The sequence below is a fragment of the Ahaetulla prasina genome, chromosome 11 (assembly GCF_028640845.1).
Source record: "Ahaetulla prasina isolate Xishuangbanna chromosome 11, ASM2864084v1, whole genome shotgun sequence".
In the NCBI taxonomy this organism is placed as follows: Eukaryota; Metazoa; Chordata; class Lepidosauria; order Squamata; family Colubridae; genus Ahaetulla; species Ahaetulla prasina.
In genome coordinates this window covers 1,097,178-1,322,144 of record NC_080549.1, presented here as the reverse complement: position 1 = coordinate 1,322,144, position 224,967 = coordinate 1,097,178, and the positions used below count along the sequence as shown (strand labels likewise).

Here is a 224,967-nt window from a genome sequence, read left to right as displayed (position 1 = left end):
ATATATAAATGTATTCTCCTTCACAGTACAATTATAAACAATTTTAATGATTTAGCTGTTTTCTTGAAAAAACGGCAAATGGCAAATCTTTAAAGCCCCTCCTTCAGTCCTGATCAGTGAAAGTCCATTAGGAATTGCCAAAGATAACAACCTCTTTTAACCTTGATCTAACAAACCAACTTTACATTCCTTTTTTTTTCTTTTAACAATTTTGATCTTTGAATCACTTCAAATAATGCCCTAGAACTTATTTTTTCCTTCATCTCTTCTCACAAAATTCTTCAAAGCTTTAACAAGTTTCTTTTGTAAACCCAATTAGAAAAGTTATCCAGATCATACTTTTATTTTCTGTATCACTTTTAATTATGAAGACTTCAGCTGGTTTCAGTTGTATATCGAGTATTGCGTCTGTTGCCTGTCATTTTAAATTTACTTTTACGTAAATCTTAGTCTTGTCCAGTGAAACTTGTTCCTCTTCTGGAACATCTTTTAAGCACAGTCTATCTATAGAGGCAGAAACTCTTAAACTTAACTTTGGGGTCTGTTGTTTAACCAAAACCTTCAACATGTCCAGTGTTAAAGTATTTTGCTCCATTCTGCATTTGTCTATCAAGCAGGTATTCTCCTCCTTTAATTGTAATGTGCAGTTCTTTCTCTTTCCCTCTAAGTGTCCAACCTTCAAAGCAGTGGTGAAATCTGAACCAGTCTACTACCGGTTTGCTGGCTGCGCAGTGCGCACCATGCACCAAATGCGAAGTGCTTGCATGTGTGCGCAGTGCACGCCAAAAGGAGGCATGGGGTAGGTAAAACAGCACACGGGGGTGGGTGGGTGATCAGTTGGGTGCATGATCTTTTTTTTTTAACTTTTAAAAGCATTTTTTATTTGGCCGAATAGGTTGTAAAAAATGCTTTAAAAGTAAAAAAAAAAGTCTCTGACAATCAGGCAGCTCAGCTGTGATCGTCAGAGTCTTTTTTTTAACCTTTTAAAAGCATTTTTTAAAAGAAACGGCAAGCGGGGAAGTGGGCAACCGGGTGATTGTGTGGGCATGGGCGGAGGGGGGAGGCAGGGATTTTTGCTACCGGTTCTCTGAACCACCCGCCACCATTGTTACCGGATCAGCTGATCTGGTCCGAACCGGGAGCATTTCACCCCTGCTTCAAAGTCCTATCCTCCCATTAAAAAAAAAGAGAAAGAATTCAAAACAATGATCCCACAGGAAGGATGCTTATAATTAATTCCAGAATCTTATTTCACATACATCTGGTCCGTTTGTAACTTTCCCAAAAAACCAAAAACTCTAATCACCCTTTGGCTGCTTATTTCAAAAGAAAACAACTTTCGAGTCCTTAAACTTGTATTTAAAGCTGTTTTTGTTAAGGATTGAAGGAAACTCACCTGGTGTCAAACCGGGGACGATCCAACCTTTCCCGATAGTTGTAAAGCCATTAAGAAGCAATTTCCAAAAGTCCTTAGAAAAGGAAGGGTGCGAAGCCGTGTCCTTCGAAAGATGCAGAGCGCAGGTAAAACAAAACCATGGCTTTCCCTCATCCCCCAGGGCTCTAAAGATGCCGGCTGCTGCTGTATTGCAGACTCCTGGTGAGGAGATACTGATCGGAGCACTTGTGGTCCATCTCAAGCCCTTTCCCTATCCAGAGGGGAATTGCGCAGATCCAGTCTCTCTGCTAACTCTTTATTCTGCTGTGGTCATCAACTCTTTTAACTGGTCTGTCTTCAGTTCGCCATTTCTCTACCTGGGGTGCCCTTGGAGCATCTGCCAGGCCAGACCACAATGTCAGGGCAGTGATGGCCAGGTTGCAGCCCTGCTGCCCAGTTGGTGCCATCAAGGAGGTGCTTATCAAGTAGACTTGGCATGCCCTGGGTCCTGTCCCTAAAACTGACGGCACCCTGCAAATGGGCTTCTCCAGAACAGCATCCCACCAGGAACTGTGCAGCTGCCTTCATGGTAAAGGTTCTTTTTAAAAAACGGCTTTCCCCCAGGACTTGAGCCTCTTCAGAGGAGTTTTTCTGCTCAATGGGTTGTTTTTCTATTCTGAAAACCGTTCTGCTTTACGGGGCTCCTTCTTCCTGCTGATTGCTCTCAATGGGGCAGGCAGCCTTATGAAGCTTATAGAGCTATACGTCCCCGCAAGGACATCTCTTTTTAAAAGGGACCCACTTCCACATGGCCAAAGGCAAACATGGAAAGGACAAAGGGCCAGGCCTCTGGTTGCCGAAGCACCCATGAATCATCTCGAAGGATTTGCAGAAGTGAAGCTCTTCAGGAAACTCACCCACCCACTTCAACAAAAAATGACTTTTGTGTTAGAGTTGCCGTGAAATGTCAGGATTCCCCCCCAAATGGTGGTGCTTTTTGCATACCAAAGCAGTCATGGAAAACTCTCTATGTGGTTGCTGACCTTTTGGGGAGCTAAGGCGAGGCTGCTTCAGGGGCAATTTCCCACACAGGATGCGACAGGTTGCGCCAACTTCAGTGGGTGCAGCGTTCCACGGCAGAATGACTTCTGCCCACAGCTTAGTGGGAGGCCTCTCTTTCCTTCCCAGAAAACCCTCCCCCCCAGATTGCAGCCAGAAGGTAAGCACATCATTGCTATCAACTTAAAAACAAAGGTCAGCACGCTGAAGTGCCAAAGGAAACTAAAGAGGGACAACTTCCCGAAAGTCAAGGAAAAAAAGTATTCTTGGCAGTTCATTGTGCCACTGATACCAAACGCAAACTCGGGACTTCAGGCCAGACAAACCCCTGCAACTGGACGCTGAAAAGCCATTGGCCACTTTTGCAAAATTGAGAACAAGGAGACAAGAAAGCACGGGAGCAAGAGAAGAGCCAAGAAAACCATAAGCTAATTAGGAATCACACCTCCAGGAATCTCCAAACTCATTTGGCCTGCAAAAAACCCCACACATTTCAGGAGGCCTCCCCAGCTTGCGTAAATCCCCACAAGTATCTGTCTTGTAATGATTCTTGCTTGCCCATAACAATTCTGCCCCCGGACCCAACAACATATTGATTTAAAACTGGAATTGTTTTTATTGGGGATCCTACCAGAGAAAATTAGTAAAGAAAATATTTATTTGATTGTACATGTAATTACAGCAGCAGGAATTGTTTTTGCGCAAAATTGGAAAGCGGAGAAAATACCCCTGAAAGGAGAAATTATTAGGAAAATGTTAGATTGTGCAGACATGAACAGATTAACTTTGATGATTAAAGAAAGAGAGGATTCAGAATATTTTAAGATATGGGATAAATTTTACCATTGGCTAGAAGAAAGATACAGATAATTATGTAAGAAAATGATAATGTATCTGTGGAAAAATGGTAATAGTTTAAACTGAAGTGAAGAAAGAAGAAACAATAAAATGATGGAGCCAGGAAGAAAACACTGAGACGTCACACGGAAGGAATTGCTGATGTTTTAAATGTATGTTTGTCTATAAAATAAAAAACTTTTTTTTAAAAAAACCAATTCTGCCCCCTGAGTTGCTCGGCTGTGTAGGAAAAGAGGGGCCAGCCCGCTTCCTTTGGGGACAGGAAACCTCTCTCGGTTCTGCTTCTCTCTTCCTAATCTTGATAGCTGGGAATTCCCAGCCTGGCAGCCAAAACGTACTCTGCACATGCTCAGAAGCTGCTTGTTTTTTCCAGGACTGCTCTGGCTAGGAGAAGGCGCTGTAAATTAAGTCAGCGGTGTGGCTCTACGTTTTTGTACCTGCTGGCCCTGAACGTCTCAATCTCTTTCTGTTCTATGACGGGGGCCTCCAAATTTGGCAACTTTTAAGACTTGTGGACTTCAGTTCCGAAAATTCCTCAGGCAGCGATGCTGAGTTGAAGTCCGCCGGTCTTAAAGTTGCCAAGGTTGGAGGCCCCCCGTGCTATGGCGTAAGTTGGTTTGGTATCATACTGTTCTTTAAACAGTGATAGAAAGCCACAACCTTCAAGGCCTTTTGCAGAATGAATACCGAGCAGCTCATTGCTTAAAATAGTTCTTTGTACAAATGTTTACCCTGCATTCAAATTGGTGTGTACATTCTTTATAGTCTGGATATATCACGGAAGAGCTTGTCTCCACCCTCAGGGACGATCCAGCCTTCTCCTAAGGAAGCTGGGAAAGGTTGAGGACAGAGCTCTATGGAGCAACCTCTCCTCCCAGCATCTCCACCCCCACACAATCTTCTTCTCAGCATCTTCAGCTCTTCAAGAAAGAGCTGAAGTTCAACCAGCCCATCGTGGGCTCTCTGAGTTGGCTTAACTGGTTGTCCAAGGTGTAAGCCAGCCAATTCTGGCCTGCGATAAACCTTGGCTAAACAGCCAGGCAAACCAACTGGTGTGTGAATATCATAGTTGTGGTTTTTGCCCAGTGCTTTTTTAATTTTCATAATGATGTTATCTTCACCCCAATTGTGATAACACTTCCTGTATTTGACAACTTGCAGCCTCTGTGAGTTTACATAATACCTAATAGACATAAGATGTTTTAAAAGATGTCACAAATGCTCTTTGCTGTTTTGGGGGGGACAAATCGTGCGGTATTTCTTACGTCAATCATGTGGGATGGGAAGGAGAAAGTTTTGATGGAGGCTTCAAACATTCCAGGCTGATTCCAGAAGCATTAACATGACATGGAAATGCTTCCCTCTGTTTGGGATGAAAGATACCCGAGCGCTGATGCCACAGGTGCCGAGAGTAAAGCCCTCCTTTCTTTTAGCCTTTTAAAACTTTCCCACTTTAAAACCAGCGAGGAAAAAGTCAGAAAGCCCAACAAACAGCTGAGCTAGCTCATGGTTTTTCAAATTTGGCAACTTTAAAAAGAGTGGACTTCCAGACCCAGGACCCTGCTGTGGCCGAGTTGAAATCTTCACATCATAAAGTTGTCACGTCTGAGAAATACTTGAGCAATTGGGCAAAAGGTTCAAAGCCAAACACGGCAGGGAAGGCGTTGGGTGAGCTGTCCTGGGGCAGGAATTCCACCTCAGATGAACCGCTGCTTCAAAAGCATTTTTGTTTTTTGCTTTTTTGCTGCCCTTCAATTATCTTTCTCATTTTGACTTTATTTTTTTTCCTGGGGAGGGTTCCTCCCCGAAAGCTGGACTTTTTTTTTTTTAACCCGTTCATGATTTGAACGTGTTAAAATCAAGAGTCCCCCTAATCTCAGAGGGAGCAAGGCCAAATTCCCCCCACGGCTCCTGATCTGAGCACAGTCACCTCTGGTTATTCATGTGCTGGCTTCTGACAAGGTGCTTTTGATCCAAGCCAGGGCTGCCCCCCCACCCCATGCAAAGGCCGCCTTAGGCATGAAAAAAGGAACTGATTCATTTCTACCAGGAAGTGAAGTCCCTCTCCCCCTTTATTTGAATAATCGGCTTTGGTACAAAAAGAGCAGCAGAAGAAGAAAAAGAACGCCTTGTTGGCTTTGATAGAAAGTGCAAGACTTTTGCATCCAGCAATTTTTTGAAAAGAACGGGAAGGTGTGAGAGGACGGGCGGCTCAGGAAGAGACAATCTGGCAAGGCTTCGGAATTAAAATGTGGGCAGTCAGGCGAAAACTTGCTAAGAGCCATCTTGTCCTAAGGAGAAAAAAAAATGCTTCTGCCTGGGTGGGTGGGTGTTTTTCTCTTCAGGGGGTATTTGAATATTTCTGGTGGATTTCATTTTTCCAGCAGCAGTTTCTGAGCTGACTTTAATTTTTGAAAAAAAGAGAGGGGGGGGTTTCATTCTGTTGCATCGCTCTTTCTCTTTCTTCCAAGCCACTTTCCTAACCTTTTAAGGGCTGAGTGACTCCTAAACGGAGGGCCCTTCCTGATGTCCTTCTTGGGGACTGGGCAGCAATGGGGACACTCACACAGGCTGCAAATTTTGGAAGGATGATCAGATGAAGGAAAGGATGTGCAAGGTGTTGTGGTCCACCAGCAGCCTGCGGAGCTGGCAATGGCGTGGGACAGCGATAAGGCTGAGGTGAGGCCAGGGCCATCGGAGAGTGAGGTGCGGACTCCAGAGCCTCCAGAGGCTGACAGTAGTGAGGCAGAGGAACAGGAGGAGCCTGTTCCTAATGCACGCATGAGAAGAGCTGCCAGAAGCAGCTCAAGCAAAAAGGACGACTCGGGAGTAGGGCCAAGAGATGATTGGCCCCTCCTATAAGGCTTAAAAGACCAGCAATGGCATTTGGGCTTTGCTGGAAAACAACGTTGGTAGCTTCGTCTTCTGCTTCGTCTATGTCTTGCATTTATTTTTGTATCTGTGACTTCTGAACGTTTGCCAAGAAAGGCCTTTGGCAGTTTGCCTAATTGGACCAAGGTTTGAAATAGGACTGAGGAATTTGTGTTGGGAGGAATTTGCTTTAATTTAGTTTGGACTACGGTGGGAATGAAGTAATTCTCAGCTGTTCGAATAAAGTGTGTTTGTTTTTTCACAGACTGAGTTTCCTACTACCTACTTGGGCCTGGGTCACAACACAAGGCTGCACCATCGTCAACATTTTCCCCAATCCCTGGTGCTTTGAAGTACATTTCAAATTCTCACTGGATTTAGAGGAGAAAAGCCAGAGATGTTTTTAGCCCGTGGTTGTTTATTCAGGTTGGCTGAAGGAGCCACAATGGCTGGATCTATAGAGGGAAGGAAGGCTATTCCGATGCTCCACTTCAATTCTCCACGGTCTGGGAAAGCTTTGGACCAGAGATCCAGGAAGAGGTGCTGAAGTCCGTTAAAGAGGGACCGGTCAGCCTTGCCGCGAATTAAATCTCCCTCCCGTTTCTTGGAATCGTAGGTTTTCTGTACAACTGCCAACCGTTTGACACTTAGACCTCTGCATGCTGTCAAGCAATTCGCAACCGGTAGCTGGCTTTGCTAGGGCAAACAATTTTCAGCTGCAAAGTAAGAGGGCAGCAATTCTGCCCTCTTCCAACACATCCACGTTGGAAAACAAGGTTAAACTTTCAAGGCGTGCACTGAGGTGGATTGGTTTGGGGACAGAAATTGGGGTTTTTCAGTTGGCCATGAAATGCCTCCTTTGCAGAACCGGCAAGTCTAAGCAAGGGCCGAGCAATGCAAAGCTGGGCATAAAGATTTCTAAAAGAGGACTTCCCAAAACAAACTGCACAAATTGTTGTTGGCTTAGCACAGCACGTTGTCTTGAAAGGCGATTCTGCCCACTGAAAAGGAGGAGAACCGAAGGGGAGGGGGGCCGTTTTGTTTTCTTGGCCGTTTTTCTAACCCATTTAGAGAGTTTTTGGATTCTGAGGGGGTGAAGTCAGGGCTTGCAGATCTGTACCTGATGTATATTAAAATGAAATTGCGGTCGATAGGATTTGGAAGCCGATGGCAAAGTTGAAGCACGATGACTTCACTTGTGCATGTTGTACACACTTGGCAATGGCAGTTGTGCAATAGGGCGGGCTTGACTTAGTCTTTCGGGGTGGGTGGGGTGGGCTTAGTTTATGGGCCAATCCTGCATGCAGAGCCAGGACGTGGGCTAAGGAAAAAGAAGGTGAAATGTCTCGTACAAATGCACTGACTCATCCCAAAAGATTTGGCTTTCTTGCAAATAAGTAAGGAAGGAAATGCAAGGTAAATACCATCATGGTTGGGTAGTTGTGGACGATTCCACACTGAAGAGTCAGAGGAGGCGAAAAGCAAATATTCACCTGTTCTCTCCTGCCCAGAAATACCTGCCGTGTGATGCCCCTGAGCAGCTTTGGGTGTGATGAGCAGAAGAGAGGAAGAAGAGATGCAATCTGGCTTTCATTTGGTTTGGAATGCTTTTGCACAACTCAAAAGTCCCCAAAAGTCCCAACACACACAGATACACAACTTCCTGTTTTCTTTCAGCTACAGCTTGGTCTGGGGGTGAAGAGGCTGGCCTAGAAACCAGGCGATGGCGAATTCTAGTCATGCCTTAGGCATGAAAGCCAGCTGGGTGACTTTGGCCCAGATGCTCTCTCAGCCCGCAACGCCAGGCTCCGGCCATGAGCCAGTTAGTCAAGGTTGGGTACTCCTGCCTTAAGGCATCGGGCGGGTTGTTTTTTGCCTTTTTTTGCCTGTTTTCCTTTCGAAACCGGGGCTTACGGATTCGGGCCCGATGCAAACCCAACTATCCAAGGCTTATTGAAAACAGTTAACTGACCTGGATAAGGAAACCACGGCTTAATGGCAGCTTCACTTTTCCTTCCTTTGCTGAACCACCCAAATGCCCTCTGAAGGAAAAGGCTGGTTTGGGGGACGGGGGCTTCTCTGGCTGAGCTTCGGGAGCCTCACCAGCTTCCTCTCTTTTGTGGGGTGATTCCCCATTTCAGGGCAGCCTGCGCCCAGGGGAGAAGCCCCGTTGCAGCAAAACAAAACAGGGAACAGAAGCAGCTTCACTCCAGGCTGAGCTGTTCTGCCTTGTTTTGTTTGGCTGGAAATCAAACTGGTGGCTTCAGCATTCCTGGAGCGGTGGGTTTGGTTCGGTGGTTGCACAACACTCCAGTCAAGACAGATCCAGTTCCTCCCAGCCTTCCCCAGGCGTCCTCTAAGGGAATCACTCAAGAGCAAGCAGATAATTACTGGGAATGCCACCTGGCTTGGCATCAGAGCCAGATGCTCCTTGGAGGCAAACAGAAGAGCAGAGCTCCAACTGCTGCCATTTCTCCCTCACCCAGAGATTATTTCATAGCCCGGCATGCATGTCGAGACAGGATTCCAGTCCTGCGAAAAATCCAGAAATTTTTGCCAAGTTGGATTAAAGTCTGTCCAACGGGGAGAGGTAACCTCGCCAGAAAAAAGTTTACTTTCATTTCTCCTTCATTTGTGTTTTTTCTCTCTCTCTCTTTCGTTTTCTCTTCCTCCTTAAAAGCCAGGGAGGCCGAGCAGGGAATAAATGGTGCCTAAGCAATTCAGGGCAAGCCACCAGGAACGTGGGCGGCCAGAGGTGCATTTGCAGATGTTTTTAAAACTGGGTCTTGCTAAATAACCCTTAACCTCCCTAGCTCCAGGCCGCACGTTGTTCTGAAGCAGAACCACAAAAACAAAACAGGGAACAGAAGCTGTTCTGCCTTGTTTTGTTTGGCTGGAAACCAAACTGGCGGCTTCAGCGTTCCTGGAGCGGTGCGTTTGGTTCGGTGGTTGCACAACACTCCAGTCAAGACAGACCCAGTTCCTCCCCAGCCTTCCCCAGGCGTCATCTAAGGGAATCACTCAAGAGCGAGCAGATAATTACTGGGAATGCCACCTGGCTTGGCATCAGAGCCAGATGCTCCTTGGGGGTAAACAGAAGAGCAGAGCTCCAACTGCTGCCATTTCTCCCTCACCCAGAGATTATTTCATAGCCCGGCATGCATGTCGAGACAGGATTCCGGTCCTGCGAAAAATCCAGAAATTTTTGCCAAGTTGGATTCAAGTCTGTCCAACAGGGAGCGGTAACCTCGCCAGAAAAGTTTACTTTCATTTCTCCTTCATTTGTGTTTTTTCTCTCTCTCTCTTTCGTTTTCTCTTCCTCCTTAAAAGCCAGGGAGACCGAGCAGGGAATAAATGGTGCCTAAGCAATTCAGGGCAAGCCACCAGGAACGTGGGCGGCCAGAGGTGCGTTTGCAGATGTTTTTAAAACTGGGTCTTGCTAAATAACCCTTAACCTCCCTAGCTCCAGGCCGCACGTTGTTCTGAAGCAGAACCACAAAAACAAAACAAAATTTACAGTTTAACCTCACGTACAGACAGTTATGTTCCAACATCTCCTCTTCCCTCCCCCCTCCCACATCTTCTTTAAGCAACCTGAGGGGGCAGGTTGAGCAAACTCAGGAAACGCTTTGAAACCTTATTTCAGGGCCACCTTTGTGAGGTTCTCTCTGCGTTTGGGAACCGTCACAATTTCTGCTTTCTACGGGAGAGGCCTCCAACCCTGAGCACCAATTACAAAAAACCAGCTTCCCACTTTATTATATTCCATTGTACAGCTTTACAAGGCAGGATTTGGGAGCCCCGTGTTCCGGGGGATGGCAGGATCCGATCAATGCTTTCGAGGTACGTTCAGCACTACGCAACGAAGGAAGGTAGAAGAGAGAGGCAGGAGGCACTTTCCCGGTTCAAATAAGTACCCTGTGAGGAAGAGGGACGGGGAGACCTCCCCCACCCCCGGTTAGGCATCGGAGGTTCCCCGGTTTCAGGCAGCATTCAGAATATTCCTGAGAAAGGCCTGGCAAGTGTCCAGAGGTTCTCTGGCTGGTCCCCTCCCGAAGCTCCAGGTAGGTTTCAGAAGGAGCTGTATCTTTCCCCTGAAGTCCCGCTAATGGCACAGAAGACGTGAAGGGTGTTGGGCAACCAAGACGGATGCCCGGGGTCTTCTTGGTAGATCTGAAATGGAGAGATGGGTTAGCACGGCTTCTGCATCTGCAAGAAGCAGAGAAATATTTGCTCAACCAAAATGAAAACAGCGCAGTGTTTACCCAACCTGGTCTTCAGAGCTGTTGTGGCAGAGGGCAGCATGGAGAAGGAAAGAAAGAGATGGAAAGAGAAGTTACTGAAGGCTCTTCAAGGCCCAAAAGTTGGCTTTCTCAAATCCAGGAGAAGAAAAGAGAGAAGTTTCAGCTCGGGTCGCTTTGGGATCAAAAGGAAGGAAAGCCGCCAAACGGAGGCCTCTCCCAGAGCTGCGACCCAAAAGGAACAGCTGTGTTTCAGCCCTGAAGCTTCTCCAAGGCTGCTTGGCTCCTTCTGGAGGACGTGGCTCGAAAACACATTTCTGCAAAATGCGGGGCTGAACACCACCCGCCCCCCGGTTCCTCGTGCATGTGCAAACACATAAACACACAGATGGAAACTGCCTGCTACTTGGCTTCTGCCTCCTGCTTCATTGTTCTTCACGGGGTGGAGATCTTGCAAGGCCAGGAGAAGAAATCTGGAGAGGTTACAGTCCCTATTTAGTCAACTTTTAAGATCTGCGGACTTCCAGCTCCCGAATTCCCCTTCAAGGAACCGTGCATTGAAGTCCACAAGTCTTAAAGTGGCCAAGGTTGGACACTCAGATTGGCAGCTTCCCAGCCCTTAAACCAGAGGTGGGTTTCAGCAGGTTCTGACCAGTTCTGGAGAACCGGTAGCGGATATTTTGAGTAGTTCGGAGAACTGGTAGTAAAAATTCTGTCCGGCCCCACCCCCATCTATTCTCTGCCTCCCGAGTCCCAGCTGATCGGGAGGAAATGGCGATTTTGCAGTATCCTTCCCCTGGAGTGGGGAGGGAATGGGGATTTTGCAGTAACTTTCCCCTGGAGTGGGGAGGGAATGGGGATTTTGTAGGATCTTTCTCCTGGAGTGGGGAGGGAATGGAGATTTTACAGGATCCTTCCCATGCCACACCTACCAAGCCACACCCACAGAACCAGTAGTAAAAAATTTTGAAACCCACCACTGCCTTAAATGGACAGAATCCCCCCAAATTCTCATTTGGGACATAATCTGCAACTCACTTCCTTCTCCTTCTTCTGCTCCTGACACGACTGACTGTCAATCACCTTTTCTGTCTCATTCCACAGTTGCAAGCTGCACCCCAAACATCCCTCAGAATTATCACCGAAACCTTCTCGGGGTTGCGGCTCTGCTCGTTCTTAATCTGGCCATCCTGTTTCTACTCCGGTGCCTCCTCCAGGGACCTGTGAGGGCGGTGCGCAGAGCAGTGCGGGATGGGGATTATGAGAGGGGGCAGCCTGCTCTAAAGGCCCCTCACCGAAGCCTCTGCACAGGGCAGCACTTCAATTCAACCATGTCCCATTTGGCACCAAGTGGGTTTTTGCAAGGTCTGGTTCGCTGGCAGATTGCCACACGCTGGGGTTCAATTGTGAAAAACAAAAGCTCCTGCAGCACAAGGGTTTGTTTTATGTTTTTCTCCCCCCCCCTTTTTTTTTTCTAAAAAAGGTGGTTTCACAGGCAAGAAAGACCCGAAATTGATCATTGGCTGGAGGGTCAAGGTTGCTTTCTGTAGTGGGTAATCCCCAGGTGCGGTTTTACTCTCGTTCTGTTTTTTGCTTTTAATAATCTTCCGCTCCTTCTTTTCGCTCCGAGGGGCGGAAGATCCCTTCCAATTTTGCAACCGAGATTCTAGAACGTGGACTCCACCTGGCGCTCCTAAATTGTTGCAGGTGGCAAAGTGGGGGGGCTAAAGAGAACCTCGGTGGGTTTCCTGTAAAGCAGAGAAGGCCCACCTGTTTCTCAGTAGCTTTTCCCTAGCTAGGACTTCTTGCTGAGTGCGGAAGAGTTCGAAAATTAAAATCTCTGGGTGGTGGTAGGGTTTCTCCTGCACCCTCATCACTTCCAAATAGTCAAAAACCAGGTTCACCTTGCCAGGTTTTCTCTAATTTCAGCCCTAGCATTAATCTAGCAAATCTACCCAAGGTCCAAGATTCCTACTCTGTAAGGGGATACATGTGGGGAAGAAATGGAGATAGGGACAGATTTTATTTTCCTGGGCTCCAAGATCACCGCAGATGGGGATTGCAGCCAAGAACTTAAAAGATGCTTTGTCCTGGGGAGGAAAGCTATGGCAAATCTAGACAGCGTACTAAAAAGCAGAGACTTTTTAGTCTCTGAAAAAGACTAAAAGACTTTGTTGGCAAAGAGACTTTGCCAACAAAAGTGCATATAGTCAAGGCTTTGGTTTTCCCACTTGCAATGTATGGTTGTGAATGTTGGACCATAGGGAAGGCTGAGCGCCAAAGAATTGAGGCCTTTGAACTCTGGTGCTGGAGAAGACTCCTGCAAGTCCCTCGAACTGCAAGGCGATCCAACCAGTCAGTCCTAGAGAAGATCAACCCTGACTGCTCTTTAGAAGGCCAGATCCTGAAGAGGAAACGCAAATACTTTGGCCACCTAATGAGAAGGAAGGACTCACTGGAGAAGAGCCGAATGCTGGGAACGATGGAGGGCAAAAGAAGAAGGGGACGGCAGAGAATGAGGTGGCTGGATGGAGTCACTAAAGCAGTCGGCGTGAGCTTCAATGGACTCCACAGGATGGTGGAGGACAGGAAGGCCTGGAGGAAGGTTGTCCATGGGGTCGCAATGGATCAACTAAAAAGAATGTCCAGGCAATAGCCCCCCCCATGCCTCCCTCCCCACGGTTTCTGACTCAAGACCATCAAAAGTCTTCTAAAAATGGGAAAAAATCAAAGGAAGGGATTCTGGCTCTTTGGGGGGCTTCGTCATCCCTGGAGCTGCTGTCTGATACCCTGCTGAGCCAGTCCTATTTATAATCCCCCCTCCCCCACCAGCAAAAAGAAGAAGAGCAGAACTGAAAACTGTCAACCAGCCCATATCTTTTCCATTTGAATACGAGCTGTCTGCAGAAGGGCCTTTGCCCTTTCTATGCAAATCCAGCCGCAAGGACACAGCTGGCCAGGAGGGAGGGCATGTCAGTGGGGAGGGTTTGGAGGTTCTCCCCCACCCTTGCCAACAGAGAGATCAACTATCCTTGTTTTGATCCTGTCCCCGATGACCTCAAACCCTGCGGTTGTCTGCACAGCACTAAACTCTGAATCTCAGTTTTGCCAGCAGCCGCGTCCTTGACTTACAACGGTGCATATAACACTGTTAGTTGCCCAGAGTTCCTGTGGGGTAACATGGGTGGCTAATAAATTTTATAAGCAAACAAATCAACGTATTTAGCGACTTTAAACGGCTCTCTGGGATGCTCCACCTGGCTCTTACCTGTTCGTGCAGGATGTCCGACAGCTCTTTCACCATCTCCCTGAAATTGGACTTCAGCTCCTCGTGATATTCGACTTGGTCTTCCTTGATCAGCCTTTCATTGAACTCCAGGCCGATTCCGCAGGCTTGGATAAATTTCCTGGGGGAAGAAAAATTCACCCCAGCATTTAGCCCATCCTTGGATTTCGCAGGGGTGGGGGGGAGGGAGGGAGGGGGAAAAAAAGTGAAGTCTAAAACCCAGGCTTTTAAATTCGGGACGTGAAGAGCAGGATTTGGAAAGGCAAACAGGACATTGTAGCTGGCCAGATCCTCTTTTGTTCCTGCAAACAGTTAAAACGGTTGCAAAATGGCCAGTTTTTTGGGGGAAAGGAAGAAGAGTGTCGATACACCAGGGAGGGCACCCGTAAAGGAGGGCAGTAGGACTTCCTGAAATTGGCTGCTGTTTTCTTGGCCATCTCTCTGTTTCTTGGGGCAGACAGAGCAGGGCTTGGAGAGAAGAGAGAGAGAGAAGAAAACCGTCTCTGATTCAAGATGAAATTCTCAGGGAGGCTCTGGGGCTGAATGGGGTTGCGATCCCGGCTTTCCCAACTCTTAGTTCAACTGCTTCCCTCTTACTGGTCCTTTAATTTAGAAAGAATTCACATCTTCAGATCAGTGACAATCCAGGTCCTAGTTGATCTAGCACAGTATTTCACAACCTTGCAAACTTGAGGGTGGGTAGATTTCAACTCCCAGAATCCCCCAGCTTAGCCATGTTCATTTTCTGTCTCTCGACTGGAGAGATTGCAGAGGAAGGGATTACAAGAGAATAAGCAGGCATGTAACATCAAAAAGAATGTTAATGCCAGGGAATTCTGTGATTTGGTCCGCCCATCTTCAAGCTGCCAAGGTTGAGGAACACTGGGCTAGTGACAGGCTGGCAGTCCAAGGGTCTTGAGGAGGCGCCTCGCAGGGTTCTTTGTAGTTGGGTGTGCGCACCTGGCGTCCTGCCTTTCCACACTCTGTTTCCCTTTGACAAGCACAGTTCTGGGAAGAATACGGCTCTGTGTTTACCTAATTTGCTTGAGCAAAGTGCACAAGGGCACCAATGCAGCTGGGTTGTTGATAAGAAGCAAAGGAGAACGGGTTTGCTCAGCTAGACAAGAAGTGGCCCTTTCTCCTTTCAGTTTTCCCTTCCTAGTTTTAAAAATTATGGAGGACCCCCAAAAGAGATTTGCCTTGTATGGGTTGTATCTATCGATATTTACCATATTAAAAATTAAAATGCGTGCCTTTGTAGAATATTGTTAAAATGATCATAGGAGATTAACATAACTAAAAAATGGTTTGTGGAAATAAAAAAACCCTACTTTTTTAACAAATAAAAAATAATGAGAAGAGTGACAGAGTTTTAAAATTTGGCAGATCTCTTCAATATCTGGAAAATAATTTCGGTTTTGTGGATCCCTGAGAGAATCTCGGGGAGATCTCTGGAGATCCCGAGGCACTCTTGAAGCAATACTGAACCCAAGACAAATTTGACCTCCATTCAGTTCCTGTAGTGAAGTTATGTTAGTTTCCTTATCACCGGCAGTTCCGGTAGACTCATAAAATTCTAACTGGCTTATATAAATAATCAACTACAGCCCATTGTTAAAAGACTACAAAGGAAGACAATGAATAAACCAAGAGATAATGCGATGAAAGGAATGTTCTGCAACCTTTCAGGGGGTCCTAACAGGAAGTGGCCGTCCTTACCTGGGGAAGGGGCTGTGTCTGGGGGCAGGACTCAGAAGCATCCTCTTCTTGTGGTCCGCCAGCAGCCCGCGTAGCTGGCAATGGAGCCAGACAGCGATGAGGCTGAGGAAGAGCATGAGCCAGTCCTGGAGGCTGGGGAAGGCCCGGATGAGGGCTCTGCGTCAGAGGCAGAGATGGGGCCAGGGCCATTGGGGAGTGATGTGCAGACTCCGGAGCCTCTAGACACTGACAGTAGTGAGGAAAGGAACAGGAGGAGCCTATTCCTAATGCACGCATGAGAAGAGCTGCCAGAAGGCAAGAGCAGCTCAAGCAAAGAGGATGACTCGGGAGGAGGGCCAAGAGATGATTGGCCCCTCCCATCAGGCTTAAAAGACCAGCAACAGCGTTTGGGCTCTTTGCCGGAAAACAATGTTGATAGCTTTGTCTTGTTGCGTTTGTTTTGTATTGGTGTCTTCTGAACTTTTGCCAAGAAAGGCCTTTGGCAGTTTGCCTAATTGGACCAAGGTTGGTGGTAGGGCTGAGGAATTGTGTTGGGAGGAAATTGCTTTAATTTAGTTGGACTATGTTGAGAATGAGTTAATTCTCAGCTGTTCGAATAAGGTTTGTTTTTACACTGACTGAGTTTTGTACTACCTACTTGGGCCTGGGTTACAACACCTCCCCAAATCCAGCTGTAGGACAGAGGACTTCCCCTTGGACCTGATGGTTCCTGAGATAACCTAACCAGAGTCAGGAAGGACTTGATTGATAATGTCCAGCATTTTGAGCGGTTTCCAGAGATTCAGGGGTTCTCCAGTTGCAGCTGGTCTGCTTTTGTGCAGTGCCTGGATGGAAGACCACCTGAGGTTCCATCACACAAGATACCAACCTGAACATGTCCTTGAGTTCGGCCACCTTCTTTGCGGGATATTTGCTGGAGAGCTTGTCATCCAAGAATGCTCGAGCGTAGGCCAGGGGACCAGCGTTGACCTAATGCCATGTCCCCCACAACAGAGGTACAGTGACAAAGAGATCAGCCAAACAGAGAGAGAGAGACAAATTAAGATCTTGGAAGCTGGATCCCAGCACAACGCCCAGGTGACCCTGTACTGCTGGTCATGCTTTAAGGAACCACATCGGTGGTCTTCAAAGCAACCTGGAATTTGAGGAGCACCAGAGCTTAAACAAAAGCAACTGGGAACAGAATGCTTAGCTTTGAAAGGCTACATCTAGCCTACTTTAGGCCTGACCTTCAAATGGTAGGAATTGGTGGCCCTGATTTGAAGCAGCTAAGGAACTCTAGGAGCTTCTTGCCCATCCAAAGGACAGTTGGGGTCTTCATCTAACCCCCTTACATTAAATGCATAAACACAGACACGCAGGGCAAACACCAACAGCCCAACAGATCTGCTATGATTTCTGGAATATCAGGGGAGGGATCCCAGGCCTTTCGGAGGAGTGAAAATTATACAATGGCCTTCTTGCCCACAAAAACCAGAAAGGAAGCGGTTGTACACTACGATATACGGCTGTGTGAATCCTTTGTGGCTTATCCAGCAAACTGTGTTTCAACTGTTGGTAGTTTACAGTGGAAAGACATGGAGAGCAAACCAGAAGGAGCATTTCAGCTAAAATTCCCCCTTCCCATTTCCAGCCAGGAAAATATTGACTTGTGGGGCAAATGTGCCCAGCTCCTTACTTGCACCGAAACGGCGCCCTGAAGTTTCAACTGCAGCTGGATCATGTCCACGTCTGGCGAAGCACAAAGCTGCTGCAACTCAGAGGTCTTGTCTCTGATTTCATCCGTTGCCACGTCAATCGGCTTCAGGTTGACCTGCTGTTCGCATCTGACGAGGATCCTTTTCTTCACATATGGAAAAGAGTGGCAGGCTAGGAGAAAAAGAAGGAAGCCGCAGAAACGCTCATCAAGAGAACGAAGCGTTCCCCGCCTACAAGCTCTACCTCAAAATAAATCCCTGCTTCTGAGACAGGAAGGCCCCCTGAAGTTCTAATCAGCCTCTTGGCTCTAATTTACTCTCATTTTGTCTTGGGGCAAAGGAAAAAAAAACTCTCTCGAAAGACCACAAATATTACAACAACGCAGACTGGGAAATTCAAAGTCTGTGCAAACTTTCCCACAGGGTGCATAAAATGCTCATAGGAGGTCAAGATTAGGCAACGTTTTGAGCGACGGCTCTCTCTGAGTGTGCAAGATTGCTAAATCTCCTAATTTGGGGGAATCTCACTCTCTTGTGTCCAAGTTGTTGGATGCCTTGAGAAATTGTGTGAGGGCTTGCTTGGCGTTCACAAAAAAGCTTGGGGCTATGAGTGATGTAAGGGGAAACAAGATCCCAAGAGAGGAGCACGGGAGATTTGTCAAAAAGTCAGTAAGAGTTGAGATGCTAAAAAGGGCAAGAGATGAAGGATAGATACAGCATACTTCTTAATATGGATTTGCTTTATTAAGAGTTAGAAAATAGAGGTAGAAGTTTCAAATGGGGAAAATATTACTATGTATACTGCTATATAATATATTACAATTACTACGTCGAATAGTAGTGGAATAGACTCCAGTGTTGAAAAAGGTGGAAAGAAAGCGAAGAGGATGACCAGTAGATGAAGACTGCAGTAGTACGATCCAATGGATCAATCATTGGAAGACCTGAAGGGCCATATTAGGGACAGATCTTCCTGGAGAAAATCTCTGTAGGTGGACACTAAGAATTGACCACAACTTGATGATGGACTACAATGAATTCGTGGCTTTCTGACTTTAGGGACATTGAGATGAAATATGGATCACCTCCTCTGAAGAAGAGATTGTCTTCTTCTAGATCTGAGTGTTTATCTCTCTTGAGATAAATAGTTTATTTGTTGGCCTCCATTTCAATAAATGGCAGGCAGCCTTTGCCGTTGAGTTTCATCAGCTGCAGATTCTGTTTTTGTATTTGCAGAACTAGATGAAGACTTTATTTTCCTTAAGCCAGCCAAAGAATTTGTGAGATGCGCAATCTGTCTCTGAGTTACTTAAGCATAAAAAAAACACACGTACATACATACACACACACACACTCACTAGTGAGGATAGTCCGTCTCTTGCACTGTTCCTCCACGTTTCCATGTTTCTTGCCAGACAAGGTGTACGGGGTCTCGAAGACAAACTGGTTGATGTTGTGGTTCCTTTCAAACCCCGTCTTCCGCTCCGAAAGCTCCTTCTCATCAAAAAACGGCTTCAGGTAAGTCACCTGAATGTGAGCGTACTTGGCGTCTAGATCTTTGGGGTTCACCTGGAGTAAGAGAATGGAAAGTTCTGAATGGCACCAAAAAAAGGACCAACCCAGTTGGATTATTGAGGGACCTCTGGCCAAGAGACCAACTTTTCAGGATCCCAAGCCTACAGTGGCCAATTTGGGATCCTCTGGAGATGATGACAAGTGGAAGGAAGTTCCCCACCACGACCCTGTGGCGAGGAGGGAGGTGCAATGGGACCCCCCAAAGGCCCCCCACTTGTCTCTTTGACTCTACAGGCACCCCAATGTTCAGCAGCATCTTCTGAGCAAAAGGGATCTTTTATGGATGACAGCAAGCCAAGAACTCCTTCTAACTCCTTTACGGTTTGCCCAGTAAATTTCTTAGATGGAGACTAACCAGATAGTTATTTCACTTTGATCAGATCATGAATAAATTAGAGCTCAGAAGCCCTGGGTTGGAAGTGCCACCTGAGGCCATCTAGTCCAACCCCTTCCTCAGGATAGGAGCCCTAATTACGCCTCCCAGGCCAATGGCTGCCCAGCTGCTCTTTGCGAGGAAACCTCTTGGTATTGCGGTTCTATTGTACCAGAATCAGAGCTATGCTTTCACGTTACCTTGTTGGAATCCTGGATAATTTTGACATTTTCGGCTCCAAATTTCTCTCCGTAGAGTTTCAGCAGCCGGAAGGATATTTCCGAGAGGCCAGTTAATTTGGGCTCCTTGTAGATGTACTCTTTCCCATCCTCCTCTTCAAAGAAAGCCTGCAACGATCCAAGCAGCTGGTTTTTAGAAAGGATTTGGGGGGGGGCCCCGAGAACGGCTCTCTTCCACGGGGACACATCAGAAGCGGTGAACAAGGAACCCGGTGCAGGAGATTTAGCTTTTCTTTTGCTCAAGTTGATAGTCCTCATGGTTCTCATGCCTGACTCAGAATGGTATGCCTCCAAGGAATTTGCAGAAGTCAGAGCAAGCACTGAATGAGGCAGAGATGGGGAACGATGGGGCCCTTTGTGGTTTGTGGACTTCAGCATGGCTGGCTTAGGGATTCCGGGAAGTGAAGTCCACAAGTCGTAAAGGCGCCATTGTTCCCCATCCCGGGATAAGATGTGTACTGGATGAGGAAGGGAGACAGACAGACAGACAGACAGACAGCAACATGAAACAGCACACTGAAAAGCAGAAATAGACTAGAGCAGTGTTGGCAAACATGAAATGGGAGCACATGTGCGCGTGCTGGGAACCGGAAGAGTATGCCACTTGGTCTTCCGGTTTCTGGCACTAAGACCAGCTGGTCTTCACACACACGGGAGCGCTGGAAACTGGAAGAGCAGCATATGCGCACGTGGGGATGATGACCTTCTGGTTTCCAGTGCGCGCATGCACCCTGGCCAGCTGGTCTTCGTGGGTGCAGGCATGCCAGAAACTGGACGACCAGGTGCCTAGGGCACATGCGCGCGTTGGAAACCGGAAGAACAGCCACCTGGTTTCCGGTGCTCCCGCATGTGTGAAGATCAGCTGGCTGGCACACAGGAACCTGGAAGAGCAACGGGCGATGGCTTGCGTGCCCCACTTCTGCCATAGGTTTGCCATCACAGGACTAGAGAGTTCTCAGATGGTGAGATGTTATTGAAAGAGTCGTGGTGGCGCAGTGATTAGAAGGTGGTATTGCAGGCTAATTCACTGCTCACTGCCAGCAATTCGAACCTGACCGGCTCAAGGTGGACTCATCCTTTCATCCTTCCATCCTTCTGAGGTCGGTAAAATGAGGACGCAGATTGTTGGGGGCACCGCTTAGAGAGGGCTGTAAAGCACTGTGAAGTAGTATACTCCTTGACTTATGACCACAATGGAGCCCAACATTTCTGTTGTTAAGCAAGACATTTGTTAAGCGGCTTTTCCCCCGTTTTACGACTTTTCTTGCCACAGTTGTCAGGTAAATCACTGCAGTTGATAAGTCAGTCACTTGGTTGTTAAGTGAAACCTGGCTTCCCCACCGACTTTGTTTGTCAAAAGGGGATCACGTGACCAGCAGCGGTCGTAAGTATGAACCAGTTGCCAAGCATCTGAATTCTGATCCCGTGAGCTTGGGGATGCTACAAAGGCCACAAGTGTGAAAAATGGTCCTAGATATTTCAGGGCCCTTGTAACGTTGAACTGTCACCGAATAACTGTTGTAAGTCAAGGACTAAGTATCTAAGTCTAAGTGCCAATGCTGTTATAATGAAAGAGCAAAATCCAGCTGCAAAAGTTGGGAATCTCGAGGGTCGGCCTTTGATTTCCCTTCCAGAGTCCAGGAGTCCAATTCTGCTGAGGGGATTTTAGTGCTCTGGTATGAGTCCAGCCCTTGCTGGACACCCAGAAGGAAGGAAGGAAGGAAGGAAGGAAGGAAGGAAGGAAGGAAGGAAGGAAGGAAGGAAGGAAGGAAGGAAGGAAGGAAGGAAAGGAAAGGAAGGAAGAAGGAGAAGAGAAGGAGAAGGAAGGAAAGGAAAAAGTAAAGTAAACATAAAAGGAAGTAAAGTAAAAGTAGTAATAATAGTAAGTACAGGCCATATTTCAAGACCAATAAAAGACAGGAGAGCCTCAAGGGAAAAGGGCCCTTCAGAACAAAACATTGATCGATGACGTCTCTCAAGAAAATCACCGTTTTTGTCTCTCTTGCACACACTCAGCCTCAGAAGATGAGAAACAGCTGGGAAAGTCAGAGGCACACAGAAATTGCCAGGAAGCAGAAGAATCGGAATGTCCTAACCTCAAGGGAAATGGGTTTAAGGCTAAAGAATTACGTCTGGTCCAATGTCATTTCTAGTTACGAAACAGGAATAATATCCAAGGAGGCTGAGAATGTGGAGTTTTGAGGGTCCTTTGGAGCCACAAAAGATCAAGACAACTTCTCTGGGAAAACCTCATGCCAGTTTTTTTTTTCCAGCCTTGAGAACTTGCTTAAGACTTGTGGACTTCAACATCCAGAATTCCCCAGCCAGCAGGAATTCTGGGAATTGAAGTCCATATTTCTCAAAGTTGCCATATTTGAAAAACACTGCCTTAGACAGACCCTCCAACCAACAAAACAGAGTTGATAGAGCCACACATTCAAGACTGTCGCTCCAGAGAAAGGATGATGTTAGAAGAAAGAGGGGGAGGAAGGAGAAATTAGAAATGCCCCAAAAAATGCCCTTGGAGGAGCAACAAACAAAGCAACAGATCCCTGCAGAAAGGTGGCAAGGAAGTAGATGCCAACTGAAGCGAATTGAAGAAGAAAGCAGGACACATAAAAAGGCTGCTTTAAGGCAAGACTTCCCGTTGATTGGACTCTCTGTGTCCATCACCCCAGCAATCCCTGGGCTCACCTGTCCGTAGAATGCGACTCGGAAGTAGGTGCCCAGGAGTCTCCTTTTGCTCTGCATCACTTCCAGGATTTTACTGTATGCGCCGTGGAGCGTTCGGTACACCTGGGTCAGTTTCTGTAATGGGAAGAGGGAAGAACCTTGAGGAACAGGAGGAAGAGCGGCGAGCAAGGCCACAGCCAGATAAAAGAAAGTTGAGTCTGGAGCAAGCGTGTAATCTGAGGAAGCGTCTCAGAACAGACCTAGCACTAATGAGGTTACCTAAGTCTGCAAGAAAACAAGCAGGCACCGAGAAGCCCTCATTTCAACCCTCAGCTACAAATATTCACCTTTATTGAGACCTGCTCTAATTCTTGTGAAGATAAAGGCCAAGAGGGGAGAAGCATATTCAGGCTGCAAAATTTTGTTATCATAATCTTATAAAAGGAGGATTGGCGTGCATGACTTGGGTTTCCTACTCTGGTCTACCTTAAAAGGCTGCCGGTTTCTGAAAATGAAAAGAAGGCCGAAATGTTTTGGGGCAGCTGGAGGCTCTCCCCAAGTCCCCATGCCTGTCTTCTCTGAACCTGCTTCGGTGTCTCTGGATCTGGACTGACAACTTTTCCCGTGCTGGCTAATTTGGTTTTGGCTCTTTCTCCCTGCAAGACGCAGAAGAATTGCTGGCGCTTCCGATCGGCTACCTCAAACTCGCGCCGCTTCTCGTAGATGGGGATCATCATCTTGGCCACCTCGGCAATGACCTCGTAGCGCTCAGCTTTCCACAAGCCGTCGACGCATTGCTCCAGCAGCTCCACCAGCACTTCCTGTGAGTTGCACGGGGGAAAAAAGGGGTTCAAGAGAGCGCCAGATGGGTCTGGAAGTTGAGGCACCAGGCTAGAGAGCGGAAGACTTTAAGTTCTGGTCCTGCCTTGGCCACAAAAGCCATTTGGGTGACTCTGGGCCAATCACCAGGAGACTGGGAGTTCTAGTCCTGCCTTAAGAGTCCCCATCATGGGTGCCAAGAAGCAGAAGACTGCCAGAAACAAGTGAAGCGGCCCCTGTGAGAAGCAGTTGCAGTGGTTGGGAAGGAAGGAAGGAAGAAAGGAAGGAAGGAGATAGAGAAGGAAGCTGATAGAGAAAGAAGGAAGAAAGGAAAAGAAGGAAGGAAAAGTTGTAAAGAAGGAAGAAAGGAAAGAAAGAAGGAAATAGAGAAGAAAGCTGATAGAGAAAGAAGGAAGGAAAAGACAAAAGGAAAAGATGGAAAGAAGGAAGGAAAGATGAAAGGAAGGGATGGAGGGAAGGAGAGAAGGAGATAGAGAAGGAAGAAAGGAAGGAAAAGATGGAAGGAGAAAGAAGGAAGGAAAAGAAGGAAGAAAAAATGGAAGGAAGAAAGGAAGGAAAAGATGGAAGGAAGAAAAGATGGAAGGGAGGGAAGGAGGGAGAGAAGGAAGGAGATAGAGAAGGAAGGAAAGAAAGAAAAGATGGAAGGAAGGAAGGAAAGAAGGAAAGATAGTTGAGAGCCCTCCCTTCAGGATCTGCCAGAGTGGCTCTTGATCCTTTTATCTCCTCTTTGGACACCTGAACAGCCTCGGACCCACCTGGGCTGGGCCATCCATGAGCTTGGCAAAAGAAAACTGGTTCGGCCGGTTGAGCCCTTTCACCATATTTGTTTACTTACTCAAATCCTGGCTCAGGGCTTTTCCCAGCTGCTCAGCGCCGCTTATCACAATGGGAAAGTATTCAAGGAAGTCAGGCCTCCCCTTGACTAATGAGTCTGGAGCAAGCGTGTAATCTGAGGAAGCGTCTCAGAACAGACCTAGCACTAATGAGGTTACCTAAGTCTGCAAGAAAACAAGCAGGCACCGAGAAGCCCTCATTTCAACCCTCAGCTACAAATATTCACCTTTATTGAGACCTGCTCTAATTCTTGTGAAGATAAAGGCCAAGAGGGGAGAAGCATATTCAGGCTGCAAAATTTTGTTATCATAATCTTATAAAAGGAGGATTGGCGTGCATGACTTGGGTTTCCTACTCTGGTCTACCTTAAAAGGCTGCCGGTTTCTGAAAATGAAAAGAAGGCCGAAATGTTTTGGGGCAGCTGGAGGCTCTCCCCAAGTCCCCATGCCTGTCTTCTCTGAACCTGCTTCGGTGTCTCTGGATCTGGACTGACAACTTTTCCCGTGCTGGCTAATTTGGTTTTGGCTCTTTCTCCCTGCAAGACGCAGAAGAATTGCTGGCGCTTCCGATCGGCTACCTCAAACTCGCGCCGCTTCTCGTAGATGGGGATCATCATCTTGGCCACCTCGGCAATGACCTCGTAGCGCTCAGCTTTCCACAAGCCGTCGACGCATTGCTCCAGCAGCACCACCAGCACTTCCTGTGAGTTGCACGGGGGAAAAAAGGGGTTCAAGAGAGCGCCAGATGGGTCTGGAAGTTGAGGCACCAGGCTAGAGAGCGGAAGACTTCCACTCCCAAAGGAAATGATGAAGCAGCTTTCCATTTTCAGAGCCTGTCTCGGCCTGACATGGTTTGGTAGACTTCCAGCTCTCCCAGGGTCAGGCTTCTGACATCTCCTCTGGCCCTTCGGTAGCTGCCCTTACCTCAGTGTAATGGACATCCATCATCCCTGCATCTTCCTTCATGGCACCTTCTTCGTCAATGTTGGGTGTGATTTTCCTGAAAGATGAGCACCCAGTAGGGAATAACTCTATGGACGGGAGCCAAGAAAGAGAGAAGGCCTTGGAGATCAGTTGGGGGTTAAAACAACTACACACTTTCATTTTTCATCCCTGACAGACTGAACCACTTTATGTCTCCCACGCAATCTTATTCCTTGGGACAGAACCCACAGTAAGTTTTGTTTTACGTTCCAAAACTGAGTTCTGGCCCTTAGTAGGGTGGGAAAATACCACGTAAAACGAGAAGTAAGCATCACCCTAAGGTTTTGGAGACCAGGTTCCAACACCATGGGCAGGCGGTACCTCAACCGGAGGGCAGGCTAAGCTTGGGTTGAGCTTCCTTCAACTCTTGCCTTTTGAATTTCAGCAAGTAGGTTCCCCTTTTGCGGGAACTGTAATGTGCTTGCATTTTTGAGGTGGAAAGGCCTTCCAACTCAAAGAGGACAATCTGAGGCTTGGGTGAGTGTCTGTTGAAGCAAAACAGGCGAGGTAGAAGACAGAAGGGAGGAGGAGAACTTAAGTGTTAAAACTCTGTTGAACCTCCATGGAGATTATCTCCAGTTGATAAGACAAGCCAGTCTTGCCTCAGGTTGACAGCCCAGTTCAAGGTTCTCACTTTCTGAGAAAATGTCCTGATGTTCAAGAATTCCCAGGCTAATGACTGGGTACATTCAGGAACCAGAACTCCAACTCAACGGTTTGATGCAATCAGATTTCAGCTTATCCGAAAGCTTGTATGTAGGAAGGCAGGCAGGAAAATAAACACGTAAAAAAAATGAAGGATGATTGGAGGGTGAAAAATCTGGGTTTCTCTGAACAAAATGAAGCTCGGTTGAAACGAAGCCAGGCTCTGACTTTCTATGAAGTGGCTTGAAGTGGCTTTTATCCACCATCAACAAAAACTTGTTGTCAGATTAAACTGTCCTTGGAAGTCCATCTGAATGCAGCACAGCAACCGACCACAAACCGCAGCAGGGTTTTAGTTCCTTTTTTCAATTCAGATCTGTGACAGGTTGGGCCAGGTCAGCTGATACCAACAAATTCCCACTTCTTGGTTTTAAAAATAAATACAAAAGATATGAGCAACGCTCCCAAAACTGAAATCCCAAGCAAGCAGCTGGCATAGCCTAATAAATCTTGCACCGCGTTCAGATTTCAGTGGTTTCTCTCGTTCCGTCAGTCCATAACCTGTGACAACCCCTCCTCTAACATGCATCAGAATGGTAACTCCCGGTATCCCCATTCACCCAGTGGCCTTATGGACTGGGAATTTCCAGTTGTCAAAGAACTTCTGAAAAACCATTGCCAAGATAATTGTTGGTTTTTCTCCTGGTCTGGTGCTGCTCTCTGCAGATAAATTCATTGGTGCAGCTAAATTGTTTCCTACACACTCTGCCCAAGTTCCTGCTTCCAAGCTACCCAACAAGTTTATCTGGGAGGAAAAAGCCCTGCAGAGGGAAACGTATCAGCTCAACATAAAAATGCCGATCAACAGAGCCAGAATCCCCAGGCTGAGGGCTAAAGAATCTGGGAAGGAACTTGTCCAAGCCTCCGCTTCTTGGTTCGTCCGGGGAGGAATTTTTTGGAAGCCCTGCCAGGTGGGGACGGTCTTTGCTGATAGCCTTGACTTGGCTTCTACCAGGTTGTCCATGTACCGGAAGCTCCCGCCATTTCTTTAGTGATCATTCAAAGTTACATCGACACGGAAAAATGTGACCTAGGACCAGTGGTGAAATCTGAACCGGTTTACTACCAGTTCGCTGGCTGTGCATACGCACCAAATGCAAGGTGGGCACGCGCACACAATGCACGCCAAAAGGAGGCATGGGGTAACTAGAACAGTGCACTGGGGGGGGGGTTATCAGCTGCGACGCGCCATCTTTTTCTTTACTTTTAAAAGCATTTTTTACAACCTATTCAGCCAAATAGGTTGTTAAAAAATGCTTTTAAAAAATGCTTTTAAAAGATTCGGTGGGCATGGACGAGGGGGGGGAGGGATTTTTGCTACTGGTTCTCTGAACCACCCACCACCATCACTACTGGATCGGCAGGTCCAGTCCGAACCGGGAGCATTTCACCCCTGCCTAGGACTGCTTTTCACACCTATGACCCTAGCAGTGTCCCATGGTTACGTGATCGAAATTCGGATGCTTGGCAACTGGCATTATGATGGTTTCAGTGTCCTGGGGGTGTTTGTGTGACACGTGTCCCTCATTTGCGACCTTCTGACAAAGAAAGTCAGCAGGGAAACCGGATTGACTTAACAACCGTTTTACTAGCTTAACGATTGCGGTGATTCGCTGAACAACTCTGGCAAGGGGGGCTGCAAAATGGGGCAAAACTCACTGAATTATGGTCCTGTTGCAGTGTTGGCCTCAATAGTAGTTGTAAGTCAAGGACTAATGGCGCTTGGGCTACCAAGGGTGCCTGAAGCACAGAGATAAACTTACTCAAATCCTGGCTCAGGGCTTTTCCCAGCTGCTCAGCGCCGCTTATCACAATGGGAAAGTATTCAAGGAAGTCAGGCCTCCCCTTGACTAATGAGTCTGGAGAGATGCAGAAGACTTCCACTCCCAAAGGAAATGATGAAGCAGCTTTCCATTTTCAGAGCCTGTCTCGTCCTGACATGGTTTGGTAGACTTCCAGCTCTCCCAGGGTCAGGCTTCTGACATCTCCTCTGGCCCTTCGGTAGCTGCCCTTACCTCAGTGTAATGGACATCCATCATCCCTGCATCTTCCTTCATGGCACCTTCTTCGTCAATGTTGGGTGTGATTTTCCTGAAAGATGAGCACCCAGTAGGGAATAACTCTATGGACGGGAGCCAAGAAAGAGAGAAGGCCTTGAGATCAGTTGGGGGTTAAAACAACTACACACTTTCATTTTTCATCCCTGACAGACTGAACCACTTTATGTCTCCCACGCAATCTTATTCCTTGGGACAGAACCCACAGTAAGTTTTGTTTTACGTTCCAAAACTGAGTTCTGGCCCTTAGTAGGGTGGGAAAATACCACGTAAAACGAGAAGTAAGCATCACCCTAAGGTTTTGGAGACCAGGTTCCAACACCATGGGCAGGCGGTACCTCAACCGGAGGGCGGGCTAAGCTTGGGTTGAGCTTCCTTCAACTCTTGCCTTTTGAATTTCAGCAAGTAGGTTCCCCTTTTGTGGGAACTGTAATGTGCTTGCATTTTTGAGGTGGAAAGGCCTTCCAACTCAAAGAGGACAATCTGAGGCTTGGGTGAGTGTCTGTTGAAGCAAAACAGGCGAGGTAGAAGACAGAAGGGAGGAGGAGAACTTAAGTGTTAAAACTCTGTTGAACCTCCATGGAGATTATCTCCAGTTGATAAGACAAGCCAGTCTTGCCTCAGGTTGACAGCCCAGTTCAAGGTTCTCACTTTCTGAGAAAATGTCCTGATGTTCAAGAATTCCCAGGCTAATGACTGGGTACATTCAGGAACCAGAACTCCAACTCAACGGTTTGATGCAATCAGATTTCAGCTTATCCGAAAGCTTGTATGTAGGAAGGCAGGCAGGAAAATAAACACGTAAAAAAAATGAAGGATGATTGGAGGGTGAAAAATCTGGGTTTCTCTGAACAAAATGAAGCTCGGTTGAAACGAAGCCAGGCTCTGACTTTCTATGAAGTGGCTTGAAGTGGCTTTTATCCACCATCAACAAAAACTTGTTGTCAGATTAAACTGTCCTTGGAAGTCCATCTGAATGCAGCACAGCAACCGACCACAAACCGCAGCAGGGTTTTAGTTCCTTTTTTCAATTCAGATCTGTGACAGGTTGGGCCAGGTCAGCTGATACCAACAAATTCCCACTTCTTGGTTTTAAAAATAAATACAAAAGATATGAGCAACGCTCCCAAAACTGAAATCCCAAGCAAGCAGCTGGCATAGCCTAATAAATCTTGCACCGCGTTCAGATTTCAGTGGTTTCTCTCGTTCCGTCAGTCCATAACCTGTGACAACCCCTCCTCTAACATGCATCAGAATGGTAACTCCCGGTATCCCCATTCACCCAGTGGCCTTATGGACTGGGAATTTCCAGTTGTCAAAGAACTTCTGAAAAACCATTGCCAAGATAATTGTTGGTTTTTCTCCTGATCTGGTGCTGCTCTCTGCAGATAAATTCATTGGTGCAGCTAAATTGTTTCCTACACACTCTGCCCAAGTTCCTGCTTCCAAGCTACCCAACAAGTTTATCTGGGAGGAAAAAGCCCTGCAGAGGGAAACGTATCAGCTCAACATAAAAATGCCGATCAACAGAACCAGAATTCCCAGGCTGAGGGCTAAAGAATCTGGGAAGGAACTTGTCCAAGCCTCCGCTTCCTGGTTCGTCCGGGGAGGAATTTCTTGGAAGCCCTGCCAGGTGGGGACGGTCTTTGCTGATAGCCTTGACTTGGCTTTTCTGGTTGAGGTTAAGCTTCTACCAGGTTGTCCATGTACAGGAAGCTCCCGCCATTTCTTTAGTGATCATTCAAAGTTACATCGACACGGAAAAATGTGACCTAGGACCAGTGGTGAAATCTGAACCGGTTTACTACCAGTTCGCTGGCTGTGCATACGCACCAAATGCAAGGTGGGCACGCGCACTCGATGGACGCCATAAGGTGGCATGGAGTAACTAGAACAGTGCACTGGGGGTTATCAGCTGCGACGCGCCATCTTTTTCTTTACTTTTAAAAGCATTTTTTACAACCTATTCAGCCAAATAGGTTGTTAAAAAATGCTTTTAAAAAATGCTTTTAAAAGATTCGGTGGGCATGGACGAGGGGGGGGAGGGATTTTTGCTACTGGTTCTCTGAACCACCCACCACCATCACTACTGGATCGGCAGGTCCAGTCCGAACCGGGAGCATTTCACCCCTGCCTAGGACTGCTTTTCACACCTATGACCCTAGCAGTGTCCCATGGTTACGTGATCGAAATTCGGATGCTTGGCAACTGGCATGTACTTATGATGGTTTCAGTGTCCTGGATATGTGTGTGTGTGTGACACGTGTCCCTCTTTTGCGACCTTCTGACAAAGAAAGTCAGCAGGGAAACCGGATTGACTTAACAACCGTTTTACTAGCTTAACGATTGCGGTGATTCGCTGAACAACTCTGGCAAGGAGGGCTGCAAAATGGGGCAAAACTCACTGAATTATGGTCCTGTTGCAGTGTTGGCCTCAATAGTAGTTGTAAGTCAAGGACTAATGGCGCTTGGGCTACCAAGGGTGCCTGAAGCACAGAGATAAACTAACTTTGGTGAGCTTCCCAAAGGGTTGCAGCACCGGCCCACCATGGCACCATCTCCGCTTTAAGGAGTAAAACCGAGACATTTCCCATCAGAGAAGCTTTGCAGAACAGGAAGGAAGACTTTCAAAATGAGTTCTTTGCCCCCCCCCCCCCCCGTCTCTTCCCTCCTCCCCCCCCGGCCTTCCCCAGGTCAAACACTCACTTTTCCTGTGAAGAAACTCTGCCACTAACGCTGCAACGTGAATGTAGCACATGGCTGCCTGGGGAACGAGAGGAAAGGTGAGCACAAGGCAATCGAGACTTCCTGGAAATGGTCAAAGGGCCTGGCATTGGCCAAGGTCATTACCTCCGAGAAATCCCCATTTTTGACATGGATCTTGGCCATGCTGTCCAGCCAGGTCTTCCGCAGCTCCGGAGTGCTGGCGTAAGACTTGGCCAAGCTGAAGTGCAGGTCAACCAACATCTCAGGGTCTTTCTCATGTTCTTTCATCTGGGCAGTGGCCATTAGCACCGTGCGGATCCTCTTGGTCAGATCCTTGACTTCGGAGGGGAACGTGGTTGCCTGCCATAGAAGAGAACATCCCTTAGGAGCACATCCTTCAAGGCCCCTTTCTCCCATCTCCAACCTACCTTCCCCAGGCTGTTCCTCCAGCAGTTGAACCAGAGAGGAGGGACAACTGGGGGAAGAGGAGGCCCAGGGACTCTTCCCAGTGAGCCCTGGTTGGAGTAGGCCATTTGACAGATCTTCTATCACATCCCAAAGACCATCCTGGAGAATTCCAGAGGACGCTGGCCAAGCCAGAAAGCACATAAAAATACAGAAGAGAGGGAGGAAGGCCACTAGGGTGGCAATCAGGTTGGAAGCCACCTCTGAAGTGCTGGCTGTGTTGCCAGAGCTCCGCAGAAGGTGCTATCAAACGGCAACTTCTAATGCTACCCAAGGAGAAAAATCATTAAATATGGGACCGAAAAGTTACCACGGGGAACATAAAGAATGCATTTCTGATTCCAGGGGATCCCTGAAGATTCCTCCATACTGAGGCTTCCAAGCTGGAGAAGGAAATCCCTTCTTGGCAGCTGAGGTCATTGGCATCATGAAACAGATCACAAACTGCAACCTTAGGGGAAGGTGCCAGTGGGTCTCACAAAATCGTTCACACCCGTTTCCTCTGCCGCCTCTTTTGAGCCACAAGGAAGTGGGACGATGTTGAAGCTCGCATTCCCAAAACCCAGGTGGGATTTGGTTGTGTATCCCTCACTTTGCATCTCAAGGTTGCAAAATCTAACACGAGCTTTGACTTCCTGCACTGAAGGCCTCTCAGCTACCCTGCCTTTTGTTTATGAATACGATCCCCCAGCTCTCCCTGACAGGTTTCAGTTCCTGGAATGGTTCCTTCCAGGTTCTCCTCCTGGCCTGAACTGCAGACGCCTCTCTTACCAGGGAGGGCACCACAACTCAGGTCCAGAAGTTTTCCAGGAACTGCTGGGCGAAAAGATCCGTGCATGGCTGTCGAGGCCCCCTCTGGACAAATGAGCCCTTGTAAAGAAGCCCCTTCCTTCCCACAGGGAAACAAGTGGGGGCCTTCAACTTCGGGTGCTTTTTATCAGGAGCCGAATTAAAGTTTCTTCTGCTAAACCAAACCTACCTTCACCGGCCGGTCGCTGTTGGCAAAATTATTGATAATTGAGAGGGATTCTTGGAAACGTGAGCTGCCACTGAGCGCCACGTCGGCTATCAACTGGCTCACCGCAATAATGATCTAGCAGAGAAACAGAGACGTGATTCAGAGTTAGGGAAGCGACTAGCTGGGCTCTGGAAATCCAAAGGGTTCCAGTTGACCCCTATGGGAACAACTTCGGGTATCAAACCTCCTGGGAACCCAAATATTGGTCCACAACCCCTTGTCTGCCGATTGCGTTGCCCCACAAGCAGCCTCCGATGGAAATCAGACGACCCGATTGGGTTTTGATTCCACAGGGTCTGAACCGGAGGTGAAATCTAAATTTCTTTCCTACCAGTTCTGTGGGCGTGGCTTGGTGGGCGTGGCTTGCCTTACCCCCCCCCCCATTTTTTGCCTAGCAGGCTTCAGCTTTTTTACCTTTTAAAAAATGCTTTTATAAGTGAAAAAAAGGCTCTGACAATTGCGTGGCTCAGCTGTGATCGTCAGAGCCTTTTTAAAAAACTTTTAAAAGCATTTTTTACAACCTATTCGGCTGAATAGGTTGTAAAAAATGCTTTTATAAGTGAAAAAAAGGCTCTGACGATTGCGTGGCTCAGCTGGGCATGGGCGGGGGGTGGGGGGAGGCAGGGATTTTTGCTACCGGTTCTCCGAACCACCCTCCACCATTGCTACCAGATCAGCTGATCCGGTCCGAACCGGGAACATTTCACCCCTGGTCTGAACTTCAGGGAGGAACCATTCTTTGTCCCAGTTGCTGTTCCGGGCTGAGTTGCTGTTCCGGGCTGAGCCTGCATTTAGTAAGCATCCCCCAAATACAGTCTTGGTGAAAACCGGCAGTTAAGTTTGGTCCCAGACAAGAGTTGGAAATTCCCATGGACCCACGGCATTTCCTCAGGGATCCGAGCCACCAGTTTTCTTGCCCCCAAATCACGAGGGAGGCATGAAACGAGCCAACTGACGCAGCCCTCGACTCTGGAGAAACGCCAGGGTGAATTCAGAACCCGAGCGAATTCTCAGACCTAGGACATCGTTGAAGATGTTTTCAGAAAAAAGGAGCCACGTTTCTCAAGAGGATGCAATTTCGGTGAGGTCACATAGACACCACAGGAGTAGAAGCAGGATTGTCCAACTTCCCCCCCCCTCCACCTTCCTTAGTTCAAAAGATAGGCTGCATTCTGGTGTGTTTCCCCACCAAAAGCGGTGGGCTGGGGGAGACCCTGTGCAGTGGGCTTTTAAAGAGGCTGCAAACTGGCTTCAGAGGACTAAATTCAGCCCTGGAGCCTTGTCCTGCATTGTAACGGCAGGTGAGAATGACTTTGGGAGAGATGCTGCCTAGAGAACAGCCAGATAAGAGACAGCTTAGCTCAAGGCTGCACGAGTGGGAAGAAACTCAACAGAGACCCTCCCTACTTTCTCAGGCTGTATAGGAGACAGGAGGAAGTTCATGGACTTTCAGACTTGCAAGATTATGTTACTTAGCCTTACAAGGAAGTGGAATTTGCTCAACTGCTCATGTTTCCTGTCTGGTCCACCAGGTAAGGTTGGTGTACAGTCTCTGGGGTCAAGCAAGGGATCAGAGTGAAATTCAGACAATGCAGGGGTCAAGAACCAAATTTCTCCCAACAAAACTTCTACTTTTCTTCTTCCTCACTATTTCAACCTTCCTCATGTCCCAAGTGCACATTTCCCAGGAATTTGAAGGTAACGCATCCAGCGTCTCTTGAAATAGCCTGACTAGGTGGCTCAGTGGCTAAGGCACAGAGCTTGTCGATCAGAAAGGTCAGCAGTTCGGTGGTTCGAATCCCTAGTACAGGTCTCCTGCATGAGCAGGGGGTTAGACTAAATGACCTCCAAGGTCCCTTCCAACTCTGTTACTGTTAAGCCTGCTATCCTTACAAACCAGCCTGATCTGATATTTATGAAACCTTTAATCTGTCATAGCAACACGTTTCCCACTTTCTTTCACTGCACAAAAGGTTAGGGACAAAGGGAGAAATAGTTTTAAGTGCCCCTCTTGGAGCGAGGAAGGAGATCGCGGAGAAACAGCGGCCAAGAGAGCCGGCGAAGGTCTCATGGTTGTGCAAAGCTGACTTCTTTTCTTCTCCTTTCACTGACCTGGAGGTGAGTTCTTAAGAAGGTCTTCCGCTTGGTGAACTCAAAGTTGTTCCTCATGAGGAGGTAGAGGAGGGCAGAGGCCTCGCTCCGTGTGGAGCTGAGCTTGGACGTGCAACACTTCAGGACCTCGTAGCAGAAGGCAGAGCACATGGTCACCCTCCCCTTGAAGAAGGCTGCCGGGAACTGGAGGAGCAAGAGGAGGAGAAGGAAGTGCCATCTGGGGAAGAGGAGACCCTGGACCATCTCGGAAGGGCCTCTCCTTCACGGCCTCATCTTCAGACCTGCATCAGTTACCACCTTCTTGCCAGGGTCTAGGACTTTTTGCCTCAAACTCTTGGCACTGCCTGTTTCTCCACCAGGGTTTCGCCTCCGTGTTATTATGCCCCAGTACTTTGGGCCACAGCCCCTCCCTCCCAGTTCCTTCGCCGTGGCCCATTCGTCGGGCTTTTGGGCGCACAGGACAGTTCGAAGCTCCGAACTGACGGAGCCTCCCTCTGAACTGCAGCCCCCGCTCTACTCCCAAAGCCTCTGAGCCCCTGCACCGATTGGCTGGCTTCAAACTGTCCTGTGTGCCCAAAATCCCGACACGAACTGTACTGCGACGAATGGGCCACGCTGAAGGGACTGGGATGGAGGGGCCATGGCCCAAAGTGTCATGGCGTAATAATGCAGGGGCGAAACCGTGGTGGAGAAACAGGCAGCGCCAGGAGTTCGAGGAGAAAAGTCCCATTCCATCTTGCCATCATACACAATGAGGCCTAGAGACCCTGAGAAGCTTCAGGCTTGCATCATCCAATCTGGGTCGGTCACCTGGACCAGAGATTTGGTCTTCTGAACTTTCAGACTTGTGCTGAATCCCATCTTCAGGGAACGTCTCTCTAGCCGAGTCTGCTAAAGAGAAGTAACCCAAGGACGGGCTCCAACAAGAGTCCAAATGCTTGGAAGACGAAGCTTTGGGTGACCGATCGAGATTGGATCCTGAAATATTACCTTGGGACACGTAGATTGGCCTTCGTTCGTGAGGTTAGGCGTTACTAAATTGTCCGGCTTAATTAACAGCCTCCCAGCCGTAAACATACAAAAGGGCAGAAGCTGTGGAAGAGAAGCAGTTGAAGATCACAGAGGCTTGGCCCAGCCCGGCCCTGCGGTGTGTATCACAAGGAGGAATTCGTAGTTCTTGATTTTCAACCACAATTGAGGCCAAAACTCCTGTTGCTAAGTGAGAGATTTGTTAAATGAGTTTGGCCCCATTTCACAAACTTTCTCGCCAAGGTTGTTAAGTGAATCCCTGCAAAGGTTAAGTTAGGAGCACGGTTGTTACATGAATCTGGCTTCCCCACTGACTTTGCTGAAAGGGCATCACATGACCTCAGGATACAACCGTCATAAATAGGAGTCAGTTGCCAAGCATCTGAATTTTGATCGCAAGACCGTGGGGATGCTGCAATGGTCGTAAGTGTGAAAAATGGCCATAAGTCGCTTTTTTCAGTGCCATGGTAACTTTGAACGGTCACTAAACGAACTGCTGTAAGTCGAAGGCTACCATCTGTACTGTTTGGGGAAAACAGACAATAAGGACAATTTAAACCAGGATGTTGGGATCTCAGAATGGAGCTATTTGACTCATCTCATCTCCTCTTCTGCTCTCTGAAGGATCCCTGCTGGAGGGAGAGAGAGACCGAGCAGAATCGGCTCAGTTGAAATTACTTTTCGGCACAGTATACAGAACAGTCTATTACGAAGCCAGGCCCAAAATAAATATTTTGCTATCGCTGATAATAGAGCAGAACGAAGCATCTTTGTGGGGGTGCTTGGAAACTTCCTGCCCTTTTTCCTACCCTCTGACGTGCTTGGTAAAAATCCTGGACATTTTTTAAAATAAAATAAAATAAACCTGACCATAAAGAGGAAACAGGTGCCTCTTGGTTCACTGCCTAGAATTGGGGAAGTGATCTATTTTGATCTGAGCAGGGAAGGCAGCGAGAGACCAGCAGGATGAATGGGGCAGCCATGAGTTATTCCGCATCTCGAATTTGCTCACCTTGTTGATAAAAGCTCTGAGAGAGGCGAAGACGTGCTTCAGGGCCGCCTCCGATTGTCCGTTTTTGAGGAAGGCCAAGTGGACATCAAACACCTTTTTCATCAGTGGGTTATGTCCGTCATTGTTCGAAAGCTGGTTCTAGGGAGAAATAGATCCAGGTGAACTTTGGCTGGAAAATCCCCAAAAGGGCTCAAGAAACAGAGAATTTGCTGTTTTTTTTTTTTTTTAATGGTGGGCAAATCGCACAGCTGGAATGGCTCCATCTAAGCAACCCCGAACAATTGAAGAACTTTTGGGATAGATGGTCCTCGTTGAGTGACAATTGGGATCAGCAACTTGGTTGTTAAGTCACACAGTGAAACTGACAGGCCTTTTGGTCTGACTTCAGCTCTCAGACCAACAAACATTGTAAAAGAAAGGATGGCTCGCAAGGTGATATTTTTATCATCAAAGTGACTGCTGATGGTTGTTAAATGAGGCAGTCGCAAAAGAAGGACTAACACCTCAGGAATAGGAGGGAAACTTCAAATGAAGGTGACAAAGGTGAGTCAAAAGAAAATTCAAAGCTGAAGGCTCGGCCAAGCGAGAGTCCAGAAGCATCCAAGCTCAGCTCTTACAAGGAGGACCTTCAACAGAGACGGACCTTGAAGCACTGGGTGAAGAAGGCGATGGTGTCCAGCACCGTCAAGGTCACTTCTGTGGTCAGGTTGCCTTCCAGCAAGGCCTGATGGACAATGTCTGCCTCCGATGTGCCGGCACCTGAAATTAAAAAGCCGAGACTGATTTCTCTCACTCTCCTCTGATTGACAAGGAAGGAATGGCCAGGGAGAACTCATTCAGGGGCTGCAAACCAATCGGCCTTGAGCTCCTGTCTACAAGAGCAGAAGACAACGCACAGTCCCCGAGGGCCACCCTCTCCAGGCCTTCTGCTGGCCACCTACTGTGATTCAGCGTGAAAGAGCTGTCCAGGCTGCTCAGGTGCTGAAGCCGGGCCTGCATGGTGCTCGCCCGGCTACGGAGGACGGGCATCGTTTGGGATTTCCGGTCAATGCTTGTGTGTTTGGAGAGCCACCCATCCTGGACCCTGCAGTGGAGAGGTTCAGAGCTCAGTCCGCCATGCATCGGTCCAAATGCACCCCAAACCACGCTGGGGGCCACTGCACCATGCTTACACGCAGCCAGCAATTTGGTGGCAGGGCAGCCTCTCCGGTCTCCCTGCTCCTTGAAGGTCTGGGGTCCTGAAGGAGAAGCTGTGGCTGGAGGGGGTTGGTACCCTAAAAGAGAAGGCACCCCACCTGCTCTCCCAAACCCTGGTGTTTTTTTTTACTTTTTGAATTTTAATCCATTTTTATGTTTAGAATAGTTGAATGTTGGGTTTTATTTTGAGGAAAGCCACTCAGCTTCGCTTGGACCAGGAGATGGGCAGCAAATAAATTTGATAAATAAATTGGCCAACACTGCCAACTGGATCCAGCTGCTATATCCACCCCCTCCACCCCAATCCCCACACAAACCATTCCCCACACTACCTGGCAATGTTCCTTTTCCCCACGTATCGGAAGTGGAAGAGACAGACTCTGCAGCGAGAGAGAGAAAGAAATTCAGATAATCAAGATTACTAAAACATCTAGATCCATGTTTCTCAAACTTGGCAACTTGAAGATGGGTGGATTCAATTCCTAGAATTCCCATGTAACTGGCTGGGGAGTTCTGGGAGTTGAAGTCCACATATCTTGCCAAGGTTGAGAAACACTTATCTGAAATTATCTCTTCCCTTGAGCTGCGGCCATCCCACAAACCGGCAAATGCTTAGTGGACATCTGTGGCCCATTAAATGTGGCCATCTAGACTTCTTCTTCCTAGAAGTTTCAACAGGTGATCCTTCTCCCCCCACCCCTCACCAATCTCTTAAAAAGGTGTAGACATGCACAGATAAACTTACTCTAGCAGAACCAAGACATTCATCAGCTCCTGGGGAGATATTTTGTTCCAGTAGGACAACAAGGTATCTGCAATCGAAAGAAAACTGCTTTAAGACATTTCTCGTCATCCCTTGAGCTGCCTTAGCCCAGGAAACGGGAACGGAGATGGCTGACCTTCAGACAGCATCTTGATGACGTAAAGGTAGCAGACAAGCAGGCTGCGGATCTCGTACTGGTCCAGCCGCCCAAAATGGGAGAGGCTGCTGCGTGTGGAACTTTTCCGCATCTGAGTTGACCGAGAGGAGCCAAACAAAGGAAGCGAGGAAAGTAAGGAGGGGAGGGAGGCCAGGAAAATAAGCTAATACCCTTATTAAGGTATCTTTTCCCTTATCACCCTTTAAATAAAGGTATCTAATACCGTCATTAAGCTGCCTTTAAATACGGCCAGCCAATTCTTCCCCCAGACTACCTCAGGTAGTCCTTGAGTTATGACTGACTGCTTAGCGACCAATCGAAGTTCCGACAGACACCCCCCAAAGGTACTTATGACCTGATTCCAAAGTTCTGACGGCTGCCCCCCTCCCTGTGGTTGAAAGATCACATGTTGGGTGCTCAACAACTGGCCACGTGTGGCATCCTGTAGTTGTGTGACCGTGTTTTATGAAGTGTTGGCAGAAAACTGACATTTGCTTCCAGTTTTCGGCAAAACACGGCCCACAGCGAGCGATGGGAATCTCTAGAGCAGTGGTAGTCAACCTGGTCCCTACCACCCACTAGGGGGCGTTCCAGCTTTCATGGTGGGCGGGAGGGGTTTTGTCCGATACTGAAGCACTTTCCTTTTTTTAAATTTAATTGACTTTTTAAAAAAAATTCATAGCATTATTTAAAAACATTTTCATTAGGTTTTCATAAACTTCCCCATGACAATTTAAATTTCTGAAAATATGTTATTTGTATCGCCTGCGGATAAGTTTATTTACATTATGTAAGTGAAACTAAATGGCGCTATAGTACGACCGCAAACAAAAGAGCCTCATCCCAGAATAGCTCGCGCATCTCCCCCCACACCACCCAGCTGTAACAGACAAGCAGAGCTGGTAGCTGGCGCCCCCCCCAACCCAATCTATGATGCGCGAGAGGCATGCACAGACGACGATACATGGCACATTACTGTGGAACCGGTGGGCGGTTAGAAAATTTTATTACTAACAGAGATACAAAAGTGGGCGGTAGGTATAAAAAGGTTGACTACCCCTGCTCTAGAGCTTATAGAGTCACAGTCTCTATTCCCCAACCTCCCTCTCTGGAAATTTGAAAGAGTCACTTTACGTTTTCGCCGGAGGAAGGCTGATCGGGGGAGCCGGCCGTTCCCTCCGAAGCGAGGGACCCCCGCGAATCTTCCCTCTTCAAGAAAAGTCCATTCTGGAACCCGGTGCCATAAACTGCAAGAAAAGAGCCAGGGGCTTATGGCCAGTTACACCAGGATGGGGCTCCCTGGCCACACCTTGACCCGGAACAGGGACTGCCCCAGTGGTGGGTTTCAAATTTTTTTACTACCAGTTCTGTGGGCGTAGCTTCATAGGCGTGGCATGGGAAGGGTACTATAAAATCCCCATTCCCACCCCACTCCAGGGGAAGGTTATTGCAAAATCCCCATTTCGCTCCATGGCATAGGGCCGGGCTACTTACGGGACCGCCTGCTGCTACCGAATACCTCTCACCGACCCGTGCGCTCTCACAGAGAGGGACTCCTCAGGTTGCCGTCTGCTAGACAGTGTCGTTTCGCGACACCCAGGGGAAGGGACTTCTCTGTGGGGGCTCCCACCCTCTGGAACGAACTCCCCCCAGGACTTCGTCAACTTCCGGACCTCCGAACCTTCCGCCGTGAGCTTAAAACATATCTATTCATCTGCGCAGGACTGGACTAGATTTTAAATTTATATTGGTTTTAATGGGTTTTATTATTTATATTGTTCTTTTTTAATTATTTGGCTGTGTAGAATAAGTTTTTTAATTGATATTTTATCTTGTATTTATATGTACCTTTTTATTTGCCTGTGAACCGCCCTGAGTCCCTAGGGAGATAGGGCGGTATACAAATACGATAAATAAATAAATAAATAAAGAAATAAAGAAAGAAATAAAGAAATAAAGAAATAAATTTCCTCCCGGTCAGCTGGGACTCAGGAGGCAGAGAATAGATGGGGGAGGGGCCAGTCAGAATTTTTACTACCGGTTCTCCGAACTACTCAAAATTTCCGCTACCAATTCTCCAGAACTGGTCAGAACCTGCTGAAACCCACCTCTGAACTGTCTGTGGGGCTCCCTGCGGGTCAGTGGGGTTAGCCTTGAGACACACTAGCTCTGAATCCCAGCAAGGTCTCTTTCTGGACTCAAATCCCTTCCTATCAGAGTATGAATATTCATGGGCTGGAATAGATCAGCCAATGGGGACTGAATGGAGACATGGTAACAAGGTCAGCCAATGAGGGCTGATTAGAAACAGAAACTGAGGCTAGAAGTCTGGGCGTGGCTTAGGCAACTGAGCCTGTGCAGAAACTTAACTGCCCTGTGTAGAGGAGGCTCTCTTTGTATTAAGCTGTGTGCTCAGCTCTGAAAAGAAACAAGCCTGTGCTTGTCTGCTCTGCTGAAATGAAACTAACTGTTCTCTCCTGCCTTGTGTTTTGCTTGTAACTGCTACTACGTTGAAGAAGAATCTATGTGGGTATTGTACATTTATCTTCATGTATTTTTATCATTATGTGTGTAAAATAGTTAATGAATCCTGCTGCATCCGTTTGCCTGCGTGTGCTTTCTGGATTTGATTTTGCAAATAAACTCTGACGTTTCCACTGGACTAGAAGACCTCCAAGGTCCCTTCCGTTATTCACCCCAGGCCCCTGGGCCAAGGTTAGGGAATGGGGGAGGGGTTTAAACCCAGCATTCCTTACGTGAATCTTTATCCACAATGAGGCTGGACCTGTTGGAAGGGGAGGCAAAGCTGCACAGGAACTCATCGCGGGAGGCCTGCAGAAAAGACGAAGAAAAGGGTTCAGGGAAGGGAGCAACTTGGCTCCAAGTCAAGTTCAGGAGGATAACTAGAAGACAAGACAAGCTGAAAATCTTGCAGCATTTGGCCTCTGGGGAGCTGGGGAGAGTTAAAATCCACTCAGTTTTAAATTCCTTAGCTTGAGAAACATTGGATTAGAACCAAGAGTCTCCAAACTTGGCAACTTTTAAGACTTGTGGACTTCAACTCCTGGAATTCCTCAGCCAGCAACAGCAGTTTAAAACTGTTGCCAAGTTTGGAGGCTCCTGGACTAGAGTAGATGACCTCTCTGGTACTACTGGCCTCAAGGGGCAAACCAGATAAGAATCACCACTTGATGAGTTAATTCTGTTTTATTGTGAAGCCACCTGGACACAATCTTTGCAGTCCGAGAGAGACGGTTCCTTCTGAGCCTCTTGCCCGGCCTATTATGGACCTGTGGCCTCTGACCTCTGACCGTTCCTTGGCTGTGTCTCTTGGCCCCGTCTCTCAAGCTCTTCCACACATATCATCACAGGCACCTTCCAGCTTTATGATTCAAGTCTCATCACTGATCTAAAGTTTTCTCACCCAGCAGGCGCTGTCAGTGTGTGTGTGTGTGTGTGTGTGTGTGTGTGTGTGTGTAGTGAACTGAGCTGGGGAGCCTGCCCCACATCTGGAACGATCCAAGTCCCCGCTTCAAAATTACTCACAGAGGTGGACATTGGGGTGCACAAATACAAGTTGTCCGGGCCGGCCAACCGCTGGACGTTTTCCAAAAGGATTCCGGCAAGAGGTAAATACAGCTGGGCTATTTTGGCTTGTTGGTTCTGCAAGAGAGGAGGTGGGGGAGGGGATGAAGTGAAACTCCCCCCCCCCAAGATAAGAGATAATCAGAGGAAAAGGAAGTTTTGAATCAACGGGGGCACCGAAACCAAAGAGGGAGAGATCTGGTCCTTTTCTTCTGCCAGAAAATGCATCCACTTTGGGGATATTTCTTTTTTCATTCTGGCCACTGGAAGGACACATCCGCAGTCAGCAGGAGTGCTGGTTTACCACCAGCCTATCAAGTACTTAGGAGGCGAGGGCTTGGCAGCTACAAGGAAACAACCACCAATAGCCAGCCATCAACACCCCAATCAACAACTGAAAAGCCACACAGAACAAGGCACCACATAAATACTGCACACAGAGTAGCCCAAAGCACACACTCTGCTAGGGAGAAGTTCCTTAAGGAAGGGCTCCAGACCGACTCTCGAAGCTCGGAAGACTAAACTTTGGTCTCCTGGTGACCGACCCAGATTGGCTCCTGCCACATCCCTGTTGTGACCTAGGCCCAAGTAGTTATTACCAGACACAACCAGTCTTAAAGCAACATATTTTATTAGAACAGCTGAGAATGAAGTAATTCTTCTTAGTCCAAAACAAATTCTTCATAAACAGTCCTTCGGCCTTATCATCAGCCTTTGTCTTTTTTGGCATCCTGCCAAAGGCTTTTCTTGGAAAAAACCCCACGAAGTTCAGAAGCAAGAGACGCTGACAAGAAAATGTAGCAACGTTGCTTTCCTACAAAGATCCCAAGAGCCGTTGCTGCTCTTTTAAGCCTTCTGGGAGGGGCCAATCATCTCCCGAGTCGTCCTTTTTGCTTCATCTGCTCCTGCCTTCTGGCAGCTCTTCGCATGCGTGCACTAGGATCAGGCTCCTCCTGTTCCTCTGCCTCTCTGCTGTCCACCTCTGGAGGCTCCAGAGTCCGTGCATCGCTCCCAGATGGCCCTGATCCCACCTCTGCCTCTGACGCAAAGCCCTCATCCGGGCCTTCCACTGACTCCAGCTCTGCAGGCTGCTGGCGGACCACAACAATCCCTTTATCTCCATCCCTCCATGCAAATCTGCACACAGTTGTTCTTATGATGGCTATTTGTTAGCTTCCTGTCTTGTCTTTCCTTCAGGGATTGAAGGATTCCTCACTACCTCCACCACTTGAGAAGGTAGGTGGTCCCCTAATCCTCCCATGGACTTCCCAGGCTGAGGCTGGACTGGCTCCTTGGCATCTCAGCCCCCCCACCCCCCCGCCAACATCTTCACTTCGGCTCTCAGTGGCCAGATGCCAAGATGTATCCTGTACCGTTTTCCCCCAGAAATTGTAGGTATTGCTCGGGTAGTCTGTGTCTCAGTTCAAAACCAGGAGGAGATGGCACTGTCTTTCCTTCTAATGTTTTTAGAAATTTATCCTGTAATCAAGGAAGTCGTTCCAGAAGATCAGGGCAACTTGCAGACTCCAAAGCAGGGGCTCTATCCTCTATCCTCACAACAGCCCTAACTTGGCAGCTCAGGAGTGATGGGAGGAGGTTGGGGGAGAGAGAAAGACCCCCTCCCCAAGTTGCCTCTTTGCAGTTGAGGGCAAAGCTTCAGAGTAACCGCCTTTCTTATTCAAGCATCAAACCCAGGGGTGAAATGTAAAATCTGTTACTACCGGTTCTGTGGGCATGGCTTGGTGGGGGGGAAATGTGACTGGGTGGGCGTGGCCAACCTGTTGTTTTTTTTTACTTTTAAAAGCATTTTTTCTAAAACCTCTTCGGACGAAATGCTTTAAAGGGTTCTGACGATCCCAGCTGAGTTGCCTGATCGCCAGAACCTTTTAAAAGCATTTTTTAATAACTTCTTTGGCCAAAGAGGTTGAGAAAAAATGCTTTTAAAAGGTTCAGACGATCCCAGCTGAGCTGAGCGATCATCAGAGGCTTTTTTTTTTACTTTTAAAAGCATTTTTTCAGCTGAAGAAAAAATGCTTTAAAAGTAAAAAAAAACACCTCTAATGATCGCATGGCTCAGCTGTGTATGCGAGGGGGCAGGGAATTTTGCTACCGGTTCTCCGAACCACCGGCCACTATCGCTACCGGATTAGGTGATCCGGTCTGAACTGGGAGCATTCCACCCCTGATCAAACCACAGCAAATAACTGCAAAAATAACACCAAGGAAAACAGGGCCCCCTCCAGAAGGGCAGACCTTAAAAGAGAGAAGAATAAGCCATGCTTTTCAAAGCTTCGGTCTTGCTTGGCACTTCCCCAACTCTCAACCAATGGAATTTCATCAGAAACCCTTCAAACTCCAAGCGGAGGTAAACCAGGCTTTGAAATGTAGGGACCCCCGGGAAGAGGGGTGAGGGGGTGAGAGAAGTTCCCAAAAGTTCAGCTCCACAACAGATGATACGTGCAGAACGGCAGGATACCAGCGGAGCCTCAAGGGAGCCAGCCTGGCCTGCAGCCGATCTGTTTTGGCCGGCTCCCAACTCTGGTAGTCATGAAAAGACATCCCAAAATACATGAAAGAATCAAGTGAAGAGGATGTTCCAGCTGACCAAGAGGAAGGCCAGATGTTGGCTAAGCAATTATTGAGCAGAAAGCAGGTCCAGAGCATGAAACCCTTTGGTTATTTTGTCCTCCTCATCAGCCACATTCAGCAAATCCATGGCATTAACCATTCCTGGTTGGACAACAATCAATGTACATCCTATGACTTCTAACCTGCTGGACAATTGGTTGAGGGACAAGTTACATAGCCATCACGTCATTTGGAACCAAACCCATATCTGTGGCCACGTGAATCCAGCTGAGCTAAACCGTCAGGCTGTTTGCTTAGTTTTGGCTTAGCCTGTGGTGGGAACTATCCAACAAGCAAATCCAAGCCAGTCATGCTTAAGCGCAATCTATGAGCCAAGTCAACGTTGACCGAAGTCCTCCTACCTTGTGCTGATATCTGTTATCAAAAGCATGCTTGATGAGAAGGCTTTTCAAGATACTGATGGCCAAGTATCGGACGTCAGAGTTGTCCTTCAGGGCAGCGGACGTCTCTCGTAGGAGCACCCCCACCAAGAAGTGGTGGCGGCAATAGTCATCGCTTAGACTGTACTCAAGGTTGACATCTATGGGGAAAAGGTTGAAAAGGCATCTTCTGATAGTATCACAGGGGCATCCGGTGAGTCTTCACCAAAGAGAAGAAGATGCAGAACTGGCCAACCCCACTGGCTGATTTCTTTGGTCCTGATCAGTTGGGGAGGGGTCAAGGGAATTGAGAAAGGACAGAGGCTTGCAGGAGGGGGCAGACAGTTGGGGGAATCCAAAGATACTGGAATAAAACACAAATCCTAGAGCCGCAGCCCTATATTATTTATATTAACCGTTCAAGACGGTGAAGTATAATTTACTGCTGAGGCTAAATTTCTGCTTCTGGGGATGCCAAACTGGAGCTATTATAAACAGATCAAGATCTCACAGAGTCAATCTGGACATTTTTAGAAACAGAAGGTTTGCAGATGTTCCAACTCAAGTCTGTTTGCCTTTTCGGATGGAACAACTGCTAACCTCTGCTGGTCTCAGAAGCAGATCCAGATCAAAGCCCCAGGCGGGTGCTGAATAGATGAATGGCTAATAGATTGGGAAGCCTTGCCCGAAGCGGTTGGATGGACATCTCCTGAGGCCAAATCCTTGCCTATTTTAAGAGCCTTTGATTTGGCTCAGAGCATCTTCCAGGCTTTATTCAGAATAAGAATAGGAATAACTTTATTGTCACTTTGGCACACATTAAAAATGAAATTTCGTTGCCTACAGCTGCTATAGGGTCACTGCCTCCAATTTTACACTACATAAACATGACAAGATACATAAACAAACAAACAAATTTCTACCAAATTTCTACCCTCCATCTAGCAAACCCTTGCAGAGATGTAGAAAAGATGTCTAACTGATGGGCCGCCATTTGTCTGGAATGGTCTCTAGTCATTGCCGTTGGAGCAGAGAGTTGGACTAGAAGCCCTCTAAGGTCCCTTACTGTTATTCTGTAATAGCTGATGTGCCTCAGAAGGAAACAGAAAAGACTATAAATACATTGGTTCGATTAAATTAGGATAGCAGAAATAACGGCAACAACTGATGGGCACCGGAAGAGACACATTAGTAACAGTGGTGGGTTTCAAAATTTTTTACTACCGGTTCTGTGGGCATGGCGTGGCTTGGTGGGCGTGGTTTGGTGGGCATGGCAGGGGAAGGATATTGTAAAATCTCCATTCCCACCTCACTCCAGGAGAAGGTTACTGCAAAATCCCCATTTCCTCCCAATCAGCTGGAGGCAGAGAATAGATGGGGGTGGAGCCAGTCAGAGGTGGTATTTACTGGTTCTCTGAACTACTCAAAATTTCCACTACCGATTCTCCAGAACCTGCTGAAACCTACCTCTGATTAATAAACCTTCCACTGATTGTTCTCATTCTATCTTCACAGCCAAAACTTTGTGCTTCTGTCCAGGGCAGTGAATGTGCTCCACTGTGTGGGTGGGTGTCTGCACACTATTTGAGGAATATTTTATCTCCTTGCTCTGTTTCAACCATTAAAAAAAAAGCCGAGGGACCAACAGAAAAGATGAAACAAAAAAGTCTTATCTTCCACTTTAACCAATTTCCCGGCACAACGGTGCCCAACGGGCATGTTTCTGGCTTTTAGTGAAGCCAACACTTAATTATAAAAACTATCTGCTTGTTACTTAATTCTGCAAATTCTATTTGTGGGCTTTGCTGAATTTCTCAGGAAGTTTTAAAAGGGTGATTGATTCTCTGTTTCAGGCCTGGGCTCCAGAAACAGAGGGAGAAATAATCGGCTGCCACTGAAACAGACCTTGTGTTCGCTGAAACTTTGGCTTGGCAAAATTCATCGGCAAATTCAGCGGAATGTAGTGCTCGTGGTTGCAGATGGTCTGCAGAAATTCAAACTTGTATTCCACCAAGAGCTGGATGTGGAGGAGGAGGAATAAAACAGGATTTATAATAGACCGTGCCTGTTTTCTACCCCCCCAGCAATGGCTCCGGGAAGCTTCACATTTTACCTTCGGGTCTTTGTGACTGAACCCAGAAATGTAGTCATTGATGAGGTTGAAGATAAATCCTCGGTCCATGAAGGTCAAACATCGCTGGGGAAGAGGATAAAAGGTGAACCTCCTGCATCGCATTGACTGAGTGCGTTTCTGGTGTGTATGAATGCTATTTATGGGGTAACCTTTAGGTATTTGGGGGCTTCAATCCTAGAAGTGGTTCTCAATGCCGGCAGGCTAAGTCGTTCCAACAGGATGAAACGCTTGGCCTTGTTTGCTTCCCCCCCACTCCCCCACCCGTAAACGAAAGATGGGGAAGAGAGGAGAGAAAGAGGCCAAAGTCTACACCAACCTTCAAGAAGTTGGCCAAGGAGAAGTTGACATTTCTCGACTCTTCTGGGATTTCGCTGTAGCGAATGTTGACGTGTGGAATTATGGAGAGCAGCAAAGAATGCAGTGCGTGACCGTAGGACTCTGGGAACCTTTGTGGCCTGGGAAGCTGAAAGGATGAGTTGTGAAGTCCGGCTCAAGCTCCTCACTCTCCCACAAGACCCACGTGGCTTGTCTGGAAAAGCTTCCCAGGGGTGTGCCTCCGCCCTTACCTTAATCTTGTTCTCATCCAGGAGATAAAGAGCCATGGACTTCACCAGAATCTCAAAGAAAAACCACGAATACTGCAAGCAAGAGGAAGAGGAGAGAGATGTGTCCCAGCCAGGACAAAGTCTTCACCTGTCCCCCACCTTACAGAAGAAACCACAGTGTGGAGAAGGCCAGCCAACCAGCAGTGTGTAGCCTTTCTCAACACCCTTGGCATGATTGGCTTCAAACTCTGCAAGGAGAGGTGGCCTCGAAGGACTTGACTTTCCATGTTTGGTCTCACCTTCAGCATCTTATTGATGGCCAAGAAATCTGCGGACTGCTTGAGGATTGTTGATATAGCTCCTGCCAAGATTTCGTGCGTCATCTTAGCCTGGGGCCCGCTGGGCTTCTCAGGCTGAAAGCAGAACTGGGGGGAGGAGAGACATTCAGCGCTGGACTCCCTGGGCCCAGAGCCTTTGACAGTGTCAGCGAACCTATGGCACGCGTGCCGGAAGCGGCAGGCAAACCATCCCGTGGCGAATGCGCGGCCTCGCCGACTCCTCTTCTGTGTTCCTGTGCCTAAACGCGCACTGGTCAGCTGACTGTCACGTGCGCGAGAGTGGCAGATCACGGAAGAATGGCGGTCCATTGCGCATGCGCAGGCTGGCACCCCACCTTCCTTGTTGCCGTTGCGTGCATGCGTGAAGGCCAGCTGTTCGTCAGGTGTTTGGGTGCCGGCTTGCGCATGCGCAATGGACCCCCGCTCTTCCGGGGTCCGCTGCCCCCATGCGCGCGACAGCCAGCTGACCAATGTGCATTTAGGCACTGGAACTCAGAAGAAGAGCCGGTGAGGCCGCGCATTCACCACAGGATGGTTTCGCGTGCTGCTTCCGGCACATGTGCCAGCATGCGAGAACGCCAAAGGCTTGCCGACACTGGCCTATGACCTAGAATGGAGTCCTTTCTCCAACTCACCTTGATGAACGTCCGCAAATAGTGGTCAAGATTCTCCTCATGGCACCTGGACACGATGTAGAGAAGAACCCTGCAGGATGGAAAAGAAGGACAGTGGGAGAACAACACATCTTGTTGTTACACTGAAGAGTAATCCCATTTCCAGGGTAGCAACTCGCTTTCCTATCAGGGGCCAGCTGGCTTGGTGGGTGTGGAAGGATGCTCGGTTGGGAATGTCATCCGTTTCCTCTTGCCCATTTTGAGTTGCTTCCCTCAAGAAGAGCCACCTGGCCTGGTCGTGATGGACTCACACAAAGTTACGACTGTGCTGGAAGGAAGTGGCTGATGCCCCTCCCTCTTAGGACCGTGGCAGCATCCCCAGGGTCACGTGATCGGGCGCTTGGCAACCAGCATGAATTGATGATGGTTGCAGAAGCATCCCTTGGTCACATGATGGCCATTGGTGACTTTGGTGTCCAACAAGCAAAATTAGTGAGGGAAGCTGGATTCGCTTAATGGCAAAAAAGGCTATAAAATCAGGCGCTGTCCCGTGGTGACTTATTAACTGCTGCCTCACTTAGTCCCAGTTCTGGATATAAGTTGAGGACTAGCGCTATTCGCTTCTTTTCCCATGGAGCTCCACGATAAATTTGCATCTGAAAAGCCCTCCTGCTTGAGTAGACAGTTGGACTAGAAGACCTCCAAGATCCCTTCCAACTCTGTTATTCTGTTACTCTGAGCTCACCAGGCGTGTTAACTTCTGTAACTGACCAGGTTATGCCACTGTGCAGCATTAGATTGCCAATGTACTGAAAAGATTCCCAAGGCAGAGAGGAAGTCAACCTGAAACGGGTCCCTTGTCTGTGGCCCAAACTCACATAGTGCTGTTGATGGCCACTTCTTCCTCTTCTGGGTGCCTGGTGAGGACTCGGAAGAGTTGCGTAAGAATCACTGGCAAAAACTGTATCGTGACCTGGATCTCCATGGCGTGCAAACACTGGAACCAAGATACGTGGTTAGACTTCAAGAGGGCACAAGGAAGGAGGTCTGGTGATCTTTGAGCCTTTCCTTGGTCCTTCTTTCCATAAAGGTGACCGCATTTGCGTTCTCTCCAAAAGATTCCCCCCTTGTCCAGACTCAGCTCACCTTCAGATATTTCACAAGTTCTCCTGGCACTCCTTTGGCACCACCCTGAATCGTCTGGCAATACTGGAAGAATTTATGCAAGTGACGATCCTGAAATGAGAGAACAGCAAAATTCAGCAGTCCTTAAGAACAGAGTGAGCAGTTTCCATTCGTGAGCCAGCTGTGTGTGGCAGCAGCCAAAAAAAGCCAACGCGATCCTAAGTTGCATTAACAGAGGGATACAACCAAGATCAAGTGAGGTGGTAATACCATTCTATAAAGCCCTAGTAAGATCACACCTATAGTACAGCATCCAGTTTTGGTCACCACACTATAAAAAAAGATGTTGAGACTCTAGAAAAAGTGCAGAGGAGAGCAACCAGGATGATGAGGGGACTGGAGGCTGAAACATACGATGAACAGTTGCAGGAACTTGGCATGTCTAGTCTAGTGAAGAGAAGGACCAGAGGAGACATGATAGCAGCCTTCCAATATTTGAGGGGCTGCCACGGAGAGGAGGAAGGAGGTCAAGCTATTTCCAAGGCACCCGAAAGCCAGACAAGGAATAATGGATGGAAACTGAACAAGGAGAGATTCAACCTGGAAATAAGGAAAAATTTTCTGACAGTGAGAACAACCAACCCATGGAACCGAAGTTGCCTTCGGAAGTTGTGGGAGTTTCATCCCTTGAAGCTTTCCAGAAGAGACTGGGCTGCCACCTGTCGGAAATGGTGTAGGGTCTCCTGCTTGGGCAGAGGGTTGCGCTAGATGACCTACAAACTCCCTTCCAATTCTGCTAATCTAATCTAATCTAATCTAATCTAATCTAATCTAATCTAATCTAATCTAATCTAATCGTGCCTCTTGTGAGTTTACTGCAATCTGAGAGATCTTGGGCTTGGGACGTCTTCTCCTCAAATCCTGGACAACAGGGATCTCTTCTCACCTGGATCATTCCAAGGCAACCGAAAACTGGGGGTGGGGGGGGGTTTGTTTTTGTAAGGAACCAGGTTGGGGTGATGGGGAGAGTTGCGGCTGCCCTGTTTTAAAGACTTATTTCTCTGGGGTTGCCAAAGGGCACCTCTGAAGGCCGGTTGTCATGTTTATTTATTTAAGAAAATGTATAAGGTCCCCAGCTTATTCTCAATGACCTCAGGTGACTTGCAAGGATAAATGCCCAAAGCAAGAACAATAGAAAAACAATAAACCTTCCACCCCCTTGGTGACAACAGTCAAAGGAGCCATTTGATGGTCTCCATCCCACTCTGGGGTCTCCAGGGCCCTTGGCAGAACCAGGTCTTCTGGGCCTTGCGAAAGAGTGTGGAAGTGTGGGCCAGTCGGAGCTCCTTGGGGATGAGGGGGAGCCACCACGAAATAGGTCCTTCTTCTTGGTCCCACCAGATGGACCTCCTTAGGAGACGTAACGTACCTGAGTATATATGGTGGATTCCAAGTGCAGCTTCAGCTTGAAGAGGGCCTTGGCTCCATCCACCCACTTGATGTCGCTATTTGGCTGGAGATCCGAAAGGAGAAAAGAGACATTGCCTAAACTAGTCTGGGCTACCTGACCAGGCAGTTTGACCCAACGGCGATGAAAAAAGCCATTTAAGTTGACCCCAGAAATGGGCCCACGCAAGAGAGAGAAAACGTTTCTGTCTTATGTGGAGAGAAAAGTATTTCTAAGTATAGAAAAATCCCAGTTCCTCCAATTCTGCAGCCAAGAAGACATCAGAACAACACAAAGAAAGCTGGCCAGGTCTTTGTGGGTTTTGCAAAGCCCATGTTAAACTATTTAACTCCACCGATAGCTTGAGACTTGGCTAAGATACCTTGAGATAACTGCCTGGTTGAGTGCAACCTCTGTGGATTTGCTGTCTGAAAGGGTGAAAAATGGAGTATCCCAAACCACAGGTGGGTTGTCCTCCTTATGACAAATCCATCTGAGAGCCACCTTACCTTTCGTGCCTCGGAATCTCCGGCACTCAGGTAGCCAGCTGGCAGGTTGGCCGAGACCGGGAGCTGCTGCTCAGAGGTGATAATCAGCCCGTCTTTCAGCAAAGGAAGCCAGGCAAAGCCAACTGTGGGGACAGAAGAGACATGGTGGAGCAGCCACAGCTGGTCTGAAGAGCTGCAGAAGGTTTAGGTGGCACCTGCAGCTCATATGCCCAACTGAGTCTGCCAGAATCTTAAGTTACGAATGAAGGCCAATCTACTTGTCCCAGGATGATAATGTTGCAGGAGCCAATCTGGGTCCGTCAGCGGGACCTGAAGTTTAGTCTTCTGAGCTTTCAGACTCTTCCTGGAGCGCATCCTCAGGGAACTTCCGGAACTTATTTTACAAAGTTTTCTCTCTGGTAATGATGTACTCCAAACTAGGGCATATAAAACCTTTGTCAGACCTATACTTGATTACTGTTCACCTGCCTGGAACCCTCACTGTATTTCAGACATCATTACATTAGAGAGGGTCCAGAGATATTTTACTAGGAGAGTTCTCAAATCTTCTGCTCGAAATAAAATTCCTTATACCACCAGGCTTAAAATCTTAGGTCTAGAAAGTCTCGAACTATGTCATCCACGTTCCGACCTATGCTTAGTTCATAAGATTATTTACCAAAACGTTCTACCTGTAAATGAATACTTTAATTTCAACTGTAATAATAAAAGGGCCATCAATAGATTTAAACTCAATGTAATTTGCTCTAATCTTAATTGTAGGGAATATGACTTCTGCAATAGAATAGTAAATGTCTGGAACAATCTATCTGATCCTGTTGTTAGTCTCTCTAATCCCCCTGCCTTTTACCGTAAACTCTCTACCGTGGACCTTTCATGTTTCTTAAGAGGTCCCTAAGGGGGTGTGCATAAGCGCACCAGCATGCCTACCGTCCCTGTCCTACTGTTCCCAATTCTATGTAATCATTCTATGTGTTTAGGGCTATGTTTTGCATCCTTTTTTTTTCCTACCAAAATTTTTTCATGTGTCTATGTCTGTGTCTACTCTGTTACTTGTTTTCTTATTTGTTGACAAATAAATAACAACAACAACAACAACAGCATTCCAGCAGAGAGAGATTCCCTAAGGATAAGCCCCAGCACAAGTCCAAAAACTCAGAAGTCTAAACTTCTGGTTCTGGTGACCAACCCAGATTGGATCCCGCAATCTTCAGTTAGAACCCCAGAGGATAATCCATAGCTATGCCCTAAATGAGAATTCATTTAGGAACCCAGGCAGTTGGGCAAGTCCAGAGCCCTGGGGAAGGAGAGGCGTTGGGTACCTGTGGTCTCTACGGTGTCCTGTTTCTTCGCTGTCCCCTTTGTGTTAATTTCGCAGCTGATGTGATAGAAGGTGAACAGCAAGTGGTGCTTCTGATGAAGATGGATCGGAAGCTGGATTTTGATCTATGCAACAGGAGGAGAAGGGAGGCTGAATTCTGGCATGATTTCATTTTTTTAAAAGAGGATCATTGTTTTATCTTGTCCAGCTGGGGAATTCTGGGAGCTGAAATCCACCCATTTTAAAGTTGCCAAGTTTGAAAAACTTGGATCAAAAAAATCAAAGGAGGTTCCTAAATTCTATAAATAGAAAATCATCTATTTTCCAGTCGTGAAATCCATTTTTTTTTATTACCGGTTCTGTGGGCGTGGCTTGGTGGGCATGGTGTGGCTTGGGAAAGGATATTGCAAAATCCCCATTCCCTCCCCACTCCTGAGGGAAAAATACTGCAAAATCTCCATTCCCTCCCCACTCCAGGGGAAGGATACTGCAAAATCCCCATTCCCTCCCCACTCTGGGGCCAGCCAGAGGTGGTATTTGCCGGTTCTCTGAACTGCTCAAAATTTCCACTACCGGTTCTCCAGAACCTGCCAGAACCTGCTGGATTTCACCCCTGCTATTTTCTCCTTATTTCCTTGAAACCTCAATAGAATCCACCATCTCCTTCTCCTCCGCTGGTTGGTTTTTTTTTTCCTCACCTCATCGTAAAACTCAGGGCTCTGATTGTGGTGCAAGACACAAGCATAGGCATGCGAGGTGAACAGAGGCCCTCCGGGTTTGCCATAGAAGCACTGCAGGACATAAGAAGGAGGCAGTGAGGATGAGAGGAAGAAGAAGACTCAGAAGGCAGGATTATCCCCTTGGACCCTCAAAAGTTCTTCCCTCATTTCCTCTGCAACCCTGCTCAGTTCAGCTTTATCAGAATTGGGCCCCAAGGAGGGGAGATCTTATCACACGGAATCCCACTGCCAGGATCCAGATGTTGGTGGAAAAGATCTCCTGATTCCAGGCTGGCCAGGTCTAGGAGCCCAAGGTTGAAGAGCTCCAACTGAGGTCAATTAGCTCCCCCTAGTGGGAATTCTGGATCAGCTGATGGACCTTCTGTCTTCATTCATCTGGAACGGAGACCCAATTGGGCCTCTTGACAAAGATCTAAGCCCCCTCTGTGCCAAGCACATGCAAAACTCAGGAAGCCCACTGATCGCTATGACTAGAGATCAGTGGCAAGTGGACAGGACTTTCCAAGGGGAAGGAGATCAGTCATCTGGCCCAGAGGTTGGAGCATAAAGGACAGGAAAGTTCTGGAGATGGAATGAACTCCAGATGGCAGCATGAGGAGAAGCGTATCCCAGATCATAGGGCATCAGGAGGCACAAGAGGCCAGAAGAGCAGGATCATCTTCTTGGGAGGCAACCTCCTCCTTGGACAGGGCTCTGGAGTACCTTTAAGGCTTTGGCGTCTCCTTCGTCAGAGTCCTTGAATTCCACCCGGATGGCGATGTTCCTTGCCTGAAAGAGTGACCCGTAGTGGGCACAAGGGAACATTCAGGCCTCCATTTTTGCCACAAGGAAGCTCTCCTCACCCTCCTGTGTGTCTTTGTCAGGTGAAGTCTCCTTACTCACCTTGGCGAACGTCTTCTGGCCGTCGTACTTCAGATGCAAAGGATAGACGTAGAGTCGATTTCTATAGGTGGTGAACGGGCAGCAGTATTTGGCCACTTCAGGCACAAATTCATCGACCTCGAGAGCCACATCATCCCGCCGCTCCTGTCCCTCAAAGGGCTTGATGGGGATGAAAGCAGCCGTGAGGCAGTCTGGCAGAGGACAACAAGAGCCAGAGGCAGCACATGGTGACGGTGCTCCCTCTTTGGACAAGCAAAGCCCAATGGGAGAAGTTGGGTTTTCTTAACAACTGTGGCATCAAATGTTGTAAAATCTGACACGACTCGCTTAATAACTGCATCACTTAGCGACAGAAGTTCTGGACACAATTGTGATCATAACCTGAGGACTATCTGTATATTGGTTTGATAGCCTGAAGTGGACTGACATCTGTCACAATCTCCAGAATATGCAACGTGAATTTTATTTCAAACCATGGTTTTTGTTCACAACTATGGTTAAGGCCAAAGTGATGGGTGATTTGGTACCTTTCTCTGTCTCTCAAAGCAACCAACCAACCAACCAACCAACCAACCAACCGCTCAGAAACAAGGTTAGACAAGGGAAACTCAGGTTGATGAATGGCAAAAAATAATAGTTTCGTGTTCCACCACCTTACTTGGTGGAAGTTACTCTCTCCTTACTTGAGAGCTCCAAGGGGACGCATTCCAGCGTCACATTCAGTTGGCCAGGTATCACTTGTAGTTTTGTCTTCTCTGGTCTGCACAGGAAACAAAGAACAACTCAGAAGACCAAGCAAGTAGCCCAACTCAACAATGGTGGGATGAAAAACATCTGGGACATCTATTTTCTCTACACTTTCTGCAGCCCGAAGCTTCTCTTCGGACCCTTTTGAGCAGAAGGACACCTCTGTCCTAGCAGCCTTACTTCTTATACTCGGCCAAGAACTTCAGGAGGTCCTCTGTGGAGAGTTTGCTGCTCTCTTGCTTATAGAGGGGAGAGAACTTCCCATCCAGGTCTAAGGTGCCTTGGGAGTCTTTGAAGACAGACCTGGAAAGAGAAAAGGGTGGACATTTGAGCAACATTCCCACCTGCTCATGGAAACCTCAAAGCCAATACCCAACATTAGAATTTATGGAGCTCCAGGAGTTTTGGCCAGGAAGCAGGCCCTGAAACACAACCAGGAAACAGAATGCAAAGAGTTGGTTGGTACAAAGTGACTTGGTGCTCTTTATCTATAAGCCACCTTCTACCCTTCTTAGCCAAGTTCTTTCATTTTAACAGTTCAAGTCAAGAGATCAAACCACGTTTGAAGGAGAGGCAGGCCAAGGAGTGGCATTTTTCATACAACTGCCCTGACAAAATGAATGAAAGATGAATCAAAGTCTTGGACAATCTCAAGATGAATGTGCATCCAACTTTCTGGAGAACAAGCTAAAAAGGGAGAGATGTTTCTTGGGGAGTCTTCTGGTGTGTCTTTAGATGTGCTGACCAAAGATAGTTGGTTTATTAAATACCAGTCACAGAGAAAATATTTCTCCAGCATTGTTCAGGGCTATTTCACCCAACCTTGTATCTGGAGATGCATTTGGATGACAGAGGAAGCCTTACAAGCTGTGGCCTCCTAAAGGCCAACAAACTTCCAGGGATGGAGATTTCAACCAGGAAATGTCTTTCTGAGGAAGAGTAGAAGAAACGGACTCCTGGAAGAGCAAAGTCAAAACAGAAGGTCTCCCCCCCACACACACATGAAGAACCTTCAAATGCCATCTTCAGATGGCCGTTTGTCCTGGTAGCTGTGGGCAAGCGGCTTGGCTCCTGGCAACTTCCACTCATGGGAAGGGTGACATGTTGGCATTGGCATCAGCACAAGAAGCAGCCTCACCTGACCGCCCAAGCAAAGGGCATCCGGTACCGGCCAAGACGGCTGCACACCACCTTCGCCAACTTATGGACCTTTTGCGCTGTCTGTGGAGGAAGGAAAACAGAGCTGATGAGAGAGACCCAGGAGTGGTGGCAGGCGGACCAGCCAATCTCAGAGAAATCAGGTAAGGCAAGTTCTGAGAAAGGGGGAAATGAGGGTCCCCCACCAAGATAAGCCTATAAATGCTCTAGGTGAGCACCCAGAACACCTGAAACATCTCCAATTGCTCACCATCACCTTTGTCTATCCAGAAGAGTACAAATGGGCAAAAGGTGGCACATGAAGCTCAGTAAATGAATTCTGCCCCCCCCGCCCCCATCTCTATCCCCAATCCAAGAGATGCTGCGTGCCTTGTCCATGTTCAACTCTCAATCTCTTCATAACTTGACCCAGGAGTCACATTATTTAGGGGGAACATTCATAACATGCATTCACACACGCTGCATTAAGATATGCCTTGTGTGATCTGGGTACGTCAGCTCAATCACTCTGATCTGTAAACCATAGATGGGTACAACCTCAGAATGCAGCAGCCATTATTGCCTCTTATGTGCTCAACCACCCTTGTTAACCCAACAGGATGTTTCCTGCTCTTCATGAGGCAACACGAACTGGAGGAGCTTTATGGGACGGGAGGTCCCGCCTTAAGACACTCATTGCTTTCTTTCTCATCCCAAAGCAGGGTGAGTCCATCCCATGAAATCAGATGTACCTTCGCAGGATCTGAATTCTTGACGTACGGCTCCACGCTGTGAGCAATGCTTCCTTGAAGCACCTTCTCCACCCGGGCAACGAGAAAAATTTCCGGGTGTGGGTTGGTCACAGAGAAGAGCCCCTTTGTGTCAAAAGAGAAGCAGAGCATCAGACCCTACAAAGCCCCTAAAGATGGACAAGACAATGTTTGAGTCTCAGCTAGAAACTCAGGCCTACACAAAAAATACTTCAAGCCACGTGGGCCTGTCTTTCCTTAAGAGAGAGTTCCCACTTCAACCACCTCTCCCTTAAGGAAGGACAGAAGGGCTCCCAACAGGTGGGTGCGCTCACCTATAAAGCTGTTGGGCTGTGAAATAGTTCCCTCATCTCTGACTGACATTATCTGTGTTTCCAGGATGTAATTCACAATCTGATTCCTGCTAGTTAATCAGGTGTAGAAGTATCTACTGTAACAACCATCCTTTGCTCTGGCTTTGCAATAGGATGCCATTATCATAAGGAGATCAGCATCTGGATCCACCACCCCAAAACAAAGACCATCGTTGAGGAGCAAGAATAAATCTGGGCTTTAACCTCATGTTCTGCTGGAAGATTTTTCTCTGGCATGAAGTTGATCACAGAGAACTAAATAGTAGATTGCTCCATGTTAGGATTAATCCAGTTCCTATTTCCTTTGGAGGCTTCCTTCCCCTTCAATCTGAGGTTGGGTGGGCGCCATAGAACCTCTCACCTGCTTTATGTAGCGCAAGTTGGATTCAGCCACACAGTGGAGGGAACGGCTGTTGATGGGGCTGTTTCCAGGTTGTTGGTCGGAAGAGTCATGCAGCATCTCCCGCACGGGCCCAGAATTTAAGTCCACGTGGAAATCTGCTGAGATCTTGCAACAGTTTTTCAGATCGAAGAGAGCCAGGCTGAGGAAGAACGGCTCCACCTGGGAACACAAAAGAAGATCCCGAGGTTGACATTAACTGGACATTCTATGGAAGGGAATGCTGGATTTTAAAGGAAAACAATGGGTTTGTCGTGTCCCACTCCTCCGCTGATGGCCGGGTCAGGGAAATCCGAATCAGGCTTGCCTCTGCAGCTCTGCCCAAAGTCCTAGCAAAGTCCTCAGAGCAGGCAGGAGACCAGTAAGTGACTTCAGCAAGATAAGTTTGACTTTGCCTGACTCAGAGACTGCCAGAAAGCAGATCCTTTATATAGGCCATGGGGTGTGGCTCCATGACTCAGCACTCATTAAGGCCTGCCCCTCCCTTCCTTCTGTTGCCTCCGCCTATCCAATCTTCTGATGCGAGGGTCACTCCAATCAGCTGTTGGAAGTAAACTTTCCTCAGGCTCACATGCTGTGGAGGAGGGGAGGGTCTAGCTGCTCCGTTGCCTGGGCATGGAGCCAGGGCTGGGGCCGGGGATGCTCCCTCCTCTGCAGCTTGTCTGGGCATGGAGCCAGGCTGAGGAAGAACGGCTCCACCTGGGAACACAAAAGAAGATCCCGAGGTTGACATTAACTGGACATTCTATGGAAGGGAATGCTGGATTTTAAAGGAAAACAATGGGTTGCTTTGAACTGTGGCATTGGAAGACACTCCTGAGAACAGGCTTGCCTCTGCAGCTCTGCCCATAGTCCTAGCAAAGTCCTCAGAGCAGGCAGGAGACCAGTAAGTGACTTCAGCAAGATAAGTTTGACTTTGCCTGACTCAGAGACTGCCAGAAAGCAGATCCTTTATATAGGCCACGGGGTGTGGCTCCATGACTCAGCACTCATTAAGGCCTGCCTCCCTTCCTTCTGTTGCCTCCGCCTATCCAATCTTCTGATGCGAGGGTCACCCAATCAGCTGTTGGAAGTAAACTTTCCTCAGGCTCACATGCTGTGGAGGAGGGGAGGGTCTAGCTGCTCCGTTTGCCTGGGCATGGAGCCAGGGCTGGGGCCGGGATGCTCCCTCCTCTTTGCTTCTGCTCCTTCCTTCCTCTTTGCTTCTGCTTCTTTTCCTTCCTTCTTTCTCTTTCTTTTCTTTTCCTCCCCCCCTCTTTGCTTCTGCTTCTCCATCCCTCCCTTTCTCTCTCCCTCCCTCTTTGCTTCTGCTTCTTTTCCTTCCTTCCTTCTCTTCCTTTTCTTTTCCTCCCTCCCTCTTTGCTTCTTTCTCCTTCCCTCCCTCCCTCCCTCCTTCCTTCCCTATCTGCCTACCTTCCTTCCTACCTACCTACCTGCCAGCCATGCTTTTCCCCTCAGCCAAGCACCTCCATCCCCAGAAGGATTACCTGCACTTCTGGATCAAAGGAGAAGAGGTTCTGCCTGCCTTCGCTGCGGCTGAGTTTGCTCAGCTGCTCCGTTTCTCGGCCGTACTGAAAGAGAGCAGAGCCCGCCAGACATGAGGCCAAGATCGGTGGAAACTGGGGGGAGCCAAATATTCAGGTACAGGGGAAGGAAGACAGTGAAAACTCTGACAGAGAGAAGCTGGGAAGGAGAGGAGGGTGCACGGTTGTGGCAGGACCACCAAAGCCACCAGGTGACTCCTGATAAGAATGCTGAAACAAGTTTTTCCCTGAATACCATCACTCTGCTAAACAAATAATTCCCTCAACACTGTCAAAATATTTACTTAATCTGCACTACTATTAATCTTCTCATCGTTCCCATCACCAATCTCTTTCCATTTATGACTGTATGACTGTAACTTTGTTGCTTGTATCCTTACGATTTATATTTATATTGATATTGTTTCCTGATTGCTTATTTGACTATCATTAAGTGTTGTACCTTAAGATTCTTGATGAACGTATCTTTTCTTTTATGTACATTGAGAGCGTATGCACCAAAGACAAATTCCTTGTGTGTCCAACCACACTTGGCCAATAAAAAACTTCTATTCTATTCTATTCTATTCTATTCTATTCTATTCTATTCTATTCTATTCTATTCTATTCTATTCTATTCTATTCTATTTTCCCTCCTTGCAGTTTGAGCCTAAAACAGACCTTGGATTTAGCTCTTACTGCTCAAACCTGCAGTATGGAAGAGCTTTGCAAAGAGTGAGATGGGCTGATCCAAAATTTGCCCAATCCGGCTGTTTCCCTGCTGGAAAAGCCAAAGTTACCTTCATGAGCTCTGGATGCAGGCTTCTTCCTAAGCTTTCCAAGATGTTCTCCAACTTTCCATGGCTGCTGGAGTCATCATCTGCAAAGTCACAAAAAGCAGATGTGGCAGAAGCACCTGGCCAGAAGAGGCGGTGGCTTCCTCTGGAAGACCTGGGAGATTGGGATGAAGGGCAGGGAAGCTGGCCAGGAATTCCCCGTCCCACCGGCAGGGCCACGAATCCAGCCACTCGTAGATGCCAGGTGGCAAATTGGCTTTTTCCTTCAGCTTCGCCCTTCTCTGTTCCGGGAACTGCTTCGGATGCAGCCCAGCAACACAACCCCCAAAGAGGCTGTGTGTGTCTGTGTATCATGGGGTGGGGGTGGGGGACTGATGTCAAAGCAAACTACTTTAAGTCCAGGAGGGGGAACTGTGCGGTTTTCAACACGATGACTCTGCTGAACTTGAAAGGGTCTTGAGAAAAGCTTGTCTTAAGCAAGCCATGTAGGTGGGAGATTGAAAATAGAATGTGTGTACAAACAGTATCGGATCTGAACCAGCAACGGTGCCTTGGATCCATCAAGAGATCCATCCACTACCATCTCCCTCGCTACTCTGTGTTTGTGTGTGTGTGTCTGTGTGTGATTGCTTCAAGACCTGTCTCCATCGAGGTCCTCACCAGGCATGAACTCTGCCGCCTCCTTCTTCTCCGGTCCCTCCGTGTTGGCCTGAATGACCTTCCGCAGCGTGGCCAGCCAGTCTCCCATCTCCGACTCCGTTTCCGCAGCCAGGTAGTGGCTGTACTTATCCAGCATCTTCAGCTCAAAGGCGTTTCGGCGCATCTTGGGGCACTTGGGGAAGAAAGGCAGGGGAGCTTTTGAGGCTGGGGGTGGGGTGTGTGTGTGTGACCCGTCCTTGCAGCCCACATTCCCCTGAGGAGCTCAGGCAGGGACAAAAGTCCTTTTCCAGACCAAGCAGGTGGCAGGAAGGGGAGGAGAAAGCCTGGCCATTACCTTTCAGTCTGCAGGTGGTCTTTGACTTACGACCTCAACTGACCCCAAAATTTCTGTTGCTGAGACATTTGTTAAGTGGGTTTTGCCCCACTTTACGACTCTTGTTGCCGCATTTGGTTAAGTGAGTCACTGCAGTTGTTAAGTCAGTCAAATGGTCAGTTGGAAAAGAGTGAGACTTCGATTTTGGGTTTTACCGATGAGACTGAAAGATCCTTATAGAAATGGCTAGTTTACATTACTGTGAAAACGCAAAAAGTTGTGATTTGTGGATGCCTTATTTTGCTGCAACAGAGAGAGAGTCGGAAGTCGATGCTTCTTTTCAGTGGTGAAATCCACATTTTTTTACTACCAGTTCTGTGGTTGTGGTTTGGTGGGCGCGGCAGGGGAAGGATATTGCAAAATCCCCATTCCCACCCCACTCTGGGGCCAGCCAGAGGTGGTATCTGCTGGTACTCCGAACTACTCAAAATTTCTGCTACCGGAACCTGTCAGAACCTGCTGGATTTCAACCCGGCTTCTTTTCCTTTTTCCTAATCCTTCCTCACTTTTCTTCCATGCTCCCACCTCCCCATTTTTTCCTGTTTTCTTTCGTATTTTGTATCTCATTTTCTTTTATAAGTCAATCAAAATTTCAACGAGAAAGTTAGTCACCCGGTTGTGAAGTAAATCTGGCTCCCCCACTGACGTTGCTTGTCGGAAGGTCACAAAACATGACCCAGGGACATGGTGACCGTCATAAATACGAGCCAGCTGTCAAGCCCCTGAATTCTGATGGCATGGTCAATGAGGATGCTTCAGTGACCGTACAAAGTGTGAAAATTATTGTATCATTTTTTTTGGTACCGTTGTAACTTTCATGAATGAACTGTTATAAAATGAGGACCATCTGTGCTGTGATACTTCCCTCCTGACAAGTTCTGGGAGCACTGGTGGTGCAGAGGAATCTGCAAGCCTGAAGGCTAGAAGGGCTTGGCTTTGGAGTCTTGCTTCCCTGAGCACCGACGTCTCCTTCAGCTCGCCTGGGGCCTGTCCTGACTTTCCTCTTGGGAAAAGCTTCCAAGGAGATGAATGTGGAAACAGGAAACATATTCGAGATATTCAGGGCACAGCCACTTCGAGCTTTGGTCAAGTGGTCGGGCTTATTTTTCAAAATATCAACTTTACAAGCAAAACCCTTTGGTGATTTCACAGTCCGAAGTAAAATAAAATTTTAAAAAATTAAGAAAGGAGAAAAGAGCAGCTGGAGAAGCTGAGAATCTACACGATATGGTTCATGAAACCAGCTGAGTGCTGCCAGTATTTTGTTCTTGCTTTTCTTCGCTTGAACTCTGCTTGAAAATATTTCCCAATAACCAGGGAGAAAAAAATTGACTGACAGGAGGCAGGCAGGCAGGCAGGCAGACAGACAGACAGAGAAAGAGAGAGAGTAGATCCATACCAGATCCTCTGTAGCATGGCTCTGGCGTTACAAAATCTCTAGCAAAGCCTTTTGCACGTCCTTACCTGCACAACGTCTATGCAAGAATCCAGAAAGATGCATCCTTTGGATTCCTTGGAAATCTTCTCATCTTTGTAGGAATTGAGGATGTAAGAGCCGTCTGGAAGTTGTGTCAGGTAGAAGTACCTTCTCTTGAACACCTAGTCAGAAAAAGAGGAAGAAAAAGCTCCCCGTAGGATATTGTTGATCTTCCGGTATGAATTCTGCTCCATTCTGCTCATTTCTACTCGAGAGACAGTTCCAAAATCTTGAACGTCATGCAAGTAGGTTAAAATCAGAAATGGAAGCATTTTCCCTACAGTGGGTACAGAAGCAAAACAGCCACAGCTGAGATGCGGTTTCTATGGCATTCCCAATGTGCTCTACAGACCATCAATGATCCGTGTTCTGTGCCTCCCAACTTCATCCGTTCTCAAGCCGGCAGATTCCTCCAGGAATGATTGAGGCATCTTTTCCACCCAAAACCAACCTCGTTCCTTAGAACCCATTTTTCTCTCCTCCCTGCACAATGAAACCCAAGTGCTCCCATCTTACTTTCATGGTCACAGTGATGGTACTGTTGACATTGGCCTTGTACAGCCAGCCTTGCCTGATCACACCACCCTTGTGGGAGCAGAGCGAGGAAGTGTCCTGGAAGGCAGAAGAGACAAAATTATGGCAAGGGGGAGGGGGCACCTTTGTGGCAAAGATGGGATACAAAGGGAGGGAGGCGTTCTCAGGGAAGCTCCAGGGATATGGGCAGCAAGGGAGAAAGCAGAGCCGTCTCAAGGAACAGAGCTTTTTTGATGGCGGGGGTGATCCTTGAAGAGGAAGGGTTAGGAGGATGTGACCAGAGGGGTGAAGGGGAGATAGAGCGAATGGAAGGAGCTTCAGCTTAATTCAGGAATGGAGGAAAAGCCAGAGGGAGCACATGTGCCTTATAGGGGGATCCGCAAATTACATGAACTTTGTGCAATTTAATGAAGGAGGCTGCGTTGCATCTCCTTGCGGCACCCAGTGGGAGCTCGTGCTGCGCCCAGTGGGAATTTCTAGCATGTCCTCTCACCTCGTCTTTATCAAAGTCTTCATCAGCTTCAAAGACGTGGCTTGGAACCTTTTCTGGCCTGAAGGATTTGCTAAAGTAAAAACAACAAGTTTTATTCAAGTTACACCATAATTAAAAAACGAACACACACACACACACATTACACGATACTAATAATTAACCAATGAAGGGATCCCCGGAGGCTATTCTTGGGGGCCAACTCACCCACAGGGTACCACGCTTTGAGGAATCCTGCCCAAAGATTCCTTCCCCAAGCCCAGTTGTTGGGTGGTCCACACATTATAGTAAACCCCTAATTGTTTTATTAAACTGCTCGGGTTCTCAGAGGCTGGGGCAAAACACACAGGTTTGGCCCTGCAAAACGCAGCAGCGTCGTAAGATGCCGTCATCCAACGTTCATGCCTGGGCATGCCAGAAACCCCCACCCCGGGAGGGAAAAAGGCTCACCACGGTAACATTCGGAAATCACCAGAATATTCGTCGTATTTGTAGTTCACGACGTGCCAGTCTGAGCTGTAGGCTTTAATACACTGAAAAGAAGATTGAAACCCCAGCTTAATTGCGTTCGTGCAAACAGGAGCAGCAGAGAAAGTCAGCTCAAGGGGAACCAGGAGCAGCTAGGAAATTAGATGCATAAAGACTGGAGGGTGTGTGGGGGGGGGCGGGGGGGTTTGGCATTCTCCATCCTTCGGAGCCCCCTTGCCCAGCCTCTTCAGACACAGGCTGTTTGGAAGACAAGGGCTGCTGGCTCTCTGGGGAAGGCAAGGCAGCTGCCTTGGGTCCTCACACGGCGAGAGAAGCTCTACCGAGATGGGGGATTGAGCTTTGCCATGGTCTTATCATCTGGTTTATAACCAGTCCTCGACTTACAACAGTTTGTTTAATGACGGAAGTTATGACGGCACTGAAAAAAAGTGACGTAGGACCATTTTTTGCACTTATGGCCGCTGCAGCATCCCATTGGTCACGTGATCAGAATTCGGGCTCTTGGCCACCGTCTCCTATTTATGACGGCCGCAGGGTCACGCGATCCCTTTCGGTGACCTTCTGACAAGCAAAGTCCATGGGCAAGCCAGATTCGCTTAACAACCATGGGACTAACTTAGTCACTCTGGCAAGAAAGGTTGTAAAATGGAGGGAGAAACTCTCTTAGCAACCGTCTCGCTCAGCAGCGGAACTGTTGGGCTCAATTGTTGCCGTAAGTTGGGGACCCCCTGGACTATCCTGGGACTTGGAGAAATGATTTAAAACTCTGGATTTCCTGGAAACAGGATTTCCTCCCCCCCCGCATTTGAATATTAGAGTGTCTCTTAAATGGGGCAGATTACAAGAGTCACTTTAAAAAAAAGACAATATGCCTTTAAAAGTCGCCCAGGAAAGCTGATCATACAATGGGGTAAAATTGCTGCCATGCAGAATAATTGTGGTTATTTGGGTTTGTTTTTGCCTTTAAGGAGTTATGCAAGGGAGGGATTTTTTAAAGAAATGGAATGTGTTTCCTCTTTTGACAATGCTGAAGAGTGGAAGGTGCCCCACCACAGCTGGCGCTTCCTCTAGAGAGACTGACTACAACTCCCATCATCCTTCTCAGGATGGCTGGTAGTGGAGGGGAGATTTCAAGCATCACTTCAGGGGGTTCGGGAGTGGAAAGAACCACACAGAAAATGAACAGGACTCTAAAATGTACAAGAAGGGCTGTGGATGATAAAACTCCTTTATTATTGTTCTGATCTCGTCTCTTAACAATTATTTTGGAGACCTCCATCTGCAAATGGCTGGAAGGAGGCTTAATGTAGTTTTGTAAAAAGCAAATAAAATCCCTTCTCAGAAATCAGGGCAAAGGAATGCTCTCCACCTCACCTGCAAATTAGAGATGAACCTGCCGATTTAATGTTATTTATTTAGCTGATTTAGCGACCATCTCACTCTCAGAGAGACTCTCATTGTCCCAAGGCCAGTGGTCCTTCTTCCACCCTTCTGGCCATGACAAAGGGCCCAATCTGGTTCCCCCCCCACAAGAATAAAGTCGGGACCTCACCTCTTGGACAAAGAGACTCTGGGCCTTCTTCAAAGCATCTTCTGGCACTGAAGAATGGACAGTTCTCCTCTGGCGACTGATAACCGAGAGCTAAAAGGAAAGTTGGTTGGTGATTCCAGAATGATTGAAGATCCACTGGATGGAAGGAAAGTTGGGGAGGGGGTCTTCCCTTCCTTCTTTGAGCTGGATTCTTTTCAGAAGCATCTAACTAGGCTTGGAGGGAGGGCAGATCCAGCTTCTGAACTTGTCTTAGGTTCTAACTGGACAGGGCCTCCTTGGGGGTGGTCCCAAGGCACGAGAACCAGTAGTGGGTTTCAATTTCATTCGCTACCGGTTTGCTCATGGGCGCACGCATGCCTGCGTGACGCTTCTGCACATGCGCAGAGAAGTTCGGGCAGGTGGGCGGAGCCTTCCACTGCCACTACAAGTTTGCCCGAATCGGGGCGAACCAGTAGCAACCCACCACTGATGAGAACACCTTGTAAAAAAAGGCTGTTAGAAAAATGTCTCTGCCCCAAGAGCCTCCTGGGATTTATCTGTGGGATCCTTCTGAGCTGGTATCTCCACAGCCAAATATGGAACCAAACATGGTCCCAGAACAACTATGTTCCTTCTGACCCATTTCTTTGGCATAGGAGGCAAGGTGAAAAGATCATGGCCTGGGAGGGCCCCCCAGAAAGGAACTCAGTGGGCAACACACGCCTGACACCCCACAGCGATGGGGAACAACTCACTGAGGCATCTTCCATGGGAAACATGAGCAGGTCCCGGAAAGGGTCGCTGTAGATCTGGGCTTTCCGTTGGCTGATCACATTCTCGTAGTCCAAAGGCTGGCTCACCTTCGTTTTTTCCTGATGGGATAGAGGGAAGACCAGGTGCCTTGTTAGGCCGAAAGGAAAGCTCTTTGGGTCGGGCGGCACCAACACCGTATGAGGAGAAAGCAGAAAAGGAACAGACCCAAAACGATGAGAGGAAATATGAGCTGCACCCAAAGGCCACCATGGACCATGGGATGCCATCTTGGTCCCCAGTCAGCTCACCTGGGGAGATGGGAGTTGTAGTCCAAACCTTGGGCCAGGAGGCTACAATGGTGGCTACATTCTCTTTAATTCAATGCCAGGAAGCCCCTTTGTGTCTACTCCAAATAAATACACATTCTGTCTATAATTGCCCTGCCTGTATCTGCTTTCTTTTCTTCACTGGTTTCGGCAACTGGTCTTCCTTCGGGCAGGGAGTTGTGCCCTGTTTTCTGCAAAGTGCCAGGCGCTCTGATTAATCCGTGTTAAACCAACTAAGTGCACAGAAATACTATGAGGCCCTGATGCCTACAATTAAAATAATCTCTCATGAAAAAGAAGCCGGTTTCTTTGGTCTGAAGGTTGCGATGCCAGGCGCAACCCAGGAAGAGGTCACCTATCTGCCACCCCGGCTGGTGCCCCTTCTGCTTTTTCCTTCTTGGATGAAACGCGATGCTTGGATAATAAATTTGCCCAAAAACAGTGGATTTGCCCATCCTGTACCAAGCGCAAGCCAATCCTCTTTCCCTGTTTTTGGGCAGGTGCCAACACTCCTGGCTGCTGTCCACTCCTGGCAAAAGAGCTGACCATGAGATAAACATGTGCTATTTTAGCCAGAATGTCTTATTTGTATTAGAAGTAAAAAGCGAAGGAAAATCTAGAGATAAATAAGAAGGGTGGAAGATAACTTGCCCCAAAGTATACTTTTCCAGCTGGGAGTTTTTTGAAACTCTAGACTGGTGTTTAAAGGTGGACTTCAACTCCCAGAATTCCCCATCTCTTAAAGATGCCAAGGTTGAGAAACACTAGTCCTACCATCGCCAGTTATGGTGGCTACTGGTGAAGCTCAAGGTCATCTATACCAGGGGACCCCAACCTTGGCAACTTTAAGCCTGGCCGACTTCAATTCCCAGCTTTGCTGGCAGGGGAATTCTGGGAGTTGAAGTCGGCCAGGCTTAAAGTTGCCAAGGTTGGAGACCCCTGATCTATCAACATCCAAGAAATGAGAGCAACCAGGTGCCTCGGGAACTTAGCAATAATCCTTGGCAGATGACAATTATGCAGGTGTTTGGAAAAGGCTCCATCCAGGTTTGGTCCTGGAACCTTTCATAGTGAGGACTTTGGGTCTCGCCCTGGAGAACTCTCAGCCTGCAGGGACGCCGGCCAGGATCATCTGCAGAGTTGCCTGCTTTCCATTCCCGTCCCCCACCCCATCCCCGCCCCAGCTCTTTGAGATCCTTCAGGCCCTTCCCAGGACATTGTTGGTTTAAACCAGTGGTTTAATCTAATTACTACCGGTTCTGTGGGCATGGCTTAGTGGGCATGGTGTAGCTTGGTGGGCATGGCTTGGTGGGCATGGCAGGGGAAGGATCCTGCAAAATCCTCATTCCCTCCCCACACCTGGGGGAAGGATATTGCAAAATCCCCATTCCCACCCCACTCCTGGGGCCAGCCTGAGGTGGTATTTGCCGGTTCTCCAAACTACTCAAAATTTCCGCTTACCAGTTCTCCAGAACCTGTCAGAACCTGCTGGATTTCATCCCTGGTCTAAACCTCTGTTTTTCAACCAGGGCAGATTTTAAGATGGGTGGATTTCAAGTCCCAGAATCCAATTAAAGTGGGCAAGGCTGAAAATACTAAATGGAAATAATCATGATTTTGCTAACCTCCATTTTTCTTGCTCATGACTGCAAGAAAAACAAAGCGGAAACGCTTCAGGAAGTGGCCAATGACGAAACATCTTCTGTGCCACCAGGAACTGCAGCTCCTCGTTTTTTTCGGCTACAGCTCTGCTTGCATCTGAAGCCTCTTCTGAGAGCATCAGCACCACAAGGTATTTTCAGTTGCCGAACCCAAAACTTAGTTCCTACTGGCTGGGGCAGGACCCGGCGGATCCAATTGCAGACTTCTGGGACAAGAATGCTTCTACCGATCCATAAATGCATCTTTTTTTTCCCTTTAAGGAAAGGAAGTTAGCTGATGCATGTGGATCTCCCATTTAATTCTGCAATCGGTGGCCATTAAGGTGAACCAAATCTCCTTAATTAGCCCTTGTGCTATTATGGAAATCAACTCGCCTCTTTTCCCTGCATCAAAAGTGGCATCCATCAAAACTCTAAGTGGGGCTTAAGCACCTGAAAAAGCCTCCTTTTGGATGTCTTTTGAGGCCATGAAAGCTTAAAAAAAATAAAACAGATTGCATAGTGAAGTCTCACTTCCATATTCTGCAAAGCTGCTTTGGGGGAAATGCAAATGTAGAAATAATACTCGTATACATAAATAGGGAGGTTCTCCATCAAAAGGATGCAACTCTGGTTCTTCAGGGGGCTCAACTAAGTTTCTTTTGCTGCGGTTTAATCCTTGCTACCTGTTGTGAGCCAGGCCCAAGTAGGTAGTAGCAGACGCAATCACTTCAAAAACAAACAGACTTTATTAGAACAGCTGAGAATTAACTCATTCTCAGTGGAGTCCCAACTAACTCAAAAAAGATTCTTCCCAAAACAATTCTTCTGTCTTATCACCAATCTTGGTCTAACTAGGCAAACTACCAAAGGCTTTTCTTGGCATAAGTTCAGAAGCAGAAGACGCCGACAAGAAATAAATACAGCAAGACAAGGAGCCAGTCTATCAATGTTGTTTTCCGACAAAGAGCCCAAATGCTGTTGCTGGTCTTTTAAGCCTTACGGAAGGGGCCAATCATCTCTTGGCCCTACTCCCGAATCATCCACTTTGCTTGATCCGCTCTTGCCTTCTGGCAGCTCTTCTCATGCGTGCATTAGGAACAGGCTTCTCCTGTTCCTCTGCCTCACTACTGTCAGCCTCTAGAGGCTCTGGAGTCCACACATCACTCCCAGATGGTCCTGGCCCCACCTCTGCCTCCGATGCAGAACCCTCATCCGGGCCTTCCCCAGCCTCCAGGACTGGCCCATGTTCTTCCTCAGCCTCATCAATGTCTGACTCCGCTACCAGCTCTGCAGGCTGCTGGCGGACCACAAAACTACCCTCAAAAGATATTTTTCATGAAGCAGCCTGAAAGGTGGATTACCCCCCCCAAAAAAAACCCAGCAACAACTGGACAGGTCATCTTCTGCCTCACTTAGTGACTTTGGGCTCAATTGTGTTCGTGACTATCTCTAGACTGAACCTAGCTGGTTCCTACAGGAGAGGAACCAGGTGGGCTCCATAGTGTGTGTCAAAAGAACAGCAGCCAGGCAACAGCCAGTCCCCTTCCCACAAATCTTGGGTGGGTGGGTCGGTCTCCGGAGCCCCGCCAACCCGAGACATTTGGCATGACCAAAAAAGCCGCTTCTTAAATTCCACCGAGTTCATCCCATCAAGCACTGGTGGAATTCAAGTAATTTAACAACCGGTTTTCTGCCCTAATGATTTCTTCCAACAACCAGTTTGTCAAACTGCTCAGAAAGTTAACAACCGGTTCTCCTGAAGTGCTGCGAACTGGCTGAATCCCACCACTGCCATCAACCGCATCCCGTGAACTAAACAGTTTCAGTTCGCCTAAATCCACACCTGTTCTGCCATCCCTGTTTGAAAGAACAATTATCCTCTCCCTGAGCCCCAACTTCAAAGAACGTAAAAGGAGATTCCACCCCGAAGTCATCATGCAGAGCTCAGGCACGATCCCCACTTCTTCCTCCCCACAGCACTCCCCACACTTTAATTAAAGCAGAGACCAGGTTGAAATTAAAGCGATTAGCAGACAATGTGGATTCCTCTCCAGAAACAGGGTGGAGAAGGATATTCGCACCAGGCAGGGATGAGCAAAAAGGAAACCGGGATCACCAGAGAGCCATTAACAGTCTCAGTAATTCTGGTCTTCCCCTTCTTAATAAGGCGTTATATGCCAAGATATGAGAGGTCAGGGAGCAGCTTTGTAAACAGAAAGTCTTGGGAGAGCCCAGGAAGCAGGCAGAGCAACCGTTTCTTCTAAAGGGGAGGCGGTTCTTTTATGTTGGAAACCCCAGAAAAGTTTTGATCCCCTGCTCCCGTCTCCAGGGATGGCAAGGGAGGAAAGCTTTTCATTCAAAAGGCCAATTCCGGGTCAGAAGCGAAAGTTGGAAAGGGATATTAAGGAAGGGCACCGAGCCAGAGAAAAAGAGTCATGGAACGGAAACGTGGGCGTTTTCTTCCTGTTCTAGAAGTACAGTAATGCCAGAAAATGTAGTTATTATTTCTGATTTATACAGCTGCCCCTCTCAACGGAACGACTCTTGCTGGCTTGCAACACTTAAAAACTGCAAAAAGAACCAAAAAAAACCCCACCTTAAAACACATAAAACCATATAAAAAAAGCTAGCAATAAAACCCACAGCTGAGTATCTACACTCACACAACTATTGTACAAACTTGCTTGCACATTCAGCTCCTTGAAACTCTTGTCTAAACTCTTGTATGCTGTGAGTGTAAGCTCATCCTAGTGTTAATTGTGGCTCATACAGTGCCAGCAGCATCTGTTTTCAAACCCTGCCACATCTGTTTCACAAGGGGTTATGGGAAAGCAAGACAAACTACACCCCACATCGGATCTCTCTCCCGGATCCCTCCCCCAAACAAAGCAATGCTTCCCTACAGCTGCTGGTTATTTCCAAAGGACTCCAAAGCCCATCATTTAAGGAGAAAAGAGCCTTAGGACCTCCCATATCATTCTGGCCTGGGGAATTCTGGGAGCTGAAGTCTACAGTCCTTAAAGCTGCCAGGTTTGAAATGCAAAGTTTTAGCTTGTGCTTTGATTTGATTTCAACTGACTGGCATCCATTCTAAAAAGACCCCTTTTTAAAAAAAAAAAACATTTTATGTCTCATTGGTGCAAGCAAGCAAGATCCCTCTCTTCATTTGAGTTGCTTTCAGTTTGTTTAAATAAACAATGTTCGAAACCCATCCTCTCTCTTAGGACTGTGCTAGACAGTTCATCTAAAAATACTTGATTCTGTTTGGAAAAGTTGCCCAAAAGACAGATTTATCGATTGCAACTTTTAAGCAGGTAGCTAGCTTGCTTGCTTGGCTGCGTTCTTGGCGAGCCATCTGTGGTTTTCAAATGATTTTATCTGAAGGGAGGGAGGCAGTGACCAAGCACAAGGCCAAAGAAGCCCCATCTGACCCTCAAGTCAGACGGGGCAAGTGGCTGCCCCAAGACAAGAACTGGGGTGAAACCTAAGTTTAGCTTTATTAAATCCAGGGGTGAAATGTAAAATTTGTTACTACTGGTTCTATGGGCGTGGCTTAGTGGAGGGGGTAATGTGACTGGGTGGGCATGGCCAACTTTTTTTTTACTTTTAAAAGCATTTTTTTCTACAACCTCTTCAGCGGAAGAGATTGTAGAAAAAGTGCTTTTAAAAGGCTTCTCTGGCGATCCCAGCTGATCATCAGAGGCTTTTAAAAGCATTTTGGCCGAAGAGGTAAAAAATGCTTTTAAAAGCCTCTGATGATCCCAGCTGAGCCGAGCGATCATCAGAGGCTTTTTTTTTAACTTTTAAAAGCATTTTTTCTGCCAAAGAAAAAAATGCTTTTAAAAGTAAAAGAAAACAACCTCTGATGATCGTGCGGCGCAGCTGGGGATGGGGGGGCCCCAGGGATTTTTGCTACCGGTTCTCCAAATCACCTGCTGCCATCGCTACTGGTTGGGGCGATCTGGTCCAAATGGGGAGCATTTCACCCCTGCTTAAATCCCATTAAATGAAGCCCAAATTTATACAAGCATCCCTCAAGAGGAGTTTCTCTCATAGCATCTACTGGGCACCCCAGGGGCATGTTGCCATCTGCCTCTCGGCTCCTTGGAGCTGAGCCAGGCCCTGACTCTGCCAGACGAAGATGCTAAACGCTCTCTGCACATGGACGTAGGCTCTCTGGCCCTGAATTTGCAGGACAGGAAAAGCTGGCTCTTTCAGAGCGGAAAAACTGGGGGAGCGCCCAATCCTTGCAACCACCCAGTCTAAGAGCAGAAGCCTTTCTTCCCCGGTTCTTCTGGCAAAGGACAAACAACCACCATCACCACAGCGAGAAAGCGCCAAGACTTCCCAACCCACCTCCTGGCATCCCTGTAAGGAAATATTTTCCTGCTGGCTCCTGGTCTGAATTCTGCTCTGGATATTTTGGGAAAAAAGAACCTGCCACCCTCCACAAGTGCTTCGGAAGACGGCCGTGGCGTTGCCAGCACAGCCAAAACCCAACGCCCCGGGGCAGCTGTGGGCTAAATGTTTTTCATTTCCTGCCTGGCAGAACTGCCAGAGGCTTCGCTTTCGCAGGAACTCAGCCTAAACGGAGCCTCGTGACTGGGCCTCCCCTGGCAGCCCTGCAGCCTCTGCTCTTAAGGCCCTTCCAGACATTTGGTTTAACTGTATATTTGTGGGGTGGGGGCTGCCTCCCCCCCTCCCCAAACCTGCCACGTGTCAGTGAAGAGCAGGGATGTCCTTCCGGGGTTGAGATGGTGGCCAAGCCCAGGGTGAGGGTGGGGGAGGGGGGAGGCATGGAGGAAGCTGGGCATCCTCCGAAGGACCAGCATCATCATCACCCGAGCATTTCTTTGGCCTGCTTCCCAAATGCCCTTTTCCCCACTGGAGAGGAAGGTCAGGGCTGGAGATGCTGCCAGTAGGAGTGAAAGGAGGGTGGATAAGCAGGTGCCTGACAAGAGATGCCCTGCTGGACCACTCCCCCATCAACTGGGAGGCCAGGATGCCGGGTCCACCCAGCTGGAGGGAGGCCTCCGGTGGGCTTGCTCCGGATTGCCAACAGCTTCCAGGAAGTGTGTGTGTGTGTGTGGACTTTCCAGATCCCTGTGGCTCTTGGATGCTCAGCCCCTCCGATCGATGCCCAGGCAGGGGTCCAACACCCCGGATGCGGAGATGGGGCTGGGTGGGCGGAGACGCTTCGGGGAAGGAGGGGGTCCTAGAAAAGGTCGCGGGAGGGGCGAGGGGGGGCTTTCCACTCGGGGGCGGGAGAGCTGGCTGAGTGGGGGTGTTGAGCTTTCGCAGCCGCTTGACAAAGGGGGGGGAGGTCTCGGAGCATCGGCGGCGCTGCCCTTCCCCTCCCTCCCTCCCTTCCCCCTCCCGCCTTCCCGGCTGCGGCGCCTTCTCGGGGGATGGGGGAGGGTCTGGAGCCCCCTCCCTCCCTCCCTCGGTGGAGGGCGCCTCTGGGCAGGTCCGCCCGCCCGCCCGCCTCACCTGCGCCGGGGAGCTCCGCACCGCCTCGGAGACGCTGTGCCGCAGCTCGGCCGCCGTGCCCGGCTTGCTCAGCCGCTTGGTGAACTTGCGCACCTCCGCCGCGGCCATGGCCGGGCAGCCCGCGGGACAAAGGCGGCAGAGCCGGGCGGGGCGCGGCGCGGCGGGGCTGCTGCGGCCGGAGGGCTCCGAGCGCCCCCTGCCTGCCTGCCGCCTCGCCCGGGCCGGAGCTCCGCCGCCGCTGCCCCGCGCTTGAAGCTCGCCCTACTCCGCCTACTCCGCTTGGCGGCTGGGCTCGGCGGGGCGGGGACGGTGGGCGTTGCTGTCCCCGCGGCAGGGCGGGGGTCCCCGGGGAGGAAGGGAGGGAGAGGGGAAGGGGCGCCGGGGGTCCCGCGTTCAGCCGCCTTTCGGGCTTCGGGAGACCCCCGCCTTGCAGCTAGAGGCGCTGCCTCCCCCCCCGCGGCCTCGCGAGGGGGTCTCCAAGTGGAAGAGCAGCTTTCGGGGACGAGGCGCGCGGGAGGAGCCCGAAAGAGGGGCTGCAAGGCAGGAGACCCCCCCCCCGCCCCTTCCCTCCTCCCGAAGGGGGCAGGTGGCTCCACACATACACAACCCCCCTTCAAACAATACCCAGAACCACAGGGGTTTCTGCACAAGAGGCTGGAAGGGCCGGAGCCGGGAGTTTGGCAGAAAACAGCGAGGGGCGCAAAAACAAACCCGGGACTAAGCAAGGCATCCCTTCCGCAGAGGTTGGCACCACTTAATCCTGCTGGAGAAACTCACCCCTCCAAAGCTGGGGAGATGGGAATCATTGGAACAAAATTTAAGATACGGTTAGAAGAAATGACTCTACAACCTACTAAGTTAAAACCGGAGCTGTTCCTATTGGGGATCCTTCCAGAGAAAATTAGTAAAGAAAATATTTACTCAAGCTCAATCCCTCCAAGACGGAGTGGCTGTGGATTCCGGCACCCCGGTACAGTCAGCTGCATCCGCAGCTGACTGTTGGGGGCGAGTTAGTGGCCCCAAAGGAGGTGGTTCGCAACTTGGGCGTCCTCCTGGATGGCGGCTGTCCTTGAGGAACATCTGGCAGCCGTCACCAGGAGGCTTTACCAAGTTCGCTTGGTTCGCCAGTTGCGTCCCTTCCTTGACCGGGATGCCTTATGCACGGTCACTCACGCTCTGGTTACGTCTCGGCTGGATTATTGCAATGCTCTCTACATGGGGCTGCCCTTGAGGTGCACCCGGAGGCTGCAGTTAGTCCAGAATGCAGCTGCGCGAGTGGTAATGGGAGCCGCTCGAGGCTCCCACGTAACACCTCTGCTGCGTAGTTTGCACTGGCTTCCTGTGGTCTTCGGTGCGCTTCAAGATCCTGGTTACCACCTTTAAAGCGCCCATGGCTTAGGACCCGGTACTTACGAGACCGCCTGCTGTTACCGTATGCCTCCCATCGACCAGACGCCTCACAGAGAGGGCCTTCTCAGGGTGCCGTCCGCCAAACAATGTCGGCTGGCGGCTCCCAGGGTAGGGCCTTCTGTGGGAGCACCGACGCCTGGAACGAACTCCCCTGGCTTACGTCAATTTCCTGATCTTCGGACCTTCCGTCGTGAGCTAAAAACATACTTATTTATTCAAGCAGGACTGGCATAAATAGTGATTTTAAATTGGGGTTTTAGAGATTTTAAACATTTGTACATTTTTTAAATTTTTAATTATCGGCCATTTATTAATAGTTTCTTTTAATTTCTTTTAATTGTATATACTCTGTATTTTATTTCGGCTGTACACCGCCCTGAGTCCTTCGGGAGAAGGGCGGTATAAAAATCTAATAAAACTAAAACTAAACTAACTTGATTATACAGGTAATAAACAGAGGCAAGGATTGTTTTTGCCCAAAATCGGAAAGCAGAGAAAATACCTCTGGAAGAGGAAGTTATTAAAAAAATTTAGACGGTGCAGAAACGAATTGATTAACTTTGATGATTAAAGAAAGAGAGGATTCAGAATATTTTAAGATGGGATCAATTTTACCATTGGTTAGAAAAAAGATATAGATAAGCAAATTAATAGTAATGTAAGAAAATGGTATAATTAGAATATTGTGAAAAAATTGTAATAAATTGAAATGAAGAAAGAAGAAACAATAAAAAGATGGAACCACGAAGAAAACACCGAGATGTCACACGGAAGGAATGACTGATGTATTAAATCATTAAATTGTTTTCAAAATAAAAAAAAATATTCAAAAAAACCCACCTAAGTTGGGGAGATGGAAAATGCGGAACAAAATGGACCAACTTGGGCTAAGCAACAACCTTCATACCGTTCTGTTGTGTGTGTGTGTGTGAGATTAAAAATAATAATACAAACACCAACATTTCTCAGTGTGACCCATTTTTAATAACACATCCTTTGTTTTCTTAAGCAGCTGCCACCCTCGACAACCTTTCTTGCAGGTTTCACCCCTGCGAAAGGGTTGCGTCATTGGTTATTGTTTTACAAATATTTACAAAGCCTTTTAAATTCAGTTTTAACTCTAAACAAGGATAACCAAAACAAAAACAAAAAAACTTAAAACTACAATATTTTTAAAAATATGTAAACAGTTTTATTTTACATCATTTGTAAAATATAAGAATTGTTCCTAATGCAGCTTAAGTTGCTTTAAAGTGAGCGTAGTATCCCTGTGCCTGGGATTAAGGAATGAGAAACTCTTTTTGTAGAAATATTGTGCTCCAGTGTGCAAAAAAAAGGGAACAGAACAGAATCGAGTGCACAACAGTGAGAAGACCACAGAAGTCCACGTTATAAAACACCGAAACGAGATTGCCGCTAATCCATCTGCGGGGTTAGGATTCGAAAGGAGGATTGATCTCATGGAACTTAAAAGGTCTGGCCAGAAATGCAGCTCGGTTACGGGAAATTAAATAATAGATCCACTTTTGCAGGGGACGGGATTCTGGGGCAGAGGGGGCATCGACTTTGTGCAATTGCAAAGAATTGGTTGCCACTGAATCAACTACATTTTCACCTGCGCAAAACTGTTCCTGGGTGACCCCTGAAAGGAATATCTCTGCGTGTGGATCTCACTGTAGTTTTCGTGCAGGGTTATTCTGCACCCGGGGCATTACGCAGCAGCAGAATTATTATTCGCCTCGTTTTTCTTGTTTTGAGCGAGGCTGCTGGCTGCTCTTCCCTTTCTAGTCTAAAAAGCAGGGGGGGGGGCTTTAAGGGGGGAGAGAGAGACACTGCTTTTTTAGGAGCTCAAAGTGTAGCAGCCTTAAACGAAGGAATTTAACGATAAGCCAGCCTCCAGCGCCAGATTATACGCTGCGTCACCAAGCACAAGATTCACACCCAGGTACCATGATCGCCAGGCTATGGAGTTACTGGCGATTCTTCAAGAGAGGTTTTTCTTTTTGTTGATAAAGACTTTGATGGCTCCGGTGAAATCGGCCGAGAGAAGCACTTCGGTCTGGTCTGCCTTCAAGGCTCCTGAAAAGACAGAAACCACGGTTTTAAAAAAAGAGGGCAGAGGGAGGGAGGGGGGGGCACTTGCAAAAGTCCCTCATTTGGAAGCCTCTACCTGAGGTCCCTAATTCTGCTTGAGATCAGAGACGAGGGAAAGGGAGGAGGATCCCCCCCCCTCCACATGCACATGCCAGAGAATGCACGGGATTGTCTACAAATTGGGGCTCTGTGTGTACATGTAGCCAGGTTTTCTAATTTTACTCCGTGGCTTTTGGAGTACTATTTTAGTGAGATTTTTGTGTTGAATTTATATTTTACTGACAAAGAAATAAAAGGGAGACTAGTATAGATCTATTTCAAGCTATTTAGCTGTCGTCAGCTAGCCGTACCCTTTCTGGGATTCAAACCCGGGCTACTCCCTTTTATTTCTTTGTCGGTAAAATATAAATTCAACACAAAAATCGTTTGTCACGGAAGCGACTGCCTGCGAAGGCTCCTGGACTGGGGCTGAAAAGCAAAAGCGGAAGCAGTTATCCTCCGTCCTATAAGTGGGCAGATCAGGTTGCCACGAGAGACCGGGCCCAGCGGGGAAAAACAAAACCCCACTACTTAGTTTGGTGTTATTTTCTTTCTCCCCACCACACAACTAGCGGCCTTCACAATCCCACCCGGCAGGAAATCCCTCCGGACTGAATTGGGGACGGGAGGCTCTGAGCTGTGCTGGTTCTCCTCCTTCCTTTGGGGTCAGTTCCAGTCAGTGTTGATGGGGGGGGGGATTCAGGCTGTGGGTTCTACTTTTTTGGGGTGCCACAGGACTTGGTCCTCTCCCCTGCCTTACTTAACATCTCCTGCCCCAGCAGCTGGGGGAGGAGATCAGAAGTTGCAGGGGCTCCATGGCCTTGTGGGCCCAGATTGTATTTGTGTGCGAGCCTCTTTGGGGAAGCTCTGCTGGCTTTGCTAACTGAGAAGCTGGGGGAGCTGGAGGAGACCCTGGGCCAGAGAAGGCCACCCTGGACACCTACCAGAAGGAATGGGGTCTGCAGCTTCTGAATCTTCGCTTTGGGTGTCTCCTGGGGGCTTCTCAGCTGTTTCAGAGGAGATCATCAGGCTGGGGTTCGGGGCGAAAATGGCGGAGGTGACCACAGCGTTGTGTGCTAGAAAGAGAAGGAAGCCCGTGAGGGAAGGCAGGAGAAGAGAGAAGAAGGCTCTTCCTGCCCAGTTGTGGCGTGCACAGAACAGATACCAAGATAGAGTTTTCAGCTGCATTATTCGCATTATTCTGTATGGGGATTTTATTCTGTATATCCTCTAGGAAAGCTTTTGACCTTGAGGCCTTTTAAGAGACTCTTTAGCTTCTCCAGAAAATCCACAAACATACGGAATAACACCGCAGCTCCTTTTTTCCCCAAATATGTCCCCCCCTCCCCTGCCAGCTGGCTCCACCTCTGGATTTTACAAGCTGATGGTTGCAACCTGTTCCTTGAGGCTCCTGGACACTGATCGGCCAGCTGCCTCCCGCTGTCCTAGACCAGCACCCAGGACACCTAAAACCCACCCTCCCCAGAGCGAATGCAGGGGCCCAAGGGGGGTGGGCACCTCTGCTTTACCTTTGACCCCCTCCCAGAAGTCGTTGCGATCTCTCCTGACGGAGGAGAATTTGCTCAAGTCGTGGTAGGTGCTCCAGATGTAGACGTACTTGTCTTCCGAGCCGCTGACGATGTAGGTGAAGTCATGGCTGGAGAGAGAGAGTTGGGGGGGGGGAGAGAGAGAGAGAGAGAGAGGAACCCACTTTTGCTTCCAGATCAGGTTCACCTCTCCAACCCCCCCACCCTCAGGGGAAGCCCCATCAAGGTAAGCACGTCCCGAGCTCTGAATTTAGGACATGTTTGCCTTGCCCTTCAGCCAGGAGCTCTGAACCTCTCTGCTTTCTCCCTGGTCCCTCTGCCTCACCTGAAGCTGGCTTTGATCTGGCTGCTGCTGTTGACGTAGCCCTTGTACTTCATCGACAGGGACAGGTCCCGCAGATCGTAGAGCCTGATGCGTGAATCGTTAGAGGTTACCAGGATCTAGTGAGGCAAGGAGGCGTTTTCATTCAAGGGTTGGCATCTTTTGACCCAGACTGGCAGATGCTCTCCTGTGGCACCCCTGGGATTAGCTGTCAATTCTTGCTGCTTGCTTCGCATGGCATCTTTTGCCAGCTTGGTGACGGCGGGAGGGGGAAGAGATTGGAATGAGGGGGATTCGGGGGGCGCTGGGTTTGGAGCAGAGCCGGCTCCGACTGTGAGGAGCACCAATCAAACACGAGGTCAGCAAAAGGCATGCGGATGCATGCGGATGCAGATGGGAAAGGCGCGAAGGTAGGGTCCCTTGCCTAGGACTTTTAATTGGGCATTGACTGATAGCGTGGAGGGTGGGGTGGCCAGGGGAAAGGAGGGGAAGTCAATTGCATCGTTTTCGTGCCAAGCCAAAAGATTCTGCCTGTTCTAATCTGTAACTGTTTTTTTTTCAATATGCTCCGGGGGGGGGGGTAGGGAAATGAACCAGGATGTTGTAGTCCGCCAGCAGCCTGCAGAGCTGGCAACAGAGTTGGACAGTGATCAGGCTGGGGAAGAACATGGGCCATTCCTGGAGACTGGGAAGGCCCGGATGAGGGCTCTGTGCGGAGGCTGAGGTGGGGCCAGAACCATCGGGAAGTGAGGTGCGGACTCCAGAGCCTCCAGAGGCTGACAGTAGTGAGGCAGAGGAACAGGAGGAGGCTGTTCCTAATGCACGCGTGAGAAGAGCTGCCAGAAGGCAAGAGCAGCTCAAGCAAAGAGGAAGACTCAGGAGTAGGGCCAAGAGATGATTGGCCCATCCCATAAGGCTTAAAAGACCAGCAATGGCGTTTGGGCTCTTTGCCGGAAAACAACGTTGATCGCTTTGTCTTGCTGCATGTGTTTCGTATCACTGTCTTCTGAACTTTTGCCAAGAAAGGCCTTTGGCAGTTTACCTAATTGGACCAAGGTTGGTGATAGGACTGAGGAATTTGTGTTGGGAGGAATTTGCTTTAATTCAGTTGAACTATGTTGAGAATGAACTAATTCTCAGCTGTTCGAATAAAGTTTGTTTTTACACGGACTGAGTTTCCTAATACCTACTAGGGCCTGGGTCACAACACAGGAGTCTTTCTTGCTAATTCAACAAGTGGGGTAGATGAGATGATGCCTTCAGATTGACCTGGGTTTTCAATGCTGTCATGTGTGTCCTCAGATTTATGGCCCAAATTCCTCTGGGAAGTCATGGGCTTTGGAGGCTTGATGACTCCTGCTGGTGGCGGTGGGCATATGAGCTGAAATCGCCCGGGCAACTGCATGTCAAGGCCCCCCAATCTCCAAGAGGTCGCACCCCGAGACTCAGCCTGGCCTGTCTCTACCTTGTTTTCACCCGGCAGGGGCTCGATCCCCGTTATCTTCCTCCCCACTCGATTCCGTCCTCTGGTCGATCGCACGTGGATCTGAGTATGATACTTGAGGTGCTAAAGAGAAACACGGGAGAAGGAGGGAGGTTTCACGGACGCCCTGAGATACAGAAAAGGGCCACGGCAAACACGGAGGTGGGCCCTGCGGAGCTCTCGAGGGGAAAGCCACGGGGTCAGCAGCGGCTTCCGGAGGTGGAAAGCTGGGGTCCCAAGGGGCTCACCTCCGTGTCGTAGAAGATACACCGGCCGTCATAGGTGCCAATCACGGCATATTTGCCATTCTGGCAAAAGTTTGCTGCGGTAATCAGCTTAGTCTGTCCATCCACCTCGTTCCAAAGGGCCACTTTTTTGTCCGGAATGTTCCAGAGCCGAAGCTTGCCGTCCAGCGATCCGCTTAAGAAGTACCTGTCATCCTAAAAAGGGGCCAGACGAGCCCGTTCAACTCAGAATCCGGGATATCGACCAGGGAGAGGCATCGGGGCAGCCACACCTGGCAGCTGCCGGAGGACAATCCCAGGCCCGTCTGCTCCGAGGCAATGCCCGCAGTGTCCTTCCTCTGTCATGTTTGGGTATGCTGAGTGGACTGAGTGGACACGACCTTGTAGGTGACCCTCACGCTGTCAAGGACCTTGGAGTACTCATATCAAATGATCTAAGTGCCAAAGCCCACTGTAACAGCATCACCAAAAAGGCATTAAGGGTTGTAAACCTAATCTTGCGTAGCTTCTTCTCCGGTAATACTACACTACTAACCAGAGCGTGCAAAACATTTGCTAGACCAATTCTTGAATACAGCTCATCTGTCTGGAACCCGCACTGCATATCGGACATTAATACAATTGAATGTGTCCAGAAATATTTCACAAGAAGAGTCCTCCACTCCTCCGCTCGCAACAAAATACCTTATGCCATCAGTCTTGAAATTCTGGGCTTAGAAAATTTAGAACTCCGCAGCCTTCGGTATGACCTAAGCACAGCTCATAAAATCATCTGCTACAAGGTCCTACCTGTCAATGACTACTTCAGCTTCAACCGCAACAATACATGAGCACACAAGAGATACAAACTCAAGGTAAACTGCTCCAAACTCGATTGCAGAAAATACGACTTCAGCAACAGAGTGGTCAATGCCTGGAATGCACTACCTGACTTTGTGCTTTCACCCCAAAACCCCCCAAATTTTACCTGTAGACTGGCTACTGTTGACCTCACCCCATTCCTAAGAGGGGCATGCGTAAGAGCATCAGTGGGCTTACCATCTCTGTCCTAATGTTCCCTTTAATTCATTTTATGTATTCAATTCATGCTTATACTTATATATATTATCTAATAAGTACTCAACAAAGAAATAAAAATAAATGCTGGATCTTTTTCCCTCCCTCTCAGGGCACGCAAACCTGCTTTCCGCGCAAAGTGGGTTGAAAGCGCAGCCCAGAATGAAAGGAAGGGGCCGTCGCCACTGACCCTGGGATGGAAGGCGATTGCAGTGACAAAGTCGATGTGCTGGAAACAGCAGAGGCATTCCCGCCGGGATATGTGCCAGAGCCGGACCGTCTTATCCATGGACGAGGAGAGCAGGAAGTAATTCTGTGGAGCAGGAAACAAACGGGGGGGTGGTTGATTTCTGGGGTGCCCAAACTACAGAAGGACCTTATTTACGTGTTTATCCAACTTCTCCCTCACAGGAGGAGTGGAAGACGGGACCGTGAATGCTTGCCAAAGAAATGCAGGAGCGAAATAAGGTTTCATCTGCACGGATAACAGGCGCTAAATAACTGAGAAAGGGAATCTTCAAATCTGGTTTTGGAATCTCCAAAGTAATCAGGGTTGGAGATAAACCACAACATTTTTGATCTCTCTCTCCCCTCCCCCTTGTTTGGCAAAAAGGGAGGGTGTCGCCTGGCCAGGATTTTACAGCTGTCCAAGCTCTTTGCTGGTTTTCTTCAGGAAGGAGCAGACAATACCTGAGTGCAATTCCCCAGCACGTGGGAGATCACAACTGCTCTGAAGCGTAAAGAGCCAGAGGAAATGGGATCCCTTACTTTAGACCAGGACAAGTCCAGGAGATCGGCCGTGTGTCCTTTGTATTTGCAGAACGGCCGCTGCCGAAACGGTGTGCTCTTGTCATCGGGGTCTTCGTCAGTCCCGCTGCACACCTGGAAAGCAGATTTAAAAGGATGGCAGAAAGCCCCCCCCTCCCCCAAACGGTGATATCCCACCTCTTCTTCCTGCATGCAGGCAGGGAGAGCAGCCCCCTTCCCGCCCCAATTCCTGGTCGTTCCCACCAAGGAAAACTGATTTGAACCCCCTACAACTAGATGAGGAAAACTGGTGGTACATTTTGAAGCCCTTTCTCTCAGCCTCGGCCACTTTTAATGAGGCATGGAATGGACTTCAACTCCCAGGATTCCCCAGCCAGCCTAGACCAAGCTGACCAACCCTGCTGGCTACCCTGGGGGCTGCATTTTCCAAGGGTGAAGGAGAAACACCGAAGGATAGAAAACTCCAGGGAGGTGTCCCGTCCCCCCTCCCAACCTTGTGGGGGCAGCCACCTGACTCACCCCCGTATCGTTATCCGACTTGGCCGAGTTCAAACTCTCTTGAGACGGGGAGGGGGAGACCCGGCCTGGAAGGCAAGACAGGACACCAGCTGAAAGGGGCCTCTCTGAAGAACCACCCACGCTCCCTGCTCCAGGTAAGGTCAGCTGCCCGGCTGCCCAAGCAGAAGATGGCGGCACCTTCCGAGTTGTACTTCATCCTCATGTTGTTGAAATAATCAAAAGCTGTCTTCAGCACCCAGATCCGCACGAGGTTGTCCTGGCCCGCAGAGGCCAGCAGCCGGCCGCAGTGCGAAAACTTCATGGTCCAGACGGCCCCCTGTCCGAAACGGCAAACTTTGGTTTAATGAGCCCTGCGCCCAAAGGATGGCACACACGCACAGCCCCTCCGGCCAGACCATGTGTTGTAGTCCGCCAGCAGCCTGCGGAGCTGGCAACAGAGTTGGACAGCGATGAGGCTGAGGAAGAGCATGGGACAGTCCTGGAGGCTGGGGAAGGCTGGATGAGAGCTCTGCATTGGAGGCAGAGGTGGGGCCAGGGCCATCGGGGAGTGATATGTGGACTCCTGAGCCTCCAGAGGCTGACAGTAGTGAGGCAGAGGAACAGGAGGAGCCTGTTCCTAATGCACGCATGAGAAGAGCTGCCAGAAGGCAAGAGCAGCTCAAACAAAGAGGACGACTCGGGAGCAGGGCCAAGAGATGATTGGTCCCTCCCATAAGGCTTAAAAGACCAGCAACAGTGTTTGGGCTCTTTGCCGGAAAAAAACATTGATAGCTTAGTCTTCTGGCATTTATTTTGTTATCAGTGTCTTCTGAACTTTTGCCAAGAAAGGCCTTTGGCAGTTTGCCTAATTGGACCAAGGTTGGTGATAAGACTGAGGAATTTGTGTTGGGAGGAATTTGCTTTAATTTAGTTGAACTACGTTGAGAATGAAGTAATTCTCAGCTGTTCTAATAAAGTTTGTTTGTTTTTACAGTGACTGAGTTTCCTACTACCTACTGGGGCCTGGGTCACACCACCACGGGGGCTGCAGCTCACCATGTGCTCCCCGCTGAGATCCTGCACGACTTTCACTTGCTCGAAGTCATACGGCCCCTTGAAGCCGTGGGCGGCTTTGAATTTCACCGGCCGCGTGTATGGCATGCCCTCGTCATCACTGGATGACGGGTCGTCTTGATCCGTATGGAAGACTGAGAAGAGAGAGCAAGTAAGGTTGGGAGGCCTTTCCTCCTGGGCTTCTAACAATGACCCCCTCCAGAGGTAGCCAGAAGGCTGGCAAGAATGGAAACCCAAACTCTTCCACCAAAAAAAAAAAGAAAAAGAAAAAAACCCCACCCCATAATTCTGCCTTTAGCCAGCACTTTTGGATGCAAAGAAAGGGCGAGATGGGCAGGGAAGCTGTTCTGTGCCAAGGAGGGGGGGGGGCTTTTCCCTGTCTTGACCCAGGAATGCCAAAGGTGGAACCCAGGAGGGAGATTGGCCTGCAAAACCGGCAGTGGGCCCGTCTGCAGCTTTTCAGTCATTCCTACAGACTTTGGGTAAGAGGGTCTCATCTGTGCAGCCACTGGAAGTGGTGGGGTCTGCATCGCAGCGAGCAAAGGCAGGGGAGCTCATAAATTCAGCCCCGTCTCCCCACCATCCCCCCTCCCTCTGGCTCCCTGCCTCACCCACCTTCGTCTCGGACGCTCTTCACTTTGTTGACGGCCCGTTCTCCATACTCTTCAGCCAGATGCCGAGCCCTCTTGACCGATTTGCCCAAGAATTTTTTCAGCTGCGTCCTTCGAAAGACAGAGAAAGAAAAACTCCTTCGCTGCCTGTTTCCATCCACAAAGATCTCCGACAGCTACACTCCTTTGGGGAACCCCTGGGCAACGTTCCCCGCTCCACCACTGCCTGTCCAACCTGTTTGACGGGTGGGCTTATGGGGCAAAGGTGCATCTGGAGGGATTTGGACTGAAAACCTTGAAGTCCGGTTTCTTTGCCGCCATGGGACGAGTCCCTGATTGGCTTTGAAACCCCGGCCTGTTCGGCTGTTTTGGAAAATGGGGTGTGTGGGGGATGGGGAGGCAGGGTTTGGGGAGAGGTCTGGCTGGTGGGGCAGACAGGACTCCTTGCATCCTTGAGAAAGTTGGGGGAAACTTCCAGAAATCTCGAGAAAAAGGACAGAAACGGGAGGAGCAAAACATCCCTGAAAACAGAGATCCTGATTTGCAGGCCGAAGCCATTTCAATCAGTCCTGATTTCCCCCCAAACCCCACTAATAAAAAGGAAAGAGCAGACACCCCCCCCCCACTTCACCCGAAGAGCCTCACGTTTTCTGTTTCAAGCGGCCCCCGTCAGTATCGCTCTGCTGCAGCTGCATTTTGTCTTCATCGTCCGACTGGGCCCCGTCGTTACTGTGTAAGGCAACCAGGGGTGGGGGGATGAGGTTTGGTGTTAGTGACCAAGCACCGAAGAAATCTTTGGGGCATCAAAGACTGCCCTGTAGTGTGCCAGGCTCAGCTTTTGGAGGCACAGATGGCACCAGTGGCTGCAGGAGAACCACTGCTGACCATCAGCCTTTCTGGGCTGCGGTAAACGGTACCGGGAGATCCAAAGAGCACCTCCGAGGGCTCATTTATGCTTGGGGGAAGCTGCTAAGAGGTGCAAGCGAGAGAAATGGGCAGGTCTCAGAAGTGGGGGATCCCCGCGCTGGCTCCATACCTGACATATTCCTTCGTCCGCCGCATGATATGCAACGTCAGGGGATTGATGCCCGTGGGCAGCTTTTCCTCCGCCAAGCTCAGGGGGATCTCCTCGCCCGTGTCCAGGTTCTTGATCATGACGCTGGCCAGGATCTCCTACAGGAAAGGGCAGGAGAGACAGCGGTGAGCTTCCTCTTTTTGGATCCTTCCAGGGTGGCAGTCGAGGGCTAGGCGGATTCGGATCGAGATGCATCGAAGGTGCAGGCTGAAGGGGCCATTTTGCAGGGGAAGGGTCCCTTCTTCTGCAACCACAAAGTGCCGCCCTCTTTTGCCTAGAGAGGCTCCCAGCTGCTCGGATGACAAACCTCCCAATGGGACACAGCTCTGCAGGAAGCACGGCTGGAAAGAGCTTTGCCCGAATCCCAGCACCAGCCGCCTCCAATCCGCAAAGGCAAGCGGCCCGGGGGGACCAGGCCTACCTCGTCTGTGAGTTCTCGGCCCGAGTTCGATCTGGGTCTCTGGGGCCCGATCACTTCACTTAACACCACTTGGCCGTCCGCCGATTTCCCGTTCTCCTGCAACAACAGGAGGCGTGCAAAATGCAAATCAGAAAGAGGTGGAAGCCCCCTTGTCCTGCGGTGCTGCATATAGGATGGGGACAGATCCCAGACTAGAAAACTAGAAAAGGGGGCTTTCCTTTGGATGCTTGGGATATGGTGGCTACTTACGTTTGCAACCCTTGCAAAGGGCCGGGAAGTGAGCACCCCTGACCAGATTACAGAGTTGGAAGGAACCTTATAGGTCATCTAGTCCAACCCCCCACCCAAGCAGGAGACCCTACACCATTTCTGACAAATGTCAGTCCAGTCTCTTCTTAAAAGCCTCAAGTGATGAAGCTCCCACAACTTCCGAAGACAACTTCTGTTCCATCGGTTGATGGTTCTCTCTGTCAGAAAATTCCTCATTTCCAGCTTGAATCTCCCCTTGTTCATTTTCCATCCATTGTTCCTTGTCTGGCCTTCAAGTACTTTGGAAAATAGCTTGACCCCCTCCTCTCTGTGGCAGCCCCTCAAATATTGGATCACTGCTCTCATGTCTCGCCTGGTCCTTCTCTTCACTAGACTAGCAGGGCCCAATTCCTGCAACTGTTCATCATATGTTTTATCCTCCAGTCCCTTAATCATCCTGGCTGCTATTTTCTGCACTCTTTCTAGGGTCTCAAGCACCTGACCTCTGACCTGAGACAGTGTGTGTTTACAGGATTACAAGATGTAACTCTAGAGTAGGATCTGGGAGGAGGGGGGAGACCAAGCATGCTGGCGTTCTCCCCTCCCTGACAATCAAATGCAGCCTTCTCCAAACAGCGGCTTCAGCTAGATGGTGGCCAGTTTTCTCTCTGGAATGCTGGCTTTGTACGTGCAAAGAACATCTAATCTTTTCTAAGAGGCAGCCCCCCCTCCCCTCCCACGGGCGTTTCGCCACCTCCAAGCCCACTCTCCGAGGCTGCAGCGCATCCTTTTTCCCCAACCCCAGCCGGTGTAACCCAAACCTCCCATCCCTCTTGCCATTTGCTCACCTGAGCAGTGACCACTTTGTCACCGCTGGTGGCGCTCGCCAAGTCCAGGGAAGGCTGAGAGTCTTTGGCCATGGAGTCCAGGGAGGCGTTGGGGGTCAGGAGGCCACCCAGGGAAAAAGGCTCCCGAGGAACTACGAAAGAAACGCGGGAGTTGAAGGGGGGGGGCAGAGCAACAGAGACCCTCAGGGTGGATTTGGCTAAGAAAATAAAAGACTTGCCTTCCAGGCCGGGAATCTTGCTGGTCTCGATTTCCGAGTCGCTCTTTTTCTTCCTCGGTGGGGGGGCCGGGCGGGCAGGGGGGGGCGGCCTAGGGGGTGGGAGTGCCACAGGAGGCGGGGGCCGGGCCGGGCCGGACTTCTTTGTGCTGGCCACGATATCTGGCTCCATGGTCAGCTGTCGTGGGGGTTTGGCTGGAGGCGGCTCATCGGTGGCCGAGGACCCTTGGGGGAGTGGGGGATCCGAGGACGGTGCCTGGTCGAAGTCATCTGGCTGCCTCAGGCCGGCGGTCTGGCAGCCTTCCTCCTCCTCCGTCGGGTCTCCTCCATCTGCTTTCCGCTCTCGGCTCTCGCTTGGGCTTCCTGCGGAGATGGTGGCGTCTTCCCCTCTGGAGTGATCTGCCCCCTCGTTGCTGGAAGGTGGCGAGGCCTCCTGGGACGCCACCCCATTAGCCAGACCCTCAGGGGCTTCATGGGGCCCTTGCGTTGTGGCTTCCGCGATGAAGAGTTCAGGAATGTGGTGGAGGAGATCTGCTTCCGAGATCCAAGGGTTTGATTGAGATGAGGGGTTGGTCAGTTCCTTTTTGGGAGGGGCCAAAGGGTCATCCTCAAGCTGATTGGCTTTCTGGCTTTCTTCTATGATGTTGTCAATGATCTAAAGAGCAAATAAAGGCGTAGCTGCAATTAGACCAGAGTTCACTTAATAACCACTGCAAAAAAAAAAAAAAGGACGTATAATCCAGCCGGTCATGTCGGCAGTCCATTTTAGAATAGAATAGAATATTTTATTTTATATTTTATTTTATTGGCCAAGTGTGATTGGACACACAAGGAATTTGTCTTGGTGCCTATGCTCTCAGTGTACATAAAAGAAAAGATACCTTCATCAAGAATCATAAGGTACAACACTTAATGAGAGTCATAGGGTACAAATAAGCAATCAGGAAACATTATCAATATAAATCCTAAGGATACAAGCAACAAAGTTACAGTCATGCAGTCATAAGTGGAAGGAGATGGGTGATGGGAACAATGAGAAGATTAATAGTAGTGCAGATTTAGTAAATCATTTGACAGTGTTGAGGGAATTATTTGTTTAGCAGAGTGATGGCATTCAGGAAAAAACTGTCCTTGTGTCTAGTTGTTCTGGTGTGCAGTGCTCTGTAGCGTCGTTTTGAGGGGAGGAGATGAAACAGTTTATCTCCAGGATGCAAGGGGTCTGTAGATTTTTGACTCATGCAGTATACAGGTCCTCAATGGAAGGCAGGTTGGTAACCATTGTTTTATCGTCATGACTTAAGATGATAATGAGCAGGCTCTAAAATGACTGAAACCTGAGAGCTACTTGCGTTGGCTTATAGCAGAGGTCTCCAAACTTGGCAACTTTAAGACTTGTGGACTTCAACTCCCAGAAATCCTCAGCCAGCTGGCTGGGGAATTCTGGGAGCTGGAAGTCCACAAGTCTTAAAAGCTGCCAAGTTTAGAGAGTCATGGTATACCGCATTGGATTTAACCTTGAAAGAAACCGATTATCACAAAGATCCAGTATTGGGGAAACACAGGAACTTTTCTCTAAATAGAGCAAATTGCCTTTTTAAAAAACAAATAACCTAAGAGGCACAGTGAGCATAGCCACAGCAGGCTGCAGTCCCTGCTAGCTTTGATCTTGTCACAGGTAAGCAGAATCAGAGCTGTTTGGTACTTGGATGGGGACCACCCTGAAAATGCAGGGACGCCACCCACACTTGCTTTCATTCTGTGTGGCTGTTAGGCTTGCATTTGATTCTGCCGATTCCGTTTTGGATGAGGGGCCTTAGGTTTACCTGTCAATATTTACAGGGGAATAATCCAGGCAGAAAAGCAGAGGCTGCAAACGACACGCTCTGGAGATGTAAAACCTGAAGAAATCTTGAGCGTAACAACTGTGCACTGTGTAAGATCAGTGGTGTAATGATTTTGATCTCTGTACCCATTTTGCAGGCCTCAAAATAACGACACAGATTTAGCCTCCCTAAACTCTTTCAGAACACAAACCCCTTTTTAAACTTTTCTCTCTCCAGCACATCCTATCCTGGAAAAAACCTACCGCCAAACTAAACATAAACCACTTCAATCTTGAGGATTAAAAGGTGGCGAAAACGAAACAAAACTTTCCCAGAAGTTGCTTATGAGAAAAGCCACCCAACAGCACACTGTCATCCTTTCACCACCAGTTTTAAGCCATGTAGTAGAACAAACCTTTTTGGGGTCATCTTGCTTGATGTCCAGGTTTTTCCCTCCTTCATGCTCGTCCACCAGAGAACCTCCATCCGGCTCCTGGAAAACAGGATCACAGGGAATCAGCCTCGCCATAAGGAGGTGGAAGAGCTTGAGTCCAGTGGTTGGGCTTCCACAGGTGAGCGGGAACTGTTGCCTCTGGCCAGATGGAAGGACAAGTTGGAGAAAACTGACCTTGATAATGCTGACATCCAGCGGCAGCTAAATACCTTGGCACTCGCCTGCATTTTCTCACAAAGTTAAGAGCAGCGTCGTGCCTGGGATCCAAGGGCAGATAAGAACGGCAGCTCTATCAACGTGTTCCTTCATCTTGGAAACTTGGCGTCAGGTGGAATTGAACTCCCAGCATGCTGGCTGGGGATTTCTGGGAGTTGAAGTCCACTGGTCTTAAAGCTGCAACATTGAAGGGACAGACAACAACCCCGCCCAGCTGTTCTCTCTCCACCTCCCCCCCCCCCCGCATCAGTCAGCAGACTGGAGGGCATGAATTATATATGCTTTAAGAGAGGGAAGCCCAGGCGGTTTCCACCCTGCCTGTTGCCCTGTCTAGCTAGGGGCTGCTGTTCTGAGGCCTTCCAAGGGAAAGGACAGGCTAGTGCTGCATGGCACAAATATTGACACCAAGAGACACACCTTCAGTGCTGACGTCCCCGTGACTTTCGTTGGTGACCTAGTGGAGAAAAACAAAGACAAGGACCAGATAAGACCAGGAGGAGGGAACGCCCACCAACCATTTAAGAGTTAAGATCCCTTCCCTCCTTCTTCTGCTCAAGGGAAGCGGCTCCCGCTTGCTCAGCCCCTGTGGAAGATTAATGCAGCGTCCGGCCCATGACATGCCCTCTGTGGTGACCACAAGCCCAAATGTCCCCCATTAGTCGATGGATTTTTTTCGGTAAGGGTTTTCACTGCAACCAGCTAAAATGGCAATTTCCCACTGGGCCAGTTTTGAATGCCATTTCTATTTGCTTCCCTCTTTAGTCTGAAACACTGATTGTGTGAACAGGAGCTCCTGGCTTCCCCAGGTCCCCTGCTGTGCCCGTCCTAGCTGGCTGTCACCTCCCAGGCTGACAGACAGAAACAGCCCCATTGATTCCTTCCCCTGTTGGGGGTAGAACGGTGTGGCCTCCGAAGGTAAAATTTCTACCTTTCCCTACGCTGCATTAAAGAGGACGTGAGACCAGGACCGACTTCTGACTGCCCAGTGCTGCCGGACCCAAGAGTGACCAGGCCTAATGCCATCCCAGCCTCTGGCAAGAGGCGATGTGGAATAATGCAGTGTTCTGGGAATCGCGGATCTCATCTTTGGCATGGATGACAGCAAAAAAGCTATTTCAGCGATTAGATTTCCCTCAGCCTCTTTGGCAAAAACAGCGGTAGGTAATAAAGCAGCCATAAACCAGCCTGGAGGTTTATTTGTGCGCAAGGAGAGGGAAGGGCTACATCTTCCTCCTCCCCCCCCCCCACAGACAGCACAGCTAAGAGAGGGGAGCTTCTCTGAGAAACTCTGAAGGGGAAGCATTGCTGCAGAGCAAGGCAGGCAAGTGGGCCACTGCTAAGGAAGGCTGACTTCCTTGTCATCGAACAAGGGAAAATCCCTTCGTCAGATTTATTCTTCAACTGGCTAAAACTGCAGACGTTAACCAAGGGACTCCTTCCAAAGACAACAAGGAGGGAGGCAGAACTCACAATTGGAAAAGACACCACCTTGTTCATGCTCTGCGAGGAAGGCTGAGCCACAGACAGACTCAAAAGTTATTTTTTGCATCCGTGCATCGGAGTAGACTTAAACCAGAGGCCCTCAATTCCTTACTCAGGACTGTAACTATTACACTATAAAGGCTTGTCCGATGAGGAGCTTCTTTAGCAAAACAAGAGAGGCTTTTACAACAGATACACAACCAAATACAGCAGTCCAGCCTGCCCACTGTTTTACAAAGCTCTGTTCAACCAAAAACAATCTTGCAAAGGAATAATCAGAATAGTAAAGCCTCATCCAACATGGCTTCTCTCCAGGGACAAAATGCTCCCAGTTCAGACCGGATTACTAGATCTGGTAGCAATGGCGGTGAGTGGTTCAGAGAACCGGTAGCAAAAATCTCTGCCTGCCCCCCCCATGCCCAGCTGAGATGCGCACTCATCACAGGTTCTTTTTTTAAACTTTTAAAAGCATTTTTTCTTCACCCAAAAAAAATGCTTTTAAAAGTAAAAAAGAAAAAACACCTCTGATGATCGCACGGCTCAGCTGGGATCATCAGAGGCTTTTAAAAGCATTGTTTACAACCTCTTCGGCCAAAGAGTATGCTTTTAAAAGTAAAAAAAAAAAAGTTGGCCATGCCCACCCAGTCACATTACACCCCCCCAACCTAGCCGCGCCCACAGAACCGGTAGGAACACATTTTACATTTCACCCGCTTCTCTCTCTGCCTCATTTCTGAATGTGGGAACATTCAGAAGCTGAATCTGCCTCGTTGACAGCATCCATTTATTTATGGTCCAGAGAATTTGTTCCTCAGAGACCAGCTGACTGTGAAAAAGACATACCGAGAGCTGCTTTTCTGAGTTACAACTGCAGAGGTAGCTTCCCTAAGAAATATGCACCCAGGCTGAGATTCTTTGCTCTGGACAAAGTATGAGAATATATCTCAGCCGAAGATGGAGCCCCAAGTGGACTCCATATGTTGCACAAATGAACCCTATTTCTATGGAAGCTTAAGATGCCTTATAAAGTGAGGGCCACATTACCAGAGCCTTACCCCTCAAGCTCATGATATAATCCGTGATTTTATCATTCAGAATTGTAAAGCCAGGGAACCGTGTGTCATGCATGGGCCATGCGTTCATCCAAAATGTATCCCACCTATTTCCAATTAAACACTGAACTCTCTTCACAAGTGACCCATAAAGTTTCTGGCTACCTTACCGGGCGCAAATTCAGCCTTAACAAGCTAAAGAGTTTGAAACAGAGGGTTAAACTGAAGTTACAAGTTATATACAATTCTATAAACACACTCCAACGTTTTATAAAACAGTGCTTTTCAAGAAAAAAACAACCCCCAAGTCTTTTGTTCGTTTTTTGCACGAATCTAGAATCTCCCTCACAAGACTGCACGAAAGATGGAAATGCTTTCTTGTATCCTTCCTTTTTCTCTTTGTGCTGTTGGTTTTGACGAAAGAGAGAGAGAGAGACAGACGTGGCCAGAAAGGAGTGGGGCGACTTCTAGAAGGAAGACAATCAGCAATGAATCAGGTTGCAGGTTCTGAAGTCTAAGATAAGGGAAACCAGCCAGAGCAAAATTGCTTACAGTTTTTAGAAAGATGCATTTAGTTGCTGCTCTAATTTGGTTGAAGAGCTCTTTGAGAGAGAAAAACGCTGACTTCAAACCTGGTTCATGAAAGCGAATATGAATCATCCCTCATCTCCTGCACCCTGGAATGGTTGAGGCTGAAAGCAACAATTGTGTACGGAAGAGGCTTATTCAGCACCATGGGACTTTCCTTTGGACAAGGGCCCATCTCTGAGCTACCCACATGGGACTTTCCTTTGCACAGTCTGGTGATAGACAAGGGCCCATCTTAGAGCTATCCGTAGCTACTCCCTCCACGATTCTTCGAGCAGCAGAGAAAGACTGATTCACTCATCCAGGTCAGGTCTGAACAGTTGATCAAAAGTATTAAGCTGTTTTCCAATCACCTGGCAGAACAAACTGACTTAGCCCAGAACAAAGGGGGGGGGTGTCTCTGGGTATAGGGGATTTGTTTATTTGCCCTCTTTGAAAATAAATCTCTGGGCTGGAGAAAACTGTGAGTGTAACCAGGAAAAGGATAGAAAAAGGAGGGTGGGATGGGTGCCCAGCCGAGGGAAAGGACAGAGGGATTCTGGGCTCACGTCCAGAGCAGTGGTGGGTTTCAAATTTTTTTTCTACTGGTTCTGTGGGTGTGGCTTGGTGGGCGTGGCAGGGGAAGGATACTGTAGCATCTCCATTCCCACCCTACTCCAGGGGAAGGATACTGCAAAATCCCCATTTCCTCCCGATCAGCTGGGACTCGGGAGGCAGAGAATAGATGGGGGTGGGACCAGTCAGAATTTTTACTATCGGTTCTCCGAACTACTCAAAATTTCTGCTACCGGTTCTCCAGAACTGGTCAGAGCCTGCTGAAACCCACCTCTGGGCCAGAGAGGTATAACATGCAAAAGCAGACAAAAAGACGGAGGGAAAAGGGAAGCAAAAATGTAAGGAATTAAATAGGGGGCTTGCGTGAAATGGAAGGAGGAGGAACAGTCAGACCTCAACCTCAGCAACTTTAAGATACGTGAACTTCAACTCCCAGAATTCCCGAGCAGCGACTTAAGACTTACGGACTTCAACTCCCAGAATTCCCCAGCTACCCAAGCTGGCTGGGGAATTCTGGGAGTTAAAAGTCTACATCTCTTAAAACACAATCTGAAATTCTGAGAATTGAAGTCCACATCTCTTAAAGCTTGCCGCTCTGGAATTCTGGGAATCGAAATCCACTCGTCTTAAAAGCCTGCTAGCTGGGGCATTCTTTGAAGTCCATACATTTTAAAGTCGCTGAGGTTGAGAAATACTGAGTTGGAAGTGACACGGCCAAGGGAAAATGGATGGAAAGCGGGAAAGAGGGAAGCAGGACCATAAGAGACACGGCCCGAGCTGGATGCAAGAATAGTGCCCTCCAGCTGGGCATTGCAGGGCTGAGACCAAGAGGTGTCCAAGGTTGCAAAGGAAAGCCAGCCACTGCATAGGCAGAAAGCGGGCGCAACTGGGTGTCAACTTCAAAACGGACTAGGGCTGCTGCAGCCATCTTTCTGTTTCTCAGATTGCCACACAGTGTGTGTGTGTGTGTGTGTGGGGAGTCTGGAATGTCAGACGAGACAACAGACCATCCGTGGGAACCAAGATCATCTCAACAGGTGCTGGCCAGAGACGGAGGGGAGTTGCCGAGATGCCAGAACACCTAACTGGACAATATGACCTGCGACCACAAGGGTTATTTTTTCTTTTAATTATATGGAAATATTTAGAGCTGGTTTTATTTCCATCCGTGCTGATATGATGTGCTCAATAAAACAGTCCTTTGAGAAAGCAGAAAGTCTCGGACTGCTGGCTTCTATGGCGGAGGGACTTTTTGGGGGGCTGCTACCAAGTTGGACTCTGAAGGAGAAACAGGGGAGGGGCAGAATATCAGTGACAGTATTTCCTCCTCTTCCACCCCCCGTTTCAGAGAGGCCAAGAAAAGGCAGCCAAGGGCAGCCACGGCCCGAATGAGAACCCCTTGCAAGAGATGGGTGGGGGTCAGATGGGGTGCTACAGGTGCTAAGGGTCAGATGGGGTGCCAAGGGGTTATATGGGGGACCAAAGATGCAGGAGGTGCCAAAGATGTGGGGGACATAGGGGATGCCAAAGACAGGGTGTCGGTGGAAAAGATGGGGCTGATATAGGGGGTGCCAAAGATGCGGGAGGGGGATACATGAGGGGTGATATGGGGAAACCAAAGATGCGGGGGGTGTCAGATGGGGATGCCACAGATAAGGGAGGCCCCACCTGCCCCCATCCTTTGGCCGGGAGGGTCTCACAGGGGAGGGGCTTGCATTGGGAGACCCAGGCAAGAAGCAACAGGAAGGGCTGGAAAGGGGAGCTGGGGACGCCAAGGCTCCTGCAGGGCCGGGCTGCGGCTCCGGATCCCGCCTCCTCCCTTTGGGGGCAGGCAGCCCCCTCCCCCCCTCCCCGCCCCCAGAGAACCGCCGCCCGGACTCCGGGCTCAGCCCCCTCCCCCCCTCCTGCCCCCTCCGGGCGGACTCACGCCGAGGGGCTCCCGCCGTGCTGGGCGACGTCCTCGGAGGCGTCGTAGAAGAGCTCCTCGGTATCCGAGTCGGACGCCATGGCGGCGCCGTCGGGGGAGCAGCGGCGGAGCGGGCAGGGCCGCGCGGAAGTCTCGCGAGAGCCCCGGGAGGAGGCGTGGCCGGAACCAGCTGGGCAGGCGGAAGGCGGAAGCGCCCGCCCACCCACTTCCGAAGGGGCGGTGAGAGCCCGGAAAACCCGGCCTGCGGGGCTCGGGCGCCACTTGCCGCTCTCACCCCATTCCTAAGAGGTCTGTAAGGGGCGTGCACAAGAGCACAAACGTGCCTACCGTTCTTGTCCTATTGTTTCCTTTCATTATATCCAATTAATATAGTTATTACATACTTATGGTCATATATATGCATATATATTATATAGTCATTTTCATGCTTATGCTTATACTGTTGTGACATACATACATACATAAATAAATAAATAAATTGACTTTCGAGGGCAACGGCGGGATTCGAACCCGCAACCCCGCACCGCGCAGGCGCGGCACCGGAGCTCGCCATCTTGGTGACGCAAGGGGGCGGGGTCCTGGCGGAGGGGGCGGGGCTCCCGATTCCGGCCTCGGGAGGACTTTTGAAAAGCTCCCGCAGCCACCGCCGAGCAGAGGAGCGGTTGGCGGGCGCCCTGCCTTCGGGTCGCGCGACTCCCGGGGGGCCTGGGACACACACCGACCGAAGCGGCAGCCGCAGGTGAGGGGAGGCCGAAGGAGCACCAGGGGAGGCGGGCGGGGGGCTCGCCCGTCATGAGGGAAAGGGGGGAGGCGGCGGCTTTGTGCTCCCTCAGTGACCGCCTGAGGGCGGGATCGCTGGCGCGGAGGGAGGAGCGCACGCGCGCGCCTCGCTGATTGGCTGCCGGGAGCGCTGCGGCGACGCCATTGGCTGGCGCGCGAGCATCGGGCGGGGTCAGAGGGTGATGTTGAGCCTGGGTGCTCGCGCGCCTCAGCTTCGGCGCCGGGACTACTAAGCCCAGCGCTCGCGGCCTTGGCAGTTTAGGACATGTGGTCCCAACTGGCTTAAGGGCCCAGGTAGGGATTCCCCAGGGATTGGGCTTCCTTGGGAAGGTGGGGGGGTTACATTAGGGAGGGAGGTGCCCGGCTGGAGGCCGTTATAACTGATACCTTATGGGGAGGGGTCTTCGTGAGGCCTGGGGCGGGCACGGGGCACTGCCAAGCGGAGGATGGACTCTGGTTCCAAGGGGCTCTGTGAACCATGCTGCTGTGCCGGAGTCCGAGAGTGGGTGAGAGGCAGGAACCCCCCCTCGCCCCCTCCCCAAAATAGGCCTCGGTTTGAAGTGAGGTTTCTCAACTGAGGAGGAAGAGAAGCCCCTCAGCTGAATATGGAGAGTCCTCAACTTATGATCACAACGGAGCCCAAAATTTAGCAAGAAATTTGTTAAGCGAGTTTTGCTCCACTTTATGACTTTTCTTGCCCCGTTTATTAAGTGAATCACTGCAGTTCCTTGATTGGTCACATGGTTGTTAAGCGAATCTGGCGTCCCCATTGACTTTGCTTGTCAGAAGGTCACAAAAGGGGACCCAGGGACATTGCGACCGTCATAAATGTGAGGCAATTGTCAAGCATCCCAGTGCAAGTCACATGACGGTGGGGATGCTAAGTGTGAAATATGGTCATAAGTTACTTTTTTTTTTTAGTGCGGTTGTAACTGAAGGGTCACTAAATGAATTGTATGTTGAGGACCACCTGTATTATGGGGGTGAAACATGCCCATCCCTTCCCCTTCTAGCTGACCCCAAATAGTTAAAATGCAGTTGAGAAATTCCAGTGCGGAAGGTGGTTATTCTCAAGCCTCTATCCAGGTTTAAAAACCTTCTGTGATGGTGCAGCAAGACAATGAATGTAAATAAACAGATGGTAATTGTAAGCAAACCTCTCAGCTGCTCCATGTGACTAAAGCCAGTTGCAAAGTTTGTTTAATTTATTTGATCCTTTGGAAAAAGGAAAGGAAAGGAAAAAAAGGCTTTGCTATTATTAACTAATGTTACTGCTGCCATGATTAATTGTCTTACTTTATAATCCGTGCTCTACATTCTGGATTTGGGGTGAGGGGATTATGGCTGAGAGAATGATTTTCAAAAAGCCAGGCTGTGGCTGAATCACATACTTGATAAGAGATTTCTTGGGTTATCCAAAGGTCTGTTTTGGTTGTAAACCTTGATTGGCTTAACTGTGTCAGGCAGTCCATTCTGGCTTGCTCAATAAATCAAGGTGAAAACAAACTAACTAATGTGTTAATGGAAAATAGCTTATTCTATTAAACCGAAGTGTGTGTGTGTGTATACCAGAATATACCAGAATTGTGCACAGTAATTAAGCAACACTTGGAAAAGTATTAAATGGAGTTGTGGCCCTTTTGCCAAGTTCTGAAAAGTTGCTCAGCAACTTCACTTTCTCTCTGCCCCCCCCCTCTTCGTGGGTGGAGATAGAACTTTCCCATTCAGTCTGTATTGGGGAGTGTAATTCCTTCCTGGCATTCATTGCTAGTTGGTTTACCTAAGGGAGGGAGAGGAGAGAGCTGCGTTTTGCACTTTCTTTCATGAGAGAAAATCTGGAGTCTTGCAAAGTAGCCTCCGGTGGCTTCTTTCCTGGTAGACTGCTCTGCTAACCAGGATCTACTTCCTAACAGAGTTTCCCCCCCAACGCACACGCCTACCTTATCACAGATGGGCACTACATGCAGACACAAATAAAGTAAATACCGGTAAGGCAAGTAAATAAATACATACATAGGATAAGTAAGTATAAAAGCAGTTGCCAAAGGCAGATAATGAAATGAACAAACACACACTACCGAAATGAAAACAAAGCTGTTTTGTTAACTCGTTATGAGCATCAGCATCTTCCTGATTTTACATGCTGCCCCACAGAATGTTGCCACAGGGTCTGTTATGTAGGAATCTTGCCAGGCAATAGAAATGCACGGGTGACCTGGAAAATCTACTAGCAAGGGTGTGATACAAATGTTGCGTAGATGGCTGTAATATTGATGAATCAGAAGTACATACCTCTCCCCCTTCTCCAGGAGGGACCAATCATTCTGAATGTGGGGAGGGATTAAGTATCTCCTCCTAGCACCGGCTGGTTAACGGAAGGGCGCCAACCTTGTCTAAGTGAAGGCTTTTCTATGACCAGTTATATAAGGTCCTAGCAAACACCACCAAAGCAGTGGTGGAATTTTTTTACTACTGGTTCTGTGGGCGTGGCTTGGTGGGCGTGGCAGGGGAAGGATACTGCAAAACCTCCATTCCCACCCCACTCTGGGGCCAGCCAGAGGTGGTATTTGCCAGTTTTACGAACTACTCAAAATTTCCGCTACAGGTTCTCCGCTGCTCAAAATTTCCCTTACCGGTTCTCCAGAACCTGCTGGATTTCACCCCTGCACCAAAGCATAGGAATTGTGTAAAGAGAACTTCTTAAAGGTGGTGAACACCAGCACCACAAGTGGGCTTTTAACGTTTAAGAGGAAAGAGTTGGCTTGTGGTTAATTACAGATGATGACTGTATTATCTTATGATTGCTCAGTATATATTTGGTAGATTCCATAGTGCAGTAATTTCTTAGACTCACCCTTCCTTCGCCTCCTCCTTCCCCTTCTGAAGCAGAAGACTTGTGCAATTAAAGGACTTTTTTTCTTTTGTAAGAGGTAAATTGGTTTTTTCCTGGTGGTATTGTACTGCCAGTTTCTGAGGGGGCCCAGGTGTTTGGGGCCCAGGAGGAAGACTCAAATACAGGTCTTTTTTGACATCCCAGTAACACAGAGCACTTCTACTAGAGCTGATGCTTGTTGGCTTGTAGATCTTCCACTGCCAGAAATCAGAGCTTAAATGTTCTGGCTGGAGTGCTTGATTTTTCTCCTCCTAAATCATCACTAATTTCTCTCTCGCTTCCCTTCTTTCATTTATTAGTGGAGATTTTCCCTCCCCTATTCCCCCCCCCCCAGATCCATATAGATATTTGCTTTGAAGACACGAGTAGCAATTTGATGAGCTATGAGGGTGATTTTTATCGGCACAGTAAGTTCAAGGTACAAAGACCTAATACCACTTGAAGGGAGTTGGAGGAAATGTGATCTAAAGTGCTAGTGTGAGGTGATCCTAGAATGTAAGGGAACAGCTACTCCAACCTCTGCCCAGTGCAGCTGATAAGGTGACAGAATCTGGATGAGTTTTCTGGTCTGGTCTGGGCGGTCAGTGCTGAGCTGGGCCACTCTTGGGCATCCAGCTGTAAGATCCTTGCACGGATAATTGTGCCTTGTACGAGCAGGGAGAGGTTCTGCGCATTGTGCAGCCAGCTCTCGCATCCTGGTGTTTCAGAGGTACCGCACTGGGAGCCAAGGCCAGCAGAGTGGCGCTCAGAGGTTCTGAAGGTGGCAGCAGAGAATTCCTTGCCAAGTTTCGTCCTCTCTTGCTGGCCTCCTTCACTGCTTGCTACATGCGGCTCCTTTGAGGTGCAGGAAGCCATCTATATTGTTCCTTTTAAAATGAGGGATGGTAAATCAATTGGCAGGCGTCCCCTTATAAGCGCTAAGCACGCTTGGAGAAATGAGTTACAGCTTGAAATAAGAGACTAGCAGTTTCCTGTGGATTTCAGTGGAGACTCACATCTCTTGTGCTATTGTCTTTGGTGCGTTTATTGCCATTGTGTGTAGAGCAGGATTGGGAATGAGAAGGCGAGGTGCCCAAAAGATGAAATATGGGGCTTAAGCCCCGTTTTGTGATTTTGTGAGTTCCGCCTCTCTTCCTGAACCCCTTGCAAGGTCAAATCATTTCTCTTATGAAAGCTGCTTGACTGGGAAAACATAACCAGCGTATATACATAATGCATACTGCTGTGCAGTATTTTAGGATTGCATGTCCAGATTTTTGGCCAGCTTGTTCAGTCCTTATTTTGGAAGTACATATATGGAAGCACTGTTTAGTCTATTCCTCAGGGGTCTTTCCTGCAAAATCTGTTACCTTTTGTGAGACAGCTACATTTTTAGCTGCAATAGATTTCTCTGGATATTTTCCTCCCCTGTATGCAGTACTTCCAGCACTAAAGGGGTGTCTTTAATTGGCACACAGGCCAGCTTCTGCTGCTGTGAGGCAGCTTGGGAGCTGGGCTTGTAACACAGCCCATAAACAGTTAGGGAAAAGGTAGAATTATGTTTGTAGCTGGGGCCAAGGGGAGGATTTCCTCTCTAGCCAAATAACTAGTCAGTATTGGAGGGGGGGGGTTATTAATGTTGTACCTGAGCAAAGAAAAGCTGGCCGTTGGTTGGCATTAAGCTGCATCTGGCAATGGTAAAACATCGTTACTCCAAAGCCTGTAATAATAGTCTTCTGAAGCTTGGCCTGAAGTTAGCTCGACTTGGGTAAAATCCTTGATTCTTTACACACGTTGTGCTCGTCTTTCTCTCTTCCTCTGTGGATCTTTTCCTAGAAGAAAAGATGATCTTTTGTGCCTGGACTCAGTCTAATACTTGATTTTGCAGATGGTGTTCTTGGGTGCCTTATTAAGATGCTTGCAAGTTCATAGCTCAAAAATCTAAATGACGCCAGCGTGTTCTGATTAGGAGGAACAATTGCAGCCAGACTATAAAGGACCCATCCCTGTCCTGATTGCAAGAAGAGCAGTCAAAGTGCCTTTGTTGTGAGAAATTAATGAATCAGCCACGTGTTTGCATTTTTAAAATACTGCTGGGGGGTCTTTAGGCCATGATCTGGTAGCCTACTGATTCTCTAGAAAGCCATTGAGTGTTCTTTAATGATCAGTGAATATGCATCACTCCTCTTCAGTTTTCTGGAGGGTAGAGTATTTGAGAGGGAAGCCACATGTTCAGCAGAACAGTGGGTATAACCACTGTATTTGAAATGTGCTTCTGGTTGTGGTTTTCTGGGCCTCCTTGGCTAATGTGTAAGGACCATCTCTGAATGATTCTTCAGCATGGGCTCTACTAAGAAAAAACATAAATCATCTGGTTTAAGGTATTGACTAGAACCAGTTTCCCAGAAAGATAGTTTACTGAAGAAGTAAAATTCTCAGGGTATGGAGTTTGACTGAAGTTGAACAGCTGAGAATGGTGAGGTGGTGAACAGTTTCAGCTGGTGATCAGCAGGTTGGACTAGGGGGCAGAAAAGGACTCTTGGCAGAAAGGGCTGTAAGGGGAAGAAACACCTCTGCTCTTTTGTCAAGAAAATCCTCAAGGAGAGATGTCTTGAAAGTGTCACCAGCAAACTTGTCCTTTTACTTTTTGGGAATGATGGAAGCCCAGAGCTAGATCACTTTTGGCAAACAGGGGCAGCCGACTTTCACAAAACTGGAACATCCAAGGCCGCCCTGGAGTCTTGTTTTCTATTATTTGTTTCTAGTATCCCATTCTGTATAAATTAACCGTATTAAAAGGCACACCGTCACTTAGGCAAATGGAGGGTGTTTTGGCAGATCCAATGAGATTGTAGAGGCTGACACGCTGTTCTTCAAAGTGCCTGCAGCTAACTTGTTTCAGGAACAAGTGCTTGTGAAATAATTGAAATGGCTGGCTAGGGATTAAGTTATCAAGCTAAAACTGTCCAGACCTGTTTTCTTTTGCCTTCACACTTGACTGTAAAAGCTTGCTGTGTGTGGAAGGGTTTGTTTCAGTTTTAGGATGACACCGTTGGTGTTCTGACGAGTGGGACTGTTTGGGGAGTTTTACCAAGGCCCTTCTTCACACAGAGAAACCCACCAAGCTGCCTAGAGTGGCTCTCTGTGCATCCGAAATTGGTGGCACATTTGTGAAACGTGCCATTCATCCCGTAGTTAACGGCTCAACTGATCCCTTAAAAGGGAGATCCAGATTCATTCTCTGGCAGCTCATTTGGCTGGAAAATATCGAAGGAATACTTGCAAGAAACCTTTCAATTACCCAGGATTGGCTTAGAGGAAGCTGGGCCCGCAACTCAGCTGCCATGTTCAGCATCTGCGCTAGTTAGTATAGTCCAAGACAGCCAAGAGGGTTTTAGATGGGAAAAACTGATTTTGATCTCTTTCTGTTTCTACCCATGGAGATACCGTCTCTTGATTTTTTCTCCTTTCTGCGTTTTGGGGGCTTTCTAGTCAATCTGGATTCCTGACAACTACACTGGCAAATCCATGGAGATGCGTTGGCAAGTTTTTGGGAAATGACTTGCCGTTGCCGTCTTCTAGGGCTTAAAAGAATGTGACCGGTCCAAAGTCACCCTTCCTTACTTAAGGCAGAATTAGAACTCATGGTCTCCCAACTTCTAGTTAGCTGCTTTTAACCATAGTGCTAGACTGGCTTTCTTTCGTTTCATCTCTTAACTGATGGGGTAGCAGAAGTAGCTTTGAAAAGATCACTGTGATAAAGCAGCTCCTTTAGTTCAGACTCCAGGGACACTTATTTAATTTATTTATTTATTTATTTATTTATTTGTCACAACAGTATATATAAGTGTAAGCATGAAATAACTATACGATATATAAGCATATATATAAGCATAAGCATGAAATAACTATACGAATTGGATACAATCAAAGGGAACATTAGGGCAGGAACGGTAGGCACGCTGGTGCTCTTATGCACGCCCCTTGCTTGCATACATCCTTCTGGGTACAGATTTATTTGGACTTGGGTTAAAATGTAGAAGGGGATCCCATATCAATATTTGCTCAAGGGGAAAAAACTCCATGTGACAGAAAGGGATGGGGAAGGCGAAATGCTTCTTGGCCCCACTTCTGGGGCAGAGCAATCTGATTTCAAAGAGCTTGAACTACCTACAGCTTCCCACTTGGGTTGGCTGGTGGCCATTACATTCCTGCTGTCCCCAATCTCATATACTACCCCGGCCTCCCCCTAGAGATGCCTCCCCAATGTATTAAACATGGATTCCTGTACTGCTGGAGATGCCTAGGAGTTGAGGTTGGGCGCTCCTGGAAGATGGCAGATTCAGAAATGCCAAGCGAGGGTTCAAGGCGGTTTCCCAAAGAAAGCCATTAATGAGAGTTTATATTTCTTGGTTTTTTTCCCCTTCAACTTGCAGGTGCGCAGAGAGCCAGGAAGGCATCATATTGTGTCAAAGATGATGTGGAGAGACAGTCTGTGAGTAACCATTTGAGTATTACATAAAAGAGTGACTGTGTGAAACTGAAGTGCTTGGCTTTATCCTTCTACTGCTAAGAAATGCATGCATGGATTTTATTTATTTACAAAATTTATGTGCTGCCTGCTCTCAACAGCTTTAAGCTAATGGCAGAGCAAGCCTGGATTGGATGATATAAAACAGGAGGCTTTAGTGCTGCCTGTCTCATTCCAGGGTAACTCATTTTAAGATGAAGATGGGACCTTTTGATGTTAGATTCATTTTATATAATGCTACGCAGCAAACTGCTCGACCCAGTTCAAAATACCCAGAACATAATAACAATGAATTTCATTCCATATCAGCACATTAGTAAGAAATTTTCAGTTACAAAACATTTCAGCAGAGTTTTGGGTGAACTCGGGCAGAAGGTCAGCAGAAGACTTTAAAGTTTAGCACTGAAGGTATTCAATTAAGTATTCCTCCAGGGTAATTTTCTCAGCACAGATGCATGCTCAGCACAGCAGTAGTGACCCCATGGCTTGTCTTGTGTATCTTTGCTGCTTTTAATGACACATAATATGGTTCTGTATTTTTATTGCCTATTTTTACCATCCACAATATCCTCCTTTGGTAACAGCTGTTCGGGGCGACTTTCAGTAACAAAGCAACCATTGGAATTTAGTAACATGCACTGAAAACTGTAAAAAAAAATCTCTTAAGTGCTCTCTGAGCTTGGTTGTTTGCTCACAGACATTTTATTACCTAACTAAGGAACATCATCAGTGTGAGGGTGTGTGGGGTTTGCCCCATGTTTATATACAGTCACTTGCTCCACCAGTATATTTTTTCTCCTTAGTGGTTCCTTGATTAGGATATTGTTTTCTGTGTGACAGTTTGTCTGGTGTTAATCCCTGCTTATCTGGGTGTTGGCTGCTGGAGGGGATGTCTTCTGGTCTTAAACAGGGAAGCAAACCCGACATTCACTAGCACTCATGATTTCCTTATAGCTTACGTAATAAAACATCTGCAAGCAAACAACTCAGCTCAGCCGGCAGCGAGGATTTCACAGTTCAACTCCGAGCTCCAGATAGTCCCTTTTCTTTAGACTCTTTTGAGTGAAGCCAACAGTAGTTCTGAAGATGAAAGAAAAGCAGTAGCCAGATAAAGGCATTTGAGAATGACTGCACTTAGAAAATCTAACTTTTATCATTCCAGTACATCTTGCACTTCACAAAATATAACCACAGCCAGCCCGGAGGCAAATCCCATTGAACTCAGTGGGACTTCCTCTGAAGAGACGTGCCTTGGTTTGTTCAATAAATAAACGGCTCCCTGCGACACAGTCTCCTCTTATGTGCGCTCCTCCTCACTGAATTGCTTTTCCTTCACATCAGACGGATTGTTTGGGGGATTGATTATGTCATTCCTAAGTTTCGGCAATGAAATCTTTGCCCAGTGAACTCGCCCATAAGGTCTGTGGCTGAGACACGTGGAAGAATCTCTCCCCGTAAGAGGACTGATCTCTCTCCTGTTTAGGCAATGAAATAGCCCTATTTTAGCTCAGCCCTGGAAATGTTGTGGCAGACTAAATGCAAATTGCTCTGCAGCAGCTGGGTTTGTTAGGAGCAATTTGGAGATTAGAAGTTCCAGGGGGAGGAGAGAAGAGAGGAGGAGGAGAGGGCAGCCTTGTTCTCCTTCCTTTGTTCTCAAGAGCTTCTGAATTCCGCTGTTGCCGGAAACATTCCCTTACTTTACACACATGGCTGGTGGAGTTGCCCTGGAAGGGCATCCATGGCAGACCTTGAAGGGCATTGTTTTATAAACAAGCAGCAGCACAAAAAGCAGGAGCAAAGGAACTGCAGGACCTTCATGTCCAATTTCTGCTTTCTGTCTTTATACCGTCTTCTAACAATTGAATGTGTGCTTCCTCCAGTATTGCCTCCGCTGAACTCGTTAAATTTGTAATCCCATTCGTAAAGGGTGAGGATACGTTATTACAGATCTCTTTCTCCCTTTGCTCTGTGTGTGTGTGTGAGTGAAGGTGTTTTTCTGTTTAAACAGCAATTTTGCAAATCGGTGATTTTACCTTGGTGCCATTTTGTGTGAAGCTTCAAATAATGCCGAACTGCATTGTTTTGCCCTTGCTGGGTAGGAGCACATTGCAAAATGAGGTGGCCTATATTTATCCTGGGTGCTTCTTATGGTCAGAAGAATTGCATGTGGTTTTTACGATGGGACGGGGGCGGGTGGGGGTGCCTGCCCCAAATTTGGCTTCCCCCTCCTTAGCTGATCGGTTCAAATGTCGGTGCAACCTGCATCAGGGTTCTATGCATCCGTTTGCTTACTTATCGGTTTCTTCCCTGCCTGGAGGTCAGCCTTGGACGGAGGAGTCATTGATCGCATGTGATCCTTGTAGGTGAATCTGCTGCCTCCTGAAGCTTTCTCGGTAGCATAGATTATCACACAATAGTGAATTAAGGGGTCTCCCCCCCCCATGAAGAATATTTTATATATAAAACAGAGCAGGTTGAGGGGCAGAAAAAGAACGTTTTGCCCTTGTTTAGAGCTACATTTTGTACTCTGTGTCTCTGCCTTCTGGGGACTTGATCTCTGCGAACTGAAAAAATTTTGGTGCTTCTCCTGCAGTTTGTACTGGCCTGCAAACACCTTTTCTGTAAGTGTGTCTTCTTTTGGAAGGAGAAGGGAAGATGGAGAGGCAGCAACACCCTCATCCTCCCTCCTCTTTGAAATTCAGATCCACTCACTAATCAGATTAGCAGCCAGCTATGAAAAGCAGCTTCAGTTGTGCACGGACTTCCTCCCAATTGCTGGTGGACAAAAGTGGGGCTCTTGGGTCTGGGTGCAGAGTGCATAGCCCAAGGGATGGGTCCCGGCAGGATAGAGGCCATCCTAAAGAATGAATAGGGTGCTAGCTATATTCACAATGCTTTTCCCAAAACAAAGCCGGCAACCATCGCAGGGGTCACCGCAGGAGAACTGGGTGTCTCAGCAATGCTCCTTAAGCTGCTTTGTCACATGCATCTTCAACGCTGCCCAGAAAACTCTCTTCAGGGATGACAGTTTTTCTGCTAAGTGGCTCGCCCCCCCCCCCGCCCCCCAGGGATATCTGTTCTTGGAAATCCATTCATGTGCCGGGCTCCCATAATGCAGAGGGAAGCCTTTGCCCTTTTTAGTGGCCGGAGCCCATGCCAGCATGTCAGAAGGAGGAGGAGCAGAGGAGACACAATCATGGCTTCCCAGCATCCTAGTGAATAGGGCATCTTCTGCCCTGCGCCTCCTTGTCCAGAAACAAAGGCCTCCTTTTTCCATCACAGAGGAGAGGAGGTGACTGGCTCCACTGCTGAATTGTTTTCCTCCTCCAATCAGCTCCGCTCGCTCATGTGATCAGTTAAAATGCGGTGGTGCTTTGGGGTACCAGGCTTCCTTTCTCCCCCCCCCTTTTTTTTTAAAAAAGGGCAAGCTTTAAAGTCTTCCTTTGATTAAGAGGGGAGTCATAACATTGACAGCATGGATCATTCTGTCCTCAGAAGGGAGAGGCCCCCAGTGCTTCATGACAGGTATGTGTGTATCCCCACCCCCTCCATCCCCCAGGATTGCTTTTTAAGGTTTCCTGCCCTTGTTACAGGGCCAATTGACCTTCCTTCCAGAACAAATAAGTTGAGTTGTTTCCCCTTTAGCTAGAATAAATGCGGCTGAAGAATTTGGCCACTAGCTGATCAGGCTGTTGGACTCTATACCTGAAATCTGGAGGTTTAGGCCTGATGTGACCTTAATACAACTGGACTAAATAGAAATCAGTCCATGGGTTTGGCTGATCTTAAAGGCACGCGATTCCAGAAAGGCTGGCATTTGCCTGCCATCCTCTAGCAGAGGGAGAGACCTAAAAGACACTTTTGGCAGAAATATAGGATGGTGTTTTGTATGCCAACCGGCGGCCGAGCCAGTCACTGGCGTGCTTGATCCCTAATCATCTGTGATTTTCTTGCCAAATCAATTATAGTTGGTGTGATGTTTGTTAAAGCCTGGTCTTGAAAGGGGAGTGAAATGCGGTGTGAGAACCAAGGCACATGCTTGTGATTTATATAGGTCAACGGAGGCTGAAGGCTGTCCGTCTATCCCTTTTGGCCTTTTTCGCCTGTGTTGCCATAGTGCTTAATATCAGTAATTTTGGCAGCCTTGTTGGGAAAGGTTCCACTCTCTCTCCCTTGATTGCAGTTTGATTGTCTTTGTTGGAAATACAGCTCTTATTTGCCAATTATTTCAACTTAGAATGTCACTGGAATTGCAGCTGCCTCCCGATTATAAAATGGTTAAAGTCCTCTAAATGGCCTCATTTGTTCTAATCATAGCCTGCAGAGGCCCACGTGGCTTAACTCCCTGCTCTGTTCTTTGGCCCCTGCCTCAAAAATCAAGCCTCCAGTCAAGTGGCCATAAAGTTGCTTCCATGTAAAAATGCAAGAATTTTAAAAGAGATTTTCTTAACAAAGGAGCATGAAGTCAGGACTGGAGTGACCCAGTTAAGCTGATCCAGTTGCACCTTTGAATACTTTCTCCGCAAAGCTGAAATCTGTCCGTTATTTGCACTGATTGGCACGTGTGCCCATGGGACCTTCCTGCATTGGTAGCAGGGACAGTCCTACCACGAAAGGTGGTCCATTCCTCACATCTCTGGACACGATGCTGGTTGAACCTTCTAACGTGGTGGTGGGCATAAAATCAGCCATGAGACAATGTCTGAATTAGTTTCTTGGGTCAAGTTTCAAAGCAACATCAGCATAAATGTCCCTCAAAACCCCATGTTTTACCATGAATCTCTTTAATCCAGTGCTTCTCAATTCAGCAACTTTGAGTGGACTTCAACTCCCAGAATTCCCCAGCCAGCCATTTGGGTCTTCCTTCTTCGATTTCAAAGTAGGACAGTGGTAGCTTCCTGGTGGTTATCTGTGCAGCTAATCAGGATAAAGGTGTTCCCAGTTAAGGTTTAATAAGAAATCGGGATTTATTTCTCCTACTTAATAGATTTGCAGCACTCCTTGTTTCTATGCATAGCTGATCCTTCTTTAATTTTCTCCCTCCCATTGAAGTATCTTGTCCTGGAAAGAAGAGAGAGGGCCATGTGTCCTAGCCAGCTTTCAGGGTTGTGGAGGAACTTGAATTTTGAGTCTTTAAATTAACCAAGATGAATGGCAAAGGTTGGCCACTCGGCTAAGCAGAAGCTGTGTGGGTCCAGTGCTGCTTTGCAGGTTGTTATGCTAGGCTGCCTGTGTTTCTTGACTGTGGCATGTTTAAGATGGGTAGTCTTCAATCCCAGTTACCCATGCTGGGCGGGAAATTGCGGAAGTTGAAGTCCATCTCTATAATAAACTTGCCAAGATTGAGAAATACAGCATTAGGCCGGGATAATTGAGTGTGAATTGGCCAGTAGGACATTAAACTTAACTATGGTCTTGTGTTTGAATTGAACCCTCAAGTCCAGAAGTTGATTTCAAATTCTCCCTGTCGAAAATAACGTTTCCAGATGAAGTGCATCGTTCCTAATCTTGTGTGTAGTAAGGGGAAATGTTGGAAGCTTTCCTTCATTTGTTTGGGAAACCAACAACAGCTTTGAAGACCCCAAGGTTATTTAAGGCAATAGATGAAAAGCAGGAACAGATCCTTGCAAAACAAAACGCGACAAGCTGGTTGGAAAAGAGAGTTTATCCCCCTGCACTGTTAGGAATGCAAATATTAAGAATGTGTGAGAGCTGTTATCCCCAGAAAGATGGGAAAAAGGCAGAGGAAGAAACTCTGGCTCTTTTGCAGGTCCAACTCCAGTCGGTAGTTGACAAGAACTGAAACCACTTTGCATTTGGTCTTTTCTTTGTTCCAGTGAAGGCTGGAGACCCTCTTACAGGAGGCCGTGCTGTGGCAAGGGCCTTATTCTCTCTTGCCCTGTTGATTTCATAAAGTATTTATATCCCATCACTTCACTGCAGGCGGTCCAGGCACAGTTCTTAGAAATGTTTGAGTGACAAATGTTTAAACAGCCAAAAGGTGCGGTGAATAGATTGAATCTTCCTCCAGTTTGCTGCAAGCTGAACCACAAGGTAACGCGCGTGTGCGTGCACACACACACACACACACACACACGCTCTTTGGGGAGAAGATTGGACCTTCTTGTCTAGATTTTTAATTGACAGGTCTCTGACTGGGTTGATATTTTTGCTAAATTGGAGTTTGCGTTGCCCTGGTTTGTTGAACCAGCTACAACTAGTTCACAATATGTGGTTTCCCCACCCCCCACCCCCACCCCCGAGCTCTGAAAGACGGGTGCATATAAATGTAGCTGCCTTGGAGGGTTCCAGATGTCATTTTCCTCTCTTCTTTCTTATTTATTTATCAAGTTTGGGTACCACCCATCTTGCTCTGAGGGAGATGCTGCTTCCTGGCTGCTGCTGCCATCTGCCCTGTGGTTGGGTTATTTTTAAGTTGTTGACATTTTTATTGACCATAGTTTAAGAAATGGAATTAAACTACTTTGGGAGGAATTGCTCTTTCTCTCTTGGGAGGGGGCTCCCTGCAAGCTTGAAACTTTCTAGGAAGGCTTCGTCAAACGGAGGGATTTAAGCTCGTAAGGATTTGAAAGGCAAGGGGTGAACTCTTTAGAACACTTCCAACGTACAGTTTATTAGTGTCGTACAATCGATGCATAGTGTTACTTTGATAAAAGATACCAAACGAAGTACATTGAGTTGTTTTCATAATAATAAGGATACTTTGAGCTTAGTTACAAAGTTAGTTCTTCTGCTTCCGCCACTATTTGATTGTTTATAAATATTTTTTAAAAAACTTCCCTGTAAACAGCACAGATAAATATTTCGTTTTTGACTCGCCCCTTCTCGGTTTTTCACTGCTTTGCATTATCTGTTGGGGTAATTTACTTCCAGATCATTTGATTACTGCATTAGCATGCAATACATGGAAACACCAGTCTGTCGAGATAAAGTTTATGGTTAGCAGCTTTGAAGGATCTCTGAAACTGAGTAAAAAACTGAAAGTACCTGCTGCTCTCTTCCATGGGGGTCTCAGGAAAAGAGGTTCTCAACGGTTCCCCAAATAATTGGGAAGAAAAGGAGGGTGAAGTGTTCCTGATGAAAGAGCTTGATTCCCGGCTGCTCCCTCTTGCAGCCAGCCCCTGAAAAAGGAGCCCGAAACTTCTGTTTTAAGTTCCTCCTGTTAATCTCTTCACATCACTGCCAGAAGGTGGCATGACTGATTCTGAACAAGCATTACCTCACTTTTGAGTCTTTCAAAAACTTCATTGTGTAATAAACGTTGCCCCCGTGGGTGTTACAGGGCTCCTGGCTGACATGCAGAGAGCAGCCAGATTGATGAGTTTTAATTCAAGTTGCCGTGTTATTAATTAGTGCTCAGCGTGTAGTCTTCAACGGAACTCCAGCCATAGGGAGGGGGGAAGTAAGCAGTGGGATACCCCAAGGTTCTGTTTGGGGCCCAGTACTTTTCAATATCTTCATAAACGATCTAGACAAAGGGATAGGAGGGGATACGATTTGCAGACGACACTAAGCTAGCAGGAATAGCCCAGAAGACAAGCTCAAGATCCAGAGGGATCGTAACAGACTTGAACACTGGGCCCTGTCTAACGAAATGAAATTCAGGGTAGAGAAAAGTAATGTTTTACTTAGGCAAGAAAAACCAACTGAAGAGGTACAGGCTAGGTGAAACCTGGCTTAATGTCAGTAACTGTGAGAGAGATCTTGGAGTCCTGGTGGACAATCACTTAAATATGAGCCAATGGTGTGTGGCAGCAGCCAAAAAAGCCAATGCAATCCTAGGCTGCATTATTTATTTATTTATTCATACTTTATATATTAATAGAGGGATAGAATGTGAGGTTCTAATGCCGCTTTACAAAGCCTTACTAAGACCACCATGGAATACTGCATCCAGTTCTGGTCAACACAATATAAAAAAGATGTTGAGACATTGGAAAAAGGTGCAGAGGAGAGCAACAAGAAGATTAGGGGGCTGGAGGCTAAAACAAAGCTGGCTGAGGAACTCTACGAGTTGAAGTCCACTAGCCTTAAAGTTGCCAAGGTTGGAGACCCTGATTTAGATAGCTGGGATAAAACATCTACGGTGTTTCTTCAGTTACCACATTTGGCTCACTGTCTGGCAAAATAATTTGAATGGCTCAGAGGGCTGAGCCAGATGTCCTACCAAATTATCTCCAATAGTCCAAACATAAGAAATTGTCTTCAGCTCTCGATCCACCCCAGTTCAGCCTTGTCCGCTTCTTTCTTCCTGAACCATACAGTTAAGAAACGGCTGTTCCAGAAACGCTCGATCAACGTGTTTCCTTGATTACTTCTAGAACAGCCAGAAAGATGACCGGCCTTCTTCCACCCCCGGTGGTTGTCAACAAGGGTTGTTGATCTTTGGTTCTGAAATCGCTTTCTTCCAGACCTCCGTTCAAGCCACTTTGCAGCACAGATTCCTTCAGTGGTAGTTTTCGAAAGTTAATGTTCATTTGGAGCGGTAAGATCCAGGATGCTCTTGTGGCTCAGAATTGAAGGATTTGGCAGCTGTTTGAACCTATAGCAGTTGAGACTCGTGAAAAGAAAAGATACCTTTGGCATCAAGCTTGGTTCCCCCTGGGCTATGTGGACACATCCAAGCCAGTTGGACGTTGCCTTCTTCTGTCTGCTTAGGAGCTTCCAAGGCCAGAAGAAACTCAACTTTGAGGGCTCTAAGCCCTCAAAGGCTTTTCAAGGATTCAGAGCTGATAAAGGAGAGCCCCCGTCTGCTTGGTTGGGCAGTGCTCTCCCATTGAGGACCCAGATTGTTGGGGGGGCCCATATGCTGACTCTGTAAACCACTTCAAGAGGGCTGTAAAGCAGTATATAAGTCTCAGGGCTACTGCTGTTATCTGGGTTTCCCCAGCCTTCTCTAGTGGCCAAGAGTCATCTGGGAGCTTTAGTTGGCTCCGACCTTGATGGAGGCTTGATTGCTGCTCCTTCCACCTTCCGTTCCCTCTCCCTGCAAGCTGATCCTGGGTAGAACTTGCTTGTTCCCTTTCCCCCCAAGCAGGCAGTCCGAGGTCTGCCGTGAGTGGCAGGCTGTGCATTCAGCTTGAACAGTGGGTGACACCCATTGTCCTCCAGCCTCTGTGGTGTGTGTGCTACGAGAGCAAAGGCACCCATTGACTGTTAATGATGCCCGTTTGCTTTGGTGATTCTGGGGCTAAAGCAGGAGATAGGGGTGTGTGGCTGAGCCCATGTTTTCCCCAGGACCTGATGGGGCTCCTGGAAGGCGACAGCCTCCGTCCTTTGTCAGCAGCCCGGCTCTGTCAGAGTAGGCCTGGCTCCACCAGAGAAATCCAGCTCTCTGTAAAGGCTCACTCCCCCGGGCTCTTGGGCAGAGCTGCACTTGGCTCACGGTCTTCCTCTGGATTTGTCTATTTCTTCTTCATGCTTAAAGGCCGACAACAAGGGAGTTTGGGGCCGTCCATATTGGGTGCATCTGCTCTTGTTTTCTCCCTCCCCCCCCCATCCCCAGCCATTGGCACTGGAATATATGGCTAGGACTGGGTCAGCTTGCCTGTAGCATCGAACTGCATTGTCCTCCCACCTTCGGTAGCCAGAAGGGAGATTCTTGGAGGCCGGGCAGATAGCCCGAGTTAGGATGGCTTTATTTGTGTGATTGATCTGCCACCCACCCACCCTGCCTCAGTCTGGAGGGACTTTAGGCAATGATTAGGTGAATGGCCAGGCATTCTGGGGTTCAGGGCTGACCATTCCCCTATTCTGTGACGGTTGAGTTTCAGCACCGCTGGGAACTTGAACATTGGAAGCTGCTCTTTCTTCTGGTGCTGCTCCTTGCCTGAATTACAAATGAAGGCAGATCTGTAAACATTCAATAAAAAGTGTTTGTTTTGCCTTTAAAGAGAGGGTCATTTGGGGGCCCAGAGCCACAGGGAAAGTGGGAGCGGGTGTTTTCAAGTCCCTGGAAACCCTCTGATGACCCCCCCCTCCCTTTCCAGCAGGAGAAGCTTTGTTCTGCCACATGGCAGCCCTGCCTTGATGCTCCTTCCTCTGCACCGATCGAGGCCCCTCCCGGCATGGGATTAAACTGCCGGAATAACGTTTCCACAAAGTCTTGCCTTCCTTAAATTGGCCCATCGTGCTACTTCAGGGGTGCTTTGGGAAAGGGGCACCCCTGCCCGCCCCTCGGGACACCCCCAGAGAGACCCTAGAATTGTCTGTCACCTGCTCCCTTGAGGCTTCAGGCAGTTTATGAGCTGGGGAGGGCGGGGGGGTGGTGGTCTGCTCTGTCAGAGTGTTGATTGCATCCCTGTGCAAGGACAGATATTAGCGGCACGTTGCTCTCCAATTCCCAGCTGCAAACCGAAGGCGAAGGACGGCATTCGTGTTGGCAGAAGGTGTTGTAAAATGCATGAGGCTTTTTTCCTCACCACGTCTTGGAAGCCGCGGGTAGGGAAAAACCGAGAGCGCCTTGAATCCCAAAGCAGGCAGGAATCTGCCCTCCCGGATTCCTTGGGTCGCTCTGGCTATGGATTAGCAAAGACTGGCCCCGTCTTTCCCTCTCTCTTCTTTCCAGAACCTGTTTTTGTTGTTGTTTGCAAGTAGCCTCCCCCCCCCCCCCCCGCACCCCATAATGGCCTTCTTGCCTTGTTCGATTTGCACGGAAGGAAAAGAGGCGGCTGCTGCTGCTGCCTTCGGTCACTGAGCTCGCCTTCCTTCCCCGCCTGGCCTAAGGCTATGCTGAGATTTCTTGCCCGCTTGTACTGTTGCAGCAGCTCCGGCGAAGAATTTTCTGAGGATGACAAATGTATTCTGAGTCGGTACGTGCCTTTTGTTTTCTTTATGGCATCCATCTCGTCGCCTCCCCCCCCCTCCGCACACCCCTTTCTTCTTGTCATTTCGGGGTGTTTTTTATTTTTTTCCTGCTACTATTGGCCAGAAACCAGGTTAATAGGTATTGAATGTAGCTCGGTGCTGCAGTGTGACTGGGGAAGGTGGAACAATAGTAGTGCCAGCTCAGTCTCGGGGTGGGGAAGACCAAGGCAGTCTTTTTATAGACCGAAGCTGCATTGTGGTGCCTGGTGGTGTGCAGCCTCTCCCCCTTCCTCCCTCGCCCTCTCGCGCTTTTTTTTTTTAATGTACACTGCAGTCAGCCCTTCTCTAATGAGGCGGTGGCACCATCAGCCAGCCCGAGCCCTAGCAGCGCCCGCCTGCCCGCTTTAGGGGACGGCGGGGGTCAGGAGGAGAAGCCCGGCAGCCCCCTTGGCAGCTTGGAAACGCCGGCTTCACATCCTTGGCAAGCTGGCTTGGCTGGTTCCCAGCCGGAGCAGCCGCCGCCGCCGCCACCATCCTGCCTGGGAGAGTGCGTGCGTCTGGAATGGAAGCCCGAGCCGGCCGTCTGTTATGGAAACGCTGTTTGCTGTTATTGTAGTATCGCGGTGACCAACATGCCATTGAAATGGAAAACGAGCTCGCCTGCTAGCTGGAAGTTCCCCGTGCCTGTGCTTAAAACCTCCCGGTCATCGCCGCTTTCTCCAGCGTACATGTAAGTGAGAGAACGGGAGGGCATCTTGAGGTGGGCATGCCTTTGCAAGATTACATCCCCCCCACCCACCCCCAGCAGAGTTTGGCTCTTTCTCCTCCCCCCCCCTTCCTCTATTTGTGGTTCTGTATTCTCCAATTGTGACATTGGTCTCAGAATTTCCATTGTCAACATCCCATTCTCCCTCCTATCCTGGAATGTCGGCTTCTCCTTCCTCTCCACCTCCACCCCGGTGGAGGAGTTAGGTGTTGTGTTTTCCTTTGTTGGGTAAAGCAGGGGAGAATGGAGGAGATTCTTCACACTCTTCCTTTTTCTGTGTCCCTTTTTGAAGTTTTGAAGTGGGGTCCTTGGTCTACAGTGTAGATCTGAGAGGAGTAACTCCAAAACTCTTCCTTTCTCTAGTTGCTTTTCATCATGAGATAACGCTAAAAACGCCCACCACCCAGGTGTCTCTTTCGGGACTCGATGTGATGTGTGGGTTTTCCGTGGTGAAATACTGGCTGTCAGAAAAGTCCCAATTCTTTAATCCAAGTAATTTGTTCCTCTGGTTAGATTCCCTTTTGTCTCTCAGAGTCAAAATTCAAACATTGGCTTTGCAATAGAGCTGCAGCTCAAGATTTTAGGTTTCTAAAGGACAGGCTCACGTTTTTCATCGATGAGGGATGTATTTCTGGCTGAGGTTGAGCAAACCGCCTGGCACGGAAATATGAAAAGAAAGAAAGCTTGATTTTGGTGGTTTTGCTCGTTATTTGCACGAATACCGTGATCTGAATGCCTTTTATAGCTTTTATGTCTGAAAAAGATAAAATATATCTCCACAATCTTGAATTTGGTTTCCTTAGGTCTTGTGTGAATGAAACGGGGTATTTCAAATGTTTTGGATTTTATCTTAGCTTGCTTGTAGACAAGTCGTCCCCTCATCTAAGATTTTGATAGAGACTTCTACCTGTCTCTTTGTTGTTATTTCACATTTTATTTTATGAGACATACAGTATCTTTTTGCTGCGAATTGCTTTTATTTTTTTTAAAGCATCTCACAAACTTTCAGCATTTAACAGTTAAGAGCATTTTTCCTAGATCCGAAACATGAAAGAAAACGTTACACTAGCGTGTTGAAACAGAAAGGAGGGAAGCGTTTGTCCATCTGAGTTAGGAACAGAACATTTCAGTTAATTCAATATATGTTAGACCAAGAATTAGAAGGAGTCTCGGAAACAAGTATCGAAATACGTGTCTTAAAATGTATTTGTTAAATGTGTAAAATCATTTTTTTTTAAAAAGCCCTTTCATGTGCAGTTTAGAGTGTGTATTTCATAATGATTTATGTAATTGCAGAGCTCAAACATACTCATCAAGTTCATTTGTTTTCTTTAGTAAAATATATGTTGTACTTGACCTTTAGACCAAAAAGGTTTTAAAATCTTAAGGAAGAGGCTATATTGGTAATTGTAGGTTCAGCACAGTTTATCCTTAAGAAGACACAGAAATATTTTTAGTCTTTATGAATATGAAGTGCTTTATGATCCATTGTCCCAAGCACTACAGGTCCTGCTTTCTATTGCTCCTTCTATACCACCCATCTCCCCTGTTTCGCCCACTTTGCCTCAAGCAGGTGAATTCCTCTCCCAGGTATGCTTCCAGATTAAATTTAGAAGTCAAGAAAGAAGCCACCTGAAGTCTTGTGCTCACATTATACATTTTGAGTAAAAGAACAAAAAGTTTCCCACATCTGTTTTGTTGATAAGTTGTTTGCCCACCTATAGATAGAAGACCTGCAGTTGGTGACTGATCTGTGGGCATCAGGGTCCATGCTTGTATCAAAAGATGGATCGCCATCAAAGATTCTCAATATTGAGAATTGGACTTAATAAGCCCCATACATATTTCACTAATGTCCAGAATAGAATTCCTATTCTGGACACAGCAAATTATCCATTTTGTAGGAAATTGGGGAGGGGATTTGAGATCCCCCTGAGTTAAACTGGAGAAGAGGAAAGATCCAGCTGTAATTCAAGAGAGAGATGCAGGCTTTTATGATGTGGTGATTAGATATAGACTGGATGTTATTTCCTGTGTGAAAACTTTATCGATTGGAGGAAGGGGTAAACAGTTAGGTCTTCTCCTTGCATCATGATGATGGAGCTTGGTCAGCAGATGTATTCCTTGACTTACGACCACAATTGAGCGATACAACCAAAATTTCAGTTCTGAGACATTTATTAAGTGAGTTTGTCCTATTTTATGATTTTTCTTGCCACTGGTGTTAAGTGAATCGCTGCATTGTTAAGTTAGTGACAGGGTTGTTAAGTGACTCTGGCTTCCCCCTTGACTTTGCTTGTCAGAAGGTTGCAAAAGGGGATCGCGTGACCCCGGGACATGGCGACAGTCATAAATACGAGACTACTTCCAAGCATCTGAAATTCTGGTCAAGGGGATGTCTGTGAAAAACACTCATAAGTCACATTTTTCAGTGCCATCATTGTAACTTTGAATAGTCACTAAACGAACAGTTGTAAGTCGAGGACTAACCTGCAGTTGAGTGGATGATCCTAATGTCACTTGACCAGGGCAAGTAGGGCCTTGTGCCTGTCCAAAATTCTCACCTGTGAAACTAGCCTGCATCTCTTTCTCTCTCTGTCATGGTTTCCTTGCTTCAACTGTGGAATTGAAGACTTTGCATTCAAGCCTCTGGTGTGTGCAAAGATCAGGGATGAGTTAGTGGTCATGGAAAACAAGAGGTCATCAAAATGTCACCTGCCGCAGTTCACTTCTAATTTAGGCCACAAGAAGGCCACTGTTTAGTACGTGAAGGGAATTTGCTTCTCAGATTTTATTCTGGAGCTGTGAAATGCACATGGAGAGCCATTTCCCTCTTCTGAAGAGTGCTTGCCTTCTGTCTGTCTGCCTGGAACTGGGTATGTCTAGTCTGGTGAAAAGAAGGACTAGGGGAGACATGATAGCAGTGGTCCGATATCTTAGGGGTTGCCACAAAGAAGAGGGAGTCAAGCTATTCTCCAAAGCATCTTAGGGCAGGACAAGAAGCACTGGGTGGAAACTAATCAAGGAGAGAAGCAACTTAGAACTAAGGAGAAATTTCCTGACAGTTAGAACCATTAATCAGTGGAACAACTTGCCTCCAGAAGTTCTGGGTGCTCCAACACTGGAAGTTTTTAAGATGTTGGATAACCATTTGTCTGAAGTGGTCTTGGGTTTCCTCCCTAAGCAGGGTGTTGGACTAGAAGACCTCCAGGGTCCCTTCCAACTATGCTATGCTATGCTATGCTATTCCATATTTTCCATTCCATTCTATTGTATCTTTTTCTATTGTATTCTACCTCTTTATCTGCAGAGATGACTTGTCAGCATGCTTAGGACCAGAGCAAAACCTCACCTAAAAAGAGGCAGCTTTCTTTCTCCCTCCAGTTTAGCAGATATTTTTTATTCTTCGTGCTTTCTTTTTCTTTTTTCCCTACGCAACTACTTTACCTTTGGACACCGTGAACCCCTTGGAGTTTGCCAACCTTTGGAGTTGGGTTCCAAAGAGCTCGTCTGTGGGACTACACTGAGTTGTATCACCATCCTGCAGTTCAATGGGTGCACTGTCCCTTTCGTTTGTTTTTGTCGATGAAAAACAAAGTTGATCCTGCCCTAAGATCGAAATTCGGATGCTCAGGAGCAGCAAAGTTTTGGGGCTATCAGAGGAAGCTTCGCTTCTTTTGAGGATGTGAGGTTATCTAAAGACCATCTCTTTCATTAGCTCTGCCAAAGAGGTTAAGCAGAGGTTGCTTTTTTATCTGTCATTTCAAAAGGGTTTCATGTTTTTTTGTTCACTGCTTGTTTGAAAGGATAACATTTTTGATTGTAAGTGGCCCGTTGTGTCTGCAGATTGAAAAATAGGCTAGAAAAAACATTAAATGGAAGAAGGCGGATTCTTCTTGTGCCACCCTGGACGGCTTTTCCCCCCTAGGGTGAGAGTAACCCTCCTTCAGCCATCTTTTGGCCTCCTGAGTTAAGGGCATCTCTGGATTCTAATTCTTCTTCGTTTCCATCAGCCTCTCGGTTTTGGAGACCGTTACTAGATTTGGAGGCTGCTCTTGATGTTTAGAAAGAAAAGATAGTCTAAGCTCCTCTGAATATTCATGAAATGGAAAACATCATGAAAAGACCCCTATTTTGGACCGCTCCCCGATAACCCAGAGCGCCTTTGATGGGTTCCTAAGCACCAGACAGAAGGCGACCTTCTGAAGGAGCCCTAGATCTCTTCCTCCGCCTTCGTAGAAGATGCCAAAGGGCAGCGTGAGCCTCCTCTGGCATTAGTGCCAAGAGCCTCCTTACCCGCCTCGTCTTTCTGAAAAGCGTGGATGGTGCTTGACGCATCGGGAGAAGATAGTTTTGCCATTATTTAAGCATCTGCTATGCAGCTTTGGAAAATAGAGCCGACAGAGGCTTCGGGCACGTTGAAAATGAAATGGGGGGATGAAGATGCAGCCAGCCAGCCAGCCCATCCATCCATCCAGGGTGCTTGGACAGGAGGAGAAGCTTAGGTTGCCCCCATACGCTAGTGGGGGACTAGATGGGGGCCTGAAGCCATCTTTTACTTTGATAGCTTTATGAATTATTGGGGGGGGGTTGGGATTTGGATGACCGTGTGATGCTACAAGATGGCATTTTAACATTTTTTCAGCCAGGCAAAATGACAGAAAAACAAGATTAAAATATCGCTCTGGGGTTTTGCAGTTGGAACAAATGAAGCCACCTTCCTTAACTGCACTGAGAGCGAAAAGCAAGCTTTGGGTTTAAGTGTGTGGCTTGAGCTGACACGGAGTGCTACGAAAAAGGACCTGGGTACCTTTTATTATCCACCTGAAACTGGGATGTACAAAAATAACCCAAGCAGCGTCTCATGTTTCAGACAAAGTGGGGGGGAAACTGGGCACGGGAGGGCGGAGCAGAGCAGTGAAATATAGGATCACTAAACTGAACACCGGTTTAATTTATATACCTATATATAAGAAATTGGATCAGCGAGACGAAGAGATGAGCAGTTGCTTAAAAAAAGTTTCAAGGAGCTAGAAATGTGCACTCAAGTTTTTGTGCCACTTTGGAGTTGAATATTTGTGATGAATTGCTTTTTGAGAGTTCCCAAAATATTTGCGAGTGATTTATCTTTAAAAGAAAACTCCTCCATGCATGTTCTCCACCCTCTTCCTGCCCAAGTAGTTATTTGGATCCTCGTTTCTTTGCTGGTTTCCCCATACACACCCTACTCTGATTCTTGTAAAGGGTAGTCCTGATTCTTACAGAATTTAATGTGGATTAAAAGTCCAACTAGTCCTCTCTCTTTTTTAATATAATGCCATCTATTGGTCATAGCTATGGGAATGATTAGAAGGTTAATTAACTTTATGAGGAATTCTTGAAAGCAATAGCAATTCAGCATTATCCCCAGAAAAGCCTAATCAATATATTTAGTCTCCTTATTAACTAATTATTTATAAGGGTTGGTGCCTTAGCTTTAATGAGTGTCTATAAAACACCCTTGGTAAATATGTCTAAACTAAATATCTCTTCATTAAAACTTTTGAGGGTCTTTTGGGCGCATAGTTGACATAATGAGATGACTCAGGTACTTGTGGATTTGGGGTCTTTGGGTTCCACAGCTCTTCAATGGGGGAGCTGCTGGTATTAGAAAGCAACATGGAAGAAGGTTAAAAAAAACCTAGTTAAGTAGGCTAGATATTTTTTTCCAGGAATGCAAGCTTTTTGTGTACTGGATAAAGAAGCCCCCATATTTTCAAACCCTACTTGTGGTCTGGGAACTACTGTTTATCGCAGGTATGTCCAACCATGGCAACATTAAGACTTGTGGACTTCAACTTCCACAAATCCTAAAGTTGCCAAGATTGGACATCCCTGGTTTATCAGATCTGGTCTAGTCCAATATTCTGGCCCAGTAATATATATCTTTATGACCTAATGGGCTTCAGGAACATCTTGCAGTGATTCTGGAGGGAATACTTACTTCGTGTCGAGCTAATTTTCTTGCAATGCACTCAAAGAGATGCTTTGGTCCATATTTTATATTTAGCCATAATTCTGTGAAGAGGGAACCTTCTGGAGAGCTGAGGTTCAACCTGTAGATGAGAACGTGGATGATTTCTGTTCAGCTCGGACCACAAGAACGCAAGCTGATTTTACTCAACCGAAATGTGATTTAACCTATTAGAAATTCTTTGCTGTCGCTGCTGGTATCAAAGACAAGTCTGAGCGCTGTAATAAAATAATAATAAAATAAAATAACAGGCATCCATCCTGTCTGGAAGACTAAACTTCAATTGTTGCACCAACATCTGCCATTCTGTGATTTGTTTAATTTTTTTCCTACCTCTTGTGGTCTGAATGTACTAAAAGAAACAGATTTGGGTTTTGGGGCTGTGTAAAGGTTTATGCAATTAATCAGGATGTGACACGAGACATTTCAGGTTATTTATGGGTTGCTAATTGTGGTGCACAGCAGCATATTCAGAAAGAAGCTTTAATCTTCACAAATCCTTGTGGTGAGGAACCACCTGGTCACATTTGAAATAGAAACTTGCTAAATGTGTTCTGCATTTCCACACTGCGTGTTCCATGTATTTCACACCCATGCATCAAGCCGCCATTTCACAGTCCACAGTCCTTGTTTAGAGTTCTTTTTTATGGCTAATCTCCAAACAATTTGTGTTTTCACCCCCAAATGTTCAAGTTTCAGAAATTCCTTTAAATCACCCCAGTTTCCCTACTCGATGCAAATAAATAGCAGCTACAAGCATAACCTGACAGAATTTATATTAAACCAACTCTGTTTTTAATCAGGATTATTTTTTAATGTAGGCAGGAGACAATTGGTTTGCTTATATTTGGGGGAGCAGTTACCCTGCTGAAGTAATTTCTGAAACCCTTTTTGAGGCCAATGTTTTACCTGCATGCTCAGAGATGTTTTCTAAAGAGGCTGCAAGTTATATTTAAACATTATGAAGAAGAGCGGATACTCTTCTTCATGTCAGCACGTGCACGGAAGGCACAGAAATTACTGTATGTAATGCGATATCCCTGAGCTTTTTATGGACACAGGTGCCATAAAGGCCTCAGCATGTCATACATAGAGCACTTAAGATCTGGACAGACAGAACTTTTGCTTGTAACCCCTCCCCCAACTCTTTTCTACCCCTCAGTTTCCTATTCAGCTGCAATGAAAGTTTTTAGGTTCCTAAAAGGTGGAAGGCTTTTGAATCCCCAAATCTTGAAAAACGGAATCGAAAATTGCCAACCATCTTAATTACAGGAAAAATGAAAGAAAGTTATTAGCTTCTTGCAATGAAGGCTGAATTCAGAAGGAGAAACTGCCCCGCACTTTTTAATATTTAATAACAACATTTATAATAGGAATACGAACCGGGTTAGCTTCCCTTTGAGATTGGCTTACCGATTCCTGCATGTTCCTGCGTTGGTGGTGGTGCTGGTGGCAGGAGGAACAAGCAAGCTCTGACCGGAAACCGTTGTCGTCTTACTCTTCCTTCCTTTTTCCCAGATCTTTGGTTGAAGAGGAAGAGCCTCACATGAAAGTCACTCTGGGGAGCAGCGATATGGGCTTGTCTGCTCACCTGCAGGCGTCGAAGGCAGGAACCACCCGATTCTTCACCAGCAACACTCACAGTTCTGTGGTCCTCCAGGTGAGTGAACACCTGGAACGGAGCCACCGGCCAGGTGAACTTCTTTGGGAGCAGGTTCTTCCCTTCCAGGGGGGAGAGTTTCCTCCAAAGGCTCATCTGTTTGGCGGTGTCATTGCAGCCCAGGTCACCAAGCGACTGGGAAGGAAGCACAGAATGAGTTCCCCTCCTTGGGCTCGGAGGACTTCGTCTCCCTTGGTTGGAGCGTGGCTGCTTTTCCCTGTGATTGAAGGAGACCCGAGCTTGACATGGTCCAAGAAAGAGGGGGGAGGCGGGCAGCCTTTGGCCTGCAGATTATGTCCGAAGGCCTTCAAGGGAATTTGTCAGGCGAAACAGCCTTTCAGTGTGAATGTTTTGCTCTTCCATTGGCCTGGAGCGTGAAAAATTCAGTTTCATTATCTAGCAGCGGGCTGTGCCGAAGTCCAGGCCCGTCCTCTGACTTCGGCTCTCGAAAGCAGCCCCATTGCTCCTCTTGCTGATGCTTTGTGTTTGCAGTGGCCGTGAAACGAGGCCAAACCCCATCCCTGGCATTGTTTGCTGTCACCAACTAGGTGGCAAAGTAGGCTATACACGGCTCTTTTCCTGGGAGCATTTTAAAGGGTGGGAAATTGCTGGGTGGGCTGGCCTGGGGAAGAGCTACAGCCGGTGTAAAAACGAGCCCAAAAGCTTTCGGAAGTGGATGGCCGGGCACAGCTGATGCCCCAGGATCCTGCCTGTATTCTGGGAACACCAGAAGCCTTTTGTTCAGTGGGGTAACTTAATAACCCTCCTCCTCCTCCTCCTCCTCCTCCTCCTCCTCCTCCTCCCCCTCCTCCTCCTCCTCCTCCTCCTCCTCCTCCTCCTCCTCCTCCTCCTCCTCCTCCTCTGGCTAGCAGGAGCAGAGCAGCCTCCCCCCTCCCCCGGGGTTCCCCAGTGACGCTGACCCTGCACTGCTTCTGCAACCCCAGGAACAGGCGCTCCAATTGTGTGGGGCTCCCCGTAGCCCAGTGCCCCATTCGAGGGGGAGCGGAGCTGATGTCGCCGGTTCTTTCTTGCAGGGTTTTGACCAGCTGCGTGTAGAAGGGTTGCTTTGTGATGTGACCTTAGTGCCAGGCGATGGAGACGAAGTGTTCCCTGTGCACAGGGCTATGATGGCGTCTGCTAGTGATTACTTCAAGGCCATGTTCACAGGTAAGGTTCCCTGCTGGTGGATCTGGTGCCGTGCATGGAGGCCAGTGGACGCCCCTTCCTGGGTGTTTCGGGGGTTCAGTTAATGTCAGGGGTGACATGCCATTCTCTCTGGTTTGGAAGAAATGTCTGGAGTAGCCTCTGACTGGCTGTAACCCTTTTGTGTCTAAATTTGTGTTCCCAGGAGGGATGAAAGAGCAAGACTTAATGTGCATCAAGCTGCACGGTGTGAACAAAATAGGTTTAAAGAAGATCATTGATTTTATTTATACGGCGAAACTTTCCCTCAACATGGACAACCTGCAGGACACTCTCGAAGCGGCCAGTTTTTTGCAGATCTTGCCCGTGCTGGACTTCTGTAAAGTGTTTCTTATATCTGGGGTAAGAGAAATGAAGGCCGTGGCTTGGAGGCTCCTCTCTTCAGCTACCCTTCTTTTAACCGCAGGGGGGCTGATCTTGCAAAGGGTTTTTCCCAAATGAGCCGGACCGTGTTGCTCGAATTAGAGCAGGAGCAGTTCTTCTGCAAGGCAGCTCCCCACAAAACACAAAAGTCCCTTACGCACTAAACGCAATTAGTCCTCGACCTGCGTGCATGCAGTATCACACAATTAAATTCACCTTTAGGTCGACGTGCTTCATAGGAAAAACAGTCAACGCCGTCTATAAACTCTTTTGGAATAGTTCTGCAAATCAGACTCCTGGAAGCAGAACCATTTATTGAAATAAATAAATCTTCTCTGCCAAGTGGGAGGTTCTCAGCTGTGGGAAATCAGAAGGCGCCCATTATAAATTGCTTTTGACCGCAAAGGAGAGCTGCTATTTTCAGTTTCGTTGTGTAACAGCTGGGTTCTTCTGGAGAAGGTGCCACTACGCAGGCCTCACTTGCAGCCTGGGTTGGGTGACTCCGTAAGATGGAAAGAGGGGTATGTATTTTGATGGATGCTCAAGGATTGAAGGAAGGACAGAGACAGCTGAGCTATTCCGCTACCTGCATGTAAATAGATCTTAAACAGATTTTTAAAAAATAATGGGACATCTAATGTGCAGCTTTTCAGAAACCAGTGGGTTTTAAAAACACGGTACCATCCAAGTCACAAATAATGAAAATACCAGCCATTTATACCAACAAGGGAGGGGAAAGGGAGACTTTCTAAACACAGTTGGATTTTCAAGATCCATCAGTTTTAGCGGCTGTGGCCGAGAGCTGGGGAAAATGGGGCGGAGCCATTAACTCAGAGAGGAAAACATTCCCTGCACCTTTCCTGATAAACGTGTCCTTTTTCTTTCTCAGGTATGCGATCCTAGAACCTGTGTTAAGCCCTGGTGAAATACGAGTTGTGACTACACAGAGTTGTGACTTTCTCAGCCTCAGCAGCTTTAAGACGTCGAGCATGCTGACTGGAGGATTCTGGGAGTTGAAGTCCACACATCTTAAATCTGCCGAGGTTGAGAAACACTGATGTGGAGTAAGAAAATTCAGATCCCAAAAACAGTCTAGGATGTCTGAATTACGGGCATCCAAACATGGGCCACCAGGGGAGACTTTGTGTTTTTTATCCCTGGATTTAGCCGCAGGGCTGCAAAATCTGCAGTCTGTTGGTCCTCCTGGCAAACCTATCAATTGCCGGTGTCTCGCAAACATTTCTGTTCTCGTTTCTGCTGCTGCTGCTGTTTCAGTTTCCTGTCTTCAGCTAGGGGTGGTGGTGGTACTTGCAGCTGATGCCACCTCTTGCTTTTCAATTTTAGCTGCCTCTGACGCTTCCTGCCACCCCTTCGCCCCTTGTCTAAATTTTGCAATTCAGAATTTTCAACCACCTTTCAAGGAAACCCGATTGGGGTTTTTCTAGCCTTTTAATTCCCTCCTGCAATTTCAATGCTAAGAGTGAAAACCTTAAAAGGGGCTGCCCCCTTGCTCCAGTCCGCGTGTGGTTCTTCAAGGTAGCATCCCCTGATGGAAACGGATGCAGTCTTACTGATAACAGCAGGCAGGAGAAGACTGGAGCAGGGCACCAGCAAAACTATGGGCCAGTTTTTCCAGTCTGTTGTAGCTCCAGCACTTGATGCTCCATGCACAGATAGTTGCTGAAGAAATGAAAGCCTTGTGCAGTGCTTCCAATGCTGCTGTCCAATTGGGACATATTTTGTCCATTATGACATGTTGGGAGTGGCTATAAAGCCTGTGGAGACAGGGAATACTGTAGTACAGGTAGTATTAAACGCTAATAGGTCATCTCTTACCTTCGTAGGTGTCCTTGGAGAATTGCGTTGAGGTGGGGCGGATTGCCAACACCTACAACCTCACTGAAGTAGATAAATACGTGAACAATTTCATCCTCAAGAATTTCCCAGCCCTGCTAAGTACGGGGGAGTTTGTGAAGCTCCCCTTCGAGCGCCTTGCCTTCGTCCTCTCCAGTAATAGCCTTAAGCACTGCACCGAGCTGGAACTCTTCAAGGCCGCCTGCCGGTGGCTGCGGTATGAGGAGCCGCGCATGGAATGCGCCGCAAAGCTCATGAAAAACATCCGTTTCCCTCTGATGACGCCCCAGGATCTCATCAACTACGTCCAGACCGTGGATTTCATGAGGACCGATAACACTTGTGTCAATTTGCTCTTGGAAGCCAGTAACTATCAAATGATGCCCTACATGCAGCCAGTGATGCAGTCGGAGAGAACGGCCATCCGCTCGGACAGCACCCACCTGGTGACCTTGGGAGGCGTCCTCCGGCAGCAGCTAGTCGTGAGTAAGGAACTGCGGATGTACGACGAGAAAGCGCACGAGTGGAGGTCCCTGGCGCCCATGGACGCACCCCGATACCAGCACGGTATTGCGGTGATTGGGAACTTCCTCTACGTGGTTGGCGGGCAGAGCAATTACGACACGAAAGGGAAGACGGCTGTGGACACGGTTTTCAGGTTTGACCCTCGCTACAATAAGTGGATGCAAGTAGCTTCCTTAAATGAAAAGCGGACCTTCTTCCACCTAAGTGCCCTCAAAGGACATCTCTATGCCGTCGGTGGTCGCAATGCAGCCGGAGAATTAGGTAAGTTCCATCTTGGCAAGAGAAGCTTAATCACCGTCTAATCAGGATGTCGTGACTCACTGTCAGATGGTTTTCCGGCATCAAGATATATTATGCCAGAGCGTTTCCACAGTCTACGAAGGCAATTCGACCCGTTTGGAAAAAGGAGCGAAGCTTTAGTCAAGCTATCACTGGCTCTCTGGGGATTTAGTAACCACGGCATTGCACGCTAACCTGTATCGTATTTTTTAAAAGGAGTGTTTAGAAATAATAACGGTGCCGCTGTATATTATTATGGTAATGCAGAGTTTAATTGTCTATCTTCCCGCATGCCAAGAGGAATAATGAACGGGCCTGTTTTCTTCTAACAAATGAATTGTGTATTGATTTTATGCAGGTAGCGCTGATCTGAATTTATTTTGAGCTTCTTTTGTCTGACGTGTGAAGAATTAAGTGTTGGTGACCGGCTCTCTTAGTCTGGCCTGAGCATACGGGCTCACTTCCTGGCCCCCCTTGTGAGCAAAGCAAGTGAGCTGTGTGTTTTCCACTTAGGACCCTCATGTGGGGCTTCCTCCTGATAATTTAGCATCTTCCTCTTATAAATACCAGAGGCAGGAAGCCATGTCTCTGCCGAAGCTCCCTAGGCGAGCAGCGCCGTTGCTGCCTGACAATCCTTTTCTAATTTCTTCCCTCTTGATACGATCTGTCACTTCTTAGTACTTGTCTTCAGGGTTACCTTGAACAATCTGTGGGCTGTTAAATAGTTTGCATCGATTTCCATAATGAGCTGGATCCATTTGTATGAAAGTCAGGCTCTGGCTTGGTGGTCCTGTCGATTCTTAGATCGAAATATTCTCTCTTTCCGTTGAGCTGCGTCGCAAGTCATTTTTTTCACTTTCACTGCAGCTTTTGAAGCCTTTTTTTTTTTTGGCAGCAAAAAGTAGAAAGAATCCTTGTAACTTTTCTCTGTTTCCTGTGAAAGGCAAGAAAGAAGAAAGATGAATAATATTTATTCATTATTAATCATGTTTAGATGGCAGGGAATCGGCTGTAGCATTCTTGGGGCAGAAACCTCCCCCACGAATAGTCACGTGGCTCTCTGGCCCTATTGGACTGCCACGCTGAGAATTTGGCAAGCAGTTTTTTGATTGCCGTTTGTGGTTGAGGGTAAGCCCCACCTACATCACTGCTGACAGGCAAGCCTTATTTGCTTAAAATTGAAATAATAAGAAACACGGTCGCAGAAGTTCAAAATCCAACAGACAGTTCTACAAAAGTTGACACTTGGGAATAATCCCCAAAGGCAGGAATGATTAAGGCTACTCAAAACTCCCATCTAGGAAGAGATGAAGCAGAAATAAAATCCTGGAGTTTGCTAACGTCCCCCAAATTTAAACAAATGATCTGCTATTGCCCAGAAGATCTTGTTTTAACATGGAAAAATCACAGCACCGTAAAAATGGTGTAAAAAAAGTATTATAATAACAATAACTGTAGAGATCTGCCTGACCTATGTAATATGGAGATGTTCTTTCTGGTTGTGCTAAGGATTGGCCTGGATGATGGCCAAGTTCTTGTCTAATGCTTATCCTCTAATTAATAAGATCATTCCTAAGTGAAGTAGTGAACTCTTGGAGTCTGTAGCGATTCTCCCTCCTCCAGGTCATGGTTGTCCCAAAGGTGCTTTTTCAGGAGGCAACTGGACTTTCTTGTTTTTTTTTTCTTTGAAGATGTTTCGCTTCTCATCCAAGAAGCTTCTTCAGCTCTGACAGGATAGTGGGCAGTGAAAGGATTTATATTCCTTGTAGACAGCTGGTCATTTGCATCCTTTTAAAGGATCCTTGAAGCACTTGGAGGTTTACCTGTGTCCTCAGGGTCACCTGAGTTGCACAATTTTTTCCCTCTGGAAATCCATTCCTACTCCCACACCATCCAAAGAGTTTTCATCACAAATTGTACAGATAAAAGTCTGTAGAGATTCTCAGTTATCCAGGTCATGGTTGTCCCAAAGGTGCTTTTTCAGGATGAAAAACTGGACTTTCTGGTTTTTCTTTTGAAGACATTTTGAAGACTTCTTCAGTTTCTTGGATGAGAAGTGAAACATCTTCAAAAGAAAAAGAAGAAAGTCCAGTTGCCTCCTGAAAAAGCACCTTCGGGATAGTGAACTCTTGGTTTACTAGAGGGCTGACAGCAGCAAAGTGCGTGTGTGGTCAACTAAGGGGCAAATGGAGAGATTTCAGAATGGGTCAGAAGTCCTGATGATGATGTTATCTATCCGGTTGTGTCCCACTCTTAGCAGTCTGAGCCACCAGAGGCCCTCTCCACATCTTCCAATCTTCCACTCTTTCTTTCAGCTTTTCTGTGGTCTGGTCTCTATGCTCCGGCTGGGGTCAACTCTTGATGGCCTTACAGAAATCTTAGTCTGGAGCAGTGAAACTAATTTTGTTCTCGGCCGTGGAGAAATCCATGCTTTTGGCCGGTTTCACCTCTGCTGAGAAGGTTGGCCAGAAACAGATGGCCTTACCTCTCCAGACATGATGTCCTGATCATGTGGACCTCCCTCAATTCGAGTTTTGAGTGGAATATCATATGGAGGTAGCATGGCCTGGATCGGAGCCTGAATGGGGAAACTGAGGCCTTCCTTTGTCTCCACAGTCCCAGCTGGAACATTTACAGTGGAGGGTCTTTGCTATTCCCAGACGCCCAAGCTCAGTCCCCTCTTACCCCATGCCATAAGCTTGGTGTTGTGTGTATATGCTCATATTTTTATTTTTAGAAGCATGAAGTCACTGCATCCGACTGCAACGGAGGCCTCGGGCTGGATCCGGTTCTAGTGGGATGCTGCCCTGGGGAGAGAACGGATCGAAAAAGGAGGGGGGCAGAGGAGTGTTTCCAACCATGATGGCTGCCCTGAGTAGTTTGGGGAAGCAGCCACAAGAATCTGTGGGACGTGGAAGCTGCCTCTGCTCGTGGAAATCCTGCTTGTACATTCAGACCATGACCTGCTGCCACCTCCCGTGGCCAGGTCTCTCTGAGGAGCAAACCTGGGAGGCGGTAGGGGAGGAATTCTTTCATTCCTGGTTCCTCCCCCAAAGAACCTTCGCGTTAGAAGAGCTGCAGGCTATGCGCTCCCTTGGAATCTTTCTGAAGACCTTTTTTTTAAACACAGATTTATTTTAATGCCAGTTAATGTTTACCATGGTAGAGGCTTGGTGTTTTTCTGCTCCGCACCTGAATACCCTGGCTCCTTCGTCTGCGGTGTGTGCAAAGGTTATTAATGCGGTGAAAGGCCTGCTTCTTAGAAAGCTTTCATTCTTGTGTTTCTGAGGAAAAAAGCAAAGAAGAAGATCATTCACAGACATGCAGGCGTGTGTGTGTAAAAATAAAAAGCAACATATGTTTAGAAAGGGGGGGGAGCTTTGTTGAGCTTTTCGACCTGTACGACCCCCTTACAGGTGCCCTGTTCCCATGGCTGTTCCATGGCACGTGCTTTCTTTAAAAAGAGGCAACGAAAACTTTGCTCCGTGTCTATTCTCACATCAGGGGACTGAAAATAGAACGGGCACCCGGTCAGAAACATGAAACCAGCAGACAGAGAGAGAGAGTCTGTTTCCGACACTGATGGCCAGATCATCTGTAAAACGGTTTTGTTCATGAGGTTGTGGAAAATAAATCCATGAAGGCGGAGGGTTTCTGAAACGAGCTTCCTTGGCCTCAGAAGAGAGGCTGCCCCACAGCAGGAGAGCCAGAGAGGGCAGCATTTCGGGGTGGCCTTAGCCCGTCTGTGGGGCCAAGGCTTGGAATCTCACGGCCTGCCTTCCTCAGGGCTGGGCATTTGGGGCCATTGGATCAAATACAGGGAATCCTTGACTTACAATCACAACCGAGCCCAACATTTCTGTTGCTAAGCGAGACGTTGGTTAAGTGAGTTGTGCCCCATTTTACGACCTTTCTTGCCACAGTTGTTAAGTGAGCCACTGCAGTTGATAAGTTAGTAACGTGGTTGTTAAGTGAATCGGTCTTCCCCCACTGGCTTTGCTTGTCAAACGGTCAGAAAAGGGGATCACGTGACTCCCTGGGTGCTGCAGCCGTCAGAAGTACAAGTCAATTGCCAAGCATCTGAATTCTGATCCTCTTTTCCCAACAGCTACGGTGGAGTGTTACAACCCCAGAATGAACGAATGGAGCTACGTGGCGAAGATGAACGAGCCCCATTATGGCCACGCGGGGACTGTCTATGGGGGTCTGATGTACATTTCAGGTGAGCCAGCCCCGTCGTCCACCCTTCCCCCTCCGAGACTACACCTGCAGACCTCCAGTGCCAGGTATCTTCCACCCTCAAAGAGACCTGAGTTCTCTTTCACTCCTCTTGAGTTCCTCCCCGAGATGCTTCAGACGAGACGCAGGGTTAAATCTTGGACTTTCCTCTTGAAGAGAGTTATTTCAGCCGGCCTTCTGCGATAGCCACGCCTTCGTTTGTTTACGATGCTCATTCCTGATCAGACTTAGAATAACAGAGTTGGAAGGGACCTTGGAGGTCATGTAGCTGGGTGGCTGATCTTATAAATGTCCCCTGTTGGGAGAAATGGATCCTTTTCACTGGGATGAGAGGTGCCACTGTATAGCCTAGCAAATCCCACCAATATTTGAAATCCCTGGGCTAAACATTTGAACCTTATGCATAGAGCTGGGGATCTTTGGAACCCAATACCATGTACCTAGAATGTGGGGCACTGGGGAAAGGGGGATGAGGAGCCAGAAAAGCTTCCTGGGAGACTTGGGGCTGCCTCCCCCCCCCGAAATAGCCCAGAGCCCACTGGGCAGTGATGAAGGTGATTAACAGAGCTGGAAGGGACCTTGTAGGTCATCTAGTCCAACCCCCCCGTCCAAGCAGGAGACCCTATATCATTTCTGACAGATTCTCTTCTTGAAAGCCTCCAGTGATGAAGCTCCCACAACTTCCGATGGCAACTTCTATTCCATTGCTTGATTGTGCTCACTGTCAGAAAATTCCTCCTTATTTCTAGGTTGAATCTCTCCTTGATCAGTTTCCGTCCATTCTTCCTTGTCTGGCCTTCAGGTCCCTTGGAAAATAGCTTGACCCCCTTCCTCCTCTCTGTGGCAGCCCCTCCAATGTTGGAAGGCTGCTGTCGTGTCTCCCCTGATCCTTCTCTTCACTAGTCTAGCCAGGCCCAGTTCCTGCAACCGTTCATTGTATGTTTTAGCCTCCAGCCCCCTAATCATCCTGATTAAAAGCATTGAGACCCAGATTTTGGGCCCTTCTTAGCCACAGAGGTTACCAGACCCCACCCTCTGCCCTGCCCTGCCCAGCCCCCTAACAGGACTGGAGGAAGGTGAGCGTTCGTGACCTTGAACTGCTAGAAATCTTGGAAGCAGACAATGAGCCGTGTTTTCCTCAGAGGAGGAGAGAGAACAAGCTACGTAATCGGTCGATTCACTTTGTCTGATTCACACACACATGCCCTGGTTGAAAACCTGGGAACATCTGTGCCAACAGGACTCCCCCCCCCCCTTCACAGCGAAGTTGCCTTGGGTGGGTTGGAGGGTGGATACCTATGTAGCAAGTGGTCTTCCCTCCCCCCCCCTCAGCCCTTCCTCTCAGCATTTGGAGGGCCTCATCCATTCAGCGGGGGAGGGGGAGGATGATACCCCCCCTTTGCCCACTGAGCTGTGAACTATAGGGAAAGGCCAGACTGTGAGATAGGTGGTATGCACAGATAGTTCTCGGTTTACAACACTACATTTAGTGACTATTCAAAGTTACAACAGCGCTCAAAAAAGGGATGACCATTTTTCTCAGTTACGACCTTTACTGCATCCCCACGATCATGTGATCCAAATTCAGATGCTTGGCGAGTGGTTCATGTTTACGGCCATTGCTACGTCCCAAGGTCAGGTGATTTCCCCTTTTTGCAACCTTCTGACAAGCAAAATCCATGGGGAAGCCAGGTTCACTTAACAACGGTGGCAAGAAAGGTCACAAAATGGGGCAAAGTCATGTAACAAGTGTCTCGCTTAGCAACAGAAATGTCGGGCTCGATTGCGGTCGTAAGTCGAGAACTACCTGTAGACTTGATAAAGTGAGAAACCAGCGTACTAGTAAAAGTTTTGGCTGGCCTTGGGGCTCCCCCACCGGCTCTTGACGGAGTATCTGCCTTTCCCCTCCTCCCAGGTGGCATCACCCACGACACTTTCCAGAAGGAGCTCATGTGCTTTGACCCCGACACGGACAAATGGACGCAGAAGGCCCCCATGACCACGGTGAGAGGCCTCCACTGCATGTGCACGGTGGGGGATAAGCTCTACGTCATCGGGGGCAACCATTTCCGGGGCACCAGCGATTACGACGACGTGCTCAGCTGCGAATATTACTCCCCCACGCTGGACCAGTGGACTCCCATCGCGGCCATGCTGCGCGGCCAGAGTGACGTCGGGGTGGCTGTCTTTGAGAATAAGATCTACGTGGTCGGGGGCTACTCGTGGAACAACCGTTGTATGGTGGAGATCGTTCAAAAGTATGACCCAGAGAAGGACGAGTGGCACAAGGTCTTTGACCTGCCGGAGTCCCTGGGGGGCATCCGGGCCTGCACACTGACAGTCTTCCCCCCAGAGGACAATCTAGCTTCGCCTTCACGGGAGTCCCCTCTTTCGGCGCCTTGAGAGCGGTCCCAGGGGGGCTCGCGGGACCCTTGCTCCCCTGCTGCACCGTGCCATCGGTCCTCTCCTCGTCTTCAGTAGTTTCTGTGGGGCTTGCACTGGCAAATCACGGGTGGGATGGGCTGGGGCTCTGAGGAGAGGCGTGGCGGTCCACGGGGTGTTTGGTGTGGGGAGTTTCTCGCGGTGGGCCTGGAAAATACTGGATTCCACAAAGGCTCAACGAAGGAGGAGGAAACAATGGCGCCTCCTGTCGGTTTTTAACTTGCAGGAGAGGGAAGGAAGAAGAAGAAGGGCTGAATGGCACCTGTAGAGCCCCTTGGCCAAGCCTGGAGGAGAGCTTCCTCATGGGTGGGGAGAGGGACAACCCCCCTCCCTCCCTCCCTCTGGCCCCGGCTGCCTCCCCACCCCCCACCCCCCTTCGAATGAATGGAGCGTTTTAGACTTCATGCCCGCAACTCAGCATGAAAAGGCCCTGCAGGAGTTTTGAAGTGGTGAAGGAGGAAAGGTCACCTGAGGTGACCTTGAATCTGTACACGGGGGGGGGGGGCTTCCCCTCATTGCCGCCCCCTCCCCCCCATTAAAAAAATGAAGCATTAACTGAGGGTTTTTGTTCTTTTTCTCTTTGCCTTCTCTCTCCTTCTCCCCCCACTCTGGCCCTCTCCCCCCCCCCGCTTCTCCCTCTCGCTGGGTGATTTGGGGCCTGTGTGGCCTGGCAACTCCGTGAGATCTCTACACTGGATTTCAAAAGAGACAAGGGCTAGAACTCTCTCTGGTTGAGCCACTCAACGTTTGACCAAACCGTTTCCTCCGGATGAAAATGCGCCTGTGGGTCTTGCCCCTCCCCCGCTCTCAGCCCCCGGGCTCCTTTGCCTCTGACCCCTCCGTATAAAATCTCAGTTCAGACGGTTATTTAGCACAAACACAGCTTGAACAAAGCTGCTTTTTGCTCAGAGAATTCAAACTCTACCCTGTTTTCTTTTGTTCAATAAAATCTTTAACTGCAATTAGTTGGGAGTTTGTTCCTGAAAGAAAGGGCTCCTTTCTCTTCCTTGCCTCCGGTTGCCAGGTAACACTTTTATGTGTATGTTGTGTGGTGTGTGGGAAGCACAACCGGCTGGGCTTTGGTTCTGCAGGAGCTTCCAAAGGGGGAGGCTTGACCTACTTCCCCCCCAAACTCCCCCAGGACGCCCAAGCAGAGCCTGGGGGGGAGCCGGTCTTTGCACGGGACAGGCACCGCCTACTATGGGGGCTTTGCCAGGCTGGGCCGAGGGTCTCTGGGGAAAGAGAGGCCTGGCGCCCCAGGCTCACCGAGAACACCCTATCAGAAGCTCTACTCAAAGCAACAGACTCTACTCGCACCTCGTGGTGTGATGGGCGGCAAACTAATTTAATAAAATACATCATCCCATCCTTGCTTGTTTCTTTCAGAGCCAGCCTCCCTCCCTGGAAGCTTATTTTTAAGGCTGGGTTTAGGTTTTGTGTGCGACGCAGAACCGGGTCGGCTGGCCGTCCGTCCAAAGGGGCCTGGCAGGTTCAACGGCTGTGAGTCAGCTCTTGGACGGTGGTGACAGCCTGGAGCTTGGTCATCTGGTTCAAAAGCAGAGCCTGGGGTGTGCAGTTCGGGCACTTGCTGTCCAGAAGGATGGCCAAAGCCAGGAGAACGCCGGTCCTCCAGATGTGGAAGACAACCGGCCTGGCCATTGGTGAAAGATGCTGCCGGTCGTAGCTTGTCAACACTAGGAATCGTCTCTAACCTGTGGAATTCATGACAGCCGTACGTTCTGTCATCTCTTAAGGCCAGGTTAGATGGGGATATTCTCGGCCTCCAGTCACCTTTGTGTAGTTGGGAGGCTCAGCTTTTTTGCAGATGTTGAGACATGGAGTGTCCAACCTTGGCAACTTTTAAGACCTGAATTCTGGGAGTTGGTCCACAGGTTGGACCAGGGCCTCCTTTCTCTTTTCAAAGTGGCCCTGCCTTCTCTTTCTCCTCCACTCATTCTGGGCATGCTCAGCTGCTGTGGGAGGGCCCCGTGTTGAGGAAGGGGCTTCTGCGCTCCTTATATATTTCAGCCCTTCCACAGTGGCAGCTGTTTCACTGGGGGGGGGACAGGACTGAGTGCAGCTGCAGGAAGCTGTTGGTCCAGCTGTCAACACCCGATCTCTTGGAACTCCGCAGGGTCTGGCTGCTGGCAGGGAGCCTTTATGAGGAGTCTCCCTTATGCTTGGTCTGATGCAGTGCATTCAACCCTTCCTGGGGGCTAGAGTTTTATTTACTTGGCAAACTGGACTTTCCTCCCAGAAGCTCCCCCTTCCCAGAAGGCCTGTGTGAAATAGCAAGACCAGTGTTGTGGTCCGCCAACAGCCTGCAGAGCTGGCAATGGAGTCGGACAATGATGAGGCTGAAGTGAGGCCAGGGCCTTCGGGAAGTGATGTGCGGACTCCGGAGCCTCCAGAGACTGACAGTAGAGAGGCAGAGGAACAGGAGGAGCCTGTTCCTAATGCATGCATGAGAAGAGCTGCCAGAAGGCAAGAGCAGCTCAAGCAAAGAGGAAGACTCGGGAGTAGGGCCAAGAGATGATTGGCCCCTCCCAAAAGGCTTAAAACAGACCAGCAATGGCGTTTGGGCTTTGCCGGAAAACAACATTGGTAGCTTCGTCTTCTGCTTCATCTACGTCTTGCCTTTATTTTTGTGACTTGTGAACGTTTGCCCAGAAAGGCCTTTGGCAGTTTGCCTAATTGGACCAAGGTTTGTGAGAAAACTGAGGAATTTGTGTTGGGAGGAAGTTGTTTTAATTTAGTTGAATGATGCTGAGAATGAACTAATTCTCAGCTGTTCGAATAAAGTTTGTTTTTTTCACGGACTGAGTTTCCTACTACCTACCTGGGCCTGGGTCACAACAACCAGCACTTTGGGTGCTTTGAGGTTCCTCTCCAAGTGGCCTCTTATTCTAAAGGCAACACTGTTCCACCTCTGATCTAAATGTGGAACAGGGAAGAAGGAGGTTGTGGTGGAACGTTTATGGATGATACCACTCTCTCTCTCTCTCTCACACACACACCGCAGAAGTTGATTTGGGGCATTCAGGCCGCTTCTATTTCTCTTTGGCCTGGGGTCTTTCCAGAATACAGGTAGTCCTCGACGTACGGCCACAATTGAGGCCCAAAATTTCCATTGCTAAGCGAGACAGCCCTTAAGTGACTTTTGACCCGTCGGACAACCTTTCTTGCCACCCTTGCGATTTGTTAAGTTAGGAACGTGGTTGTTAAGTGGATCTGGCTTCTCCACTGCTTGTCAGAAGGTCGCAAAAGGGGGATCAGGCAAACCCCGGGAGGCTATGACCGTCATAAACGCGAGCCAGTTGCTAACGGTGAATATTGGTCATGAGGGTGTGAAAAATGGTCATAGGTCACGTGTGTCAGTGCCGTTGTAACGTTGAAGGGTCTCTAAGTGAACTGTTGTTAAGTGGGTTAGTTAACAAATTCAAAAGCCTTTGACTAAGCCTGCAATTCTAGCTCCCTTCTGCTCGAGGGACAGCCTTCAGCTGCCGCTGTTATTGTCCAGGGTTTGGTTCTCCCCCTTGAAGCCTTTCCTGGACGTGCCTGAGCTTTATGCAACTTGGTTTCCCGGCCTGGCGTTGTTCACTCTGGTGCCCATCATCCTGTCACCCTTTTCTCCGACTCTCACTCTCGTCAGCCAGGAGCCAAATGCAGCCAGATGCCAAGAGGGAATTCTGCATTCCCTCTGTGACAGGAGCCAGAAATGTTGCACAAAGTCACTGAGGCGGAGAGAGTTGGGATCTAATTTAAACACTTGTGCGTGTGTGTGTGTGTGTGTGTGTGTGTGTGGTGGGAGAGGATCTGAGAACAAGCCCTTGTTTCTTTTAAATGTCAGCCTAATTTTCTGCTTTGTGGGAGCAAGGAGAGTCAGCTCATGAAAAAAACACCTTTCTTCTACCAACCCCCATCTCTTCTCTCCCCCCACCCCCCGGGCAGGAGAACCAGCAAACAGTTTGGGGGGGGTTGTCCCTCTCCCCATAATTTGTGAGTTTTGCTGGGAAGACAAGGCTGCCAAGAGCCGGGGCAGTGGGCACCCTCCAGAGGGCATCAGCTTGGAACTTGGCAGCCACAAGAAAATGACGGGTCATTTCAAATAGTTCATGCAGCCAAAAGGAGAACCAATTTCCTAGTTGGCAAGCCGGAGTTTCAGAAAGAGAAAGAAGAAATGGCATTTTAACAACCACCAAGCTCAGGAGTTAAGATTAGATTTATGAGAGAAAGTGGCATTCTGTAACGTACGTAGAGCTCTTAAAGTCCCTTTCAAAAGCAGGACAGAAAATGGGACAGAGCAGAACGATCAATCCCTGCGAGACCCACCAGGAACTGGGCTGAGTCCAACTCGCGTATCTCCAGACAACGCTTTGCTGAATCCAAATAAGCTGCACAAGGATTTGTGGAAATGGCCGGCTGATGCACTCTTCCAACCCTGCTTCTCGTCCAGCTGCCGAGAGATGCACCATTTTTTTACAAGACTATTTTTCATCCAAGCTTTATTCCGGGTTATAGGCCTTGGAAGGGTGTTCTGCCTTCTTCTACCACTGAAGTCCCTGGTGATGAGTTTGCCTTGACCTCTCCAACCCTTGTTAGATGTTCCTAGGCTTCTCTCTCATCCCTTCCCATCGGTTTTGGTCCTCCTTTCTCCTCTGATCCAGTCCTAAAGCATCCAAGAATTCCATGCATTTGAAGAAGAAACACATTCTCTGCATCAGCATTTCCAGGAACTGGGATCCAAGGTATAGGTGTTGTGACCAAGGCCCAAGTAGTGATTACTAAACACAATTCAAGTCCTCAACAAACTTATTTTATTAAAACATGAGAATTAATTCATTCTCAGCTTAGTCCAAAATAAAATTCTTAATAACTAGTCCATCAGCCTTATCACCAATCTTCGATGTCTTTGGCAACCTGCCAAAGGCTTTTCTTGGCAAAACCCTCACAAAGTTCAAGAGAGGCTGACAAGAACCACGGAAATCAACGTTGCTTTCCTACAAAGAACCCAATGGCTTGTTGCTGCTCTTTTAAGCCTTATGGGAGTGGCCAATCATCTTCTGGCCTTACTTCCAAGTTGTCCTTTTTTCTTCAGCTGCTCTTGCCTTCTGGCAGCTCTTCGCATGCGTGCACTAGGAACAGGCTCCTCCTGTTCTTCTGCCTCTCTGCTGTCTGCCTGTGGAGGCTCTGGAGTCCACGCATCGCTCCCAGATGACCCTGGCCCCATCTCTGCCTCCGATGCAGAGCCTTCTTCCGGGCCTTTCCCGAACTCCAGGACTGGCCCATTGTCCTCCCCAGCCTCCTCACTTTCTGACTCCACTGCCAGGTCCGCAGGCTGCTGGCGGACCACGACAATAGGATCAGTTGGATTCCTGGAAGGTTTGGATGACCTTCAAAGGGAAGATTGGTGATGTTCCAGCATAAGTTGATTGTTGTGTTCCAGAAGAACTTTTCTTCTCCTGAGGATGAAGATCCAGGACCCTTCGTAGCAGTGAAAGAGCCTCAAAGGACCATCTGCTGGAAGACTGGTAGACTTCCTTCTGCAGTTGGTGGCCATTGGGAGTCAAATTGTTGGACTGGATGAACTGGGGTACAATCTTACCTTCTTAGGGTCTTCGGCTGTGAGTGGCTAACTCGGCTGTCCAGAAAGTCCGTTGGGAGCCAGGACTTTTGTTCCTCGCTGGTTCTTCCTGCTGGGTGCTAATGCCAATGTCTGAACTTAGGCTTCTGAAGGCAAACCAGCCATTCGATTAATAATCTTTATTGCCTGTAGCCTTTATTTATACCCCAAAGGTCTCAGAAGCGACCGTTAAAATGGATTCCAAATGATGCCAAGTCCGAGCTCCGCAGGTATTTGCCTAGTTCTTTGTGCCAGTTTATTATTAAAAGGCTGGAACAGCTCAAGATTGAAGTTTGGCCCTAATGCTGGGATGATTTAATACACTTAATGGAGTCTCATGGCCACCGGAAAAATGCTAACTAAAACAAGATTTGGGGGAGGGTTGCTTAGAAGAGCCCCCCCCCCCGCCCCGCAAAAGACTTTGGAGATTAAATTTCTGTAGGATATTTGGAGCAAGTTGGTGTGGATGAGCTCAGGGAAAGAGGAGCCAGGCATGGAAAGGGGTGATGAGTGGCCTTTGGACTTCCCTTGCTGGACTGGTGACCAGCAGTTGTAATTCCGTTTTTTTCCCCTTTCTATTCCATGGGACAATAAAAATGGTACATTAAATAGGCTAATGACACTAAAGGAGGGGAGGGATCTATGGGCATGCATGTTTTTGGTGCCTTGTCCTTTGTCCTGGGACACGTGGTACCAAATCCATCACTTGTGGCTTGTATATATTTTGGGATAGACAGGGCTGGCAGGGCTGTCTTTGAAAAGGCATCCGAAGGTGATTTTCTCTGTTTATTTTTGCAACTCTCCTCCTCAGATTGTAGGCGGAGGTGGAGAGAGGCCTTACCAGCTTGTCCTACGCCAGATGCTGTAGCAGATGGCAGCATTTAGCTGACCTTCGCTGATACCAGAGTTAAGCAGTGCCAGATCTGGATAACAAGCGGAAGGGACACCACTAGGAAATCCCAGGAGAAGACAGAAGTCCCCGCTGGGAGAAGGCAGGGGCAAAATGGCAAAGCCTTATTGCCAAAATTAAGAACTGGAGTCCATAATCCAGAGCCTGCAAGTTGCCCACCGCAATGAAATAGAAGATTTTTCTCTGCAGCTCAGTTTGGCTCTGCTCCATCCATCCATCCATCCATCCCTTCCTCCTCCCCACTCACCCTGCGCAGGGATTCAGAGAGAGTGGGGGGAAAAGAGAGATCCGGCTAAGCAGCCCCTCTGGGTCACAGGTTAATAGGATCTCCGATCCTGACGTCATTCTCCATCAGGCCACCATAAAAGTGGCTGCCTTCTAGTTTCAAATGTCAGCTTTTATGACGGGGGGGGGGGGCAGGCTGCTTGTCAGCAGAGGCCAAAAGAGAGGAAGGCGAAAAGGAAGACGGGTTGGGGGTGGTGAGTCCTGGCCCTCTGGCAAGGGGTGGGAGGAAGGAAAGGGGCAACCTTTCCATGAATGGCTCGGCTGGCATTTGCTGACGTGGGTTTGCATCATGAATGAAAAGCCCGTTGGGAGACCTGAAGACACGCAGGGCTTTGTTTGGCAGAGGGAGGGAGGGAAGGAGGCTGTGTGTGTGTGCGTATGTGTGTGTGGGGAGACAGATTGCAGCAATGGGGCTGAAACCAAGAGAAATTCCCCCTTGGGAGCCAAGAGGACTCTTCTCTTTTGTAGGCGGACATTGTTGTCGCTCTGGAAGGGGACCTGTCTGTGCCCCATTGAACACCGAGAAGGAACGAATGATGAATCCTGGAACCAGAGGCGAAAGTGTGGAGCTGCTGCCCGTCACATCAAAACATCATGGCACGAAGAGCCGACACCACTGTTGTTCATTGTGCGTGCAAGTAAATCGCTGAAAATCATGCTTCCTCACCCCCTCGCACGCACACACACACACACTCCCTCCGTGCACTATTGACATAGATTTCATGCGATGGGGACATGATAACGAGCCTCCCGTGTTACTGCAACATCTCTAGGAGATTGTCATGCCCCTGTCGGAGTTTGAATCCGAAGGGGAAGAAGAACAGCTGACAGAGAGCGAGAGAGTGGATCCGTTGGCTGTGGAAGAAACTGGGGAAGAGCAAAGTCAGGCTGGACAGAGCAGGGGAGAGGTAGAACAAGGGAGAGGGGGTTCAGATGAAGACCAAGGCCCACCCCCTCCTCATCCTAGGCTGTGCAGGGAGGAACGGAGAAGAGAGCAAGTGGGTTGCGTGGCTTACGAGGGAGGAAAGGGACCTGATCCTCTTTACAAGGCACAGCTGCTGATGGAGTTTATCTGTTTAAAAGGAGAGGCAAAGGGGAGGAGCGGTTGTCGGAACGAACACTGAATTTATCTGGTGTTTCTTTGAATCCTGGCATCCTCCCAACGAGTTTGATTTACTGCCGTGCTACTTTACTTGTGGAATTCCTTATTTTGCTCGCCCTGCCGGATTCATTACCTTCTCTTGCTTTGTTGGATTTTTTGTTAGAAGTTTTCTGCTTACAGCGTTTGGGACGGAGGTATTGCCAGCCAAAGACTATTACAGGTTGGTGGAAGAGCTCTCTGCAGGCCGGAGAGTTGAAAGGGACATTGGGGGCACAGTTGGTGATAATAAAGGGACTCATATCGGTTCTCTGGCTGTGCGGCCTTTGTGTCAGGCCCTGGGTCATCACAGAGATGAAGGAGGTCTTGACAGAAGCTTTGCTAACCAGGCAGCCGCCGCTGTGGAATGTGGGGCTGGCCTGACCTTGGGAAGCGTTTGCACACCTGAAGGATGCAAATGTCCCCTCGCCCGCACCCTGCTTCTACCTGATGCTCTCCCAGTTTGGCCAAAGGTGAGCATGGGCTGAAGGACACGTCGTTTTAAAGTGGCAGGATCAGGGCACGTTTTTGTGTAAATGTTGGCTGTATGTTTTCAGGTGGGCGCTGCAGACTGGGAGGAGGACAGGAAAAGGATTTCATGCCTCCCTTTGCCTGTTGTATTGTCTGGGCCAGCTACTTGATATTTAAGTCGTCCCGATTTCCTTTTGAAGGGTACTTGAGCTAGCAAGATCTGACATTTACTTCGGCACTGGCCTTTATCATGCGATGAGAGACCTATATCAGCAGGATGGGATAAAATTCAACGTGTATTTCCTGATGTCTTCATCATCCTTTAGTCTACGCAAGGATGGCCAAAGGCTACCTTTGGAAGCATCTCGGAGCACCGACTTTTTCAAGCTAGCAGTTGGGTGAAGGCAGCAGGAGTTACTCAGAGCCGAGAGCGACTGGCGGCCTTGGAGAAAGCAGGGTTGTGACAAACTCTGTTAACATAACTGTGCAGTGTGAAAACTTCCTGCAAGGTTGATTGTGGCTTGGAGATAAGTCACAGAATCTCTGGCTGATCTTTGGACTTCAAAGGGTTTCTGGCGGGTTGGATCAAAGGATACTTTCTCCACCCTTCCGATCATGTAGAGCTGACCTGGAGAAGCCCTTCATGTTTTGCGACAGGAGTACAGCTTCCTCTGGGGCATGCATGGTTCAGCTTCTCTGTAACCTGATTGTCCAAATGGCCCATCCATAGTCCCATCATCCCAAATTGACCAACTGGACTGTCATTGGTTCCATCATCCTAAGATGGATAGCACCATCAGTGGCCTCGCCATTCCAAGATGTTCTTGACTGACATGACCATCAGCATGGCCCCATCATCCCAAGACTGACTTCCTCTTGTGGAATGGTCCAACTGATTTTGGGTTGTCCTTCCTCCGTGGCGCTTCCTGCTTATTCAAGAACAACAAAGCACACAAGGTTTAAGATGTACCTCCATCCCTGCCTCTTCCTTTCTTTCATTAGCGACTCCACCTGCCTGACATTTCACAGGAATGATGGCCTGTTTACTTTATGCAAATAAGGCCTAAATTATGCATGGGCAGTGATGAATTGGCACATCTATTTCCTGGCTTGGCATAAACCCATCTAGAATTAGCTTCGTTGTGGCAGGAGCACAAAGCACATGGATGGGGGGTGGGTGGAGGAGAGATGCTGAGTAGGAAATGGTGAGCTCTGGACCGGGGTGGGGGTGGGGGAGGCAAATCTGCCCAACGAAGACCACCTGATGGGAGCAAACGTTGAGGGAATGGATCCTTGATTCTTTCTTCTTGCTGCTGGAATACGGTGCTGTATTGTGAAATGCCTGAGAGAAAGAATTAGATGTTGGTTCTCGCGAGTGAAAAAGGTGGAACAATGCCACGGGGGACGCACTCTGCTTCTACTCTCAGAGAAAGCATCATTTCTGGTGTGGGGAACTGGAAGCAGAAGAGCCTGGAAGGAAAATGGAAATGAGCCAAGAACGGTTCTCAGATTTTGATCATCTTCCGGTTCAATGAAAACCAGAAAAGACTCAACCAAGGAGCTTAGCCAAGTCACGGTGGCCTGTTTGAAGTTCTACAAGTGACACTTGGTGGCATTTCGTTCAAGCTAAAAACTGAAATGCCACTTGACAGTTGAGAGCAAGGGATGAACCCACCACTCCTGGAAGCCCGTTAAGCAGAGGAGATGAGTAGTCTTCTGGATGAGTCAGTAGATAATAAAAGCTGTCCAAAAATTAGACTGGTGGTGTAACTGTGAGATCTGCAACCACATTTGGTCTCCCATCTCCCTCTTGAGGCTGGCTTTGAACTGCAGATTGCAGCCTGGACAGGTTTTTAAACTTCCTTGCTTCTCTTTCACTCCCATGTTTTGTCACACTTCCCCCTGATGAAGAGTTGGGAGCCTGCCTATTGCTTTATTCCTACCGAATAGAATCTCACAGAAGTTGTTACTGACCTACAGAGGTTGTTCTTGTTTCCTTCAACCGTTAAGGCAAAGAGAGTCTTCCCAGAAGGAAAGGGACTGGGAAGAGACTGGAGATGGATAGATGGATGGATGGATGGAAGGAAGGAAGGAAGGAAGGAAGGAAGGAAGGAAGGAAGGAAGGAAGGAAGGAAGGAAGGAAGGAAGGAAGGTCCCTGTAGGCCGAGTCAAATGGTCCACCTGATTTCCTAGATAGAAAACTTGAGGCGCCTGATGTTTGGTCTGCCCCAAACTGCCCAGAATGACTTCTGCTCTCCTCTGTGCCTTTCCTGCCTTGTTTTTTTCTTGCATCTGAAGTTAAGAGATGAGAAGCTGCAAGGAAGCAGGAGATAAATAGAGGCACAGGGAGAACAAAAGCAATATGCCTCTGCTGTGACCAGGACAGCTATTAACTAGAAGTGCCTTTCCACAGCAACTGAAGAATGTGGGTGGATTCTATTAAATTTAATTATGCATTTGCTGTGTGTGGTGGGCAAAACTAACGGGCTGGAAAGAGAGGGAGAAGGGTATTTTTTAATTACAAACTGTGCTGATAAAGACGGGTCAAGTTCTCGTTCTCCACTCCTAAGAATCCTCCACCTTACCTCTGGGTCTTCCCTGGGGGGCTCTGGAGAGGAAGGGGGATTGCAAACAGCTGCAATGCTCCGGAGAGTTCCTGAGAGACAAGGGGCAAGCCAGGGGCTGCACGGCTGCTCAGGAATCGGCCAGATATCATGATTGGATTAATTGATGTCGTGTTCTACACAGTTCAGATTCACCCACCGAGATTGGCCGTGGCACCTGGCTCTGAGGTTCTCTGACAGGACCCCAGCCCTGCACACTTGTGTGTTGAGAGGGCCAGGAAAATGACAGCCCACTGTTTCAAGGTCTGTCCTGTACAATTCTGTTGAGGGTCTGCTATGGGGCTGGAGCTGTGCTGTTTTGTCCTCCTTGGAGACATTTCTTGGAGAAAACCTTGGTGGGCAGGAAAGGCTTTGTTGGTCCTACCATTAAGCAGAAGGGAGCATCAGCCATTGGCCACAGAAGCTGGAGGACGGAGTGAACCTCTATGTGCTCAAGAAAGGAGTCCGCCATGATAGGTCTCCTAGGGAGTTGACTGTACTGGTCTTTCCACCATCCACCAAGAGGGTCCATTTCTCTTCCCAGCTGGTATAAAGGAGGCTTCCCATTAGCTGACCACTGAATTTGGCTTCTCTTTGGGCCAACCGTCTCTCTCAAAAGCTCTTTGTCTTTCAGCAGGCAGGCTGGAGCAGTGTCTCCAGGGTCTTCCCAGCTGCAATGGCTTCCAGAGGTGGCATAGAGAATCTGGATAAGACCATCCACAGAGAGTCCGAAAAAGGAGAGCCACTCCTTTGGTTGAATCCGATTCAAGGTTCGCTTGAAGAATCTCTAGGTTGGTTGAAAGAACAGAGCCAGGACATTTTCCCTCAAGGTGCCCAAGGCTTAAACCATCTTCCTTCAGTTTTCCATTGACAATAGGAACGGGTTTTACTTTAACACCTGGATTTCATGTTTCCAAAAACTGGGTAGTGGACCAGGACACCACTTGCTTGTTTGCTTGTTATTTTAAGATAGCTTGGGGCAATCTTTGGCACGTCTTTCTCTACGAGATAGGAATAGACTTGCATGTCTGTAAATTGCTCCCACGCACTACTTGGTTTGTTGGTTTCTGGCTGCATAGCTGTGATTTATGGGTTAATACAGTACAACAATAACAATAGCACAAACCTTTCCAATATCTGTTCTTGAAGATGGGGCTGTGCTGAGTCTGGCCTATTCCAGAATACTTGCGGTCATGTCTTCCCAGAATTCCCAGCTGGAATGATTTCCAAGTGGCTGGAAACCATCTGGACGGTCCAAGATTGGCAGTGTCAGCTCAGGTTGGCTTCTGAGTCTAACCTAATTTAGGCCATCGCTAGACCTTTTCTGTGGGATCTTCACTAAAACCTTGCCAAGCTAATTTCTGGCGCACCTGCTGACGGTCCCATCCCTCCCCCCCGGGATCTTCCAATGAAATGTGCCTTCTTACAAACAGACCAAACTAACTGTGAAGGAAAAGTCTCATGTGCCAAATTAATGAGTCCAGCACAAATCCTGTTGTGCCTAAGAAATGTTCTGCTTGGAAAATTGCTACGTCCCGAGTAATAAGCACCATTATTTTATCTATCCCAGTTAAAGCTTGGCAGAAAGACTTCTGGTATGTGTATATTGTTCTATTTCAGGCTATGGAGTTAAATTCATTTGGGGTTTCTTTAGAAATGAAATACCCAAAGCACTCTGTACCCAGAATAATGTTTAAAAGATACACAGAGCAGACTGCATCCTTCTACAACTTCCAGTCCAGTCACTGTTGTTTTAACATGGTTTTAATGCTGCCCATCCTACTTGGAAGGATCTTATCTCTCGGCTCTGATTCAGACCTCACTCCAGCTCTGTGAGGGTGGTTTAGACTAGAGGAAGAGAGTAGTCCTGTTTACATACCACTTTTTATTGGGTCTAAGGAGGAGGAGGTTACCTTTAGGTACAAAGAGCTCAGGGGCTATGTCTAAACCTGGGGCCGGCAACCTTTAACACTCAAAGAGCCATTTGAACCCATTTCCCAAAGAAAAGAAAACACCGGGAGCCACAAAACCCTTCCTGTGCCTGACTATTTCCTGAGTGGCCACAAGACTAGCGTATGTAATTGAATTAAACATTCTGTTTTCTTCTGAAACTTTTCTTTTCTTGGATTTATCTAAGGTTGGCCTACCGGGTGTCGAAAAGCTCAATAAATCGCATGACGGTGGGTGTCGCACATTGGCTATTGTAGCCACAGCAGAGGGATGAAAGAGCTACATGTGGCTCCAGAGTCACGGGTTGCTGACCCCTGGTCTAAACTACGGTAGCTCACCTGTTGAAAATGTTGGCCAGGTATGCATCAAAACATTCCACATGAGTTTTGTGACTGCCTACAGAGCTGGACCAGGTTCATTTGGACTCTTCACCACCCCTGTTTGTTTGCTGGTGGGCCGGTGGGCTCCCCTTGCTTGAGAGCCAGAAAGGGGAAACTCTCTCTCCAGTTTTGTCCCAAGGCCTGGGATTCAGACGGCCGACCTTGTGCTTCTTCCAACCCTACAGATTCCCAACGTTCAAAAGACCAGCTTCTCCACTGGACTGCATCAGACTGAAAGCCAGCCAGACGTTTCCTGTCATACTTTGAAAGGAGCTCATCTTTCATTCTTCCCTTGGGCTGCACAGTTTTTGATCTGTGCCCAAATTGGTTAACAGAGACATTTCATGCATCACAGGAACGAACCCAGAACAGATCAGAAACCTGCTAATGAACAAGAGGAGCTTGCTAATTGCCCGAGTTGTATTCGGCTACATCTCCAGGTGTCTACTGCAACAGAGACACCTGTGATACCCAGATGCCACACAGGAGAAACAGGCAGAAGGGCAGTTGGCATAGAAGCTCACCAGACTTTTTCTGCTCAACATTCAAATGTTACTAGGAAGGGTATTCTGAGTTATGGGAGAGAAACTACAAATTAACTAACAATGTCCACTGCATATAAAGAAAATCAGTATAAAATGTTTTATGCTCCTCTCCTCTCCAGGCCATTGAAGTCTCCACCACATTCTCACTAAGAAAGGCTTTGATCCACGGAGCAGACATTAAAAGAATAAAGGGGGGGGGGGCGAGGAGGGAGGCATTCCTGTCGTGACCAGTTCTGCGTTTGCTTGTTCCATTTGCCTTCCACACAGATCGCAGAATCCCTTTCCAACCAAGGCCCATGGTTGCAAATTGAATTTGTCAAGCTGCATTCATCAGATTATGGGGAATGGAAGCACACACTAATATCCAGGCTGTGGCAAAGTGGATGTTTGCGAACCCGGCATTATTAAATGATTTATTTTCTATTATTAGGAAGACAGCAGTGTTTATATTTTAATACGACAGGGTGGGAGCCAACCAGATGGTAGTTGGAACAAGCTGCGTGATTTTATAAAAACGGGAAAGAGGAAGATAAGTGAAAGCTTCTAAACGAGGATTTCTCCAGCTCAGTAAACTTTTTAAGATAGGGGAATGTCAACCCTCTGGAACGAGCTTCCCCCAGGACTTCGTCAACTTCCTGACCTTCGGACCTTCCGCCGCGAGCTCAAGACACATCTATTTATTTGCGCAGGACTGAACTAGATTTTTTTAAATTTTTAAATTTTTAAATGTCTAAATTTTAGATTTGGTTTTAAATTGGGTTTTATTGTTTATATGTCTATTTTAAATTTTGGCCTATATAATAAGTTTTTTAGATGAATGTTTTACTTTGTATATTTATGTGTTTTTATATGGCTGTACACCGCCCTGAGTCCCTAGGGAGATAGGGCGGTATAAAAGTAAATATAAAAATAAATAAATAAATAAATAAACTCCCAGAATTCTCCAGCCAGCATTTCAAACCCCTTGAGCTGCTCATGTGAGCTTTTTGCTTCTACTTGATGCTCTGAACTAGGGCTCGGCCAAATTTAGCAACTTTAAGACCTGTGGCTATGGAGATCCAGTCATTCAGGTTATGATTGTCCCAAAGGTGCTTTTTCAAGAGGCAACTGGACTTTCTGGTGTTTTTTTTTTTTTTTGACGACATTAAAACCTGTGGGCTTCAGCTCCCAGAATTCTCCAGCCAGCTGGCTGAGGAATCCTGGGAGTTGAAGTCCACAAGTCTTAAAGTTATTAAGTTTGGAGACCCCCTGCTCTTAGGCTACTCTGTCAAGGAAGAGGTGTTGATGAGGAGAAGACAACCTGACTGTCGGTGGTATCAATGTCTCCATTTTTTGGGGTCCATTGTGCCAAAAATGACCGAAGGAAATGAATCTTGTTGGCTTACAAGGGGGCAGGGTGTAGAAAACAGCTGGTGCGGTGGCCCACTGCCCTATACTGTGAAGGATGGTCCTCTTATTAGTCTTTAAAGGATCTTTTGTATTAGCCTCTCCTTCAGGTTTTCTCTCTAAGGCACCAATCATTTATCTCCTCCTTGTCCAACCACCCCACTGTAAATGTTGTGACCTCTGTTGTGTTCTCTCTCTCTCCCCACCTCCCTCCCCCCCTTCCCTATGGGAAAAGTCACCAAGGCCATCCAAATACTGTACCTGTTTGGGGGCCAAGATAAACTAGGTAAAGTAAAGCATATTTATTTAGTTATTCGTTTAATTGATTTATACAGCCACCCATCTTGCAATCAGCAAAGATAGGATCAAACGAGAACGAATAATCGTCATGAAAATGAAGATAATAATAGCTAAAGGGCCCCTGAGAACAAACTAACTCAACCACACAATCACAGGCGTGGCTTGGTGTTGGTCTTGTGAGATAGTCCAGATAAGAATCACACCCAAAGGTACTATTGTAAAGTTTATGAACTGAATCTGGCAAGTCCAAAAGTACTTCTCTCCCCCCTCCTCACCTTTTACAGTCCAGGAAACTAGTCCTTTCTGAGACATTTGTCACATTTCCGCTGCTTCTGTGGGCTTAGTTGCCTATTATTTGAAGGTCACCTACTCTGCAGCTCTTCCCACTGTCTCCCAAGAAGCTTTACTGCAGGATTATCATGAATCCCCCCCAATCTACCAGCCTGATCCTTGAACGAAGACCACATAAGGGTCCAGGAATGGGGCTGCCCCAAAGAAGAGGGGCTCAACTTATTTTTCAAAGAACCAGAGGGCGTGACAAGAAACAGTGGATGGGAACTAATCAAGGAGAGAAGCAACCTGGAATTAAGGAGCATCTTCCTAACAGGACCATTAACCAGTGGAACAGAAGTTGGCTTCAGAAGCTGTGGGTGTTCCATCACTGGAAGGTTTTAAGAAGAGCCTGGACAGTCACTTGTCTGAAGTGGTCTAGAGTCTTCTGCTTGAGCACAGGGTTGAACTAGAAGACCCCCAAGGTCCCTTCCAGCTCTATTCTGATACACATCTCTACAAACCTGAGTTTGTTACCTGTTGGGTGAATGACCTGTTTGTTAGCTGTCCTGTGAGTGGCCTGTTTTCCAGACTCAGAGCAAGGAGCAACTGTCCAGGGGTGTATCTGTACAAGGACAGTCGGTCTTTTCACACACAGCTAAAAGAAGGAGAAGCAGGAGGAGACATAGAGAAACCCAATTTCAAAAGAGAACACGGGCTGAACAAATTCTGGCTTGGCTCAAAGTCCCTAATGGGATGTCTCAGAGTCCCACAAATGAGTTCATTTGGATATCTTCCTTCAGCGCCTTTGCAGATTTGGGAGTTTGCAAGTAGCTTGGATTTTGCAGCTTGTCAACGTTTCGATCTAAGGCAACCCTGATTTGAACTGTTGAGACATTTTTGACCCTTTTGGGATTCTGCAGTGTTAGGCATGTGTGGATTTTCCAAGTGTGCTGACCCAATTCCTGCTGTAGGGTAAGAACTATTGTTCCAGTCGGGGATAGGAACGGAACAAGACTGGATTCAAACCAAACCAAATGAAACCAGAATCAAAAAAATGCAATTACCGAAAGAGCAAAGGGTTTTGCTGGTGTTCTATGGCGTACTACAATGCTATTGTGTTTTCTTTGTGGTCCTTTCTGCAGGCAGGCGGTGCAAATTCTTTGGACTGAAAAAGATAAATCAAGTCAACATTTGGCTTTGCTTGCAATGCAAATAACAAGTTTGCAATGTAAACACGTTGAAGCAAAGCGCTGTTATTTCTGCAAACGTTGCTAAAGCGGCCCATTATTTTGGAGGTTTTGATGTGGCCTGAAGCTCCTTGATCGCTTGTCAGTTGGAATATGTTAAAAGAGAGTTCTACCCACCCCTTCCTCCTTCACTAAGAGAGCTGGGTTCTAGGAAGCCAAACTTTCTCCTCTCTAAGCTGATTTCTCTACATCTACCCTGGGGTTGTATTTTAAAAAGCCAACTTCTTTTTAGAAGGCAAAAGTTGGGGCTGGGGACAGAAGCCACTAAATGCTTTTAATAAGCGGTTGCCAGCTTCTGTTGTCGCATAAATAAATCACTCTTTTGTTCTTGCCTTCAAGGTGATTTGAAGGAGAACGGTTTTATTGATTCCTGCCCCCCATCAACATTTCCAAAGCTTTTACCTTTAAGATTGTTCTGAACAATCCATCCCTCGCTCCACATGTCTTAGTTTAGCCATCTTACGATCAATCTGAATGAAAGGCCAATGATGTTTTTTGGGAGGATAGGAGTGGGGTATTATTGGAGTTGATGGGCCATTATGCACTTGATTCACCATGTCAGTAGAAATGGAGAAAGTTCATTTGGAATGTGGTTAGGGAAAGAATTATCCCGTCATAAAACCAACCGAGAATGATCTAACAAGGAACAATTTGATTCTCCTTTTGCAAAAATATTCTGACTTTTATTAAGACAGCACTTAATTAAGACAGCAGTCTTTTTTTGGCTAAATCTTTTTTTACTCAGCAAAACGTCATTGCTCCTGTCCTGGGCTGTTTCAGCAAATATTCTCCTTCAGAGTTGTTCTGTGCTTGGAAGTCACCCAGCTTCCCAGGTGGAATGGGAGAATTCGCCAAGGCCAACTCACCATGACCAACACACCGTGGCCACCTCACTGTGGGACAATTCAAGAATTCAAATGATTTTAAAAATGTTTTCATTTTTGTCATTCACATTTCATTTTGTCCCTCCTTTGGCATCCTTTCTTTAATGATTCTATTCCACTATTTCTTTAATATTTAGTGTCATACTTGTTCCATGGCGAGTTGTCCCCAGGGTGAATTGGCTGTGGAGAGGTTTGGGTTGCCAACCATTTAGTTCCTATGGTTACAGGCTAAGAAACCGTAAAAAAAAAAACAGGTTCTCCAAACCTGGCGCCCAGTTGCATGCTCTAGAATTCATGAATGCTAATAACTCATTTACTTATAACACTAATAATTAATTGGGCTCTGATCGGCCCCTGCCAAGCCTTGCGAAGAACGAGGGCATGGCGAGGTCACTGCTGCATCTCACTCTGTTAACAGCCCTAATGGGGCGATGATACATCCCGGATATCAATTAGCACAGTCCCAATTACCCATTTAGTTATCCGCTCTTGTCAGTTGTCATCTGCGCAGTGCAGCCGGCTTGCCTGCTGGTTCTGTGTGTTCCTCTTCCATTAAAACTGCAGGCCTCTAACAACCGAGCCATTTTGGGGTCCTGAGGCTTCGCTGGGAAGAACGGCATTGCGGCTCCGGCAACGTTCCTGGGGGAGCTTCTCTAAATTAGGAGAACAGTTGTTTTATAGCCGGCTGTTATGTGAAGTTTAATAAGAAGGAATACAATTGGTACTGGCTTTTAATTCTTCCCTTCTTCCAACAGAGAGAAGTTATCCGAAGGAAATTTCCCGCAGAGCTGGGAAAACGCTATGTAGCTAGAGAAAATGTCCATCCAGTCAGACGTCAAATGTCAAGACTCAGGAACAGAGAATCCTAAGGCTGGAAGAGACCACGGAGGTCTTCTAATCCGACCCCCTGCCTGAGGCAGGAGTCCTTGTCCCACCCCAGATAAATGGCTGCCCAATATTTTTTTGAAAACCTCCAATGACAGAGCACCCGCAACTTCAGGAGGCAAACTGTAACACGGAAATTGTGGCCTGTTGGCCACCGGCCTCTCCAGCAGCCAAATCAGAGGAGGAGGAGGATGTTTGGGAGTCAGGGTTAGCATCAAGGCAACCTGAGAGCTCCGAGGGGGAAGAGGGAATGGAGCTGTCAGAGAGAGAGAGAGACAGAGGCGGAGCCTGGGCTGTCCGTCACCCCTCAGATGGAGAGTCAACAGCCCCCAGGTCTGGAGGTGGCTGATGAGGAAGAAGAGGAACAGCTGGCTCCAGTGCCTAACGTGCGGATGCGCAGAAGGCAGAGGAGAGGAGAGCAGTGGAAATCTATGGGCTGGTCCTTGGGATGGAAGAGCGACTGCTGCTAGCGAAGCCCCACCCTAGCTCTAGGATTTAAAAGGCAGGGGGCAGAGATGAATAGATGCGGCAGACAACTATTCATCTCCCTGCCAGACAGACTTGTTAGGTGAGAGAGAAACTTTTTGCTGGGGCTGCTGGCACTCCTGATAAAGGAATCTTTGAATTCACTTCAGAGGGTTTGTCGTGTTTGGAGAGCTGGGTCAGAACATTCCTCCTTAGTTCCAAGTTGAATCTCTCTTTAATGATCTCCCACCTTGCTTCTTATCCCGTCCTGCCATCAGGTGCTACGGAGAATAAGTCAACCCCTCTTTTCTGTTGCAGCCCATCAAGTATTGGAAGACAGTTATTCTGTGTCTCCTGATCCTTCTCTGTGATAAGACTAGACGTACCTAGTACTTCACCGTTCATCCTATGGTTTAGCCTCCAGACCCCTGGTCATCTCGGTTGCTCTTCCCTGCACTCTTTGACACATGTCAAAAAACGGAGCAGGCCTGCCCTGATGGTGAAGTCACAACCACACCTTGACTTTTGGGGTCCTCCTCTCCCACTTCATTGGACCTCTCCAATGAGTTGATCGTTGTTGCTCCATAATGGAGAAGCTTTGTAAATAAGGCTGGCTTCGTGTTTCCAGCGCAGCAACCGCTGTTCTCTGCCAGTAATTAAGAACGCTAATTCTCATGATGCTAATTTCTGTCAGATGCTTATGAAAAATGCATTTCCTTCTCCCCAGGAGTTGACAGCCAGCAAGAACTTATCTGGGTGACAAGGCATTAAAAGGAAGGAAAGCAGGACTGGTTACCATGGTTTTGCCCCCGCAGTCTTAAGCCTGCGAGATGAAAGCAGGCTCTCTTTAGGAACGAAGGAGCAGAGTATTAAAAAGGGGCCACCAACAACATGGCTGCCCTTGCGCCAGAACGGCCGTCTTCCAGCTCGCAGGGGGCTCACAGGAAGGGTCGCCCCTCGATGGAACCCCTTCACCATCAGCAGGGCGAGCAAGAGGGATCGATCCAGGTTGGGCCATTTCGCATCACTTCCCAAAACAGCTTTAAAAGGACAAGGGCCTATTTTTGGTTCCTTGTAGATGCTCTATTGTCATGGCAACCTTATCCTTCATCAAAATCTTCGACTCCGGATTCTGATGGGAGGCCAAAAGTGCAAAATGTGGAATGAAAGGAAGAGAAATAAAACCTAAATGTGTTGGAAGTGTAAGAAAAATCATGGAACATATTACCATTTTTGGTGGACGTGCCTGGTGGCCAAAAAATTTTGGGCAAATATAAAGAAATGGCTAGAAAAAAATAATAGACCAACCAATTGAAAGAAAGCCAGAAACATTTCTATTAGGAATATTCACGAGAACATACACCAAAGAAATAAAATATCTGATTTTACAAATCATAACAGCTGCACAAATAACATATGCACAAAAATGGAAACAGGAGAGGACACCAACAGATGAAGAAGTAATAGAAAAAGTTTTAGAATGTGCCGAGATGGACAAATTAACAAAAGAAATTAAAGAAAAAGAAGAGACAGATTATTACATAATTTGGAACAAATGGTATGAATGACGTGAGACTAGAAATAAAGAACAATATATGCAGAGGAGAATCTAAAAATGTAAAATATGTATATAACAAATCTATAGAAATGGTTATTAGCGTTAGAAAATACAAGGTAACCAAAAAAAAGGGACAATGAAGAAAATAAAACAGTAAGAGAGATTTGGGGGAAAAGTATAAAACGGAAAGAAGACAGCTAAGAAACGTTGGTTAAAAAGAGGATATATTTATATGTTGTATGTTATGTGTTTGTCATATTGTGTCATAATAAAATATTAAAATATTTTTTTAAAAAAGGAAGAGAAAGGAGATGTTAATGTTTATCGGTTGACGGCATATCAAATGTTTCTATCCTGTCCTAAAAGGCAGCAAGGGAGAACTTTGTCATGGAGAAAAAGTCCCGCAAATGTGAGGAGATTTAAAAAAAAAACAAAAAACATTTTCTGATTAAAACCATTCACGAGGCTTCAGATTTAGGCTGGAAAGTTCTGGAACATCTCTGGATAAAGAGAAAGGCATTTGTCTGCTGGCTGCTGGATGTGAGGGCCCTTCCTTGCATCAATTGAAGCCTGACCTGGGGGCTTTGTGTCACTGCCTCATTTAATAGAATAAGTGGCAAGTTTGCCTTAATGCTTTGCAAACCTGTTGAAATCTGAGCCTTCGGAAATGCTCCTGCCATTGTTTGTTTGTTTGTTTGTTTTATACACATGTGGATCAGTGGGTTTCAAATTTTTTTACTACCGGTTCTGTGGGCGTGGCTTGGTGGGCATGGCAGGGGAAGGATACTGTAAAATCCCCATTTCCTCCCGATCAGCTGGGACTCGGGAGGCAGAGAATAGATGGGGACCAGGCCAGTCAGAATTTTTACTACCGGTTCTCCAAACTACTCAAAATTTCCACTACTGGTTCTCCAGAACTGGTCAGAACCTGCTGAAACCTACTTCCGATGTCGATGTTTGTATTTTTACACTTTGGTGGACAGTTTATAGATGATCTGATACGCTGTTGAATATCAGGCTTTGGAAAAATGAAGACAGACCAGAATCAGGGGGAGAAAGGAAACATAAACAAGAAATATCTTCCTATACCGGAAGTCCTCGTTTTACAAACCACAACTGGGAGAATTTCCATTTCTAAAGCAAAGCGGTTGCTAACAACCCACTTTTATGAACAATTTTGCACGGTTGTAAAGCAAATTGTTGCAGTTGTTTAGGGAATCAGTCGGTCCTTAATCAAATCTGGCTCCCCGCTCCCCAAATTTTTTTATTTATTTATTTATTTTGCATTTATATCCCGCCCTTCTCCGAAGACTCAGGGCGGCTTACACTATGTTAAGCAATAGTCTCAACCATTTGTATATTATATACAAAGTCAACTTGACTTTCCTTGTTGAAAGCTAACAAGGAAAGTCATGAATGGGACGATGCTGCAAATATATACCGGTTGCCAAGTGCCCAAATCCTGATCATGTGACTTGGAGAGGCCGCAATGGTCATAAGTGAAAGGACTCGTCATAAGTTCCTTTTTCCCAGTGCTGTAACTTTGACCGTTCACTAAATGAATGGTTGTAAGTTGAGAACTACCTGTAAATCAAATGCTTTGGGAATTAATACTGATAAGAGGAAGGAAGGATCAGACTGTAGTTTCGTGGAGTTCAACCAATTTATAAAAGTCTTTATTCTGGTTTCCGGGCCTTGATTTGCTCCAGTGGCAGTTCCCGGATTTTTCTTGTCTCTTTTGGGTTGATCGGCTACGTATTTCAGAGAAGCTGAATGAAACTTCATTTCCTTTCCTTTCCTCCTTTTTCTCCTGCTTTTGAAATGCATTCAAAGAACAGATTTTCGAAGAAATTCTCCTGAGCGAAGCGCAATGCTAAAACACGGCAGGAATGGTTTTTTAAAAAAATAATCAGCTCTTCTGTTGCTCTTTTATGGATGCTGTCCCTCCTCTTCTCCTCTGCCTCGCTTTGATGCAGAAGATCACAAGAGGTTGTGGTGGAGACCATCTTTTGATGCTGTGCTGCTGCCGCCCCCTCCCCCATCCCGATGGCTGGCGGCTACCCAGAGATCTCGCAGGGGGTCGCTTGTACCAATTAATCCCCATTTGAAGGAGCTTCAGGGGTGAGGAAGCAGAGCCAAGAGGGGGCTGAACTGGAAATGAACCCCAACCACGCAGGGGAGGGAGAAGGGCCTCTCTAATCAGGTCGTGTTGTATGCAAATAAAATCCATTTTGGGGCGGCGCATTAAAGTATTACAAATAGCTCGGAGCAAGTGGTGCTTTCAAACAGGGAGGGTGCTGAGCCCTGAAAGGGGAGGTGGGGGCCACGAGAAGCGAGGAGGGGGCCTTCAGCGCAGACTCTCCGGGTTGCTTTTCTACCCCAAAAGTGCTTTTTTGCAAAAGGCAACTGGACTTTCTTGGGTTTTTTTTTCTTTGAAAATTCTTTGCTTTTGAATGAGAAGTGAAATGTTAAAAGATAAAATAAAATAAGAAAGTCCAGGTGCATTTTGGAAAAAGCCCATTTGGGACAACCGTGACCGGGATGGTGGAGACTCTCCGTTGATGTTGCTTTTCTACCCCTCCCCCAGAGGTGGGTTTCAGCAGGTTCTGACCAGATCTGGAGAACCTGTAGCGGAAATTTCGAGTAGTTCAGAGAACCGGTAGTAAAAATGCTGACTGGCCCCGCCCCCATCTATTCTCTGCCTCCCAAGTCCCAGCTGATCGGGAGGAAATGGGGATTTTGCAGTATCCTTCCCCTGGAGTGGGGTGGGAATGGAGATTTTACAGTATCCTTTCTCTGCCACGCCCACCAAGCCACACCCACAGAACCGGTAATAAAATTTTTTGAAACCCACCACTGCCCTCCCCCAATTCTCTTTCCTTGCCTACAAAGGGCAACCACTCTGTTCATGCAGCCATCAAAAACAACCCACTTTCTCTTTCTATTATGGAAATGTTCTCCTTGGCATTTCTTCACTGTGCACTCGCTTCCAAATGGAAGTCACCTCTAAGTCAGAAAAATCTTCGGCTGTGCAGCATCGAAGGCTCATTTCATCAAAACATGACCTCCTGGTTAGAAACCCAGCAAGTCAAGGGGAAAAGCTGTAATTGTCTCAATTCTGCCCCCCCTCCTCCACCAAAAAATCAAGTCATCTCTGAGCTGATTGGAGTTAGGCTGGAGGGCTTCTCGATTGTGGGGAAGAGAAGGGGTACAGCATCGTCAGGATGCAAGGATGCTCAGCAAAGAAGGTATTCAACCGGTTCGTACCAGTTTAGGCGAACTGGTAGCGGAGATCGCAGGGGAGCCTGCCCACCTGCCCCAGCTCTATGCCATCCTATTTAGGCACGTTTTCAAGGCTGGGCGCATGCGCGGAAGGTGTGCCCAGGCGGCGAACCAGTGGTAAGAATATTGGAAAGCCACTGCTGATGCTCAGTTATAGGTCTCTGCCCCAGGGGTGAAATGTAAAATTTGTTACTACCAGTTCTGTGGGCGTGGCTTGATGGGGGGGGTAATGTGACTGGGTGGGCGTGGCCACCTTTTTTAACTTTTAAAAGCATTTTTCTACAACCTCTTCGGCTGAAAATGCTTTTAAAGGGTTCTGAGTTCTCAGATCCCAGCTGAGTTGCCTGATTGCCTGATTGGTAGAAAAAATGCTTTTAAAAGGTTCTGACAATCCGAGCTGAGCTGTACGATTTTTTTTTACTTTTAAAAGAAGTTTTTCGGCTGAAGAAAAAATGCTTTTAAAAGTAAAAAAAAAAACAACCTCTTATGATACCGTGGCTCAGCTGGGCATGGGGAGAGGCAGGGATTTTTGCTACCAGTTCTCTGAACCACCCGCCGCCATTGCTACCGGATCGGGTGATCCAGTCCGAACCGGGATCATTTCACCCCTGCTCTGCCCCTAGCTGGACATATTGGTGCTGTTGTGGTGCTGACTGTTAATCTGGATGGGGAGAGCCCCCAAGATTCCTTGGTTGGCGCCCACAAGGGAGCGAGAGATGGAGGAACAAATAAGTCCAATCAATTAGCTCCAAATCCAGCTGAAAAGAATGCATTTTCTTAGACCCTGAAATTACTTTAGAGATGGGAATGGAAATGAACTCATTACAAGGGGTGATAACACTGATAAACTCCCACAACTGGAAACTCAACCACAAAGGGCCCAAGGGCTGCACTGCTTTCTCGGGGGCCCTGCCCATTCTAGTATGGCACGGAGCCCGAACTTCAGTAGAAATTTGGGGTGCCCAAAAGGGGGGGGAGCCTGGAGAAAGGGACATCATACGGAGTCCATCAATGCATTATGCAGCTTCCTGCACAGTGGGAGTTGCAAACCTTTTCAGAAACCTGGCACTGAGCAGCAATTAATTATACTTTGATCCTCCAGGTTATAAATAAAGCACTAGGAAAAGGAAATTGAGAGAAGTCGTAATTGCTGTCACCCTGACATTTTGAGGAAGGACCAGGACTTCTAAAGGCCAGGTGGTGGCGGTGGTAGTGGTTGGATTAGCTATGCATGTAGGCAACGCCAGAATAACGGAGCTGGAAGGGACCTTGGAGGTCTTCTAGTCCAACCCCCTGCTTAGGCAGGAAACCCTACACCACTTCAGACAAATGGTTGTCCAATTTCTTCTTAAAAACTTCCAGTGTTGGAGCATTCACAACCTCTGCAGGCAAGTTGTTCCACTGATCAATTGTTCTCACTGTCAGGAAATTCCTCCTTAGTTCTAAATTGCTTCTCTCCTTGATTAGTTTCCATCTGTTGGTTCTTGTCCTGCTTTCATCCAGGTGCCTTCATCCAGATCATTCTGAGTTCTCCTGGATCTGGAGACCCTCTTTCTTGGCTTTTAACAACTCTATTAATTCTCTGTTCTTTTCCTCCATCTCAGCTTGGCAGGAATCTCCTGCTAATTTTGTTATCCCTGTGAGCTTTGGAGGCTACAAAAATGTTATGGAGTCACTTGAGCTGCCTGACCATTAGGTCCTCCATCTCAGAATTCCCATGTGGTCAGAAGCAAAAAACAACACCAACAAAAACAGTCTGGTGTGGGATCTGCTATGCCGAGAGATAAGTGGGCCTCCCTAACCAGCCCATACAGTAGTAGAGGTGGGGGTGTGTGTGGAAAGGAGAAGAACCGGATTGTTGATTTGGGTAGAAATGAGGCTGGCAATTAATGCACAGCAGCTGCTGGAATTCTTTCATTAGGGTTTCTTAGCTTTTCTCCACTCCACCACTTCCCCAAATGGCTGGAAAGGGAGAAGAACAGGTGCCTTTGGCAAGAGGGGGAGCTTCATTGCAGAACATCTGCATGCATGAAGAAGGATACAATTTGGCCAGCACCATGTTCTGTTCTGTTCTGTTCTGTTCTGTTCTGTTCTGTTCTGTTCTATTCCACTCCACTCCACTCCACTCCACTCTTTATTATTCTATTCTATTCTACTCTACTCTACTCTACTCTACTCTACATTCTGTCCTGTCCTGTCCTGTCCTGTCCTGTCCTATTCTATTCTATTCTATTCTATTCTATTCTATTCTATTCTATTCTATTCTATTCTATTCTATTCCATTCCACTCCACTCCACTCCACTCCACTCCACTCCACTCCACTCCACTCCACTCCACTCCAGTCTTTATTACTCTATTCTATTCTATTCTATTCTATTCTATTCTATTCTATTCTATTCTATTCTATTCTACTCTACTCTACTCTACTCTACTCTACTCTACTCTACTCTACATTCTATTCTATTCTATTCTATTCTATTCTATTCTATTCTATTCTATTCTATTCTATTCTATTCTACTCTACTCTATTCCACTCTCTGTTCCATCCCATCCCATCCCATTCCAACTAGGAGAGACCCTCTGCTGAAGGTAGGAAGCACTGACTGCTGTGTTGCATTGGGGGTCCCTGAGACCACTTTCTGCCTTCCTAGGTGGGAGCTCTGAAATGTCTCCCCCTCTCAGGTATTTCTTCAACACTTAGTCCAATGGAGAAGCGCAGGGCAGGTCTTCCTTTTCTCTACCCTGGTTGCCAACAGAGTGTAGCATTGATGCAAGCGAAGCCCTCTGGAAAAATCATATCCCCAGTCTTACCTACGTGAGGTGTGGTGAATTCAGCCTTTTTCCAGCCTTGGGTGATGCTACCATTATTTTCGTATTGTTTTCCCGTCCTCCTCCGTTCAGAGCCACCGAGAAAGAGAGAAGCTCACAGAGAGAGGAATGGAGCAGAGTCCAACCAAGGGGGCGTTCCGTCTTCTGTAGGCATGGAGGGACCCAGGAGCTGTAAGCCAGGCAACTCTGTGCAAGGAAATGCACTTTAATAATTAATTCCATTGAAAGCATAGAGATTAAAAATTTAAAGCCAGCTAAACTGGGGAAATTAGACGCACAATCCTGCCTCTCTTTGCAGCCCTCAAAGTGATTACTTAGGATACAAAGTGGTCTCCACCAAGAGCACAGAAATAGGGAGATGGGGATATAAACTCATTTGGGTCATTAATTAAGTTCCTTTTTTCCCATATAACTTTATTAAGATTTTAATCAAGAAAGATAAAAACGAACATAAAATAATACTGTGAATAAAGGGGGGGAAAAGGCAAAGCCAAAAGTGCATTAAAAAAAAAAAGAAAATATAAAGTAGTTTCCAATTTTCTTTACAGCAGTTATAAATTTACCTCTTACTCTAGGCTTACAGTATAATTTTCATTTTTTTATAATCTGTTTTTTCTAATCACCAAAACCATATAAGTTCATTTTTTTATGTTTTACAAAAAGAGTCTATAAGGGTTTTCCGGTCAGCAATAAACCTAGATAATAACTTTTCTCTGATCAAAAATGACCATTTGATCCTCTCATCAAATTCTATCCTCTTAACCATCCATGGCTCCATGCTGGTGGGCACGGAAGGCTGCCAAAGTTGTGCTCTTGCTTCTAGGATTACAAAGTTGCAGATCTCTTGACCATCTCTTGAAGCCAAGTGGAATTCCACCACCCTTGTTGAGCAACATTCAAGGGTGGACAATTGGCTTGGCCAGTCACCTCTTTCCACCATGAAGACCTAAGCGGCTCTCCTAGGAGAAGAACTTTCTTCTCACCTCACCCCAGTGTTGGGATTCAGCCAGTTCGCACCACTTCGGGAGAACCGGTTGTTAACTTTCTGAGCAGTTTGACAAACTGGTTGTTGGAAATAATCATTAGGGCAGAGAACCAGTTGTTAAATTACTTGAATCCCACCACTGCCTCACTCCATCGCTGAATACCAACCCCAGGTGAGATTGTTCTTCTGCTCACATAAAAGTTTGATTGCCTTTCTGGCTAGAAAGCTGATGACTTGCTGGATTCCAAATGGAGAGCTGAGCTCCTTGGACTCTTGGAAATGAGATTGATTTCTCTTAGAGATAATTCCAGGGCCGACTCTGTTGCAAGATTGGCATCCGAGAGCAAAGAACAATGCCTGAGGATGTGGTAGGAATGGAATGAAATGGCTGCACCTCAAGGTCCTCTGTCTTTTAGACTGAGCCAAGCTGAACCCACTGAAAAATTGTGGCTAGAATGGAAAAAAGGATCTTTAGGATGTTTGGATGGAGACATCTCTTTTGTGGATAAATCAATAGACAGAGCTGAGGAGGGGCTTAGTCATGGGCCTATCTAAATCCCCCAGTTTTAGTAATTCAGCATAATTCTTCGTTCTGCTATTTCAAACCAACCAGATGCCTTTCCATGATGCTCTGTGACTTCGTATTGACCTGGGGCTCCATCTTCTCCCATCTTCAGTTCCTCCTAAGGCCCAGACCAAAGCCCTCATGATATCTACAAGCAGACTGCTACCAAGACATTTGTTCCTTGAACTTGGTATTCACCATTACCCAGCGTCTTTGTCTTCTTTGTGTCCTGATCCTGGAAAGTTTATGAACCTCCAGATTTAGCCCAGTCTGGGCTTTTCACCCTTACAGCTTCCCACGGTGTAAACCAGAACAAGAAACACACAAGTCTACAACTACTTGTATTTATCTGAAGTATTCCGATGGAATTTTTCAAATCCGATTATGCTTCACCCATCCTCACTTTCTTATACACCTGTGAATTAGGGGGAGGGTTTTTATCTGAGATGTTTATGGCTTCTTTCTTGTTTTGGACTCATTTAAGGTTGCTTTGTTAATAGCCTTCTCCTCTGTGTGTGGAGGTCGGCCTCTTTACTTTCGACCCCTTCCAAAGTCAGAGGCAGTCCCACCACATCTGGAGAATAGCCGGTCCCCTATCGCCAACTTAGCCATTCTGCTAAGCATGACTAACCACGCATGTTTCCTGCCGTGTGCTGTTTCTCCCTTCGAGACTTCCTAATCTTCTTTTCCCTTAGCCCCACTGAATTAAGTCTTGCTCAAATGATCAGGTCCAGCTGGTTAATTCAGGGCTTCCATCTGCCAATGGTCGCACTTCTAAGCCTACGCATTATACGTGTGCAATCCGAGGTGGTCTTGGCAATGTGGAAAGGGTGAAATTACTGATTGAATTAGGACAGGGGAGCATCAGGGGTAATGCTGTACAACCTGGAGGAGCGGTTCAGTTACCTGCCCATGGCTGCTTTCTCATCAGGAACCAGGTTAAGGAGACTTCTTTGTCTGCCTGTCTCCATACCTGCTTAAGCAGCAGCTCGGCTGTTTTTTCATTACGGATCAACCTTTAGGTTCTCCTTCCCGGGACTTTCTCAGAAGTGGCCCAGGAGAAATTGGCTGGAGGCAAAAGATCTTTTTCTTCCTCTCTTAATTGCAGGAAATATCCATTTATTTCCTTTGAAAGGCTCTGTAGAGATTCTCAGTCCTCCAGGTCATGGTTGCCCCAAAGGTGCTTTTTCAGGAGGCAACTGGATTTTCTTCTTGTTGTTTTTTTTGAAGACGTTTCGCTTCTCATCCAAGAAACTTCTTCAGCTCTGACAGGATAGTGGGCAGTGAAAGGATTTATATTCCTTGTAGACAGCTGGTCATTTGCATCCTTTTAAAGGGTCCTTGAAGCACTTGGAGGTCTACCTTTGTCCTCGGGGTCACCTGAGTTGTGCTCCTGGTTCCTGTAGCTGCAATTTTTTCCCCTCTGGAAATCCATTCCTACTCCCACACCATCCAAAGGGTTTTCATCCTGAATTGTACTGATAAAGGTCTTTGAAAGGCTGAGCTCACCATGGCAGCAGCAACTGAGATTTATTTATTTATTTTTATTTATTTATTTTGTCATAACAGTATATATAAGCATTAACATGAAATAACTATATAATATAGAAGCATATATATGAGCATAAGTATGTGATAACTATATTAATTGGATATAATGAAGAGGAACAATAGGAGAGGGAACGGTAGGCACATTGGTGCTCTTATGCACGCCCCTTACAGATCTCTTAGGAATGGGGTGAGGTCAATAGTAGACAGTTTTTGGTTAAAGATTTTGGGATTTTGGGAAGAGACCACAGAGTCAGGTAATGTGTTCCAAGCATTAATAACTCTGTTACAGAGCTAGGTCACTTCTCCCATTCTGACAGAATGGTGGAGAATGGAAGGATTTATACTCCTTGCAGTCCTTCCCTTCTCCACCATCCTGTCAGAACCGAAGGAACTTCTTGCATGAGAAGCGAAACGTCTTCAAGGAAAAACAATGAAAGTCCAGTTGCCTTTTGAAAAAGCACCTTTGGGACAATCACGACTTGGCTGGCTGAGAATCTCCAGAGACATTTGAATGCAACAGCCTGAACTCATAAGGCCAGCTGTGCCTGCAGGGGAGGAGAGTAAATGCTCACCTCTTTCCAGCATCCGTCGTGCTAGTAACCAAGATACAGTTCTTGGCCATTGCATCCCATTCGGAATTTATCGCTCTCCCTTTTAATTCTTTCTGACATTACACCAGATCTGGTAATTGAAGCTAAGGGCTGTTAATTCATGTCTTATCAAGAGGAGATTTGGAGGGGGAGCACGGAAGAAATCGCTAGATATTGTCAGAGGACTCCCAATTTTGAAGGAAAAAAAAAAAGTCCTTAATGAGCAAGTTGGTTGACCTACTTGGCTGTAATTTTTCTCCCTGCCTTACAAGGTTTACTAATACCTCCAAGAGCCGGTCCGGAGAGTTATTTAGCATAATAGTTTAATGTTTTTCCTCCTTTTCTTCCTCAAGACAAGATGGCTCAACCAAAAGGAAAAGAAAGTTAAAGCTAAGGATTTTTTTAAAAAATGGTCTATTATATTTTTAAATGGTCTACAGTCTCAGTTTTCTTCTTGGTTAAGAATGACAAATCAGTAATAGCAAATGGCAGCCATTTGTGTTAGTAAGCAGCCCAGTGAGTTAAGTGATGCCCTGTCACTTTCTTGCAGTGCCTGGAAGCTGTTAGGGGCTGGATGGGGAGCAACGGGTTGAAACTAAGACCGAGGGGCTCTAGGTTTGGGGTTCGTTGACACAGGGAGAATCGCCACGTTTGGTCTTGGATGGAGTGGCACTACCCTAAACAGACTCTGTGTGTAATCTGGGGGTTCTCCTGGACTCCCGACTTCTGCTCAAAGAGCAGGTGGTGGTCGTGGCCAGGAGAGCCTTCGCGCAACTGCACGTTGTGCACCAGTTACGCCCTTTCCTGGACCAACAGTCCCTAATCACCATCACTCATGCCCTAGTCACTTCCTGTCTTGACTATTGCAATGTGCTCTACATGGAGATTGAAGAACATCCGGAAGCTCCAGTTGGTGCAAAATGCAGCGGCCCGCATGGTTTTGTGCAGACCCCTGTGTGCACATGTATCACCTCTCCTGCGGGAGCTTCATTGGCTGCCGATTTGCTCCTGGGTGCAATTCAAGATGCTAGTTGTCATCTTTAAAGCCCTTCATGGCTTGGGACCAGGTGATCTGAGGGACCGTCTCTTGCTGATGCATCAGAGTGGGGAGGCAGGGAATGCGAGTCCCATCCCCAAGAGAGATATGCCTGGTGGGACCCAGAAGAAGGGCCTTCTCCATGGTGGCTCCTTCTCATGTCTTGAGGTCTTCAACAGTGTTTGATGATCCTCCTCAACTGATCTAAAAAAGATGTGGAGACTCTAGAAAGAGTGCAGAGAAGAGCAACAAAGAAGATTAGGGGACTGGAGGCTAAAACATATGAAGAACGGTTGCAGGAACTAGGTTTGTCTAGTTTGATGAAAAGAAGAACTAAGAATGACATGATAGCCGTGTTGCAATATCTCAGGGGCTGCCTCAAAGAAGAGGGAGTCAAACTATTATCCAAAGCACCTGAGGGCAGGACAAGAAGCAACGGGTGAAAACTAATCAAGGAGAGAAGCAACTTAGAACTAAGGAGGAATTTCCTGACAGTGAGAACAATTAATCAGTGGAACAAGTTGCCTCCAGAAGTTGTAAATGCTCCAACACTGGACATTTTTAAGATGTTGGATAACCCTTTGTCTGAAGTGGTGTAGGGTTTCCTCCCTAAACAGGAGGTTGGATTAGAAGACCTCCAAGGACCCTTCCAACCAGTGGTGGGTTTCAAATTTTTTTACTGGTTCTGTGGGTTTGGTGGGAGTGTCTTGGTGGGCATGGCAGGGGAAGGATACCGTAAAATCCCCATTTCCTCCCGATCAGCTGGGATTGGGAGGCAGAGAATAGATGGGGGCAGGGCCAGTCAGAATTTTTACTACCGGTTTTTCTTTTTTAATTTGAATTTATATCCCGCCCTTCTCCGAAGACTCAGGGCAGCTTACACAGTGTTAAGCAATAGTCTTCATCCATTTGTATATTATATACAAAGTCAACTTTTTATTGCCCCCAACAATCTGGGTCCTCATTTTACCTACCTTATAAAGGATGGAAGGCTGAGTCAACCTTGGGCCTGGTGGGACTTGAACCTGCAGTAATTGCAAGCAGCTGTGTTAATAACAGACAGACTTAGTCTGCTGAGCCACCAACTCCGAACTACTCAAAATTTCCGCTACCAGTTCTCCAGAACTGGTCAGAACCTGCTGAAACCCACCTCTACTTCCAACTCTGTTATTCTATTCTATTCTATGATCGCCTTCTCATTGGGACCCGAGCAAGGAGCTTCTCCAACCTCAGAGACCAAACCATTTGTGGACTTGTTCCAGTTTATGCATTGCTAAGTATCCCCTAGCAGTTCTACATCCGGTGTGCCTATTTTGGAAAGCAGCTGTGTTTGCTTCACCCAGCCACGTTTTTGTAAGGATGGAACGAGAGGGCTTATTTAGTTCTTGTGCTTTTATTGCTGGTTGTTTTCTGACCAGAAAGTACCGTACATCAAGGACTCTGCTCTTAAACCATTCAAAGTTCCATCTATTCATCTAACGTTTTATAAGCGACCTTGCCATTCCAGTTTGGAAGACAATGAGAAGAGATGAAAACACAACAAGAATCTGCATGAAGAGAACAGCAGGAGTTTTTCAGATTGCATTGTGAAGCTTTTATCCCAGGCGTATTTTTTTCTGAGAAAAACGAGGAATACAAAGAATTCATGGCCCAGTTTGCACAAAGAGGATTGGCCTATGAAAGCTTCTTGCTCACAATGACTTGACTAAAAATCCTATTTTTCTTTCATATTTTTGTTTTTAAAAAAATGTTTTGTTCCTGGAAATTCTTTGAATATATGCCAGTGTAAAAAACAAACAAACCAACAACTTGTATACAAATGTGAGTTATGAAAGAAAGGCAGGGCATGAATCAAAAGAAGGAGAAAAGAAAAAAAAGAAAAAAAGAAAAAAAGAAAAAAGAGGAGAGAAAAGAGAAGGGAAGGGAAGGAAGAAAGGAAAGGAAAGGAAAGGAAAGGAAAGGAAAGGAAAGGAAAGGAAGACTATTAGGAAGGAAAGAAAAAGAAAGGAAAGAATAGAATAGAATAGAATAGAATAGAATAGAATAGAATAGAATAGAATAGAATAGAATAGAATAGAATTTTTATTGGCCAAGTGTGATTGGACACACAAGGAATTTGTCTTGGTGCATAGGCTCTCAGTGCACATAAAAGAAAGAAGGAAAGGAAAGGAAAGGAAAGGAAAGGAAAGGAAAGGAAAGGAAAGGAAAGGAAAGGAAAGGAAAGGACGACTATTGGGAAAGGAAGGGAAGGGAAGAGATGCCAAGACACACATATATGCACACAAAGATGAAGGGTGCATAAATATCCCATGCTTTTTATGCAAATGAAACAAGCTGGACCATCATTCCAGACAAGAGAAGAAAGCACCCTTGGTGGTACCTCTTTGGTAGGGCATCCATGGGCACCTTCAAAAGGCAATCTGGACATGCAATTTGTTTTGAATGCGGGTCAGGAGATGCTGGCTGTATAAAGCTTAGGAAGGGTGGCTGCTCCTTCCAAAGGGGTCCTTGGCCCTTCCACCCCAATTAGTGAAAGAGGCCGAATTCTCCTCCTCCTTTTCATTCCATTCTCCATGACCGGCTGGTGGCCGGTGGCCGGAGTCTTGCCTGGGGAAAAGTAAGATGACAGAGTGAGGAAGTATTTAAGAGTGTAAGAGTGGCAGAAGGCTGCTAATTGAAACGATCACAGGGCTGTTAAATAACCAAGCTAAAGTTTTAATGCAAGCTAATTCCCATAGCTAGGAGCACCATTTATATGGAGAACCCCATTAAATTTTTAGAGGGCAATTTGGCTGTAATGATTAATTGAGGAAAAGGTGGGAAGATCTACTGTCTTCAACATTTTCTGCTCATCTTCTGGCCCATTTTGGTCTGTATTTTCTCACCTGATATCTGCTATCTTCAACTGTCGTTGAGACCACAATTCCCAGAATCCCAGGCAAGCTGGTTGGGAATTCTGGGAGTTGAAGTCCACTCATCTTAAGGTGAGTGAGCTTGAGAAATATTATTCTGGGACAGGAGTGTTCGACCTTGCCTACTTTAAGACCTGTAAGACTTCAACCAGGGGTGAAATCCAGCAGGTTCTGACAGGTTCTGGAGAACCGGTAGCGGAAATTTTGAGCAGTTTGGAGAACCAGCAAATACCGCCTCTGGTTGGTCCCAGAGTGGGGTGGGAATGGAGATTTTGCAGTATCCTTCCCCTGCCACGCCCACCAAGCCACACCATGCTCACCAAGCCACGCCCACAGAACCGGTAGTAAAAAAAATTGGATTTCACCACTGACTTCAACCACCCAGAATTGCCCAGTTCCCACTTTCTCCATCCCAAGAATGTCCCACAATGAACTTTTGAGATACTTTGCTTTTAACTGGATGGATGGATGCCTGGGTTGATGGACCGTTGGCTGTTGGCCAGGTCTGCAATGCCATTTAACAGAATATAACAGAGTTGAAAGGGACCTTGAAAGTCTTCTAGTCCAACCACCTGCCCATGGCAGGAGATCCTATACCATTCCAGACAAGTGGCTGTCCACTTGCTTCTTGAAAGCCTCCAGTAATGAACCACCCACAACTTCTGGCGGTCAGGTCGGTCGTTCCACTGGTTAATTGTTCTCACTGCCAGGAAATTTCTCCTTAGTTCCAGGTTGCTTCTCTCCTTGTTTCCATAACTGTTACTTCTTGTCCTGCCTTCAGGTGCTTTGGACAACAGGTTGACCCTTCTTCTTCTTCGTCTTCTTCTTATTAGCCTGTGATGTGCACTTTTTATTCTTCCAAGGGGGCAGAGATACTCAAGCTAGAGATGGCTACTTAAAGCCAATTTCCCCTCCTCCTCCTTCTCCTCTCCAACCCTCTTTTCCTCCATCTTCATTTTTTAACAGCCAGTTCTTGATGCTCAACTTGTGGCTCTGCAGTTCGCTGCCTCCCATTACAGTTTTTTCCTCGTTCTGAAAAGCAGCCATTTCTTCCAAGCCTGGTGCGATTTCTCAGAGGCCCCTTTAAAGCAACTCATCTGCAACCGGAGCTTTCAGCGTTGAAATTGGTGGCACCACTTTCTGCCCATGTTTGGAGCAAGATGCTGCAGCAGGACCACTGGAGCAGGAGGGGGGGGGGAGATTTGCAGGGGCTTCTTCAGCTAAATCAGATCTGCAAAGACAATGGCGGCCTCCTTCCTTAAGCGGTGGGTCTCTGCAAAGCCTGCCTCGCTCCCTGGGCCTCCTCTAACGTAGTGACAGTACCTGGAGACACAATAGAATAGAATAGAATAGAATAGAATAGAATAGAATAGAGTAGAGTAGAATAGAATAGAATAGAATAGAATAGAATAGAATAGAATAGAATAGAATAGAATAGAATAGATTTTTTTATTGGCCAAGTGTGATTGGACACACAAGGAATTTGTCTTGGTGCATATGCTCTCAGTATACATAAAAGAAAAGATACATTCATCAAGAATTATAAGGTACAACATCTAATGAGAATCATAGGGTACAAATAAGCAATCAGGAAACAATATTACTATAAATCATAAGGATACAAGCAACAAAGTTACAGCCATACAGTCATAAGTGGAAGGAGATGGGTGTTGGGAACGATGAGAAGATTAATAGTAGTGCAGATTTAGTAAATAGTTTGATAGTGTTGAGGGAATTATTTGTTTAGCAGAGTGATGGCCTTCGGGGAAAAACTGTCCTTGTGTCTAGTTGTTCTGGTGTGCAGTGCTTTGTAGCGTCGTTTTGAGGGTAGGAGTTGAAACAGTTTATGTCCAGGATGTGAGGGGTCTGTAGATATTTTCACTGCCCTCTTCTTGATTCGTGCAGTATACAGGTCCTCAATGGAAGGCAGGTTGGTAGCCATTGTTTTTTCTGCAGTTCTAATTATCCTCTGAAGTCTGTGTCTGTCTTGTTGTGTTGCAGAAGAGAAGAGGAAAGAACTGGAGAAAGTCACAACACACAAAGACCTACAAATAGAAATAGAACAACTGGGGCAACAGAAAGCAAAGACAGCGTCAACAGTAATCAGTGCCTTGGGTGCAATCCCAAAACATTCTGGAGCATCCCTTGAATACTTTCGGCCTTGACAAAATCACTACCACTCAATTGCAAAAGGCAGCTTCACCTGGAACAGCTGACATCCCGTAACAGTATCTGTAACACCATCAGACAAGAACATCTTCCTGTCTCTAGTCCTTGGGAAGAAGTCCATGGGAGGACAAAATTGTCTCTGGGGATCCTCAAGTCATCCAGGTCATGGTCGTCCCAAAGGTGCTTTTTCAAAAGGCAACTGGACTTTCTTGGCTTTTTTTCTTGAAGACATTTTGCTTCTCATTTGGACAAAAATGCCAAATTCAGTCTGAATATTTGACTGTGTGATGAATCACAATAAACTGTAGAACTGCCAGGAAACCCGGCAGATTGCTGGTTCATGAAGTGAAAAACACAAAACAAGGGAGGAATAAAACCATATATGAATAAAGACAAAGGAGTAAATTCCACACAGGTCATCTTTGTTTTAGTGACCCTTACACAAGTCCCCAGCCCAGCCCAGTTTAATTGGTGTGTGTGGGGGTTGTTCTCCCTGCTTCTTGTTTGAGTTCAACGATAGCAAAAGATATTCTGTACATTTTAAAAATGTTTACCAGTTATGAACTGTTATTTATTTTTCTAATGAACAAGCAGTTAAGCTTTGAACGACAGCTGCAATTTTGCCTCTTACTTCGTGTCATCACAACATCATTATGTTGTTGCTAGGAATTCTAGTTTGTGTGTCTGAGAGAGACGGAGTCTGTGTGTTTAATTTCCCTTCCACCAAAACATGCATGCAAATAAACACCAATTCATTTATAGAGCAACATTAAATTAAATAGCCTGGCTAATGACTGAACACCGGTTATCTCCCCCCCCACACCGCATAATATTCACTTAGACACACCACTTTGCAAACCAAAGGCGGAAAACCAAATCTCACACCCACTTTATTCCCATCATAGCCTCATTGTCTTTCTCCAACGCATGGCCTCAGTTGAGGAAGCTGGGTGAAGTTTCCTCAATATCAGCTCGGCAACATCCACTCTTTTCATACACACACACACACACACACACACACACACACACACACACACACACACACACACACCTCTTTTTGTAGAGGTGTCTGTCTGACAAGTGGCCCCTGGTGGTAAAAAAATGTAGTGGAGCCTTCTCAGCCCCTACGCACTTAAAGTGTCTTCTTGGCTGTGAAAAGTTCCACCTGCTGGAAACCCCTGAGCCTCATCTTCTCCAGATTAAATTTACTGCCTTCTTTAATGATCTTCAACGTCCCTTTAGATATTGTCCCACCAGCCTGAGTCCTCCTCCTGTTTCTCAGAGCAGAAATGTTTTGGGGTGCTCCAGTCCCCAGGCACGATGCTCAGGATCAGAAGCAGCCAAACCTTCCTTGACCTGCTTCATTGAACTGCTGCAGAGAAGGTGCTGGACTCAACAGATCAGAGAAAGCAATCCCTCGACTCCTTTGCTTCTAGGATTTCAAGGGTATCGTGCCCCCCTCCCCACAAGTAAAAGTATGTTGTAAGCCACCCAGACACAAGACGGACGGCAAATAAATTTCACAATAAATAAAATAAAAACAAGTAAAATCCTAGAGCAGCTGGCGCAACTGAACTCACTGCTCCAAAATTCTAAAGGTGCTATTTCTACATTACAGAAGTTCTCTTCTAATTTCCCATCATCTTATATTAAAACTATGCAGGGGAGGGAAAGAAAAAACATTCAGATTTGCAATTTATATCCAAGACATCTTCTGAGAACTCTCTTGGAATTGGTGAGTTTCCACAGAGAGAAGGACTTTCAGAGCATTGGGTTTCAAGGCGACAATTGGTTCTCCACACCTTAGAAGCCTCTGGATTTAAAGCGTCTGGATCAGGGGTGAAATCCAGCTGGTTCTTGACAAGTTCTGGAGAACCGGTAGCGGAAATTTTGAGTAGCTTTGGAGAACTGGCAAATACCACCTCTGGCTGGCCCCAGAGTGGGGTGGGAATGGAGGTTTTGCAGTATCCTTCCCCTGCCACGCCCACCAAGCCACGCCAACAGAACTGGTAGTTTACAAATTTGGATTTCACCCGTGGTCTGGCTGCCCATCCTTGGAAGCTATTTTGAGGGAGATGGCCCCCATCACCTTTGGAAGAAAATATGGGAAGTGGGGGCTGCATCTCAGCCAAGGGACATGAAGGCCCTCTAGTCAAGGGAGGGATAGCTGGGCCAACTACAACTCTGGCTTCTACTGGGTTAGGCTGGGATTTCTGGATTCCTGCATCAAACGAGATAGTTATTCCTTAAGATGTCAAGAGCTTTACTTTGAGACCAGTAAGGAAATAAACAAAGGAATAATAAAACTTCTGGGTGGTTTGTATTTTAGAGCTGCTGGGCAAATAAGCCCACTGTGGGATTCTTCTAGGAGGCCCTTCCTCTAAATGGGGCCCTGCTGTTTACAAAAGTCTTTCTCTAATTTCCCATCATCTTGTATTAAAACTATGCTGGGGAGGAAAAAATTAAAAAAATAAAACGTGCTAAGTTGCGATTTGCCCCCCACCCCGGAGACCTTCTTCTGAGAAATCTCTTGCAATTGGTGATAAGAAACGAAGTATTTGGAAATCCTTGTTTTCATTGAAGTTATTTTCTGAGTAGACATCAGAAAAACGTAGCTCAGAGAAAATATTTTAGCGTTTATCTCCCAATCCTGTGGGTACGATCGCTTCTATGTTTAACCGCAAATATTTAATCAGCTTGGAAAACTGCAAAGAGAATTCCAAGAGGTGTAAAGTAATGCATTAACAAGTCACACAAGTCCCCTCCCTCGACACCCAAGGGAATCCTGCACCAGAGAGGGAGGGATGCTTCCTGTCTTGGAGAACCTCAGAATCAGAATCCGGACTGAAGGTGGCGTTAGGAAAGAATTGGGAAGATTCTGTAGGTATCATCACAAGTCTGTCTGCACTGAGTCCTGACCTTGGGGGCAGGGAGAACCTGTACTTAGAAACAACAGCTGCAAATTGGACAGAAAACCGTGGTCTTCTGGGTGTGGAGGAGGCCATCTTCTCTGAAGGATTGAAGGAGTTGGCATGAGGAAAGCCGAGGTGGCAATAACTGGAGGAGGCCCAAGGATTTTGGGACAATCCTTGGAATTCTTTATCCCCGAGGGGTTTTTACAGAAGGCAACTGGACTTTCTTGGTTTTTCTTTCGAAGACGTTTCGTTTCTCATCCCAGAAGCTTCTTCAGCTCTGACAGGATAATGGGGAATGGGAGAAATCCCATCAGAGCTGAAGAAGCTTCTGGGATGAGAAGCGAAACGAGAGGCTGAGGATGGGATTTTCAAAGGGGCAGCAGTGGGGAAGAAAAACATGGGCACATGTTAATTCAGTTAATGACTGTTTGAAGTGCTGAAAAAAGGGACTTATGTCTGGTCCTTGCGCTTATGACCAGCACAGGGGTCACATGAACAAAATTCAGGCACTTGGCTACTGGCATGTATATATGCCCCCCCCCACCGCAATCTGAATTTTTATTCTCACTTTTAGAAGCATCTGAGGATGTATGCATGGTAAAGTTTACACATTTCCTAATTCTGCACAGCAGTTCAAAAAAATTGTGCAAAAAACCCAACTATCTGGGGAAATCATGCAGAAAACCTAATAAGGTTTATAATGTTAAAGAAACTTTTTGTACGAGACAGGCGTGCAAAACTCCATACATTTGGAAGGGTGAACGTTTTTCTGTGAGGTTGTTTTTTTTTTGCACATGCCTGAAAAAGGGAACCTGGAGAGCTTTGCCCCCCCCTTTTTTTACAAAGATGATCTATAAAAGATTAGTTGCTTATCCCTGTGCCTTTAAGTAGGTTACGAAATGAGTTCATAAAATTCATTTGCCGCTTTTAATGGGTAGAAATTGATATAATCTTTCACAATCCTTTAATTGGTCCAGAGGGACTCCTAGCTAAGCCTGGCTCAACAAAGGAGCTGCTCGCCCCCCACGCCTGCCCTCTTTGGAAGAGGCTAATACCAATTGCCTTGGCTTTCTAGCTTAACGAAATTCCATCCCTAATTAATGCAAACGGCTTGCTAGTTTGGAATCAAACTAATTGAATGCTCGGAAGGGAAAGGTTAGCTTTGTAGACACCTCCTAGTTTGCATTTTAATCCAAGTTCACGCTGGCTTGATTCAAAGGGATTGGGGCATCCGGTCAGCTCTGCTCCGTATCTCAATTTGCCCCCACAGAGATGTGAAACACCCAAGAAATCCTTAGGGTGGGCTACAATTGACCCCAAGTGTTCATTTCACAAGATCACGTTCAACCACAGCAGGGGCGAAATCCAATTTTTTTTACTACCAGTTCTGTGGGTATGGCTTGGTGGGCATGACAGGGGAAGGATCAGTGGTGAGATTCAGCCAGTTCGCACCACTTCGGGAGAACCGGTTGTTAACTTTCTGAGCAGTTTGCTGAACTGGTTGTTGGAAGAAATCATTAGGGCAGAGAACCGGTTGTTAAATTATTTGAATCCCACCACTGGGAAGGATATTGCAAAATCTCCATTCCCACCCCACTCTGGGGCCAGCCAGAGGTGGTATTTGCGGGTTCTCCAAACTGCTCAAAATTTCCGCTACCGGTTCTCCAGAACCTGTCAGAACCTGCTGGATTTCACCCCTGGTCCACAGACTTTTGAAACGTTTTGAAGTATCTTCAGATAAGAAGCCAAATGGGTAAGAAAGAACACATCAGCCGAGAAAATTGTGAGGCTATTGTGTGTCTAAAGCTCCCTTAAGAAGATGATATAAATGCTGTGTGCTGTAGGAAGGCAACAGAGTGACAGGAAGAGAAAGAAATCAGAAGCAGAAGGCATCTTTGAAAGTTCAGGACCAGCCCTGGTGGATTTTGGGGATGGCTCACTCTCAAGAACCAGCCAACAGAGGGCAGCACCATCCTAGCTTTTGACTTGGAGAAGATGTCCCTGTGTCTTCTGGAGGTAAAAATGGCCCTTGTGTGGTCCCAGCTTTTCCCCTGAGTTCCTCTGGTTTTATTCTGTCCCCTGAAGGACACAGCACGATAAGCTTGGCCTCTAAGGTGGGTTGATGGGGACCTTCTAACCATACAAGCCGTCTTGATTTCCATTCATGCTGTCTTGTGTCATTTCTGTTGCTTACAAAGGCCACTTCTCCCTAGTGACAAGTGCACCACAGCTGAAAGCCTTTTGGGGTCTTCCTCAGGAGGTGATGGAGGGGTGAGAAGGCTGCAAACCCTCCTGGAACAGGAGTTTGGCAAGGATAACCCACCTTTGTACCAACTCCTCACTAAGGAAGTGCAGAGATGCTGCATCCGCTCCATGCAAGCATCTCTCTTCTCCCTCCAGCATCTAAACCAGGGGTGAAATCCAGCAGGTTCTGACAGGTTCTGGAGAACCTGTAGCGGAAACTTTGAGTAGTTCGGAGAACCGGTTGTTAACTTTCTGAGCAGTTTGCTGAACTGGTTGTTGGAAGAAATCATTAGGGCAGAGAACCGGTTGTTAAATTATTTGAATCCCACCACTGGGAAGGATATTGCAAAATCTCCATTCCCACCCCACTCTGGGGCCAGCCAGAGGTGGTATTTGCGGGTTCTCCAAACTGCTCAAAATTTCCGCTACCGGTTCTCCAGAACCTGTCAGAACCTGCTGGATTTCACCCCTGGTCCACAGACTTTTGAAATGTTTTGAAGTATCTTGAGATAAGAAGCCAAATGGGTAAGAAAGAACACATTAGCCGAGAAAATTGTGAGGCTGTTGTGTGTCTAAAGCTCCCTTAAGAAGATGATATAAATGCTGTGTGCTGTAGGAAGGCAACAGAGTGACAGGAAGAGAAAGAAATCAGAAGCAGAAGGCATCTTTGAAAGTTCAGGACCAGCCCTGGTGGATTTTGGGGATGGCTCACTCTCAAGAACCAGCCAACAGAGGGCAGCACCATCCTAGCTTTTGACTTGGAGAAGATGTCCCTGTGTCTTCTGGAGGTAAAAATGGCCCTTGTGTGGTCCCAGCTTTTCCCCTGAGTTCCTCTGGTTTTATCCTGTCCCCTGAAGGACACAGCACGATAAGCTTGGCCTCTAAGGTGGGTTGATGGGGACCTTCTAACCATACAAGCCGTCTTGATTTCCATTCATGCTGTCTTGTGTCATTTCTGTTGCTTACAAAGGCCACTTCTCCCTAGTGACAAGTGCACCACAGCTGAAAGCCTTTTGGGGTCTTCCTCAGGAGGTGATGGAGGGGTGAGAAGGCTGCAAACCCTCCTGGAACAGGAGTTTGGCAAGGATAACCCACCTTTGTACCAACTCCTCACTAAGGAAGTGCAGAGATGCTGCATCCGCTCCATGCAAGCATCTCTCTTCTCCCTCCAGCATCTAAACCAGGGGTGAAATCCAGCAGGTTCTGACAGGTTCTGGAGAACCGGTAGCGGAAACTTTGAGTAGTTCGGAGAACCGGCCAATACCACCTCTGGCTGGCCCCAGAGTGGGGTGGGAATGGAGATTTTGCAGTATTCTTCCCCTGCTATGCCCAGCAAGCCACGCCCACAGAACTGGTAATAAAAAAAATTGGATTTCACCACTGATCTAAACCCAAGGATGCTCCATCCAACTGAATGCAAACTGCTTTAGGGGGAAATGCAGAAAGTTTCATTGGCCTGGCATAACCTCAGAAGAAGCTCAGATGATGCTGCAGGTTGAGGGTGCCCTCTAGGGACCAAAAGAGTTCCCCAAATAGTTCCTCTCTGTCTTTGGGAACAAGTCCCAGCCTCTCCCTGTCCTGGAATCCCTGCACGTTCTTCTCAGCCACCCAGGCGGTGTGAACCTGTTAGGGGAGGTCAAGAGCTTGGCTGCAGAGGTTTAGGGATGGGATGGCATTAAATGAGGCAGGAGGAATCTCCGCTGGGAGATTTTTCCTGAGCTGAATGCTTCCTGAAAGCTGTGTCGTTACTCCAAGGGAGTGGAATATTAGTGAAACGGCCTATTTGGAAGAGGGGCGGGTGCTGCAGACTCTGGCGGTGCAGTTGGTTGTCTAGCTTTCACTGAAATGCTCACTTCCTCCCAGTGTTAAGTGCCAACATTAGCATTTTAATCACTTCCTTGAAAATTAAACCCCGATGTGCCAATGTTTGTGAGAGCTTCCCTCTGAAGGTATTTGCTCTTCCTCAGGTTCTGGAGAACCGGCAGCAGAAATTTTGAGTAGTTCAGGGAACCAGCAAATACCACCTCCGGCCGGCCCCAGAGTGGGGTGGGAATGGGGATTTCGCAATATCCTTCCCCCAGGAGTGGGGAGGGAATGGGGATGTTGCAGTATCCTTCCCCTGCCACTCCCACCAAGCCACGCCCACAGAACTGGTAGTAAAAAAAATTGGATTTCACCACTGACCCAAGCCATTCTTCTCTTGGCCTGTCTGAGAGATCTTCCAAATTTTGCAAAGGATCCCAATTAAGGAAACAAGCCAAGCCAAGAATGAACAGCCCAAGCAAAGAACCACCTCAGGACAAGCCACTAGAATAAAAACTGAGAGCAAACCCCACTCCTTACTAGCTGCCTAGTTGGGTCCTGAAGTGGGATGGGAATGGAGATTTTGCAGTATCTTTCCCCTGCCACACTCACCAAGCCATGCCACACCCACAGAACCGCTAATAAAAAAATGGATTTCAACACTGCTCTTCCTCCCTGGTGGGGTTAGCCACCACTCTGGAATCCAATTGCTGAGGCTGCCCCCTCCCATAAAAGAAATTCAACCTGGCAGGATATATATTAAATATAAACTTTTATTGATTTTAGGCAGCAACACGTCCATGTCAACAAACAAGAAAACAACTCGTAGTATAAAAAGACCCACCCCACACCCCACCCCCAGGACAAAAAGCACCCCCAAGGCCATGAGTTGGGCCCCCAGGGCAGAGGCCTCTTCTCCTGGGCCTTTAGTCATCCGCCCTTCCTTCCATCCCAACTTTGGGACCTGCTGGAGAAATCTAGGACTCCCCCAGCTGAGAGATCGGAGGTCTCCCGGGGGTTGCCTTTCAGGGGTCTCCATGGAGCGCTTCCGGACCCAGATTTCTGCAGAGACAGTGGGCTCTTTATGAAGGATCCCTTGTGTGGATTGCACAAGAGGAAAAGGACGTTCCCCCCCTCACTGAATTAATGAGAAAGAATTGGGGTGCTTCCACCAGCCTCCCCCTCCACTGTGCAGCCCCTTTTGCTCCCCAGAAACTGGCCCAACTCAGCACGGGGGGGGAGAGGGGGGGTTGAGCTGCCGCCTGGAATGATAAAACAGACCAAATCTTTAAGACCAGCAATTCTCAGGAAGAAGCAGGGAGGAGATTCAGCCTTTCTGCTCATTCTCCCTTGGCCCAGAGGGATGCCTTGGGCGTTCTGGGAGAGTGAATGATGGGGAAAGAAAGAAGAGATTCCTGCCTGAGAAGACGAAAGAAAAAGAAAAAAAAAAACAGCTGAAATGGACAATGAAAAGGTCCTTTGAAAACCAAAATCTGAACAGATTTCTTTTATTAGCTGGCCAGCCAGCTCTCTGCACCGAGAATAAGCAGTTCCACTTCTAAGGAATTCTCTCTCTCTCTCTCTCTCTCTCTTCTTTATTCTAAAGTCAAGTTTCTAGTCCTTAGGGTTTTAGAGATAGAACTTGAAGATGAACGAGAAAGGTCTACCCCAAATCCGGATGGCTGGTTAAGATGGCTGGCTCTCTTTGGGTGGAGAGAGGTTTTCAGGCATTTCCCTCCAAGGTAGCAAAAAATAATAACAATAATAAATTAATCCCAAATAAAATCCCAGGAATAAATTATGCAAATAAAATGCCAGGTGCAGCGTCCGTCTCTCTTTCTCTCTCTCTCTCTCTCTCACACACACACAGATATGCGTGCGTGCACATCCAGAGTGTTGTGTGATGGTCCTTGTCCCATTGACACACAGAAGTGAGCCTCCCTGAATGAGGACAGGCTTCACATCCAACGAAGGATCCCAGTCTCGGACACTTTGATGGCCCCGAAGATTCTCACAGGATCGCCGGAGTGTGTTCTTCATCACCACACCCCTGCGAGGGAGGGCACTCAGCCTTGCCAGAGGAGACTTTGGGGGGTTGAGGGGTTGAGGGATTTTTGCTGGCTCTTTATGGAAAGGGCTTGGTGGGCCGGGGGGGGTTCAAACCCTCTAGAGAGTGGTCCTGAGTTAGAAGGCTGCCCCCACCACCCACCACGACCTGGCCTGCCTTAGCAGCAAAGCCCCCCAGATGTGGCTCTTTGGCAGATGGTCCAAAGTCTTTGGCATCCATTGCACGGCTTCTTTTCGGATTTTGCTGGGCGCAACTGGGACCCTCAGCCTGCAGCGGTACCCCCCTCTCTCTTTACTCCAGCTTGCGGATGTAGCTGTCCACAGTGGAGATCTCGACGTCCTGTTTCTTGACCGGGTCCACCATGTCCTTGTATCTCTCTCCCCGGTGACACTCCAGGGACGGCCCCCAGTTGGGTTTGGGCTTGCAGCAGGAGACGATCCGCTAGAAGGAGGAAGAGGAGAAGGAGGTGGGATTGCCAGCCTTTGTTTGTCTCCAGGGGGGATTTTGGGGTCCTCCTGCCACACCTTCTCACACACACACACACACACACACACACACACACACACACACACACACACAGGGCAACACTCACCTGCCACAGGTTGCCTTTGGCCTTGCCGATCTTGTAAATGGCCACCACTGGAATCCAAATGAGGCAGAAAATGATCATGCACCAGCCGATGGCAGAGCCCCAGTCTGGGTACTCTGTCTTGCCATACTTGGGGGGTGTAAAAGTGATCAGGGACCAAATCAGGATGGCCTGTGGTAGAGAAGAGAAAAGAGAGAGATGAGGGGTTGCATCTCTCAAAGCGCGCCTCTCATCCAGATGTACTGGACTCCAGTTGCCATCATCCTCAGCCAGCATCTCTTACATAAGAGCTTCTGGGGGTCAAAAAAGCCAAAAGGAACTACAATCAACTTCTGGCCAATGGGATGTGGGAAGGCGCAGGCGATAGTCTAGTTTATCAGAGCCTTAACACAAATCCTGCTGAAATTCAGAATTCAGATCTTAACGCCTCCCTCCCTCCCTCCCTCCCTCCCTCTGGGCAAGCAGGTAGCTTATCTTTCTCCAAAGGTGGCCAGCAATTATCTGTGTATTTGTTGAACCTCACAAAGTCCAGGATTCTGGCTTTCAAAGAGCAAACACCCCCAGCAAAGAGATGACAGGCAGAATTTGGCCCATTGACTTTTTGTTCTCGACTAAAGTTTGCTGAGTGTCAAAGACAAAAAGTTCTATGGAGTTGGGTTGGTTGGTGTGTGTTTGTGTTTGTGTGTGTGTGTGTGTGTGAGAGAGAGAGAGAGAGAGAGAGAGATCTAGCCAGGGTCCAAGATAGCTGTGAATTCTGTCTTGGAGGAGAGCCACAAAATGCTCGATCCTTTTAGGGGAAGGAACTACACAGAAGGATTGATAACAATAGGCAGTGATGGTTCCCTCCTGGCCTCTCTTCCTCCCATCTTGCAAACTTTGGTTTTCTTCCAAGCTGGCCGGTCCTGGCTGGTTTTGTTTTGCTTAAAAAATTATTGGCATTCATAGAAACGATGTACTTAGGAGGAACAGGAGCTGCTGTTTTTGGAAGGCATGTAATTTTAGGCGAATAATAGGCCTCCCAACTGAGATGCGTCTCCATGGGGTGCTCTGGACTTTCCAAGGCTCCCCCCCCCCGCCAAGCGCTTGAAATCTCTGGGCTACTCACCAGCAAGAGGCAAGGGGTGATGAAAAACCAGCAGGCTCTCCACCACAGCCAGAAGAAGAAGCTTTTCTTCCCGATCATCATCTCGATGTCTTGGATGAATCGGTTTCCCCCTGGACAGAACAGCCACATGGGTGAGGGAGTTAGTCCTGAATCTTGACAACCGGGCAACTTCCCAGAGTTTTGCCCCATGTGGCCTTAACTCCTTTTGCCTGATGCCCTGCCCAAAATGAGTTGTGTCTCTTTAACAGTGGGGTCCGTCTGGGCTCAAAAATACCCTACTTGGGACTGGCAAAACCCATTTGTTTCGGATAATCTTTCCCACGTTGGACATCTCCAACTGCACTAAGGGTCAACCTCCAAATCTGCACCCGTCCCCACCCCCCACCCCCCGACCAATGGAAAAGCTTGGAATTGAGTCTCAGGAAGGAAAAGGACCTTCCTTTTCAGTTGCTGCCTGGTGTAAACTTTGGATGTTCCCCCTTTAAAATTCTTCAGAGGAATTACTGAGTCTGTCATCTGCACCTCCGTAACTGTCTGGTTGGGTTCTGCAACCCAGCAAGACAGACACAGACTTCAGAGGATCATTAGAACTGCAGAAAAAACAATAGCTACCAACCTGCCTTCCATTGAGGACCTGTCTACTGCATGAGTAAAAAAGAGGGCTGTGAAAATATTTACAGACCCCTCACATCCTGGACATAAGTTGCTTCAACTTCTACTCTCAAAACGACACTCTAGAGCACTGCACACCGGAACAACTAGACACAAGAACAGGTTTTTCCCAAACACCATCACTCTGCTAAACAAATAATTCCCTCAACACTGTCAAACTATTCACTTAGTCTGCATTACTATTAATCTTCTCATCGTTCCCATCACCCATCTCCTCCCACTTATGACTGTAACTTTGTTGCTGGTAATCCTTATGATTTATATTGATATTGATTGGTTTCTGATTGCTTATTTGTAGCCTATGACTATCATTAAGTTCTGTACCTTAGAATTCTTTATGATCTTTTCTTTTATGTATACTGAGAGCATATGCACCAAGAAAAATTCTTTGTGTGTCCAATCACACTTTGCCAATAAAAAAAATCTATTCTATTCTATTCTATTCTATTCTATTCTATTCTATTCTATTCTATTCTATTCTATTCTATTCTATTCTATTCTAATGTTATTTTTAATATATATAGCAAAGCAGCTGTTCCACCAAGTGTCTCTTACAAGGATGACTGACCCTGGATTGAAGCATCTGGAAAGCTCTGCATTTGAGGTCAACCCAGAACTTAGTCCTGCTCATCAAGGAGAGTTTGGATGGGGTTGAAAGGCTGCTAAGGCTCCAATTGGTTCATGTGTTTTTGTGTATTGGGAGAATTGGGGCTGTTAGAGGAGATCCCAGAAAATATTTACCATAAATCCAGCAAATTCCCAGCAGTTCCAGGATAGCTGCAAAGAGGATCCCCCAGCCTGCACAGAAATGGTCCACCAGGTTGACCCAGTAGATTCCTGCCTGTGGGAGAGAGGAGAAAGAGGTGACACCTTATCCACAGCAAGACAGTCTCCAATTTTCCCCCGGGGGCTTCCGGCATCTCAGCATAAGAGAGGGGGGTTCCGGCCCTCCTGGAGTCATACCTGGGTCACACAGACGAGCCCAAGCAGAAACAGCAGCAGACACAACCCCATTGTCACCACAATTCTCATTTTCTTCATCACTGCAGGGTAGATATCTTGGATGGTGGTAGTGATGGTTTCTGCAGAAGGAAGAGGGAGCACAATTAGCATCCACAGCAGGAGAGGAGAAGGAGGGTCGCCCTCGCATTGCTGCTCTGAGGCCAGCTCCATCCGGCTTCACCTCCCTGAGCCGTGTCTAGATGGTGGTTACATTATGCCTTTGAATTGGTTTTTTTTTCAGCTTGCTTTTTCATCTTTCCCCTCCCTAGCATGTCATTCAGACTGAATTCAATCAATTCAATCAGAATAGCGCTGGAAGGGACCTTGGAGGTCTTCTAGTCCAACCCCCTGGTCAAGCAGGAGACCCTATACAATCTGAGACAAGCGGCTGTCCAGTCTCTTCTTAAAAGCCTCCAGCGATGGAGCAGCCACAACTTCTGTTCCACTGGTGAATTGTTCTCACTGTTAGGAAGTTTCTCCTTAATCCCAGGTTGCTTCTCTCCTTCATTAGTTTCCATCCATTGTTTCTTGCTTTTCTGGTGCTTTGGAAAATAAGTTGACCACCACCACCACCACCCCCTTCTTCTTTGTGGCAGCCCCTCAAATATTGGAAGACTGCTATCGTGTCTCCCCTGGTCCTTCTTCTCTCTAGACTAGCCAAACCCAGTTCCTGCAACCGTTCTTCATAGGTTTTAGTCTCCAGTCCCCTAATCATCCTGGTTGCTCTTCTCTGCCCTCTTTCTAGAGTCTCAGCATCTTTTTTGTAATGTGGTGACCAAAGCTGGATGCAGGATTCCAGCTGTGGCCTTACTAAGGTTTTATAATCCTTCTGCAGTTCTAATTATCCTCTGAAGTCTGTGTCTCTCTTGTTGGGTTTGGTTACCAACCTGCCTTCCATGGAGGACCTGTATACTGCACCAGTCAAAAAGAGGGCTGTGAAAATATTTACAGACCCCTCACATCCAGGACATAAACTGTTTCAACTCCTACTCTCAAAATGCTATAGAGCACTGCACACCAGAACAACTAGACACAAGAACAGTTTTTTCCCGAACGCCATCACTCTGCTAAACAAATAATTCCCTCAACACTGTCAAACTATTTACTAAGTCTGCACTACTATTAATCTTCTTATGGTTCCCATTACCCATCTCTTTCCACTTATGACTGTAACTTTGTTGCTTGTATCCTTATGATTTATACTGATATTGATTGTTCCTGATTGTTTATTTGTACCCTATGACTATCATTAAGTGTTGTATCATTAAGTGTTGTATCATTAAGTTAAATGTGTACCTTATGACTATCATTAAGTGTTGTAAGTGTTGTACCTTGATGAAGGTATCTTTTATGTACACTGAGAGCATATGCATCAAGACAAATTCCTTGTGTGTCCAATCACACTTGGCCAATAAAAAATTCTATTCTATTCTATAAATATTCTATAATATTCACGAATTTTGCAGAAGGAGATGGCCAATGGCTCCAAACAACTGACTTCCTTCTATTCATGTAAATGTTATGAAATGTGTCAATGCGACAGCTCAACCTGTCAAGTGTTGCAAGACCTCCTGAAGCAGGCTGGCAGGATACGTGATGCTCTGTCAGCAGGGCATGCAATCCTTTTGACCGAGATGAAGCATTATTGCACTGCGAGGTGGGTCCCCTTTGTCTTAAGTTATACTCACCTATGGTGGCAAACTGGGAATCGAGACCCAGAAGCAGAAGCATGAAGAAGAACAGGAAGGACCAGAGAGGAGCCACCGGGAGCTGGGACAGGGCTTCAGGGTAGGCCACAAAGGCCAGGTCAAATCCTGCCAGGGAGCAAAATGAAGGATCCCATCAGGAAACATTCTCTCTCTCGGAGAAATAGAGACCTGTGTGAACAGCCAGCAGCCAACCGAGGCCAATTACAGCAGCTTTCTGTGAGGCTGGAGGCGCCCACCAGGTGTGTTTGGGTTCAGTTCCTCTCACCCGCCAGCCAGTTCGGCAGAAATGGGAGGTGAATTTCAGGGAGCCCAACCGAGACAGGAGACGGATGGGTGGAGAAGATCGCATTTAGCGATATGATCTAAGTGTTACATCAAACTTGAAGGGTAAAAAAAGTCATCCTGGATCAGTGGTCGGTTTCAGAAATGTTTACTACAGATTCTTGTGGCTTGGTGGGCATGGAAAGGGAAGGATACTATAAAATCTCCATTCCATCCCCACTCCAGGGGAAGGATGCTGCAAAATCCCCATTTCCTCCCGATCAGCTGGGACTCGGGAGGCAGAGAATAGATGAGGGCGGGGCCAGTCAGAATTTTTACTTCGGGTTCTCCTAACTACTCAAAATTTCTGCTACTGGTTCTCCAGAACTGATCAGAACCTGCTGAAACCCATCTCTGTCCTGGATCACATCTGAATCCAGCTGTGGTTTCCCACCCTGCTATCCAGAGTCTGATAGCAAAACCCATGATGGCTAGTGAGTCCACTCAGTGCAAATATTCCATCTGATTTACTGGACCTGATTCAGGTTTTTGAATATAATTTCAGCTGCAGCCGGAAGGGTCAAAACTAATCAGAAGCTTCCCGATTTTCAATTTCAAATGGAGTCCAAACTTTCTTAGGAAATGTCAGGACTCCAATTAGAGATTTTGAAATTGTCTTTATATTGTTTGCGCACAGAATCCGAAACAAAGCACCTTTAAAAAAAAAAACATCTGGAAATCTGAATGAGACCAGAAGCTCCCCACAGACCCGATGGCCTAACAGGTCGAGCTCACCTGAGTCCACAACTTCGGAGACCTTCTTATTGGCCATAAAGGCCATGTGCCCCAGAATGGAGAAGATTGCGAACCCGGCAAAGACGCTCGTGAGACAGTTGGTCACACAGACGAAAATGGCGTCTGCGTAGCAATTGTTATGGAACTTGTTGTAGGAGGAGAGAGCGACCAGCCCACCCCAGGCGACCGAGAGGGAGAAGAAAATCTGCGTGGCTGCATCTTTCCACACCTTGAAGAAAGAAGAGGAAGAAATATAGCAAGTTGCTCTTACAATCCCACCTATTTAACCACGGATGTGTGTCAGGGATGGGTTTCAAATTTTTTTACTACCGGTTCTGTAGGTGTGGCTTGGTGGGCGTGGCATGGCTTGGTGGGCAGGGGAAGGATACTGTAAAATCTCCATTCCCACCTGCAAAATCCCCATTTCTTCTCGATCAGCTGGGACTCGGGAGGAAGAGAATAGATGGGAGCGGGGCCAGTCAGAATTTTTAATACCGGTTCTCCGAACTACTCAAAATTTCCGCTACCGGTTCTCCAGAACTGGTCGGAACCTGCTGAAACCCATCTCTGATGTGTGTGCTACATAAACCATTATAAATATTGCAATTATTATTAGCCGTGGTGGCACAGTAATTAGAATGCAGAATTGCAGGCTAACTCTGCCCACTGCCAGGAATTCGATCCTGACCGGCTCATGTTTGACTCAGCCTTCCATCCTTCCAAGGTCGGTAAAATGAGGACCCAGATTGTTGGGGGCCATAGGCTGATTCTATAAACCGCTTAGAGGGGGCTGGGAAGCACTGGGAAGCAGTATAGAGGTCTAAGTGCTATTGCTATTAAGAATATGGATATTAGTTTATTCTTATGGAGCTCTTCTCCTGTTTGGTCAATACACTTAACCTACACCATAAAGGTGTTAATTCTTACAATAATGCGCCCAGCTGGTAGATTATTGGTGATGGCAGGCAGATTTCTATAGGATTTCTTGGCCAAAGCATGAAAGTTGTTTTCCATTATTTTCTTTTGTTGTTCAATTTCCCAACCTAGCTTTCCTTTTGTCTCCCATCCAAGTATTACTCCAGCCCAAACCTGCTTAGCTTGTCTGAGATTAACTAAGTCTTGCCACCTGGCAGGCCAACTTTGTTTTTGTGAAATTAGAACCTAGGATGAAGGCTGAAGAATTGTGTTTGTCTGTCTTTTATAGGACTAACACACACACACGCACACATGCACACACGCACACACGCACACACGCACACACAAGTTCCAGTCCAGCTGCCCTCCATGGGCTGGGTGGTACCAACCTCTGCTTCGCCAAGTTTCTTGAAATCGGACTGGGCCCCGATGTAGTACTCAATCCCCTCCCGGGCACCTTCCAAGGTGACACCTCGCACCAGCAGTATAATCAGGACAACGTAAGGGAAGATGGCTGTGAAATAGACAACCTGCAAGGAGAAAAAAATGCTGATTCAGAAAGAGGAGAGGCCAGACCAAAGCTTTGGGAAGACCAATGGAATACTTTTTAATTTATTTATTTTTTTAAAGCAGGGACAAAGGAGTTCCCAGATTCAGATGCAGGTAATGGTGAGGAATCTGATCTTTTTTGGCCTTCCCAGGCATGCCCTCCTGATGGGCTACCTGCAGAGCATGGGGTGGGGGGTGTCAAAACCTGCAAGATGCTGAGTGGGGCTTTGATTGCAATGAAAGTCTTACACTTAGGTAAGAAAAACCCAAAAGGTCACATATAGACTGGGGGAAACCAGGCTTAAAAGCAGTTACTGTGAGAGGGGTCTTGGAGTCTTAGTGGACAATCAGCTAAATAGGAGCCAGCAGTGTGCAGCGGCAGCTAAAAAAGCCAACGTAATCCTAAATTACATTAACCGAGGGATACGATCAAGATCAAGTGAGGTACTAATACCACTTTATAAAGCTCTAGTAAGATCACATCTAGAATACTGCAACCAGTTTTGGTCACCACACTATTAAAAAGATGTTGAGACTCTAGAAAAAGTGCAGAGAAGAGCAACCAGGAGGATTAGGGGCCTGTAGGCTAAAACATATGAAGAACTGGGCATGGCTAGTCTAGTGAAGAGAAGAGAAGGACCAGGGGACGGGTTATTCTTTCTCTTCAATATTGAGGGGCTGCCACAGAGAGGAGGGGGGGTCAAGCTATTTTCCAAAGCACCTGAAGGTCAGACAAGGAAGAATGAATGGAAACTGACCAAGGAGAGTTTCAACCTGGAAATGAGGAGAAACTTTCTGACAGTGAGAACAATCAACCAGTGGAAGAGAAGTTGCCTTCAGAAGTTGTAGGAGTTTCATTCCTCAAAGCTTTCCAGAAGCGACTGGACTGCCATCTGTCAGAAATGGTGCAGGGTCTTCCGCTTGAGCAGGGGGGTTGGACTAGATGACCTATAAGGTCCCTTCCAACACTGTTAATCTGTCCTTCTGTCTTGCAAATTGAAGCTTCCTCTCAGGGGACAGCCTGCCTGCTGTTTGATCCTTTCTTACTAAGGATTCACTGGGATGCAACCTGAGATATCTCCAAACAAGACAGAGGACTTGCCTCTAAGCTTTATCTGTCTCAAGCATCAATTCCTGCTTTGTGTTATGCCTTTGACAACACCAGCATGTGCCACCCATCTCTCCCTCTTGCTCTGCAGATATTCCTAAAGGTAATATTCTACATAAAATTAAGTCCTTTTAGTGAGCTTGGAATCTCCTCCTGTTGTGGTCCGCCAACAGCCTGCGGAGCTGGCAACAGAGTCAGATAGTGATGAGGCTGAGGAAGAACGTGGGCCAGTCCTGGAGGCTGGGGAAGGCCCAGATGAGGGCTCTGCATCAGAGGCTGAGGTGAGGCCAGGGCTATTGGGCAGTGATGTGCAGACTCCAGAGCCTCCAGAGACTGACAGTAGTGAGGCAGAGGAACAAGAGGAGCCTGTTCCTAATGCACCCATGAGAAGAGCTGCAAGAAGGCAAGAGCAGCTCAAGCAAAGAGGACGACTCAGGAGTAGGGCCAAGAGATGATTGGCACCTCCTATAAGGCTTAAAAGATCAGCAACGGCATTTGGGCTTTGCCGGAAAACAACATTGGTAGCTTCGTCTTCTGCTTTGTCTACGTCTTGCATTTATTTTTGTGACTTCTGAAAGTTTGCCAAGAAAGGCCTTTGGCAGTTTGCCTAATTGGACTAAGGTTTGCAATAGGACTGAGGAATTTGTGTTGGGAGGAATTTGCTTTAATTTAGTTGAACTGCTCTGGGAATTAAGTAATTCTCAGCTGCTCAAATAAAGTGTGTTTGTTTTTATACTGACTGAGTTTCCTACCACCTACTTGGCCCTGGGTCACAATACCTCCAGGAAAAGCTCTTAGATCCAGTGACCATCAAATTATTCACATGCACCCACAGAATTACTTCCCAAATTCTTTGCAGGGAGGACCCGAAAGTCACATCAAATTGCCCTAGACTTGACTACTTCCAGGCTCTTTCCTTAATGGGCCCGCCCAACAGTGCCTCCAAGGTGATCAGAACAGGAAGGGAGCTGACATCTCTCCTGGCACTTTGGCAAATCCTTCATGCCCTTGGAATGCCATGGAACCGGTTCTTTGCTCCGAAACCAGAGCCTCGGTCACCCTACCACAGCCATGTGCCAAGCGCCGGTGCCTTCAGTCTCCTTCCACTTTAAGCCCCTGGGGGCTCTCAGCTATTTTGGCAAACACTCTCCAAGGATCCTCTTCACCCCAAGGTCGAGGTTGAGGGAAGGAGCCTTAAATACCCCCATCTTCCAAGGCTACTGATGGAGAAATGAGAGCTCTACAGCTCAGCCAGTAGTCAGCCTTCTGAGGGCCACGAGGCTGGCCTGCAATTACCTTCCCAGAGGACTTGATGCCTTTGAACAAGCTAACGGCCACGATCAGCCAGGAAAGGAGAAGGCAAAGCGCCAGGTACCACACGATCACCCCGGTGTCGCTTAAGTTATCCGACCGCTGGAGGACTTTGTTGCTGCCGGAGGAAAAGGAGAGAAGGATGAGCAAAGGGGAGCTGCCTCAACCAGGGTGGGTGAAACTCGGCTTGCTCTGTGGTTGAACCAGAATAGGCTTGGGGTGTGGTTGAATTGGAGGGAAATGCTGGAGGAGGGGTGGCATTCCAGATACTGCCCAACCACAATCGCCAGCATTCCTCAGCACTGGCCACGTTGGCTGGCATTCCTGGGAGCTGTGGTTTCCCATGCTGGCCTACAACACTTGCTCTTAACCCAAATCCCAGTTTCACTCTGGATCGCAATCCTGCTCGGCTTGTCTCAAGTCTTCCCCACGTGGCCTGCTGGGCTTTGCAGAAGTAATTGCAGGCTCCCTTGTCCTGCCTTGAAGTGGCTGTGGGGCAGGTTGTGTTTCTGGAGGCCAAGAAGGCTCTCCCCAGGTTGCACATCTACCCACACAGCTTTGCAATGTCTCAAGCTGTCTCTCTCTGCTTTTATGGCTCTGTATCGTTCGGTCATCATCAGAAAAAAAATTATATGGTGGCCCACACCAGTCAGGGTGCAGCTAACACCTCTGCAAGTAGCATCGTGTTTCCTTTGTTCATGCATGTAAGACTTGTTCTGGGGAAGGTGAGGCAGATGCAGAACCCTGGGCTAGAATGCCTCCAGAGAAGGCAAAATACAATAAAAATGGGCTGAATGCAATGATATTCACTCACTCAGAAAAGGCTCCCCTTCCACCATCCCCATTATTGGGGGTAGATAATTAGCAATGGGCCTCTTCCCCTCCAGCTCCTATTGAAATCTTACTGCAAGCACCATGTTCTCATGAAGGACCTCTGGTGGCTCAACAGACTAAGACAGTCTGTTATTAACACAGCTGCTTGCAATTACTGCAAGTTCAAGTCCCACTAGGCCCAAGGTTGACTCAGCCTTCCATCCTTTATAAGGTAGGTAAAATGAGGACCCAGATTGTTGGGGGCAATAAGTTGACTTTGTATATAATATACAAATGGATGAAGACTATTGCTTAACATAGTGTAAGCCGCCCTGAGTCTTCGGAGAAGGGCGGGATATAAATGCAAAATAAAAATAAAATAAATAAATAAAAAGACCTAGCCTGTCTGATGATTGAGTTCCATCTACTGTAGAATGCCCAGAACTGGACAACTTTGAGACAGGTTGATTATGTTGCCAGCATTCTCCCATTTGCCCAGAAGTCCACACATTTGGACATGGTTGGAAAAGACTACTCTGAAGCAGGGATCTCCAAACTTGGCAACTTGGACCATGGCTGGCTGGAAAGTTCTGGGAGTTGAAATCCTTCAGGCTTAAAGTTGCCATGTTTGAAGAGCCTTGCTCTAGACCAGGGGCCTCCAGTCTTGGCAACTTTAAGCCTGGAGGACTTCAACTCCCAGAATTGAAGTCCTTCAGGCTTAAAGTTTGCTCTAGACTAGAGGTCAGCAACCTGTGGCTCTGGAGCCGCATGTGGCTCTTTCATCCCTCTGCTGCGGCTCCCTGTTGCTGATCGGTTCCACAATTGATAGGGCTTTCGGTTAGGACAGGTAGAGGAAAAAAGATGCTGTGCTAGGAGGAGACTATGATGGGGGAACCAGACTTCCCGTCAGCTCCAGAATTGAACGGGGGCTTTTGGTTAGGACCTTTGTGGCTCTTTTGAGTGTTTAAGGTTGCCGACCCCTGCTCTAGACCAAAAAGCAGAGAGGTTCCCAAGATTTGCTTGCGTAAATATCACATTTAAACAAGGCAAAGGCGACTCAAGCTTGTCTGAAACAAGGTTTAAGGGGGTGTCTTTCCCAGCTTCCCCTGGAGATGCGGGGATTTCTGGCAAAGCAAAGCTGAGCAGACAAAGTCAATGTAACTCGTGTGGAAGGTTGTTGGCGAAAGGCTCAACAGATTCACACTTACTTCCAATACTGTTCGCTGGGGACCTGCGTATCTGCAAACACCTGGGTGTTGTTGATGCAGGTGAGGTTCATGCTCTGCACTTCTGTGTAATTCATCTGGACGTTTGTGTTGCCCATCGTGACATTGCACAGTAACACTGAAAGACGAGGAAGAAGAGACAGTCACAAGGGGTAGAGAAAGGGCTTTCCAACGGGGGAAGCAGTTGTGCTTTAGTTTAATGTATTTGCTAGCAAAGTTCCAGTTTTATAAGTTTGCAGCACAACAAGCCTTTTGCTTCAGGGTTTACTTTTTCTGCTTTTCATTCTTTGTGCTACTGTTACAAACCGTTGAAACATGTGACGACCCCCTCCCCATTTCAGCAAAGCAAAGAATTCTGAAGACCCTCTTTGGCCTGACTGGACCAATCCCTCCCATGTCCGTTTTTCTTGCCATGGAGCTGGGCCTGGATCCTTGGGCAACAAAGCAGACTTGGTGTGAGGATACATCCAAGTCTATTACAATTCCTTTTGAATGGCATTTTACCACTTGACACAGGCTTGTTAGTCAAACTCCGAATGAAAGGAGGGAAAACGGCTTTCATGCAAAGATGGGAAATAACGCAAGACCAGAGGTGGGTTTCAGCAGCTTCTGAACAGTTCTGGAGAACCGGTAACAGAAATTTTGAGTAGTTCGGAGAACTGGTAGTAAAAATGCTGACTGGCCCCGCCCCCATCTATTCTCTGCCTCCCGAGTCCCAGCTAATTGGGAGGAAATGGGGATTTTGCAGCATCCTTCCCCTGGAGTGGGAAGGGAATGTAGATTTTACAGTATCCCTCCCCTGCCACGCCCACCAAGCCACACCCACAGAACCAGTAGTAAAACAATTGAAACCCACCACTGCGCAAGACAGTAAGAAAAGACAGGAAAAATTACAAGGGACTAAAACAGGTGCAAAATATGCATTTCCCTGTCTAGCTCTTTGAGGAACCGTAGTTGGTGATGATCAAGACTGTGCTCATTTGCATAACCCCACCTCCTCATTTGCATGTCCCCATCCCAGACGCTGCCTCCAGCTCAGCCTGGAAATCCTGCCATGTGTTTTTATCACAAAAGGAAACGAAAACATTTCTGATCCAATCTCCACACCGCACAGGGCGCCTGCAGGTGAAGCTGGCTTTGCACCTAGAAGGCTGGCAATGAAAGCGTGTTCGGCCGAGGGATTCTTTGCTTTCCCACAGACTTACCGATTGGCGTCTTGCTGCATTTCTGATCTGCCCACTCCGGGTCGCAATGTGCCCACGGCAGGACCCGCTGAAAGGAGGCGAACAAGTAGTAGAGGCTGTAGGCAATGATGACGTTGTAATAGATGGTCACAAAGGTGGAGATGATCACCATAGTGATCCCCACGCCTGGTCAGAAAGAGAAAAGAGGCCATCAGGAGACGGGTCTCTGAGCTCCTAGGAGCCAACCTGCTGGAAATGCCAACCTAACTGCATAGCAAAGAGGGAGGGAGGGAGGGAGGGAGGCCGCCTGGTTATCTCCATTGGATGAAAGCACAAAGGGGGGGTTCCCTTTGCTTGCTTTTCCCTCAGGATAACCGTGATCCACAAGCGGCCTGTGTTATAGCCAAAACAAATGTTTTGTCCTGAATGTCAATACGAGATGTTTGTCAGCATGACTTTTTCACACTGGCAATCAAGCTGATAAGAGCACTCGGTGTGTTATCTCCAAGGAGGAAAACCCAACAGGGTTAAGACGGAAGGCACACTCAGGAAATTTGCTTCCTTGTTTCGCCTGAGATTTTTTTTTATTATTATTATTTATTTTAGAAAAATTATCTTGCCGCCTCCTCACCCTTGGCGACCCAAGGCACCTTCCATGAATATAAAAGCATCGTATAAAAATAAAAACCCACAGTGAAACCCAGGAAGCCATGTGGGAGACACTGTGCAATTCTTCAAAGTGAAAACAGGCGGGGAAAAAAAAAGGGGGAACAAGATAAACATCAGTTCGCAGAGAACCTGCAGAAAATCCCTGGTTATAGCAGAACCGCCCAGCTCAGGTCCCACGCCTCGGGAAACGTGTGCCTTGGGCCCCCCCACACGGCAAGTTGGCCTGGCTGTGGGGGAGCCCCCTTTATCTTCAGATGGACCCAAACCAGGGGTGAAATCCAGCAGGTTCTGACAGGTTCTGGAGAACCGGTAGCAGAAATTTTGAGCATTTCGCAGAACTGGCAAATACCACCACTGGCTGGCCCCAGAGTGGGGTGGGAATGGAGATTTTGCAGTATCCTCCCCCCAGGAGTGAGGTGGGAATGGAGATTTTTGCAATATCCTTCCCCCAGGAGTGGGGATGGAATGGGGATTTTGCAGTATCCTTCCCCTGAAGTCGGAGATTTTGCAGTATTTTTGTCCTGCCACGCCCACCAAGCCACCCCACTCCCACCAAGCCACGCCCACAGAACCGGTAGTAAAAAAAATTGGATTTCACCACTGACCCAAGCCATTCTTCTCTTGGCCTGTCTGAGAGATCTTCCAAATTTTGCAAAGGATCCCAATTAAGGAACGGCCAAACAAGCCAAGAATGAACAGCCCAAGCAAAGAACCACCGCAGGACAAGCCACTAGAATAAAAACTGAGAGCAAACCCCACTCCTTACTAGCTGCCTAGTTGGGTCATGAAGCATCTGCAGGGAAATCACCGAGCTCAGAGAACACCAAGGACCCCGCAGTCTTCCTCTTCCTCCTCCTCCTCCCAGAACCCCTTCCCTTCTAGCACTGGGGGGGGGGGAAACAAACCAACCCCAAGGGCTTTCCCACGGCTCCATCCAAAAAACTACCAGGATGAAGGACAAAACTGACCTTGAAAAAGGGGGAGAATTCTCCAAACTGAGACGGGTCCCAAGCTGGCAAACTGTCCGAGGGAGCACTCCATGAAGAAGAGAGGGAGGCCGGCTAAGGCCAGCATGATGGCGTAGGGGATCAGGAAGGCTCCTGCAAGAGAAGAGCATCAGGTGAGACTCCAGCCTGCCACCTTTCTCAAACCGGAGAAAGCCTGGGCCATGACCCAAACCAGCACCAGCTTCTACTTGTGACAGGCAGATCACATCTCCAAACAGCCAAACATTTGGGGAAAGCAGCATCTGGGGTTTGGCCGATGTCTTGCAGCTGCCTACAGAGAAGACGGGCGAATGAATCCCAGGCAGGCCTCTGTTCATCTTGCAGAACGGCTGAAACCTGATCGGGTGCCAATGCCAGGAAAGGTGGTAGATTTAGTTCCCATCTCAGGGACGGTCCCCGGCTTCATTCCCACATTTGCATAATGAATGGGATGAAGCCGGCTGTTCTTGAGAAAAAAGGGTTGAGTGTGCACCGTGAGTCACACCAGCCATGCCTTGTTCCCAAGCCCTTACGTTCCTCTGGGTGTGTACAATTTGTTTTTACAATTCCTCCTATTGTTACCTTCTACCTTGTGCTTCAAGAAGGGCACAGAGAAGTCAACGAATGGGAGGAGAAAAGGGAGGTCAGCCATAAAAGCTTCCAGCTGAACACAGGGTCCTCGACCCCAAAGTCTTCGGCTGAGGCCTCAGGGTCAATGGAAGAGGAGGGGGACAACTCGGCTCTTTACCTCTCGCTTGGATTATTGTAATGCTCTCTATATGGGGCTCCCCCTGAAGTGCACTCGGAGGCTTCAGTTAGTCCAGAATGCAGCTGCGCGGGTGATAGAGGGAGCTCCGCGTAGCTCCCATATAACACCGCTCCTGCGCAGACTGCACTGGCTACCTGTGGCCTTTCGAGTGCACTTTAAGGTGCTGGTTACTACCTTTAAAGCGCTCCATGGCTTAGGGCCTGGGTACTGACGGGACCGCCTGCTGTTACCACATGCCTCCCACCGACCCGTACGCTCTCACAGAGAGGGACTTCTCAGGGTGCCATCCGCCAAGCAATGTCGGCTGGCGGCCCCCAGGGGAAGGTCCTTCTCTGTGGGGGCTCCCACACTCTGGAACGAACTTCCCCCAGGTTTACGTCAAATACCTGACCTTCGGACATTTCGTCGCGAACTGAAGACACATCTTTTTATTCGCGCGGGGCTGGCTTAAATTGAATTTTATTAAATTTTAAATTTTTATTAACTAATTTTAAATGGGGTTTTTAGTTCATTGCATATTTTTACTGTTCAGGCCAATTTTAAAATAAGTTTTTTAATTGCATTTTAAATTGTATATTGTACTGCCTGTTTTATTTTTGCCTGTACACCACCCTGAGTCCTTCGGGAGAAGGGCGGTATAAAAATCAAATAAATAATAATAATAATAATAATGGTGGGAAGCGTCAGGTTGAGGTCCCTGTGAAAAAGGCCCAGCAGAGCCTCGACTCAGAACTCAAGCCTTCTAACTGCACCAAGCCTTCTGCTCCACACCGAAGCTGTCTGGGCACATCTGGATGTCCAGAAGTTGCAGATGCAAAGTTTCCAATCAGCTGAGAATGCTGGAATATCCCCTCGATGCTCTGCCTCTTGGTGTATACCCAGCCAGTAGGTTCATCTCCTGACCCAACACTCATAAAAGAGGGGAAGGGGATAATAGGAGGAGGAGGAGGTGTGAAAGGATGACCCTAAGGGCACAGTGTGGAGCGTGGCGAAGTCTCAGCCCTGGCAGCACAAGCCAAAGATTCCCCTCCCACTCCCACTTCCAAGCCTACTAGGACTCCTGTGGTCTGGCTGGAGTGCGCTAGAGCAGGGATCTCCAACTTGGCAACTTTAAGCCTGGAGGACTTCAACTCCCAGAATTCCCCAGCCATCTAGGGAATTCTGAGAATTGAAGTCCTCCAACCTTAAAGTTGCCAAGGTTGGAGACCCCTGCTCTCGAGCTTCTCCATCGCTGCCAACAGGCAGAAGGATTCTATAAACCAGTGTGGAAATACCTACAAAAATCTACAGGATGAGCCTTGCAAAGAAGTCCAAAATCTTAATAAGCCACAAGAGTTACCGCTATCTCTCTGGTGCATTTGAGATCTAAGGCAGGGACCTCCATCCTCAACAACTTTAAGACTTGTGCTGGCTGGGGAATTCTGGAAGTTGAAGTCCACCAGTCTTAAAATTGCCGAGTTGGAGATCCCTGATCGAAGGGACAGATCAAAGTCAGGTGGGCTGTGTCTGCTCACCTGGGGAAAAGCAGCCAGCCAGCTGCTGAAAGACATCCTGGGACACCTGGGTAGCTTTAGCCATTTGGCTGGGGAAGCCTTAGCATGCCTCTGTGTGTTTAGGGGCAGGGAGAGGTGCAGAGCAGCCCCTTACCTCCTCCGTTCTGGTAGGTCAGGTACGGGAACCGCCACACGTTGCCCAGGCCCACCGCATAGCCCACCATGGACAGCAGGTAGTCCGTCTTGCTGGACCAGTTGCCCCGTTCCGTGTTCTCATCCTGCGAGTCAGCGATCTTCTCCGTGGACAAAGTGAATTCCTTTGGGAGGAGAAGAGGGAAAAGTCAGCCCGTTTTCATCGGAAGTGCTTCCTTCCTGCCCTTCGCTTCTTTCCAGAGCCTCCCGGACAGTCCCGGGGCAGGAAAAATGCGCCCTGCTTTGCTCACAGATCCTGCGGCCAGGGGAGGAGAGCTGGCAGGTGCCCGCTAGGAGCTGCCAGCCTTTTCCTCGAGGGTTGGCGGGGCCCTGGAGGTTTTGATGACTTTCAGAACCTGAGCTGGGGCTGCCCCCGCAAGGCGTGCTGGGGCCCCTCTTTCTCCCCTGCCTGGACGCGCCTTCAGGAGCTGCACCCAACAAGGGACGCCAGATCGGTGACCTCCCAGGCGGTGGGGGGGGGAGGCTCCCCTGCGGAGGAACCTGGGAGCCCAAGCCCCGGGAGGATGGTGGGGGCGCAGCTCCTGGCGCCTCCCGAGCTCCGGCTGCTTCCCTCGGATGCTCAGGATCGCCAAGCGCTGCGCCGGGGTCCCTCCTGCCGCGCGCCCGCCTGACTACTCTTGCGCGGGGCTCTTCCCTTCGCCGAGGATGCTGCTAGCTCGTTCTCTTGCCACGCGCCCCGTCCCAGAAGCGCCCCCCGCCCGGCGCAGCCCCGAGGGAGCCCGGCAGGTCTCCGGGTCTGGTCCGTCTTTGCCGCGAGGGACCCCCAGTCGGGGCGGGCAGCTGGCAGCAGACCGTCCCCTCGCCCCCCTCTTCTAGTCCTCCTCTTCCTCGCCCTCTCACCTTCTGGCCGCAGCGCAGACAATTGGGCAGCCGGAGCCAACCCATCGCGTTCCTTTCTGGGCCGCAGCCGCCCGGTGGGAGCCTTTATAGCGCCTGGAGAGCCCGTCCCGTCCAGCACCTTCCCCCTCCTCCCCGCCTTCCCCGGGACCGGCCAGGTGGAGCTGAGAGGGCGGGGAGGGGACAGGGAGGGGCGGGACCAGACGGGACGGCAGGTGCGCAGCAGAGCCAGCGCTAAGGCTTCTGCTCCGGGAGGGGGCTGGTTCCGAGTCCCCCGCACCCCCGAGCGTGGCCGGGATCTCGTTGAACCCGGCCCGCTTGTCAGCCGGTCTTCCCACGACGGCCGGATCCTGCCCGTCAGGCAGCTGAGACAAGCGCCAGCATCTTCCCCAAAGCGCTTCCAGGCCAGGCGCCCTCCAGCCTCGGGCTCCCTCGCAGAGCGCGCCCTCCGTCTTCGGGCCTTCTTCTCCCCACTCTTTTCACAAGGCATCCCTGGGGAGAGGGGGTTCGTAGCCCCCTCCCTCCCAGCTGCCTTTCACACGTCGCCTCCAAACATTCCCCAAAAGCAAAACCCTCCCGACGTATCTCCGGGGGTTGCCATGCCCGTCTCAGAATCGCCAGCTTGGGGGAGGGGGGGGAGGGGGCCGAAGTGCCAGTTCCCCAAATAAAAATGCAAATCATCCCGCCCCTCCCACGCCCCTCCGAAGACGCGCTTCATACTCAGCTGACCTGCTTGCTCACCTCGAAGCCTGACACGGGAGCAGACACTTACACACACACACACACACACCCCGGTTGCTTCATCGCCCTCCGGAGCTCCTGCCGCTTCCTTCCCTTTGCCAGGGGTCCGGCTGGGGAGGGTCATCCGTCATCTCTTCCTTCCTGCCCGGGCAAAATATTGCAGCACCGGCGGCTTCCTCGTGACGGCTACTCAAAGGAAACGTGGCGGGCAGAGGCAGCGGAAGCACCCGCAACTGTTGGTTTGGTAGATGCCAACAGCCCTTCTGGAGGGCAGGAGAATCGGCTTCCGTGCCGAGCTTCAAAGATCCCCTCCTTTGTGCTCTGCAAACGAGGGTTGTCTCAGCTCCGAGTCCTCCCTGCAGCCTGTACGGGACAACAAGGTGGTGGTGGTGCTGGAACTCCTTGCCACAAGAGGCAGCTGGTTGGCTTTGAAAGTGGTCTTGTTTAATGGAGAGTTTCTACTTACAGTTTCTAAACCGAAGCCTTTCAAGCAGGCTGTGAATTCCTAAAGTTTTTTTTTTTAATTAAATGCACACATCTACTACAAAGACACCTGTATGCCAATTTTTTTGGAAGGATTCATGCTTTCTCAACCTTGGAAAGGAAATAATGAGATGTATATCAAATGGAGAAGTGTGAACAGTAGAAGAGAGCAAATAAGCTGATTAAACATTCTTTGGCTAAGAATCTTTCCCGATGTGTCTGCTACAAAGTGGCAAAACTGAGTGGGATGTGCAAAGGGGGGATCTATCTCCACCTTCTGTCCCACTGTGGACATCTCATCCCAAGGGGGCTTCAGGGAGACCCCCATCCTACAGCTTTGCTCTCAAGCTTCAAGCAAGTGGAAATGGAAACAGTCTGTAACCCCAGCCTCTACGATTGAAAGCCCCCTGAAAAATCCTCAAAATCCAACTGTGACCTTAAGTTCTTCTCGGCTGGTGTCCACAAAAGAGAAACAAACGTAGGAAGTTCATGGAGGAAAGTCCTGGTACCATATCGTGTTTCCCCGAAAATAAGACCCGGTCTTATATTTTTTTGAACCCCGAAATAAGCGCTCGGCCTTATTTTTGAGGAGGTCTTATTATTTTGGGACGCATGGAGCAAGATGGGGCTCCTCTTGCCAACTTACCTGATTTCCAGCTCTGTCTCCCTAACCCTAACCAGAGGAAATGGCGGGGATCGGCTGCACATGCATTTAAATATTGGGGGGGGGGCTTATTTTACCCCATGCGCTCAAAAGTCCAATTGGGCTTATTATCCGGGGAGGTCTTATTTTCAGGAAAATGGTAAAAGAGTTTGAATTAGCCCTTCCAAGTGTCCAGCATGGTCACTACTGCAGTTTGGCCAAAAGAGCGCAGTTCAAGGACGGTTGTTTTCCTGCCCAAGGCACCTGATTTGCCCTAGATGCAGGGTAGGTGGGAGACTGGTGGGTGGGCCAGAATTGCCAGGATTGATTGAATGAAAGGGGAAATGCTGTTTCTTTAGCTGGGCTCTTAACTTGGCCATGGAGCAGAAGACAAATGTTCTTCGATTGGACTCGACCCCAGATCAAAACCAGCCTCCAGGCTTTGGGTAGCAAAAGTCTGAGGGTTATTTAAGCTTTTCATTTGGATGTCAAGACTTAAAAGGCTCATCCTGGATCAGATGTATGTTTACCTGGCTGCCCAGATGGTGCCAAATACACTTTCCTGCAGGGAGTGAGGCACCTTCTCTACTTACTGGGATTAAAAGGTGTGCTGTCATGTCGTGCAGCTGTTTGTGGCTGTGGTCTTTGCCTGGGTTGTGTTTTCAGCATGCAAGCCAAAGGGGAAAAGAAAGGAGGAAAAAAACGGCACGGCACATCCATTGCAAGGGGCTGATTTTTAGGGAAGAATCGGGGACCGGGTGGGATTTCAATCCTGTAATTATTTATTTGTTCTGCTTGGTGAGCTGCTAGCTGAGTAGCAAACCTCCTATAATGGTTGCTTTTGTCTGAAAGTTTGAATACCTTTACTAATTCACAAACAGATCAACGGTCTTCTAATAAGACACCTTGATTCATCAGCCAAAATAATCTGGTATTGGCAAAATTCCAGTTTCCTTTTAGACTTAAGTGCTTGCTGCTTTACTGACTCCAAAATGTTTGTATCCTGTATCTAAAAATTTTTTTTAATTATTTTCTGCTGTGCTTTCTAACAATACATTCTTCTGCTTGAGCTCACTTCCTGATGACTTCAGGGGCATAACCATGTTGTGATCTTGGCAGCTAGAAAGATGCGACCTGCAGTTGCCTTAATCCAGGCTATATTTTGGATTTCCTAGTCCAGCCTGCAGTTTGGAGATTGTCACAAGCTCCCAGCTCAGTTCTGAACAGGTTCCACAAACTTTGAGATCAGGCCTGGGTGGCCCACCTAATCCATTGGTCTGCAAGGCAGGGGTTAGGGCTAGAATGGAAGTTGCTTTTTCTCCCTTTCTTAAACTGTTTTCAATCCAACAGAGAGACTAGACGTTTCATAAAATGCACCTCTATTTAAACACAGTTGGATCGATGAACTGAATTTGTGGCTAAAAATACAAACCTTCCTGCTTTGAAGTAAGACCTTGAAGTTCATGAGGTTTATTCCAGGTAAATTGCACTGGTTTTTATCAGTTAAACATTCTTGTCAGTTTGACCTTGTCAGTTTGCTAATGTCTTAGTGATGGGCTTGGCTACCAGGAACCTGCCTGAATTTAGCTTTTCCAGAGAACAGCTTTTTATTGCATTTCATGTAGGAAACAAGGTTTTAGGATAGGGCATGCAAGCCTTTCTATCTTTGTATCAACTTAACTGAAAAAGTGAGTGTGCGTTGAAATATTTGGCTTGGATTAGCTTCACTGATCACTGAATGGTTGTGACTTATTGCCAAATGATATGTTTGATCTAGGTTTATTTTTCATCCCACCTTTATTATTTTTACAAATAAACCGAGGTGGCAAACATACCTAATTTCCTCCTTCCTCTTTCTAGTTTTCCAACAACCACCCAACTGATACGTCATTCTTATTTTTAATCCCATCTGTGAAAAGTTTTCAATGCTGGAAGAATTTGAAGCAGCAGGAGAGAAATCTCAAATCTTCAATGCTGGGAATGTTCTCACATCTGCAATCTGGAAGTGTTGACTTCCCAGTCGGGGATCATTAAGCCAAACTCCAGAGTGGACTTGGTGAAGCATCAGAAAAGGTTCTGACTCTGGAGTAGACGTTTGTAATTTGGGTCATTCGGTAGTTCAGGTGATAAATGTTGGCACAGAGGTGCTTTCTCATCTGGAAAATGGGAAGGAAGAAGCTTTGCAAGATTAGGTTGACAACTCTTCACCTGTTTGCCTTGATGTTCCATCCTAAGACTTTCAGGGAAGGTTTCCATCCTCTCAACTTCAAGATGAGAGAATGAGCAGAGAATGAGATTTTCTGGGATGAAATCATCTGCCGTTCAGGAGTTGTGGCCCCACAAAGGAATCATCGCTATTGCTTCATATCAGAATTTTGCCTGCAGTGCACCAGGGAGGTGAATTTGAAAAGGCGAGTTGGGCAAGTGCCCCACCCTGCAAACAGGGAAAGAGAGTTCAGCCAAGGAATGACGTAGGGAGAGAATCTAATCCTCTGCGTCGAGAGGACCTTTCCCCCTTCTGAGGAGGATTTCAGGATACGGTGAGGCTGAGTCCGAAGCCCAGGTCATTCCAGGAAGGCTGTGGCATGGCTGAGCCTGGTGACATCTCCTTTGGCCAAGGTTTAAAAACAGCTCCCACTGACCTTAAGAAGATGAAGCCTGCAAAGAAAATCCAGGCTGCATGCTTGGACAGGTAGTCCTTCAACCATTCATGCAGCAACTGTTTGAAGTTACAATGGCACCAGGGGTGAAATGTAAAATTTGTTACTACCGGTTCTGTGGGCGTGGCTTGGTAAAGGGGGGTGTAATGTGATTGAGTGGGCGTGGCCAACTTTTTTTTCTCTGCTTTTAAAAGCATTTTTTCTATAACCTCTTCGGCCAAAGAGGTCGTAAAAAATGCTTTTAAAAGGCTCTGACGATCCCAGTTGAGTTGCCTGATCATCAGAGGCTTTTGTTTTCTTTTAAAAGCATTTTTTTTGCCTTTAAAAGAAAAAAAAGCCTCTGACAATCAGGCAACTCAGATGGGATCGTCAGAGCCTTTTAAAAGCATCTTTTTACAACCTCTTCAGCTGAAGAGGTTGTAAAAAATGCTTTTAAGCTCTGATGATCCCAGCTGAGCCATGCAATCGTCAGAGGCTTTTTTTTTACTTTTAAAAGCATTTTTTTGGCTGAAGAAAAAATACTTTTAAAAGTAAAAAAAAGACCTCTGATGATTCTGCAGCTCAACTGGGCATGGGGGTGGGCAGGGCTTTTTGTTACCAGTTGTCCGAACCAACTGCCGTCATAGCTACTGGATCAGGAGATCCGGTCCGAACCAGGAGCATTTCGCCCCTGAATGGCACTGAAAAAAGGGAACTTATGACCAGCCTTCCACTTACAGTATTTCTGATCTGCCCTTGACAGATCCTTATAATCAGGGTATCCTTTTCTTCACTGGCTCAAAAAAAATAAATAAATGAGCATGTTGACTGCCAACTTTTCTGCTGAGAATTGGTGGCAGTTGGAGGTGGTGGGGAGCATCTATTCTAAAAGAAGGGTGGCCCTGATACTGAAAATAATATTTACGTTTTAAGCACGAGTCATTCATTTTTTTTAACAAAATTCCATCTGGTCTCCTGCACATAAAGTAATTTATCTTCCACAAGCCGTGGGACATCATTTCTGGTGTATCCAGCACTTTACAAGCCAATTAGAAGGTTAACGATACTTTTTTTCATTGTTTTGTCCTTGTAGTTCTGCATAAAACAATAATCCAAAGGGCCACAACTTTACAAAAAGGAGCATAAAACCATCAGGAAGTGGGCATTGTCTTGGTAAAGCTTGGGCAAACAAGTCAGCCCCCACCCCTTGCTTGGTCCAAAGGGCATGGAGGCACCAGGAAGGTTTCTCTAGGGAGAAGATGTTTTCTCACCACAACTTCTGCCAAGAAAGAGTTTCTCTTTCTGAGTTTCCCATGTGCAGCCATGGCAAAGGGCCTCCTCGGGCAGCTTATTATATCAGAGAAGGATGCGGTACCATCCTGAGATCTTAATGGAAACATCTGGCAGATTTCATCCTAGGGACCTGGTCTTCCTTTCCTTTCCCAACAAGGTGCCCAATGAGATTTTCACTTGGCTTCCTTGCATCTGGCCTGCTGGGACCACTTCTTGGTTCTGGTGGAGCTTCCACAACAGGAATATCCGACCTTGGCAACTTTCAGAACTGTGGATTTCAACCCACAGAATTCCTCCTTCTGCTTTGGGGAAGTTTCAAGTTTTGATCAACACAGATCCAGGGAAGGTGGAACTGTTTCCTCATTCCTGAGACTTTTACCGTCTCCGTTTCCTTTAGTCTCGATTTCAACCAACTTTGTTCCCAACAAGGCCTGTCTCACAAGCAAAAACTGAAAAAGCAGCACTTCTCTGCAACTGTGGCAGCCCTTTTGTGTGCCACACTCACAATTCATCCGTGGAACGAGAACGCACTATATCTCTTCTAGCCGTTATTGGCTGCAGAGGATAGCTGGTCTTTATGGAAGGCCAAGATCGAGGTCAGAAGGAGCCTACTCTCCGTGTAAACAGCAGAAAATCCTCACTTCCCAAAAGATATCGGGCCCAGGGAACAAGACCAAGTTCAAAGCAGCAGCTTATAACTCCCTGAGTTGATTCTCTCCTGCTCTCAAAATCTGGCCAGGGCAGATGAGCACTTTTCCAGCTATCCAAAGAGACTGGAACCTCGGCATTCCAGAGCCTTTGAGTGAGCGAGGACTCCTTCTTCAGCCTTGTTCCCTGAGACAAGGGGAATCTGTGGAAGGTTGGCATGCAATTCATGCATTGCCTGGTCTTGAAAGTTGTCCAACTTCCCCCTCACAGGGACACACACACACACACGTCCATCTTTTGGTTGGTGCAGTTCCGGGAATTGTTCCTCTGTTGATGATACAACCTTTCATTTTCAATCATCTCCAACTCAACGGCCTGGCATTGTAATCATCTTAGCGTGCAAACCTGTCCGGCAGAAGCCATGCAAGGGTGGTAGAAACCCAGGTAGAAGACAATAGATGCATTATCCTGCCAGATGATCTGCTGATGAAAGATGAGAAGATGAATTGCTATACTCTCCTATACAGCGCAGTGGTTTGGCATCCAGGCACTTGGCTTGCATCCACCTTCTCTTTTTAGTACCATTACGGATTAACTCCTCAGCAGAAGTTTGCTCGGTTGATGTATCAACAAAGCATATATAAAAACATTTCAGCCATGGCAGCTTAGCTGCAAATAAAGTCCCAGCACAGTCCTTAGCGTGAGACCATAATAGCTGAGGCTCTTTCCAAAGAAGAGTGACTTTAATGGGCTGCGTACCATCTGAGGCCCTGCTAGCTTTTTTAGTCAAGTCGCTTCTCTTCTCTTTCTTTTAGCTCTTCGGTGCCGGGCGCTCTGGCTTTCTGTCCTGTTAAGTAGAGTCAGTAGTTGGGAGACCTCAAGACCTAACCAGCCCCACCTGGAGAGAGCAGAGGGTGTAGGAAGTCTGGATGGGGAAGAGAAGGAGGACTAAGGCCAGGCAGGGTGTAGGGGGAGTCATAAAATAGTATTTGTGGACTTATGAAGAAGCTTCTTGGATGAGAAGCAAAACCTCTTCAAGCAAAACCAAGAAAGTCCAGTTGCCTTTTGGGGGATAAAAAGCACCTTTGGGACAACCATGACCTGGATGACTGAGAATCTCCATAGACATTTAGTCTTTGTGGGAATTGCCCGGAGGAGAGAATGGCTGCTTGTTGTTCTTCTGTGGTAAAAAAGCCAAGTGGACCTTTTTTGTGTTGGGATGAATTTGTTTTAATTTAGTTGAACTACGCTGGGAATGAAGTAATTCTCAGCTGTTCGAATAAAGTTTGTTTTTTCACAGACTGAGTTTCCTACTACCTACTTGGGCTTGGGTCACAACATATCCTTCCCCCAGGAGTGAGCAGGGAATGGGGATTTGGCAGTATCCTTCCCCTGCCACGCCCACAGAACCAGCAGTAAAAAAAATTGGATTTCACCACTGGTATAATGATTAACAATGTCCCCTGCAAAATTAAAATGAGAACTGAGTTGCCGTCCAGGGTCTTTCCCTCCCTCCCTCCCTCCCTCCCCCAATCTTGTGGTCTTTCTTTGGCTTTCAAGTGATAAGTGAAAGAAGGAAGGGGTCCTTTGGTGCCCATCAGCGAAGATGGCTCAGCCCTGGGATCAGATGATGGTGAATAAAACAGAGGTTGCGTTCAAGGGATGTTGCCTGTTCACACACACTGTAGGAGGGAGATCTCTAACTTGCTTTGAGGTCATCGTTTTTTTCTCAGGGAATTTTCATTCTGAGGCCCACTTCACAGTCTCTGCGTCCCAAAGGTGACAAAATCGGACTGCAAGGGGAAACGCTGCTTTCTGAGCTCAGGAGGGGGACGTGATTCATTTCAGAGGTTTCCAGGTTTTGAGTCAAGAGGCTGGGTTGCGCTCTTTGTGTTTATTTTTACACATATGACGCAGCTCTTTCAAACTTCCTCCTGAGACTCCCTGCAACTTGGACCCATCATCCACGGAAGCAGCGAATGGCACTGCCTGAGTTCAAAGGGGATGTCAGGTTGCAACCAGTTTGGTCTTGCCCAGTTTTGAGTTGGCATTTCACGGATGGAACACTGTGATGGGAGGGGGGGGGTTGCTTTCTGTTTCGGTGCATTCAGCTTGCCAAAGGATGGATTGAATTATAAATTTTATACAGAAACAACACATTTGGGGATTTTCTCTGAGGCTCCTAAAGTGTTGTATATACTTGGGGAAGAAAGTTGTACAGCCCTCTGTGATGCCTTCTGAATTTCTAGAGATATTTTCTTGGCTCTCTCTGGAAAGCAGAATATCGCTCACTTCTTAAACTCTCATTATTTATTAAATTATTGTTCCATGGAGGAAAAGCTCAAAGGCAGTTGAGAGGAAAATTCTCCTAAAATAAGGTGAATTGTATTTGTGTGCGCGCGTGTAATTTAAAATGTTAATATTTGGAAAAGAGAAAGGCAGATGAGAAGTTAATGGACACAGCAAAGAAACCTGATGGCACGTAAGGAGACTCTTCTCTTAAAATCCACTGTCCGTGGGATGGACTCACAGATGGACAAACACGCTCCACGGTGTGTCACATAAATCCCCAGGCCAGGTAGGGTGGCTGAAGGGGAGCAATGAGTAAGAATGCCTGAAGTAAAATTCTACTGGGCCTTGCTGGCTGGGGATGGTGGGAACTGTAGTCCAGCAGACTGGAGAGACCTGGGTTGAAGAAAACCAAGCACTGGTCAACTCAGCCCTTCTCATCAGGGGCAAGAAATCAAGATTCAAGACATTTCAAGTGATTGTAGGCTTACGCCATGCTGAACAACAAATCAGCGGTAGATAAGAGTCAATGGAGTTCAAGGTGGGTTGGACTGAGATTTCTTGTGGGTGTGAAGGGACTCAAGACTAATGACACGCTCAACTCCTCCCTCCCTCCCTCGGGCTCAGAACTGGTCATCTCCTCCATTTCTTACAGAAGAATTTGTATCCAGTTACAAGTGAATTCTAGCATCTTTCAGGTGCCAGCGCTGGTCTCCCTGCTCCGATTGCCAAATTCTTCACCTCGATTGGCTGGACTGAGATGTTTTGAAATGCACAGACTGGATGGATGAGAGGCGCTGCTTATGTAACTCCGGAGAAGGAAATCTTGCACGGCTCAGAGCCGGCTCTCTCTTCATCATCCGGTTAAGTGACTCGATGCATTGGCAAAGGGTTCAAGGCAAGTTGCAAGATGCCCAGTATCACGGGAGGGGTGATGAGAGGTTGCCAGACCCGTAACTGTGAAACACAGGGAAGTTGTGATGTCATGGAGGACTCTGTATTACTGCATTTTGGTTTCGTAGAAAGGCAACTGGCTCAGGGTTGCTTTGAAAGAAAGACGACTCCCAAGATGACCACAACATGCCTCATGACGGCAACCCGTCAGGGGAAGGTCCAGCTGCTGTCCACAAGGAAGCGCCCCTGGTGCAAACATCCAGGTCTATGACCAACGGCTGGCTCTTGTGGTTGAGCTTTCCTTTCATTTCCACTGGGAGCGAAAGAGAGGGAGGAGGCACGGAGGCAAGGCTGGCTCCACACCCTGGGCTTCCTCCCACTAGAGTTTCTGTGTGGACAGAATATCCTGACTGGGACCTGAGGTGAACGAGTCCTCAGGGCTACAGAACATGCAAAATCGAATCCTTGGGGACGCCCAGGAGAACCAGAGAAGGACTGGATGCTTCCTTTGCTCTCTCCGGGCTGTTGCAAGATCATGGAGGTGCCTTCGCCTCCATTTCTTTCAAACACTTGGCTGCATTCACACTGGGATGTTTCCCAAGGATCTCGTGGCTTGCCTGGGAGATCCCCCACTCCGGGCTACATTCCATGGGTCTTTGCTCAGCATTGGCTTTTGAGGGGCCCCATCAGAAACCCCGGAGGAGCCATTCAAGAGGGAGGGGAGATGGGGGGCCTTGGCACTGTGCCATCTTCCCTGCCAAGTGAGACCCGACTTGCCCTTCTGTAATTCCAGGAGGGTCGAGAGAGAGCTGTCAGACCTGGAGACCATCTTTTGTATGAGGCCAAATACAAACACTTGGAACCCTGACACCAGCAGGACGGACATGTTTACCCCCGAAGACCAAAGCACTTTCTTTGCTTCTCCTCTCCACCCTCCTAATTATAAATTGGCCTCGGCTCGGCTTTGAAGCACGTGAACAAATAGAGCAGCCAACCCAGCGCCTCCCTCCTGGGCTGGATCCTGCCTCTCCCTGCCTGCTGCCTGCCTGTTTTCCTAGAGCTGCGTTTCTTCAGGTGTGATCCAAGGACCCCCGAAGATCCCGAAAGATTCTCTCCAGTTCTTTTCCCAGAATGCAGACTTTCATTTGAGCGTCACTCAAGGAAATGTGACTTTGGAATCTAGGAATCTACCTCTGGTTTTCCCATGTTGACTCAGAAACGGTATAGAAAGTGGAGGGAGGGTTGAGAAAAGATGCCTAAAAACTAAAAAAGATCTTTAAAAATCTAAAAAAAAATCTTTAAAAAAATCTAAAAAAGACGTTCAGAAATATTTCACAAGAAGAATCCTCCACTCACAACAAAATACCTTATGCCACCAGACTTGAAATTTTGGGCTTAGAAAATTTAGAACTCCGCAGCCTTCGGTATGACTTAAGCACAGCTCATAAAATCATCTGCTACAAGGTCCTTCCTGTCAATGACTACTTCAGCTTCAACCTCAACAATACACGAGCACACAAGAGATACAAACTTAAGGTAAACTGCACCAAACTCGATTGCAGAAAATATGACTTCAGCAACAGAGTGGTCAATGCCTGGAATGCACTACCTGATTCTGAGGTTTCATCCCAAAACCCCCCAAATTTTACCTGTAGACTGGCTACTGTTGACCTCACCCCATTCCTAAGAGGTCTGTAAGGGGCGTGCATAAGAGCACCAGAGTGCCTACTGTCCCTGTCCTAATGTTCCATTTAATTGTATTCATTTTATGTATTCAATTCATGCTCATACTTATATATATTATCTAATACGTACTCGACAAATAAATAAATAAAATAAAATAAATAAAATATCACTTGTAATTTCACTCCCTTGGACACACCTGGATGGTTCCCTTTCCTGGCATGTCTTTTCTGCTCCCTCTTGCAAAACAGCTATTTCTTCAAGAGGGAAAGCCCAGAATTGGTCCTTCTCTCTGGTGTTGTGAAATCTTCCATCAGATCACAAATGTCTTGATTAAATAATCTGTTGTGCACTCATAGCAGCCCTGCTGGTGGGACTGTTTTATTGTCCCTAAAATAAGACAAATGGCTGGCAGTCTGCCTCCCTCCTTGGCTCCAAGACACGCAGGTATTACGTTCTCTCCCATCTCAGGTAAGGTCAGGCTTAGGAAATGCACAATAGACCCAAAGTGGCCACGCTGTTCTTGACTTCCTTGTCTCTCTTAATAGGCAGAAGGAATCCAAGAACAGGTGTGCTCAAACAATGCTTTCTCACTACTCTGACCTAACTCCGAGAGGCAGGGAAAGTTGCTTTTGGTGACCGTGGAGGAAATGTACTTGTTTTTCTGGAAAGACCCTGAATCAGAAAGTTGATGTGAATGACAGGTGGATCGCTTGTCACCAGGGAGGTGGAGAAAGTCAGAGTGGCCCTTTTCACCTTTCCGATTGCCTCTATCCTTCTTCTCCACAGATTCTCTTCTGGTTGAATTAGGGACCCTGGAGTTAGGTAGCCCTGTTCCCCCACGCCCACCTTTCTTCTGTTTCAGCAGAAGGACCCCCCTGAGGTCCAAAACCTGGGAGATCCAGAAGCAGTAGAGTTGGTGAGGATCAAATTTTGAGCCAAGTCATTATGAACTTGGCTGTTTCAGTCCCTCTGGTCATTATCAAATGATCGTGCCTTACAGTGAGTTATTTCAGATGCACTTAAATATTTATTATCTGTAAGGGAGGGAGGAGGCACAATCCTGGAGACTTTTGAAGCACACTTACTGAACAATTCCACTCCTTTCATTCTAGAGCACTTCTCACCTGGGACTCTGAATATTATAAACTGATAACAGGATTTTTACACTCCCTGTTCCAGATTTTAGGGCGTCAGGATTGTTATTCTCAGCTGTTGCTACGCAAGGACACTTAAGGCATTAAACTACATTCTTTTAATGACCGTTCAGGCAATAAAAACCTACTTTGCAGCAGGCTTCGTTGACATTATCTGAGATTTATGGCGGTGACAAATCCAGTTCTTGTGTGATTAAATGGTCTAATTTTAGAACTGGAGTTGGACTGTTGATGGCAAAAGTTTGTAAGGCTTTTATTATTTTTAAATTTTTCATATACAGCTTATGCCTAAAAACAGGTGAGTCACCAACGCTTGGCCCAACCACAGATGGTTATCTTCCACATATTATACAGACTTAATAGGAGTAAATAAGAAACCCCAAAATGACTGGAGACATGAGGTCATTCACCCCCTTAGCAGCCTCTGAGGGTGACTCAGAAGCATTTCTCCAGCAAGGAATTACTGAGATTGGAAGAGAACCATCAAAACATCCAAAACCATCTTTGCAACTTCAAAGGTCTGGTTGAATCCAAGAGAATGGGGCACCAAGAAGGAAGGTTTACAATTATGAATACAATTATGCCTTCTGCACTACTTTTTGTCAAGTTTTCCTGAACTTCTTTGTCGTCTTTTTAAGTCCCAAACCCTGAAATCTTCTTCTTTTTCTTCTTTCAACAAAAAGTCCATATAAGGCTTCCAGTGCTTCAAAAAGTCTTTATGGTCAACTTCTCCACTTCTGCCAGTTCAGTTAATTTTATCATCCAATCTAGGGAAAGCATTTCATTATTTTTCTCGGGTTTTGTATATAATATTTCCAACGTATAACACTTCCAACACTGCTTTTATATTCCTTTGTACATTTTAGACAATTTAGCCAGTATCACATATCATTGGTACATCATTTTGCAAAAGTACTTTTTTAAATGAAAGCACAATGTCAATTTAATACCAGTTCCAAATGACTTCTCTCACACGTTCTTGTTTGAATGGCAACCAACATTTACAGCCTGTTTCACTATAGGGTCTTTGAACCTGTTCAACCTCTGTTTCATATCTGAGCAACCAGTTTCAGCTATTATGTGATCATCATTTGTATATAATTCTATTTCAAATTCATTTTCTTCTCCAATTATCCCTTTACCCAAAGTAATCCTATTTTTTTTTAATTCTAAGACAACCATTGAAAAGGGTGTCCTGTTGCTCATTATTCCCTTCTCTTCATCTTAATTTCTTCCTTATCTTGTATTAATAAACCCTCACATTAATCATCATTGTTTACCAGTTGTTTCTCTTTTGTAAAAAGCTTCTTGAATGGACGTCAACGGTGATATCCTTGGGAACAGCATGGGCTTATATTTGTCCTTTATAACCTGTTTCTCGGGTAATGATTCTTAAAAACTGCATTTACTTTCACTTTATCATACAATGAAAAAGACATGCCACCCAACTCTCAAATTGCAACCTTCCATCGTCATTGGTCTGCCAAGGTGCCCTGTTGGCTCTGCCCCAGAAGTTCTCCACCTCGCTCTTTGAGCAGTGTTGACTTGCTTGTCGACACGGTTGACCAGATTGTCAGAGGTCCATGTCTATGATGGATGATCTTTGTTCCATACAAAAGAAAGGTCCATCCTTGAGCTTGGGGGAGATGTTGGTAGAACAATCAAATTGGAGTTGTCCTGGAAGCAGAAGGAAGACAGGCTGGAAGTTCCAAGGGCAGATGCAGAAGCCATGGGCTTTCTCTCTACCTTGAGTCCTCCTGGTTAGGTAGTGGCCTACTTCTTCTCTGCCCAGCACGCCTACTTCTCTCTTAGTACACCTACTACAGCATTGAGCAGATAATTCCTCAACCTTCCCTTTGGCGTAAGATTTAGAGGGGAAGCCTGCTGAATTAGAAGTACCCAGCAGGAGCAGCTGTTTAGGGGAAGAACCTTTCCAGCTCAGCCCAGGAACATGATTGCGGCACAGAAGAACTTCAGTTTGATCTGTTCTGGCAAGTACCAATTTGTTCCTGGGTTCACCACTGGTTTGTCCAGTCTGCTGATAGACCTAAGAGGTGAATCATCAAGGTTTTTGTGCGGTGTGCTACTAATCATAACAACATTTCTTTGGGGAAGCTCCATTTGGCTTATGGGGCTTCCCTGGGAGATGTTTTCCATCAGCCTTTATGCTAACAGAGGAAGGAGGGCCATAAAAAAACTTCCAGTGTTGGAGCATTCACAACTTCTGGAGGCAAGTTGTCCACTGATTAATTGTTCTAACTTTCAGGAAATTCCTCCTTAGTTCTAAGTTGCTTCTCTTCTTGATTAGTTTCCACCCATTGCTTCTTGTCCAGCCCTCAGGTGCTTTGGAGAATAGTTTGACTCCCTCTTCTTTGGGGCAGCCCCTGAGATATTGAAACACTGCTATCATGTCTCCCCTGGTCCTTCTTTTCATTAAACTAGACATACCCAGTTCCTGCAACCGTTCTTCATATGTTTTAGCCCTCCAGTCCCCTAATCATCTTTGTTGCTCTTCTCTGAGCTCTTTCTAGAGTCTCAACATCTTTTTTACATCGTGGCGACTAAAGTTGGATGCAGTATTTCAAGAGTGGCCTTCCCAAGGCCTTATAAAGTGGTGTGTTTAACACTTCATGTGTTCTTGATTCTATCCCTCTGTTTATGCAGCCTAGAACTGTGTTGGCTTTTTTGGCAGCTGCTGCACACTGCTGGCTCATATCTAAATGGTTGTCCACTAGGACTCCAAGATCCCTCTCACAGTTACTACTATTGAGCAAGGTACCACATATACGGTACCTGTGCATTTTGTGACTTTTTTTCCTTAAATGTAGAACCTTATTTTTTTCACTGTTGAATTTCATTTTGTTAGATAGCGCTCAATGTTCAAGATCCTTTTGTATCTTGAGCCTATCTTCTGGAGTGTTGGCTATTCCTGCCAGCTTGGTGTCATCTGCAAATTATGCAAATGCAGGAATACATTTTAGAAAAGAAAAACTGCAAAAAGTCTTTGTCCCAAAAAAACACGCTTGGTTTTAGGACTCAGTGTGACTTTTAGAGTAAGTACTTAAATGATCTTGCCCACCCCCCAAAAAATATTTTAAAGTTTGAAGTCTAAAGCTTTGTGAGTACTTGCTTGGAGGTGAGTTGGTGACCGGATGTTTTTGTCCCTGCAGCTTTTGAAATGAGACTTCCTTTATTTATCCTGGTGTTTACCCAGCTTATTAAAAGCTTCGGCCACTATGATGGTTGGCAAACAGATAAGCCGAATGGCCAGGCATGTGCCTGACCACCAAACAAAGGCTGTTCCCTCAGTCCCACCTCCGAACCTCTCCGTCAGCGAGCAGCCAGATGTGGTAGGTGGCATGAAAGAGATGCAAGGAGATAGACGGTCAACCACAGCCTCTGGTCTGGGTATCACTCCATCAGCCTGCAAAGAAAACAGGCAGACTGAGAGAGGGAAAACAAACCCACAACTCTTCAGGGTGTAAAACAAAACAGGCTAAAAAAAGACTCGAGAATTATTAAAAGATTATCTGGGGAATGACTCAGCCCCTCGGTTGGCTAATAAGTCTTTCTTGGCTCTTGCAGGCAAGTCTGGGAAATTCTCCACTTGCTAACAGGCAGAGAGGAGGCGAAACTCTACACCAAACACTGCAGATCTTAAATGCAAATTGATAAATGCAAGAAGCATTGTAAACAAATTGCCTGAATTTATCCTCTTGTTAAACAATGGTGCATTTGATATTATATTTGTTTGTGAAACATGGCTGAACTCATCCCTCCCTGACTCCATTATTTCAAACAAAGAGTATCTTGTTTTTCGGTCAGATCGTGAAACCCGCAGAGGAGGTGCAGTGGCTATCTTTTACAAAAAGTCACTGAATCTAAAAAATATTCAAGTGGCACATAAAGTTTCTCTTCCTGAAACTATTGTATGTGACCTGTCCCTTAACATCACACTTCGATTCTTACTATGCTACAGAGCCCCTGACTATGACATCGCTTATGCGAACATGTTAACCACACTGCTAACATGGGCTACCTCTTGCCCATATCCTCTCATCTTTCTGGGTGACCTAAATCTACCTTTTATTAACTGGATAACAAATGAATGTACAACTGAACCCATCCATACTACCCTATACAACGCTGTTACAAACCTAGGTCTTGAACAACTAGTAACTAACAATACAAGACTCAACAACTGCCTTGACCTTATCTTCTGCAACAACACAAACTCAATTTATGGACTACAAATAAAAGAACCCTTTTCCAACAGCGACCACAGCATGATAGACTTTTGTCCCAATATACACCCTTACATAAATTGTCATAATAATGGTATTCCAAACTACAATTTCAAAAAAGCCAACTCTGATCTTATAAACAACTACCTCTCATCTCTTGACTGGCAAAATCTGTTCTCAACCTGTATCACTGCTGAAGACCACTATAGAGTTTTCCTACTTGAAGTCAATAGAGTCATTAAACTTTACATACCACAAACCACCACCAAAATAAAAAAAAAAACAAATTACCCATATCAATAAAAAAGCTTCAATCAAAAAAAAAAATCCCTCTGGAGAAGAAACAAAAAGGGCTATGAAGCAAATTTCAAAAAACGCTACAGAAATATATGCAACCAAATAAAAACTGAATGCACCGATTACCACACCAAGCAAGAAGAAGACCTTCTGGGCACAAATTCCAATCATGCTTTTTATAATTTTGTGAACAACAAACTTAAAGACTCGAGATCCATCCCACCACTAAAAGAATCTAACGGCAAAGAATATAATGATTAAACAGTTAAAGCAAACCTCTTTAACACATTCTTTGGCTCAGTCTTTGTTAACAGTAATGGCTCATACCCGACATTCTCCAATCGTACCAACAATGAGTACAACGACCTAACACATATAGATTTCACAGAAGATAATGTTGAAAAAGCTCTTCGCAAACTGAAACCATCCCTATCTATTGGACCTGATGGACTATGTGCATACTTCTTAAAAAAGCTTTCCACTAACATAGCAGAACCCCTAAGCATAATCTTTGAAAAAGCTTTCACGACCAGTTCCCTTCCCAAACTTTGGTCACTAGCCACGGTCATCTCTGTCTTCAAAAAAGGAGACCCCAGCCTAGTTGAAAATTACAGATCAATCTCTCTATGCTGCATCACCTGCAAAGTAATGGAATCTATCATCAACCAATCCATTACCCTCCACCTAGAAACAAACAACCTACTCTCTAACAAACAATTTGGTTTCAGAAAAAATTTATCATGTAATTTACAACTTCTTCACTGCAAAAACATATGGACTACAAATCTTGATCAGGGCAGAGCAATAGATGCAATCTACATAGACTTCTGTAAAGCTTTTGACTCAGTAGTACATGATAAACTTCTCCTAAAACTAAAATCCTACGGCATCTCAGGGCCCCTCCGCAATTGGATAACAGCTTTCCTGTCAAACAGACAACAAGTGGTCAAAATTGGCAATGCTTTATCAAATCCTGTTCCTGTCAAAAGTGGCGTTCCCCAAGGCAGCGTTCTTGGACCAACACTCTTCATATGGTACATTAATGATCTCTGTGACCATATTACAAGTAATTGTGTTCTCTTTGCTGATGATGTCAAACTATTTAACACCACCAACAATACAGCTACCCTTCAAAAAGACCTTGACTTTGTATCTGAATGGTCTAAAACTTGGCAACTCCAAATCTCAACCAGCAAATGCTCAGTCTTACATATCGGAAAAAAGAACCTAAACACTAAGTACAAGCTTGATGGACATTACCTTACAGATGATCCCCACCCTGTTAAAGACCTTGTAGTTTTCATATCAAATGATCTAAGTGCCAAACCCCACTGCAACTACATCGCAAAAAAGGCTTTAAGAGTTGTAAACCTAATCTTGCGTAGCTTCTTCTCCAAAAACACTATACTACTAACCAGAGCATATAAAACATTTGCTAGACCAATTCTTGAATACAGCTCGACTGACTGGAACCCATTCCATATTTCTGACATCAATACAACTGAACATGTCCAGAAATATTTTACAAGAAGAGTTCTCCATTCCTCTGAATACAACAAAATACCTTATGCCACCAGACTTGAAATCCTGGGTTTAGAAAATTTAGAACTACGCCGCCTTCGACATGACCTGAGTTTAACTCATAGAATCATCTGTTACAATGTCCTTCCTGTTGAAGACTACTTCAGCTTCAATTGCAACAATACACAATAGATTTAAGCTTAGTGTTAGCCGCTCCAATCTTGATTGCAGAAAATATGACTTCAGTAACAGAGTTGTTAATGCTTGGAATGCATTACCTGACTCTGTGGTCTCTTCCCAAAATCTCCAAAGCTTCAACCAAAAACTGTCTACTATTGACCTCACCCCATTCCTAAGAGGTCTGTAAGGGGCGTGCATAAGAGCACAAGAGTGCCTACTGTTCCTGTCCTATTGTTCCCTTTCGTTATATCCAATTAATAAAAGTTATTACACACTCATGCTTATATATATATGCTTACAGATTGTATAGTTATTTCATGCTTATGCTTATATATACTGTATGACAAAATAAATAAATAAAATAAAATAAACTCCCACCTGGGCAGGCAGGTGGGTTCAGCTGCGTCACCCAGGACCCAATTTTGCAAAGTCAAGGCCTTCCTCATGATCTTCTGGTCACCCAATGTCAATGCACAACTCAGGAAGGAAGATTCACACAGCCTCTGGATTGTCAGGAGAATGGGAGATATGCATAGAATCTTGGAGATGGAAGGAATTAAATTTCAGCCATAAATCATCTCATTTATCGGGGAATATATGGCGGCCCCAAGCCCTGAGACCCACATAAGTGGGTCTCTGGCTCAGTCTGTCCCAGTGGTGAAATCTGAACCAGTTTACTACCAGTTTGCTGGCTGCGCATGCACGCTGTGTGCCAAATGCACAGTGCACACCACGCACCAACTGTGAGGTACATGTGCGTACAGTGCACGCCAAAAAGAGGCATGGGGTAAGTAGAACAGCGCATGGGGGGATGTGATCAGCTGTGGAACACAATCTTTTTCTTAACTTTTAAAAGCATTTTTTTACAACCTGTTCATCCGAATAGGTTGTAAAAAAATGCTTTTAAAAGTAAAGAAAAAGGCTCTGACGATCGCGTGGCTCAGCTTTGATCATCAGAGGTTCTTTTTTTACTTTTTAAAAGCATTTTTTACAATCTATTCCTACCATTTGGGCAGGAAAAGTGAGTGAGCCGGAAAGAAGCAGCGAGCGGGCAAGCGGGCGACCAGGCGATTGGGTGGGCATGGGTGAGGTTTCACCTCTGTTCTGTCCCCCAATTACATACCAACTGGTCTTGCCCACATGGAAAAAAGAAGAACCTCGGGACACTGTACTTCCCTCCCCTAATCCCAGGAGTGAAATGCTCCCTGTTTAGACCGGATCGCCCGATCCGGTAGTGATGGCGGCGGGTGGTTCGGAGAACCAGTAGCAAAAATCTCTGCCCCTCCCCCATGCCCAGTTGAGCCGCGTGATCATCAGAGGTTTTTTTTTTTTAACTTTTAAAAGCATTTTTACAACCTGTTCATCCGAATAGGTTGTAAAAAAATGCTTTTAAAAGTAAAGAAAAAGGCTCTGACGATCGCGTGGCTCAGCTTTGATCATCAGAGGTTCTTTTTTTACTTTTTAAAAGCATTTTTTACAATCTATTCCTACCATTTGGGCAGGAAAAGTGAGTGAGCCGGAAAGAAGCAGCGAGCGGGCAAGCGGGCGACCAGGCGATTGGGTGGGCATGGGTGAGGTTTCACCTCTGTTCTGTCCCCCAATTACATACCAACTGGTCTTGCCCACATGGAAAAAAGAAGAACCTCGGGACACTGTACTTCCCTCCCCTAATCCCAGGAGTGAAATGCTCCCTGTTTAGACCGGATCGCCCGATCCGGTAGTGATGGCGGCGGGTGGTTCGGAGAACCAGTAGCAAAAATCTCTGCCCCTCCCCCATGCCCAGTTGAGCCGCGTGATCATCAGAGGTTTTTTTTTTTTAACTTTTAAAAGCATTTTTTCTTCAGCTGAAAAAATGCTTTTAAAAGTAAAAAAAAAGCCTTTTAAAAGGCTCCTCTGACGATTCCAGCTGAGTTGCCTGATCATCAGAGGCTTTTTTTTCTTTGAAAGACAAAACAAAGGCTTTTAAAAGAAAAGAAAAGCCTCTGATGATCAGACAACTCAGCTGGGATCATCAGATCCTTTTAAAAGCATTTTTTACAACCTCTTCAGCAGAAGAGGTTGTAGAAAAAATGCTTTTAAAAGTAAAAAAAAAAGAGTTGGCCACCCACCCAGTTGCATTACCCGCCCCCACCAAGCCACACCCACAGGTAATAACAAATTTTACATTTCACCACTGCCTATTTCCCACAGGCAGTCCAGAGAATAACCATGGTTGATGGTATCCAAAGCCACTGAGAGGTCATATCAGGATAGTTGCTTGAATCCTGTCCTGATGTGTAGGAAGAAGAAAGCAGAAACCATCATTCATGCCACCTGTTCTTTGACCCTGGCATTGCTGGGAAGGTTTTGCCCACAGAGCTGAGAGCCAAGAAAGAATGTTGGTTAGATTAAAAATGAGGGAGGCATTTCTTGATGAGCTGATTAAATATAGGGTACTGTCTCTATTTCAACATCATCCTAAGAAGTGAAACTTCAGATGCTATTCCGTGACCTTTGGTTCCTCCCTCTGCTTGGAGAGTCTAGGTATCAACATCTGGAATTGCCCAAACTAAGGAGAAATCTTGGTCTGGAAGACTTCGGACAAACTTTTGCTCAATGCCAGATAGAATCTTTGGTGATTTGTCTCCTGTCTATGACCTATATTGTGATGGGAGAGAGCACAGAAGTCCTAGCTCTCCATCTCAAGCTGTGGAACAAAAGAAAACAAAGCCAACTCTCGACTCAAAACTGGCCACAGATGTTTGTATTGTTCTTTCTATTCCTGGTTCCTCCTTCTGAAAGATTCTGAGTAGGGCCTCTCCTGGGATGCTGACCAGTTGCCAGGCTGTGTAGTTGTGATCTGGGCCTGACTAGGAACGGGTGGATCACTCTAGATCTTGCCAACCTGCAGAGATTATTCCATTTAGTTCCCACAAATTAGAGATAAAGAGAAGAATGAAAAAAGTGTGGTTTTCAAGCTGCCCTCAGTAGACAGTGTGTCTCACTTAGCTAGATGCATGTCTACACACAGGGGTTGGTCAACAGAAGTGATATCTTCAACTCAAGGTCTGCCATCTATTCTTAATCAGTAGGACTCAGGAGGAGAAGATACCTGGGCTGGGTTCGCACAAACCCTTCAAACCAGAAGTGAAATGTAAAATTTGTTACTACCGGTTCTATGGGTGTGGCATGGTGGTGGTGAGGTAATGTGACTGGGTAGGCATGGCCAACTCTTTTTTTTTACTTTTAAAAGCACTTTTTCAGCCGAAGAAAAAATGCTTTTAAAAGTTAAAAAAAAAACCACCTCTGATGATCTCACGGCTCAGATGGGCATGGGGGTGGCAGGGATTTTTGCTACCAATTCTCCAAACCACCCACCGCCATCGCTACCGGATCAAGTGATCCGGTCCGAACTGGGAGCACTTCAACCCTGCTTCAAACCTCAATCTTGGTTGGAGACAGCACAACAGTTATAGGAAAAGGGATAAAATAAAATCAATGGCAAGGATGTCCCCTGCCTTTGTGTGTATGAACACTGCCTGGGTGTTGGGAGAGGGGACACCCCTCAAGAGACACCCCTTAAGCAAGGCTTCCAAACATTCAAATTTGATCAGGCGCTTGATAAGTTGAGGTGCTCTTGTTTTGCACCTTGTGAACCTTTGATACAAAACTTCATTCCTGCAGCTGATTGTCCTTTGAATGCTCAGAAAAACATAGGAGAGAAAGTCTGGAAGGTTGAATTCCACATGCCAGAAAGAGATTTGCAAAGAGCAAATCCAGTAAAGCTGTTGTAAAATCATCCCCCCCACCACCATTTTCAAGAATAGACAATAACCAACATTCTTTCCAGCGTTGCTATCTTAATCCCCCAGAAGAAGGCCATCAAAGAGTTTCCCTCTTCTAATTTTAACTCCCTATCTCTTGCTCAAAGATTAAAAAATAGTAGAATGGATTTTATCTGGGCACTGGGAAGCTTATTCAGAGAACTCTGAAGATACACTTTCATTCCTCCGGCTTAGGATAAGATAAGAAGTTTGTATCTTGCAGAAATTCCAACTATCTACAGACCAAGCAAAAGGCTGGTCAATAAAAACATCTGTAAATAGTGTTGTAAGTTTGTAACAGCCTGAACCAAATCCTGTGAGATCACTGAGCACAAGAGTCCTTCGGGAGAAGGGCAGTTTATAAATCCAATAAATAATAATAATAATAAGAGGGGCAATCTCGCCACTGGAGGTATAACAGAATAAGAGAATTGGAAGAGACCTTGGAGGTCTTCTAGTCCAATTCCTTGCTCAAGCAGGAAACCCTCGACCATTTCAGACATAGGATTTTGGCCATGGATTGCTGGCATGGAGCAGGAAGTTTGACAAGATAGGTTAAAGCAACATTATACAGCTCCATAACTATGGCCATCTATTGGACTTCGTTTGGGATTTTGTGTCCCTGAAGAACCTGGAAAAGAAGCGGACTAAGGATGACCGGAGTCACTGCAGAAGGTTTCATTCTTCAGCTCTTCATCATCCATGATGGCATTCCATGGCTTGAAGATGAACTACCAGCTCAAATACTTTCAGAATCTGACTAGAATTCATTAGGAGAAATTTCAACCAGAGCTTAATTTTTCCATGGTTATTTAAACCAGGGAAAGTCCTTGAGTTGGTTAGTCCCAATTCCCCATCTAGGTCACCAGATTGCTTCTCACTGTGCTCCTTGAGATACTTCTCAGAAGCCTCCAATCATTCTTGATGACATTCTCAACACTGAAGTTCCCAGCAGCTAATATTAAAAGCAAGCTGCCTCTGATCCAAGCAGCTGTACACGGCCACTATGACCGGTTGCCTTTAGATACCGTTATCATAGCTCCACATTATGTAAAGGGGTTTTGTACAGTACTGGACTCCCCATGACTTATAACCCTAAAAGGAGAATCTCACAAAGGAGAATCCTGTGTGTTCAGTGTCTTTGGATCCCTTGAATTCATCCAGCCGGTTTTCTTAACAAGTGGACAACAATAGTCGGTGGCATCCCTTCTTCTGGATGACTTTTTGACTCTCTTGATTGGCTGATAGATTGTGTGCCCAGCAACCACATAAATAGAGGTGAGTTCCTAGTCTAGTGTAGAGTAAAGCCCTGGAATTTCCTGGTGATTTCCTGTCCCACCTTTAGTAGGTATGGCCTTGTGTAGCTTTTGGAGAGCCTCAAGATTAATTGGGTGCTGCCATCTCGTGGGGAAGAGACATATCCTCCAGCTGAGTTTGACTTGGGATTATAAGGGCTGACCAAAGATTGCAAAACATCTGGAATGGAAATGGAGGAGGGGGGGAGGAGGAGGAGGAGGAGGAGGAGGAGGAGGAGGAGGAGGAGGAAGGAAGGAATGGTGGCTGGGGAATTCTGGGAATTTCAAGTTTCCAAGGTTGAGTAACATTGGCCTAGGAAACCTCTCTGCTGCAGACTGCTAATTCTGGCATCATTCCGAGGCCTCTGCAAGAAGGCAACCCTCCCCCCCTAAAAGTGGGGCAAACTGAAGGCAGCACATTCCAGCCCCAAAGAGTCTGCTGTGTATCCCAAAGGTCCCGGGAGGAGGTCTCCAGGTTGCGCAATGTCTTGGCCAGCAGAGCTGGCCAAATCGTGTCACATCCGAAACCCTGAAAAGCCACATTCAGGCGAATGAAGCAACACCGTGCAAAAATAGACACCAAGGATCTGGCTTGGCAAGAAAAAGACATCGTGTTATAAAAACAATGAAAGAGAAAGTGGGCAGGCAGACCAGAAGCTCCCAGCTGGGTGCGCTCCTGAATGCTTTGGGTTCTAATTTGCAGAAGGAAGAACTATCAACTAGCAAATTCCACCCAACACAATTCCTCAGTCCTATCACCAACTTTGGTCCAATTAGACAAACTGCCAAAGGCCTTTCTTGGTAAAAGTTTAGAAGACACCGATACAAAATAAATGCCAGAAGACGAAGCTATCAATATTGTTTTCCGGCAAAGAGCCCAAACACTGTTGCTGGTCTTTTAAGCCTTATGGGAGGGACCAGTCATCTCTTGGCCCTACTCCCGAGTCGTCCTCTTTGCTTTAGATGTTCTTGCCTTCTGGCAGCTCTTCACATGAGTGCATTAGGAACAGGCTCCTCCTGTTCCTCTGCCTCACTATTGTCAGCCTCTGGAGGCTCTGGAGTCTGCATATCATTCCCTGATGGCCCTGGCCCCACCTCTGCCTCCGACGCAGAGCCCTCATCCAGGCTTTCCCCAGCCTCCAGGACTCGCCCACGCACTTCCTCAGCCTCATCACTGTCCGACTCCATTGCCAGCTCTGCAGGCTGCTGGCAGACCACAACATCTATTTCTGTCCCTTAAAAGTTCCTATCAAGACTTTTGGCATGGCGGGGGAATTCCAAGTACTTTAGTTTTCAGTGACATTTGGACTGGCGTGCCCATCAGAAGTCAGGAGATGCCAGGGATTGCGAACCTGGCATGTTCCACAGACTTGGTGGAGCTGCAGCATCTCTCCTGGGACCATCGAAGGGACTCTTGGCTGCCTTGCATGTGAGTCCCTTTCTGCAATGACCTCTGCCTTCCCTGGAAGAGCCTGGGATGGGGAGTTTGGACTGCATCCCCCTCCCCCAAAGCGGGACAGCCAAGTTTCTGGCAAAACAGCTGCAAAGGAGATACACCATTGGCGATCGCTGCTTCCCAAGAGATGTTCAGAGAAGAAGCTCCAAGCCATTCATCACAGCAGTTCTGGTCTGTAGGCCTCTTCCACCCCTGTCCCACTAACCTTGATCTGGACAGCCGATTGGGTCAAATTCTGGAACTGAGGCTTCTTACTTGCCAGAAAAAGCACAGCAGGAGGTGCCTGCCCCCCTGGAGAGCTTCCACAAGAACTAAAAATAGCTTGTCTGAGATTTTCTATGGCCGCCTTCTACGAAGAAGCATTCGGCAGGGCCAGCTTCAAACTTGACTCCCCTGAATTTCTGACAATAGAAGATTTTGAAAAAGAGGAGCCCCGTAACTCCAGCCTCTTCGAGGTGGAACTCTACTTACATCCTCTGAAATAACTCTTTCTTTGCTATTTTCTGTTCTCAAATGAGTTGATGCCCCGATTAAAAACATGGACTACAAAAGCCATCTACTTATAAAATCTGATTGCCACAGAAGGGGCACAAGCAATGCCCAGTGAACGGCTGCCTATGAGGAAATCAAGCTCTGAACTTTCCATAATGTTCAGCTAGTCCAACCTCAGATCATCTGGTTTCCCCAAATGACAAATGGGGACACTTAGAAGAGGCTTATCCCAGTCTTCAAACTGGACAGCAAGTGTTTGTCTCCAGCTGTCCTGGACAGACTCCTTCTGCACGACTCTGCATAATGGCTTAGGGCCTGGGTACTTACGGGACCGCCTGCTGTTACCACATGCCTCCCACCGGCCCGTACGCTCTCATAGAGAGGGACTTCTCAGGGTGCCATCCGCCAAACAATGTCGGCTGGCGGCCCCCAGGGGAAGGGCCTTCTCTGTGGGAGCTCCCACACTCTGGAACGAGCTTCCCCCGGGTTTACGCCAAATACCTGACCTCCGGACATTCCATCGCGAACTGAAGACACATCTTTTCATTTGCGCGGGGCTGGCTTGAATTGAATTTTATCAGTTTTAAATTTTTCTATTAATTAATTTTAAATGGGGTTTTAGTTTTTTATATATTTTAACTTTTCAGGCTAGTTTTAAAATAAGTTTTTTAATTTGCATTTTAAATTGTACATTGTATTTACCTGTTTTATTTTTGCCTGTACACCGCCCTGAGTCCTTCGGGAGAAGGGCGGTATAAAAATCAAATAAATAAATAAAAATAAATAAATAAATAAATGTAGGAAACTCAAGGACAAAAAACAACAACAACCAGAAACAGCAGCAGCAAAGAAGAGCGTGGAGAACGTTGACATACGAAGCTACTCCCATGTTCTTTTGCTTAAAAAAGAGTAATCGGTGGGACTTGAGGTCCTCACGGAAAGCTTGAAGCTGTGAAGGACCCTGCCTGAGACCTTAGGCGTGTCAGTTTGAGTTGGGAAGATTCCCAGCCGTGGCGGTTAGCAGGCCACTTCATTGATGTGCAGAACTTACTGTTCTGATTGGCAAGAGAGATCAAATTTCTATGCTTTCTATGCTGTAAAATAGGATGAAGCATTGGAGAAGCCCAGTGGTGGGTTTCAACATTTTTTACTACCAGTT

At 47.4% G+C, this 224,967-nt stretch overlaps 4 protein-coding genes and 1 long non-coding RNA gene across 11 annotated transcripts; 2 read left to right on the top strand and 3 right to left on the bottom strand.

Moving 5' to 3' along the window:
- Positions 1 to 9,895: 9,895 nt before the first annotated feature.
- On the bottom strand, positions 9,896 to 73,854 carry DOCK11 (dedicator of cytokinesis 11). Its single transcript, XM_058154622.1, has 53 exons — positions 73,586 to 73,854; positions 66,129 to 66,245; positions 65,395 to 65,484; positions 63,804 to 63,886; positions 63,357 to 63,426; positions 62,846 to 62,941; positions 62,317 to 62,451; positions 60,480 to 60,651; positions 59,823 to 59,902; positions 58,987 to 59,070; positions 57,461 to 57,670; positions 56,729 to 56,851; positions 55,978 to 56,060; positions 55,020 to 55,142; positions 54,776 to 54,852; positions 54,093 to 54,283; positions 53,913 to 53,978; positions 53,169 to 53,261; positions 52,472 to 52,595; positions 51,150 to 51,271; positions 50,623 to 50,706; positions 49,215 to 49,304; positions 48,947 to 49,065; positions 48,090 to 48,159; positions 47,416 to 47,541; positions 47,138 to 47,209; positions 46,888 to 47,034; positions 46,551 to 46,634; positions 46,343 to 46,454; positions 44,420 to 44,598; positions 41,391 to 41,507; positions 40,601 to 40,676; positions 38,979 to 39,091; positions 37,824 to 37,935; positions 37,670 to 37,736; positions 37,257 to 37,304; positions 36,669 to 36,811; positions 36,371 to 36,486; positions 35,728 to 35,865; positions 33,687 to 33,869; positions 31,536 to 31,649; positions 30,236 to 30,451; positions 30,092 to 30,149; positions 27,312 to 27,450; positions 24,564 to 24,729; positions 22,665 to 22,787; positions 21,988 to 22,101; positions 19,255 to 19,401; positions 18,465 to 18,675; positions 17,088 to 17,278; positions 16,278 to 16,378; positions 13,673 to 13,811; positions 9,896 to 10,336 (listed from the first exon to the last, which is right to left on the bottom strand). The coding sequence occupies exons 1-53, from the start codon at positions 73,691 to 73,693 to the stop codon at positions 10,235 to 10,237; spliced, it is 6,264 nt and encodes a 2,087-aa protein (XP_058010605.1). The 5' UTR covers positions 73,694 to 73,854; the 3' UTR covers positions 9,896 to 10,234.
- Positions 73,855 to 75,956: 2,102 nt separating this feature from the next.
- On the bottom strand, positions 75,957 to 95,791 carry WDR44 (WD repeat domain 44). Its single transcript, XM_058197144.1, has 20 exons — positions 95,638 to 95,791; positions 90,451 to 90,487; positions 89,779 to 89,856; positions 87,544 to 88,195; positions 87,326 to 87,456; positions 86,229 to 86,324; positions 85,769 to 85,905; positions 85,378 to 85,461; positions 84,737 to 84,843; positions 84,104 to 84,255; positions 83,246 to 83,384; positions 83,069 to 83,133; positions 82,550 to 82,663; positions 81,972 to 82,094; positions 80,729 to 80,920; positions 80,463 to 80,564; positions 79,001 to 79,116; positions 78,658 to 78,785; positions 78,073 to 78,204; positions 75,957 to 77,074 (listed from the first exon to the last, which is right to left on the bottom strand). Exons 1-20 carry the CDS (start codon positions 95,715 to 95,717, stop codon positions 76,980 to 76,982), a joined length of 2,760 nt encoding a protein of 919 aa, XP_058053127.1. The 5' UTR covers positions 95,718 to 95,791; the 3' UTR covers positions 75,957 to 76,979.
- Positions 95,792 to 96,232: 441 nt separating this feature from the next.
- On the top strand, positions 96,233 to 134,801 carry KLHL13 (kelch like family member 13). Of its 5 annotated transcripts, none has more exons than XM_058197209.1 (8): positions 96,233 to 96,376; positions 103,726 to 103,784; positions 122,945 to 123,086; positions 124,121 to 124,253; positions 124,435 to 124,631; positions 126,497 to 127,292; positions 131,419 to 131,532; positions 133,465 to 134,801. In XM_058197209.1, exons 2-8 carry the CDS (start codon positions 103,765 to 103,767, stop codon positions 133,950 to 133,952), a joined length of 1,890 nt encoding a protein of 629 aa, XP_058053192.1. In that variant the 5' UTR covers positions 96,233 to 96,376; positions 103,726 to 103,764; the 3' UTR covers positions 133,953 to 134,801. The 5 variants fall into 5 exon arrangements, with proteins under 5 accessions (XP_058053192.1, XP_058053194.1, XP_058053189.1 ...); XM_058197211.1 differs by lacking the exon at positions 96,233 to 96,376 and adding an exon at positions 96,584 to 96,711; XM_058197206.1 differs by lacking the exons at positions 96,233 to 96,376; positions 103,726 to 103,784 and adding exons at positions 114,555 to 114,652; positions 115,264 to 115,377.
- An 8,909-nt stretch (positions 134,802 to 143,710) lies between these two features.
- Positions 143,711 to 148,688, top strand: LOC131205141 (uncharacterized). The gene is made up of 3 exons (XR_009156724.1): positions 143,711 to 144,267; positions 145,656 to 145,812; positions 147,159 to 148,688. It is a non-coding gene; the product is annotated as an uncharacterized LOC131205141 (long non-coding RNA).
- Positions 148,689 to 178,639: 29,951 nt separating this feature from the next.
- SLC6A14 (solute carrier family 6 member 14) lies at positions 178,640 to 199,069 on the bottom strand. Of its 3 annotated transcripts, none has more exons than XM_058196940.1 (14): positions 198,823 to 199,069; positions 197,155 to 197,317; positions 194,721 to 194,852; positions 193,105 to 193,269; positions 191,882 to 192,017; positions 189,846 to 189,978; positions 187,282 to 187,422; positions 185,978 to 186,206; positions 184,901 to 185,026; positions 183,174 to 183,292; positions 182,952 to 183,051; positions 181,539 to 181,648; positions 180,437 to 180,604; positions 178,640 to 180,285 (listed from the first exon to the last, which is right to left on the bottom strand). In XM_058196940.1, exons 1-14 carry the CDS (start codon positions 198,913 to 198,915, stop codon positions 180,136 to 180,138), a joined length of 1,965 nt encoding a protein of 654 aa, XP_058052923.1. In that variant the 5' UTR covers positions 198,916 to 199,069; the 3' UTR covers positions 178,640 to 180,135. The 3 variants fall into 3 exon arrangements, with proteins under 3 accessions (XP_058052923.1, XP_058052926.1, XP_058052924.1); XM_058196943.1 differs by having other exon boundaries at positions 198,792 to 198,928; XM_058196941.1 differs by lacking the exon at positions 198,823 to 199,069 and adding an exon at positions 198,054 to 198,195.
- Positions 199,070 to 224,967: the final 25,898 nt, after the last annotated feature.

Excerpts from the sequence above, each read along its gene's own strand:
- DOCK11 (XM_058154622.1), bottom strand. The coding sequence starts at position 73,693 with ATGGCCGCGGCGGAGGTGCGCAAGTTCACCAAGCGGCTGAGCAAGCCG. Across the intron at positions 59,071-59,822 it reads TGCATCCAGAGCTCATGAAG|TACGGCCGAGAAACGGAGCA; the intron begins GTAACTTTGGCT and ends GCTCTCTTTCAG. Across the intron at positions 22,102-22,664 it reads AGAAGCGGCGCGAGTTTGAG|AAACTGACCCAGGTGTACCG; the intron begins GTAGCCGATCGG and ends TTCCCATTACAG.
- WDR44 (XM_058197144.1), bottom strand. The coding sequence starts at position 95,717 with ATGGCGTCCGACTCGGATACCGAGGAGCTCTTCTACGACGCCTCCGAG. Across the intron at positions 84,844-85,377 it reads GGCCGCTTGAAACAGAAAAC|GACGCAGCTGAAAAAATTCT; the intron begins GTGAGGCTCTTC and ends TGTCTTTCGAAG. Across the intron at positions 78,205-78,657 it reads CTTCTGGGAGGGGGTCAAAG|CACACAACGCTGTGGTCACC; the intron begins GTAAAGCAGAGG and ends TTCTCTTTCTAG.
- KLHL13 (XM_058197206.1), top strand. The coding sequence starts at position 114,570 with ATGCTGAGATTTCTTGCCCGCTTGTACTGTTGCAGCAGCTCCGGCGAA. Across the intron at positions 114,653-115,263 it reads GACAAATGTATTCTGAGTCG|TATCGCGGTGACCAACATGC; the intron begins GTACGTGCCTTT and ends CTGTTATTGTAG. Across the intron at positions 131,533-133,464 it reads GGGTCTGATGTACATTTCAG|GTGGCATCACCCACGACACT; the intron begins GTGAGCCAGCCC and ends CCCTCCTCCCAG.
- SLC6A14 (XM_058196940.1), bottom strand. The coding sequence starts at position 198,915 with ATGACCCTCCCCAGCCGGACCCCTGGCAAAGGGAAGGAAGCGGCAGGA. Across the intron at positions 192,018-193,104 it reads ATGCAGCAAGACGCCAATCG|TGTTACTGTGCAATGTCACG; the intron begins GTAAGTCTGTGG and ends CTCGTCTTTCAG. Across the intron at positions 180,605-181,538 it reads TCACCCCTTGCCTCTTGCTG|GCCATCCTGATTTGGTCCCT; the intron begins GTGAGTAGCCCA and ends TCTCTACCACAG.